The sequence below is a fragment of the Oryzias latipes genome, chromosome 19 (genome assembly GCF_002234675.1).
Source record: "Oryzias latipes chromosome 19, ASM223467v1".
Classification (NCBI taxonomy): domain Eukaryota; kingdom Metazoa; phylum Chordata; class Actinopteri; order Beloniformes; family Adrianichthyidae; genus Oryzias; species Oryzias latipes.
The window spans coordinates 4,855,878-5,102,694 of record NC_019877.2 but is presented as its reverse complement, the minus strand read 5'-3'; the positions used below and the strand labels follow the sequence as shown (position 1 = coordinate 5,102,694).

The 246,817-nt window shown below is 39.6% G+C and overlaps 12 protein-coding genes and 1 long non-coding RNA gene across 29 annotated transcripts in view; 6 read left to right on the top strand and 7 right to left on the bottom strand.

The window, feature by feature from the left end:
• Positions 1 to 11,868: 11,868 nt before the first annotated feature.
• On the bottom strand, positions 11,869 to 35,983 carry LOC101160444 (alpha-tectorin). The gene is given in 42 exon segments (XM_023949680.1): positions 11,869 to 12,246; positions 12,340 to 12,433; positions 12,513 to 12,672; positions 12,752 to 12,997; positions 13,372 to 13,532; positions 13,614 to 13,798; positions 13,973 to 14,092; positions 14,173 to 14,444; positions 14,530 to 14,623; positions 14,626 to 14,725; positions 14,763 to 14,813; positions 14,893 to 15,288; positions 15,728 to 15,924; positions 16,007 to 16,407; positions 17,125 to 17,279; positions 17,601 to 18,193; positions 18,269 to 18,818; positions 19,416 to 19,996; positions 20,088 to 20,664; positions 20,749 to 21,149; positions 21,440 to 21,605; positions 21,694 to 21,789; positions 22,727 to 23,005; positions 30,351 to 30,466; positions 30,617 to 30,640; positions 30,983 to 31,006; positions 31,138 to 31,152; positions 31,290 to 31,313; positions 31,719 to 31,871; positions 32,008 to 32,173; positions 32,262 to 32,357; positions 32,506 to 32,784; positions 33,029 to 33,144; positions 33,298 to 33,321; positions 33,848 to 33,871; positions 34,003 to 34,017; positions 34,155 to 34,178; positions 34,584 to 34,736; positions 34,873 to 35,038; positions 35,127 to 35,222; positions 35,371 to 35,649; positions 35,894 to 35,983. Coding segments are annotated over 41 exon segments (7,716 nt in total). The 5' UTR covers positions 35,602 to 35,649; positions 35,894 to 35,983; the 3' UTR covers positions 11,869 to 12,151.
• A 48,314-nt stretch (positions 35,984 to 84,297) lies between these two features.
• Positions 84,298 to 85,277, top strand: LOC110017214 (alpha-tectorin-like). The gene is made up of 2 exons (XM_023949630.1): positions 84,298 to 84,735; positions 84,817 to 85,277. Exons 1-2 carry the CDS (start codon positions 84,307 to 84,309, stop codon positions 85,144 to 85,146), a joined length of 759 nt encoding a protein of 252 aa, XP_023805398.1. The 5' UTR covers positions 84,298 to 84,306; the 3' UTR covers positions 85,147 to 85,277.
• Positions 85,278 to 90,603: 5,326 nt separating this feature from the next.
• LOC111946438 lies at positions 90,604 to 92,414 on the top strand. Its single transcript, XR_002872171.1, has 3 exons — positions 90,604 to 90,856; positions 90,988 to 91,005; positions 92,125 to 92,414. It is a non-coding gene; the product is annotated as an uncharacterized LOC111946438 (long non-coding RNA).
• A 624-nt stretch (positions 92,415 to 93,038) lies between these two features.
• Positions 93,039 to 134,868, top strand: LOC105357389 (IgGFc-binding protein). Its single transcript, XM_023949787.1, has 76 exons — positions 93,039 to 93,048; positions 93,123 to 93,238; positions 93,449 to 93,727; positions 93,931 to 94,023; positions 94,112 to 94,284; positions 94,511 to 94,677; positions 95,397 to 95,420; positions 97,235 to 97,258; positions 97,394 to 97,417; positions 98,022 to 98,039; positions 98,163 to 98,278; positions 98,499 to 98,777; positions 98,983 to 99,075; positions 99,164 to 99,329; positions 99,657 to 99,809; positions 100,208 to 100,231; positions 100,369 to 100,392; positions 100,516 to 100,539; positions 101,065 to 101,088; positions 101,228 to 101,343; positions 101,594 to 101,872; positions 102,021 to 102,116; positions 102,205 to 102,370; positions 102,507 to 102,659; positions 103,058 to 103,081; positions 103,219 to 103,242; positions 103,366 to 103,389; positions 107,306 to 107,329; positions 107,469 to 107,584; positions 107,835 to 108,113; positions 108,262 to 108,357; positions 108,446 to 108,611; positions 108,930 to 109,082; positions 109,481 to 109,504; positions 109,739 to 109,762; positions 110,286 to 110,309; positions 110,525 to 110,539; positions 110,665 to 110,688; positions 110,808 to 110,831; positions 111,325 to 111,342; positions 111,499 to 111,614; positions 111,823 to 112,101; positions 112,211 to 112,306; positions 112,394 to 112,559; positions 112,669 to 113,069; positions 113,155 to 113,731; positions 113,823 to 114,403; positions 115,451 to 116,000; positions 116,076 to 116,668; positions 117,228 to 117,382; positions 118,273 to 118,673; positions 118,756 to 118,952; positions 119,831 to 119,987; positions 120,101 to 120,124; positions 120,705 to 120,820; positions 122,083 to 122,361; positions 122,474 to 122,569; positions 122,657 to 122,822; positions 122,932 to 123,332; positions 123,418 to 123,994; positions 124,086 to 124,669; positions 125,298 to 125,847; positions 125,923 to 126,515; positions 126,837 to 126,991; positions 127,890 to 128,290; positions 128,373 to 128,569; positions 131,247 to 131,642; positions 131,724 to 132,007; positions 132,093 to 132,364; positions 132,459 to 132,578; positions 132,756 to 132,940; positions 133,021 to 133,181; positions 133,558 to 133,803; positions 133,885 to 134,044; positions 134,124 to 134,217; positions 134,311 to 134,868. The coding sequence occupies exons 1-76, from the start codon at positions 93,039 to 93,041 to the stop codon at positions 134,403 to 134,405; spliced, it is 14,121 nt and encodes a 4,706-aa protein (XP_023805555.1). The 3' UTR covers positions 134,406 to 134,868.
• Positions 134,869 to 141,474: 6,606 nt separating this feature from the next.
• Positions 141,475 to 148,808, top strand: LOC101168767. 5 transcript variants are annotated; one of them, XM_004085139.4, is made up of 12 exons: positions 141,475 to 141,559; positions 141,874 to 142,066; positions 142,343 to 142,525; positions 142,906 to 142,956; positions 143,061 to 143,130; positions 144,027 to 144,091; positions 144,234 to 144,270; positions 144,366 to 144,411; positions 145,010 to 145,141; positions 145,306 to 145,441; positions 145,538 to 145,662; positions 146,738 to 148,808. In XM_004085139.4, the coding sequence occupies exons 2-12, from the start codon at positions 141,917 to 141,919 to the stop codon at positions 148,116 to 148,118; spliced, it is 2,376 nt and encodes a 791-aa protein (XP_004085187.1). In that variant the 5' UTR covers positions 141,475 to 141,559; positions 141,874 to 141,916; the 3' UTR covers positions 148,119 to 148,808. The 5 variants fall into 5 exon arrangements, with proteins under 5 accessions (XP_004085187.1, XP_011491828.1, XP_011491829.1 ...); XM_011493526.3 differs by having other exon boundaries at positions 141,485 to 141,575; XM_020700518.2 differs by having other exon boundaries at positions 141,492 to 141,575; positions 141,900 to 142,066.
• A 1,569-nt stretch (positions 148,809 to 150,377) lies between these two features.
• LOC101159950 (disintegrin and metalloproteinase domain-containing protein 11) lies at positions 150,378 to 184,036 on the top strand. Of its 7 annotated transcripts, XM_023949608.1 has the most exons (26): positions 150,378 to 150,649; positions 150,740 to 150,897; positions 152,090 to 152,166; positions 153,660 to 153,723; positions 163,194 to 163,276; positions 163,408 to 163,465; positions 165,565 to 165,625; positions 166,112 to 166,248; positions 167,813 to 167,887; positions 167,972 to 168,043; positions 170,251 to 170,417; positions 170,514 to 170,598; positions 170,662 to 170,752; positions 170,900 to 170,951; positions 171,056 to 171,155; positions 171,236 to 171,307; positions 171,527 to 171,619; positions 173,074 to 173,154; positions 174,034 to 174,148; positions 174,280 to 174,385; positions 175,625 to 175,744; positions 175,863 to 176,031; positions 176,123 to 176,237; positions 179,710 to 179,800; positions 181,771 to 181,788; positions 182,642 to 184,036. In XM_023949608.1, the coding sequence occupies exons 1-26, from the start codon at positions 150,589 to 150,591 to the stop codon at positions 182,655 to 182,657; spliced, it is 2,337 nt and encodes a 778-aa protein (XP_023805376.1). In that variant the 5' UTR covers positions 150,378 to 150,588; the 3' UTR covers positions 182,658 to 184,036. The 7 variants fall into 7 exon arrangements, with proteins under 7 accessions (XP_023805376.1, XP_023805378.1, XP_023805377.1 ...); XM_023949610.1 differs by having other exon boundaries at positions 165,568 to 165,625; positions 166,115 to 166,248; positions 181,771 to 184,036; XM_023949609.1 differs by having other exon boundaries at positions 166,115 to 166,248; positions 181,771 to 184,036.
• A 284-nt stretch (positions 184,037 to 184,320) lies between these two features.
• On the bottom strand, positions 184,321 to 190,775 carry LOC101167319 (endoplasmic reticulum protein SC65-like). Its single transcript, XM_004078276.4, has 7 exons — positions 189,121 to 190,775; positions 188,894 to 189,043; positions 186,966 to 187,137; positions 186,768 to 186,896; positions 186,544 to 186,689; positions 185,094 to 185,177; positions 184,321 to 184,903 (listed from the first exon to the last, which is right to left on the bottom strand). Exons 1-7 carry the CDS (start codon positions 189,565 to 189,567, stop codon positions 184,757 to 184,759), a joined length of 1,275 nt encoding a protein of 424 aa, XP_004078324.1. The 5' UTR covers positions 189,568 to 190,775; the 3' UTR covers positions 184,321 to 184,756.
• Positions 190,776 to 190,842: 67 nt separating this feature from the next.
• LOC101159701 (peptidyl-prolyl cis-trans isomerase FKBP10) lies at positions 190,843 to 197,536 on the top strand. Its single transcript, XM_004078244.3, has 10 exons — positions 190,843 to 191,193; positions 191,370 to 191,515; positions 193,594 to 193,783; positions 193,864 to 194,009; positions 194,108 to 194,297; positions 194,371 to 194,516; positions 194,963 to 195,152; positions 195,230 to 195,372; positions 195,479 to 195,642; positions 196,929 to 197,536. Exons 1-10 carry the CDS (start codon positions 190,997 to 190,999, stop codon positions 197,121 to 197,123), a joined length of 1,707 nt encoding a protein of 568 aa, XP_004078292.1. The 5' UTR covers positions 190,843 to 190,996; the 3' UTR covers positions 197,124 to 197,536.
• Positions 197,197 to 203,338, bottom strand: LOC101159944 (7-methylguanosine phosphate-specific 5'-nucleotidase). The gene is made up of 10 exons (XM_004078245.4): positions 203,139 to 203,338; positions 202,402 to 202,476; positions 202,196 to 202,294; positions 201,941 to 202,010; positions 201,751 to 201,797; positions 201,144 to 201,229; positions 200,984 to 201,073; positions 200,348 to 200,510; positions 198,551 to 198,751; positions 197,197 to 198,484 (listed from the first exon to the last, which is right to left on the bottom strand). Exons 1-10 carry the CDS (start codon positions 203,139 to 203,141, stop codon positions 198,356 to 198,358), a joined length of 963 nt encoding a protein of 320 aa, XP_004078293.1. The 5' UTR covers positions 203,142 to 203,338; the 3' UTR covers positions 197,197 to 198,355.
• Positions 203,339 to 204,467: 1,129 nt separating this feature from the next.
• LOC101160193 (kelch-like protein 11) lies at positions 204,468 to 208,317 on the bottom strand. The gene is made up of 2 exons (XM_020710284.2): positions 207,474 to 208,317; positions 204,468 to 206,314 (listed from the first exon to the last, which is right to left on the bottom strand). Exons 1-2 carry the CDS (start codon positions 208,049 to 208,051, stop codon positions 204,736 to 204,738), a joined length of 2,157 nt encoding a protein of 718 aa, XP_020565943.2. The 5' UTR covers positions 208,052 to 208,317; the 3' UTR covers positions 204,468 to 204,735.
• A 4,662-nt stretch (positions 208,318 to 212,979) lies between these two features.
• LOC101160440 (ATP-citrate synthase) lies at positions 212,980 to 231,313 on the bottom strand. 6 transcript variants are annotated; one of them, XM_023949193.1, is made up of 30 exons: positions 231,154 to 231,313; positions 228,564 to 228,742; positions 227,520 to 227,642; positions 226,603 to 226,665; positions 226,148 to 226,338; positions 225,620 to 225,699; positions 225,402 to 225,532; positions 225,156 to 225,274; positions 224,774 to 224,910; positions 224,632 to 224,693; positions 224,191 to 224,308; positions 223,818 to 223,972; positions 222,224 to 222,317; positions 221,949 to 222,005; positions 221,609 to 221,647; positions 219,527 to 219,668; positions 219,262 to 219,430; positions 218,178 to 218,282; positions 217,890 to 218,086; positions 217,716 to 217,797; positions 217,520 to 217,630; positions 217,325 to 217,452; positions 217,142 to 217,235; positions 216,904 to 217,058; positions 216,677 to 216,827; positions 215,447 to 215,590; positions 215,209 to 215,322; positions 214,677 to 214,759; positions 214,202 to 214,278; positions 212,980 to 214,125 (listed from the first exon to the last, which is right to left on the bottom strand). In XM_023949193.1, the coding sequence occupies exons 2-30, from the start codon at positions 228,720 to 228,722 to the stop codon at positions 214,031 to 214,033; spliced, it is 3,375 nt and encodes a 1,124-aa protein (XP_023804961.1). In that variant the 5' UTR covers positions 228,723 to 228,742; positions 231,154 to 231,313; the 3' UTR covers positions 212,980 to 214,030. The 6 variants fall into 6 exon arrangements, with proteins under 6 accessions (XP_023804961.1, XP_023804962.1, XP_023804963.1 ...); XM_023949194.1 differs by having other exon boundaries at positions 221,618 to 221,647; XM_023949195.1 differs by lacking the exon at positions 221,609 to 221,647.
• Positions 231,314 to 232,594: 1,281 nt separating this feature from the next.
• LOC101160690 (dnaJ homolog subfamily C member 7) lies at positions 232,595 to 241,486 on the bottom strand. The gene is made up of 14 exons (XM_011485595.3): positions 241,353 to 241,486; positions 238,996 to 239,084; positions 238,026 to 238,150; positions 237,826 to 237,939; positions 237,644 to 237,718; positions 237,357 to 237,475; positions 237,134 to 237,287; positions 235,836 to 236,000; positions 235,656 to 235,747; positions 235,505 to 235,578; positions 235,260 to 235,406; positions 235,027 to 235,182; positions 233,892 to 233,966; positions 232,595 to 233,786 (listed from the first exon to the last, which is right to left on the bottom strand). Exons 1-14 carry the CDS (start codon positions 241,469 to 241,471, stop codon positions 233,749 to 233,751), a joined length of 1,542 nt encoding a protein of 513 aa, XP_011483897.1. The 5' UTR covers positions 241,472 to 241,486; the 3' UTR covers positions 232,595 to 233,748.
• A 2,072-nt stretch (positions 241,487 to 243,558) lies between these two features.
• LOC101167570 (zinc finger protein 385D) overlaps positions 243,559 to 246,817 on the bottom strand; it is a 52,249-nt gene continuing 48,990 nt past the window's right edge. For both annotated transcript variants that reach the window (XM_004078277.4, XM_020710288.2), the window contains one exon: positions 243,559 to 245,300. In XM_004078277.4, the coding sequence (XP_004078325.2) occupies positions 245,073 to 245,300 (228 nt within the window). In that variant the 3' untranslated portion in view covers positions 243,559 to 245,072. The remainder of the gene's footprint in view (positions 245,301 to 246,817) is intronic.

Here is a 246,817-nt window from a genome sequence, read left to right as displayed (position 1 = left end):
CTTCCTTGTGACTGTATGGTGTAGGATCTTGGTTCTGGACAGATGCCCCTGACATGACCATGAGGGATCTGCATCCGAACAGCTTGTCCTTCTGTCAGAGGTGGAATTGGGCAACTTGACTTGTCGTGATGACGCTGAAGAACCAGTCTTTTGTGAAGAAGCTGGGAATGGACCTGCTGAGCCTGCAGTGGTCGAGGTGTTAGGAGTGAAGTGCTTACTGGCAAGGCTATACGGGTCTGTCTCGACATTAATCGTTGAGCCGGAGAGCCAAGTGTGGAGTCACGAGGAGTGTTTCTCATATTTAGAAGATTGAGGAACACATCGGTCCTGTCTCCATGAGACTTCTCCATGAGCTGTTTTGCACTGCCCACTGCTTTCTCAGCAAGACCATTGGATTGTGGATATTCAGGACTGCTGGTGACATGAGTAAAATCCCAATGCTTTGCAAAATCCTTAAACATCTGGCTGGTGTATTGAGTCCCATTGTCTGTGAGAAGAACATGAGGAATGCCATGAACAGCAAAATGTCTCTTCAACTTCCTGATGGCACTGGATGATTTCAAGTCACTCAAAAGGTCAACTTCAAAGAAACCAGAGTATGAATCGACAAGCACCTGGTAGTGTTTTCCATGCCATTCAAAAATGTCAGCTGCTACTGTGGACCAAGGAAGTCCTGGAACTGGGTGTAGGAGAAGTGGCTCCTTTTGCTGGTGTTTCTTTGTGCTGTTGCACACTGCACATGAGACCAACTCCTCTATTATGTCTTTGGACATTGTGGGCCAGTAAAAGATGTTCCTGGCTCTGCGTTTTGTCGCTTCTATTCCTGGATGTCCTGCGTGCACTATTTTTACATATTCTCTGCGCAGGGACGTTTGGAACAACTGTTTTGAGGCCTTTTACAACAATATCATTGTCTACTGTGAGTTCATCCCGGTATGGAAAGAAAGAGCGAAAGGCGGGGTCCAAATGTTTTTCCTTGTCTGGCCAGCCCTGTTTGATCACAGCCGTGAGCCGTGAGCTCTGCATCTTCCTTTGTGTGCTTCCTCAGTTCTTCCATGCGATTGGTGGAGATGTAGCTGACGGACATGACGTTGAAAGCGTTGTCCTCTGTTGAATTTTGGGGTTTGTGAAGATGGGGAGCCCTTGAAAGTATATCAGCTAGGTACATATGTTTGCCTTTTTTGTAGACCAGTGTGATGTCAAAATGCTGTAGTCTCAGTAGCATTCTCTGCAGGCGGGCAGGAGCTGAGTGTATGGGTTTCCTGAAAATCGTCACCAGGGGTTGATGATCTGTCTCCACAATGGTGGCTTTTCCATAGATATAGTCCTTGAACTTCAGACACGCAAACACAACAGCCAGAAGCTCCTTCACGATCGGCGCGTAGCGTTTTTCCGTGTCTGTAAGGGTGCGAGAAGCAAAAGCAACAGGTCTGTTATTTTGCATGCAGGCCGCTCCCAGCCCATTACAAGAAGCATCGCAGGTCAGTGTGACAGGCTCTTTAACATCATAAAAGGCCAGCACTGGGGGGTTTGTTAAACATGCTTTGAGGTGATCAAAAGCATCCTGATGCTGTTGAAACCAGCTCCATGCCGTGTCCTTATGAGTGAGCTTTCTGAGTGGGGCTGCGATGTCACTAAAATTTGGTATGTATTGAGATAGTTCACCATGCCCAGAAAGCGTTGTACTGAGGCAACGTCTGTGGGAGTGGGCATGATGGAGATAGCAGCAGTCTTAGCAGGGTCAGCCTTGAGGCGTTTGCTTGTAAAGATGTGACCGACATAGCAGACTACATTTTGGCGAAATCTGCATTTACTTGGATTGAGTTTGAGGTTTATTTCTCTCGCTCGCCTGAGCACCTTTTCCAAGGTTGCATCATGTTCTGCAGTGTTGCGGCCACCAACATTTGGTCATCAACAATCACTGAGCATGGAAAACCTGCAAAGAGCTGCTCCATAGTTCTTTGGAACACTTCACTGGCTGGAGTTAATTCCAAACGACATTCGTAGGAACCTGTAACATCCAAATGGTGTGCTGAATGTCGTCAGCATAGAGGACTTATTGTCCAATCTGATCTGCCAGAAAGAGTTCTTTGCATCCAGTACAGAAAATACTGTTGCGCCAGCCATTTTGGCAACAATTTCCTCAACGCTGCGCATAGGGTAGTGGGGTCTTTTTAAAGCTGTATTGAGATCTTTTGGATTTATGCACAGTCTTATTTCTTGCTTATCCTTTTTGTGTGCCGCAACCATAGATGAGACCCAGTCTGTTGGTTCTGTGACTGGAGTTATGACGCCCATGTTTTGCATGTGCTCCTGTTCTGCTTTAACTCTGTCTTGCATTGCAGCAGGAATGCGATGCGCAGGTCTCACTACTGGTGGAACATTTGGGTCCACTGTCATTGAATAAGTAATGGGAAGCTTTCCTAGTTCATCACTGAACAGGCCTTTATATTGTATAAAAATGTGCTTGTTAAAATCGGTCTCGTCCTCTGTTGTGACCTGATGGACTTCGGTGCACATTTTGATTTACTCTCTGAATTAAATCTTTGGTGGAGATTCTGTATCTAGCAGGTAGTCTCACTTGTCTGCTAGATCTGGTTCTATAAAAGATAGATTGGTTAGGAGTGTCATGAGCATCGACAGTCTGTTCGTTGTCATTGGTTCGCTCGGTTTGCTGACTCGTTTTTGTTTAGGTTATGTTTGCTGAGTGTAACTATAGGATCTTTAGAACTATTAAACATTTCTGATCAAATAGGATTCATATTAATTAAAATTTCTAAAAATAAAAAAAAGCTCTTCAAAATTAATATTGTAAAGTGAGTATGATGACAAGTATTCAATAATGGCTCATGTCAATGTAACCATATATTCGTCTGGGCTATTTATGAGATATTAAAGATTTTTTAAAATAATTTTTTCCTGGAGCTTGAACTTTGTAGACGGTTCCTTGGCAGCAGTCTCTCAGCTAAAATAATTATGTATATATATATATATATATATATATATATATATATATATATATATATATATATATATATACACACACACACACACAGTGGTGGACAAAATTGTTGGTACCCCTCAGTTAAAGAAAGAAAATCCACAATGCTTACCGAAATGACTTGAAATGTTCAAAAGTAACCACGACAATGCAGAGCTAAAATTGGTTTGAGCAGATGTGAGACTTCAGGTGATCAAGGGTTAACCCTTGTGCTATCTTAGATGACCCCACCCTTATAATATACGTGTTCTCCCTGCCATGATAAAGGTGGATGAAGGTGGAAAGATTTCATGTAATCCATGGACACCAGTGAAGATCACAAATCATTGAAGAAAAAAGGTTCAGCGCACTGTCTAGTGGGTCTAGATGACCCAACTCCCAATGTTAAAGTGCCTAGGATAGCACAAGGAGTATTACAACAGAGCAGCAGTAAAGTGTGAGTGTGCTGGTTTTGATCGATTATGTTTATTCTAAGTTTAACATGTACAGAACATTGTGGTGTTAGATGCAACAAAAACAAATTGGCTCAACAATGTAAGAAAAACTCACTTTTATTACAATGAAAAAACACAAAATATGTCATGTTTTTTCAAATAGCGTTTTTAGATAGCATGCAGTTTATTGTATGAGTTTGATTGTAAAGTTATATCTATATTTCAATAACCCACAAATTGTAAAATAGCTCATTTTATTATTGGTCAATAAAAAACACAATATTGCCTGCAAAAGATTAAGCCACAAATATAACTGCAAAGCATTTTTTTCTTTGAATCTATCGCCCTCTAGTGTTAAAAGACATGTCATTGTTCTAAAGATGTGTACAAACTTGAGTTTTACCATTATTTATACCATTAACACCATTTAAACGTTATCACAAGTCTTCTTCTTCTTTCTCTTTCGGCTTTTCCCATCAGGGGTCGCCACAGCGAATCATCCTTTTCCACCTCACTCTGTCATGGACATCTTCTACCCTAACATTAGCCAACTTCATGTCCTCTGTTAAGACATCCATGTATCTCCTCTTTGGCCGTCCTCTTGCCCTCCTGCCAGGCAGCTCCATCTCCAACATCCTTCTACCAATATATCCACTATCCCTCCTCTGAACATGTCCAAACCATCTCAGTCTGGCTTCTCTGACTTTGTCGCTGACACAGGCAACATGAGCCGTCCCTCTGATGTACTCGTTCCTTATCCTGTCTAACCTGGTCACTCCTAAGGAGAACCTCAACATCTTCATCTCTGCTACCTCCATCTCAGCCTCTTGTCTCTGTCTCACTGCTACAGTCTCTAACCCATAGAGCAGAGCTGGTCTCACCACTGTCTTGGACACCTTTCCTTTGAGTCTTGCTGGCACTCTTCTGTCACACAACACTCCTGACACTTTCCTCCAACCGCTCCAACCTGCCTGCACTCGCCTCTTCACCTCTTTTCCACACTCCCCATCACACTGAACTGTTGACCCCAAGTACTTAAACTCCTGCACCTTCTTCACCTCAGCCCCCTGTAACCTAACGCTTCTACCTTGATCCCTCTCGTTCAGACACATGTATTCTGTCTTACTACGACTGACCTTCATGCCTCTTCTTTCCAGAGCAAACCTCCACCTCTCTAGCTGTTCCTCCACCTGCTCTCTACTCTCACTGCAAATTACAATGTCATCCGCAAACATCATTGTCCAGGGAGATTCCTGTCTTACCTCGTCTGTCAGCCTGTCCATCAGCATAGCAAACAAAAAAGGACTCAAAGCTGATCCTTGGTGTAGTCCCACCTCCACCTTGAACTCCTCTGTCTGACCTACAGCACATCTCACCACCGTCATACTTCTCTCATACATGTCCTGAACTACTCTGACATACTTCTCTGCCACTCCAGACGACCTCATACAGTACCACAGCTCCTCCCTCGGCACCCTGTCATACGCCTTCTCTAAATCTACGAACACACAATGCAGCTCCTTCTGACCATCTCTGTACTTTTCCATCAACATTCTCAAAGCAAAAATGGCATCAGTGGTGCTCTTACGGGGCATGAAACCATACTGCTGCTCACAGATCTCCACCTTCTTCCTAAGCCTGGCTTCCACTACTCTTTCCCACAGCTTCATTGTGTGGCTCATCAATTTTATTCCTCTATAGTTGCTGCAGTTCTGCATGTCACCCTTGTTCTTAAAGATCGGGACCAGAACGCTTCTCCTCCATTCCTCAGGCATCTTCTCACTCTCTAAAATCCTATTGAACAACCTTGTTAGAAATTCCACTGCTGTCTCTCCTAGGCACTTCCATACCTCCACAGGTACGTCATCAGGACCAACGGCCTTTCCGCTCTTCATCCTTTTCAGAGCCTTCCTAACCTCATCCTTTCCAATCTCTGCTACTTCCTGCTCCACAACAACCACATCTTCCTCCCTTATTTCCCTGTCATTTTCCTCGTTCATCAGCTCCTCAAAATACTCCTTCCATCTTTTCTGTACACTCTCTTGGGTTGTTAGCAACTTTCCATCTCTGTCCTTAATCACCCTTATCTGTTGCACGTCCTTCCCATCTCTGTCTCTCTGTCTGGCTAGCCTGTACAAGTCCTTCTCTCCTTCCTTTGTGTCTAACCTGTCATATAGCTCATCGTAAGCTTTCTGTTTGGCCTTTGCCACCTCTCTCTTCACTCTATGCTGTGCTTCCTTGTACTCCTGTCTACCTTCCTCAGTCCTTTCTACATCCCACTTCCTTTTAGCCAACCTCTTCCTCTGGACGCATTCCTGTACTTCCTCATTCCACCACCAAGTCTCTTTACCGTCTTTCCTCTTTCCAGATGACACACCTAGCACCTTCCTACCTGTTTCCCTGATAATCTCTGCTGTAGTTTCCCAGTCCTCTGGAAGCTCATCCTGACCACCCAGGACCTGCCTCAACTTCTGCCTAAATTCCTCACAAGTTTCTTCATTCTGTAGCTTCCACCACTTGGTCTTCTTTTCTGTTTTCCCTCTCTTTTTCTTCCTGACCTCCAGAGTCATCTTACACACCACCATGCGGTGCTGTCTGGCTACACTCTCTCCTACCACCACTTTGCAGTCATTAACCTCTCTCAAATGACCTCGTCTACATAGGATGTAGTCCACCTGAGTACTCCTACCTCCACTTCTGTATGTCACTCTATGTTCCTCTCTCTTCTGGAAGTAAGTGTTGACTACAGCCATTTCCATCCTCTTCGCAAAGTCCACCACCATCTGTCCCTCCAGATTCCTTTCCTTCACACCAAACCTGCCCATCACCTCCTCATCACCTCTGTTGCCCTCACCAACATGCCCATTAAAGTCTGCTCCAATAACAACTCTCTCTCCTCTGGGAAAACTCTCTATGACCTCATCCAACTCACTCCAGAATCTCTCCTTCACTTCTAACTCACAGCCAACCTGTGGCGCATACCCACTGACTACATTCACCATCACCCCTTCAATTTCTAACTTTAGGCTCATCATCCTGTCTGAGACTCTTTTCACCTCTAGAACACTGTTTACAAACTCCCCCTTCAGAATCACACCTACCCCGTTTCTCTTCCTATCAACACCATGATAGAACAGTTTGTATCCTCCTCCAATACTACGTGCCTTGCTGCCCTTCCACCTTGTCTCCTGCACACACAGTACATCTACCTTCCTTCTCTCCATCATGTCTGCCAGCTCTCTGCCTTTCCCTGTCATTGTGCCAACGTTAAGAGTCCCTATTCTCAAACCTATGTTCCTGCCTTTTCCCTTCTCTCTCTGGCCACGGACCCTTCTGCCTCCCCTCTTTCTTCGACCAACAGTAGTCAAATTTCCACCGACACCCTGTAGGTTAACAGCATCGGTGGCGGTCGTTGTTAACCCGGGCCTCGACCGATCCGGTATGTCTAAAGTGTTGTGGATGATTCGCATGGTTATTTTGGCAATTTTTTACGCCGGATGCCCTTCCTGACGCAACCCTCTCTATTTATCCGGGCTTGGGACCGGCACAGAAGTTACTGGCTTGCAACCCCTGTGGCTAGATTAAACGTTATCACAAGTAAAGTCACTAATTCATAAAAACAATCTGTCCATAAACTAAATTAGAGTTTTTGCAAAAAATAAACACCCAATCAAAATCATCAGAGGTGCAGAGAGGCCTGGGACGCTGTTCATCATTCTTCTTTCATCTGTAAGGCATCAACAACAGTATATGATCAATTTAAAGGGACTTATGGAGGAAGACATCAATATAATAGTGTTTTTGTTTTGATTTTTTTTTAGCTGTTATAGCAAAAAAGACAAAATAAGACCACGCCTAAGGCCATGTGAAGTGGTCCTATGGTGATAGCTGCAGTGTAATGGTGGTTAACATCCCTTGCTTCCCTTGTGTGGTAACCTGGGTAACAATGCTGCAGGAGACAGAAACTTTAGAGCAGCTGAAGCATTTACACAGCTAGTTTTCACAAAGGTAACTGGTATGTACAGCAGTGCAGTTGTTTTGTCTTAAGTGAATTTGACAGTGAAGCTGGATGGAGGAATAGTTGGTGAAGGTGAACATCTTGAAGGAGAAACGAGCCACAGTGGAGATGCCGTTCTGAACCAGCTCCACTGTACCGTCACCTGGATTGGGACACCTGGTGGTAGAAAGGACTCTGTTACTGTTTCAAAGTCATTTGAAAAACCGAAGCATGAGAGGTATTTATTTCTGAAGTATGGAAACAATGTTAAACAGCAATGACTCATTTACTCGTTGCTGATCAAATCCCAGCGGACTGGGTAGCTGACATCACTGAAGGGTGTCGCCCAGACACTCCAGAATGGTGGAGATCTGCTGTTCATCAACTTCCTCAGTTAGCACCTCAATATACAACCTCTGGTTTATTTCCATTTTTAAATTTCTGTTTCGGTTTAGAAGGGATTGGTAGTTAGGGTCTTCATATGGTATCATCCTCAAATGATAGTGGCCTTCACCAGATGGAAGCCTCTTGTTAACAATGCTGATAACCAAAATTGAAAAAATAGTGGCGTCATTATTGCAAATTACGCACTTAAAATGTGTGTAAAGAAATGTAATAAAACTACAGTTACACATGGAATGTAACTGCTATGTTATCCATTTGACAGTAATCTGTTTATATTAAGTTAAGGAACTTGGCTAATCATTGAAAGAATGTAACAATAAAAAAACAAAAACTAAAGGAAATATTTTGGAAATGTATTAATTAGGAAATATGAAGCCTAATGGGACAATCAATGGACAATCATGACTTCATGATGTTTTTCAGGTACCTTGATGCTTTTTTTCTTTTATTTGTTGTGTCTGTGTGAGTAATATTAAATCTTCATGTAAAAATGTATCTTTAAAATATTGATAGGAGATGGAAATCAATAAGATTTTTCCTCTACCCATTCCCTTTTTGATTCATTTGTCTCACATGTTTATCCTGATATTAAACCATTTTTAAATTTGTGTTTGAAATCAAATCATATCAAATATGTGAATATTTTACACATCTCCAGATGTTAAAAGAAGCAAAAAAAAGTTGCAAACCACACATAACAAAAGACGATGTCCACATCCATAGACAAGGTCTGAGCTAGAGGATATACGCAACTGAAGAGCAGGTGAAGGCTCTTTTCACGACTGATGATACTGTCATGAGGGTCCACATCTCCCTGGACACTGTTCTCGTAGATAAAATGTGTGCCGTTGCTCTTTGAGAGTCATGTAAAAAAATGTATATCATCTTTATTTTCCTGCACATAACTCAATTTTCATTTTTAACGTAGTTTCGACTGTACTATGAGAACTGTCCCACACATTATTGGAGTAGAACACCAGCCGCCTGTCCTGTAGAGTCCCATTGCAGGAATCGTCTCGTAGATGGAGATCACTGAGGTGAAAACCAGCTTCAAACAGCTGACAGCGAGAGAGGGACAAGGTGCCCAAGCTGCTCACACATGTGATGGACGAGTCTGTTGGGTGATAAAACAAAACATGTATCAGTAAAACTGAAGTACAAGTCAGAATTAGGCAAGTCCACTGGAAATAAGATTTTGAAAGTGTGATGTTTACAGTATTTTCAGAGTAAAAGTTGCAGGTTGTTGTTGTTGTTATACTTGGGCGAAACATATGAGTAATTTTTTTTTTCAAACATAAAAAGCCTCATATATCCTTCATTTTCCCACCTGAAACTGCTTGTTCTTTGGCGTTTTTTCCCCACAAACAACCGCTAGAGGGCACTGTAGGTCTGTGTAATAGTATTTGCCACTGACAGCAACGCAGAGAAAGAAGCATTGAATTTCAAGACAAGGACCAGAATCTGATTGTCCCCCTTCTGAACTTTGTGACATTTTTCTTGTTTGCATTGAGACATTATTAGTCTTGTTTTTTTATTTTTTATTTTATCCTTCCTTAGACTACTGCTGGACAGCAAGTCATTAAACTGGATTATTGAGACATGGAAGTACAGCTGAATGCGCTGTCATTCAGAGGCAGCTCATGCAGTAGATGGTAAACATAACCTAAATTAAAAAGCAGTCCCAAATTTGACTAGTGAATTGTGTTCAGTATGAACACAGCATTACAGTGGGCTTGGTGGATTTAGTCTGAAGGGTTACAAACTAGTTTTCTCATTTCTACTCAAGCAGCGCCTAAGACCAACATTTTCTACTATCATTCATGCAGGGGGTCTGTGTAATTGTGACAACTTACTTCTGCCACACCATGCCGATTCTTTGAGATTTGTATCCAATATCCCCACACTTTAACAACAACTTCAGCAGCAAGATAAAGTGCCAAACCATTCCACTGCTCATTCTTTGCTTCCACAGAAAAGTCATTGATCCCACTGGTTACATTGCAAACAGTCGGCAAAACGGTTTCACGGTTCTTTCTTTTTTAACCCCCCTTCCACCCCCCGGCATCCCTCTCTCTTCTTCCCTTCTTTTCTTTTCTGTCCGCTCCAACACAAGACTGTTACAGATATGAGTGAGATGAATAAAGTTTAGACTAATTTATAAAAGGGGTTTATTTAAATATACACCTTGTGGGTCAAATGGTGTGGGTCAATTTATTTTATCCTAAGGGAAAATGTTTTGCATCAAGATAACTGGTAGAAACTACTTAAAAATTACAGGAGCAACATATATGCTTTCAATTTCTCTTTTCTGACACTCTATACGTTGTGTCTTCAGCAAAAGACATGAAAAGAGAACGCAGGTGTAGCTCATAGATACCTTGAAGCTCATGCGGCACAAATGATTGTTTTGCGTGTGTAAGTGTATTGTGAACTATTTATATGGCTAATGTAAGTTGCGCACACTCATAATATACACTCAAAAAATAATTATGGCTGTTTTTAATTTTACTCAAGTGCATTTTGTTATCTTAAGTTTAACAGTTTTGTCTTTTCACTCATTTCAAAAATGCTTGCGTAAATATTACTTAATACATTTCATATTTTGCCTTACTCAATTATTTTTGGCAAGGGATTATGCAACACTTTTTGAGTAGAAAACTAGAATATTTATCCTTGTGGGATAAATATTGCCCCCTTACTTATCCTGCACAAACGCACATGCACAGGGTGTACAGGTGATGCATCAGTGCTCGTAGGACTCCTGTAGGATGCCCGCACAAACAATGCTCTGATTGTCTAATTTCTTAATTTCTAACAGCCTGGCTGTACTGCAAGGAGTCCGCCCAAATCATGTGAACAGCACTTACAAGCACTTTGCGCAGTTCACTGGATTTGGGCGGGTTTAGAAGCATGAAAAATCCGTATAACACGCCTGGTTTCAACTATTTCACTTACTCTTGAGTGTTGTTTAAATGTTGGCCATGACCTGTCGCCGACATGCCTGTAGTAAAAATATTTGCATAAACATTTGCATTCAACAGGCTCATCGAGTGTTTTAAGACCACTACATTTCGTGTGGGCCACCTGCGTCCCCTGTACAGGTTTGCCCATTACTTGCCTGCACTGAGCACAGAACGGCAATTGTGGCTAAGGCTTTCAGTGTTTCACTGAGATCATTTATAGTAAAACCTTTGAACTTTCTAAACACCTTTACATTAGTAAATCCTGTTTTTATTTATTTTTTAAGTAAGGAGGCGAATCTGAACCTATGAAGATTGTGTCTTTACTTTTACCTTGTTCGATCTCAGTTATGTTTTCTTGTTTTTTTCATGTTATGTTGTCAGGCCTTCCTCCCTTTCAGTCAAAACATGTTAGGTTGTGAATTATTCACAATTCTTTTCATATCAGGTAGTTATTATTATCTCAGTGCCTGGTTTTCAGATACTGGTTCTTCCTCCCTTGTGGCATGCTTTTACTTCACTTTGAGTTGATTTATTAAGATGATTGCCTGCATTTTGGGTCCTTTACTGGTAAACAAGGACCCAGCAGGAGGGTCTTGGTGGTAGTTTTCTTCATTCTGGTTGGTGCATTTCAGTCACTACTAAGTATAGTTTGTACCAGTCTATAAGGTAACACTAATAGTGTGGTCAGATCTCCGTTCTCAAGACTTACAGAATCCATAAGCTTTCAGGCAAAAAAAAAAACCTAGTAACCCCAGAACCTGCGACTTAGGGCAACCTCAACTTTGGTCAATGGCCATCTATTTCAGAGAAGACACGATGAACAAGTTATCAGCAAATGTAATATTGTAAAACTTGCTATGCTGTCTTTGTCTCTTAACATTTGCGCACAAAAAAGAAGAGAAATGACCTTGCCTGGAAAAGAAAGAATTAGAATGAAAATACCTTGCACACTTTGTGACTTTAGTTACTTTTACTAGTTACTTTGTCACTTTGTGACTTTAGTTACTTTTTGAGGAACAAGTCCATTAAAAGAGATATCAATAAGAACTTAACAGAGCGCGCGAGAGAGAGAGTTGACAAGAAAAAGTAACTTTATTGATTGGACATGTACTATAGCCTATGTCTGCATTAAACATACCTAAACCCTAAAAATCACACAGAATTAAGTGTTTTTAATCAATAGAAATACATTCAGGAGTGAATGAAGAGATAAAATGTCAGTTCATCTTAAAAGCCTCTACTTTAGACAACATTACAAAAAGAACAAACCCAGTAATTAAACCCCTCAGATACAACTAAGTTTAAAAAAACCAAAAAGGTTTAAAACATGTAAAGTTTTGTCCCTGGAATCTCACAGGATTAGAGTTTTGGCTGCCAGCAAAGTAACAACCACAGTGAAGACTGATGTCAGCTGTCCCGGAGCGCGGCTTGTCTTGAGTTTTCTGTCTGTAGATACAAAATAATGGTAGGAGAGATTGGTCAAACTTTATTTTACAAACAAATCAAATATTTTGAAAAAAATAAGAGTATAAGTTGTACCATATTTCTTCATGCCGACAGGTCCAAAGGAAATGGGTTGTGAGTCATAATGAGACAAATCCCTTTGGAATCTCCTGTGATTTGGGTAACATTGCTGCAGCAAAACAACATTCAGATGTTTTAGTATCTTCAGTGCGTTAAACATATTGTCTTATTTCGCTGGTTTTACTTACAGGAGTGCAATCGCTACCATTCAGGAGACACAAGTGGACATTACAGTGAATGAAAATTGAAGTAAAGTTGGTAAAAGTGAACATCCTGAAGGAAAAACGAGCCACTGTGGAGATGCCACTCTGAATCAGCTCAACTGTACCATCATCTGGATTAGGACATCTGTTAGAGGAAAGTTATGTAAGATTTTGGGCTACAAAGATTAGATATTAGGAACTTCTGAACATAGATGAGATCTTACTCATTAGTAATGAGATCCCAGCGGACAGAGTAGTCTTCAGTGTTGACTGGTGTCGCCCAACATGAGTCAAGAATGGTGGCAAGTTGGTGTTGATCCACCCCTTCAGTCTGCACCTCCACATAAAGCTTCTCATCTACTTCTATGTCTGTTTCACTTGTAAAGGGAAAGTGAAAGTCTGCATCCATATAGGAGGTCATCCTTATGTGATAAGAACCTCTGCCAGCTGGAAGCTTCTTCTTCAATATACTGTAAAAGAGACAGTTAAGATCCTTAGATTGGTTAGGGAAACTCAGTGGTCAAAAATGTATTTCTTTTTTTAGGCAAGACATGCATTTTTTTTACACATTTATAGAAATAAGGAAAACCTCATTAAAATTAAAGTTCAAATTATTACAAAGCAGATTTTTTAAAATTGAAAATTACTTTTCTAGTGTGAGGTTTGGCGACTAATTGAAGTACAAAGTTACCATCTAGTCCAATATTTTAAACTCCTGACCTACTGTTTGACTTACAGGCTGATCAATCCATGAAGATACCCCAAAGCAGGACGGTTTTTAAAACATTAATAAAGTAGCTATCCAATAATCAAAGAAAGCATGTAAAACAGAAGGTAATGTCACCTTTCCACAGGGTTGATGCCCACATCCATAGACTGAGCCTGGGAAAGTGGATAAGCACAGCTAAAACACAGCTTGAGTTTCTTCTGACGACTGATTAAAGTTCCAGGAGGAGCTGTTTCACTCTGAATGTCGTTCTCGTATATGAAATGGGTTCCATTGCTCTAAATATAGAAATGAGAAATTAGTATAATTAAAGCAAAAAAAAAGAAATTTTTAGCAAAAGTTTTGTGTGTGATTTGTACCCTGAGAACGGTGCCACAAAGATGATTATTGTTGTCAAAGTGGAAAACCAGTCTTCCATCTTGAAGAATCCCATTGCAAGAGCTATCGCGAAGATGGAGAGCACTGGAGTGAAAGCCGGCTTCAAACAGTTGACAGCGAGACACAGACATTGTGCCTGAACTGCTTTCACAAGTAATAGATGAGTCTATTTGACAGGGAAAGCAAATAAAGAAAGCATTTCAAGGTTAGCAACATATTAATTAAAAAAAAAGTCCAATTTAGCTGTTTTAACCCTGCTCTTTTTCATACAAAAGAAACATGTTCCTTTACTCAATACAGGCATCTAAAACACACAGGAGCTTTGAGACCTTCTCCTTACCGTAGCTGTCATTGTTTGGTCTATGATGGTGCTCATCACAGAAGCAGCCGTACGCACCATGTTTCTCTCCACACCACTCATTCTCTGTGCAGTTCAGCTGTTCACAGGGATCTGACTCAGCTGAAAAGAATAGACCAGAAGGTTTATAATAGATCTGTTTCAACAGGTTACAAAATGACATCAAAGTAATGTAACCGTACCACAGTGCAAAGCAGGGCGCCATTCGGGGATGTTCAAGCCTAAAACAGTGCAAGTTTTCTCATAGGCTGAAACTGCAGAACACAGCATGCCATTGGCTGGAGTGTAGAGACAGAGATCATAGACACAAGAAGAGAAAAACGGCTGTGGGTCAGAGTGCAGGTGACAGGCACTGAATGGACCACTGGTGTTGGTGATGATGCTGCAGAGTTCAGAGTATTCTTGTGAAAAACGACAGTGTCCATCTCCTTTTATTTCATCAGTGGATCCACATCTGGAGAAAAATTACAGATGTATAGTCTGATACAGCACCAATAAAACACTGTGTGATGGAATGATGCTTGTGTTCAGTAGCTCACCCTGGCTGACTGGTTGGTGACTTCCAGCTGTGTCCAAACTCAGTGTCATTTTGGGCGAGTGTGCCACTCGGTTTTACTTTATCATCTGAAGGATCTCCGTTGAAGTTCCCACACATCCCACTGACTTTGTTCTGATAGTACTGACTCATTCTGACCAATAGAGTACTCTGACCATCAAATTGGACAATAAGGTCAGCTGCATCAAAGACTACAAAGCCTTCTTGTGTTGACACTTGGGCTATGGCTCCTACAGTCGTGGGAAGAGACACATCAGATCCATCTACCTGGAAAAGAAGAATTCAACAGAGTTAAAGAAGACGTGACAACAGAAGAACAAAGCAGTTTGTTCTGAGTTGAGTTTACCTTCACTCTTCTGTTTGGTCCAATCCTTACATGCACACTCTCTGCATCTTTAGAGAAATGTATGTCCACTAATGACACAAAGGACACATGGTTGTTGCCACGGTGATTGTTGGTGGCTACAACCTCAAACTGGGTGTGATTGTTGCCATGACTCCCAGTCTCAGTAATGATATAAGAGCACGTTCCCTGGAAATGAGCCAGGGCGCCATCAAAGGTGATGTAATGGGGGTCTCCCCAGACAGTGCAGGTGGACATCCCATCATAACAGCCCAGCTGGCCACCCTTGATGGTGCACTGTTGTGCAGCAGTGCATGATGCAGCGGCACAGTGCACAACATCAGAGGCAAAACATTCACAAAGCTCAGAGCAACCATCTTTCCAGAAAGACTGTCCCACCTATGAAAATGGTTAAAACAAATAAATTAATTTCATTTCACGAATACATTTAGAAATCCCAATTAAAGATTGTCAAAAGTCTTTGCTGGAATGTACGCTTTATTTTAAAGACAATGTTTGACATATTTTTCCTGTTTTATGTAACTTTAGCCTCTTTTTTGTTACATTATTCAACTGATTTCTTTGATTGTTTCTTTGGTTGAAAAGTGTTTTTCAAGTGTCTCCATAAAGCTATTTAAACTTCCTCTGTAAATTATCAGGAAATATGCAATTACAATCTTTCTGGAGAAAGGAAATTACTTTAGAAATAGACTTCAAAAAATAATGAAACAAAGGAATAGGGTGAATATCTAACTAGTCTGGAGGCTACATGAATAAGGAGATAGCTCAAAGCTAAAATGTCCTACACTGACGATAACGACATTCAAAAATCACTTACGCTGTAATAAAAGCCATCATATTGACATCCACAGCTCCCCTCAGGAACACATGTTGTACCACTTCTGACGAAGCCCTCATCACAGAAACATCCCTCTGAGCAAGCATGCTCACAGGTGGCATCAGTGCTGCTGGCACAGGTGCGGCCACAGTCTGTTCCACACAGCTCATAGTGGCTGTTTGCTGGACAGTTGATGCCTTAGAAGGAAAATGAACAACATTTTAAGAAACATTTTGAAGCATATGTACCATCATATAGATCTTTGAGTGTGAGACTCACTGCAGGTGGTGTTTTGTCTCCAAGGATAGATCCGGACATTAGCAGACTGACATGCGCTCACATATGTCTCAATGGCCCTGCACAGAAGGTCGTTTCCAGCATTCCCACCCACGCAAACGTCAAACACGCAGTCGCTGACAAACGGTGCTGGATCCACGTGCTCGTGACAGAAGCTGAAGGGGCCGTCAGCTGCCTGAATCACCTCACACTGAACTCTGGCGGCTTGATCGTTAGTGCAGCGTGGACAGGAGGAGCCACAGCCATCACTGCAGGTGTAGTTGCCTGGTACTTTCCAGGCTGCCCCAAAAGCATCAGGTGTGGTGACTGCTGCTCCATCAGGGGTGTGGAAGTCATCATTTGGATTGTCGTTGAAATTTCCACAAAGTCCACACATGTTCCCTCTAAAGAAATGTTTGAGATAAAGTAAAACAATTAGAATTGCAACCCTGATGACAGCAAACTTTCTTTACTTCCACTCCCATCAACATCATGTTTTTGTGACATTTTTCTGCTAATGGAGGACATGTATGAAGAAAATAAAGCTAAAAATAGCATTTCTAAGCATTCCTTTATTTTAACTGCTGTAAATTAGGAGCAGACAAAAGAAATGCTGTTTAAAAATTGATCTTATTTGTGACGTAGGAACTACCCTCAGCAGGCCTCACACTTTCTGCTCTGCTCCATTCTGATGTATAAACTTGTAGATGACTAGATCCAGGCACGTCTTTGTTTTTACTTGGAGGTGTGAGGGGCTGTAAGCTAGCAGGACAGTGCGTAAACAGAGAGCTCTCAGCAACAGGGAAGGGAAGGGGGTGGTAAGGTTGCTGCGCACCAATGGTCCAGCCATCAATTCAGAGAGGAAATTCTAATGAACTATGCCGCTCTGCAGGAACTATGTCCAAGAAAATGATAGGTTCTTTTGATTTTTCTAAAAACGGCATAATCATAGTTACTGGGAACACTTTTACAACAGCTCAAAAGACGATCAGAGTGGGTCTTTAACATACAGGTGGTTATTATTAGAGGTTTAACAAAAAAATATCAATGCTACTAAGAGTCCTAGCTGAAGTTACCTAACAACTTAGTGGAACTAGCTCATGACATACAAAAGTACATACCTGTAATCTGGAGGTACAGAGATAGACACCGTGCTCCATCCATCATACATGACGCTTAGACCAAAACTTGTACGAACAAATGTTTGATATCCACTTGCAAATACAGATATGGTCCCATTCAAAACGAATGGTAGGTTTCTTGTTATTCCATCAACCTACATCAAAGTAAATGGAAAATGTTTTTTTAAAACCTAAAAGGTTCAAGGGAATTTATGAAAGGGCCTATATGACGCAATAATCAACATTTTCAGCTTCGAAGTTTATTGTAATGTTAACTCCTCACAAAATAAACTCCAAAGCGTAACTTTGCTCAAGAAATGCATTATATAGGCCCTTTAAACATTGTCCAAAACTGCTTTTTTTTAACTGAAAAAAAGTATTTTGAAGTTGAAACATGTGCAGGGTCATACTTTTCCTAAAAGTTATATACTTTATATTAAAAGTATAAGCAGTAATTTCTTTAAAAAGATACTTACCTCTACTCTGTTATTGCTAAACATCCACACTTTGTAGCCCCACACACTAACAGCAACTTCAGCTGTGATGGACACGGGCAGCCCATTCAACGGCTCATTCTTTGCCTCCACAGAAAACTGATGGAGCCCACTGGACGAATTGCAGACCTCTGCTAGAACATAGCGACACGTTCCTTGGAAATCGTAGGTCTTTCCATCAAATGTCAAGTAGTGGGGGTCTCCAGAGGCAGAGCAGGTACCATGAGGGTTGGGATGGCAACCAAACTCGCCATCTACCACTCGACATGCCTCATCGGGACCACAAGAGTGTGGCACACAACTGACCACACCAGTCACACCGTTACAGCTGCACAAACTCTGACACTCTTCTCCATCCCAAAACTGTTGACCACTTTGCCAATAGCGCCCTTCATGGTAGCATCCACAGGATGTTGGTGGCACACACTGGTTTCCATTGAGGACAAAGCCATCATTACACTGACATCCATCCTGACATGGAGAGTCACAGCTGAAGGGGAAAGAGAGACTGGGGCAGGTGGAGGGACAGGATGTCCCACAGAGTTCATAATGGCTGTTTGAAGGGCAAGTTGCCGCTGCAGAAAAAGAAAACTGATTTAAAAATAATCCAATTAGAGGTTACCTCCAAAAAGGATCGGGATTGTTCTTACCACAGCCAGTTGTATTCCTCCACTCTCCCAGAGAAACCCCCTGTTGTTGACACATCAGAGCATAATCTCGTAGAACCTCACACAGTGTTGATTCAGGATCTTCAGATCTACGGAGGATGTCCACACACACGTCCACTTGCTGTGAAGGGTCCACCACAGGCCAGCATGGTGTAAATGGACCATGTGGTGAACTCAGGATGCCACAGAATTCAGTTGAACTGTAATTAAGAGGGTTAAAAACTGTGTTCTCCACACAGTGAGATGCCAGGGAGCCTTCTCTCCAGCTGTCTCCAAACACCTGAGAACTGTGGACCAGGGTTCCATTTGGTGTTTGAAAGTCATCGTTGGGCTCATCATTGTAGTTTCCACAGAGTCCACCAAGTGAGCTGCTGTACACTACAGGTGCAGTGACACGAACAAAGTGAGGCCAGACGGTTTGCACGGTCAAACCAAAAGATGTGCGAAGGATGATGCTGTGAGTGTTGCTATGGAAGATGCGGATTTGGTTGGATCCAGAAGTGAAAGGTAATTTGTAAAGCTGACCATCAACCTGGAACACATGGAAACAACTCTGTGAAAACTTTTCCAAAGTCATGATGGGAAAAATCTGCATATACACAAAAAAAGATTTCAAAACAAACAGAAAGTTCTTAGAGATGGAGAATTGAAAAATAGCAATCCAACAAACAGCATCTACTGTCAGACACATACAATATAAGTTTGCTAATAAGTTTGTTTCTGAGTTTAATATCTGCTGGAAACCCTGGTGTCCACAAAAAAAAAGAATTACAGAAATTCAGTAAAATGAATTTCCAGAAAAGGCTTGAAACAAAATATTAAACAAATATTAACATTTAGGTGACAGGATCTTTATCCTTAAAGTTTTTGTTTTCAGATTATCACAGACTTGCTGTTTTGTATTTGACATTTTAGACACCAGAACTGTATTTCAGTCTTAATTAGCACACTTTGGGCTTAATAGTATAAACTTGGGTTAAATTTGTCAATCCATACACATAGTTGTTTTGCAAATAGGCAACGTAAAAAAAGGGTCATTTTGTTTGGATCATTTGCCATTGTAGGTCGTAGCTAAACTAAACGGTCGTGTTTCACATTTGTTTTTTCACAGCTCATTTCAGTCATTTACCCAGACTTTGTTGTTGTCCATGTTGATGGTGACTTCTGTTTCCTGGACCCGAACCTTTAAAACATTTGAAAAACCTTGCAGGATGTTTGGTACTTTTTCTGTTATCACGTTGAAGTGTGGGTGACCAGACAATCCCATTTCTTTAGCAATGATTAGTCTGCATGCTCCAGGATACTGATATGTCAGTCCATCAAATGTTTGATAGGACCCTGGTCCCCTGATCCAGCATGTGGCGTAACCATTAGGCCTGCATCCTCTTTCTCCATCATCCACACTGCAGGATTCATGTGGGCCACAGCCATGGGGGCTGCATGTCATTGAGCCAGCGGTGCAGCTACAGCGCCTCCCACAGTCTTCATCCAGTATAACAGTCTGTCCTGATCGATAATAGAAACCCTCAAAGCGGCAGCCACACTCAGCATAAGGAACACACTCTCCAGCACTGAGGACATAGCCGGTATCACAGACACAGCTCTCCTGAACAGGAAGGGGGCAGTTTTGGGTGGAGTTAGGATTAACACAGGTGGGTGGACATCCAGTTGCTTGAGACTCATAGTGGCTATTGGCTGGGCAGGGGATTTCTAGGTGAAAAAAGACATAATTATTCTTTCATTTTAGACAATTTATTAAAAATGTATTCTATAAAATGTGTTTAATGAGTAGAAAACATACCACAGAAGCCAGGTCTTCTCCAGTTTTGAGGTTGGATACCATTTTGTTGACACTGACTTGCATATACACCTAAAGATTGGCACAGAATGGGTTGGTATCCTCCACCAACGCACACATCATAAACACAACTGTCCACAAAGTTCTGTGGGGGAAGTGTTTGGTGGCATGCTGCAAAAGGTCCAGAGCTGTTCTGAAGGATGCCACAGTGGTCATTGTTGCTGTATAATGCAGTCTGAGCTGCAGTGCAGCCAGCACATTCCAGACCTTCACACTGTGCATCACAACCAGGATCCTCATCACCAGAAGCTCGCCAGCTGTTAGCAAAAACGACATCAGAGCTGACGACCTCGCCATCGCGAGTTCGGAGGTCATCTCCAGGTTCATTGTTGAAGTTTCCACATAGACCACATGTTGCATTCTGGTACGTGTAGGGCAGACTGATACGGAGATAATAACTTATGTCGTAGGCTACCATCAAGCCAAAGTTGGTGCTGACAATCATTGACATGCCTGACTGATAGACCTGGATACGGTCCTGGAGGAGGGAAAACGGAGTCGCTACAAAGTTGCCATTAACCTGTGAGGACACATGGAACAGGTTAAAAAAATACCACAAAAAATAAGAAGAATAAGAAATAGTTAAAGATGAATCCTTACTAACCTTTGCTTTGCCAGTGGTTCTTTTGACGAGCTCAATAGTTTCATTATAGACGAAAACTTTGACAAGTCCTGTCCAGGATACACGAGTGTTTCCAAAGTGTTCGTTTTTGCCCTCTACTCTGAAATAGGGCAGCTCATTCTGACATTGTTCTGACAGAACATAGGTGCAGGTGCCTTGAAAGCTAAACACTTTATTATCAAAGGTGTAGTAATGTGGATCGCCACTGATAGTGCAGGTGCGTCTCGGCACCGTCTGGCAGGAGAACTGAAAGGAAGCTGGCATGCAGACTTGGGAGAAGGAGCAGGGCTGGTTAGAGCACTGCAGGCCGGCTCTGGTGCACGTGCACTTCTGTGCACAGCTGGAATCATTCCAAAAAGAATCACCCAGCTGCACAGGTTCACCTGAAGGATTTAAAAGCAAACAGTCCAGTTCACTCTTACATAGAACCTACATTATATTACATTGCAACTTAGACAGATATATGATAAATAAATATCTTTATTAAAAATAGATAAATTTAAAAGTTGCCCTCGTAAGAAATTTGTCAAACAATATAGGTAACAATCTAGCTTAGTTGCTGTTTTTTATCTAAATATTTATATATATTTGTAATGTTGCTGAAAAACTCGTAATTTTTCTGATTCAGTAACCGTCGTTGAAACTCTCAAAAATATTTAAGACATAAATTTACCATTGAACTGGCAGCCTCTTACTCCACTGTCCAATTGGAAGGCCCAGCGACCCGTTACATTGACGTTGCTGCTCAGACTGAAAGTGGAGTTGTCGCCTGTTGCAGAACTTGAGAAAGATCCAGGAATGGTGAAATGGTGAAAAGAGTTTATGGTGTCATATCCAGCCTGCAGGTTCAAAAATACACATTAACAATTGTGTTTCCACTCAGAAATGGCAAATGAATGTTCATTTATTGAGGGTGATGAGTCAAACCTGAACATTCCAGACTGTTGGGGCAAGTGAACCGTAGTTAAAGAGAACAAAGGATTTCTGGCCTCCAGAGATCAACACGGCTTGGAAAGTTGTTTTCTGAAAAAGTTGCAAGGATTTTTTATTATTTTAAGAAAATTTCTTCCTGCAATCACTAAATATTTTAGTGGATTTGTAAAACTTTTTGTATTCATAATGTTTTTTAGAAGGTTGCATTTTGCAACAATTAAACAAACATTTAAACAAAATTAGCACCCCTCACTTCCTAGACTCTTCCCTCCACCCACCCAGTTCCCCCCACTATAACCATGACTGAACAAAAAAAGCTGAACAAAGACTTAAGAGCTGCAGCTCTAAAGAAACAGAAAGGAAACAGGATTGTGGAGATCCATTTATTGTAAGGCCCAGCCCACCCAGGTGGGTATTGAGCCTCTTCCTAAAAACCTTAACAGTCTCTGCGGCCCTGAGATGCTACGGCAGGCTGTTCCACAAACGAGGACCGTAATGGTGGAACGAGATCTGACCATGTGTTTTGGTCCTCACCTTAGGGACAACTAAGACGCCCTCCCATACTCTGAGGACCTCAGGGTATGGGAGGGTTCATACCGTAACCCTTGTGCTATCCTAGGCACTTTATCGTTGGGAGTTGGGTCATCTAGACCCACTAGACAGTGGTCTGAACCTTTTTTCTTCAATGATTTGTGATCTTCACTGGTGTCCATGGATTACATGAAATCTTTCCACCTTTTTCCACCTTTGTCATGGTAGGGAGAACACGTCAATGTAAGGGTGGGGTCATCTAAGATAGCACAGGGGTTAAGAGTCTAATCACTTAAATATGAAGGCCCAAAGACCATAAAAAGATTCATAAACCATTAAGAGAACTTTAAAATCAACCCTGAGACGCACAGGGAGCTAATGCAGCGATTTTAAAACCGGTGTAATATGCTCCCGCCCCCAGCTCCTCATCAGAACTCACGCCTCAGAGTCAACTTTTATGAGAAGTGTATTTATATGAATACATTTACAGACTTACTGTTCCGGCAGTTCCAAAATAGCCCACTTCATACCATGTTGCCACAAAGACCCAGTCAGCACTGAAGTTTAGGTTTGGGAAGTAGCTATTAATGTCCCGTGTAGCTTGTTGGAGGACACTGCTGTTGGTGTATTGGTTGTAGAGGACCAAACCAGTTTGTCTGTTGTCCAGATCTGTCCAGAATGGAGCAATTAAGTCTCTGATTCCGTAGAGTGGAAATCTTTGAGGTGTAAATGAGGAATATGAGGCATCAAATGTCAAGTGTCCATTATGGTTGACCTAAAAACAGAAGTGTATTTGTAAACAATCTTTACAATTTCACTCGAAGAGGTCAGTTTGCTCAGATTTAAAATTAAAAATTAAAAAATCACTACAATTTTAAAACACTTTTTGTTATCAGCTATGTCAAACATAAACTGTCAAGTATTTATTTTTAGATAAAGGAAAAAAATCATTTTGGTTTAGAATGTTTTATGCTTTTACTTTACGTACAAAAATGTAGTTGTATGTTTTTCCAAAGTAGGCAAATGGTTTTTGCAGGAGAATCTGTGGAGAACTTCCATCATCAGATCTGGAGCTTGCAGTTCCATAAATTGGATAAAGTGAACCTTTAAAACAAAAGCAAATGCTGATTAAACCCTGTCAAATGTATTTTTTTTCTAACTTTCTGGATAAAATGTATTTTATAATCTAAAGTTAACGATTTTTAACATTAAAATGTAGATCTTAGTATATATACAGAAAGAACTTACCAGGTAGCGTTGAATTGACTGTGAAAAAAGTAAAGACAGTAGAAAGTAAATTCACAAAAAAAAAAAATAACTTAAATAAAATAGATTCAATTTTTCACTTTATTTTTTGTGGTTTGATGTGCTGTGACAAAAACTCTTTGATTTTAATGTCATGTTTGTGTGTGTAAATTATGGACAAATTGACTATACCACATTGTTGGTTAAATTTTTAAAAAAATTTAGTTTGAAGATTTCAAAATACATTTATTTTATTTTCTATTCTTCTTTTTTTTTAACAAATGTGATAAAACATATTTAACATCTGTTTTGTTTTCTCGAAATTTTGGTTACATTCGTATTAATTTGACAAAATTCAGTTGGTTCTCAACCTTTTTGCATTAGTGTTGGGGCAATAGGTGACACGAACTCTTTGAACATTCTTTCGATGATGCAGGAATTCTGCATTATCAGCTTTCATGTGCAAATTGTCAAAGAATTAAGTTTGGAGCTCCTACTCAATTATTTATTTATTTATTTATAACCAAACGTACAGTCAAAATATTTTTAAGTTTGTTTACTTTTTCCAATTAAAACCACATTTAAGCTTAAGCTGACAAAACAATGAATTCAGATTTTTAAGTTAGACGGTGTAAATTGGATCTCTGAATGTTCATTTGAGATGGGACAAAACAATGTTTAATGATATTTAATCTTTTTATATGTATTTAGACAGAATCAATGAGAATGATTAAAAATCCAAAATCTGTCAAAAGGATGAACTTACTTATTACTGTAGGAGGCAATGTGGCTGTAAATCAAAAAAGCAGAAACATTAGAATCAGAAAAAAGAATACATTTCTTTCACCATAACTCTTTAAACACATGAATGTTTTGTATAGTCTTATTGCTAAAATTAGAATAAAAAACAAACATCCGCTTACTTGTAACTGGTGGGCCTGTAAAAGGAAAAGGAGATAGTTCAGGATATTGCAAAAATAAATAGCAAGTCATTTGACCTGACAGAAAATGTTGATCTCCATAATAAACAAACCATGCTATCAACTGAGTCAATGTGTTAAACATGAGAGCTTACTTGTAACTGGGGCGGGAACTGAGACTGTCAATCAAACAGAAGACACAGGTTAGGATTCAAACAGAAACAATAGGAAACTCTTCATGTTTGTCTAGATAGAACAGGTGGAAACCTTGTGATATACGTAGCAGTTGTTTAATACATTTGGGCTCTAAAACATGTTCCATAGAGACTCCTACATGTCAATGCATTTGACCATCACAAACCAGAAACTTCCATTCCATTCCTTCCTTCCTTCCCATTCCATACCGTTGAAGCAGAGGAACTGAAAGTTTGTCGCTACGCAGATTTCAGGGAAAGAGCAGAGCTCGCTGATACAATGAATGCCCGATGTGGTGCAGGTGCATTTCTGTGTGCAGTTGCTGTCGCTCCAGAAGAAATCACCCAACTGAACACGTGTGCCTGAAACACAACAGGAAAGCAGTTTTATTGTCATTTGATTCTCATCTTTCAGCTCCACTTGTGTGCTGTTGCTGAAATCCGAACTGATGATCCTTCAAAAATCCTGAATTCAACAGGATTGAAAGCAGCAATTTACCATCAAACACGCATCCATCTGGACCGCTGTCGATTTGGAAGGCCCAGCGACCCGTTACATTGACGTTGCTGCCGAGACTGAAAGTGGAGTTGTTTCCTGTTGCAGAACTTGAGAAAGATCCAGGAATGGTGAAATGGTAAAAAGAGTTTATGGTGTCATATCCAGCCTGCAGGTTCAAAAATACACATTTACAATTGTGTTTCCACTCAGAAATGGCAAATGAATGTTCATTTATTGAGGGTGATGAGTCAAACCTGAACATTCCAAACTGTTGGGGCAAGTGAACCGTAGTTAAAGAGAACAAAGGATTTCTGGCCTCCAGAGATCAACACGGCTTGGAAAGTTGTTTTCTGAAAAATGTCATAAAAGTTTGAAATCATTCTGGAAATACATACCCTCCATCGTCTTATCTTTACTGTATTCTTTAAACATTTTGTCTGTATGTACAATACAATAAATAGCATAGTAATGAATAATACAAATAATCTTCTGACTTACTGTTGCTGTCATTGGATAATAGGGCACTTCATACCATGTTGCCACAAAGACCCAGTCAGCACTAAAGTTTAGGTTTGGGAAGTAGCTATTAATGTCCCGTGTAGCTTGTTGGAGGACACTGCTGTTGGTGTATTGGTTGTAGAGGACCAAACCAGTTTGTCTGATGTCTACATCTGTCCAGAATGGAGCAATTAAGTCTATAGGTCCATAGAGTGGAAATCTTTGAGGTATATATGAGAAATATGGTGAATTAAAGGTCAAGTGTCCGTTGTGGTTGACCTAAAAAAACAAAAAAATACAGATAAGTTGAAAACATTCACTCTACACAACAACTTCTTTGTGTATATTTAGTTTACTTAGAGCTAAAAAGAAAAAATAATTGAAATGGAACAGTTGCCAATAATGTCTTTAATGACCAAAAGTGGTCTAAGTTTTTTCAAAAACAAACACAACTATTTACTTTGTGAAAATGTTTTATCCATTGCTTTGTTGTAAAGGGTTTTGTCATTCATAAAGTTACGTACATAAATGTTGTTGTATGTTTGTCCAAAGTACACAAAAGGCCTTTGCAGAAGAATCTCTGGAGAACTTCCATCAAGTGAGCGGGTGGTTGTGGCTCCAGAAATGGGATAAAAATGACCTGAAAATGTTCAATCAGTGCAGATTAAACCCAAACTAATTGACAAAGTTGCAAGGACTTCTGAGTAAACATATATATTTTAATTTAAAAAAAAAGAACATTTAAAAAAAGTAAGATATTAGATTGTTGCAAATACAAAGAGTTAACTTACTTAGATGTGTCACATTATTTGGGACTGGAATTAAATCAAAGTAAACACATGAGTGAATATGTTAAACCTAAAAACAATTTCTTATAAAGATAACTTTTAGGTTCTTATATTTTGACAAAATGAGTTGGTCATCAACTTTTTTTCCAAAGGTCTTTGGTAATCTGTGACAAACATTCTTTGAATTCAAGGTCATGTTTTTGTGTGTAAAAACATGGACACTGTGGCATTTTTACATTATCACAGGGGGTATTCCAGAAATCAGGTTATGCTAGCGCCCACGGTAAGTTGGAGGCTAAGGAAGTTGATAACCTCAGCTTTTGGTTGCAGAAATGGAGGTATGTTTCAGGGTATGTCAAGTTGCCATGGCAACTCATGCTCTGAACATAACCTGGTCTGGAGCAGGTTTAGTTGAAGGTTAGTTTGTTTTCAGAGAGGTGAAGCAGCATGGCGTGTCCATTTGAAGATGATTTAGTGGATGAAGAAGCTCAGATACTACTTTTTCCCCCGTGAGAGGGTGATAAGACCACGTATGGATGTTGGAAAAATAAACTGTTTTACATTGTTGATCTAACTTAATTATTTGCTTCAGTTAAAATAATTAAAAATCTTTTTTTTTGTTAAGTCAGTTTAAAAATAACACGTAGTTTTCAGACAGTTATTGTACTTTCATTCTAATTAATTCAATGAAGTAGGTGTAACTTTGGTGCTGCTGTTAGATTGGCACCGCAAGGGATTGTGGGATACCATTCCCTTTGACTGTCAGGACGGATTTGGGTTTAAGTGTGGCTTTTTGACCAAATGTGTTTAGCTGTTTAGCTGTTCTACTGTGTTTTGCCGTATATAGCACCCCTACATTGGTGAAGCATGATGACAATGTCGGAAAGTTCCTAAATAAATGTATGTTCTAAGTGCATATAGTTTTGTTCTTTTTATCGTTATAAAATGAGTATATCTACCGGCTCAAACTTAGACATATGAGAATTCAAGAATTATAATTCATTAAGATGGAAAAAATATTAATTGAATTGGAGTAATATGAAATTTAGTTAAATAAATATGTACATTTAAGTTGTATAAACAATTATTGAGTTCTATATACGTAAGAAATTAGGTTGAATAAATTTAACTCAATTACTTGTTACCAAGAGAGGTAATTCATTTAAGGTGGCTAAATTGGATAAGTTATAAATATATATATGGGTCACAAGGAAAATGGAAATAAGTTCAGAAACTCGTGCGTTTACTTTGTCTGTTCTACTACAAGGAGAAACTCTTTCTTTTGATGATGCAGCCGTGTTACTTTTTTGATGGACGTATAATCTTCATACGCCGTCATGAATCTCAGACTCCGTCTCACTAAAGTAAAGCGCTCTCTTTTTTTCACCACGCGTTTCCATTGTGACTCCAGAAATCAGCGATCCATTGAGAATGTCTTTATGTACCTGCTGTGCACGAGCATTAACCCAGGGTTACAAAGTCGAGCGTATTTACGCCAACTCATGTCCGGTCTTTTGGAACCGACATACCCCGAGTTAGCAAGTTCAGGCGGATTTCAGCCAGAGTTCAGGCTTAAAGTCAGGCTAGTTTAAACATGCTTCCTGGAATACCCCCCAGATCTCAAGTGCAAGTTTTCAAACTTTTGGGTTTGAAACTTCTGGTAGAATGTTGTTGTTTTTTTAACCAAACTTGGAGCTAAAACATGTTTAAGTTTGGTTTTTCCATTTAAACATAGAGTTAAGCTTAAGTTGACCACACATTATGTTCAGATTTCTAAGTTAGAGGGTTTAAATCGGAGCTCTGAATGTTCATTTGAAACGGGACAAATAAAATGTCCCTCTTCTTTTATAACATTTGATCTTTTTATATATTTGGACAGAATCAATGAGAATGATTAAAAATCCAAAATCTGTCAAACTGATGAACTTACTTATTACTGTAGGAGGCAATGTGGCTGTAAATCAAAAAAGCAGAAACATTAGAATCAGAAAAAAGAACATTTCTTTCACCATAACTCTTTAAACACATGAATGTTTTGTAAAGTCTTATTGCTAAAATTAGAATAAAAAACAAACATCCGCTTACTTGTAATTGGTGGGCCTGTAAAAAGCAAAGGAGATAGTTCAGGATATTGCAAAAATAAATAGCAAGTCATTTGACCTGACACAAAATGTTGATCTCCATAATAAACAAATCATGCTATCAACTGAGTCAATGTGTTAAACATGAGAGCTTACTTGTAACTGGGGCGGAAACTGAGACTGTCAATCAAACAGAAGACACTGGTTAGGATTCAAACAGAAACAATAGGAAACTCTTCATGTTTGTCTAGATAGAACAGGTGGAAACCTTGTTATATACGTAGCAGTTGTTTAATACATTTGGGCTCTAATACATGTTCCATAGACACTCCTACATGTCTATGAATTTGACCAGATCCATCACAAACCAGAAACTTCCACAAACTCATCTGAATATGTTGGCTCAGCATTTTTGGACATCCTATTGTGTACAACTTTAGTTCTTTTACTTTGAATTTTGATAGACTATATTTTAGGTATAAACATTTTTAGTTTCACATGAGCCTTTTTTAAATGGCAATATTTCTTCACTATTTCCAACCTTCAGTTTGGTCGAGTTACTCATTCAATTATTATGTGAATTACCGTTGAAGCAGAGGAACTGAAAGTTTGTCGCTACGCAGATTTCAGGGAAAGAGCAGAGCTCGCTGATACAATGAATGCCCGATGTGGTGCAGGTGCATTTCTGTGTGCAGTTGCTGTCGCTCCAGAAGAAATCACCCAACTGAACACGTGTGCCTGAAACACAACAGGAAAGCAGTTTTATTGTCATTTGATTCTCATCTTTCAGCTGAACTTGTGTGCTGTTGCTGAAATCCGAACTGATGATCTTTCAAAATTCCTGAATTCAACAGGATTGAAAGCAGCAATTTACCATCAAACACGCATCCATCTGGACCGCTGTCGATTTGGAAGGCCCAGCGACCCGTTACATTGACGTTGCTGCCAAGACTGAAAGTGGAGTTGTTTCCTGTTGCAGAACTTGAGAAAGATCCAGGAATGGTGAAATGGTGAAAAGAGTTTATGGTGTCATATCCAGCCTGCAGGTTCAGAAATACACATTAACAATTGTGTTTCCACTCAGAAATGGCAAATGAATGTTCATTTATTGAGGGTGACGAGTCAGACCTGAACATTCCAAACTGTTGGGGCAAGTGAACCGTAGTTAAAGAGAACAAAGGATTTCTGGCCTCCAGAGATCAACACGGCTTGGAAAGTTGTTTTCTGAAAAATGTCATAAAGGTTTGAAATCATTCTGGAAATACGTTCCCTCCATCATCTTATCTTTACTGTATTCTTTAAACTTTTTGTCTGTATGTACAATACAATAAATAGCATAGTAATGAATAATATAAATAATCTTTTGACTTACTGTTGCTGTCATTGGATAATAGGGCACTTCATACCATGTTGCCACAAAGACCCAGTCAGCACTGAAGTTTAGGTTTGGGAAGTAGCTATTAATGTCCCGTGTAGCTTGTTGGAGGACACTGCTGTTGGTGTATTGGTTGTAGAGGACCAAACCAGTTTGTCTGATGTCTACATCTGTCCAGAATGGAGCAATTAAGTCTATAGGTCCATAGAGTGGAAATCTTTGAGGTATATATGAGAAATATGGTGAATTAAAGGTCAAGTGTCCGTTGTGGTTGACCTAAAAAAACAGAAAATACAGATAAGTTGAAAACACTCACTCTACACAACAACTTCTTTGTGTATATTTAGTTCACTTAGAGCTAAAAAGAAAAAATAATTGAAATGGATCAGTTGCCAATAATGTCTTTAATGACCAAAAGTGGTCTAAGTTTTTTCAAAACCAAACACAACTATTTACTTTGTGAAAATGTTTTATCCATTGCTTTGTTGTAAAGGGTTTTGTCCTTCATAATGTTACGTACATAAATGTTGTTGTATGTTTGTCCAAAGTACACAAAAGGCCTTTGCAGAAGAATCTCTGGAGAACTTCCATCAAGTGAGCGGGTGGTTGTGGCTCCAGAAATGGGATAAAAATGACCTGAAAATGTTCAGTCAGTGCAGATTAAACCCAAACTAATTGACAAAGTTGCAAGGACTTCTGAGTAAACATATATATTTTAATTTCAAAAAAAGAACATTTTAAAACAGTAAGATGTTAGATTGTTGCAAATACAAAGAGTTAACTTACTTAGATGTGTCACATTATTTGGGACTGGAATTAAATCAAAGTAAACACATGAGTGAATATGTTAAACCTAAAAACAATTTCTTATAAAGATAACTTTTAGGTTCTTATATTTTGACAAAATAAGCTTGTTTTTTTAACCAAACTTGGAAGTTTGGTTTTTCCATTTAAACATAAAGTTGAGCTTAAGTTGACCACACATTATGTTCAGATTTTTAAGTTAGAGGTTGTAACTCGGAGCTCTGAATGTTCATTTGAAACGGGACAAAAAAATGTCTCTCTTCTTTAAACATTTGATCTGTTTATATATTTGGACAGAATCAATGAGAATGATTAAAAATCCAAAATCTGTCAAAATGATGAACTTACTTATTACTGTAGGAGGCAATGTGGCTGTAAATCAAAAAAGCAGAAACATTAGAATCAGAAAAAAGAACATTTCTTTCACCATAACTTTTTTAACACATGAATGTTTTGTATCGTCTTATTGCTAAAATTAGAATAAAAAACAAACATCCGCTTACTTGTAACTGGTGGGCCTGTAAAAAGCAAAGGAGATAGTTCAGGATATTGCAAAAATAAATAGCAAGTCATTTGACCTGACAGAAAATGTTGATCTCAATAATAAACAAATCATGCTATCAACTCTGTCAATGTGTTAAACATGAGAGCTTACTTGTAACTGGGGCGGGAACTGAGACTGTCAATCAAACAGAAGACACAGGTTAGGATTCAAACAGAAACAATAGGAAACTCTTCATGTTTGTCTAGATAGAACAGGTGGAAACCTTGTTATATACGTAGCAGTTGTTTAATACATTTGGGCTCTAAAACATGTTCCATAGACACTCCTACATGTCTATGCATTGGACCAGATCCATCACAAACCAGAAACTTCCACAAACTCATCTGAATATGTTGGCTCAGCATTTTTGGACATCCTATTGTGTACAACTTTAGTTCTTTTACTTTGAATTTTGATAGACTATATTTTAGGTATAAACATTTTTAGTTTCACATGAGCCTTTTTTAAATGTTAATATTTCTTCACTATTTCAAACCTTCAGTTTGGTCGAGTTATTCATTCAATTATTATGTGAATTACCGTTGAAGCAGAGGAACTGAAAGTTTGTCGCTACGCAGATTTCAGGGAAAGAGCAGAGCTCACTGATACAATGAATGCCCGATGTGGTGCAGGTGCATTTCTGTGTGCAGTTGCTGTCGCTCCAGAAGAAATCACCCAACTGAACACGTGTGCCTGAAACACAACAGGAAAGCAGTTTTATTGTCATTTGATTCTCATCTTTCAGCTGAACTTGTGTGCTGTTGCTGAAATCCGAACTGATGATCTTTCAAAATTCCTGAATTCAACAGGATTGAAAGCAGCAATTTACCATCAAACACGCATCCATCTGGACCGCTGTCGATTTGGAAGGCCCAGCGACCCGTTACATTGACGTTGCTGCCAAGACTGAAAGTGGAGTTGTTTCCTGTTGCAGAACTTGAGAAAGATCCAGGAATGGTGAAATGGTGAAAAGAGTTTATGGTGTCATATCCAGCCTGCAGGTTCAGAAATACACATTTACAATTGTGTTTCCACTCAGAAATGGCAAATGAATGTTCATTTATTGAGGGTGATGAGTCAAACCTGAACATTCCAAACTGTTGGGGCAAGTGAACCGTAGTTAAAGAGAACAAAGGATTTCTGGCCTCCAGAGATCAACACGGCTTGGAAAGTTGTTTTCTGAAAAATGTCATAAAGGTTTGAAATCATTCTGGAAATACGTTCCCTCCATCATCTTATCTTTACTGTATTCTTTCAACTTTTTGTCTGTATGTACAATACAATAAATAGCATAGTAATGAATAATACAAATAATCTTCTGACTTACTGTTGCTGTCATTGGATAATAGGGCACTTCATACCATGTTGCCACAAAGACCCAGTCAGCACTGAAGTTTAGGTTTGGGAAGTAGCTATTAATGTCCCGTGTAGCTTGTTGGAGGACACTGCTGTTGGTGTATTGGTTGTAGAGGACCAAACCAGTTTGTCTGATGTCTACATCTGTCCAGAATGGAGCAATTAAGTCTATAGGTCCATAGAGTGGAAATCTTTGAGGTATATATGAGAAATATGGGGAATTAAAGGTCAAGTGTCCGTTGTGGTTGACCTAAAAAAACAAAAAAATACAGATAGGTTGAAAACACTCACTCTTCACAACAACTTCTTTGTACATATTGAGTTTACTTAGAGCTAAAAAGAAAAAATAATTGAAATGGATCAGTTGCCAATAATGTCTTTAATGACCAAAAGTGGTCTAAGTTTTTTCAAAAACAAACACAACTATTTACTTTGTGAAAATGTTTTATCCATTGCTTTGTTGTAAAGGGTTTTGTCCTTCATAAGTTACGTACATAAATGTTGTTGTATGTTTGTCCAAAGTACACAAAAGGCCTTTGCAGAAGAATCTCTGGAGAACTTCCATCAAGTGAGCGGGTGGTTGTGGCTCCAGAAATGGGATAAAAATGACCTGAAAATGTTCAATCAGTGCAGATTAAACCCAAACTAATTGACAAAGTTGCAAGGACTTCTGAGTAAACATATATATTTTAATTTAAAAAAAAAAAGAACATTTTAAAACAGTAAGATGTTAGATTGTTGCAAATACAAAGAGTTAACTTACTTAGATGTGTCACATTATTTGGGACTGGAATTAAATCAAAGTAAACACATGAGTGAATATGTTAAACCTAAAAACAATTTCTTATACAGATAACTTTTATGTTCTTATATTTTGACAAAATGAGTTGGTCATCAACTTTTTTTCCAAAGGTCTTTGGTAATCTGTGACAAACATTCTTTGAATTCAAGGTCATGTTTTGGTGTGTAAAAACATGGACACTGTGGCATTTCTACATTATCAGCTCTCAAGTGCAAGTTTTCAAACTTTTGGGTTTGAAACTTCTAGTAGAATGTTTTGTTTTTTTAACCAAACTTGGAGCTAAAACATGTTAAAGTTTTGTATTTCCATTTAAACATAAAGTTGAGCTTAAGTTGACCACACATTATGTTCAGATTTTTAAGTTAGAGGTTGTAACTCTGAGCTCTGAATGTTCATTTGAAACGGGACAAAAAAATGTCTCTCTTCTTTAAACATTTGATCTGTTTATATATTTGGACAGAATCAATGAGAATGATTAAAAATCCAAAATCTGTCAAAATGATGAACTTACTTATTACTGTAGGAGGCAATGTGGCTGTAAATCAATAATGCAGAAACATTAGAATCAGAAAAAAGAACATTTCTTTCACCATAACTCTTTAAACACATGAATGTTTTGTATCGTCTTATTGCTAAAATTAGAATAAAAAACAAACATCCGCTTACTTGTAATTGGTGGGCCTGTAAAAAGCAAAGGAGATAGTTCAGGATATTGCAAAAATAAATAGCAAGTCATTTGACCTGACAGAAAATGTTGATCTCCATAATAAACAAATCATGCTATCAACTGAGTCAATGTGTTAAACATGAGAGCTTACTTGTAACTGGGGCGGGAACTGAGACTGTCAATCAAACAGAAGACACAGGTTAGGATTCAAACAGAAACAATAGGAAACTCTTCATGTTTGTCTAGATAGAACAGGTGGAAACCTTGTTATATACGTAGCAGTTGTTTAATACATTTGGGCTCTAAAACATGTTCCATAGACACTCCTACATGTCTATGCATTGGACCAGATCCATCACAAACCAGAAACTTCCACAAACTCATCTGAATATGTTGGCTCAGCATTTTTGGACATCCTATTGTGTTTAACTTTAGTTCTTTTACTTTGAATTTTGATAGACTATATTTTAGGTATAAACATTTTTAGTTTCACATGAGCCTTTTTTAAATGTCAATATTTCTTCACTATTTCAAACCTTCAGTTTGGTCGAGTTACTCATTCAATTATTATGTGAATTACCGTTGAAGCAGAGGAACTGAAAGTTTGTCGCTACGCAGATTTCAGGGAAAGAGCAGAGCTCGCTGATACAATGAATGCCCGATGTGGTGCAGGTGCATTTCTGTGTGCAGTTGCTGTCGCTCCAGAAGACATCACCCAACTGAACACGTGTGCCTGAAACACAACAGGAAAGCAGTTTTATTGTCATTTGATTCTCATCTTTCAGCTGAACTTGTGTGCTGTTGCTGAAATCCGAACTGATGATCCTTCAAATTTCCTGAATTTAACAGGATTGAAAGCAGCAATTTACCATCAAACACGCATCCATCTGGACCGCTGTCGATTTGGAAGGCCCAGCGACCCGTTACATTGACGTTGCTGCCGAGACTGAAAGTGGAGTTGTTTCCTGTTGCAGAACTTGAGAAAGATCCAGGAATGGTGAAATGGTGAAAAGAGTTTATGGTGTCATATCCAGCCTGCAGGTTCAAAAATACACATTAACAATTGTGTTTCCACTCAGAAATGGCAAATGAATGTTCATTTAGTGAGCGTGATGAGTCAAACCTGAACATTCCAAACTGTTGGGGCAAGTGAACCGTAGTTAAAGAGAACAAAGGATTTCTGGCCTCCAGAGATCAACACGGCTTGGAAAGTTGTTTTCTGAAAAATGTCATAAAGGTTTGAAATCATTCTGGAAATACGTTCCCTCCATCATCTTATCTTTACTGTATTCTTTCAACTTTTTGTCTGTATGTACAATACAATAAATAGTATAGTAATGAATAATATAAATAATCTTTTGACTTACTGTTGCTGTCATTGGATAATAGGGCACTTCATACCATGTTGCCACAAAGACCCAGTCAGCACTGAAGTTTAGGTTTGGGAAGTAGCTATTAATGTCCCGTGTAGCTTGTTGGAGGACACTGCTGTTGGTGTATTGGTTGTAGAGGACCAAACCAGTTTGTCTGATGTCTACATCTGTCCAGAATGGAGCAATTAAGTCTATAGGTCCATAGAGTGGAAATCTTTGAGGCATATATGAGGAATATGGCGAATTAAAGGTCAAGTGTCCGTTGTGGTTGACCTAAAAAAACAAAAAAATACAGATAAGTTGAAAACACTCACTCTACACAACAACTTCTTTTTACATATTGAGTTTACTTAGAGCTAAAAAGAAAAATAATTGAAATGGATCAGTTGCCAATAATGTCTTTAATGACCAAAAGTGGTCTAAGTTTTTTCAAAACCAAACACAACTATTTACTTTGTGAAAATGTTTTATCCATTGCTTTGTTGTAAAGGGTTTTGTCCTTCATAATGTTACGTACATAAATGTTGTTGTATGTTTGTCCAAAGTACACAAAAGGCCTTTGCAGAAGAATCTCTGGAGAACTTCCATCAAGTGAGCGGGTGGTTGTGGCTCCAGAAATGGGATAAAAATGACCTGAAAAAATTATATGTTTATATACGTTCCTAATAACATCATACTGGCGCACATTGCTTTAGAGATAAACTGAGATTGACAGAGCAACAGAAAAATGTTCCAATGTCAGCTATTTAAATTGGGAAGTAGTTCACACTGTGCTATTCAAAAATTAGAACACCGCAATGTAGGTCAGAAAACGCTTGCAGCTGTGACGTTGGTGTTACAGCCACAGGCTCCCTGCTCTGCTCCTTTCCAATGCATCAACTTCCAGACAAATAGATCCATTGTTGTCTTTGTTTTCCTCATTAGAGCTGGCTGAAAACTGAACAGTTGTATTGCTCCAATATTGCCCACTTTTTTTGTTGCACAGATCAATTTATGTTGGGGTTGTGAGGGGCTTTAAGCTAGCGGGAGAATCTTTAAACAGATGACTAATGCCAATAGTTCCACCTTTGAATTGAAAATATGAGAGGGTTTTTAAGGGTCTTAATCACAGCTGAAGTTAAGGAGTTTCCAGAACTGCAAAGATTAAAAAGCAACATGTCAATAATATTTGCCTTTAGCATTCCAAAGCAACTGTATTTAAACAAAGAGAAAAGATGAGATCATCCATTTTTCCTTGTGAAAGAGGCGTGGTCGGGTAGATAAAGCAAGTGAAGCAAGCTGTCAAGTTTGTCTGCATACCTACTGCTTAAAACAAACATTTGAAAAACGTCACCTACCCAGAGCTGGGAAGGTACCTGGATCTGCATATGAAACAAAGAGGAAATAAGAATTACTTTCCTGACAAAACCACACGTCGTCATGTATTTACACAAATAACTGTTTTCTTAAATGGCCAGAATCTGTTTGAAACATGTTGCTTACCCTCAGTGTGGGAAGCCGGCGTTGCTGTGAAAAGGGAAAAAAAAACACTATTAGGACACTTTATGCTAACCGCTCCCCCAGGGGATGGGTCAAATGCACAGAACAAATTTCGCACACCTAGGTGTTTGACAGATAGTGGGGACTTTATCTTTCTCTTTAAGTATATTTTTTCTCTTTATTAAGTCTATTTTAGTATAAATACAAAGAAAATGTTAAACTTTCTGAAGAGCCTTTTAAAGCTGATTGCTGGAACTTTTTCATAGCTAATCTTCAGACAAATGGAAATTGGAATGTTTCTGTTTCTGAATGATTTATGCTGTACATGTAAGTTGTAAAAAAGGTAAGACAAGTGGTGTTCATATTTATGTAGCACCATTCATAATTTAGAGTGGTTGCACCAAATACTAGAGGAGCATATCTGACGTACTCAGAAAGCAAAGTAGTCTTAAATGTGGGATAAACAAAAAGTGTTTACAATTTTAAGATCAGATACTAAGACTCAACTTGAGGACTTCATAGAGATAAAAGAAATCCTTTGACAAAAAATTGTTGAATCAAATGTTAAAAATGTTTAAAAAAGTGTTTCTTTGGAGGCTATGCCCGATGTGACATTTAGATGGAGCAAAACCTGTTATCTATTTTTAGAGAACCTTCCAGTAAAGTTATTAAAACTGGTCTGCCTGTAATTATTCATGTTTTCCATAAAAATATGTGATGTTGTTACTTTATTCTTTTCTTTTCCTAACCTTAAAGATTTGTATTTTCCAATTTCAACAATATTTCCTTTTCTATCAATATTTGTTATCTGCAACGATCTCTAATTTATTTAAACATTATCAGTTTTGTAAAATTCTTAATTTCCCTCCGTCAAAGACAGACCCTGTCCTTCTCAGTTAGGTTGTGTAATCCTTTTTTTTTTTTTTACAGCGTTCTTATTAGTGCTAAACATTCCTACAAACACACACACGTTCTTGAACACAAAAAAGACTAATCCATTTCTATTTTGATGGGAATTGTTCTCTGACTGTCACATTCAATGTCAAGATTTTACGTAACAAAGTGTTTACATCTTTTTAAATCCATGTCTAAACTTATCATAGGTTGCCATATTGGAAAGAAATGAAAAGGAGAACTTTTTTAACCTAATAGGAATAGCATAAACAAGTAATGGAAAATGCATTTACTCACTTTGTGAAGTCACAACACCTGTAGCAAAAAAACACATGGATACTTAATATGTGATTTTTAATTAAAATGGCAGTTATCATTCACCTGGTTGTAGTCATTTCACAGTCACATATGCATTATTTATTGGAATATGAAATGTTTTGATGAAATACTTACACAGCCTTGACAGAAGCAGGAGTGGCAGCAGAGATCTACCTGCCATTTTTGCAGCTCAAACAGCTGAGCTCAAACTGAAAGGATGAAGCTTGAATAAAAGTACCTACAGTGACATTAAAATAAACATACACCAAGATTCTATAAAGAAATTATTGAATTCAACTCTTAAAAAAGAGGTGTGAACAGCTTTAATTTCATGTCATCCAAGCCTGTTCATCAGGTGAGGCTGCAGGGATGCAGCAAGAATTTATACGTTGGAGGCTGGCGCAGTTTCAAACAATTTAGCCAAACATTAGCCAGTAAGATGTTAGACAGGAAGACATTTCATTTACTTCCTGGTAGATTATTTTACTAAAATGTTTGGTTTCCCAACAAAGAGTCAAGAAATACAACATGTAACTTTATAGGAAGATTGATATTCTCTTATTTGTGCAGGAGGTTGTTTTGTTTGTTTTGCTTTTTAATAAGGGGGGCCTTAAATGTATTTTAAGCAAGGTGACATTATTCATTTAGAAAAAAAAAACTTTTGAGACTCATGAATGTCTTGATGTAAATTTAACTGCTAATTATTGCTGCCAATTATCACCAAAGACTGCGATCACCCACCTGATCCGGACTTCTGACATGCTGTACCAATTCAAAGTGCTACCTTGATAACTCTGGGTGTATCATACTGTGTTGAAAGGTACTGACTGTGTAGGCTTTTCTATGCATGTTCAAGTCTATTGTGTTCAAACTAGCGCAGAATGTTTTCTTAAGACTACAACAGGTTTAGCAGTTCTGCTTGTCAGCATGAGAGAACATTGGATTACCTCCGTAGAAAATGCAGAAACCACAACTTTATTGCAAGGTCATCAAAGACTAGTGTGGCCCAACTCCTTCCATGAGTTATAATTTTTAAACCACGTTAGCACCTGAAAAGTTAAGATCAGAGTTCTATGAAATTAAAAAAACAGATTTTAATTCAATTCAATTCATCTAGTTTGAAAATAGGACAGTGTGTTAGAATGTTCAGGAAACACTGGAAACCAGTTGTGAGGGTATCAGGCCTTTTTTGTGTTGCCCTTAAGTGACAACAAATATGTAATTTAATGCAATTTTCATGGTAGCAAAACACAACATAAACATGAAATCAGTTTAAATGTACTACTATTTTCCTGTAAAGCAGTTAACACTGAATGTTGGTATTGTATCACCTTAACATTGAATATCAGTCAGTTGGAATTAAATACCGTTTTTACTCCCTGTTTTCTTTTTTGAGTTAGTATTGGCAAAGTCCTTTCTCAATTATTTGCTTTCGGTTTTATTTCATTACAATTATTTATTTTGCTTTGAGTCCCTGATCTTGAAAAAACAAGCATACATAATAAGCAACAAATCCAAAAAGAAAGAGTGTCAAAGATTACCAATAATCCAAAGAATGACAAATTTAGGAGGACATGTACCGATTTTTTTGAAGGTTGTAGCTTAGGGGTGTCAAACATACAGCCCGCGGGCAGCCAGGTGGTTTAGTCCAGCCCACACATGAAGAGCAAAAATCACAACGATGTTTAAAAAAGAAAGCACGTTTTTTAGTCCATTCCTGTGGTGAGTTATGATTTTTTTAAAGAAATAACCAAAATGCGCAATGCGCAAAATGTTGTCAAAAAGAAGTGGAGTGCTGAGCTTTCCAGGAAAAATGGACAGAGTTTAATTTTTTCCCGGAGCTGAGTGCAAAACCTTGCTTGGTTGGTATGTCATCAACAGGTCGCAGTGCTCAGAGAATATAACACTCAGCACCACTATGAGACTCACCATAAAGAAAAGTTTCACCATTTGCAGTTAAGAAAAGAGAAGATTTACCAACTATTAGCTGGACTGAAAAACAACCGTCTGCATTCACTGCAGCCGTGCAGCAGTGCTGGAGCAGTAACACCTAGCTACCTTATTGCAAACAAGTTGGAGCAAACATCCAAACCATTTTCAGATGGTGAACTTATTGAAAAAAATGTTGCAGAAGTCTTTTGCCCCCAAAAGCAGTCGACCTTTGCCAACATGAGTCTGTCAAGGATTACAATTGCAGATCTGACATCTCTGAGAAAATTTGGGCAGCAAACTAAAGGTATCCAGTCATTTATTGCATTTTCGGTCACTATTGATGAAAGCACCGACACAGATAAATACAGCTGTGCATATTTATTAGAGGTGTTGAACAGACCGTCACAATGGAGTTTCTTGAGTTGATGGACAAACAACAGCTGATGACACAGTCGGCTCTCTTGTTACTGTAGCAGACCATATTGGCAAGGCAAGGCAAGGCAAGGCAAGTTTATTTGTATAACACAATTCGTACACAAAGTAATTCAAGGTGCTTCACAAAACAGAAAAATGCATTAAAATCACAATACATCATAGAAATAATCAACGTAAAATTTACTTTAAAAGAAAAGAAAAAAAAATTTGAAAATTGATTTAAAAATAAAGGAAGGAAAGGAAAGAAAAGTGCAGATAGGACCTTTCAGTCATATACACAGCTAAACAGAAATGTTTTAAGTCTAGATTTGAACATGAACACAGAAGAGGCCTGTCTTACGACTTCAGGGAGGCTGTTCCAGATTTTAGCTGCAGAATATTGAAACGCTGATTCCCCTTGTTTAGTTCTGACTCTGGGAATCAACAGGAGGCCGGCCCCTGAGGTCCTCAGAGTACGAGATGGTTCATATGGCACTAACATGTCAGAGATGTACTTTGGTGCTCGGCCATGGAGAGACTTGTACACAAGCAGAGCTGCTTTGAAGTCTATTCTTTGAGGTACAGGGAGCCAGTGCAGAGACCTGAGCACAGGACTAATGTGATCATACTTCCTGGTTCTGGTCAAGACTCGAGCAGCAGCATTCTGGATGTACTGAAGCTGTTTTACAGCTCGTTTGGAGAGGCCGGTGAGCAGGCCGTTACAGTAGTCTAACCTACTGGAGACAAATGCATGAATAAGTATCTCCAGGTCTGGCTTTGACACTATGTTTTTGATTTTGGCAATGTTTTTCAGATGAGTCAACTGGTCACATGATGTCAGTCTGGTCCCCGATGGCGCCCCATCAAAGGTCAGGAAGAAGGCAGGTGTTGCCACAAAATTCAGGCAGAAACCAGGAAAAGACTCTTGGACATTTCATTGTATTTTGCTCACTTGAACGACAGTAAATGTGTTGCTGCACAGGATTTGAATCCTGATATTGATGGTCGGGTGAAGTTTCAGGAGCGAAAGGGAGGTTAACTCCAAACTCTTATGTTCACAAATGTTTGCAAGTTTCATTTAGTTTATTTTTAAATGGTTTGGACATGTACATTATAGGTGGGGTGTTTCATTTTTATCCGTAGCCCCCCTTTCGTTTATTATTGGGATTGCTTCAGTGTCAGATGTAAAATAGTTAGTATTAAAATGAATAGACATTTTTCTTTTCAGAGAAATTAATTTTATTTGAGATCCATTCGCCTCTGTGAATTAATGTGTGATAATAAGTGATTAGGCTACCATGTTGGTTGAGGCATTTTTTCCAATTGAGTAAAAAAAAGAAAACAAAGCTGTTATTTTGTTTTTATATTACTGGTCCAGCCCACTTGAGATCAGATGGGTTGAATGTGGCCCCCGAACCTAAATGAGTTTGACACCCCTGTTGTAGCTTTAAGCCTTAGTCATATGCACCTGTTGGAGTTATCCAGGCCTGTGAAGGGTGGTAGACAGAACTGGCTACATCTTAAGGGGAACACAAGTGTTTCTTGCACTTTCATTAAGACTTATACGGCCAACTCATGGGACGTTGTTGATTAATATGATTATTGTGTGTATAGGACCTTAACTAACTCCCCACAAATGACGCATGCATGGTGTGCGGGTGATACATCATTGCCTGTAGGATGCCCACAAAAACCATGATTGAGCCGCCGACCCTTCGATCATTGGCGGACAAGCTAAACCACCTGAGTCACTGCCGCCCCTTTAGCTACAGGCTTGTCTGCTCATGTGCAACCCAGCACATGTCATTTCAAAGAAATGTACTTTTACTTCCTTTTTACAAAGTCTCTCAAAACAGAAACTTTATTGTGGTCCAAAGTACATCCTAGCATCATTGTAACAATCCATGTGTTCCCCGAGCCACCCACTGTCACAAGAACAGGCAGATGGCTGGATCCAAATGCAGCACGTTTATTAGTTCAGCTCAAAGTCCACAAAGCTAAATCAGGCTCAGGCAGGCAGGAGTCGAAAACAGGCATAGGTTCATCAGAGGAGAAACAGGATGGTCAAAATACAGGCGAGGGTCGGGGCAGTCGGGAGGCAAACAGAGTCAGTGTCACAAGACAGAAGATCAGCTCCAGATATATAGCTCGGTAATGTATGTCTGAATTCTGACAGAGCCCCCCTCCTGCAAGCGTCTCCGGAAGCGAGGGTCCCTCCAACACTGAGGTCAACCCCGAGTTCGGAAGTCGCTGACCGGGGAGGGGTCAAGGATGTTGTCAGCAGCGACCCAGGACCATTCCTCTGGGCTGTACCCCTCCCAATCCACCTGATATTGAATCCGACCCCCCGCCAGGAATCTAGGATCTCCCTGATGAGATAGGCTGCTTCGTCATCCACCGTCAAGGGGGGAATGCCGACGTCCGCGGGTTCGGACCGTGACGCCCCATCTGGATGTCCACCGGCAGGCTTCAGCAGGGAGACTTGGAAGGTGGGCGAGGTGCGCTTTTCAGGTGGCAACTGCAGACGGTAGGACACAAGGGTGATTATTATGAGTATTTTGAATGGCCCCACATACCTGGGACTGAGTTTCTAGCAGGGGAGCTGTAGCTGGAGGTCTCGGGTGGACAGCAAGACTCACTGACCAGGAACCAGCTTGGGACCTTCCCGTCTGTGACGGTCAGCCTTCTCTTGGGTCTGGCGGACATGAGCCGCCTCCCACATCTCCTCATAGCGGCAGAGCCACTTGTCCACTGCTGGTAGCTCTGTGGGTTCTACTCCCCAGGGAAAGAACAGAGACTGAAACCCCAACACACATTGAAAGGGCGAAAGTCCAGAGGATGCCCTCTTCGGGGAGTTATAGGCATATTCGGCCCAAACCAGGAATCGACTCCAGTCCTCTTGGTGTCAGCCACAGTAAGTTCAAAGGAACCAAGCAATCTCCTGGTTCGGAAGCTCCACTTGGCCGTTTGACTGAGGCTGGTATCTGGAGGTGAGCCTCATGTTAATGCCCAGACCCTTGAACATCTCGCGCCACACACGTGAAGTGAGCGATGTCCTCTGGGAGACCCATAGTGTCAGAACACGTAGTTAATGAGTTGTTCTGCTGTTTCCAGTGCTGTGAGCAGCTTAGGCAAAAGGATCAGCCACCAAGATTTACAAAAACGATCATTATCAGATAGGATGGTGTTACCTCTTGATCGGGGTAGATTCATAAGGAAGTCCACTGTGATGTGTGACCAGGGACGTTGTGGTAGAGACAAAGATTCTCCCGGAAAAGTCTTGCTCTCTCTCCTTGTGATCGGAGTCAGCGGCCCCTGGGACAAACGGTGAGACGGGCATGACGTTCGCTGAGGCGGGATCGCGTGGTTATTTAGTTTGATGGTGAGGGCTATGAGTTGAATCAAGGATAATCCCTGGTCGCGGCACGCCAGTTCCCACTGCAGCTCTGTGGTGAGTCCTTCATGAAAAGCTGTCATCAGCGAGCAGCATGTCCAGTCTGTGCACGCCGCCAGAATCCAGCAAATGGGCGGCTGCAGTCTGTCGCCCCTGCTTGATCCTGTATTTCTGTTCACCGAGATCTTTGCTGTCAGCAGAGTGGTTAAACACTTCCTGAAGCTGCATGTCTTCATTCACTTCACTCTCGTGCTTCTCCGGTCAGGAGGGAGCACACCAGCGACACTTTGACATCTTCTGTGGGATAGAGGCTTGATTGTTGGTGCAGAAACAGATCACACTGCATGAGGAAGCCCAGGCATTGGTCAGGGGTCCCATTGAATGTGTCTGGAATTGCCATTCTGGGTTCAAAAGTGAGAACTGATCTGCGCAGCAAAAGTGGAAGGTCCACCAGCACATGGAGAATCTGCCGAGTCCCTTCCAGTCAAAGTCCAGTCCAGCAGATAACCAAGTTTACTGCAAGGATGATAAAGATGAAGCCTTAAAATTCAAATTTATTTATACTTTTGTCATGCACCAGATGACAGGAAGTTAGACTGAGCATTAAGGAGTAACAAAACAAATCTAGTTTTGCCTCTAGCAATATCAAACAAAAGCCTTTCCAAAAACTAACTAGATACACTTACATTCTGTTTCAAACTATACGCTAAGTGTATTGTGAAGGTTAATCGTGTTACGATAGGTGACTTTAATGGGCCTGCTTTGAAATAAGTTATTCATATTTGGCAGAGTTCTGCTTTTTTGTTATTACCATTTTAAATAATTTCAGTTACGGATAATAGATTATAACAACATGCAAGAACATGCAAACTCCACACAGAAAGGTCCCCAATTGTTGTTGTTTTTCAGGTCCCCCAGCTGGGACTTGAACCAGGGGCCTTCTTGCTGTGAGGCAAGAGCGCTAAGCACTACGCCACCGTGCAGCCCTAATAGAAAAGTATTGTAGCTAAATTCTCTTTTTTGGATCAAATAAAATCATTCGCATTGCAATGATTTTATTTTTAACTTATAATTAACCTTTTTAGTCAAGACAAGCTTTTTGGAACTCTGAGATCTGAGGATGATTCCAGTTATTTCTCCAGTTCTTTCAATAGAAAAGCCTATCGGCTTACCTTGTTCTGCAAGTGTTCATTATAAAAGCCTGTTTCAGTCAAACCAGAGTAACTTTAACCTCATTTTCTGCAAATTGAAGTTGACATCGACTATGTCCACATCAGTGACATTTAGTGAGGGTTGTGGTGAGGCACTGACCCTTTCTGAGCCAAATGAGCAAACATACAAGAGGCCTGTATGGGTCATTTAAGGTTCGGAGGACAGTTTATGCCCCACCCATCACATTTCAAATAGTCCACATACAAAACACTAAAACATGTAGTTTCTGACTTTATTTACTTGTCTTGAGCCCAAATCTACAGAAACGAAAAGAATGCTCGAAAATAGTTTTGAAAATACCTAATCAGTCTGTAGTTCCCCAAATTGTGTTTATGGCACAGATTTTATGTCTCAGAACTCAGAGTGCAAAGTATTCTTTAGGAACATTAAAACATATATTGTGACATTAATCCTAAAAACATGTAGGTAAAAAGGGGTTTTCCTTGGATAGATTATTTAATAAACTGTAACCAGCAATGTGAAGAAAAAAATGTGCAATTGCATCAATTATGAGGAAATGCATTCGGCTGTACAGATTTTGTCTTTACTGGTTTTGCAGGTTGAAAAAACTCATCAACCTGAGTTACAAAATAGAAAAACACATGCCTTGCTGCAATCTGTCACGTGACATTAGAAAAATAGAGCTAATTTTTATCCAATTTTTTTTCCCATTGATTTTCGTTGATACTGATGTCAACTAAGTGTCAATTTTCTTTGTTTGCTTTCCAAAAGCAATAAAAATTGAAATCTGAATAGTACATGCCAAAGTTACACGAAGTACATCAATGCTGCATGAATTAGAATGTGCATCATTAGTAAACAGAACTTGTTTCATGTGTTCATCAGTTTCTATTTTTGATTTAAAGACTGATTCTTTATGATATGGGCAGAAGTAGTTAGATATCTACACTGGTTGTAAAAAATGTAAGTAATGGTAAGGCCTGTTCACACCGGGACGAATTTCGCCGGCGATTTTCGCCGACGTTTAACGCCTCGTGACTAAACAAAGGGCACCAATGTGAGTGTGCACACCGACGCGAAAAAACGCCACGCGTTAAAGCGTCAAAAAAAAAAAACGCCTCGGGTTCGTTTTTTCTTTTCGACGCGTCGCGTCGAAATCTATTCGACCACTGAGAATGGCGCTTTTGCACACGTGTCTGGAGCTTCTGAAGTTACAGTAAAACACAACTTGGGGGCGCTCAAACACAAAACTGCCTTGCTGAGCACACATACCAGAGAAGAAGATAGACGTCAAGTAGCGTCTACACTGCCGCGAAGAAATAATGACGGACATTCTTAAATATCCCCGAACCAAGCACCAGTTGGAGCTACTGATGCTTGAAATATTCATGTTTTCTTTGTTTGATTCTGACAAGCGCGTAAATACTTGCTCTCTTCTTCTGAGTGAAAAGCGACTTTAAGAATCGTAAAGTTGCGCAGCGCCACCTTGTGAACAGGAGTATTTCTGTTTACATTAAGCGCCATCTAATGTCAGGGAATGAAATTGAATGTTTTCTCGGCTCATAGTCAGCGAAAATCGCCTGGGTGTGAACACAAAAGACGTGGCGAAAAACGCTGGCGAATAACGCCTGGCGAATATTCGTCCCGGTGTGTACGGGCCTGTACACATGTGAAGTGCTGTTCTGAAGTATCTAACATCAACGGCACATGTAAAACTTGTGATTTTTCTCGACTGAAATGTCTTGGAAAACTGTTAAGTATGTACAGAAATTTGATCTTATGTGAAAATTCTAAGAAGGCTGCACTTATGTTTCAGCAGGACTTCGTGCTAAAAAAAAAAGGTTTGGGGTATATTTCCTTGTCTGCATGAATATAAATACACCACTTTTTTTAATGTTTTACATGCAAAATTCCGTTGTATGTTTTAAAAAAATATCAAGGAGGGGAAACTGTTTTTAACTTTAGTTAAAACATTTTAAATAACAAATTGGAATAAAATGCAACATAGCAATAAAAAAAAGAAAAATAATTCTCTGGAGGACATTTTTGACAATTTGTCAAGCATGTGACATTAAGTAGTCCTGTTGAACTGGATATAAATTTGACAAGAATGTATGACTGCATTTTGTTAGAAAAGAAAGTACCAGTGACATGTGGTCAGGTGAGGCAAGTGAGGCTCGGCATCACCGGTCATCGTGTCAGAATAGAAAAAAGGACATTAAGTAAATATCATTTTCCCCTGATCCATGTTAAAGATACATTTTCAGTTGACTTGACACTTTTTCTACAGTTTCTGAGATTAAAATCGCCAAATTTGAGTGTAGCGCGATCACACACAAAGCAGAAACTCCGGGTGAGGCTCCATAGTGCTTGGCCTCATGTCTGACCGCAGGACTCAATTTTAATAGTGACGTGTGTTCAGAGCGCTGACTGTAAATGCGAAGGGGGCAGACGTGAACTGACAGCTGCTTTGTAGCTATACTGGTGCAGTAGAAACAGCCAACACACCATGGACGGCATCATCATTGGCATAATCTTCAATGAGAGGGAGAGACTCAGTAAACTATAAGAAAATAATGAAGACTTTTACAACAGGGTCATAGAGCTTTTTACTGAGATGGATCGGCGCATGGACTCCAAAGTATTGCCAAATGTGGTTTTCAAGTTTTGTTTTTTAAAAATAACATGGGAGTAAATGAAAAGAATGTAAGTATTTGAAAACTAAATTTTAGGACTAAAAGAATTGTTTTTTGAAATAATATAATTTAAATAAGAAGGCCCAAGACCATTACATATTTATAAACCATTAAAATAATTTTGAAATCACGCATAATGCATTTACAAATTGCAACATAAACATTTTTAAGAAACGTAATGAAGACAAAAAAAAAAAACTTTGCCTTTTCATAAGTTCTTGCAGTGTTTATGCTGATCTCAGGTGACACTGCAGACTGTGGACAAATAATTGGACCAGTCCCAAAAAGCCTTTGAGCTAAAAGCTACTCATTGTGATCACTGACTGCTTTAAGTTTTGTTTTTTGTATACTTTGAAATAAGGAAGAAATTAACAAAAAATTGCCCACTATCTCATTACACTTATTATTATAGGTATTCAAATTCTCAGAGAGATTCAATTAAAACCATCAACATTGTCGCTTAACACATATATTTTTTCTTTTTCTTAAAGCTTTTAAAGCTCTTAAAGCTGTAATAATTTAACAACTGTAGCTCACTATTAGGTGTTTTTATGTTGCAAGAGCCAACATTTGTGCTGTGGAAAAGCCTTTAAAGATACATTTACTTTCATAAAGAAAAGCGGTTTTGATAAATTTATGAACAAACCAAAAGCCATTCTATCATCAATAAAAAGTCAATGGTCTAGAAAAGGTGAAGAGGAAAGGCTTATTTAATGCTAGAAATTGTTACCTACAAATTACATGTATGACCTAAATATTTGTTTGGAAAAGCACGGCTAAAGGAGCTAACAACTGAGGCTGGAACAATAAAGGCAGCAGATTGCTTGTGTTTTCATAGTACAGACATGTATCATTGTCAGACCAGTCAACAACATTTTTCACATTCAAGTTTTTGTCCGAGTTAAAATAATTTTGTTTGACAAAGCAAAGAGATTCACATCAAACACATGTTGTAGGTATTTGTGTCGTGACAACGTGCCGTTAGTTGAGCTGTGCACTCCTGAGAAGCAATAGAAATAAATGTGGCACCACAGGAAAATTCTTTACAGGTGATCTGGGCAGAGTCAGTTTTTAATCCTTGTTGTCAGTTTCTGGAACTGGCTGGCACGGCTAAATAGGATCGGGCCGGCAGTGAAAAGAAGGGGTGGAAACTACGATTTACTGCTAACAGATTTGTTTGAGCATTTACAAAGTGACTTTTGAGACAATGCAGGTATATGGAGAATAAAGGGATCTGGAACAAAAACTAAATGTCAATTTCTTCTACTTAGCCAGAAATTTTCAAGAAAAAACTGTCTAAACTATGAGTCATACATATGATAAACACTGTGAACATGTGAATGGCAGGATTTTGAACTGTAGGCAGAAATGGAGCAAACAGCTCTTTGGCTTTCACAGAAAAAGTACAAACCATTCTAATCTATGCTGCACAATAGCATCTATTTGTTGTTAAAATGATAGAAGACGCCATGTTTGACTTAGTTTTCTTGCATTTTCTTGCAAGTAAGTCTGCTGCAGCAAGAGAATCTGATTTGACACGGGGTGTACTTTATTTTGACAGGTATGAGTTGCTGACAAAAGTGAATAAGTTAAGGTTGTTATTTCTAGATAAATATAATACTTTTATAATTCAATTATTGTAAATATTTAAAACCTAAATTTTAAAAATAAATGGCTTTATGGCCAAATAAATATATATAAAGTGTATTTTTTGTAAATGTTAAGTGGGACTTTGTGGCTGTCGCTGGGTTGCGGCAGTCTCATTTGTCTGACTTGGCCTTGGATTTGAACTCAGAACATTCTAAACTCAGGGCAGACACTCTACAGCAAGAGCCAGTGTACAACAAGATGGTCCCTTTTTCTTTAATGCATTTTGGCAATGATAGTTGTGCTAATTGCAGCCTCAAGTTGCACATCGGGCATGTGTTGCACATTCAAGAGTGCACTAGACATGGTTTCATGAACAAGCATTCAGCCAGTGGTGGTCACACCTGACACGCAGGGAGCAGCAGTATGGGGATTCTTCTTTTGTTTTTTTTTATAACGTTTCCTTGCCCTTGTCCGCCACCTACAATTGGTAGAGGCTCTGAGCAAAAACTCAAAGCGGTGCAAACTTTCCACAACTGTACGTAAAAAGTTACATAGCAATGCATGAACACTAGAATCCTGGACGTGGAAGCCCGGAACGCAGGTTTACGTGCATTTACATGGACCTACATGGACCTTTTATTGAAAGTGGCCATTTGAACGCAAGTCAATGCAGCCGGTGTGAATGTAGCTTCAGACCCTGCTCAGCCTGGTGACGTTTAGCCCTAACGTAAAATGGGCTGTTTTGTTTATGCCGTTTGAGTGACTTATTTAGTCGTGCTCTTGACCTCCATGCACAGGTGATGCTGTTTTGTTTGCAATTTTGTGTGCTGTTTTAGGTGCCGATGTTTTTGCCGGTAGTGTTTGACGCTACAGCTTACACCACTGCTTAGGCATTGCTGTCTGCCATTGTTTTTTAGTGGCTGCACCGCCCTCTTGCAAACACTCTGGAGTAGCTGGCCGTCGTCTGCCCTCACACTCCACTGACTGACGTGGCGCGTTTGGTTGTCACAGGCTTACAGTGGCTTATAGCAGAATATAGGCAATTACAATCAAGAAATCTTACACAGTTTTTAGAAAGCGATGGGTGTTGCATCCTGCGAGTCGGTAGAAATTTCAGGAATATCAGGCCGTGAACTTTGGACACAGTTGAAGTTCTAGAACTAGAGCCTCAAACCAGCGACAAAACTTTGATGTGTGAGCTTTCAATCAGATGCCTGGTAAAGCCCCGGGATGTCATCCTTCACTGTGTGCTTTTTAGGCATTTCCACAATGACAAAACCTGTTTGGTTAGCTCCGCTGGGGGTTTTCCAACAAATGTCAAGCTAAAGATCTGATTAGTTGTTCAGGTTTTTCAGATTTGTAAACAATGATGTATGACATCAGCTAAGTACCAATGGATGAATGTGTTTAAGCTGCTTTTAGTGGGAACAGTGAACACCAGTGATCCAGTTCAACCTGTTTTAGTTAGATGACGGGAAGATGATTCACAAAGGAATACCCTTCACAGAATGCTTTTATGGTTTTTTTAAAAGCAGGCCCTTTAATGAAATCAATAGCTTCTATCAACAGTAAATGCGTTCAAACACAACTTCAGTCGCAGGAGAAAAACGTTTTGCTGTTAAATTTAACCAAGATCCACCTCTTTTCATTATTTTTGAAATCTTTTACATTTTTAGTAATAATTTTGGTTTTCTTTAACTCTCCGTCCTTTTCTGTTGTTGTAGCAGTAGCTGTTATTTCTATTTTTTCTTTCAACAAATATACTAGTAATGTTATTGTTGTTTCCAGTTTTCTCGCTGCTGTACGGACAAATGAATATTCTTCTGCACTAAACCAAACATATCTCTTTTGTCGTACAACAGATGTATCTTACTCCTGTAATGACCAACTTATTTATTTTCTCCAATAACAGGTATCTCATGGATTTTGTGTGCATTCCTCTGCTTTTTCTTTCATTGCTGCATTTACTGCTCTGCCTGTGTGTCTTCCTACAGATCACCCTGATGGAGTCTGATTCCTCTAGAGCTGTCTTCCTGAATCTGTATTTTGCAAGTTTTCCTTTCCATTGTCTCCTTTTGCATGATCAGCACTGAAAATTATTTAATGTAATCAATTGGTCACCAATATGGGTGGCTTGTAAAATAATTTTCCTTTACAATAACTCACTGTGTAATTGATAATCTTTGCACATTTTTGCCTGGACTATATGAAAATAGTTTTTACATTAAATGATATCACCTTTTTTTTTTTACAGTTTTTTTAATATAAATATTTTTTTTATTTATGATTGCAATAATACTATAACACGCACATTTCCCATGTGTGGGATTATTAAAGTACTTATTCTGATTCTGATTAAGTTGTTCTCATTGGATTGTTTTATTTTTAAAATAAAATGATCACAATAAATAAAGTTCTGTCTGATATTTTGGTTTATTTTTTTGCACTTTAACACATTGGTTGTAAAATTGGGCTCTAAGAAAATCTGAAGTAAACCTGATACTACTACTAAAAAGTACTTTTTATTTTCTACTGTATGAAAGTTTCAACCTCCATTAATTCCTGGCTCTTAAAAACTCTTGGCTCATGCTTCCAAAATAAGTTGGCTCCAGTCCAAATCAGACAAAGATTCCGCTTTCACAAAAACTGTTTCTTTAAAGACAGCCAGGAAAGGAATTTGCTGGCTGTCTTTGAAGAAACCACAAGAAAGCATTTGCATGTGTGCACATGATTTTAGCTGTCAAACAAGACACACCTTAACACCTAAGAATTTAACAAATAAAATAAATAACTGATCTTAATCTTTTTTTGTCTTCTCTTTTTTAATCACCCACACAGTTTATTGATGTTTCCTAATCTTCTGAGCTGGATTGATTTCTCAGAATTCTTAAATGATTTCCAGATTAGCATTTTTTTAAAGACATGAAACAACATTTGAGTCTAAACAAAAAGAATTTTACGAACTGGCCACATTTATTTGGACTTTTAATTGATCGACAACAGAAGCAATTGATAAAAATCTTCCTTTTAATCCTGATAAACCAAGCTCAAGACTTACATCTGCCTGTCAATCAAGTCATATTTTCAATGAGCACAGAACTATAATGTGAAAAGATTGTAGCTGCTACTTTTAATCCTATCCAAGCATAATAAGAAAAATAATTCCTCTTGTCTCTTACATGATCAATTGCTTGAAATTTAGGGATGATTCTACTTTTTTCACATATTCTCTTGCCGTTTAAGGCACACAACCAAGCATATTTTTGTACTTTCATGTTATTTGTTCCTCCACCTAATCCAAATTTGCAGGATCAGCGATGTAAGGAAAAACTGCATCCCAGACTTTTTTCTTTTTTTTTCTAATGAGCGTCTCAGTTAGAAAATCTTTGCTCCAACTTTTTGATCATGCTTTCCTCGTAATTTGATTGGTTTTGTTTTCTCTGACTTTTAGAGTAATGTCGATGTTATATTACTTTAATATCCGTTGTAAAATGCAACCTTTTTCGTACACCACCATAAGAAAATTTTGCATCAAGTGTCTCTGAAATGCTGAAAACAAGAAATGTTCCAAACTAAATGTTATTCTTGGCACGGCATCAGCAAGTCTTTAAGTTCCAAGTGGCTTTTGTTTTGCATTTAGTGTAAGTCATTCTGAGTTCATCGCACAACACTAATTCAGTTGTGCAACAAAAATCTACTTTATTTTCAACTGTAAGAAAATACCACATTAGGGAAAAAGGGAGTGATAACACACACAAGTGGTACCACAAATTTAAGGAGTAGGTGAGGGTATTCTCCATGAAGGAATGGTAGAAGTTTACCAGCAGCTTCTGGTCCATGCAGGTGACACGTCTTCAGGATGCTGAGCCTTCTTCACCATGGCCCCGAAGAAGACCATTAAGATACTTCTTTGTCTGCATTACTTTGACATTTGGTCTGAACAAAGCCCGTTACATGAAACAGAAGCAGATTGGAGACAAGTGGGAATTTTTCTGATGACTTCTCAAAACAAAGTAAAGAACAAGTTGTTCTTGATGAAGAATGTTTGGTGTTATCTTTTCATTGTCTATAAAGTTTCTGTTTTAAAGAGTTGTGGTGACAGCATTGAACAGCAGTGTTTTTATTATAAGTCATGCATAAGCATTCTTTCCTGTCAGTGTTTGTACAGAACACCGCTCTAACTGGATTCTACTCATCAAGGAAATGCAACACTTTGAACTCACAATCCCGCACTAATTTTTTAATCAATAACACTGTTTGATGAACATAAGATGCTTAATATCAGTGATTTTCACCATCTGCTAATTTTTTTTTCATTGTTTACAAACATGAATAGTAAATTTTTGTTAATTTTACTGAAAATGATGAAGTGTTTTCTGATGATGATCCATGAACTATTGATTTTTTTTACTAGATCAGTAATGTTAAGCAATGATTGCTGGATTAGCATGACAATGCATGAATTGTGATTATTGATTGAGATTATGGCAACTATGTAAAAATAATAATAATAATAATAATACATTTTATTTAAAAGCGCCTTTCAAAACATCCAAGGTCACCGTACAAAGTTAGAGGTAAAACACAATAAAATCACAACGTGTTAAAAACAATAAAGAAATTGGATTCATTAGTAAAATCAGCTGACAGAGAATGAGAAATTGTGTTCCGGAAATGCAAGCTTAAACAGATAGGTTTTTAGTCTTGATTTAAAGATCAGAAAGGAGTCAGTGTTACGGAGGTCTGGGGGGAGAGAGTTCCAGAGTTGGGGAGCAGAGCGACTGAAGGCACGGCTCCCCTTGGTGACCATACGGGCCGGAGGGACAGAGAGCTGAAGGGAGGAAGAAGACCGAAGAGAGCGAGAGGGAGTGTTCATATGGAGGAGATTAGAGAGATAGGAGGGAGCCAGGCTTTGGAGGGCTTTGAAAGTGTAGAAAAGGAGCTTGAACTTAATCCTAAAGGCTACTGGAAGCCAATGCAGCTGCTGGAGAACGGGAGTGATGTGATGGAAGGACGGGGTTCTGGTGATGATGCGGGCAGCTGAATTCTGGACCAAATGAAGCTTATTTAGAGTTTGTTGGGAAGACCAAAGAGAAGAGCATTACAATAGTCGAGACGAGAAGTGACCAGACTATGAACTAAAATGGAGGCGGAGTGGATGGTGAGGGAGGGGCGGAGTCGATTAGTATTGCGTAGATGAAAGTAGGCTGACCGAGTAATGCTATTGATGTGGGATTGAAATGATAATGTACTGTCAAGGATGACACCCAGACTCTTTACTTGAGGGGAGGGGAAAACTGGAGAGGAATCGATGGAAAGGTTAAAATTAGAAACTTTGGGAAGGGTGGATTTGGAACCTACGAGGAGTGATTCGGTTTTATCGCTGTTAAGTTTGAGGGTAAACCAGGTTTTTATTTCAGACAGGCAGGAGGAAAGGGAGGCAGGTGGAATAGAAGAGTTGGGTTTATTTATTTATTTATTTATTTTGCGTATACTCTATTTATCCATCAATGGGGAAATTCTTCTCCGCATTTGACCCATCCCCTGGGGGAGCGGTGAGCTGCAGCTGAACTGCGCTTGGGAGGCGGTAGCGTTAAGGGTCTTGCCTAAGGCACCCTCACTGTGTGATGTTATTTTTATTTTTTATTTTTATTTTTTTAACTTGTCCTGTCCAACAGCCAGGCAGGCAGATGAGAGCTGAGGGCCTCTTGTGTTGGACATATTTTACTTTAACAAGAGGGGTTATTAATCTTCAGATAAACCAAAGGCATGACTGAATAAACCCCTTTTGTAATTGAGGCCAAACTTTATTAATTTCAACCATGTTTGAAAACCTTTGGTGTTGGACCGGACGGAAAAGGAAAGAAGGGAAGAAGAGAGAGGGATGTTAGAGAGGGGGGGTTGATAGTGAGAGGGTGGGGGGGGGGTAAGACCATGAAGCAGCATAGAGCAGACAGGTTTACTGGTTGTTTATCATTACGGTACGGTTCAAATGTAGTACAAAAAGGGCGGGGCCTGTCCACACACACTCAAATGTTATCAACACACCTGCTAGCTGCAAAAAATGTCCAAATGTCAACATGTACACAAAACAGATAGTGTTCACTAACGCATACCTATACCTTTAAACCAACTAGTGTGAAATCTTTCATTCATTCAATCATGCAAACTGTTAGTGCAAAGGTGAGCTAACACCTGTGCTCAGGTGAGTGATTATGTTCTTCTAAAATGGATGGTGGAATGTGAAAAGAAGGAGGAGGAGCGCCCAGCCACCCCCACACCCAGACCCCCGCCGCAGCAGCAGCGGCAGCCGGAATCCCCACAACGCCACACGGGAACAGGCAGGGAACAACCGCCCCCCGGGCAACCAAGACCGCCACCCAGGCCAGGGCCAGCAGGACCACCGCGAGGCCCCCAGAGCCAGAGAGCAGGGAGGCGCGGAGGGAAAGAGAGCGCCGCCCCAGCCCAACCAGGAAAGCAGCCCCCCCGCCGCGCCGGAAGAGCCCAACGCAGGGCCCCACCGGAGAAGGACGCCCACAGCCCCAGACGAGCACCCCACCACCACCCAGGAGTTCCGGGCATCCCCCCGCCCCAACCCCAGGTACGAACCAGGACCCCCCAAGGGAGACCCGCTCCGCACTCCAGGCAGCCACCCACCCAGCCCACGGTTGGTCCAGGGAGGAGCAAGGCAGGGGCTCGCCGCCCCCGCCCAGGAGGGAGGAACCCCGGGGAAAAAAGGGTGGCCCACAAGGGGTGTTATAAATATGGCCCGACCAGGCTCGGCCACTGTTGGAAGTTTGGCGGTGCCCAGCGCTCAGGGGCAAGGACCAGGACCCACCCCCCAGGGACACGAACACCCCCGGCCCAGGTGTAATGTGAACCCCCCCACCGTGCGGTGAGAGCACCGCCGGGCCCAGGGAGCCGGCACCCAGGGGACACGGCCGCCGTCGCCAAGGGGCCCGCACCCCCCACCAGGGAAGGGGTAGGGGACAGATGGACCCAGGTCCCACCTTCCTTGCAAAATGTGTATGCGTGTATGTGTGTTTGAGAGGGTGTGTGTGTGCGTGTTTATGTTGGAATGTATATATTGAAGGGGGAGGGGTGTGTGTACTAAGGGGGGTGCAGTTAAAATTGGCGAGTAAGGCACTAAGGGGACATCTCCTGATTACTCACAGTGATGTCCCTTCACCCTCCCCACAAAGGGGCCCTAAATGTCTAAGGTGCGGTTAAAATTGGCGGGTAGGGTGCCAGGAGGACATCTGCTGCTTGCTTGCAGTGATGTCCAAGCACCCCCCCTACCAAGGACCCTACATGTCTAAGGTGCAAATAAACTCACTGAGTGATGTTAACTGCTCGCCATTGGTATGGTAATTGCCCCCAGTACCATTGTTTCTTCCCCTCCGGGAATCAAACCCTGGATTCCTGTATGGTAGCTCTCACCTTACCAACCGAGCTACTCAGGTTGGTAAGGTGAGCCACTGGACAGATAGAGCTGTGTGTCATCCGCGAAACAATGAAAATCAATATTGAATTTACGGAATATATTGCCAAGGGGTAGCAGGTAGGTAATGAAGAGGAGGGGGCCGAGAACAGAACCTTGAGGAACACCAGATGAAATGAGTGAGGGTTGGGATTTAAAAGAATTCAGATGAATAAACTGAGTGCGGCTTGAAAAATAAGAATGAAACCAGCGGAGGGGGGTGGACTCGATACCGAGGGCTGAAAGTCTGTGGAGGAGGATGGAGTGAGATATGGTGTCAAATGCTGTGCTCAAGTCAACGAGGATGAGGATGGTGATGAGTCCAGAATCAGCTGCTAGGAGAAGGTCATTGGTGATTTTTAGTAGGGCAGTTTCTGTGCTAGAAACTGTGCTATGAAGGGTACGGAAACCAGATTGAAAGGGTTCAAAAAGATCATTTTGGGTGAGATGATGGGAAAGTTGGAAGGCGACTATTTTTTCAAGAATTTTTCAAATGAAGGGGAGGTTAGAAATAGGATGAAGATTATGAAAGGAATTGGGGTCTGAGCCGGGTTTTTTTAGGATGGGTCTGATGGCAGCGATCTTGAGGAGTGAGGGGACAATACCTGATGTCAATGAGGAGTGGATAATGGCACAAATGAAGGGAAGAGGAGAAGGAAGACAAGATTTAACCAGGGATGTTGGTAGGGGATCGAGCAAACATGTGGATGGTTTGGACTTATGGATGAGGCGGGATATCTCACTGGGATCAGGGAGGAGAAAGGAAGTGAATATATGAGATACAGAAAACGAGTCTGACGGGATGGGAGGAGAGGTGGAGGAATGGAGATGCTGATGGATATCTAGAATTTTCTGGTTAAAGAATAACTGAAGAGAATTACAGAATATATATATAATAAAAATATATATTTTAAAATAGCACAAGGGGTGGGATTTTATAAATTCGCTTCTTCCTACTCCCTTTCAAGCAACAAATCAAATTGTACTAGACTTTATTTGAAAATCATTCTATTTTATCAAACTAATGTGACATCTGTATTCTGAATGCATTTACTGAAAAAAAGGTTATCATTTTGTCATTTTTTTTCTTTATTTTCTAATCAAAGTATTAACTTGATATCTAAAACCAATCAAATCCAACAAAACTGTCAGAAGTAAGAGCTCTGCCTCCCCCTCTGGTCACCAGCGGGAACTGTCTCCAAAGTTCTAAACACACCTGACTCTCTTTCATTTATTAACCACAGCTAAGCTCAGTGTGAAGTACTGTTTGTGCTACTCTGCCTTCATTACCGACTGTTATATTTGGACCTGTTCTGGTTTCTCCTGATCCTGTTTCTGACTCTTTTTGCCTGCCGCCTGACTACCCAGTCTCTCCTCTGATGATCTTATTCCTGTTGTTGACCCCTGCCTGCCTGACCCTGATTTCACTTTGTGGACTTTAGCTGAGCTAATAAACCTTCTGCATTTGGGCCTATGCGTCTCCCTGTTCTTGTGACAGTAATATTTTATGACTTAAAACTTTAAAAATCCTGCAACAAAACTCTTGCTGTTGACAAAAACACCTGAAACCAAAGGAAGTTTTTACAAACGCACAAAAAACCTTACAAATGTAAGAAAAAAAACTCTGAATAATTAACTTTAAAGGGCTTTTCAGAGATTGATAACAATATGCAACAGTGTGCATCATTCCATCTCTTGCCTCTGTAAGGTTTTTGATGGCTTCTGTAGGAAAGAACTGGAAGTGCACATCACAATGTAAACTGCATTGCAAATACGCGACAAGCTGGAATAAATATTAAAGGATGAGTCCAGTTCACTGGTAAACTATTGTATAGCAAAGATCCAGAACCAATGTAACTTAGAAAAGTTCAAAATATTTCTTTTCTATGAATCCAATGCTTGATTGGATTGTAATAATAAAATTCCTCCCTGCTTAAAAGCTCAAAATGACCTTTCTGAGTATTTCCCCCCTAAAAATAATTTTAAAAAAAATTTAAAAATACTAAAACTTGAATATTATCGTCTTTTTTGTAAAGAAAACTTCTGTGTATGTAATAATAATAACAGGGCAGAATCCCATATGTCTAGTCTGCACTTCTTTATCTAACCACAAAAAGGCAGCAACACTCCAGGAAGATGAAGCATCAGCCCAGCTTGAAATTTCATGGAATGTCGAAAATCTCCCAGGGGCCAATTGTTCAAAGGTAAATTGATCGGATTTTGGTGATCGGATTGGATCAAATCTTGAAAATGGGTTGTTCAAAAGGGAAAGAAGGAATCTAAAATCAGATTAGATCACAGAATCCAATCCTAGTTCTTATCTGGATCAAACCTTCAGTTTTTTTTTGTTCAAAACTTGTCAGTAGGATTTGGATAACTTTGATCCAAAAAAACTGGATTATCCTGATCCCAACAGGGGGTAGGATTTAAAGGTGGATTCCAGGAGGGAAATGTAGAAAAACTTTTAAATTGGTTAAATAATACATTTGTTTCATTTAGTGTTTATACTTTTATTTATATTTTGCACTTGACTTGTGTAACCCCTGTGACAGTGATGAAGTAGATATAATAGACATAGGCTACCAATGAAGCTATTCAGTAAAGTAAAAACAATGAAATATGAAATAATCCCCGAAACACATTTCAATAACAAACAAAAATAACATATTCAATTCAACACCATATATTAATTTCAAAGAAACAATCATCAAAGATGAGCCTGTCAAAAATAATGTCTACCAATTGCATCCCTTACTATGCGTCCACTCAGTCCCTCATTCTGACAGAATGCCAGAGGTTGGTCTGGTTCTTCAAATAGCTCAGGTGCATCATAAACATCATCACAGAGAGGGACATTGCGCCTGGTAGCGATGTTGTGCAGCACGTTACATGCTAGTATTATGTTGCATACAAAGCGCCTTTTTAGAACTCCATTTAAACGCTCAATTGCACATCTTGTTTTGCAATGAGCAGTGTTGAAGCATGCCTGCACTGGTGTGGATGCTGCAAGAAAAGGAGTTATCAGCCATGGTAGGAGTTGTTAGGCACTGTCTCCTAATATTATGCCATCCGGTCGGTTGGTTTGGACCTCTCTGTATAAAGCACTCTCTCTCAGGATACGTGCATCATGAACAGACCCAGGCCACTTCACGACACAGTTTGTGATGATGAGGTCAGCATCGCCCACAAGTTGGATGTTGATGCTGTGCCTGCCCTTTCGGTGGATGTACTCCCAATCCCTCTCATGAGGTGCTTGGATATGCACATGAGTGCAGTCAATAACCCCAATAGTATTGGGCATGTTCCCCAGAGTAAAAAACTTGTGCTTGGTCTGGGCAATCTGGACATCATTTGGAAATGATGCAAACGGATTGACCAGGCTGGCCAAAGCAATTGACACAGCTTTCACTACATCACTCACAGTTGATTTTTCCACTCCTATATTGTCACCAACTACTTGGTAGAAAGTCCCAGATGCATAAAAGCGCAGACCAATGAGGACCTGTTGTTCCACAGAATGACTGTGACTCCTTCTGGTTCTCCGTTGAAGTTTTGGCCTTACAAGGTCTGCAATGTACTTAATATCAGCATTCCCAAAGCGAAAGCGAGCATAAAGTTCTTCAGTGGTGTACTGCTCCAGTGGTTGTGCACGCTCAACATACACACTTTGACGGTATCCTCTTCCACCAAAACGGTGGTAGCGATGGACAATACCTGCCATGTCAGCGCCTCTCTCTAAGTCCTCTGAGAAAGGCTGAATATAAGATGGCTGTCAATTTCCCACAGACCAATTGGGCGACGTGCTGTGGCTTGTGTTCAATTAAATCCATCATGCCCCAGGCCTATAAATACTATGTTCGCTGCAACAGATGAGGTGGAACCATGGACTCAAAAGGACCTAATTTCACTGTTGCAGAAACCCATGCACTGCTGGAGGGTGTTAAGTGCCATTATGCCTCAATAGTAGGAAGCTCTGTTGCGGTTGGAATGGTGACTAACAAAAGGAAGAAAGACATCTGGGTTGAAATCACCCAGAATGTGAATGCAATGGGGTCTGGCCAGAAGTGGACCTTGGAGCAAGTGAAATTTAGATGGAAGAATCTGAGGGCCAGAACAACAAAAGACCTTGGTGAAGCCAAAAAGCCCCAAACAGGCAACAAACCCTTTAAGAAAGGTGAATACACAGATGTGGTTCTGGACATTATTGGAGGTGAGAACTCTAAGGCTCTGCACGGGATTCAAGGTGTTGTAGGGGATGGTGAGCCGACGATTGTAGAGGAAAGTGAGCCTGTTCCTCCTAATGCAGAGGAAACATTCATTCTGGATCTCAGCCCTATTATTGAAATTCAACCTGGACCCTCACTGGTAGAGGCAGCAGTCACAGGAGCTCAGAAAAAGATGCTTGAAGCATCCTTTGCCGAAAAATAACGATGATGCCTATGAATTACTTCTAAAACGAGAGACTGAAAGAGCAGAAGCACAGACACTCCTGGCAGAGGAACAAATCAAGTTGACCAAACTGCAGCAAACCAAAGCAAAACTGCAGATCCGCCTCCTAAAAGCAGAGTTTGGAAATGCTGGTCTCTCCTCCTCAGATAAAAAAACTCCCTGAACATTCTTTATTTTGTTAACTATTGAACATTTAGCCATTTTATTTAAGACGTTTTCAAAATATCCACAATGTATTTGTTAATGTATATTTGTTTTTTTATTTTTTGTGACTCAGATGAGGGGTCATAAAAGAAATTATGAATGGAAGTGGATGTTTGTTATTTTTGAGTTTTGTCTGAGAATAACAAACTCTTACAGTGACCCCATGTTGGCTCTTCTACCTGTTCTTTACATAGCTGGTAGCCCGTGTTGTGATATGTTGTCCCATTTAGAGCACAGGTAATCTGGATTTGGTAATCTTGAAAACTGTGTATCTGGATCAGGGTGATCCAGGCCAATGTTGCTTTGAAAAACCGGCATAAAAGTAAGACGGATTACCTGATCCTGCATAGGAAAAAATGTGATTTCCAAATACGGATCATTTTGATCCAGATTAAACTTTTTGAACAACTGGCCCCAGGATGTCAAACTGGGGGGACTTTTTTTCCAACATCAAGACGGTCAAACAGAATTTGCTGATCAAGGCAACTGTTCTCTTGGCGTATATTTCCTTTAAAACTCCATCCATTCTTTCTTTACTTTGAATTATGATTTGTTATATTTTAAGTATAAACATTTTGAGTCTTAGCATTTTTTTTAAATGTCAGTATTTCTTAACTCTTTCAGACCTTCAGTTTGGTCGAGTTCTTCATGAACATTAATGTGAATTACCGTTGAAGCAGAGGAACTGAAAGTTTGTCGCTACGCAGATTTCGGGGAAAGAGTAGAGCTCACTGATACAATTAATGCCCGATGTGGTGCAGGTGCAATTCTGTGTGCAGTTGCTGTCGCTCCAAAAGACATCACCCAACTGAACACGTGTGCCTTGAACAGAAAGGAAATGGATTTTTTTTGTCTTTTTCACAATGAAGCTGTGTTTGTCGACACTAAAAATAAAATAAAAAATCGATCCGCCAAATAGCTTTCTTTTTCTTCTTCAACAGTGCTCATTCTGGTGGTATTTGACATTTCATCATTAAAAGGTTCTCTGGTACATGTGTAGCACAATTCAATTAGAAAATCTAATTTGAAAATTAAAACGGATTAACAGAAATGCTTTTTCATTTTCAAATTATATTTTCTAATTGTAGCAAAATTCAATTAGAAAATCTAATTTGAAAATTAAAACGGATTAACAGAAATGCTTTTTCATTTTCATAATATAACTAAATGAAGTGGCTCAAAAATAAAATTAAGGATCAATCCTCCAAAATGTTTTTTATTTTCTACTTCACCGCTCGTTCTGTAACATAATTAAAGTGATAACGCAAAGACGGGATTGCATTTTAGTTTTCACATCCACCATGCAAAAAGCTTTGCATAATTCTTTTTTTTCAGCAGCAATAATCAATGCCATCTTTCCAAACTTATTCAACCACATCAAGTAATAAACGTAGGAGAAATATATCAAAAATAGAACTTGCTCATAAGAAAATAAAGTATCTTAAAATATATAAAAGGGAATACAAAAAATAATAATATTTACAATACAAAGTTTTCTTAGAGGAGTTGATTATATATCAAACAAAAAAGGAAAAATTGTTCCAGTGTTGCTTGCTTCACGGGAAAAATTCACGGGAAAATTTAAAAAAGTAGAAATGTGAAGAGCTGATTCAGGGAAATCTGTACAAAAACTACAATTATTTTCTATATTAAGGAATTTGGACATAAACATATAAGTGGGGTAAATGTTGTGTAGAATTTGTTTATGTATTTCTTTAATTTTGTTATTTATACAAAATGTATCTGGCAGTAGCCATGCTTTTTCCAATTTATATCATTAAAAGATTGTTCCAAAAGATTTCTCCTTTCGGCATAATGTTTCTTTTTTCACTTAAAGTATTACGAATATATTTGTTGTTGCACTTTTTATTGAGAATATCAATACCATTAATTATTAAAGGAGAGTCAATTTTAGAGGCTTCTTGATATTTACGGTGAGAGGTCATCAGCTGAATTGATCTTGAGGGGAAAGCTTTCATTACATGTTAAATTCTTTGATTGTTACTGGAAAACACATTTTATTTAGAAACCTGCCATAATCCAAAAGCTAACCATTCTCATCAAAAAGATCCGAAACATAAAGTATTTTTTTGTCAATCCAGTTTTATTTAAACAAAGATTTATTCTGTATTGTTATGTCTTCATTGTGATATAACATTACGATATAACATAACTTCCAAGCAAGAAGAGCCTGCTGATGAAAAATTCGAGAGATTGATGGGAATCTTTTTAATATTATAAATACATTTGTATAGAAATTGAAGGCCACCAATTTTATTAAAAATATTGAAAGGGATGAAGTACCAAATTGAATTTGAGTGTTGAAGGCCTTTTTTAATCCAGTTAATCTTAAATGTATAAATCAAATCAGAAAAATGTATGAGTTCTGTTAGGAGTGATTAGAAACAGAACAGTTAGAAACTCCCTTTTACGTTTTATTATACTAACTTTTACCTTTTATCACATTAATGGCTTAAACTCGATTCACTATGTATTATCATCTCAAAATTATATTACACTCCAGACAGAGCACAACCAAGACTATTGTCTCGCAAACCTCTTTTAACATCCTCCCTTTTCATCTTTGTGTGTTCTGGTGTATCGTTCTGGCAAATGTCTGTGATAACCTCAGAGAGATCTGACACTTTAGGTGCTCTGACCTTCGAACATCTAGCCTGCAACAGTCTGTGGGTGGGTTTTTCACACCATGATCCATCGAATGAGGTTCTGAATATGCAAATGCAAGGTATATATGCCAAGCCAAGACGAGGGTACGAACTAATATAATACAGTCCTTTCACAAGTTCATACCCTACTTTTCATGAGGGGCATAAAGTTGTTCTTTCTGGTGTTTGCGACATCTATTTTTCCATGCAAAATTAACTAAGAGGTTGTATATTTCTTTGGAAGTTGAATCATGAACAAATAAAGATAAGGCAGGATACACTACTCTTGAGATCCCTTCCGCTTTAGTCAAGAGGATCCTGCCAAAAACCAGATAGATCTCATTGAAGCCACATATTCATAACATCTGGAATTTTTTAATTCTCAAGGAGAAGTTTTGTTTTTGTCTAGATTTAATGTCTTTAGTTATACTAATACCTAAATATGTTGCTACATCTTTAATTGGGATACTATGAATTTTTTTAATATTTCACATTTTTAATACTTAATATTTCATATTTTCATAAGTTAAGATGTAAACCGGAAGCATTTGAAAAGGAATTAATTGTGATTATAGCGAGGTCAGTTTGGTTTCTGTCTTTTAAGAATAAAGCAGTATCATCTACAAATTGTGTTATTTTGATTTCTTTCTAAAATATGGATAAACCTAATAAGTTTGGAAAATTTTTAATTCTTAATTAAATAGTTCTGCAACAATTTCCCAAGTTTGGAAAGCTTTCTGTTCTGCTCTGGGGGCTTCCTCCAGTCTCTCCTCAGGTTACCACCCGCAACCCAACGGCCAGCCCGAAAGGGTTAACCAGGAGTTGGAAGCCGCCCTCAGATGCCTTGCCGCTCAGAACAACAGCGACTGGTCCCCCACAGGATTGTCTCCCTTCGAAGCCTCCCTAGGGTACTCACCACCTCTGTTTCCGTCACAGGAATTTGATCTGGCAGTGCCCTCAGTCCAACTCCATCTCCAACGGTGCCAACAGATCTGGCACCAAGCCAGGGCCGCTCTCCTCCGCACCACGGAGAGCAACTGCCAGATTGCCATTCGTCACAGGGTGGTAGGACCCACTTACCAACCAGGTCAACGGGTATGGCTTTCGTCGAGGAACATTCCCATCCAGTCCACCTCCCGTAAATTGGCTTCCCGTTACATTGGACCTTACGTCATTGACAAAATCATCAACCCGACCTGTGTCCGCCTTCGGCTGCCTGTGGCTCTCAAGATTCACCCATCCTTCCACGTTTCCCACATCAAGCCTGTCCATGAGAGCCCTCCATGCCCGCCGTCCGGTTCCCCTCCACCCGCCCGTATCATGGACGGCGCCCCGGCCTTCACCGTCAGCCGGGTGTTGGACGTCCGGCACCGTGGGCGCGGCCTCGAGTTCCTGGTGGACTGGGAGGGTTATGGTCCAGAGGAACATTCATGGAGCTCCCTTTTCCTCATCCTGGATCATACTTTCATTGACTTAAATATGTGACTACATCTTTAATCGGGATAATATGAATTTTTTCATATTTTACATTTTTAATACTTACTATTTCACATTTTCCTAGGTTAAGATGCAAACCGGAAGCATTTGAAAAGGAATTAATTGTGCTTATAGCAAGGTCAATTTGGTTTCTGTCTTTTAGGAAAAAAGCAAGTTCGCATCTGCTAATTGTGTCACTTTGATTTCTTTCTGAAATATAGATAAACCAAATCAGTTTGGAAACATTTTAATTCTTAATGAAAGTAGTTCTGCAACAATTAAAAAAGAAAAATGGAGAAATTGGGCATCCTTGGCTCACTTATCTATTTATGGAGAATCTCTGGGATGTGTTTATCATGGTGCCTCTGGCAGCGCTCCTCCCCCTCCCCTCCCTGCTCTGTTCCTGATCATCACCAGCTGTGGACACTCAGCCCATCACCTCCAGTCCTACTTAAGGAGATCCAGATCCAGCATTCATCGGTAGTTCGTTGCTCCTCTACGGTGCCCAGTCTGGTCATCCATGTATCATGTTCACATACCTTATGCCTCCTGCTAATCTTGTTGTTACGCCTTGCCTCCAGGAAACCACATCCACGAGTGTCCACCTGGTTCCTGCTCCAGAGCTCTCCCTTCTCCACGTCTGCCATTGAAGTCACCAATGACCTCCCATCCATAGTCTTCATACTTTAATGCACTCAGCAACATCTTGACACTGGTGTAGTCTTCTTTGAGATGCACAGAGTGGGCCATCGGGAGAGACGGTTAGTTGTTTCCATTGTGAAGCAACACGGCTTTGAGGCTCCGGGATGAACTGTCTATGAATAGGCGCCATTCAATAGGATTACATGCGATAAATACAGCCTGGAATAGACCGGCAACATCGTTGCAGAAGCATCATCATCTGCGGAATCGTAGTCCATATCTCCAGTATCTGCCTCGCTATCTGACTTGCTGCTGTCTCCTGAAGATGGCCGATGCCGCCTGGGAGGAGTCGGAACAGGCAGATAGGGGCTGTGTGGCACTTGGGCGATGGAAGAAGGTATGTCTGGACAAACGATCTGAGGGGCATTTTTGCGGTGCAACGATTTTTTGGGTTTACGTTCACTCGCCCAGCCATTCAGCTCCTTCCATTTTTGAGAGGAGGTTTTATTTAGGTTTGGTGTATGATTTTTGCATTACAAAACAAAAGTAAGTAAAAATTCAGAAAAAGTCTTTTATTATCATGCTAAAAACCATTTAGCTGGCTGTACTAACCCTCTTGAGAAAAATGAAAATCCCTTGTTTCAAGAAAATTTGTCTTATTTTCCTTCTTCTTTCTCTTTCGGCTTTTCCCATCAGGGGTCGCCACAGCGAATCATCCTTTTCCACCTCACTCTATCATGAACATCTTCTACCCTAACATTAGCCAACTTCATGTCCTCTGTTAAGACATCCATGTATCTCCTCTTTGGCCGTCCTCTTGCCCTCCTGCCAGGCAGCTCCATCTCCAACATCCTTCTACCAATATATCCACTATCCCTCCTCTGAACATGTCCAAACCATCTCAGTCTGGCTTCTCTGACTTTGTCGCTAACACAGGCAACATGGGCCGTCCCTCTGATGTACTCGTTCCTTATCCTGTCTAACCTGGTCACTCCTAAGGAGAACCTCAACATCTTCATCTCTGCTACCTCCATCTCAGCCTCTTGTCTCTGTCTCACTGCTACCGTCTCTAACCCATAGAGCAGAGCTGGTCTCACCACTGTCTTGTACACCTTTCCTTTGAGTCTTGCTGGCACTCTTCTGTCACACAACACTCCTGACACTTTCCTCCAACCGCTCCAACCTGCCTGCACTCGCCTCTTCACCTCTTTTCCACAATCCCCATCACACTGAACTGTTGACCCCAAGTACTTAAACTCCTGCACCTTCTTCACCTCAGTCCCCTGTAACCTAACGCTTCTACCTTGATCCCTCTCGTTCAGACACATGTATTCTGTCTTACTACGACTGACCTTCATGCCTCTTCTTTCCAGAGCAAACCTCCACCTCTCTAGCTGTTCCTCCACCTGCTCTCTACTCTCACTGCAAATTACAATGTCATCCGCAAACATCATTGTCCAGGGAGATTCCTGTCTTACCTCGTCTGTCAGCCTGTCCATCAGCATAGCAAACAAAAAAGGACTCAAAGCTGATCCTTGGTGTAGTCCCACCTCCACCTTGAACTCCTCTGTCTGACCTACAGCACATCTCACCACCGTCATACTTCTCTCATACATGTCCTGAACTACTCTGACATACTTCTCTGCCACTCCAGACGACCTCATACAGTACCACATCTCCTCCCATGGCACCCTGTCATACGCCTTCTCTAAATCTACGAACACACAATGCAGCTCCTTCTGACCTTCTCTGTACTTTTCCATCAACATTCTCAAAGCAAAAATGGCATCAGTGGTGCTCTTACGGGGCATGAAACCATACTGCTGCTCACAAATCTCCACCTTCTTCCTAAGCCTGGCTTCCACTACTCTTTCCCACAGCTTTATTGTGTGGCTCATCAACTTTATTCCTCTATAGTTGCTGCAGTTCTGCGTGTCACCCTTGTTCTTAAAGATCGGGACCAGAACGCTTCTCCTCCATTCCTCAGGCATCTTCTCACTCTCTAAAATCCTATTGAACAACCTTGTTAGAAATTCCACTGCTGTCTCTCCTAGGCACTTCCATACCTCCACAGGTACGTCATCAGGACCAACGGCCTTTCCGCTCTTCATCCTTTTCAGAGCCTTCCTAACCTCATCCTTTCCAATCTGTGCTACTTCCTGCTCCACAACAACCACATCTTCCTCCCTTCTTTCCCTGTCATTTTCCTCGTTCATCAGCTCCTCAAAATACTCCTTCCATCTTTTCTGTACACTCTCTTGGGTTGTTAGCACCTTTCCATCTCTGTCCTTAATCACCCTTATCTGTTGCACGTCCTTCCCATCTCTGTCTCTGTCTGGCTAGCCTGTACAAGTCCTTCTCTCCTTCCTTTGTGTCTAACCTGTCATATAGCTCATCGTAAGCTTTCTGTTTGGCCTTTGCCACCTCTCTCTTCACTCTACGCTGCGCTTCCTTGTACTCCTGTCTACCTTCCTCAGTCCTTTCTACATCCCACTTCCGTTTAGCCAACCTCTTCCTCTGGACGCATTCCTGTACTTCCTCATTCCACCACCAAGTCTCTTTACCGTCTTTCCTCTTTCCAGATGACACACCTAGCACCTTCCTACCTGTTTCCCTGATAATCTCTGCTGTAGTTTCCCAGTCCTCTGGAAGCTCATCCTGACCACCCAGGACCTGCCTCAACTTCTGCCTAAATTCCTCACAAGTTTCTTCATTCTGTAGCTTCCACCACTTGGTCTTCTTTTCTGTTTTCCCTCTCTTCTTCTTCCTGACCTCCAGAGTCATCTTACACACCACCATGCGGTGCTGTCTGGCTACACTCTCTCCTACCACCACTTTGCAGTCATTAACCTCTCTCAAATGACCTCGTCTACATAGGATGTAGTCCACCTGAGTACTCCTACCTCCACTTCTGTATGTCACTCTATGTTCCTCTCTCTTCTGGAAGTAAGTGTTGACTACCGCCATTTCCATCCTCTTCGCAAAGTCCACCACCATCTGTCCCTCCAGATTCCTTTCCTTCACACCAAACCTGCCCATCACCTCCTCATCACCTCTATTGCCCTCACCAACATGCCCATTAAAGTCTGCTCCAATAACAACTCTCTCTCCTCTGGGGATACTCTCTATGACCGCATCCAACTCACTCCAGAATCTCTCCTTCACTTCTAACTCACAGCCAACCTGTGGCGCATACCCACTGACTACATTCACCATCACCCCTTCAATTTCTAACTTTAGGCTCATCATCCTGTCTGAGACTCTTTTCACCTCTAGAACCCCGTTTACAAACTCCCCCTTCAGAATCACTCCTACCCCGTTTCTCTTCCTATCAGCACCATGATAGAACAGTTTGTATCCTCCTCCAATACTACGTGCCTTGCTGCCCTTCCACCTTGTCTCCTGCACACACAGTACATCTACCTTCCTTCTCTCCATCATGTCTGCCAGCTCTCTGCCTTTCCCTGTCATTGTGCCAACGTTAAGAGTCCCTATTCTCAAACCTATGTTCCTGCCTTTTCCCTTCTCTCTCTGGCCACGGACCCTTCTGCCTCCCCTCTTTCTTCCACCAACAGTAGTCAAATTTCCACCGACACCCTGTAGGTTAACAGCATCGGTGGCGGTCGTTGTTAACCCGGGCCTCGACCGATCCGGTATGTCTAAATCTTTCTCGTGGATGATTCGCATGGTTATTTTGGCAATTTTTACGCCGGATGCCCTTCCTGCCGCAACCCTCTCTATTTATCCGGGCTTGGGACCGGCACAGAAGTTACTGGCTTGCAACCCCTGTGGCTAGATTTTGTCTTATTTTCCTCCTTGCAAAAAAAAAATCTTATCAAAAAAAGTTATTTTTACTAAAATAAAAGTTCTTGTTCTTACACCAATGGCAGATTTATTTAGCTTTTTTTAAATGCAAAAATGGACCCATATTGTTTGGATTTTCTACTTATTTTTAGGTGATCTGTTTTGATGCCACCATTACAAAAAGGATGAGGAGGCCGACATCGCCCGCATACAACTAAATCACTATTTAGACAGAATATGTTTGTTTTTTGTCAGGTTACATAAAAATGAATGTTAATAAACTGGAGAGAAAAACAACTTCCAGGATAAAATTTCAAATAATTTAGTTAAAAATTATCATGGAAAACTAACTTAACTTTTATTACAACTTTTAGAAAAAATAGCTGCAACTTCCAGCTTTTTCTGCCACAATTAACACCAATCTGCATGTGAGATTGTGCAGCGACTGTACATCAATACAGACTATGACCTCTTTTTAATTTTTTTTGGATGCTGGTGTGCCGTGGGATTTTTGTTAAGGTTAAAGTGTGCCTTGGCCCAAAACAGGTTGAAAAACACTGTCTCATAGTCTATTTGTCCTTGTTTGAAAATGATCTGTGCCACCTAGAGGACAGTAAAGGTGATGTCCAGGGTGGAAGCCGTTTTCTGTCAGACCTCTGTCTGAACTTGTACGTTCTTGAGAATCTAGATAAAGACAGTTGTAAATTACATTTTAACACATTTTAAAACTTATTTTATTCATACAGACACTGTTCACTCACCGCGCTTGCGCAGTTGTAAGGTTCGCTCACTCAGATTTGACCAATCTGATGGAGCTGTTATGTTAGATGTCGGCCTCCTATGTACATTGAAAAAAACGGGGAAAAGTGGGGTTGTTGAATTTGCAAATACTAAGCATGCTTATTTAATATGAACAAATTATGTTTACCTTGGAAACATATTACAATCTTGAAGATCACACTTGATTTTTAGCAGTGTTAGATTTAAATATTTAAACCACGTTGACAAAAGTTGAAACAGTTATGTTTTGGCCTTTGCCCCTTAATTTTGGACTGGTAAACCCTGTTTTTCAAGAAGCATTCCAGGAGGAGAAACTTTTATGTCAGCCATTTTGGAGAAGCTGCTAGCACCTGCTGGCTGGAGGAACTTGTGAAAGGTAAGTTGAATTTACTTTAACAACTTCATTTAGGGAAGTGGGAGATGTTATATTTATTATTAATGTTGTTACTTTTCACGGGGAAGAGCTCTGTAATCCACTTGTATCGAAGTTATCAAAGTTAAGGCGCGCGCCACTTTTGCCCCTTTCGGCCGCAGCCCTCTAGTACAACAGGTAGAGGGAGGTGTGCGCGGTGTATTGTACTTTGACGCCGCAGGCACTCAGCGGTAACCGCGGTGAGTTCTAATGAATTGCCGCGAAGAGCGGTGAGTAGTTCTGCCGTGGGAAGTTTGCTCTTGATAAACGGGGCAGTTGGCGCTCGCGGACACGGCGTATTTTTCCCCACAGCCACAGGCGGAAACTTTGTGGAGGGGAAATCATTTTCACTTACTAAGTGGATTTTCTTTTTGCTAAATATCCCGCGGTGTGGATACCGAAATTGATGGAAAATGTGAAAAGTTACTGTTACTGGCATTATTTAGCTTTTCCATACCGTTTCTTATGGAAGCGATTATGTAGCATAAATAAAAAGCAAAGTCAAAACCAGAAATGCTTTTTCATTTTCAAAATGAAAAAACATTTTTTGACTCAAAAATATAATGAAAAAGCAAACCACCAAAATGTTTTTTCATTTCCTTCCTCAACACAGCTTATTCTGTCACTTAATTAAAATGAAAATGGTATTTGACATTTCATTTTCAAGACGTTCTCTGGTAAATGTGTAGCATAATTCATTTAGAAATGTCTAATTTGACATTCAAAATGGATTATTTGAAATGCTTTTTAATTTTCAAAATGAAGCTGAGTTTTTTGACTCAAAATTAAAAAGAAAAAGCAATACTTCAAAATGCTTTTTTATTTCCTTCCTCAACCCAGCTTTTTCTGTCACTTATTTAAAATGATAAATAAAATGGTATTTGACATTTCATTTTCAAAAAGGTCCATGGTAAATGTGTAGCATAATTCATTTAGAAATGTCTAATTTGACAATTAAAATGGATTAACAGAAATGCTTTTTAATTTTCAAAATGTAGCTGCATTTTTTGACTCAAAATTAAAAAGAAAAAGCAATATGTCAAAATGCTTTTTCATTTTATACCTAAAACCGCTTATTCTGTGTCATAATTAAAACGAAAATGCAAAGAGGGGATGCATTTGCATTTTAACATCCACCCCGCGCACCTTGTCACAATATTCATTTCGAAAAAGCATTAGCAGAGAGGAGGCGGGGCGATGACGTCACTGCTTTCTCTGTGTGTCCGGCTGCTGACTGACGCACACACACGCACCAGGAGCAGACTGTGTTAGCGGCAGAGACGAGGGTTTTGTGATGGTTGTGGACTTCTGGTGAGTTTCCACAGTTTCTCAAGACTAAGTAGCTGCATGTCTGCCTTCTGCGGTCCTCCTCCGGACGCACCGCGGACAAGCTTTTGTTCTTCGGACCACCAGCTGCCTTCGCATAGCGGAGTGCGAAGCTCCCGACGATCGCTGAAGGCGGAAATGCTGCTGCGATCTGAGAAACCATCATATGAATTTGTGTCTCCAGTGGTGTCCAGAACAAAATAAAGACTGATTCCCACATATTTGTGGGAATTTTATTATATATTGCGTGTGCAATTTCAACACTATTGAAATGATCAGTTTTTAAACTACTACTTCTTCTATCTAACTAATAGATTTATCCCCAAACGTAGCAATTAATATTAAAGAAATAAAAAGACTGACTAAAATTTAAGCAACTTTAGACACCCAGTTGCACCTTTGTGGCTTAGACAAACACACAAGCATCAAAAAGACATAAATATACAGGATTGTTAATACTTCTTATGAATCTGTATGAAGGTGAGTGAGCAGTGTCTGTGTGAATAAAAGATTTATGTGTTTAAAAATGTAATTTATAACAGTCTTTGTCTAGATTCTCAAAGACGCATACAAAATTCAAACAAGTACAGACAGAGGTCTGACAGAAGATGGCTTCCACCCTGACATCACCTCTACTGCCCTCTTGGTGGCGACGCATCATTTTCAGACAAGAACAAATAGATTAAGACAGCTTTCTTCCCCAGAGTGGTCTCAGCCCATGAGACCGCTTATTTTGGGAGAGGAAGAGGATTCTTCAAACTATGACGAATTGAGGTAAAACAACGTTGCTGTCGCTCACCTGCTGTCTGCGGCTCCCCCGGACAACGTGGGCGCAGGTTATCACATCTCCATCATCCGAGAAGACAATTCCTGTACCTTGCACTGCACTTCACCGGGAGAAAGTGTAAACAGAAAGCTCTCGCTTTCATAATAATCATAACTAACCGAAGGGAACACTTTGAAAATAGATATAAGGAAAACTCACGATAGCCATATTAGAGATAAACATTGCGATGACAATATAACTTGCGATTCATGAAGAAAAAGCAAAACGACCAAAAATAACCCAGAGGATTCACCAAGACTGTTTAGACTTGATCCATAGAACTACTACAGTAGATTCCGTTGTTTTTTTTCCTGTTGGGCTCCTGCGTTGTTAAGGCCTGCTGGAGGTTTTACATATTTTCCAGCTGAGAGAAACTGTGGCTGACGAGACAAACCTACCAAAAACTAGAGGATGACATCCGAACAAATGGCGAAGGAGATCCCGGCAGAAATGCAGCTCCTGTTTACCCCAATTACGTCCCTGTCCTGCATAGCCATACGACAGAAAAAAGAATGTTATTAGGCAACAAAAGAAGGGTCAAGAATAAGATCAGAGTCTCTGTGGGATTTGCACACATCCGTGTGTGATCAATCCCTGCAATCAGTGTGCATTAGAACGTGGCCATCAATCCATGAACATGGGTCGTTCACTGTGCCCAAAATTCATTTTCATTAGGTACAATGTGCGTGCAATTTGCAGAACACCCAAGGACATTGTACAGATGGAAAGAAAACACAATGAAATCACATGTTAAAAACAATAAGTAAGTTAAAACCATTAATAAAATCAGATTGCAGAACAGGAAAAATTGTGATCAGAGAAAGCAGTTTTAAAAATATTTAAAATGAATAGATTTAAAATGAATTGATTTAAAATGAATTGATTCAAAATGAATGGCTCCACCATACGGGCCGGGGGGACCAGAAGAAGAACGCCAGAGCAGAAGGTCGGGATGGAGGTGTGGCTGCTGGGGCAGAATGCTGCAGAGACGGACAAAGTTCAGATCAGAGGAGTTTGTACCAAAGTATGAAGAGACCAAGACTGTTGAGACCTGCTGGAGGTTCTACATATTTTCCAGCTGAGAGAAGGCTCTGGCTGATGAGACAAACCTACCAGGAACTGAAGAACATCTTCAGCGCAGACCGCCAAGGAGATCCCGGCTTTTAAGTTCTCCTTGTTCACTCCAATCACCTCCCCTTCCTTCATAGTCAAATGACAGAATGTCAGAATCCAGCTTCTGCTCAGATGAACATCACTTACCATGTTGACAAGGGGCCCCCCCGAGAATCCTCCCAAAAAGGAAACCGGGACAAGCTGTGTTCAGTAAGTTCTGAATGATCCTCACGGACACGCTGACCCAACCACAGTGGTGTGCCGAATTATGTTGGTTCTGCTCCACCTTGTCGTACTGACAATCCACATTGTTACAGTCCCTTTGAACTTGGGAGGGTTGGCAATGGGCAGGTTCATCTGTAGCAGGTCGATGAAGACAATGCAGATTTGAGCAGATTCTTGACACCACCTACTACATCAGAGAAGATCTCTGCTTGACATCTACAGCTGCCACTCCCTCAGTAAAGCCCAGAACATCACCAGTGACAAACATGTCAGGACGAATTGACATTTTAGTAAAACAACGTTGCTGTCGCTCAGCTGCACTCTGCAGCTCCCCCGGACAACGTGGGTGCAGGTAATCACATCTCTATCATCTGAGATGACAAGGCATGAACCTGTGCAGCACTTCACCTCCCTCCTGGTGACTTTACTATGTGAAAAGAAAATGTAATTTATAACTGTCGCTATCTAGATTCTCAAGAACTCATACAAAATTCAAAGTACAAAATACCTAGTGTAATTTAAAAGTCAGAACATTTTATTTAAAAAAAATGAAAAATCAAAATGATATAAATAAATGAATGAACGCAACATCAATTAACGTTATTGGCCGAGGCTCCCAAACTCTGCCATGACGCTGACGTTCACCACTGAGCAGGTCAGTTTGGAGGTGCGGCGGCTGGGCGAGAATGCTGCAGAGAGAGACAGGTCTGACAGAAGACTGCTTCCACCCTGGACATCACCTCTACTGCCCTCTAGGTGGCGACACAGATCATTTTCAAACAAGAACAAATAGACTAAGAGACAGCTTTCTTCCCCAGAGCGGTCTAAGCCCACGAGACCGCTCATTGAGGGAGAGGAAAAGAAAAAAACTGGAGAATGAGGAAGGAGAGGAGTGGAAGTGGGAGGATAAGAAGAAAAGGAAGAGGACAAAGAGGAAGCACATTCTCACCAATGGAATTATATGCATGAGGGCGATGTCTGCCTGCTCATCCACACGTTTGATGGTGGCATCCAAGTAACCCACAGTCTTGGCCGTGCTGGAGATCAAGAAGTCAAAGATGAGACATCAATCCCCTTGTTGTTCAGCCCAGCCTGTGTGTGAGAAAAGGAACCAGGACAATTCTCTGAATGCGCAGATGAAGCTACTAGGCCCGTGGCCCGAGTGTTCCACATCTGGATCTGGCTCCTGCTGTGTACAGGAAACAAAAATATCTCTGCCAGGTTTCCTCACCATCAGCAACGCTCCATCCTCTACACCAGTGCCCCAAGATCTTCCAGCCTCATTCATAGCTCCAAGTCTAGAGTCTCCAGAGTCTTTAAGGGACCCGTGTTGCCCTAGCAACAACCTGAATGGCTTCCAGGTTGTCAAACCCATTAATGACCTCAACATAACTGTCAAGCCCACCATGCCAACCACCAGTGGTGGTGTTCATATCATGTGTCCGGAGGTAAGTGCTTAAACCTCTGTTCGCAGATCAGCTTGACCTGGAAAATGGTGAGGACACAATCAGACCTATTTCCTGTTCTTCAAACTTGGGCAAATTGACATTTCAGTAAAACAACTTTGCTGTCACTCACCTGCACTCTGCAGCTCCCCTGGACAACGTTGGCGCAGGTTATGACATCCCCATCGTCTGAGATGATGAATCCTGTGCTGACGCGGCACTTCACCTGCCTCCTGGTAAATATACTTCTAAAGAGAGACAAAGAAGGGACAACTGATTTAAAGGGCATGTACAGTACAGACCAAAAGTTTGGACATACCATACCGTGCAGAAACCACTGAGAGTCTCCCGAGTAACTTTAGTTCCACCTCGGCGCAAAGTTAATGTATTTGGTGGGAAAAATAAACAAACAACAAAACCGCACGGGACAAACGTGAACCGAACCGAAATTGTAGTACTGAAACGGTTCGGTACAGCTATGTGTACAGTTACACCCCTATTAATTATTATGTAAACAATAGACATAACTACACTGACAAAAAATATAAACGCAACACTTTTGTCATTGCTCCCATTTTTTTATGGTATGAACTCAAAGATGTGAAACATTTTCCACATACACAAAATAACCAGTTTTCTGAAATATTTTTCACAAATCTGTGATAGTGAGCACTTCTCCTTTGCCGAGACAATCCATCACACCTTACAGGTGTGCCATATCAAGATGCTGATTCGACAGCATGATTATTGCACAGGTGTGCCTTAGACTGACCACAAGAAAAGGCCACTCTGAAATCTTCAGTTTTGTTTTATTGAGGGGGTCAGGGGACTCAGACAACCAGTAAGTATCTGGTGTGACCACCATTTGCCTCATGAAGTGCGACACATCTCCTTTGCATAGAGTTGATCAGGTTGTCTATTGTGGTCTGTGGAATGTTGGTCCACTCTTCTTCAATGGCTGTGCGAAGTTTCTGTATATTGGCCGGAACTGGAACACGCTATCGTATACGCCGATCCAGAGCATTCCAAACATGCTCAATGGGTGACATGTCCGGTGAGTATGCTGGCCATGCAAGAACTGGGATGTTTTCAGCTTCCAAGAATTGTGTACAGATCCTTGCAGCATGGGGCCTTGCATTATCATGCTGCAACATGAGGTGATGTCAGAAAAGGCCTTTAATAACCCCTGAGGAAATTTAAAATATGATGTTGGATGTACGGCAAAACAATGGGCCCCAGGATCTCGTCACGGTATCTCTGTGCATTCAAAATGCCATCAATAAAATGCACTTGTGTTCTTAGCCCATAACATACGCCTGCCCATACCATACCCCCCCCCCACCCCCCCACACTACCATGGGCTACTTGATCCACAACATGGACATCAGAAAACCGCTCACCCACACGACGCCACAGGAAACAGACGCTGTCTGTCATCTGCCATCTGCCATGAACAGTGTAAACCGGGATTCAGCCGTGAAGAGAACACCTCTCCAAGTCGGTTACGATGACAAACTGGACTGAGGTCGAGACCTCGATGAGGATGACGTGCATGCAGATGAGATTCCCTGAGACGGTTTCTGACAGTTTGTGCAGAAATTCTGTGGTTATGCAAACCGATTGTTTCAGCAGCTGTCTGAGTGGCTGGTCTCAGACGATCTTGGAGGTGGACATGCTGGATGTGGAGGTCTTGGGCTGGTGTGGTTACACGTGGTCTGCGGTTGTGCAGCCTGTTGGATGTGCTGCCAAATTCTCGGAAACGCCTTTGGAGACGGCTTATGGTGGAGAAATGGACATTCAATTCCCTAGCAACAGCTCTGGTGGACATTCCTGCTATCAGCATGCCAATTTCACGCTCCCTCAAAACTTGCGACATCTGTGGCATTGTGCTGTGTGATACAACTGAAGATTTCAGAGTGGCCTTTCCTTGTGGCCAGTCTAAGGCACACCTGTGCAATAATCATGCTGTCTAATCAGCATCTTGATATGGCACACCTGCGAGGTGGGATGGATCATCTTGGCAAAGGAGAAGTGCTCACTGTCACAGATTTAGACAGATTTGTGAACAATATTTCAGAGAACTGGTTATTTTGTGTATGTGGAAAATGTTTCACATCTTTGAGTTCATACCATAATAAATGGGAGCAATAACAAAAGTGTTGCGTTTATATTTTTGGTCAGTGTATTTAAGAAATCAATATGGCAAATGCAGATCAGTTATCCAAAACATATGCATATTATATTAATTAGAAAAATCATGTATGTGATTAAAAAATAATGCTATATCAGTAAAATAGACATAACACTGTTTCAGAAAATCTTCATATCAAAAATTGATCAAATATCAAAAGTTAAAAATATGTGCAAATTATGTTTCATTAGAAAATCATGAATCAATTTTTGGAGCAAGTGAATTAATATAATTTGAAATCATTCATTTTAACCATATTCATCAATTGATTGAGAATTCTTTTTATCTTTTTTTAATTTGTATTTATTTATTTTAAATTATGAAGTAATGCTGTAAAATAAAATAAAATAAGAAAAAGGGTCCATGTCCTGTCAATTGTCCAAGGTTGGTATTCCATCTTCTGCTGATTAACAGCCGTCCTGGTTTAACAGAGTTTTCAAGTTCTTTTTGCTGTTATGTCTTCAGACATCAGATTAAGGTCCTTTTTCTTCTGCGGCTGTTTTCAGCGGCGCTGAAAGTTGAGGTCAAGTTGTCTGCAGGTCAGAACTCTCTGCTGAAAATCAAGGTCACTTAAGACTTCGAGAAAGCAATGAATCCAGGCGTTATATTTCTTGAAATTATGTTTGACTTTTTGTTTTATTCGGAACTCTTCCACTAGGATGTCGTTCACTCGCTCCATGAAAGGATGCAATGTAGCTTGGATTTTGTCAAACATTCTTTTAATGTCATCATAATCACCTGTTGCTTGGTTTTGCTTAGGGGCCATGGTCAGCTCTTTTTTGTTGTTGTAGAAAATCAACTTTTAAGTCACTTGAAGATAGTTGTATAGCCGCCGTGAGCCACACACGTCCGTGTTGTAACCCAGAACCGGAAAAAAAAAACAACCAAAAAACAGGTTTTAGAAGAATACTCAGAAATGCTTGAGTAGATCAAAATACCGCTTTGGGGCAGATTTTTTGAGAGGTGTTAACATAATGTTACACTCAAAAAGTTGATTTTAGTGGATAAAGGCTCCTTAAGGAGCTCATCTGTGTCTATGAAAGCACTAGTATACTTCTGTTAACATTACATCAGAGAGTTAACATAAAGATCAATAATTTAAAATGAATGTTTACATGACGCATTTTTATTCTGATCAGGCCTTCATTGCGATCAGTTTTGTACTTTTGTCCCCCCCCCCCCCCCCCCCTGTCTGCACCTGGCACAGCTTTTCACTCGAGTTCATTCTGATCAGACTTTTCCCAAACTTTACCTTTAGATTCACGCAGAAACATTAAAGACCAGGGGTGTGTATTGGCAAGAGTCTGGTGATACCATGCGTATACCGATATTGTACCGGAACTCTTTTCTTTTTTCAAATATGACTTGGAAAAAGCTCTTACGTCTTCAATTGTAATAAAATCGTCAAATTCTGTTTATTGAATGATCACAATGTTAAGTACTGCGACTGAATCTCATTTATAAGTTGCTTTTACCCAAGCAATTCATAGTGCTTTTATATTGGTAACTTAAAACACAGAAAGGTAACAGTTAACATAGTCTACTTTCCACAATAAAATAAATTTCAGTGTAAGAAAAAAATTGAATGTTCCTCAACCAATAAGGTTCTAAAAGTATGATTGGGGAAATAAAGTGCTGTTTATTTTTCAACATTGCTTAATGTAGCTTCACCTGTTCTTTTTAACGGAGTCTGAATTGTGCTTCAAAAACAAAAGGGGGGGGGGACTGTTCTTTCCAGAAACAAAGTGTGTTGATGAGGTAGCATAAGAGGATGCAGTAGAGTTTCTTTAAAGTGGCAAAGATGCTTTGTTTACATGACAGTCTGCACTGCACCACTGTAGCGACGCTTTTGTCACACGCAGAAGTAAACTACTGACATTCATCGCCACAACGTCTGCGTTTTTTCAATCCGTTGTACACATCAGTCTAATCCATTAGGTCGCTTAACCAGAATCTATTGCTGTGAAGTTCTGCAAAACTTTGGCCTGCTTTGCAGATAGCATTTTGGCCGATGCTATGTACATTAGCCACTGTGCAGCTGCACTGCTTCACTAGTTTTTATCTGCGAAGCACTGCAATCCGCGTTTTTATATATAACTGGCAGCAACATGGCGCAGAGTTTGGGTTCGGTACCATCCTAAGTAAAAACTAAGTAATTCATGTCTCATTACAACAGAACAAGCTTGTTCTCGCTGAGAAATTGTAGTGGTCTTGTGTGGTGTAGAGCTGCTCAAAGAGGCTCAGTGGGCGGTGCTGGCAACTAGCGCTCGGATGTTGAAGTGGAAAACGAGTCAGATATTGAAGGACAACGCTCATACATAATTACATAAATATCGTCCTGACAGTTTTGTGAATCAATGCTAATATCGCCAAATGAACTATTGCGATGTTTCACCCAAACAAACCCTACAGCTTTTTTTTTGTTTTTTTAGGCCATGGGGTTAGGTTAGGGTTAGGCAAGGGTTAGGTTAACCCTAACCCGCCCAAAAATTATTTCTAACACCCCTAGTTATGGATGCTAAGCTGATAACCCCCGCCCTTGATCCCCCTTTCTACACACTGGAACTTGCATGAGTTTGACACAAGGGCGGGGGGGCATAAATGACACAGACTGACAGTCTCTATTCTCAAAGGTTTATCTTTAGTGATCAGTGATGAAAGTCTTCTGGGAATTCCCGGAAATCCGTGTTTTTGAGTAAACCGATCATATCTTCCGGGAAATAAAGACCTGGGGCCTCATTTATAAACGTCGCGACGCACAGTACGCAATAGTTGAGATTTATAAAAAGCAAACTTGACGGGAAAATGTGCGGTCCTTCACGCAAGCTCTGACCCAGGCGTACGCACAAAAACAGGTGAAATGAGAAACGGCGACACCGTCGGCAGATGGAAGAAACACTTGAAAGTGAAAATGACAATACTGCCTCTCAGAAATAACATGAAGACTTCACAAAGCAAGTCTTACAATTAACAGCTACACGAACACCCGTTTGATCGATCAGCAGTGAAACAAACAAAAAAAATCAAACGAAAATTACAACAGAAATTCAAATGAACACATATATGCAGAAAGAAAAGTGAAATATGTTCTGCAATATTGGCATGTTGTGCAATTCATCTTCATAAACAATATAGTTAACAGAACGAAATAATTTACAAAACTGATTAGCCGCGTTTATAATGTGTCCGTCTGGTGGAGCAGATATAGGTGCAATTAGACAAACAGATGGATAGATAGAGAGAGATGCATTAATTGTCCACTGGGGAAAGTTGTTTTCATAGTAAAACATTTCTTCATAAGCTACGGAATTATGGTATTCATGCATATGCCTTTAGTTTGTTTTATTTTTGATAAAACAATGTATGGCGTATGTCTCAACCATTCAGAAAGCAACAAGAAATTACATTTGCGCTGATCAATTTCCCATTTCCACGTCGATTATTACCGACATCTGTAGCTTGTCAGATGTAATTAAATGGAGGGAAATAAAATGCCCCATCGCAATGCGTAATGACGCACAATGGCTGATCTTGCGCTCTTAGAAGATGTGGCAAATGGAAGAATTCGGAGTGAACGCATCTTTAGACAGCAAGAAGACTTGCTGGCAAATGAGGACGAGTGGCTTATGAGCCGGTTCAGACTTCCTCGAGCCGTCCTGTTGGAGCTTTTGGGGGGGTGTCACCCGGTGCATCTGGCGCATCGTGTCCCCCTGCGCGTCAGTCACCACTCCACTTAAGGGATTCCCCAATTATTGCCGCCAGTCTGTCACCCCCCCCCCCCCCCCCCCCACACACACACACACACACACACCCCCACCCGTGGCAGACACACTCTGGCGATGCAACGGCAGACGTTTTTTTGCCTCGACTTTGATGTCCGACCTTTTCTTTTTTATTTCGACCACGGTCCGAGGTTGTGAGGCTACAGCATTTACGGCGTCTGCCACCGTTTGCCACTCACGTGCCTTTTTGGCATTAGTAATGCCCACACTGTGCCCTCCAAACAACACTTTTCTCCTCTTTTCCACCTCGCCAATGATAAATTCTACTTCACATTGAGTGAAGTTACGTTTTTTTTTTCATTTCCTTTCTGTGTTTGCCATGGTTTCGCAATCAATGAATATTAATTTGTGGGCGTTTCACGGACTATTTATGGGCAACTATGGGCGTGTCATGAAGCCGCAAAAGCTGCGCTGCATTTAGAATCGGTTGTGATTTATTAAGGGAAAGACGCGTAGGATGTGCGTGCGCACGGTTTTATAAATCCGAATATTTCTGTGCGTACGCACGTCCTATGTTTCATCCATACACCACTTCTGATGCAAATCCTACGCAAAGTTTTATAAATGAGGCCCCTGATCCCTACGGACAAATCGCTTTCCGGATGAAAAAAATGTCTGAAATTGGCGAATTTTCGCTTTATTTTCTATATTTCTCCGTGGATCGCTTTCTCTATGGGCGCGGCTATCTTGTCTTCGTCTTCCCGGCCTAATTGACCAATGACGGGACGTTTGAGTTGCGTTCGGATGAGAAATGAACTTTCTCTCTGTACTGAAGCTTTATTCAACCCATCGGGACAGCATATATATATCGCCGAATCTTGACTGCAGCTGTGGTGCTGTGCACCGCGCTGCATCACGTAACATATAGTCCGCTTTTTGTGAGAAAAGCGATCCAAATCGGAAAAGAAACAGGAATTAAGGACTAAAACCTGGTTAATATGTATTGCTTTTGTAACTGACCATGGTATAAAACATGCTTATGCATTGTTTGAAATTGCCATTTATGTCAAGTCTGTGAATGGTTTGTATGTACCATTTGTAGTAGTTTGTTAAATCTGGTCTGGGATCTTCTTTATTTCTTTGATCAGTGCCCCATTGACTAGGAGAACCCCCCTTGTAGATTTTCTTGATCTGACTGCAGTATAACCGACCACATTGATCAAAACTGAAACATTTGAATAAATTTTTCTATATAATTTCTTTGTATTTCCTAATTACCATGATTTAGTTCGGTTTTGCTCAAAAACGTTATTGACAGAAGTATTTGGTGGTTTGGACCCTCGCTCACTTAAAAAAGAATGTTTACAATGTTTTTTAACTTTGTTTGTATGTTAGTTTTGAAATTTCCCAGATTAAAGTATTGGTGTTAAAGAATTGATGTATTATGTTATAGAAAGATAGTTTAAAGCAGATTTCATATATTGATTGTAATTATAGTTTGAGAAAACAGTATTTCTAAAGCAGAAATTGTTTAAATAAATGAGTTACTTTCATAGAATATCATAGTTACTGGTGTTCTTTTTGCTATTTGGGGCTTTGATGTTACTATATTTTAGCAATTGTATCTTTTGCAGCTTTTAGGAAAAGCTTAGATTTTAGGATTTTGTTACTTTTAGCAATTATCCAAATTCTTTTTTAGGACCAGCAAGTCCTTAGTGGCAATTCAAACTAGGGGTTTGAATGACAAATCATGATTCTCCAATTAGTCTTAGTTTCTTGATTAAGAAGTGAATAACTAGCTGCCAGAATGTACCAGAATTCATCTAAGACCATGTATTTTTCAAAAATTTTGCACCGTGCCCGCCATATCGCTCAAAGAAATATTGTGTGATTTTTTCCTTGCCTGACTTTCATCACTGCACTTGTTAAATCAATTGAATCAATATCTGTATTTACTATCAAATGATTTTTTTTTCATAAAGTAATGAGAAAAACTATTTTTTGGACTCTTTTCCTGAAAAAAGCCTTTATAATTGTTTCTTTTTCTTTTTCTTTTCAAATTTTAATGATTGATTTAAAAAAAAATTCTGCTGGAAAAAATAAAAATCCCATTTGGTAACAAACAAATGTAAAAATGTTGCTGTTGTCAAAAACTTTAACAACTCGGTGAAATGAAACTATAACCAGTATCTGGTTCCAAATCTCCGACACAAACTAAACTTGTTATGTAAGGCTTGAGAAATAAAGGTGTTTATTTTTGTCTTTCTCATCCTTTGTAAATGGATGCCACACCTTTTCTTAAACCTGTTCTGCAGGTTGGAGAGTTTTTCTGGAAAGATGGTTGCACTGAGCGATGTGAATGTTTTGCCTCTGATGTTGTGCACTGTGCCGCTGCATCCTGCACTGCTGCACAACAGTGCACCATCAAGGATGACCAGCTGGACTGTTATGATGGGATGTCCACCTGCACTGTCTGGGGAGACCCCCATTACATCACCTTTGATGGCACCCTAGCTCATTTCCAGGGAACATGCTCTCATATTACTGAGACTGGGAGTCATGGCAGCAATCACACCCAGTTTGAGGTTGTAGCCACCAACAATCACCGTGGCAACAACCATGTGTCCTTTGTGTCATCAGTGGACATACATTTCTCTAAAGATGCAGAGAGTGTGCGTGTAAGGATTGGACCAAACAGAAGAGTGAAGGTAAACTCAACTCTCTGAACAAACTGCTTTGTTCTTCTGTTGTCACGTCTTCTTTAACTCTGTTGAATTTTCCTCTTCCAGGTAGATGGATCTGATGTGTCTCTTCCCACGACTGTAGGAGCCATAGCTCAAGTGTCAACACAAGAAGGCTTTGTAGTCTTTGATGCAGATGACCTTATTGTCCAATTTGATGTCCAGAGTACTCTATTGGTCAGAATGAGTCAGTACTATCAGAACAAAGTCAGTGGGATGTGTGGGAACTTCAACGGAGATCCTTCAGATGATAAAGTGAAACTGAGTTTGGACACAGCTGGACGTCACAGACCAGTCAGCCAGGGTGAGCTTCTGAACACAAGCATCATACCTTCGTACAGTGTTTTATTGGTCCTGTATCAAACTATCCATCTGTAATTTCTCTCTCTGGTAAAACAATTTCTTTCTGTGTCTTTTGGTGTCAAAAAGACTGGTCCATCTCCTGTGAAAGCAGCTCAGGGACTATGTCTGTCCCTCTGCCAGCTGTTTGAGGCAGGCTTTCACTCCAGTGCTCTCCATCTTAAAGATAGCTCCTGCAATGGAACTGTTCAGAATGGAAGACTTGTTTTCCACTTTGACAATGAGGGTCATCTTTGTGGAACAGTTCTCATGGTAAAACCTAAAGGCTAACCTGTTATTAAAACTGACTAAATGTGAATGCCTTCATCAATTCCTTTCATTTTAATCTCCAGAGCAATGGAACCCATTTCATGTATGAGAACATCATTCAGGGGGATGTGGATACTCATGGAAGTATAATAAGCTGTCAGAAGAACGTACAGAACCCTATGTCACAGACTCTGTCTATGGATGTGTGCATAAACCGTCTGGAGAGGTGATTGTACTGTCTTCTGTGCATGTCCATTTGATTGTTCACCAATCATCAGAACATGCTGAAGGGTCACAGGTTTGCTGGAGCCATATGATAAAAACTTTAAGATTCTCTAAAAAATTTGATGTCAAATCAGCTTCTTTTTTTTCAGATTTGAAGCTCTCTTTCGCCGTCTCTTTTACAGTGTAGTGAAGAAGAAGCTTCCAGCTGGTGTTGGTGTGTATCACATGAGGATGACCTATCAGGACGCAGCCTTCCTCTTTCTATTTACCTATAATGCAAACATAGAAATGGTGGTAGATGAAAGGCTTTACATTGAGGTGCGGACTGAAGGTGTGGATCAACAACAGATTTCCTCTGTTCTGGACTCATGTTGGGCGACGCCAGTCAACAAACAACAAAATTCTTTATTGTCCTTTTTCCCTTTTACAGGAAGGATCCAGAGCAGCAGTGCTCCAGGACAGATCTGACATCTGTCTTCACCCTGGTCATAATTAAGTTACTGTGAATTTTAAGCTCCTCGTGAATAAACTCAAGCAATGGGGTGTTGGGATTCGATGACTTTAGTGGGGTGTAAACTGTTTTGATGTATTGAAAATTTACAGTAACTCCTGTGTCTGTCAGTCAAAAAGCCTGTCAGTTAAAGAAGTCATCCTATGGTTATCTTAATTATCAATTTTTTTTACTTTAATAAATATAAATTTCTTGTCTTTTCAGTTTGATAAAAATGCATCATTAGTAGTGTTAACAACAGTATTATTACAATAATAGTAGTGCAGATTTTAAACTTGGAAGCTTTACTTAAAGCTTAAAATACTATTTTTCTTTCCTACGATTAGACTTTTTTGTTTTCATTGTGGGCTGGAAGAGGATGACACTTGGATTGTTGATCAACCCTTCTTGGGAAGGAATTTATGCTTTGGGAGTTTTTTTTTTAAATAAATATGCTAGACAGAAGTCCAACCTCTGCATTGAAGCCCTGATACATTTGTTCATCTAAAGTTCTAAGACATAATTTGTGAAAAAAAAGAATAACCACCTTCTCTGTGTTATTAAAAACGTAAGTGTAAAGCTTCATCTGCAAGAGACTCTTGAAAATGATGTTTTCAATCATGCAGTATTAACAGTTTCAACAATAAAACATTAAGAGACAAATTTGTGTACTGGAATTTGTTGTTAAAATTACACGCATGCCTTCACAAGAAAAAAACCTGAGCCTTATTTCCTCATTGTTCATCAATTTGTAATCTTGTCACGTTGAACTGTTTTTTTTTTTTTTTTAAGATTGCTTGTTGTCGAGTCAGCTACACATATTTAAAAATGCTTATCTTTTTCAAATCGGCCTCAGATGCTCCAGCCATTGCTGTTTTACCTTCAGCGCAAATGACCTATATTGTTCTTGATTTTGTTCCGTCGTAAAAAGCTTTTTGTTTTTCCTTGAAGCAGTATTTTGAAATCTTTCCAAAACTCTTTCCCTTTTGATGACCATATCAACTGCACATGTAGTCCTACATCCTTGTACATAACAGTTTCTGTGGTTGTTATAATCTAAATTATCTGTAACTGAAGTTATTTATAATGGTCATAACAATAAAGGAGAACTCTGCCTCATATGAAATTACTCATTTTAAAGCAGGCCCATTAAAATTACATATAACATTATTTACCTTTACAACACACTTAGCGTATATTTTGAAACAGAATAAGTTTATTTAGTTAGGTTTTGGAAAGGACTTTATTTGACATTACCAAAAGAAAAACTAGATGCTCCTTAATGCTCAATCTAACTTCCTGTCATCCCTTGCGTGACAAAGTTTTTAATTAATTTAGACTTTTAAGGCTTCATCTTAACCATCCTTACAGTAAACTTGGTCATCTGCTGCACTGGACTTTGACTGGAAGGGACTCTGCAGATGCACCACGTGCTGGTGGGCCTTCAGTTCTTCCTTTAGCTCTCCTCAGTACAACAGTGAAACAGGTCGTGGTTCTTTAGCTTTTATCTTAATTTTATTTTATTCCTTGCTTTAAGAACTTAAAACTTAGTAAAAGAAATTCATAGTGAAGAACCAGACAAAAAAGATCAGTAATAAAAGTCCTGACACAGAAACCACATCCGCTGCTTGCCATGAAACGTTTCTTGTATTCCAGGAATTGAACTGAAAACGATTTAATTAAGTTTAACATTCCTACTCCCACACATCATTGTTTCATCTGAGCTCTCTGTTTACATGCTCTCCTGCTAACTTACTGCGTCTCACACCCTTAACCTAACATTACCATTTCAACAGAAATGTCAAATTACAGAACTATCCAGCTGTACAGTTTTGAGCCAGATACAAGCTCAGATGAGGAAAACAAAGATATAAACGGATTAATTTTTCTACAATGGATGCATCTGAATGGAGTGCAGCTTGTTGTCCGTCCAGCCTTTTTCCTTTTGGTTTTTTACATCAAATAGCATTTTTCTGTCTTCTCTTGATTCACAATGATTTGAATATAGAAATACTCCGAAATGAAACTTAAAGCTTAATTGTCTTTATATATGTTCTCCATCATCAGAAAAAAAATCACAAGAGTCATGTTAAAAACAGAAAAAAATGGATTTTCATTAAAGTGAGTCTTTAAACATTGAATTAAGTATAGACACTGAAATTTTTTTTCTTTTTAACTTGTCCGGTCCAACAGCTGAGCAAACACAGAAAAGCTGAAAGCCTCTTGTGTTGGACATATTTTACTTTTACAACATGGGGTTCTGAATCTTCTAGCACACCAGGTGTATATTTGAATAAACCCATTTTGTAATTTATACTTAACTTTATTCACATTAATTATATGTATAGCAGTTTTTTGTTGGACTGGATGGAAAAGAAAAGGAGAGAAGAATAAGGGGTGGTAGTAGGGTGATTATGGAGGGGGGGGGGGGGGGGGTCAGAAAACATACCTGTTGGCTCCAATAATGTTCACATACAAACAGGTAAAGATGGACATGATACAACTACCGTTCTCACATGTTTACAAATGCCTTCAGACCGACACCTGTGAAACATTTCACTCCGTCGCACAAGCTATTTATTAAAAGGTGAGAAAACACCTGTGCTCGAGTGACTGTTTCTGTTCTGAAGTGGATGATAGAATGTAAAAAGAAGGAGGGAGAGTGTTCAGTCACCCCCACACCAAGACCCCCGCCGCAGCAGCAACGGCAGCCGGGACACCGCAACCCAACACCGTGCAGGTGTTGGAAAACCTCAACACTAACATTTACAACCTCAGTATTGCTGTACACATTTTGACTGCATTTGTGTACTAAGAACAGTGGAGATTGATTAGATCTCATTTGAATTAATTCATATTGGGCCCCTTAGAAAAAAGAACAATTGATTTGCAAAGAATTCTTTTTCCGATCAAATGAATCAAGTCACTAAGACATGTTTTATCAAACTAATATTCCAAGACAGAAAGGCCACACCTCTCTCAGTGATAGAAGTTTGGTCGGTCTGACTAGTTTATGTTGATACTTAGTCCTCTTCATTAGTTGTACATCAATCAATTTGTTGCGGAAAACCTGTCAGCAGGTACATGATGAAGCTGACATTCTTGCATCACTTAATCATCTGTTGACTTGTGCCTTTTTCTTGATGAACATTTACGGGGGTTTTCTTTGTTGAACTTGATTTACAGGATTTTCCATTCCACATTTTGAACTACCACTTAAGTCTTCTGAGAGCTAATTTCCAACTGGACTGGGATTTGGTGGGAGAAATAGAAACATCTTTGTGGTTGGAATGGGGGATACATGGATTGTTGCAATTGGTGCTAGGAAGTACATTGGACCACAAGGGGCGGCCGTGGTGTCGAAGTGTTCTTGGGCCAGACACTGAGGGCCACCTTGCCTCTAGTGGAGGGTTGGCACCAGTGTTCGGCACCAGCGTGTGAATGTGTGTGAATGGGTTTGTGACTGTAAAGGGCTTTGGGCCTTTAAGGAAGGTGAAAAAGTGCTGTACAAATATACTTCATTTACCATTTACAACAAAGTTTAGAACTCAGTGTCAAGGTCAAACACAAGACAGTATTAACAGATAACACAGACACCAAGAGCAGAGTAGAATTTCTTGCGAGGAGAGCTGGAAACAGACAACCCTTCTGCTCCAAACCACTCTGAGGGTGTCCATCCCTTCCTCGCACTTTTATTTAGAATCCGGTTAGTTCGGTAGTTGTGAATACACTCTTTCATTTTCTGCTGTAGTCACAGGAAGTTTTGTCTTTCATGATTAAATCAGGTCACACTCCAGACACTCCTTTCCTTTCTGGCACAAGGAAAAATCCCAGCACAACCACTTTAATTGTGTAAGTCAAACAGAACATAAAAACTGTCTTAAAAACAGCAGGTAGAAGGATAAAGAAAATATATACATTCAACATGCATAAAACAGGTTCATCTTAAGATGTAGCCGGTTCTCTCTACCACAATTCACAGTTCCAACAGGTGCATCAGTACATTTTTTTCGAGTATTAGTAATCTTTGATAATCTTTCCTTTTGGATTTGTTGCTTTCTATAGATGTTTGTTTTCCAAGATCAGGGACTTAAAGCAAAAATAAATAATTTTACTGAAATATAAAGAAAGCAAATAACTGAGAAAAAGGACTTTGCTAACACTAACTCAGAAAGCTCAGGTGCCTACGACATGGAAGGAGATGGGCCACACTGATCTTTGATTACTATCAAAGAAACTGGTTTCTGCATTTCCCAAGAAGGTGATTAAATCATGTATCATTCTGACAAACAGAACTAAACCTGTTGTAGTCTTAAAAAAACATTCTGCACCAGTTTTAACACAATAGACTTGAACATGCTGAAAAGCCCAAACAGTCGGTACCTTTCAACACAGTATAATAGAATGACATTTCTTCCTGTTCAGCATCTTACTGGCTAATCCTAAATTGTTTGAAATTGCGCCAGCCTCCAACGTATAAATTCTTGCTGCATCCCTGCAGCCTCACCTGATGAACAGGCTTGGACGACGGTGCACTATTGTGATGTTTCGTCGGAGCGATCGCAGTTATTGAAATTAAAACTGTTCACACCTCATTTAAGAGCTAAATTTATTCTTTTCTATATAGAATCTTGGTGTACGTTTATTTAATGTCACTGTAGGTACTTTTATTCAAGCTTCATCTTTTCAATTGGAGCTCAGATATTTGAGCTTCAAAAATGGCAGGTAGATCCCTGCTGCCACTCCTGCTTCTGTCAAGGCTGTGTAAGTATTTCATCAAAACATTTCATATTCCAATAGAAAATGCAAGTGAAATGACTACAACCAGGTGAATGATAACTGCCATTTTAATAAAAAATCATATATTAAGTATCCACGTGTTTTTTTTGCAACAGGTGTTGTGACTTCACAAAGTGAGTAAATGCATTTTCCATTACTTGTTTATGCTATTCCTATTACGTTAAAAAAAGTTCTCCTTTTCATTGCTTTCCAATATGGCAACCTATGATAAGTTTAGACATGGATTTAAAAATATGTAAACACTTTGTTATTTAACATCTTGACATTGAATGTGACAGTCAGAGAACAATTCCCATCAGAATAGAAATGGATTAGTCTTTTTTGTGTTCCAGAACGTGTGTGGGTGTGTGTTTGTAGGAATGTTTAGCATTAATGAGAACGCTGTAAAAAAAGAGAATACACAACCTAACTGAGAAGGACAGGGTCTGTCTTTGACGGAGAGAGATTAAAAAATTAAAAAACTGATAATGTTTAAATAACTTAGAGAGCGTTGCAGATAACAAGTATTTAAGAAAAGATTGTTGAAATTGGAAAATACAAATCTTTAAGGTAAGGAAAATAACAGAATAAAGTAACAACATCACACATTTTCATTTTTGTACATTTTAGTTTTAATAACTTGACTGGAAGATTCTCTAAAAATAGATAAAACGTTTTGCTCCATCTAAATGTCACATCGGACATAGCCTCCAAAGAAACCCCCTTTTTTTTAAGAAAGTCCTCAATTAACATTTGATTTAACAATTTTTTGTCAAAGGATTTCTTTTATCTCTATGAAGTCCTCCAGTTGAGTCTTAGCATCTGATCTTAAAATTGTAAACACTTTTTGTTTATCCCACATTTAAGAATACTTTGCTTTCTGAATATGTCAAAAATGCTCCTCTAATATTTGGTGAAACCACTCTAAATTATGAATGGTGCTACATGAATATGAACACCACTTGTTTTACCTTCTTTACAACCTACATGTACAGCATAAATCATTCAGAAACAGAAAAATTCCAATTTCCATTTGCCTGAAGATTGGCCATGAAAAAGTTCCAGCAATCAGCTTCAAAAGGCTCATCAGATAGTTTCAAATTAAGTTTCTCTTTTTCTTCTCCAACTCAGGGTAAGCTACATGTTTAAAACAGATTCTGGCTATTTAGGAAAATAGCTATTTGTGTAAATAAATGAAGATGTGGGGTTTTGTGAGGAAAATAATTCTTATTTCATATTTGTGTCATATGCAGATGCAGGTACCTTCCCAGCTCCGGGTAAGTGACGTATTTGTAATGTTTGTTTTAAGCAGTAGGTATGCGGACAAACTTGACAGCTTGCTTGACTTGCTCTATCTAACTGACCACACCTCTTTAACAAGGATAAATGGATAATCTAATCTTTTCTCTTTTTTTCAAAACTTAAATAGCTTTGGAATGCCAAAGGAAAATATTATTAACATGTTGCTTTTTAAACTTTGGAGTTCTGGAAACTCAACTGAAACTAAACTTCAGTTGTGATTGAGACCTTTAAAGACCCACCTATATTTTGATCTATTTTCATAATGTTCTCAGTGTTTTTTTATTATTATGATTATGCCATTTTTGGCCAAATTAAAAAAAAAAACCTGTGTTGCTTTCAAGGACATAGTTTCTGCAGAGCAGCAGGAGTTTATTAGAAATGTACCTCTGAGTCACAGGTGAAACTATTGGTATCAGTCATCTGTTCAAACATTCTCCTGCTAGCTTAAAGCCCCTCACAACCCCAACAAAAAATTAGCTGTGCAACAAAAATAGGGGGCAATATTGGAGCAATCCAACTGTTCAGTTTTCAGCCAGCTGAGGAGGAAAACAAAGACAACAATGGATCTATTTGTCTGGAAGTTGATGCATTGGAAAGGAGCAGAGCAGGGAGCCTGTGGCTGTAACACCAACGTCACAGCTGCAAGCGTTTTCTGACCTATATTCCATTTTTCTAATTTTTGAATAGCACAGTGTGAATTACTTCCCAATTGAAATACCTGACATTGGAACATTTTTCTGTTGCTCTGTCATTCTCAGTTTATCTCTCTAGTAATGTGCGCCAGCTTTCTGTTTTCTTTTCAGATCAGGTCTTCTGTGCACAAAAAATCTTGTTTTCTTTAGTTCACATTCACTAATTCCCCAAAATGGTGAACTGCATGTTTTGTTTTTTTTGTCAAATTAATATATTTAGTTTTGCTTTATAATTATTGTAGATTCATTTTCTTCAGATTCCTTTTATCCCATATCTGGAACCGCAAGCCCTCCATCTGATGATGGAAGCTCCCCAAAGATTCTCCTGGAAAGACCGTTTGTCTATTTCGGACAAACTTATGACAACATTTATGTACGTAAGATCATGATTTACACAATCACTAGTTAAAAAATGAAAACTCTGTTGAGTTAAGAAATGCTGTTGAAGAGCAGCTGTCGACTCTTTTAAGAGTGAGGAAATGACTGTTTATTTCTTTAGAAGTTGATGGCTTAAATCATGTTGGATTTAAGAATTCAGACCTCAAACAATGCATAGTGTCTTTATTTGCTTCTATATTTTCAGGTCAATAACAACGGACATCTGACGTTTAATGCTTCATATTCCTCATATTCACCTCAAAGATTCCCTCTATATGGATCCATAGACTTAATTGCTCCATTCTGGACAGATCTGGACAACAGACAAACTGGTTTGGTCCTCTACAACCAATACACCAACGGCAGTGTCCTCCAACGAGCTACACGGGACATTAATAGCTACTTCCCAAACCTAAACTTCAGTGCTGACTGGGTCTTTGTGGCAACATGGTATGAAGTGGCCTATTTTGGAACGGCAGGAACAGTAAGTCATGTTTGATCAAAATTTTTAATTTTTAAACAAAATCACCATAAAGCATCTTAAATTAAAGCCTTTCTTAAAACTTAATTCACAGTAAACTGGGACTTTTTTTGTTCAAGAAATAAAAGAAAAAGTTCAGAAAATGCACATATTGAAAATATTAATAAAGTTCAAGAGCACATTTTAATGTAAACATTCTCTGTCAGACAACTTTCCAAGCCGTGTTGATCTCTGGAGGACAGAAATCCTTTGTTCTCTTTAACTACGGTTCGATTGCCTCAGCAACTCAGAATGTTCAGGTTCGTCTCATCACCCTCAATAAATGAACATTCATTTGCCATTTCTGAGTGGAAACACAATTGTTAATGTGTATTTTTGAACCTGCAGGCTGGATATGACACCATAAACTCTTTTCACCATTTCACCATTCCTGGATCTTTCTCAAGTTCTGCAACAGGAAACAACTCCACTTTCAGTCTGAGCAGCAACGTCAATGTAACGGGTCGCTGGGCCTTCCAAATAGACAAGGGTCCAGAAGGCTGCACATTTGATGGTAAACTGTTGCTTTAAATTCTGTTGAATACATGATTACATGACAATAAAACTTAAAGAAAGGAGAAAAACTTTTCCCCCATGTCCTATTTACATTTATTTTTATTATTATTATTTTGTTTTTGTTACATCTGTTCATGGAGAGAAATGAGGAAAATTAGAAGTGGAAGTGATTTACTCCTACATTTTGTAGATTTTAACAGACTGTCATGGAATATTTGAGCTTAAATGAACTTGTTCTTTTTCAGGCAAACGTGTCCAGTTGGGTGAATTCTTCTGGAGCGACAGCAACTGCACACAGAAATGCACCTGCACCACATCGGGCATTCATTGTATCAGCGAGCTCTGCTCTTTCTCCGAAATCTGCATACTGACAAACTTTCAGTTCCTCTGCTTCAACGGTAATTCACATTAATGTTCATGAAGAACTCGACCAAACTGAAGGTCTGAAAGAGTTTAGAGATATGGACATTTAAAAATGCTAATGTGACACCAAAAATGTTAATACTACTCATTAATTCAAAATTCAAAGTAAAAAAAAGAACAAAAATTGTTCACAATGACATTCATAAAACTTCAGAGCCAACATTTTCAGAGGAGTTAATTGAAGTTCGTGGTTTGTGATGGATCTGGTAAAATCCATAGACATGCAGGAGAATCTCTGGAACATGTTTAAGGGGCCACATTTATTAAACTACTGTGATGTCTATTTGGTAATTTACTTTACTACTTAGTAATAATTTTATAAAAATGAAGGTCTAAAAAAAGTTGGACAATAATGACATTCACAATTACCTATGCAACTATCAGCAATTAATGTGTAAATCAAACAGTAAAAGTAAAAAAGCAGAGTTAAAGTTGTACACACTAAAAATGACAAAAACTTTTATTCTACAGAACCAACAAATTCAGATTAGTTTTCTGAAGTTTGTGGTTTATGATTTATCTGGTAAACTGTTTAAATTTTGGATATATGTCTCCCAAACATGTTTAACTGCCTGAAATCAATGAAAAACTGCTGCATCTCAAAATGTGTCTGCCTGTTCCATTTCTAAAAACATCAACGATTTCATTTTGTTTCACTTATGTTTCAACTCGTCTTTTCTGTTTTTATTCACAGTCCCGGTGTTCCCACCAGTCATAGGTAAGCTATCATGTTGGACACATGCACCCATTAATCACAACTGCCCTTACGGGTTCATGTGGGCTGTGTGAGGGCAAAAAAATGGCAAACTTTTATAGTGCAAGAAGGTGGTTTGCACAAAATGTCAAGGTCGTAGGCCAGTCAGTGAGTTCCTGGAGTGAAAATGTGAATGCATGTTTCTGCGGGCATGTTGTGAACAAGAGGTCGCAACAAACACACAACCAGCAAAGGTAAAGTAAGGGATAAATAGACGTGACACAGGTGTGTTGCACAGATTATTCTTTTTTTTTAACACCTCTAAATCATGCATACTTGCAAGGAGCCTGTTAGTCCTGTTCATGTGATAATTGCACCCTCCTTGTGGGCTCCAAGCAGTGGAGCCTGACTGTTGGAAATTAAGAAATTAGACAGACAGGGCATAGTTTGTGTGGCCATCCTACTGATGTTCAATGGGCACTTGCGGATCACCTACTTCTCTCTTAACTACCGTTACAAGTTGCTTAAGTGTTCACTACAATCTGTCGCCCACCCACAACATACCCGTAGAAAAAAATATTCATGCTTCTGCTGCTTCTGTTTATCCGTTTATCGGAACCTAGCTTGAAGATCAGTATGTGGAGCCTTTTGTGAAGCTTCATTTCCGGATTATTATAGGTTTAAAACAAAGAGATTCTGAACCTTTTGGCGACTCAAAATCAGATTATTTTCCGTGTAGCAGTCTTTCCGGGGTTCAGTGTCAGTAAAGCTCATTTCTCATTTCTTATCTCATTTCTTAATAATATAAATCTACCCCGGTTAAATGAAGATCAAATTACAGATTTAGACTCACCGCTCTTGTTGTCTGAATTTCATTGAGCTCTGTTTCTTATGCCTAATGGTAAAGCCTGTGCTGGGGGGGGGGGGGGGGGGGGGGGTAGGATGGGCTACCATCTGCATCTAGGGCTGGGATTGCTCCCTCCCTGGCTCTGGGTCGGGGCGGTGCGACTCCCTTGTGGCCCGTGGTCGCTCCGGGCACCCACATGGCCACGGGGTCTGGTGGGAGTGGTCTTTTAGGCCAGTTGGCACTGTTGGGGGGGTTCCTAGGGGAGGGGAGGGTCCACTATCAGTACGGGACCTTGGAGGTTTGGCGGGTTGGGGTCTCCGCTGAGGCAATGGGTGGCTGCCCCGGCTGGTCGGCTGCCACAGTCCACCAGCTGTCCCCCATTTACCCTCTTCCTCATATAATCACTTGGCATCCCTCTCTCTTATTCCCTCCTTTTCTTTTCCGTCCGGTCCAACAAAAGACTGTTATAGATACGAGTAAGATGAATAAAGTTTAGCTTAAATTACAAAAGGGGTTTATTTGAATATACACCTAATGTGTCAAACGATTCATAACCCCTATTGTTACAGTCAAATATGTCCAACATAAGAGGATTTCAGCTCTCATCTGTCTGCTCAGCTGTTGGACAAGTTAAGAAAAAAAACAAAACAACATTTTCACCTTATGGGCCACTGAGTGGTTTATAATATTAAAATTTTCAATGAGCCACTGGCGTGCACGGTACTGATTTGCCCATTTTCATCCACTGACAGCTATTATCCACCCCTTTGGGCAGTTGTGACTATGGCTTAAGATGCAGTCCCTACTGTTTATGACCCTCTACGGGCCCGGTTTACCCTAAAACTCTACTGGTCTACCCCCCGAACCGGTGCATGTGACTAAGGCTTGAGACACTGCAATAACTTCATAACATTGAAATAAAAATTCTGTCATATAAAATGATTTGTTATTGCTATAATATCCTTAACTATCCACTTTGTTTGATTTACAGGCACATTGGCTCCACCAGTTATAAGTAAGCTCTCATGTGTAACACATTTACTTATTAGATTGTTTCTTAATAATTATTATTAAGATAAAATAATGCTGTCATACGAAACTGCTATTATTTTTGTAATATCATGTGGTGTCAACTTTGTTTGATTTACAGGTACCTCGACTCCACCAGTTATAAGTAAGCAGATTTTTTTTCACATATCTTGGTTATTATTTATTATTTTTCAGTCCAAAAAAAAAAAAAAAAATATATATATATATATATATATATATATATATATATATATATATATATATATATATATATATATATATATATATAATTTACTTTTCCAGCTCTGGAGCTGAAATAGGAAATACTTATCCAGGTCTTTTTTAAAGCATTTGATTAAAGAATAAATGTTTAATCATGGCTGAAACAACAAATAAAAAAAACTTTGAAATATATGCATCCCTATTTTTAAAAAGAAAAGGGAAATATGTTTTAGCTCTAAGTTTGGTAAAAAAATATATATTTCTGAAGCTTCAAACCTAAAAAGTCTTTTAAAATTTGCACTTGAGAATCTATACTGAAAAAAAAGTCACAGCGTTAATATTTTTGTGCACACATACATGACATTAAAATCAAATCATTTTTTTAACTGCAAATTAAAGCATAGAAGAAAAAAAAGGAGAAAGTTGTATGTGTCTTGTTTAAAAAAATATTTTAAAAAGTTATGTGTTTGAGAGTTTTATTTCTGGAATTTTACCATCTAATGTCTTTACTTGGATTTTTTTCACAGTCAATTCAACACTTCCGGGTAGGTTTTGTCTTCATGTGTGCATTGATATCACTTTTTACTGTTTCAAAATATTATTTTTTAACTTTAATGTTGAAAAAATATGACAGTCGGTATAGTTTAATCAGCAATGACTTTTTTCAGGTTCACTTTATCCAATGGATGGAACTGCAAGCTCCAGATCTGATGATGGAAGTTCTCCACAGATTCACCTGCAAAAACCTTTTGCCTACTTTGGAAAAACATACAACTCCATTTATGTATGTAACATTATTAATGACAAAACCCAAAGTAATGGTATAAAAAATATTTTTTTTAATAGAAAATAATTTAGACAGGATCTGTTAAGATGAAAGAAATGTTTAACCTTTTTTTTATGTAGAAATTGGTAAATTGTTTATTTCGTGTGAATTGGCCATGTTACCAGTTAGTAAAATTGTTGTGAAGTTTGAATGTTCATCAATGTACTTCTGTTTTTAGGTCAACCATAATGGACACCTGACATTTGATGCTCCCTTTTCCTCATATTCACCTCAAAGATTTCCCCTCTATGGATCCATAGACATTATTGCTCCATTCTGGACAGATCTGGACAACAGACAAACTGGTTTGGTCCTCTACAACCAATACACCAACAGCAGTGTCCTCCAACAAGCTACACGGGACATTAATAGCTACTTCCCAAACCTAAACTTCAGTGCTGACTGGGTCTTTGTGGCAACATGGTATGACGTGCCCTATTTTGAACCTGCAGGAACAGTAAGTCATGTTTGATCAAATTTTTATTTTATTTTCTAACAAAATCACAAAAAACTTTTGCTTTTTTCTAAATTAAAATTTTCCTTTGCATTTAATTTACAATAAAGTGGGACTTTTTCACTAAAGAAATAAAAGATAAAAGTTCAGAAAATGCACATATTGAAAATATTAATAAAGTTCAATTAATGAAAACATTTTCTGTCAGACAACTTTCCAAGCAGTGTTGATCTCTGGAGGCCAGAAGTCCTTTGTTCTCTTTAACTACGGTTCGATTGCCTCAGCAACTCAGAATGTTCAGGTTTGACTCATCACCCTCAATAAATGAACATTCATTTGCCATTTCTGAGTGGAAACACAATTGTTAATGTGTATTTTTGAACCTGCAGGCTGGATATGACACCATAAACTCTTTACACCATTTCACCATTCCTGGATCTTTCTCAAGTTCTGCAACAGGAAACAACTCCACTTTCAGTCTTGGAAGCAACGTCAATGTAACGGGTCGCTGGGCCTTCCAAGTGGACAGTGGAGAAAGAGGCTGCCAATTTATTGGTATTGAGATTTTAGCAGCAACACCCACAAATTCAGCAAACCATTATCTGGTTAGGTATCTGCAGCAGTTTTAGGGAAGTCAGCCTCTCAAACAGATAGATGGCCTTAAATATTTTATCAAAGATTAAATTGAAAGTGGTTACATGACCACATAACAACCCAAACTGCATTGCTTCTTTTTTTTAAAAATCAAACAAAAATGTTATAGTAAAACGTGGATCAAAACCATTTAGTCCTAAAAAAAAAGCATTGTGTTGATTCACATGGACCGTCATGGACTATCTAACTCCAAAAGCTTAAATTAAACTTTTTCCTGTTCTTTTTCAGACAAACGTGTTCAGCTGGGTGATTTCTTCTGGAGCGACAGCAACTGCACACAGAAATGCACCTGCACCACATCGGGCATTCATTGTATCAGCGAGCTCTGCTCTTTCTCCCAAATCTGCGTAGCGACAAACTTTCAGTTCCTCTGCTTCAACGGTAATTCACATTAATGTTCATGAAGAACTCCACCAAACAGAAGGTCTGAAAGAGTTTAGATATATGGACATTTAAAAATGTAGCTGCAATGGTCAAAATATGATAAATAAGGAAAAAGTGAATGAAGGAACTAAGAGCAGAACTAAAGTTGTACAGAGTAACATTTACAAAAAATAGTGTTTTCTACAGAGCCAACATGTTCCTATGAGTTTGTTAAACTTTATGGTTTGTGATAAATGTTTAATTGTGTGGTTATGGAGAAATGTTTCTCTGACGTGTGAGCGTCTAAAATTGTGGAAAACTGCTGTGTTTATTAAAATGTTCTATTTAGAGAAACTTGAAGAGTTTCATATTGTTTCTGTTTGAATCATAACCTGTGTGTTCTGTTTGATTCACAGTCTCAGTGCCCCCCCCAGTTACAAGTAAGCTCTCATATTTAACACATTGATACAATAGATACAATCACTTGTTTTTTATTATTGGTAAAAAATAATTCTGTCATGTTTAAATGAATTATTTAGTTTGAAATCCTAATGTATCTACTTTGTTTGATTTACAGGCACAGTAGCTCCACCAATGATGAGTAAGTGAGCCTCTTTCTCCCATCTTATGGTCGTTGAGACAGTCCATGTGTTTAAAGAGTTATGCTCAGATACATTTTATTTTCTGTTGTAAATCCCAATATTTCTGTTTGTTTGATTTCCAGCCTCATTGCCTCCTACAGTTTTAAGTAAGTTCATCCTTTTGGCAGATTTATGTTCATCATCATTCTCATGTAGTCTGTCCAAATATATACAAAAAGATCAAATGTCTTAAAAGGAGAGAGAAATCAGTTTCTGTCCCGTTTCAAATGAACATTCAGAGCTCAGAGTTAAACCCTCTGACTTCAAAAGTCTGAACAGAATGTGTGGTCAACTTGAGCTTTAATTGATTTTTAAATGGAAAAACCAAACTTAAACATGTTTTAGCTCCAAGTTTGGTAAAAAAAAAAAAAATTTACTAGAAGCTACAGACCCAAATTTTTGAAAACTTGAACTTGAGAAGTGAGAATGTAGAAAAGCGTCTGTATTTTTACACAAAAGACAAAAACATGACCTTAAAATCAAGGAAAGTTTGTGAAGACCACAGCCCTCAAGCAAAAGGTTGATGACCAACTCATTTTTGTCTAAACATAAGAAAGCAAAAAGTTATCTGTATGAGAAAATGTTTGAATTTTTATGAATTTACTGATTTGTTGACTTTGATTTATTTACAGTCCCAAATAATGTGACACATCTAAGTAAGTGAACTCTTTTCATGTGCAACAATCCAACATTTTACTGTGTTAAAATGTTCTTTTTAAGTTGATTACTCAGAAGAATTTACAACTTTGCCATTTGGTTGAAGTTTAATCTGCACTGACTTCTGAACTTTTTCAGGTCATTTTTATCCCATTTCTGGAGCCACAACCACCCGCTCACTTGATGGAAGTTCTCCAGAGATTCTTCTGCAAAGGCCTTTTGTGTACTTTGGACAAACATACAACAACATTTATGTACGTAACGCTATGAAGGACAAAACCCTTTAAAACCAAACAATGGATACTACATTTTCACAAACAAAATAGTTTAATGTTCTGTTTCAAAACACTTTACACCACTTTTGTTGACTAAGACATAATTAATAACTGTTACAATTAAATTATTACTGTCTTTTTTGATCTTAGTAAACTAAATACTGGTGTGTAAAATGACGTTGTTGTAAAGAGTTTGAGTGTTTTTATCTTCTCCCTTTTTTTTCTTTAGGTCAACCACAACGGACACTTGACCTTTAATTCGCCATATTCCTCATATATGCCTCAAAGATTTCCACTCTATGGACCTATAGACTTAATTGCTCCATTCTGGACAGATGTAGACATCAGACAAACTGGTTTGGTCCTCTACAACCAATACACCAACAGCAGTGTCCTCCAACAAGCTACACGGGACATTAATAGCTACTTCCCAAACCTAAACTTCAGTGCTGACTGGGTCTTTGTGGCAACATGGTATGAAGTGCCCTATTATCCAATGACAGCAACAGTAAGTCAGAAGATTATTATTATTATTCATTACTATACTATTTATTGTATTGTACATACAGACAAAAAGTTGAAAGAATACAGTAAAGATAAGATGATGGTGGGAATGTATTTCCAGAATGATTTCCAACCTTTATGACATTTTTCAGAAAACAACTTTCCAAGCCGTGTTGATCTCTGGAGGCCAGAAATCCTTTGTTCTCTTTAACTACGGTTCACTTGCCCCAACAGTTTGGAATGTTCAGGTTTGACTCGTCACCCTCAATAAATGAACATTCATTTGCCATTTCTGAGTGGAAACACAATTGTTAATGTGTATTTCTGAACCTGCAGGCTGGCTATGACACCATAAACTCTTTACACCATTTCACCATTCCTGGATCTTTCTCAAGTTCTGCAACAGGAAACAACTCCACTTTCAGTCTCGGCAGCAACGTCAATGTAACGGGTCGCTGGGCCTTCCAAATAGACAGCGGTCCAGATGGATGCGTGTTTGATGGTAAATTGCTGCTTTCAATCCTGTTGAATTCAGGATTTTTGAAGGATCATCAGTTCGGATTTCAGCAACAGCACACAAGTGGAGCTGAAAGATGAACATCAAATGACAATAAAACTGCTTTCCTGTTGTGTTTCAGGCACACGTGTTCAGTTGGGTGATTTCTTCTGGAGCGACAGCAACTGCACACAGAAATGCACCTGCACCACATCGGGCATTCATTGTATCAGCGAGCTCTGCTCTTTCTCCCAAATCTGTGTACCAACAAACTTTCAGTTCCTCTGCTTCAACGGTAATTCACATTAATGTTCATGAAGAACTCCACCAAACTGAAGGTCTGAAAGAGTTTAGAGATATGAACATTTAAAAATGTAACTGCAATGGTCAAAATATGACTAATATGGAAAAAGTGAATGAAGGAACTAAGAGCAGAACTAAAGTTGTACACAGTAACATTTACAAAAAATAGTGTTTTCTACAGAGCCAACATGTTCCTATGAGTTTGTTAAACTTTATGGTTTGTGATAAATGTTTAATTGTGTGGTTATGGAGAAATGTTTCTCTGACGTGTGAGCGTCTAAAATTGTGGAAAACTGCTGTGTTTATTAAAATGTTCTATTTAGAGAAACTTGAAGAGTTTCATATTGTTTCTGTTTGAATCATAACCTGTGTGTTCTGTTTGATTCACAGTCTCAGTGCCCCCCCCAGTTACAAGTAAGCTCTCATATTTAACACATTGATACAATAGATACAATCACTTGTTTTTTATTATTGGTAAAAGATAATTCTGTCATGTTTAAATGAATTATTTAGTTTGAAATCCTAATGTATCTACTTTGTTTGATTTACAGGCACAGTAGCTCCACCAATGATGAGTAAGTGAGCCTCTTTCTCCCATCTTATGGTCGTTGAGACAGTCCATGTGTTTAAAGAGTTATGCTCAGATACATTTTATTTTCTGTTGTAAATCCCAATATTTCTGTTTGTTTGATTTCCAGCCTCATTGCCTCCTACAGTTTTAAGTAAGTTCATCCTTTTGGCAGATTTATGTTCATCATCATTCTCATGTAGTCTGTCCAAATATATACAAAAAGATCAAATGTGTCATGGTTTGAGTTTCTTTTGTATTGGTTTTTGCTTTCTGTCTTGTTCTGTCATGGTTAAGTTCTGTTTCCTGTTTTATTTTGAAAGGTTTCCTGTCTTGTCTTGTGTCGTGAGTTTTACTTCCTTTGGTCCCCATCTGCCCTGATTGTGTTCACCTGTGTCTTGTCTGCCCTGTCTGTATATAAGTTCTGTCTCTACCTTCCTCCTGTGCTGGTCCATTAACTTCTGGTCGTGTGTTTAACGTCTTCATGTGTCTTCGTCCTGTTCATGCCATGTTTCATGCCACGCCACAGTGAGTTTTGCTTTGTCATCCTGCTCTGCAGCGCTTTTTGTTCTAATTAAACCCCTTGCCCTTGACCCCGTTTGCCTCCCGTCTCTGCGCCTGGGTCCTACCGGCTCTCGAGCCACCCCTGCACATGACAGAATGGACCAGCCATATTTCTTGGACCCAGCAGAGCGGGACATGCAGCTTTTGGAGGCCTACTGCCTCGAAGCAGAGAGGACCAGGTCCTATTGGGACTTTGACATGCTCCGGTTTTTCACTCCTGCTATGGAAGGGAGCCGTCTTGACTGGAGAGGGAGCCGTCTTGCCCTGAGGGGGGGTCGTCGCCGTCGTCCCCGCCGTCCCCCACAGCCATGTTCAGTGGTGGTCCCGGACGCACCACAGCCACGTTCAGTGGTGGTCCCGGACGCACCACAGCCACGCTCAGTGGTGGTCCCGGACGCACCACAGCCACGTTCAGTGGTGGTCCTGGACGCACCCCGACCCGTCCCTGCTCCCAGGGGGGTGCCGCCTGCACCCCGACCCGTCCCTGCTCCCAGGGGGGTGCCGCCTGCGTCCCGACCCGTTCCAGCTTCCAGGGGGGTGCCGCCTGCGCCCCGACCCGTTCCAGCTTCCAGGGGGGTTCCGCCTGCGCCCCGACCCGTTCCAGCTCCCAGGGGGGTGCCGCCTGAACCCCAACCGGTCCCTGCTTCCACTGGCACGCCTGACCCGCCTGAGCTCGGCTCCACGCCTGTCCCGCCTGAGCTCGGCTCCACGCCTGTCCCGCCTGAGCTCGGCTCCACGCCTGTCCCGCCTGAGCTCGGCTCCACGCCTGTCCCGCCTGAGCTCGGCTCCACGCCTGTCCCGCCTGAGCTCGGCTCCACGCCTGTCCCGCCTGAGCTCGGCTCCACGCCTGTCCCGCCTGAGCTCGGCTCCACGCCTGTCCCGCCTGAGCTCTGCTCCACGCCTGTCCCGCCTGAGCTCTGCTCCACGCCTGTCCCGCCTGAGCTCGGCTCCACGCCTGTCTCGCCTGAGCTCGGCTCCACGCCTGTCCCGCCAGAGCCTGACTGCTGGCCCGACCCGCCAGAGCCTGACTGCTGGCCCGACCCGCCAGGGCCTGACTGCTGGCCCGACCCGCCAGGGCCTGACTGCTGGCCCGACCCGCCAGGGCCTGACTGCTGGCCCGACCCGCCAGGGCCTGACTGCTGGCCCGACCCGCCAGGGCCTGACTGCTGGCCCGACCCGCCAGGGCCTGACTGCTGGCCCGACCCGCCAGGGCCTGACTGCTGGCCCGACCCGCCAGGGCCTGACTGCTGGCCCGACCCGCCAGGGCCTGACTGCTGGCCCGACCCGCCAGGGCCTGACTGCTGGCCCGACCCGCCAGGGCCTGACTGCTGGCCCGACCCGCCAGGGCCTGACTGCTGGCCCGACCCGCCAGAGCCTGACTGCTGGCCCGACCCGCCAGAGCCTGACTGCTGGCCCGACCCGCCAGAGCCTGACTGCTGGCCCGACCCGCCAGAGCCTGACTGCTGGCCCGACCCGCCAGAGCCTGACTGCTGGCCCGACCCGCCAGAGCCTGACTGCTGGCCCTACCCAGCCGACTCCATGCCGGACTCCATGCCGGACTCCATGCCGGACTCCATGCCGGACTCCATGCCGGACTCCATGCCGGACTCCATGCCGGACTCCATGCCGGACTCCATGCCGGACTCCATGCCGGACTCCATGCCGGACTCCATGCCGGACTCCATGCCGGACTCCAAGCCTGACTCCAAGCCTGACTCCAAGCCTGACTCCAAGCCTGACTCCAAGCCTGACTCCAAGCCTGACTCCAAGCCTGACTCCAAGCCTGACTCCAAGCCTGACTCCAAGCCTGACTCCAAGCCTGACTCCAAGCCTGACTCCAAGCCTGACTCCAAGCCTGACTCCAAGCCTGACTCCAAGCCTGACTCCAAGCCTGACTCCAAGCCTGACTCCAAGCCTGACTCCAAGCCTGACTCCAAGCCTGACTCCAAGCCTGACTCCAAGCCTGACTCCAAGCCTGACTCCAAGCCTGACTCCAAGCCTGACTCCAAGCCTGACTCCAAGCCTGACTCCAAGCCTGACTCCAAGCCTGACTCCAAGCCTGACTCCAAGCCTGACTCCAAGCCTGACTCCAAGCCTGACTCCAAGCCTGACTCCAAGCCTGACTCCAAGCCTGACTCCAAGCCTGACTCCAAGCCTGACTCCAAGCCTGACTCCAAGCCTGACTCCAAGCCTGACTCCAAGCCTGACTCCAAGCCTGACTCCAAGCCTGACTCCAAGCCTGACTCCAAGCCTGACTCCAAGCCTGACTCCAAGCCTGACTCCAGCCTGACTCCAAGCCTGACTCCAAGCCTGACTCCAAGCCTGACTCCAGCCTGACTCCAGCCTGACTCCGCTGACTCCACCTGCCCTCGCTCCGGACCGGCGCCGGAACCCCGGCCGTCCTCCGGACCTGCCTCGCCGGACGGCGCGGAACCCCGGCCGTCCTCCGGACCTGCCTCGCCGGACGGCGCGGAACCCCGGCCGTCCTCCGGACCTGCCTCGCCGGACGGCGCGGAACCCCGGCCGTCCTCCTGACTCCTTGGACTCTTATGCCCGTCGAGGTTTGACCTCCGGGGCCCCCCCCTCAGTTGACTTTGGGAACCTCGGAGCGGTTCCTTGAGGGGGGGTACTGTCATGGTTTGAGTTTCTTTTGTATTGGTTTTTGCTTTCTGTCTTGTTCTGTCATGGTTAAGTTCTGTTTCCTGTTTTATTTTGAAAGGTTTCCTGTCTTGTCTTGTGTCGTGAGTTTTACTTCCTTTGGTCCCCATCTGCCCTGATTGTGTTCACCTGTGTCTTGTCTGCCCTGTCTGTATATAAGTTCTGTCTCTACCTTCCTCCTGTGCTGGTCCATTAACTTCTGGTCGTGTGTTTAACGTCTTCATGTGTCTTCGTCCTGTTCATGCCATGTTTCATGCCACGCCACAGTGAGTTTTGCTTTGTCATCCTGCTCTGCAGCGCTTTTTGTTCTAATTAAACCCCTTGCCCTTGACCCCGTTTGCCTCCCGTCTCTGCGCCTGGGTCCTACCGGCTCTCGAGCCACCCCTGCACATGACAAAATGTCTTAAAAGGAGAGAGAGTTCAGTTTCTGTCCCTTTTGAAATGAACATTCAGAGCTCAGAGTTAAACCCTCTGACTTCAAAAGTCTGAACATAATGTGTGGTTAACTTGAGCTTTAATTGATTTTTAAATGGAAAAACCAAACTTAAACATGTTTTAGCTCCAAGTTTGGTAAAAAAAAAAAAAAAATTTACTAGAAGCTACAGACCCAAATTTTTGAAAACTTGAACTTGAGAAGTGAGAATGTAGAAAAGCGTCTGTATTTTTACACAAAAGACAAAAACATGACCTTAAAATCAAGGAAAGTTTGTGAAGACCACAGCCCTCAAGCAAAAGGTTGATGACCAACTCATTTTTGTCTAAACATAAGAAAGCAAAAAGTTATCTGTATGAGAAAATGTTTGAATTTTTAACAATTTACTGATTTGTTGACTTTGATTTATTTACAGTCCCAAATAATGTGACACATCTAAGTAAGTGAACTCTTTTCATGTGCAACAATCCAACATTTTACTGTGTTAAAATGTTCTTTTTAAGTTGATTACTCAGAAGAATTTACAACTTTGCCATTTGGTTGAAGTTTAATCTGCACTGACTTCTGAACTTTTTCAGGTCATTTTTATCCCATTTCTGGAGCCACAACCACCCGCTCACTTGATGGAAGTTCTCCAGAGATTCTTCTGCAAAGGCCTTTTGTGTACTTTGGACAAACATACAACAACATTTATGTACGTAACGCTATGAAGGACAAAACCCTTTAAAACCAAACAATGGATAAAACATTTTCACAAACAAAATAGTTTAATGTTCTGTTTCAAAACACTTTACACCACTTTTGTTGACTAAGACATAATTAATAACTGTTACAATTAAATTATTACTGTCTTTTTTGATCTTAGTAAACTAAATACTGGTGTGTAAAATGACGTTGTTGTAAAGAGTTTGAGTGTTTTTATCTTCTCCCTTTTTTTTCTTTAGGTCAACCACAACGGACACTTGACCTTTAATTCGCCATATTCCTCATATATGCCTCAAAGATTTCCACTCTATGGATCCATAGACTTAATTGCTCCATTCTGGACAGATGTAGACATCAGACAAACTGGTTTGGTCCTCTACAACCAATACACCAACAGCAGTGTCCTCCAACAAGCTACACGGGACATTAATAGCTACTTCCCAAACCTAAACTTCAGTGCTGACTGGGTCTTTGTGGCAACATGGTATGAAGTGCCCTATTATCCAATGACAGCAACAGTAAGTCAGAAGATTATTATTATTATTCATTACTATACTATTTATTGTATTGTACATACAGACAAAAAGTTGAAAGAATACAGTAAAGATAAGATGATGGAGGGAACGTATTTCCAGAATGATTTAAAACCTTTATGACATTTTTCAGAAAACAACTTTCCAAGCCGTGTTGATCTCTGGAGGCCAGAAATCCTTTGTTCTCTTTAACTACGGTTCACTTGCCCCAACAGTTTGGAATGTTCAGGTTTGACTCATTACCCTCAATAAATGAACATTCATTTGCCATTTCTGAGTGGAAACACAATTGTTAATGTGTATTTCTGAACCTGCAGGCTGGATATGACACCATAAACTCTTTTCACCATTTCACCATTCCTGGATCTTTCTCAAGTTCTGCAACAGGAAACAACTCCACTTTCAGTCTCGGCAGCAACGTCAATGTAACGGGTCGCTGGGCCTTCCAAATCGACAGCGGTCCAGATGGATGCGTGTTTGATGGTAAATTGCTGCTTTCAATCCTGTTGAATTCAGGATTTTTGAAACATATCAACAGAAGTTATCAGTTAGGATTTCAGCTACAACAGCAGACAAGTTCAGCTGAAAGTATAGGGTTTCAAAGATGAGAATAAAATGACAATAAAACTGAAACAAAGAAGAATAACATTTGTCAACGTATTCTGTTAAAAAATGTTGTTTTTTATTTATTGTTTAGCTTATTTTTTTCTTATCCTCTTAACCATTTAGTCCTAAATATTGTGGATTCACATGGACTGGTTCCCAAAAGCTTAAGGTGAACTTTTTCCTGTTTTTTTTCAGGCACACGTGTTCAGTTGGGTGATGTCTTCTGGAGCGACAGCAACTGCACACAGAAATGCACCTGCACCACATCGGGCATTCATTGTATCAGCGAGCTCTGCTCTTTCTCCCAAATCTGTGTACCAACAAACTTTCATTTCTTCTGCTTCAATGGTAATTCACATTAATGTTCATGAAGAACTCCACCAAACTGAAGGTCTGAAAGAGTTTAGAGATATGGACATTTAAAAATGTAACTGCAATGGTCAAAATATGACTAATATGGAAAAAGTGAATGAAGGAACTAAGAGCAGAACTAAAGTTGTACACAGTAACATTTACAAAAAATAGTGTTTTCTACAGAGCCAACATGTTCCTATGAGTTTGTTAAACTTTATGGTTTGTGATAAATGTTTAATTGTGTGGTTATGGAGAAATGTTTCTCTGACGTGTGAGCGTCTAAAATTGTGGAAAACTGCTGTGTTTATTAAAATGTTCTATTTAGAGAAACTTGAAGAGTTTCATATTGTTTCTGTTTGAATCATAACCTGTGTGTTCTGTTTGATTCACAGTCTCAGTGCCCCCCCCAGTTACAAGTAAGCTCTCATATTTAACACATTGATACAATAGATACAACCACTTGTTTTTTATTATTGGGAAAAAATAATTCTGTCATTTTAAATGAATCATTTAGTTTGAAATCCTAATGTATCTACTTTGTTTCTCCCATCTTTTGGTCATTAAGACAGTCCATGTGTTTAAAGAGTTATAGTCAGATGCATTTAATTTTCTGTTTCAAATCCCAATTTTTCTGTTTGTTTGATTTCCAGCCTCATTGCCTCCTACAGTTTTAAGTAAGTTCATCCTTTTGGCAGATTTATGTTCATCATCATTCTCATGTAGTCTGTCCAAATATATACAAAAAGATCAAATGTCTGAAAAGGAGAGAGAAATCAGTTTCTGTCCCGTTTCAAATGAACATTCAGAGCTCCGAGTTAAACCCTCTGACTTCAAAAGTCTGAACATAGTGTGGGGACAACTTGAGCTTTAATTGATATTTAAATGGAAAAAACAGACTTAAACATGTTTTAGCTCCAAGTTTGGTAAAAAAAAACTATTTACTAGAAGCTACAGACCCAAATTTTTGAAAACTTGCACTTGAGAAGTGAGAATGTAGAAAAGCGTCTGTATTTTTACACAAAAGACAAAAACATGACCTTAAAATCAAGGAAAGTTTGTGAAGACCACAGCCCTCAAGCAAAAGGTTGATGACCAACTCATTTTTGTCTAAATCTAAGAAAGCAAAAAGTTCTCTGTATGAGAAAATGTTTGAATTTTTATGAATTTACTGATTTGTTGACTTTGATTTATTTACAGTCCCAAATAATGTGACACATCTAAGTAAGTTAAACTCTTTTCATGTGCAACAATCCAACATTTTACTGTGTTAAAATGTTCTTTTTAAGTTGACTACTCAGAAGAATTTACAACTTACAAATAAGCTCTCATATTTAACATATTTATTCAATAGATACAAAAATGTGTCTATTAAAGACAAAGAAATCTGTCAAGTAAAATGAGTTGCTATTTTTAATTGTCTACTTTGCTCTTTACAGGCACACCAGTTACAAGTAAGCTCTCATGTTTACACACATTAATTCAGTTCATACCAAAATTTGTTTATCATAGAAATAAACATTTTCTGTCAACTTAAATTAGTGTTTTTTTAAACTATCTATTTTGTTTTTTTTTATAGGCACATTTGCTCCACCAGTTATAAGTAAGCAAGCATCTTTTTTCTCTCGCTAACATTAAAGTATATTTTAGGAGTTTAAGCATTTATGGTCAAAAACATTATTTGTTTTGTTTTCAAATCCTAATTTTTCTTTATTTTTACAGCCACATTGCCTCCAACAGTTATAAGTAAGTTCATCCTTTTCACTGATTTAGGTTTATTAATAATTCTTATGTATTCTGTCCAAATGTATAGAAAATAGATCAAATACTATTGAAAATAGTTTTTGTCCCATCCCAAATAAACATTCAAGTCACACTCTCTAACTTAAAAATTGGAATTAACTCTGTGGTCAGCTAAAGCTTAAATGTATATTTAAATTGAAAAAGCAAAAAAACTTAAACATATTTTAGCTCCAAGTTTGGTTAAAAATAAATAAAGGGATAATTGAGGAGGAGCTTCAAACCCAATTCTTTGAAAATTTGCACTTGAAAGCTGCATCTTTGAAAGAATGTTCAATGTTCAAACATGACAATTAAATCAAAGAGTTTGTCACAGCACATCAAAGCACAACATATAAAGTGGAAAGTCAAATCTGATGTCTAAATACAATTTTTTTTTGGTTTAAGCTATTTTTTGTTTTTGTGAATTTACTTTCTACTGTCTTAACTTTTTTCACAGTCAATTCAACGCTACCTGGTAAGTTCTGTCTGTATATATACTAAGATTCTACATTTTAATGTTAGAAATTCTTGGTTTTCTTTAACTTTAGATTATAAAATACATTTTATCCAGAAAGTTAGAAAAAAAAGGACATTTGACAGGGTTTAATCGGAATTTTCTTTTGTTTTAAAGGTTCACTTTATCCAATTTATGGAACTGCAAGCTCCAGATCTGATGATGGAAGTTCTCCACAGATTCTCCTGCAAAAACCTTTTGCCTACTTTGGAAAAACATACAACTACATTTTTGTACGTAAAGCAAAGGCATAAAACACTCTAAACCAAAAAGATTTCTTCCTTTATCTAAAAAAAATACTTGACTGTTTATATTTGATATAGATGATGATGGAAATGTAAAAAGTTTTTTAAAATTGTAGTGATTTTTTCTTAATCTGAGCAAACTGACCGCATAGAGTGAAATTGTAATGAGTGTTTACAAATACACTTCTGTTTTTAGGTCAACCATAATGGACACTTGACATTTGATGCCTCATATTCCTCATATTCACCTCAAAGATTCCCTCTATATGGATCCATAGACATTATTGCTCCATTCTGGACAGATCTGGACAACAGACAAACTGGTTTGGTCCTCTACAACCAATACACCAACAGCAGTGTCCTCCAACAAGCTACACGGGACATTAATAGCTACTTCCCAAACCTAAACTTCAGTGCTGACTGGGTCTTTGTGGCAACATGGTATGAAGTGGCCTATTTTGGAACTGCAGGAACAGTAAGTCAAAGTTTTTTATTTTTTAATTTTTTACAGAACAACCATAAACATTTGCTTTAAAAACATACTTAGACAAAGAATTACAGTGGTGATACATTTCTTTTCCCAGAAAACGACTTTCCAAGCCGTGTTGATCTCTGGAGGACAGAAATCTTTTGTTCTCATGAACTACGGCTCGATTGACTCAACAACTCTCAGTGTTCAGGTTTGACTCATTCCTCTCAATATGTGAGCATTCATTTGCTGTTTCTGAGTGTAAACTTATTTGTTAATGTATTTTTTGAACCTGCAGGCTGGATATGACACCATAAACTCTTTTCACCATTTCACCATTCCTGGATCTTTCTCAAGTTCTGCAACAGGAAACAACTCCACTTTCAGTCTGAGCAGCAACGTCAATGTAACGGGTCGCTGGGCCTTCCAAATCGACAGTGGAGTAAGAGGCTGCCAGTTCAATGGTAAATTTATGTCTTAAATTCTTTCAAGAGTTTTAACCATGGTTATTGAATCATGTAATGTAAGTTCTATGTAGGATTGAACTGGACTGTTTGCTTTTAAATCCATCAGGGGAACCTGTGCAGCTGGGTGATTCTTTTTGGAGTGATTCCAGCTGTGCACAGAAGTGCACGTGCACCAGAGCCGGCCTGCAGTGCTCTAACCAGCCCTGCTCCTTCTCCCAAGTCTGCATGCCAGCTTCCTTTCAGTTCTCCTGCCAGACGGTGCCGAGACGCACCTGCACTATCAGTGGCGATCCACATTACTACACCTTTGATGATAAAGTGTTTAGCTTTCAAGGCACCTGCACCTATGTTCTGTCAGAACAATGTCAGAATGAGCTGCCCTATTTCAGAGTAGAGGGCAAAAACGAACACTTTGGAAACACTCGTGTATCCTGGACAGGACTTGTCAAAGTTTTTGTCTATAATGAAACTATTGAGCTCGTCAAAAGAACCACTGGCAAAGCAAAGGTTAGTAAGGATTCATCTTTAACTATTTCTTATTCTTCTTAGTTTTTTGTGGTATTTTTTTAACCTGTTCCATGTGTCCTCACAGGTTAATGGCAACTTTGTAGCGACTCCGTTTTCCCTCCTCCAGGACCGTATCCAGGTCTATCAGTCAGGCATGTCAATGATTGTCAGCACCAACTTTGGCTTGATGGTAGCCTACGACATAAGTTATTATCTCCGTATCAGTCTGCCCTACACGTACCAGAATGCAACATGTGGTCTATGTGGAAACTTCAACAATGAACCTGGAGATGACCTCCGAACTCGCGATGGCGAGGTCGTCAGCTCTGATGTCGTTTTTGCTAACAGCTGGCGAGCTTCTGGTGATGAGGATCCTGGTTGTGATGCACAGTGTGAAGGTCTGGAATGTGCTGGCTGCACTGCAGCTCAGACTGCATTATACAGCAACAATGACCACTGTGGCATCCTTCAGAACAGCTCTGGACCTTTTGCAGCATGCCACCAAACACTTCCCCCACAGAACTTTGTGGACAGTTGTGTTTATGATGTGTGCGTTGGTGGAGGATACCAACCCATTCTGTGCCAATCTTTAGGTGTATATGCAAGTCAGTGTCAACAAAATGGTATCCAACCTCAAAACTGGAGAAGACCTGGCTTCTGTGGTATGTTTTCTACTCATTAAACACATTTTATAGAATACATTTTTAATAAATTGGCTAAAATGAAAGAATAATTATGTCTTTTTTCACCTAGAAATCCCCTGCCCAGCCAATAGCCACTATGAGTCTCAAGCAACTGGATGTCCACCCACCTGTGTTAATCCTAACTCCACCCAAAACTGCCCCCTTCCTGTTCAGGAGAGCTGTGTCTGTGATACCGGCTATGTCCTCAGTGCTGGAGAGTGTGTTCCTTATGCTGAGTGTGGCTGCAGCTTTGAGGGTTTCTATTATCGATCAGGACAGACTGTTATACTGGATGAAGACTGTGGGAGGCGCTGTAGCTGCACCGCTGGCTCAATGACATGCAGCCCCCATGGCTGTGGCCCACATGCATCCTGCAGTGTGGATGATGGAGAAAGAGGATGCAGGCCTAATGGTTATGCCACATGCTGGATAAGGGGGCCAGGGTCCTATCAAACATTTGATGGACTGACATATCAGTATCCTGGAGCATGCAGACTAGTCATTGCTAAAGAAATGGGATTGTCTGGTCACCCACACTTCAACGTGATAACAGAAAAAGTACCAAACATCCTGCAAGATTTTTCAAATGTTTTAAAGGTTCGGGTCCAGGAAACAGAAGTCACCATCAACATGGACAACAACAAAGTCTGGGTAAATGACTGAAATGAGCTGTGCAAAAACAAATGTGAAACACGACCGTTTAGTTTAGCTACGACCTACAATGGCAAATGATCCAAACAAAATGACCCTTTTTTTACGTTGCTAATTTGCAAAACAACTATGTGTATGGATTGACAAATTTAACCCAAGTTTCTACTATTAAGCCCAAAGTGTGCTAATTAAGACTGAAATACAGTTCTAGTGTCTAATGTGTCAAATACAAAATAGCAAGACTGTGATAATCTGAAATCAAAAACTTTAAGGATAAAGATCGTTTCCCTTAAATGTTAATTTTGTTATTTTTGCTGAATTTCTGTACCCGTATTTTCCGGACTATAAGTCACACCGGAGTATAAGTCGCACCAGCCCAAAAATAGCATTATAAAGTAGAAAAAAACACAGATAAGTCGTTATTTATTCTTTTCATGAAGCATCATTGGCCAACTAATACTCTGTTTTCATCCTTTATTTGTAGAAACAGTTGTAAGTTTTATTGCATTTCTGAATCTATGAAATCATTGGAAAATAGAATATTATGTTGTTAGCCTTCAAGATCTTACTGTAAAAAAAAGTTTGCTGAGTCTCTGAGTCACTTAACATACTCTTAACACTTAACATACCTCATACATCAAATTGACCCAGGAACATCATCTCTGTTCCTCACAAATGAACATAACAGGAGGGTTAACAATGTATTTATTTCAATTTATTTCTAATATAAGTCGCTGCGGAGTATAAGTCCCACCCCTTGCAAAACTATGAAAAAAAGGGCGACGTATAGTCCGGAAAATACGGTAATTCTTTTTTTTTTGTGGACACCAGGGTTTCCAGCAGATATTAAACTCAGAAACAAACTTATTAGCAAACTTATATTATTGTATGTGTATGACAATAGACGCTGTTTGTTAGATTGCTATTTTTCAATTCTCCAACTCTAAGAACTTTCTGTTTGTTTTGAAATCTTTTTTTGTGTATATGCAGATTTTTCCCATCATGACTTTGGAAAAGTTTTCACAGAGTTGTTTCCATGTGTTCCAGGTTGATGGTCAGCTTTACAAATTACCTTTCACTTCTGGATCCAACCAAATCCGCATTTTCCATAGCAACACTCACAGCATCATCCTTCGCACATCTTTTGGTTTGACCGTGCAAACCGTCTGGCCTCACTTTGTTCGTGTCACTGCACCTGTAGTGTACAGCAGCTCACTTGGTGGACTCTGTGGAAACTACAATGATGAGCCCAACGATGACTTTCAAACACCAAATGGAACCCTGGTCCACAGTTCTCAGGTGTTTGGAGACAGCTGGAGAGAAGGCTCCCTGGCATCTCACTGTGTGGAAAACACAGTTTTGAACCCTCTTAATTACAGTTCAACTGAATTCTGTGGCATCCTGAGTTCACCACATGGTCCATTTACACCATGCTGGCCTGTGGTGGACCCTTCACAGCAAGTGGACGTGTGTGTGGACATCCTCCATAGATCTGAAGATCCTGAATCAACACTGTGTGAGGTTCTACGAGATTATGCTCTGATGTGTCAACAACAGGGGGTTTCTCTGGGAGAGTGGAGGAATACAACTGGCTGTGGTAAGAAAAATCCCAATCCTTTTTGGAGGTAACCTCTAATTGGATTATTTTTAAATCAGTTTTCTTTTTCTGCAGCGGCAACTTGCCCTTCAAACAGCCATTATGAACTCTGTGGGACATCCTGTCCCTCCACCTGCCCCAGTCTCTCTTTCCCCTTCAGCTGTGACTCTCCATGTCAGGATGGATGTCAGTGTAATGATGGCTTTGTCCTCAATGGAAACCAGTGTGTGCCACCAACATCCTGTGGATGCTACCATGAAGGGCGCTATTGGCAAAGTGGTCAACAGTTTTGGGATGGAGAAGAGTGTCAGAGTTTTTGCAGCTGTAACGGTGTGACTGGTGTGGTCAGTTGTGTGCCACACTCTTGTGGTCCCGATGAGGCATGTCGAGTGGTAGATGGCGAGTTTGGTTGCCATCCCAACCCACATGGTACCTGCTCTGCCTCTGGAGACCCCCACTACTTGACATTTGATGGAAAGACCTACGATTTCCAAGGAACGTGTCGCTATGTTCTAGCAGAGGTCTGCAATTCGTCCAGTGGGCTCCATCAGTTTTCTGTGGAAGCAAAGAATGAGCCGTTGAATGGGCTGCCCGTGTCCATCACAGCTGAAGTTGCTGTTACTGTGTGGGGCTACAAAGTGTGGATGTTCAGCAATAACAGAGTAGAGGTAAGTATCTTTTTAAACAAAACGCTGCTTTTAATGTTGATATAAGTTGATAAATGTTTTTTTTCCCAGTAAAAAATTCAAAAACAAGTCTGGGACAAAGTTTAAAGGGCCTATATAAGGCTTTTCTTAAGCCTTTCAGAGTAAACTATCCATATATATGACAAGATGTTACCTTTGGCACCCTAAAGAACAATTTTAAAAATGAAGTTATCTTCCTGAGCTCTTTTCCTACCTGGAAATAAGACAACTCGATCTTTGACCGCCTTTCTCTACTTATGGGTGCCGACCATTTCATGATGTCTTTCTGGAGGGGTTGTTCTTCACTCATCTACATCACAATGGGAGAACCCACTTGTTTTTGTTGCTTGGGAGGAGCTGCTACTCAGATAGCAGGTTTTTAGAGTTTTTATGTGTTAGTGGAAGAAAGTTACGCTTTGGAAATTCTTTTTGCGAGGAATTAACACAATACACTTCAAAGCTCAAGGTGTTGATTTTTTAAAATAAATTCCCTTGAACCTTTTAGGTTTTAAAAAAACATTTTCCATTTACTTTGATGTAGGTTGATGGAATAACAAGAAACCTACCATTCGTTTTGAATGGGACCATATCTGTATTTGCAAGTGGATATCAAACATTTGTTCGTACAAGTTTTGGTCTAAGCGTCATGTATGATGGATGGAGCACGGTGTCTATCTCTGTACCTCCAGATTACAGGTATGTAATTTTGTATGTCATTAGCTAGTTCCACTAAGTTGTTAGGTAACTCCAGCTAGGACTCCAGTTAATATTGATTTTTTATTTTCATTTGTTGACTTATCAGCTATCTTGAAAGCAAATGGTTCTGCTTTCTTCTATGTTACTTTGAGTGACAAAACAAGAAATCTCTCTGCTTTATATTTTTGTTTTGTTTCACGAAATTGATTACATCTAATAACCCCCCCCCCCCCCATTTAGAATATCAATGTTTTATTTTATTCAGTATATTCTGAAAAAGTTTGTCGCGCAAATGTGAATGTGTCTCTACCTATGAGAAGGAATTATCTTTACTGGTTTTTGGCTTCCACCAACAATTTCCCAGGATATAAGCCATAAAAGTAGCAGAAAAAACGTTGATTCTATAATCTTTCCTAAACAATGGAAAAGCAGACTGAATTGGTGCACAGCAACCTTACCACCCACATCCCTTCCCTGTTGCTGAGAGTTCTCTGTTTACGCACTGTCCTGCTAGCTTACACCCCCTCACACCTCCAACATAACGCTAAAAAGCTCGGAAGTAAAACAAAATCATAAATGGATCTAGTCGTCTACAAGTTTATACATCAGAATGAAGCAGAGCAGCAAGTTTGTAGCGCTCTGGGTATTCTCTTTCTCACCAATAAGATCAATTTATTAATAGCATTTTTTCGTCTGCTCCTAATTTACAGCAGTTAAAATAAAGGAATGCTTAGAAATGCAATTTTTAGCTTTATTTTCTTCATACATGTCCTCCATTAGCAGAAAAATGTCACAAAAACATGATTTTGATGGGAGTGGAAGTAAAGAAAGTTTGCTGTCATCAGGGTTGGAATACTAACTGTTTTTCTTTACCTCAAACTTATTTTTAGAGGGAACATGTGTGGACTTTGTGGAAATTTCAACGACAATCCTAATGATGATTTCCACACCCCTGATGGAGCAGCAGTCACCACACCTGATGCTTTTGGGGCAGCCTGGAAAGTACCAGGCAACTACACCTGCAGTGATGGCTGTGGCTCCTCCTGTCCACGCTGCACTAACGATCAAGCCGCCAGAGTTCAGTGTGAGGTGATTCAGGCAGCTGACGGCCCCTTCAGCTTCTGTCACGAGCACGTGGATCCAGCACCATTTGTCAGCGACTGCGTGTTTGACGTTTGCGTGGGTGGGAATGCTGGAAACGACCTTCTGTGCAGGGCCATTGAGACATATGTGAGCGCATGTCAGTCTGCTAATGTCCGGATCTATCCTTGGAGACAAAACACCACCTGCAGTGAGTCTCACACTCAAAGATCTATATGATGGGACATATGCTTAAAAATGTTTCTTAAAATGTTGTTCATTTTCCTTTTAAGGCATCAACTGTCCAGCAAACAGCCACTATGAGCTGTGTGGAACAGACTGTGGCCGCACCTGTGCCAGCAGCACTGATGCCACCTGTGAGCATGCTTGCTCAGAGGGATGTTTCTGTGATGAGGGCTTCGTCAGAAGTGGTACAACCTGTGTTCCTGAGGGGAGCTGTGGATGTCAATATGAAGGCTTTTATTACAGCGTGAGTGATTTTTGAATGTCGTTATCGTCAGTGTATGACATTTTACCTTTGAGCTATCTCCTTTCTAGCATGGATATCTTTCTCCAGACTACTAGAAACTGTTTAAGGAGGCCTTATGCCATTTCCTTCTTCTTCTTAACTCTGAGCTGTTCTTCTGTCTGCTCTCTTACTTATTCATAACTGGATGTCCTATTTTTAAAGTTACCAGCTTCTACCTCTCATGTTCTATACCAAATGTTCCACCATTTTTGTATCTGTCTTTTTCCTGTCCTCTCTGACTCATACTGGTCTTACCAGATTGTCTCTGTAACTGAGTTTGGTTCTATTTCCAGTAGTTTTGTGCATAGAGACTTTTCTGCTGCTTATTTGCTCAGTACATAATATTACACTAAAATCTGTAATGCATTCCACTGATAACTTATATTAGCTTTCATCATTTTGGTAAATGGTGTATACTTGTATAGCGCTTTTCTACCTACAAGGACAAAGTGCTTTTTCAGTCACCGACCCATCCCCCCCGCTCACACGCACATTCACACACTGGTGGCCGCTCCGCTGCCAAACACAGGCGCCCGCCTACCACCAGAGGCAAGGTGGGGTTCAGTGTCTTGCCAAAGGACACTTCGACTCATGGGCGTGCAAGGCAGGAATCGAACCTGCAACCTTATGATCATGGGTGGACCGCCCTACCGCTGCACAACGACTGCCCTTTTGAAATGAATTAGACTATAAAAACTTCAACCTAATTTGTTTTGGTCTGGTTTTATATGTGTTGCTTAATTTGTGCAGAAACTCTTGACAATATTTGGTCTTGAATTGGAATTTCTAAATACATTTATTGAATGAAATGAATTCATTTGTTTTAACCATTTTCATAGGTTGGAGAGTCTTTCTGGAAAGATGGTTGCTCTGAGCGATGTGAATGTTTTGCCTCTGATGTTGTGCACTGTGCCGCTGCATCCTGCACTGCTGAACAACAGTGCACCATCAAGGGTGGCCAGCTGGGCTGTTATGATGGGATGTCCACTGTTATGAGTAAGTGTGACTTTCTCTCCCCTCTTTATCAGACAGGACATCTATGTGTTAATAGAGTTATGCATTTCTTTCTGTTTTAATTCCTAACTTTTCTGCTTTGTTTTGTTTCACAGGCACAGTGGCTCCTACAGTTTTAGGTAAGATGATCCTTTCGTTGTTTCTTCTGTCCAAATGTATAAAAAGAAAAATAAATATTGTAAAATAAATTGTTTTTGTTTTGTTTCAATTTTATATTCAGATCTCCAAGTTACACCCTCTCACTAATAAACATAATGTGGGGTTACCTGAGACTTAAATATATAGTGCCTTACAAATGTCGGAGTTTGACGACATAATTTGTCATCAAACTTGGAGTGATGCTGTTGTCTAAAGTCTAAATTTAAGCATGTTTTTGCAGTAAATTTTGTACAAAAATGTTAAGCGGTTTTAAACCCAAATCTTTGACATTTTGCTGGTGAGTGCTGATAATGTAGAAATGTGTTTGTACACACAATATTACCCTGAATCAGAAAATATATGTCTGAGTACATATTTTCGATACATTTTTCGAAACATCTTGTGACGTCTTTCATCAATTTATTCACAGTCACAGAGAATTTTTCATTTTACTGTTTCAAATTGTTCTTTTAAACTTTAGATTACGAAATAAAGTGCATCCATAAAAGCAAAAATGATTACAGTCAATTTGTTTTAATCAGCATTGACTTTTTTTTCCAGGTTCACTTTATCCAATTTCTGGAACTGCAAGCTCCAGATCTGATGATGGAAGTTCTCCACAGATTCAACTGCAAAAACCCTTTGCCTACTTTGGAAAATTATACAACCACACTTATGTACGTGACATTATTAACAACAAAACCCTTTAATCAGAAGCAGAAGTGTACAAATATTAATACAAAAAACTTCATACACCAGCTAGAAAACACTTTAGACCAGGGACCCTCAACATTTTTGAGGATGACGGCTATTTTATGGGGTCTGAGTAGTATGAAGGACTACACAGGACCTGTTTACTGCCAATTTCTCAAAAAACAAAACCACAGACTAGAATAGTAATACTAATGACAATAGTCAGTAGTTATTTATGCACTATGGACTGCTCACATATCAATAGTAATTATATTCCACAATTCTAATCAATGATTTACACAACAGTAAACACAATAAAACATATATTAACATGAAACATTGATTTGTTTATGTTTATCTGCTCAAACATGTGAAAGTCAGGAAGGAAACTAGGAAATCAGAAATCTTCTTGTCAGAACATGTTTTTGAATTTTTCTAACTCTTAATAAATGACATTTTAACATTTTGTGTATCATGTTCAGCTCAAAACTGTTAGTTTTATCAAAGGTTAGTGTGGATTGTCTGCTCAGTTACTATGTAGGTGGGAGGACTGCTTAAAGGCCTCACTGGCTTTCTTGTTCTTAATCAGTGCAGCTTTTTCTGGGATTCTTTTTGGGCCTTGTGAAAAAAGTCAGCAGTACAAGGAGACATTGCATTTTGAAAAAACTAAACAACATTTATATTTTTTTTAAAAAGTAAGAAAATCAGGGGATGATAGAATGTATTACTTTACATTCTTTTCACAGTTTCCCCTGCTGCTAGGTGTGTGTTGAACCGTGGCTAGTGATCCGCAGTGATCTGTTGCACTTCTAATTTGTTCCAAACAAGAAGGAAACTTTTTAAATTCAGAATTAATTCCATTGTGATTTGTGATATTTTTAGAGCATGCCTTAGGGGCGCTTTAAGTTGTCCTCATCTGTGACCATGCGCCCGCTGGCACTAGGCAAATGAACCCTGCTTTAGACAGTTGGGTTGTAGACAGTTATAGGATAATTACAGAATTGCAGATGGTTTTTTTCTGTAGGAACTGATACATTTTATTTTTTTATCCCTGAATAAACTGAACAGATGAGCTGAAGTTATTGTGAAAAGTTGGTAGTTTTCAAATTCCCTTGTGTTTTCAGGTTAATCACAACAGACACTTTGCAGTTCATCTAATTAGCTAATATTCACCTTAAAGATTTTTATTCTGCTATTATAGGAGTGAATTATGACATTTTCTTTCTTTCTGGTCATCTTCTTGCAGGTTAACCACAATGGACACTTGACATTTGATGCCTCATATTCCGCATATGTGCCTCAAAGATTTCCACTCTATGGATCCATAGACATAATTGCTCCATTCTGGACAGATCTGGACAACAGACAAACTGGTTTGGTCCTCTACAACCAATACACCAACGGCAGTGTCCTCCAACAAGCTACACGGGACATTAATAGCTACTTCCCAAACCTAAACTTCAGTGCTGACTGGGTCTTTGTGGCAACATGGTATGAAGTGGCCTATTATCCAATGACAGGAACAGTAAGTCAAAGTTTTTTTGTTTTTTTTTTTTTTTTACTGAACAACCATAAACATTTGCTTTAAAAACATACTTAGACAAAGAGTTACAGTGGTGATACATTTTTTTCCCCAGAAAACGACTTTCCAAGCCGTGTTGATCTCTGGAGGACAGAAATCTTTTGTTCTCATGAACTACGGCTCGATTGCCTTAACAACTCTCAGTGTTCAGGTTTGACTCATTCCTCTCAATATGTGAGCATTCATTTGCTGTTTCTGAGTGTAAACTTATTTGTTAATGTATTTTTTGAACCTGCAGGCTGGATATGACACCATAAACTCTTTTCACCATTTCACCATTCCTGGATCTTTCTCAAGTTCTGCAACAGGCGACAACTCCACTTTCAGTCTCGGCAGCAACGTCAATGTAACGGGTCGCTGGGCCTTCCAAGTGGACAGTGGAGTAAGAGGCTGCCAGTTCAATGGTAAATTTATGTCTTAAATTCTTTTGAGAGTTTTAACCATGGTTATTGAATCATGTAATGTAAGTTCTATGTAGGATTGAACTGGACTGTTTGCTTTTAAATCCATCAGGTGAACCTGTGCAGCTGGGTGATTCTTTTTGGAGTGATTCCAGCTGTGCACAGAAGTGCACGTGCACCAGAGCCGGCCTGCAGTGCTCTAACCAGCCCTGCTCCTTCTCCCAAGTCTGCATGCCAGCTTCCTTTCAGTTCTCCTGCCAGACGGTGCCGAGACGCACCTGCACTATCAGTGGCGATCCACATTACTACACCTTTGATGATAAAGTGTTTAGCTTTCAAGGCACCTGCACCTATGTTCTGTCAGAACAATGTCAGAATGAGCTGCCCTATTTCAGAGTAGAGGGCAAAAACGAACACTTTGGAAACACTCGTGTATCCTGGACAGGACTTGTCAAAGTTTTTGTCTATAATGAAACTATTGAGCTCGTCAAAAGAACCACTGGCAAAGCAAAGGTTAGTAAGGATTCATCTTTAACTATTTCTTATTCTTCTTAGTTTTTTGTGGTATATTTTTAACCTGTTCCATGTGTCCTCACAGGTTAATGGCAACTTTGTAGCGGCTCCGTTTTCCCTCCTCCAGGACCGTATCCAGGTCTATCAGTCAGGCATGTCAATGATTGTCAGCACCGACTTTGGCTTGATGGTAGCCTACGACATAAGTTATTATCTCCGTATCAGTCTGCCCTACACGTACCAGAATGCAACATGTGGTCTATGTGGAAACTTCAACAACCAACCTGGAGATGACCTCCGAACTCGCGATGGCGAGGTCGTCAGCTCTGATGTAGTTTTTGCTAACAGCTGGCGAGCATCTGGTGATGAGGATCCCGGTTGTGATGCACAGTGTGAAGGTCTGGGATGTGCTGGCTGCACTGCAGCTCAGACTGCATTATACAGCAACAATGACCACTGTGGCATCCTTCAGAACAGCTCTGGACCTTTTGCAGCATGCCATCAAACACTTCCCCCACAGAACTTTGTGGACAGTTGTGTTTATGATGTGTGTGTTGGTGGAGGATACCAACCCATTCTGTGCCAATCTTTAGGTGTATATGCAAGTCAGTGTCAACAAAATGGTATCCAACCTCAAAACTGGAGAAGACCTGGCTTCTGTGGTGTGTTTTCTACTCATTAAACACATTTTATTGGATATGTTTTTAATAAATTGGCTAAAAAGAAAGAATAATTATGTCTTTTTTCACCTAGAAATCCCCTGCCCAGCCAATAGCCACTTTGAGTCTCAAGCAACTGGATGTCCACCCACCTGTGTTAATCCTAACTCCACCCAAAACTGCCCCCTTCCTGTTCAGGAGAGCTGTGTCTGTGATACCGGCTATGTCCTCAGTGCTGGAGAGTGTGTTCCTTATGCTGAGTGTGGCTGCAGCTTTGAGGGTTTCTATTATCGATCAGGACAGACTGTTATACTGGATGAAGACTGTGGAAGGCGCTGTAGCTGCACCGCTGGCTCAATGACATGCAGCCCCCATGGCTGTGGCCCACATGCATCCTGCAGTGTGGATGATGGAGAAAGAGGATGCAGGCCTAATGGTTATGCCACATGCTGGATAAGGGGGCCAGGGTCCTATCAAACATTTGATGGACTGACATATCAGTATCCTGGAGCATGCAGACTAATCATTGCTAAAGAAATGGGATTGTCTGGTCACCCACACTTCAATGTGATAACAGAAAAAGTACCAAACATCCTGCAAGGTTTTTCAAATGTTTTAAAGGTTCTGGTCCAGGAAACAGAAGTCACCATCAACATGGACAACAACGACAAAGTCTGGGTAAATGACTGAAATGAGCTGTGAAAAAACAAATGTGAAACACGACCGTTTAGTTTAGCTAAGACCTACAATGGCATATGATCCAAACAAAATGAACCTTTTTATGCGTTGCTAATTTGCAAAACAACTATGTGTATGGATTGACAAATTTAACCCAAGTTTATACTATTAAGCCCAAAGTGTGCTAATTAAGACTGAAATACAGTTCTGGTGTCTAATATGTCAAATACAAAATAGCAAGACTGTGATAATCAGAAAACAAAAACTTTAAGGATAAAGATCCTGTCACTTAAATGTTAATATTTGGTTAATATTTTGTTTCAAGCGTTTTCTGAAAATTAGGTACAACTTGAGATTTTGAATTTGAAATATATTTTGCTGAATTTGTGTAATTCTGTTTCTTTTTTGTGGACACCAGGGTTTCCAGCAGATATTAAACTCAGAAACAAACTTATTAGCAAACTTATATTGTTTGTGTATGACAATAGACGCTGTTTCTTGGATTGCTATTTTTCAATTCTCCAACTCTAAGAACTTTTTTTGTTTTGAAATCTTTTTTGTGTATATGCAGATTTTTCCCATCATGACTTTGGAAAAGTTTTCACAGAGTTGTTTCCATGTGTTCCAGGTTGATGGTCAGCTTTACAAATTACCTTTCACTTCTGGATCCAACCAAATCCGCATCTTCCATAGCAACACTCACAGCATCATCCTTCGCACATCTTTTGGTTTGACCGTGCAAACCGTCTGGCCTCACTTTGTTCGTGTCACTGCACCTGTAGTGTACAGCAGCTCACTTGGTGGACTCTGTGGAAACTACAATGATGAGCCCAACGATGACTTTCAAACACCAAATGGAACCCTGGTCCACAGTTCTCAGGTGTTTGGAGACAGCTGGAGAGAAGGCTCCCTGGCATCTCACTGTGTGGAAAACACAGTTTTGAACCCTCTTAATTACAGTTCAACTGAATTCTGTGGCATCCTGAGTTCACCACATGGTCCATTTACACCATGCTGGCCTGTGGTGGACCCTTCACAGCAAGTGGACGTGTGTGTGGACATCCTCCGTAGATCTGAAGATCCTGAATCAACACTGTGTGAGGTTCTACGAGATTATGCTCTGATGTGTCAACAACAAGAGGTTTCTCTGGGAGAGTGGAGGAATACAACTGGCTGTGGTAAGAACAATCCCGATCCTTTTTGGAGGTAACCTTTAATTGGATTATTTTTAAATCAATTTTCTTTTTCTGCAGCCGCAACTTGCCCTTCAAACAGCCATTATGAACTCTGTGGGACATCCTGTCCCTCCACCTGCCCCAGTCTCTCCTTCCCCTTCAGCTGTGACTCTCCATGTCAGGATGGATGTCAGTGTAATGATGGCTTTGTCCTCAATGGAAACCAGTGTGTGCCACCAACATCCTGTGGATGCTACCATGAGGGGCGCTATTGGCAAAGTGGTCAACAGTTTTGGGATGGAGAAGAGTGTCAGAGTTTGTGCAGCTGTAATGGTGTGACTGGTGTGGTCAGTTGTGTGCCACACTCTTGTGGTCCTGATGAGGCATGTCGAGTGGTAGATGGCGAGTTTGGTTGCCATCCCAACCCTCATGGTACCTGCTCTGCCTCTGGAGACCCCCACTACTTGACATTTGATGGAAAGACCTACGATTTCCAAGGAACGTGTCGCTATGTTCTAGCAGAGGTCTGCAATTCGTCCAGTGGGCTCCATCAGTTTTCTGTGGAGGCAAAGAATGAGCCGTGGAATGGGCTGCCCGTGTCCATCACAGCTGAAGTTGCTGTTAGTGTGTGGGGCTACAAAGTGTGGATGTTTAGCAATAACAGAGTAGAGGTAAGTATCTTTTTAAAGAAATTACTGCTTATACTTTTAATATAAAGTATATAACTTGTAGGACTAGTATGACCCTGCACATGTTTCAACTTCAAAATACTTTTTTTCAGTTAAAAAAAAGCAGTTTTGGACAATGTTTAAAGGGCCTATATAATGCATTTCTTGAGCAAAGTTACGCTTTGGAGTTTATTTTGTGAGGAGTTAACATTACAGTACACTTTAAAGCTGAAAATGTTGATTTTTGCGTGATATAGGCCCTTTAATAAATTCCCTTGAACCTTTTAGGTTTTAAAAACACATTTTCCATTTACTTTAATGTAGGTTGATGGAATAACAAGAAACCTACCATTCGTTTTGAATGGGACCATATCTGTATTTGCAAGTGGATATCAAACATTTGTTCGTACAAGTTTTGGTCTAAGCGTCATGTATGATGGATGGAGCACGGTGTCTATCTCTGTACCTCCAGATTACAGGTATGTAATTTTGTATGTCATTAGCTAGTTCCACTAAGTTGTTAGGTAACTCCAGCTAGGACTCCAGTTAATATTGATTTTTTATTTTCATTTGTTGACTTATCAGCTATCTTGAAAGCAAATGGTTCTGCTTTCTTCTATGTTACTTTGAGTGACAAAACAAGAAATCTCTCTGCTTTATATTTTTGTTTTGTTTCACGAAATTGATTACATCTAATAACCCCCCCCCCCCCCCCCCCCCCATTTAGAATATCAATGTTTTATTTTATTCAGTATATTCTGAAAAAGTTTGTCGCGCAAATGTGAATGTGTCTCTACCTATGAGAAGGAATTATCTTTACTGGTTTTTGGCTTCCACCAACAATTTCCCAGGATATAAGCCATAAAAGTAGCAGAAAAAACGTTGATTCTATAATCTTTCCTAAACAATGGAAAAGCAGACTGAATTGGTGCACAGCAACCTTACCACCCACATCCCTTCCCTGTTGCTGAGAGTTCTCTGTTTACGCACTGTCCTGCTAGCTTACACCCCCTCACGCCTCCAACATAACGCTAAAAAGCTCGGAAGTAAAACAAAATCATAAATGGATCTAGTCGTCTACAAGTTTATACATCAGAATGAAGCAGAGCAGCAAGTTTGTAGCGCTCTGGGTATTCTCTTTCTCACCAATAAGATCAATTTATTAATAGCATTTTTTCGTCTGATCCTAATTTACAGCAGTTAAAATAAAGGAATGCTTAGAAATGCAATTTTTAGCTTTATTTTCTTCATACATGTCCTCCATTAGCAGAAAAATGTCACAAAAACATGATTTTGATGGGAGTGGAAGTAAAGAAAGTTTGCTGTCATCAGGGTTGGAATACTAACTGTTTTTCTTTACCTCAAACTTATTTTTAGAGGGAACATGTGTGGACTTTGTGGAAATTTCAACGACAATCCTAATGATGATTTCCACACCCCTGATGGAGCAGCAGTCACCACACCTGATGCTTTTGGGGCAGCCTGGAAAGTACCAGGCAACTACACCTGCAGTGATGGCTGTGGCTCCTCCTGTCCACGCTGCACCAACGATCAAGCCGCCAGAGTTCAGTGTGAGGTGATTCAGGCAGCTGACGGCCCCTTCAGCTTCTGTCACGAGCACGTGGATCCAGCACCGTTTGTCAGCGACTGCGTGTTTGACGTTTGCGTGGGTGGGAATGCTGGAAACGACCTTCTGTGCAGGGCCATTGAGACATATGTGAGCGCATGTCAGTCTGCTAATGTCCGGATCTATCCTTGGAGACAAAACACCACCTGCAGTGAGTCACACACTCAAAGATCTATATGATGGGACATATGCTTCAAAATGTTTCTTAAAATGTTGCTCATTTTCCTTTTAAGGCATCAACTGTCCAGCAAACAGCCACTATGAGCTGTGTGGAACAGACTGTGGCCGCACCTGTGCCAGCAGCACTGATGCCACCTGTGAGCATGCTTGCTCAGAGGGATGTTTCTGTGATGAGGGCTTCGTCAGAAGTGGTACAACCTGTGTTCCTGAGGGGAGCTGTGGATGTCAGTATGACGGCTTTTATTACAGCGTAAGTGATTTTTGAATGTCGTTATCGGCAGTGTAGGACATTTTACCTTTGAGCTATCTCCTTATTCATGTAGCCTCCAGACTAGTTAGATATTCACCCTAATCCTTCATGAAAGCCATTTCATTATTTTTTAAGTCTATTTCTAAAGTAATTTCCTTTCTCCAGAAAGATTGTAATTGCATCATTCCTAATAATTTACAGAGGAAGTTTAAATAACTTTATGGAGACACTTGAAAAACAGTTTTCAACCAAAGAAACAATCAAAGAAATCAGTTGAATGATGTAACAGAAAAAGAGGCTAAAGTTACATAAAACAGGAAAAACGTGTCAAACATTGTCTTTAAAATAAAGCGCACATTCCAGCAAAGACTGGTTGTGTGACAACTTTTGGAACTAGTTCCAAATGATGCTTTTGTTTGACACAAAACGAGTCACACATCACAAACCTAAGCACAGTGTTGCTACATTCCTTCCCTTCCTTCAGACATACTTCCTGAGACAACTGAACACCTTTTTTAAAGGAAATGATCTTCTTTCATTTCTGCAAGATTTAAAAATGAGAAGTGTCATATCTGAGTGATGCAAATCAGTTCATGCATTTGTTAATTCAACCTTTTATTATTGCAATTCTTAACTAACAGGCTCTGTAAAAAGTTTTCTGAAAAATCCTCCAGCTCATTGAAATGCGGCACCCAGAATCATGATATAATTGGTTTCAGTTGGAAGTTTGTTATATTTTAACAATCTTGTATTGACATAAAAAGCTTGAACTAAACAAGCTCCATCTTATCTCAAATATCTCTAAATTTGGGTTCTTCAAGATGAGTACTTTGATTCAAGTCTACAGGACTTTTGGCCAGTCCTTGAGTTTCCAAAAATAAAGAGCCTTCAACTTTGGGGCTCTTCTCTTGTTGCTCTTCTTCCTACTTATTGCTACAATCACAAATACATCTGCCACGGCGTGTTGGGGAGGCATCTGCAGAATCTTCTAGATTAGCTGCTACCGCATGGGGGCAGGGGGGCTGGGGGATGTCAGTAATAAATCAAATGATAATCAGACGATTTGTGGGAACTTGGAGACCCTTCCACTGTCTGGAACTGGTGGTGGAGGCAGGAGACAAGGCTTGGTGACAGAAAATAAAACATTTAATAAACAAAGTGAAAAAGACGAAACTCATGGAGCAACAGAAATGTGATACAACAGAGCAAATGAGCTGGATGAACTGAAAACCAGAAACTTAAATAGGCTGAGGGCAACGACAACAACTGTGGATCATGATGGACCAGGAAACAGTGTGAATGAGGGAAACTCAGAACATGACCAAAACTCACAAAAACCAAACAAAGCCACAGAACCCTTACACCCATCAGTCAATTATCATGGTGCTGCCTTCCTGCCACTTGTTGGAGTTCCAATGGGTAACCTCAAGTGGCCACTGCCCAATGTAAAAAAAATCATCTGTTCACAGTTTAATTGTAACATTTTCTAAAACTTCTGTAGCCACTGAGCAGCAAGTAAAAATCCCAATTATAAATGGCAACGCACAGCCACCTGCCTTTCATTTAGGTGACCACGCGGTGGCATTTTGACATATGTGACAGTAGTCTTTGTTGTGAAGGCAAATCTTTATGACCAGGATTAAAACGTTCGATTCTGATAAAGTGTGTTGTTAAAGTTGGCATGGATATCTTTTTCCAGACTACTAGAAAGTTAAGGAGACCATCATGCCATTTGCCTCTTCTTCTTCAAGCTGAACTGTTCCTCTTTCTGATCTCTTCATTAATATATGTCTTATTTTTAAAGTTAACAGGTTTTCCCTCACGTGTTCATAAAAAATGTTCCACTGTTTTTCTATTTGTCTTGTTCTTGTCCTCCCTGACTCACACTGGTCTTAGAAATCATCTCTGTAACTGATTTTAGTTCTTCTTCCTGTTCTGTTGTCCATAGAGACTTTTCTGCTTCTTATTTACTCAGTACAGAAAATTACACTAAAATATGTAATGTATTCCACTGATCACTTAAATTGGCTTTTATCATATATAGAGTTACAAACAAAACCTTTTTCTAATGAGTTTGTCTGACTTTGTGTCAGATAAATGCATCTAGACATTAAAGAAAAACACAATTATAAACAACAAACCACAACAAGAATCAAGTTTCTCATGCACGAGGGAGAGGAGCAAATGTGTTGGAAAAGGTCCACCACGTTTCTCTTCTCAAAGGGCTGCCCCTCCCTGTGCTGCTTTTATTAAGAACACAAGTGGGAGGTAACAATTCAAGACAAAGACAAAAAGTTCATTAGGGGGTGTCGTCAAATGACCCTTTTGGTTGGATTCTAACTTCAAACAGTATCACTTATCAGCTGAGGACAGTGTGTCGTAAAACCCCCCTGTTCCTGGCTGGGCATGAGAAGCAGATGACCAAACACACAGAACTGTTTTCAGAAGAGGTAAAAAGGTCAATCTGAGTTAACATTTGAAGAAATACATTTAAACAATGATAATAATAAAACAAATTCCTTCACACTTTGACTATAAAAACCTTAACCTAATTTATTTTGGTCTGGTTTATATTCCTTCCTTTATTTGTGCAGAAACTTTTGACAATTTTGAATTGGGATTTCTAAATGTATTCATGAAATTAAATTAATTTTTTTTGTTTTAACCTGTTCCATAGGTTGGAGAGTCTTTCTGGAAAGATGGTTGCACTGAGCGATGTGAATGTTTTACCTCTGATGTTGTGCACTGTGCCGCTGCATCATGCACTGCTGCACAACAGTGCACCATCAAGGATGGCCAGCTGGGCTGTTATGATGGGATGTCCACCTGCACTGTCTGGGGAGACCCCCATTACATCACCTTTGATGGCGCCCTGGCTCATTTCCAAGGAACATGCTCTTATATCATTACTGAGACTGGGAGTCATGGCAACAATCACACCCAGTTTGAGGTTGTAGCCACCAACAATCACCGTGGCAACAACCATGTGTCCTTTGTGTCATCAGTGGACATACATTTCTCTAAAGATGCAGAGAGTGTGCATGTAAGGATTGGACCAAACAGAGGAGTGAAGGTAAACTCAACTCTCAGAGCAAACTGCTTTGTTCTTCTGTTGTCACGTCTTCTTTAACTCTGTTGAATTCTTCTTTTCCAGGTAGATGGATCTGATGTGTCTCTTCCCACGACTGTAGGAGCCATAGCCCAAGTGTCAACACAAGAAGGCTTTGTAGTCTTTGATGCAGATGACCTTATTGTCAAATTTGATGGTCAGAGTACTCTATTGGTCAGAATGAGTCAGTACTATCAGAACAAAGTCAGTGGGATGTGTGGGAACTTCAACGGAGATCCTTCAGATGATAAAGTGAAACCGAGTGGCATACTCGCCCAAAATGACACTGAGTTTGGACACAGCTGGAAGTCACCAACCAGTCAGGCAGGGTGAGCTACTGAACACAAGCATCATTCCATCATACAGTGTTTCATTGGTGCTCTATCAGACTATACATCTGTAATTTTTCTCCAGATGTGGATCCACTGATGAAATAAAAGGAGATGGACACTGTCGTTTTTCACAAGAATACTCTGAAGTCTGCAGCATCATCACCAACACCAGTGGTCCATTCAGTGCCTGTCACCTGCACTCTGACCCACAGCTGTTTTTCTCTTCCTGTGTCTATGATCTCTGTCTCTACACTCCAGCCAATGGCATGCTGTGTTCTGCAGTTTCAGCCTATGAGAAAACTTGCACTGTTTTAGGCTTGAACATCCCCGAATGGCGCCCTGCTTTGCACTGTGGTACGGTTACATTACTTTGATGTCATTTTGTAACCTGTTGAAACAGATGAGGTTAAATATCTCTATTATAAACCTTCTGGTCTATTCTTTTCAGCTCAGTCAGATCCCTGTGAACAGCTGAACTGCACAGAGAATGAGTGGTGTGGAGAGAAACATGGTGTGTACGGCTGCTTCTGTGATGAGCACCATCATAGACCAAACAATGACAGCTACGGTAAGGAGAAGGTCTCAAAGCTCCTGTGTGTTTTAGATGCCTGTATTGAGTAAAGGAACATGTTTCTTTTGTTTGAAAAAGAGCAGGGTTAAAACAGCTAAATTGGACTTTTTTTTTTAAAATGAATGTGTTGCTAACCTTGAAATGCTTTCTCTATTTGCTTTCCCTGTCAAATAGACTCATCTATTACTTGTGAAAGCAGTTCAGGCACAATGTCTGTGTCTCGCTGTCAACTGTTTGAAGCCGGCTTTCACTCCAGTGCTCTCCATCTTCGCGATAGCTCTTGCAATGGGATTCTTCAAGATGGAAGACTGGTTTTCCACTTTGACAACAATAATCATCTTTGTGGCACCGTTCTCAGGGTACAAATCACACACAAGACTTTTGCCAAAGATATCTTTTTTTTGCTTTAATTATACTAATTTCTCATTTCTATATTTAGAGCAATGGAACCCATTTCATATACGAGAACGACATTCAGAGTGAAACAGCTCCTCCTGGAACTTTAATCAGTCGTCAGAAGAAACTCAAGCTGTGTTTTAGCTGTGCTTATCCACTTTCCCAGGCTCAGTCTATGGATGTGGGCATCAACCCTGTGGAAAGGTGACATTACCTTCTGTTTTACATGCTTTCTTTGATTATTGGATAGCTACTTTATTAATGTTTTAAAAACTGTCCTGCTTTGGGGTATCTTCATGGATTGATCAGCCTGTAAGTCAAACAGTAGGTCAGGAGTTTAAAATCTTGGACTAGATGGTAACTTTGTACTTCAATTAGTCGCCAAACCTCACACTAGAAAAGTAATTTTCAATTTTCAAAAAAATCTGCTTTGTAATAATTTGAACTTTAATTTTAATGAGGTTTTCCTTATTTCTATAAATGTGTAAAAAAAATGCATGTCTTGCCTAAAAAAAGAAATACATGTTTGACCACTGAGTTTCCCTAACCAATCTAAGGATCTTAACTGTCTCTTTTACAGTATATTGAAGAAGAAGCTACCAGCTGGCAGAGGTTCTTATCACATAAGGATGACCTCCTATATGGATCCAGACTTTCACTTTCCCTTTACAAGTGAAACAGACATAGAAGTAGATGAGAAGCTTTATGTGGAGGTGCAGACTGAAGGGGTGGATCAACACCAACTTGCCACCATTCTTGACTCATGTTGGGCGACACCAGTCAACACCGAAGACTACCCTGTCCGCTGGGATCTCATTACTAATGAGTAAGATCTCATCTATGTTCAGAAGTTCCTAATATCTAATCTTCATAGCCCAAAATCTTACATAACTTTTTCCTCTAACAGATGTCCTAATCCAGAAGATGGTACAGTTGAGCTGATTCAGAGTGGCATCTCCACAGTGGCTCGTTTCTCCTTCAGGATGTTCACTTTCACCAACTTCACTTCAATTTTCCTTCACTGTAATGTCCACTTGTGTCTTCTGAATGGTAGCGATTGCACACCTGTAAGTAAAACCAGCTAAATAAGACAATATGTTTAACACACTGAAGATACTAAAACATCTGAATGTTGTTTTGCTGCAGCAATGTTACCCAAATCACAGGAGATTCCAAAGGGATTTGTCTCATTATGACTCACAACCCATCTCATTCGGACCTGTCGGCATGAAGAAATATGGTACAACTTATACTCTTATTTTTTTTTAAGTATTTGAATTGTTTTTAAAATAGAGTTTGACCAATCTCTCCTACCATTATTTTGTATCTACAGACAGAAAACTCAAGGCAAGCCGCGCTCCGGGACAGCTGACATCAGTCTTCACTGTGGTTGTTACTTTGCTGGCAGCCAAAACTCTAATCCTGTGAGATTCCAGGGACAAAACTTTACATTTTTAAACCTTTTTGGTTTTTTTAAACTTAGTTGTATCTGAGGGGTTTAATTACTTGGGTGTTTTTTTTGTAATGTTGTCTAAAGTGGAGGCCTTTAAGATTAATTGAAATTTTAATTCTTTTTTCACTCTTGAATGTATTTCTATTGATTAAAAACACTTAATTCTGTGTGATTTTTAGGGTTTTGGTATGTTTAATGCAGACATATGCTATATGTTTTGATTTTTTTGATTTGAAATGGTTTATTTCAAGCAATCAAATAAGAATACACAAAACAATACAATCATCAGTTATACATTCGTACAATAACTAATCAAACTTTGGATAATTAGACATATTAATAAATATTGCTTGAAAGGGAGTGGAAGGAAGCGAATTTATATAATCCCACCCCTTGTCATGTACATGTCCAATCAATAAAGTTACTTTTTCTTGTCAACTCTCGTGCACTGTTAAATTCTTATTGATAACTCGGTAACACTTTCTTTTACAGCACAGTACTTACAGTGTACTTAAGTGGTATTTACATGGTACTTATTGTGTAACTACTGGGTATTTACAGGGTATTTACATGATGCTTTTTATGGAATTTAATGAGTACTTTCAAGGTGTTTACACAGTACTTTTTAACAGGACTTACTGGGTACTTACATGGTACTTACATGGTACTTACATGGTACTTTTGGGGTCTACTTGGTACTTACATGGTACTTGCTGTGTATTTATGCGGTTCGTATTTGGTTCATACTTATGTGGTACATACTAAGTATTTATAATATACTTAGTGGGTATTTACATGTTGTACAAAGGTGTCTTTTGTGGTACTTATCACATGTAAGAACAAGTTAAGTACAAATAAAGTACCTTGACCTTTAGATCTGTACTTGTTGTATGTTTCATGGTATTTACCATGAACTTACCACAGAAACTACCCCTTAAGTACAATGAAACGGGACTGTAAAAGAAAGTCATCCCTATTTCCACTCGACTACATGTTACTTTCAGTAGTAAATGTTGGGTATGTTCACGTATTACCTTCCTGCACAGTGTACATACACACTTGGTCTTCTGATCTTACCAAATGAGACAATGCAAACAAAGCAGTTAAAGGGAGCATTCCAAAGAAAACATTATTTTTCATATTATTTATCTCTTCTTCCAGAGATTTGTGTTGTTCCAGGAATGATTCACACTCTTTTGAATAGCTCCTGAGTTTGTCACCTACCATGAAAACAGGAAATGGCCCCTGAGCCTCACCTTTTCCAGCCAAAATAGTTCCTGCAATAATTGCAGTCAAATCTGTTGTATTTTTGTCTATATTACACTGGAAATACTGGAAATACTTTTTGTATTTTCAGACTGCTGACTTTCTCTAAACAATTTCTTTTCCTATGGGGGGCCTTGAAAAAAATAATTGAGAAGCACTGGGTTAAAGTGACAGCATCTCAGCGTACAATGAGTCTTCCCTGTTAAACGTCTTGAAACCACAACGAACACACATTAAACAGTTTTAAAATGTTCTTGATTAAATCAGAGGCCAGCAGTTTAGTTCTCCTTCAAGGTTTGTGTTTATTAACAGCCAAACATTCCAAAGTTTGGTCCAAATCATCTTTCTAACTGAAACCCTTTTCTAATAAGGTCTGGATTATTTTATATGTTAAACTTAATAATAATAATAATAATAACAACATTTAAGAAACAGGATTAAGGTGAAGTGGCCAACAGACACAATTAAACTAAATTCAAACAATTTAATTATCTAAAAAGAAATGTAAAAATTTTGCTTAAGTTTTCAAAGACTTCATCTTTGATAAAGACAAGAGAAAATCTAATAAAACTTCAGTATGTTCACTTTTTGTGTAGCTACAGAAAACATTAATATGTTATTTTTGTGTGCATTTTATCAAACATATTGTGATCATTTAATTGTTCAAAAAAAAACATTTACCTTTGCTCTAAAATTGATATAAATATAAAAAGGTTTATCACTATTTAGAAAGAATATATTTGTTGTGAGGTTACATAAAATTGCATGTTAATAAACTAAAGGGGAAAAAAACTACCAGGGTAAATTTTCAAATAATTTAGTCTAAAATTATTACTGAAAACTAACTTAACTTTTATCACAACTTTTAGAAAAAAACAGCTGCAACTTCCATAATTATCACAAACTCACAAAAATGCATGTGAGATTGTGGAGGGACTGTACATCAGTACAGACTATAGAGTTTCTCCTTCTTTAATTTTCGTATGCGTGTGTGCCGCGGGTTTTTTTCAAGGATAAAGTGTGCCTTGGCTCAAAAAAGGTTAAAAAACACTGATCTAGACATTTGAACTAAACTTCACAATGTGAACTAGGGCTGCACAATAGGAGGAAAACTAGCGATGTGCAACATTAGTGATCAATATTGGGATGATAATATAACCTGCGATACATAAACAAATAGCAAAACAATCAAAAACATTCCCATTTCACTGCAACAGTTTAATTTAAACTAGAGTCAAAATACCTTAAATTATACTTCAAATGACCGTAATCTATATTAATACACTGACTGAGTGAAAGCAAAATTAATGACCAACATTGTAGTGTCTGTGTGTGACCCTAGGGTGTGTGAGAAAGCTGTATGCATCCTTCTGACTGTCTCCTCCCGTGAGGGCAGTGTGCGTGTGATTGTATGAAATGTAATTAGTATGAATAATGTTCCCTTGCGTGTGTTACACGCCTAACAGATCCCATTTTGTGGTTAGCTATCCAGGAGGGGGGTAAAGGTAGGGATATAGAAAAAGATATTTGAAAAAAAAGGAAAAAGCAAACAAAAGATACAGATATAACAGAAACAGAAAGAGAATACTCAATTAACCCTTGTGCCTTTTTTTTCAATGATTTGTAATCTTCACTGGTGTCCATGGATTACATGTAATCTGTCCACCTTTATCCACCTTTTTCATGGTAGGAATAACACGTCAATGCAAGGGTGGGGTCATCTAAGATAGCACAAGGGTTAAACAGCAACAGCTCTTTGAGATGTGTAAACTCTGGGAAACTGGGAGCGGTCCTCTGGTGCAGGCAGGACTACCTGGAGTTGAACCCACTTAAGAGATGACAGTGAACTTCAGGAGGACCCACACACACAATTCTTAACAGCACTGTCTCCTTAATAGACTCACACAGGTTCCAAGTGTCCAACATCTCGCGGGACCTTAAGTGGACCAATCACATTGTCTCACTCCGGAAAAAGCTTCAGCAGAGGCTGTGCTTCCTGCAACAACTCAAGAAGTTCAACCTATTTCAGGAGCTGCTGATCATCTTCTACACTGTAATAATCCAGTCTGTCCTGACCACATCTATTACGGTCTGGTTTGGATCAGCAACCAGACACGACAGGAACAGACTGCAGAGAATCATCAGCTCTGCTGAGAGGATTATTGGTTCCAACCTTCCCTCCATTCAGGGCAGCTGGCAGAATCGCAAAAGACCCCTCTCATCGCAGACATACCTTTTCAGCCTTCTCCCATCAGGGCGGCGTTTTAGGACTGTGCAAGCCAAAACCACTCAAAGTCAGCTTCTCCCCCGGAGCCATCATTCTGATGAACTCCTGACACTCAGAGAGCACAGAACACAAACATGAACTGTCACATCGGAGCTACTGTTGCATTTTATTTAGTTATGTTTATTTCTTATATCTATCTTCATATTACTTTATTTTATTATTTATCCTTTTTTGCCTGGATGAACCAAGCAGGGGCGAGTGGGGTTATGTCGTGGACAAACTCCGGAACTGGAGCAGGTTGGGGTGCTTCTGGTTCCACCCGGTAGAAGGGGCAAGTTGGGGTGCGTCGAGGACCACCCCCAGGGCTAAGAAACTGGAACCAGTCCGCAGCCCAATGTGTCTCGATCTCCTCTCCCTCCTGGTAAAAGTCCTCCCAAAGCCACATGTCCTGTTCCAGTGGGTCCAGGAAGGATTGTTGCTGATGGGCGTCCGGCTCCACCATGGGAACAGGAGAGGACTGACGATGAGGGCGGCGGTGACAGCCTCCTCTCAAAGCCAGACGACTCCCGTCTGGCTTTGAGAGGAGGGGAACTGGGGCCAGACAGGGGTCCACAGAGACCTGATGCTCTCTGCCTCCTGGCAGAACGCTCCCGAGGACCGCATGTTCCTTTCTGCTGGATACCAGTTCAGTTGTCCCATACTGTCACAGAAGGGGAAACCTTTCAAAGTAAAGACAGACAGACAAAGTCCCTGAACTGCTTTCACAGGTGATGGACGAGTCTATTTGACACCAAAAGACACAGAAAGTAATTGTTTTACCACTTCAATCTGCAAAGCCATATAGGGAACAGGGTTCACTCTATCCGCTACCTAGGTGTGCTGATCACAGAGGACCTCTCCTGGACTGCAAACACCACTGCGGCAGTAGGGAAGGCCCAGCAGCGTCTCCACTTTCTGAGAATACTCAGGAGGAACAACCTGGAGAAGAAGCTGCTGGTGACCTTCTACAGAGCCACCATCGAGAGCATCCTCATGTACTGCATAACAGCCTGGTATGCAGGATGCTCGGCCGCAGACAGGAAGGCGCTGCAGAGGGTGATCAACACGGCCCAGAAAATCACCGGCTCCCCCCTGCCCAGCCTAGAGGACATTGCTAGCTCTCGCTACACGAGCAGAGCCAGGCAAATCATCAAAGACTCCCACCATCCCAACCACCACCTGTTCCAACTGCTACCGTCAGGCCGACGGTACAGATCCCACAAGGCTCGCACAAATAGACTCAAGAACAGTTTTTTTCCCAGAGCAGTCAACCTCCTAAATAAATGTGAATCCCACAAAAAACTGTAACTCGTGCAATATCTGAAACCAATGTGCAATATTAACAATTCCCAGTGCAATATAATGCAAATTAGAATAGTTACGTAGCTTTGTACATATGTATATTTTCAGTTAAACACAATTTTATTGTTCTTTAGAAGATTATCTATTTTTATTGTTTAAGCAGCTGGAGAGCACCGGAAATTTCGTTGTCACAAGTTTCTTGTGTAACAATGACAATAACTCGATCACTTAGGGCAAAAAAGAGGTTTAATACAGGTTTACACATCACTGTTCCTGTGGCATTCCTGGGCAAATACAATAAAACAAAAGCGCATTCCACTGTCCTGCCTCATCGGCTGACATGCTTTAGTTTTTTTATTGTTCCAAAGAAAACAGAGGCCGTTCAATTCTTAGAAGACAAAAAACAAACAATAAATACAAAAATCCATTTATATGGATTCAGAGTTCATTGATACTGTATCTTTCTGTTTTTCATACTTTGAGATGTCTAGATATTTGAGATCTGAATATAACCCACTAATCCCCTGTCACTACCTTGTTGACAACGCTCTGGCTGCACTTTTAAATTTCTATGTGCAATTATTTATTGAAAAAGAGCTGCTGAAAACAATTTTGTTGTGCTCTGCATAGTGATAATAAAAGATTCTGATTCTGCACAGTTTGCAGGACTGCATTCTGTAGATACTAATGCTATAAAGTCCCATGACTCCTCTGAGATATGTCATCTCTAGTTTTCTTTTCATTATTTGGTGCATGGTGCAATCATTAGATCAGGGTCGCCACCTGCTGGCCTGTTAACAGTAAGAGCTGAATATTCTCCCATCAGGTTTTCTGTTGATAATACTGAATGACAAATATTTAGGCAAAGCAAGTTTGTGCTGTCAGATGACATTGATAGAACAATAGTGCGGGGCATTAAAGTACAGTAAAAATTCTCCCCTGATCAAGCCATCAACCTCACCGTAGCTTTCATTCATAATAATGGAGCCATAGTGTACAGCAGGGCGCCATTCTGGGATGTTCAAGCCTAAAGCTGTACAAATTTTCTCGTAGGCTGAAACTGCAGAACACAGCATGCCATGGGCTGAAGAGTTGAGACAGAGATCATAGACACAAGAAGAGAAAAATGGCTGAAAATGGCGGAATGCGGGTGACAGGCACTGAATGGACCACTGGTGTTGGTGATGATGCTGCAGAGTTCAGAGTATTCTTGTGAAAAACGACAGTGTGTATCTTCATTTATTACATCAGTGGATCCATATCTATATTTATTAGTATTACAATATTTAAAAAAAAGCTTTTTTAGAATAATTAACAGGTTTTTAAAGAAAAATGAAATATATTTAATAATAAAATGGCTAATTTAATATATGTGTGCAGGTTTTTCAAAATGTCATGATCTTTTTATATATTGATGAGAGATTTATTGGTTGATTGTGTATTTGCACTGGGTCATATTTATTTAATTACGAAAAGTTTGGGGCTCTATAGATCAGTAACCATTCTGTAGCAGATTTACAAATTTGCCAGAATCTTTGGATCACTAAACATGAAAAAAACAGGTGTTGGTTTGGGGCTGTATGACAGAAACCCCACAGATCAACCTCAAAACCAAATCTACTCCTCAACGTCTCTGCCGATGGGTAATAATTGTTTATAATTTTGAACTGCATTTCTTTAATTTTGGGGACCGCTGGGCATTTTAATAATTTTCCATAGTTGAGCACCTGAAGTGACAGTACTCCAGCCACATTTACTTCACCGCCTCCTAATGTGTGTATCGTGATAACAAACAACTCGAATACGTCACATTGCCCCCTGCTGGACAGGAAGAATGGCCTTGACATCTGTCTTTTCAATGATTGAGAACTTTCTTTTTAAATTATAGTTTTTAAGGTTTTTAATATTATTGTTTTATTCAAATACGTAAAAAACATAAGGAATTATTGTTTGATGGATTTGGTACTTAACAGATTTATTCTGATAGACCATTGTTGTACAGGTAAACTCCAACTACCAGGGATCAAAGCGGTAGTTAATGAAAAATAAGACCTCTGAGTTTTATTAAAATCAGAGGTTACATTTTTTAAATACAAAATAAAGAAATGAATATATTTTAAAATTGCAAAATTAATTCTCTAAAATAATTTAAATTATATTTATCAAATTATTTCAAGCTCGCGCGGCACCGGATATGACGCGACCGCACGTTCGCGTCTACGCAAGTGTTTTTAAAAAAGCGGCGGATGCATTCATACATCTTGATTTCAAGATCTTCGTGCTGTTTTTAGAAGCGTATGGACTCTTTTATGTAAACATACATTTTTCTCTTTTGCATTAGAAATTTAAAATGAGGATTTCTTTGTCTTGGTGTTCACAAACCGTTGTTTTAGCGGTTTCCATCAAGAAAAGAAAACGATCTGCTTAAGCTAACATAGCTAGCTACAGTAACTGGTGTTCTTAACAATCAGGGGTTACTTTTTAAAATCTAAATGTATTAATTGAACGTTGAAAGTCATATAACGTCTTGATTTTATTTTGTATATTAATTTATTCTTTTTTTATTTTAATGGAAAAAATAACCATTATTAGGTTGTTTATTTTCGTAGATCGATGATATTTTAAATAATCCTAGCTCACGGAACCAAACCAATGCAGCCACAACAGTTTTCGAAGGAGCGAGGACTTTTTGGTAAACTCTCACCGGGGAAGAAGAAACTAGAGGGCAAGACTTTCTATCTCGACAATGTAAAGAAACACTCAGCTGCCCTGCTTTTGGAGGCTGTATATCTGCTAGGAGGGGTAAGTATGTGTTAACCTAAGAGCATTTAAATGAATCAAATACACTTCTGTAACTTAGATTTGATCTAAAGAAATAAACTGCACTATTTCAGATTTCAAATAGAACATGACTAAATTGCCTGTTTGATAATAGTTTCTGCTGATTTGACTTTGTTTTTGTAAGTAAAAAATGACCTAAACTAAATTTATTTCAACTTCTTTTTCAAACTGAACTTAATTAATTAGATTTTATGTTCCTGCTATGACCTAAAAGCCTTTTTTTATTCCTCTGTGTAGAAGATTGAGAGTTTCTTGCACAAGGATGTCAGTTTTGTTGTAACTGGAAGCCAGGAGCGATTGAAGGCGAAAAATGGTGTGGAGATTGGAGAAGGAGCTAAAGGACTCGGCGAAGGAACCCAGCGTCTGATGACAGAGCAGAAAAGCAGCGCTAAGCTTCCAACCAAAAAACCCAGATCTATGGTATGTAAATAACATTTTAAAGCTTTTTGTTTAAGCGTCCTGCTTTTTACAAATTGATTATAAACTTTAAAATGGAATATGTTGCTGTATTTAATAATGTTTTTCTCTTATTTGGTTTATTTGATTTTTAAAAAATGTAAACTTTTTTTTAAAAGAAAAATGGTTTGTTTTGTGGTGACAGTATGTTTTTAGTACAGTAAACCCATTGAATCATGGGAGCCTTTTTAAAGTTGTTTGGTGTGTTTCATTAGATCTGTTTCTTCTTCTTTGCTTTTGGTTAAAATTGGAAAACATGTTTTTTTTTTATGTTTAGCACTTTGAGTTACGTCGGTCAGAAAAGTGCTCTACAAATAAAGTTTTGATTTGATCCGTCCTTGCAGGCTTGTGTGAGCCGTGGGAAAGCTCTGCTTGAAAAAGCGATCCGCAACAATGTAAGTCATGGCAGCCCCAACAGTTACACTTGTAGAGCTTTGCAGTTTTTGTTCAACTTGATCATGAGATCTTAACTTTCTACCTTTTTTTTTTTATCTTCCAGGAGCGGCTGCGTGGGAGCAGCGTTCTGTCTGATGCCCAGTCGTGGGGCGTTAAGATACTTTATGTGGATGGTATCCTTTTTAGCTTATTGTGTTGATGATGATAACAACAAACTCGATTCAAGTGTAGTGAACAAGTGTTCACAACAGATGGCAGCATGTGAATGTGTCAGATAAATGCATCTAGACATTAAAGAAAAACACAATTATAAACAACAAACCACAACAAGAATCAAGTTTCTCATGCACGAGGGAGAGGAGCAAATGTGTTGGAAAAGGTCCACCACGTTTCTCTTCTCAAAGGTCTGCCTCTCCTCGTGATGCTTTTATTAAGAACACAAGAAGGAGGTAACATTTTCAAGACAAAGACAAAAAGTTCATTAGGGGGTGTCGTCAAATGACCCTTTTGGTTGGATTCTAAGTTCAAACAGTATCCCTTATCAGCTCAGGACAGTGTGTCGTAAACCCCTCATCCTGGGTGGGGGATGAGAAGCAGATGAACAAACACACAACTGTTTTCAGAAGAGGTAAAAAGGTCAATCTGAGTTAACATTTAAACATACATTTAACCAAATACATTTAAGCAATGATAATAATAAAACAAATTCCTTCACATACTGTCTTTTTTTCTAGGTAACAATCACTAAAACATTCAGAATTTCAACACAAAGAAGTGTTTAAAAAACTTATTTGCTGTGCTGTAGATGTATTTATCTAAACATCCTAAGGAAAGCAATGAAGTTAAAAGCTAAATAAAAAAATTTGACTACAATTCTGATTTAAGGAAGGTAATTTAATTTTATTCAAGGTAAAACAAGTAAAATCATTTGTGATTATATTTTTAAAAATAATCCCTTAAAAAAGAAAAGGGAAAAATGTTTAAATCTGCTTTGGAAATGGGTCTTTTCCACATGAAAATTTTGTGTTTGCAGTTTGTAAACCATGTTTTTCCCTTTACAAACCATCAGACGTCCTCATATGTCTGAAACAGCTGAGTCGAGAGAGCTTCAGTCCTAAACACAAAAGGATAGAGGTAAGAATGATGCTAAACCTCTTTATTTTCTCTTTTACTCTAAAGAAAACGTCTGTTCAGCTTTCAAACAAGTAACAAACAAAGGGAAATGGGTTAGTGTGTTGTATTTTTTTAATCCTTTCCTGTGTACTATTTTCCACAGAAGATTTCCACCAAGCAAAGGCAACCAGCTGTCAGAGGTTAGGTTTTTTTTATGCCCTTCTCAACTAAAAGGAATTGAGTTGTTTGCCTAGTTTTAAAGTTTTTGTCATTTGTCTTCATGTCTCCCAAACAGCTGCACCTTTGAGGTCCCCTTATCTTAAAATTGAAGACGTAAGCAGGTGAGTTCTGCACACATCTCAGCTTTAATGCTTCATTTAGGGCAAAACATGAACAGTGTTCATGCCCGCAGAGTTTCGGGTTATGGTGTCAGATTAGCTCCCTTTTTCCAAGTCAAGTGCAGCAGGGAGACCAAGGCGGGTGGCAGCGATCTGCCCTGCCGTGTCTGTCGTTCATGGGGGGTATGCATTTCAGCCCAGATGACTTTCTTAATTGAAGCGGCTGAGAGGTGGTATGTAATGCGACGAGCGGCTCCATCCCCAGTAGACCTGTTCCCCAGGAGTGCAGCAGATTCAATTTCTTCTAGATTTTTCTGCCAGGGGGGGCCTCAGTGTTCACAAGTCCTTTCATTTGCCCTCACATTTAGGTTAATTAAAAAGCTCTGGTTAACGCTTGGAAAGAACCAGTGAGCCCCATGAGGCTTGCAGTGTAGTGGAAGTCGATTTCATCGGTGTAAACTTCTCCTACCATCATTTTTTTTTAAATTCAAATTGTTTACTCTGTGAACATATTTAAGTTCTTTTCAACTTAAACTATGGGGTTTGACAGACGTCTTAGGTGTTTTTCTCTGTTTTATTCCTTTCTTTTGCCATTCAACAGGAGATACCGACCTCTGCATGTGCAGTCCATGACTCTTCCTGCCCTGTTCTACTCGGGTCGACACAGTCCTTTTGAGGCGCCTCCCCCCCCTCAGTTTGACAAACAGCCCGACCGTGAAAACAGTAAATCAAGGTGATTCAGTTAAGATCCTTGGATTGCTTAAAAATTCTCTTTAGATTTATTTTTTTCTGGCGCTAAATTAGTATAAAATAAGACCAAAAACCTTAAATTTATACCATGTTTTTGATATTTTTGGAGGGGTTGTGTCATTAAGAGTTGTTTTCTTCACCAATCAGAGTAAAGAAAATTGGAAACAAAGCTCAGGACAAATCTCCAGTTGGGGTTTTTTGTAGCCCCTCACCTTGGCGGCCTCGTAAGAAGGACAATTCGTACTGCGAGTGCTGCTGTGAAACCTTCACCAATTTGGAGGAGGTGGGATTGATTGATTGATTTAGTGAAAAAACTGCCTGTTTGTTGATTTGCTGATGACTGTTTTCTCCCATCTTTCCTATCTCATTGTCCTTACAGCATCTACTGTCGGATCAGCATCGTTCGTTTGTGCTGAATCCCTTCAACTACAGAACAGTAGATCAGCTTGTGGCTGAAATGTCTCCAGGATTTGATCCCAGGCTTGCAGAAGAAACCTCCAAAAGGTGAGATTTATTTAGCGATTCACCAGTCTTTTTTTTTTTTTTTTTTGCTCCGATCCAAATTCAGAGTCTTTTGATTTTTAAGAATCTGCTGACACAGAGAACCAATAACATACTTTTGTAACGCATTTAAAAAAAAAAGGAAAACAAATGAATAAATGGCTCCAGACCCCATTTTTATTTAATTTACCTTATTTTATCATTTAACACTAAAACTGCGCACTTCTGTGAAGTAGAGTAGATGAAACAATCAAAAACAAATAATCCAGCTATCAACTAGAAACAGAAGTTAACTATTAACTAATAACAATAGGTGAGAATTAGTCATGTAAGAAAGTTTGCTGACTGTAGCTTTAGGATCTTAAGAACTATTGAACATTTCTGATCACATATGATTCAAATTTATTAAAAATTTTAAAAAAATGTACATTTATTTTCCTTCACGAGTATTCATTAGTGGCTCATATCAATGAAACTATTTATTCAATTTGGTTATTTATGAGATATTCAAGGTTTTTTTAAATTATTTTTTCCTGGAGCTTGAACTTTGTAGACGGTCCCTTGGCAGCAGTCTCACAGCCATCTTTCCATTCATCTCTTAATAAAAAGACTAAGATAATATGTATACTGTATGTATGTATTAAGAATTTATATATAGATATTTTACATGCCTTTTAAGATAATAGTTTGCATTTAGACAAACCAATAAAGACACTTGCTGTCAGTCCTGAACGTTTATTAAAGCGGTTTTTGAACTCAGAAGTATGAATCTGTAAATATGTTGCTAACTGTACCAAACTGTATTGCTGGGCCTCCTGCTCAAACTAGTGCCGGATCCTGCTGTGTTTTACGACAATAAAATGTTGTGATCCATTCAGGATGTGTTAAGCTTACAGTAGAGTATTTAGCTGCTCTAATGAACTTGAAAAACACAGCGCTGATCATAGTTATGAGAGGAAAATAAAAATCCGATCCCTGATCAGGATGCAACATCCGATTACCATCCGGTCTGACACTACATCCTCTGATAAAGGCATCCCTATTTGTATTCATTCATTTATCTATTTTTGCCTTTTAGACCAACAACTCCTCTTCCTCTCGACGCCGTTTGTGAACTGGAGCCTCTAACTGATGCTGAGATGGAGCGTGCTGTTCGGGCCCTGCAGAGACAAGGTTCTTCCCTAACTGCTGGTGATACCAGCCCGACTGGAAGGCCTCTTTTCTGTGGTCCTCCATCACCAGGGCCCGTTTTTACTTTTGAAAATGAAGCTGCTCCGCCTACTTTCCATCCTGAGGTGGACCGGCAGTGCCCAGATCTCCTGCAGCCTCGTGCATCGAGCCCGGTCATGCCTGTTCTGACTCCAGAGCCACGAGTCGGAACCGCTTATCAACAAACGGAAAAACCGTCCTCCGACTGCTCTGCTACAGGCTTTTCTTGGGATCCCTACGCTCTGCCTCCAGTTCTCAGCCCACAAATCCCTTATTCACTTGACACTATGGAACAACAAAGAAGCCCGGACTCAGAACCTCCTGTTCTCAGTCCTCAAAGGTTCTCCACAGTAGAGACTGTGGGAGAACTGACTTATGAAATGAACGTTCCACATCAAACCCTTCCTCAGTCCAGCCCCGTTCTCTCTGTGGATGCCAGTAATCCAGGGAAACGAGTTCTTTTTAGGTCTGATGGACTCTTTGGTTTCAACAGCAGCTTGAGGCCTGCTGCTCAAACGCGCCGTTGGTCAAACTCTGTCCCTAGACAGTCGCCCATCACGCCAAACCCCAAAAAGCGCTGCAGATCCGCCAGCCCTGTTCACATGCACCGTAAAAGGCGGAGGACGGCGTCGTTTGGGGACAGCGGTCAGTGGTCTGAGCTCAGCATTAAGGACGCCAAACCTCAAAGAGACAGTGTGGCAGTTCTGCGTGGCTGGGTTTCATTTGACAGTGTCTCTCATGGAAATCTGAATAATCCGTTCTCCATGTTTACTGCTTCATCTTGTGTTCCTTTAAAGAATTCTTCTCAGGGTCCAAATCACATTGACTCTGGGAGGGATCAGCTTTCATGGCTTCTGTCCTCCAAAGCAGCCATCTGTGATGGTTCTGACGGACCTAACGCCGCGGCGTCCTCTCTGCCGCCCCTCTATCTGTCTACCTCCATCTCCATCGAACCAGGCCTCATCCCCGACCCGGCCGAGCTCTCTCCTTCATCCTCTGACTCAGACTGGGACTGCAACCTGCTGGCACGCCTCAACCAAACCCCGGCTCCAGCGCCCTCTGAGCACAGCTGTGCTGTGGACGCAGAGCTGCTCCACAGGCCGTGTCCGTGGATGCACGACACCAGCTACGAGTCGCATCTGCACACCGTGCTCCCGCCCTTAAACCCGGCTGCGTCTGCGTGCGGGGAGGACGTGGAGCCTTCAGCTTTCAGCAGGACGCTAGTCCAGGTTGTTGAAGTCCAACACTAGGAGAACTTCTACTTTAAATTTAACAGCACTTAAGGCCAGAGAAACAAGAAATGAGAAGCATTTCTTTAATGATTTTTCTTCCTCTTTAAGAATCTCTTTTTATTTTCTATAAATGAGACATTTATTCATTTTTTTCTCTAACATCCTCCATCTTGACCGGACTCCTCCAAACAACATTCAGTGGTTTTTGCTGACTGCGGCTGTTCATCAGCTCTGTCTGGGAACACGCGTGTGTGTGTGTGTGTGTGTGGGTGGGGGTGGGGGGGGGGGTGCTGAGAATTTAATGAGGTTTTTCTGAAAGGGGGCATTATTCAATTACTGTAAGTGCTGCGCCTGGATCCCATCCCATCCATTGATGGCCAAACACATTGAGAACCGCCGGCCGTAGAGATAAACCGTCAATGTCAAATGGCTCTTCCTGCTTTTTGAAGACGGGCCAGATCCGAGGAGAAGGAGGTCTGTAAAAATTCTGGAAGGACGTGAAGGTTGTTTGGCGTCGGATTGTCATCAGGAGATGACAATAACAGGTCAAAGTTTCAAAGCTTCAATTCAATCCACTAATAAAACCCGTTAGATGCGTTCTTAAACCTGTAAATAAATGGAGATTTTAGTTTGAAAGATGACTTTCAGGAATTATTCTGTACAAACTTTGTATATTTTATATAATAAATTTTTTTAGCTCTAAAATTTTTCACGTCTGGACAATTTAATTTAATCAATTCTGACTTTTGAAAAGTTGAAAAGAAAGATTCAATGTGTTATCTTGACTCATCAGACCAGCGTTTTCCTGTTCAAACAATATTTAATGTGTAATCTCCATCTTTGGGTTTTCTATTTGTGTTTAAGAAGTTCCTGGTTAGTCTTGTCAAAAGCCTTTTTTAACTACACAACAGGAATGCTTGTTATATTCTTTACTAAATTCAAAAGTCCATAAAGTCAGAAGAACGAAGAAATTTGAAAGGAACCAAAATCTCTTAAAAAATATATATTTTAAGATTTCAAGCAGAGCTATTGGAATTAGATTAAAGAAAACCTTCCAAAAGTAACTAGTCTTGAGTAACAGTTTAATTAACAGCATACACATTAATATGCCAAAAGAAATGTAAATGTGAGTAACCTCAACCCTGAATGTAGAAAAATTTAAGCCAAAGTCTTCACACAGTTGAAAATCTTAAACATCTTTAGTTGTTTTGTTTTATTAAAAAAAAAACTTTGCAGATTTGGGTTTAAAAAAAACCTAAAGATATGCTTTCTCATGGGAATCAAATTTGTAATACGTGTTTTTATTTTCTAATACATCATTCAGTAAGTTTTCATGAAGTAAAAGTCAAAACTGACCATGTCAGGGCAGGTACAGAGGGAAATTCTGCTTTCCTCAACTCTTCAGTGGCCAAAACTATAGAGAAAAATGCAAAGGTCTGTACCATCACGCAGTAAAATGCTAGAAAAAGTCAGGTTTGCCGATACTGAAATCATACCTAAAGACCCTCTCTGGTGAAAATGGTGTTTTTGGTGTTTTTAGAATTTTCTTGTGGCAGTGTCTTATGATGGCAGACAGATATAAAGAAAATTAAGATTAAAAATACATTTCTGAATATTTCTTTATTCATGTTGTAAATCACAAGCAGAAGCAAATTTGTTGTTTGAAAAACCTTGTAAGTGTGACACAAGTAACTACAGTAAGCTGCAGACAAATAAATCTGTTACGCTTTTGTTTTCTCATCTGATCTAACATCTGGCTCAAACAGTAGCAGTTAGCTCCAAAATTGTTCCCATTTTTGTTTAAAAAAGTTTTTAATATTAGACTGAAGTTGTGAGAGGCTGTAAGCTAGAAGGAAAGTGTGTAAACAGATAGATGATGGGAATGGGAGGGGCTTAATTTGTGCCCACAACTCAGACTTTAATTTATAATGAAGTACTGCCACCTTGCAAAAACAATCTCCTTGAAAATGACAGGTTCTTGGACTTTGGATAAAAATTGCATAATTATAATAAAAAAAAGACCGTTGAGAATACTTTTAAAATAGATCAAACAATGATGGGAGTGGATCTTTAATGAAATCAAATTAATCTTTTAAAATAATTCTTATGAATGCAATAGTATTTATTTAAATTTCATAATTAAATCTAATCATTGTATTAAGTTATTCAACTTCGAAACTGATTTAAAATTATTATTTTATAATCCGCTCAATGAGGTGCCCCCTAGCCCTGCGCTATGGCCCCCTGAGTCAAGGTGTTCTGGACGCGCCTCTGCAGATGAGGGGTTGGGCACGCGGCGCCAGCGCAGCCTCACTCGTGAGGACTCGGAGCGAGTTCCCACCAGCGGTGAGCTGAAAGGTGTGTCGGGGAGATGTCTGCCCCGAACCGCAACCGAACCCGCCGCCGTGTTCGTCCGCAGCCCAGCTACCGCCGCCACGTCGCGTGACGGGGCAACAGGGAGGCAAGAATCACGGGGGATGAGAGCACCATGCCCGCCGCGACAACATGCCTGCTGTTCGCCTCGCTGTGCGCGAGCTGTGCGGGGACAGGTGAGTCGCCCACGCGCTCCTTTCAGTATTTGCAGGAAAAAACACTCGATAACTTCTTTATTTGTTTTTCGATGTCCGCGTGCCGCGCAGGTCTGTGGGAGCGCGTGACGCTGGAGAACGGGCAGCCGCACGCGGGGGAGCTGGTCCAGCCCAAGCGGCTCCTCCAACAGGTCCACTCCGATGAAGAGATGCTGCACAGCCGCCTGGATACCCGGGTCAAACACCCCCCTGAACAAGAAACGCAGCAGGTGAGCTCCTCCTCAACAGTAACCCAAGTAAACACATTTACTGCATTTATCAATTTCATTGTACAATGAACAATGACAATAGAAGCAAATGTGATGGTGGGCGGGAATAAAAAGTTAATTTCTTTATTATATCTGATGATGGCAGCCACACCTCAGCCTTCACCAACTAAGGGGACAAAAAAAGAAAACACCCTATACCTTTCACCCACTTTCCCCCCCACCTCATTAAGTTATATTTCACGGCTCCACCTGTGTTCTTATGTTACCTGTGCTATGGACAGTGTGAGACAGCTGCCGGTCAGTGGATATGACACAGCGCTGACCCTGGCGCCGACCTTCATCAGCGCCTCGTCTCCTGACTTCTGCAGAAACAGGAGCCCGCACATGTAAATGTAGATGAAAAGCAAACAGTAGTGCACTTTTCTGCTTCTATGCAGTTTTTGAATGGGTCTGAAGAGGCAGGTAGCTCTCGTTTAATCCATGTGTGGAAGAGTTGGTCTTCAAAAATAAAAACGTGAAAACTTTCAAATGGAAAATACCCAGGAAGTCCTAAGTAAATCCCTACAGGATTTCAGAGCAGGGGTAGTCTGATTCTGGAATTCATAATGAGTCGATCTTCCTTAAAGACCCACTCACTCCACTGGAAATTGTGGTTTGTTGTTCTTAACTCTTCTTGTAGCATTTTTCTCATGATGGAGGACATATAGATATAAAATGAAGATCAAAAGTGCGTTTTTCAATATCTTTTTATTTAAATCAGGATGAATAAAGAGCAGACCGAAAATAAAACGCTGTTTGAAAAAGCTCTTTTGTGAGCAGCTGGACCAAAGTCTTCCTGCTCTACTCTATTCTGATCCACTTGCAGACAAATGAATCCATTAACGTCTCTGTTTTTCTCGTCCGAGCTGACATCTGGCTCAGAACTATACGGCTGCTAATGCATTCCAAATACTTCAAAACAAATTCTCCATTTTATTATAAATTTGCATTTTTTTGTTGCTGTTTTTCCATGAACATCCTTGTTTTTTTTTATTTATTCTTGATGTCATATTTCTGCTAACAATTTGCCACGTCAGGAAATTATGCAATATATCAAAACAGTGACAGAACGCCTGATATTCAGCGGATCTCAATGATTTTTAATCGGCTAGTTTAATGTTTTCTTCTTACTTCTCCTTCCTCTCCTCTTTAGCCCGTCCATCTGTCCCAGAGCAGCTTCCTGGTAGAGGCCTTCGGCGCTTCGTTCATCCTTGACCTTGAACTCAACCAGTAAGTAAACACAGCTCACATCCAGACTGGAGAAAAAGATGGAGAGTGTGTGTCTGTGGGTTTGATCCCTGACACCTCCTGCAAGGATTCTGAACGACAAACATTTAGCCTGACGTGGATCATCAGCGTTTAAAAAACAAACAAACAAAAAACAAAAACAAGTTTTTAGAACCAGTCTACCTTATACCTGTTGAAGGGTTGATTGGTTCTACATTTGTTTGACCTACATTTATGGTGAACTAACTTTGCTCCGGAGACTTTTATTTTGAAACCAGCCTCATTGCCTGGTGGAGTCTTTTAGGTCGAGCCATATAAAAGTTAATTCATTCATGTTTTTGTTCTGTCTACCCCCAAAAGACTAGCATATGACCAAAAAACAACTATTTTTTTCATCTGAAATGCAGATGGTAAATAATAATCATAGTGATCTGCCTTCAACTTACATTTAATTAGATGTTCCAGAAACAGATGATTGATCAACTTTATCAGTGATGCTCTGAGATCCTCAAGGACCTTGCATCTGCCTTATCAGGAGGCATGGTGGAACAGGCGGCCATTTTCATCAATACACCACAACAAGAAGAAGGGACATCCGACTGAACCTCCAAAAAATCACCAAACTCCAGGACAAACGTTTTTTTGGAGGAAAAAAATGATTGGCTAAAAAATGTCAGTCCGCAAACTCACTTAGGTGGAAAAGAGACTTTATCTTTACGCCACTCCCATTCCAGTTGTGGAAGCAGCTGAACTTTCCATAAAGAAACACAACCAGAGGCGAAACAGCTGAGGGTAAGAGTGTCAGCCTCCAGGGCCAAACCAGCAGCCAAACATCTGGATCAACCTTTAGAGACCAGAACGTAATCCTCCATCATAGGGCTGCACGATGTGAGGAAAACTCGCGATATGCGATATTGGTAATTAATATTGCGATAACGATATAAATTGCGGTATATAAACAAATAGCAAAAAAAACCAAAACATAATTTCCATTTCACTGCAACAGGTTAAAAATTATACTCCAAATGACCCTTGTCGACGTAGGAGGCAAACATCAGACATAAAAGGGTTCATCTGATTGATCAACAACGTAAACGGGTCCTTCTGATTGGTTAAACGCATAAAGGGATTTATTTCATTTGTTCAATATTTCAAGCTGCTATGAGTTTGTTTTAGCACATTTAAGGTAATCATTTATTGCGATTTTTGCCGTCTTTTGCGGTATGCATATTGCACAGCTTGATTTCGCGATAACGATAAATTTGCGGTATATTGTGCAGGCCTACTCCATCAACTAAGATGACGGAAATTTGGAAAAACCTGTCTGCACACAGAGTCCAGATTTAAGAGACAAAATGATTGATTTGGCTTTCTATCACAACATTACAATTCTAATACCAACAGCAATGACTGCAATGGTTTGCTGTGAGTCAGTCAGGGAAGATACTAAAAACAGAGGTTATGTTTAAATGTTCTTAATTTTTTTTTCCTTCTAGCAATCTTCTGTCTACAGACTATGTGGAGCGGCACTTTGGAAATGGACAGCAGTCCCAGAGTTTGGTAGGTTTGCCAAGAATTTTCTTCTCACTGTGTAAACATGTCAGCCACTCTTTTATTTTAGCTCTTTGTGTTAGTTTAGCAAAAAACCTGGCAGCTCAGCTTTGACCAAGGGCTGCAACAATTTTGTAAAAGTTTCTTTACCCAAAAAGGGAGATTAATTCATTTTAAATCCCATAGGGTATATGGCGTATTTGAAATTTCTGTATTAATTTCTGTATTAGTCATTTAGATATTTAGCTCACCAAACCAGCTTCAGTCTTTCCTTTTCATTTATTTTCTAATTACTGTCAGCATACACTGACAGTAATTGCATTGTATGTATAAACATGTGTATTTTGTCTTTAAAAGTTAAAAAAGACATTTAAGGTGTATTTAGTAGAAAAAAAACAATCAACAAAGGAGAATTGCTCTTCATATGATATACTTAAAAAGCCTCTCCGATCACCTTTTAAAGTACTGTTAAAGCATTTCCAGTGGTTTTTCAATCATGATGCTGCTTTAAGCCAAAATCAAAAACTCTTTGTTGTTTTCTAGGACATAGTTTCTGCATTCCCCACTTCTACCCCCTGTTGCTGAGAGCTCTCTATTTGCGCTCTCTACTAGTTTCCAGCCCCCCACACTCCCAACCAAATGTTACTGGTTCAGCAAAACTGGTGAGCAATATCCAGCCGTACAGTTTTGAGCAGGAAACCAGCTCAGATAAGGAAAACAAAGACGGACAAGTGTCTATTTTGCTGAAAGTGGATGCATCAGAATGGAGCGGAGCAGGGAGCTTCTGGCCTGCCCAGCGTATTTTCTTTGTCCTAGGCGCTTTGTTTTCGGTAAACAAACTGCATTTTTTTTGTCCCCTCCGGATTCACAACGATTTGAATAAAGAAATGAGCTTAATTTGCTTTATATACATTCTTTTAAATGCACACATTTATCGAGGAAGAGATTTCAACTGTGTCTCCCCTCAATTATCATGGAAAATATGGAAGGAAGGCTTTCCGTGTTTATCAACAAAATGTGCTGTCACTCCGACAACATATCTGTTAAAAAAAAAGGGTGTGGCCCCGGACGTTGAACTTTCAGCCATCAGACTGCGTCCATATTACTTGCTCAGGGAATTCTCACACATCATTTTAGTAACTGTTTTCTGCTAACCGTACAATTGCGTGTGACATCGTCCACGGAGAGGCGGAGAAACAGATGTCCTACCCAGGTGATTTTAATAATGTAAACATGGACAAACCCCTGTCTGCCTTTCACACAATGCTGTATTTTCTGGATTATAAGTCGCAGTAGCAAAAACAACTAACAAAAAATACACACAACAAAGAAGAAAAACCCATATATAAGTCGCACTGGAGTATTAGTCGCACTTTAAAGAGTAAAGTCCAACATTTATGAATCAATTCACCAAGCCCAGTGTAATGCTGCGCTCAATGCGTCAAATTAATTTCCGCTGCCTCTTTTGACATGCATTTGTCAACCCTTGCCAAAAAATGTGTTCGTGAACTAGGCGCTCCCATTGCGTGTAGAGAAGCTATCATCTGAGGTAGCTTTGACTTTATATCTCATTTGTAATGCACAGAAGATACAGATAATGTTTTTGGTTTGAACTGTATTTATTTTGAAGGGTGCTACATCGCCAGTCATGTCTCCATGTCTGGGTTCATGAGATCATTCAGGGTTTTTTTTCTTTTCCTTACGGCAATTGTTACTTTCCATTCTCCAGGATGGTTTGTTTTGCTGTTCTTCAGTCTGTCTGGGACCCAGTTCACTGTCCCGCATTAGTCCAAGGAGGTCTTACCCCGTTTGGAAGATCCGATCATAATATAGATAGATAGATAGATGGATAGATAGATAGATAGATAGATAGATAGATAGATAGATAGATAGATAGATAGATAGATAGATAGATAGATAGATAGATAGATAGATAGATAGATAGATAGATAGATAGATAGATAGATAGATAGATAGATAGATAGATAGATAGATAGATAGATAGATAGATAGATAGATAGATAGATAGATAGATAGATAGATAGATAGATAGATAGATAGATAGATAGATAGATAGATAGATAGATAGATAGATGACTTTATTAATCCCACAATGGGGAAATTTCATTTCTGTGGGAGCAACACGACATTCAGGAATAATCTATATAATATAACATCAATAAAGGACATCACAAATGACATTTATATTAGATAATTAAAAATATTACTAAAATTATTATGAAAAATTATTATAAAAAATAAGATTCTTATTAAATAAAGAAATAAATATTAAATATTAAATAAATACAGCTGCAAAAGTGTAAAAAACATGCGGTCTGCAAAACATGTAAACTGTAAAAAAACATTACAAATTTTTTCAAAATACAGAAATAACTAATGAAGTTCACACCAAAAACAAAAACAAACAACTGTTCAGGAACAAAAAACAATTTAAAATTGAAAAACAACAACTACAACAAAAGCAAATGAATCAATGACTAAACAGAAAAACACCCCTGGGACCGTGGAGTGTCACTTTGACACGGTGTTGTACAAGTTTATTGTAGAGTTTATGAGCGGAGCTCTGCTGATAATGGAATTGCCCTCTGGGATAAATAAAGTATTCTGATTCTAATAGATTTATATACACTCAATGGCCACTCGATTAGGCACACCTGTCCAATTGCTCGTTAGCGCAAGTTTTTAAGCCGCCAATCAAATGTCATCAACTTGCTGCATTTAGGCATCTAGCATGGTCCAGATGATCTGCTGCAGTCCAAACTGAGCATCAGAACAGGGAAGAAAAGTGATTGATTGGTTGTTTGTGCCGGATGACCTGGTCTGAGTATTTTAGAAACTGCTGATCTACTGGGATTTTCACCCACAACCATCTCTAGGGTTTACAGAAAATGGTCCCAAAAAGAAAATCCTGTGAGCAAGAGTTCTGTGGGCGGAAATGCCTCATTGATGCCAGAGGTCTGAGGAGAATGGTCAGACTGATAGAAAGACAACAGGAACTCAAATAACTGCAGGTTACCACCGAGGTCTGCAGAAGAGCAGCTCTGAACGGACAACACATCAAGCCTTCAGGCTGATGGACGACAGCAGCAGAAGACCACAACGGGTGTCACTCCTGTCTGCAAAGAACAGGAAACTGGGGCTCCAGTTCACACAGGCTCACCAAAACTGGACAATAGAAGATTGGAAAACATTGCCAGGTCTGATGAGTCTCCATTTCTGCTGCAATATTCAGATGGTAGGGTCAGAATTTGGCATCAACTCTATGAAACATGAATCAATCCTGCCTTGGATCAACTGTTCAGGCTGGTGGTGGTGGCGTAATGGTGAGGAGGATACTTTCTTGGCCCCCTTTGGGCTCCTTTGTACCAATTGAGCATCATTATAGCTTAATTTTGTATTATATATATCCTCCATCATCTGAAAAATGTTGCAAGAACACGTTAAAGACTCCACTTCAATCGGAATGCGTCTTTAAAAGAAACTGTACACGATAGAAAAAGGTTTGAAAACAGACCAACAGCTGCCGAGGGAACTCAGAGGCCCATGAAAAAGCAAAGCAGTTTACCTTGTTTTGCTAAATGTTCTCATCTCCTTGAATCTAAAGAAACTCCCAGTGCTGCTTTGGCTCCACATTTGCATAAGTCTTTATAGTGTCATCCAGTCATGTTGTCTTAAATGTAGGAAGACACTGCGTGGCGGTTCAACATATTTTGTCCATCTTTTTATTTTTATCTTTGTCCGCATCACGTTCCTTTTTCCCTGTCAAATACCCACCTTGGCAATCAGTAGACAGTTGCCATGGTAACTATAATAGAAAATCGTACAAGTGTGAATGGGTGGTTAGAGGAGCCTGTGAAAGTGGAGAGAAAGAAGGCAGGAGACGCACACTTTGAGTGCTAGACTGTCGGAACGGCTTAACCGGAAACAAAATTCTCTTATGGGATGCACTGCAGAGACAGAGTGATGTGTAACATGCCTCAGGAGAATAGGTTCATTCATTGTAGCTTCTATGTGTTTTTGTGTGTGTTATTTTTTTAATTCTTTTATTCTTTTTACAATTGTAGTTTTTGAAACGGCTGCTACTAAACCTTTTGGGAAGGCTTCAAATGAGGATTTGGACAAATCATTTTTCTATTAGTTGGCTGGCATCTCTCACTGACTTTCTCGGCTCTTGTTTTCACTCTGCATTCAACTTTTAAGTCAACAGTTTCAGGCACAACATGTTTCATTTCCGTGGGTGGAAGTGTATTCATTCTTGAAAAGCCACACCCTCTGTTCAGTGTCTGCTGTGTCAAGCAATTTGATTTCCTCAATGTAGCCCTGTAATCCTACCTTTTATTTATTTATTTTCCTGCGCGGGGCTAAGTGCTTGGTGCCGTCTGCGTGTTCAGTAAGAAGGGGAAAAGTCATTTTGTTCCTCGACTAAGTGAATCAGAGCAGAAGCGACTTCATAAAAATGGGGAGGCCCCATAAAACCTGGAGTTGTCACCTGAAATTGTTTGTTTGTAGTAAACTACATTTAACAAAGAAAAAAGAAAGGTACATTCCTTTGGCTTATTTCATCAGAGTTCATTAAAGGCCCAATCTGATGAAAATTGTGTTTTTAACATGTTCTCGTGGTGTTTTTCTGATGACTGAGGACATGCATCAAGAAAATTGCGCTGAATATTTCTTTATTATTGGATCATGAATCTGGAGCAGACGAAAAATGCAGTTAAAAGAAATTGTAGGTGGGATGTAAAAGCACCAGTTGGTAGGCCGCAAGCTCCCTGCTCTGCTCCATTCTGATGCATCCACTTGTAGACGACTAGAGCCATGTACGTCTTTCTTTCTCCTCGTCTAAACTGGAATCTGGATCAAATCTGTACTCCTGGAGAGCCTCAATGTTGGTCATCGTTTTTGTTGCACTGGCAACATAAGGTTGGGAGTGAGAGGGTCTTTAAGCTAGAGTGCAAATCGAGTGCTTTCAGCAGCAAGGAGGGGTTGAGGGCGGGGTTGCTCTGCGCATCGGTTCTGCCCACAACTCGGGTGAATTACAAATGAACTACGGCAACTCTGCAGAAACTATGTCCTAGAAAATGACTTTTTTTTAATACAAGTTTTTGGGTAAAACTAGCATACTCATAATTAAAAACCAATGTTGACCCCAGTCATAGGATCAATTAAAGTTGATTATTTTTGGGATTGGCTCCTAATTGACTGTTATCAATTATTTGTTTGACCATTGTATTAAGCTTTGACTTACTTTGTCTTAAGAGTTTATTCGATCGTGTCGCTGCTTTGATGTAAATGTATTTTTGCACATAATGTTTTATTTTTTACATCTCCTTTTTTCAGTTTATGGATGTTAAAAGGTTTGCTGTTAATGCTTAGGGTTCTAAAAACACCTATGTGTCTAATCAAAGGTCATATCTTCAAAAAAAGTGGTACATAAATTGACTGAAGCAGCCAAGTGAAGAAAAACACCTTCCTAACACCAAAACTGATGTCTGGCACATCCTGCCAGGCAGATGGATTCTTGTTCCTATTTTCTAGGTTCCACCAGCCTACAGAAAGAAAATAAACACCTTTTTTTATCCTGGCTGACATGATGAGAACAGGTTTTGTCATCAAAGCTCCCCTGACTGCAAGGCTGTACCTATGAGGACTTATTTCTACTTAGATCCGTTTATACAGGGATAATTGGCAGAGACTGAGAGAAAATAAATGAACATGGCCTACTTCCTGCAAAACCTTGTGCATCCTTCTGATGTTTGCATTTTGCTTCTGTAAGTGATTTTTTTCTGAATTTTAAAGTCAAGTTTAACCAAGTTATGAAAGTAAAGCATCTACTTTTATTTTGGTTTGGACAGAAACCGTCTCGGGTGGCAGACTCATTACAAACAGCTTAACCTGTTCATCACACATTCACATGTTCAAGTTTTATCATATCAAAGATGCATGAGCGCCTTGACTGAGACAGCTGAATCCCTTCTCCGATTGTTGTAATCTGACCAATCCTGTACTGTAAACTGAGAGATAGAGTTGAAACACTATATTCAAAACACGATCAGCCACTTGTTAGCTCTGCAGGGGTTTATGAATAAGCAGGTGAAGGTTTCTCGACTGCTCTCGCCAAACCGAAAGTGTCAGCTGAGACTGCCACTCACACTGTCACCACTTACCTGAACCTGTAATAGACACTTGCATATTCATAAGCCTTTAAGTTTTCTGTGCTTGTTTCATTAGTATAATAGAACAGAAAGTTCTTTTGACTTTGTTGCAATTAATTAACTACAGTGACCAGCTGTAGAAATGAGAATGTTAATGTGGGACAACATGACATTGGAGGTTTAATCAGGTTTTCATTTGAGACAAAAACTCTTGAATAATTGTGAAGGTGATATTCAAGTCACTCATGAGAAAATACTCTTGAAGATTGTGAATATCTGCTTTAAATTTAGGACACTCCATGTACTGATGAGATAAGGTTTCACACTCCACTGAGTCACCTTGCAGAACATTACCCAGATCATTGATTTATTGAGGTAATGGACGACCCGGAAGGACGATAGGTTTAACTGAAATATTCAGCTATGCAGAAAGGTTAACACACTGTGGTAGAATTAGGGACATTGAAGTGGATAAAATCCATTTATTTCTCACTTGGCTGAGTTTTTCAACACCTATAACCTATAACTAGTCCGTCTGTCTGTCCGTGCATATTTGAATCCATCCATTGCCCCATCCATTCCTATTAACATGTATGCATTAATTTGTTCATCCAAGCATTTACCTCTACAGTCATCCATCCTTTCATCCAGGCATTCACCTCTACATTCATCCTTTCATCCATGCATTCACCTCTACAGTCATCCATCCTTTCATCCAATCATTCACCTCTACAGTCATCCATCCTTTCATCCAGGCATTCACCTCTACATTCATCCTTTCATCCATGCATTCACCTCTACAGTCATCCATCCTTTCATCCAATCATTCACCTCTACAGTCATCCATCCTTTCATCCAAGCATTCACCTCTGCAGTCATCCATCCTTTCATCCAAGCATTCACCTCTACAGTCATCCATCCTTAAATCTAGGCATTCACCTCTGCAGTCATCCATCCTTTCATCCAATCATTCACCTCTACAGTCATCCATCCTTTCATCCAAGCATTCACCTCTACAGTCATCCATCCTTAAATCTAGGCATTCACCTCTGCAGTCATCCATCCTTTCATCCAAGCATTCACCTCTACAGTCATCCATTCTTTCATCCAAGCATTCACCTCTACAGTCATCCATCCTTTCATCCAAGCATTTACCTCTACAGTCATCCATCCTTTCATCCAAACATTCACCTCTACATTCATCCATTCTTTCATACAAGCATTCACCTCTACAGTCATCCATCCTTTCATCCAAGCATTCACCTCTACAGTCATCCATTCTTTCATCCAAGCATTCACCTCTACAGTCATCCATCCTTTCATCCAAGCATTTACCTCTACAGTCATCCATCCTTTCATCCAAACACCCCCCTTTACATTCATCCATTCTTTCATACAAGCATTCACCTCTACAGTCATCCATCCTTTCATCCAAGCATTTACCTCTACAGTCATCCATCCTTTCATCCAGGCATTCACCTCTGCAGTCATCCATCCTTTCATCCAAGCATTTCCCCATACAGTCATCCATCCTTTCATCCAAACATTCACCTCTACATTCATCCATTCTTTCATCCAAGCATTCACCTCTACAGTCATCCATCCTTTCATCCAAGCATTTACCTCTACAGTCATCCATCCTTTCATCCAAACATTCATCTCTACATTCATCCATTCTTTCATCCAAGCATTCACCTCTACAGTCATCCATCCTTTCATCCAAGCATTCACCTCTACAGTCATCCATCCTTTCATTCCAAGCATTCACCTCTACAGTCATCCATCCTTTCATTCCAAGCATTCACCTCTACAGTCATCCATCCTTTCATCCAAGCATTCACCTCTACAGTCATCCATCCTTTCATCCAAGCATTCACCTCTACAGTCATCCATCCTTTCATTCCAAGCATTCACCTCTACAGTCATCCATCCTTTCATCCAAGCATTCACCTCTACAGTCATCCATCCTTTCATCCAAGCATTCACCTCTGCATTCATCCTTTCATCCATGCATTCCCCTCTACAGTCATCCATCCTTTCATCCAGGCATTCACCTCTACAGTCATCCATCCTTTCATCCAAGCATTCATCTCTGCAGTCATCCATCTTTTCATCCAAGCATTCACCTCTACAGTCATCCATCCTTTCATTCCAAGCATTCACCTCTACAGTCATCCATCCTTTCATCCAAGCATTCACCTCTACAGTCATCCATCCTTTCATCCAAGCATTCACCTCTGCATTCATCCTTTCATCCATGCATTCACCTCTACAGTCATCCATCCTTTCATCCAGGCATTCACCTCTACAGTCGTCCATCCTTTCATCCAAGCATTCATCTCTGCAGTCATCCATCTTTTCATCCAAGCATTCACCTCTACAGTCATCCATCCTTTCATCCAAGCATTCACCTCTACAGTCATCCATCCTTTCATCTGAGTATGTGTATTTGCAGTCATGCTTTCATCTAAGCATGAAAACTTGCAATTATACATTCACCCATCCTTTAATCCAACGTTTGCCTCAATTTTTTCATCTAAGCATGCATCCATCAATTCTTCCTGGTATACATCTGTCAGTCTGTACATCCCTGCATGTTCATTTCCAGTTATCAAGTCATCTAAGCAGCCCAACAATGTCTCTGTAATGTTACAAATGCACTTTTAAATAAAGTTTCATACAAAGGGCTTTTTATTATATTGATAATACAGTTTTTGTCAATGTTCTATGAATTAATTTTGTTGCATTTATCCATCACATCTTAATGTCCGCTCCGTGAAAATATAGTCTGGCTTTAAACTGAATTTGTATTTTTGCATTGCTGTAAACCACAGACAGTTAAAGATAGCTTTTGGCTTTTATGGGTTTGTGATGGATCTTTAAAAAAAAAAAAACATAAATAAGTTAAAAGACAGCTATTGGTTGGTAGGATCTAGTTTATCTGGAGTTTTAGCTGAAAATTTGTTAAACTTGTATTTAGCTGGTTTATCGTGGTTTTTTTCCCATAAAAATTCCATCATGTGATCATCTTGCTGAAATTCCCCTCTGCAGCAGCAGCAGCTCAGTCAGATTTTTCTCAGACTGTTCTGTTGTAGTTGAGGTTGGTCACTGATCTCCTCCAGCCAACCTTCCTGAGTTTATTTTCCTCAGGCTGATGGAAAATACACTCTGTAGGAAGGGTTTAGGTGATCAGTGGCACCCAGAGGTCCCTCCTGAAGGTTCTGGTTTCATTTTCTGAAATTTGACATGAACATGACACTGGAGGATGGAGGCTTCAGTGTCTTACTGACGTCTGTTTGGTTCCAGGGAGGGGAGCACTGCTATTACCACGGACGGGTGCGGGGGCTGCCGGGTTCCTGGGTGGCTTTATCTACCTGTCTTGGCTTGGAGTAAGTTTGACACCTTGACAAAATTCTTTTAAGACATTTTTAAAATGTTCAAGTTTGTCGCAAATGTAGAAGTAAAGTCAATTAATGTTTTATGAGTAATATAGCAGCTTTTTTTTTTTTTTTTTTTGCAGGGGAATGTTTTCCGATGGGAATTTCTCTTATGGGATTGAACCTGTTGGGAATTCTCAGGTGAGAACTGACTAAGAGTCAGACTGTTCCTCTGTTGCCATCAAACAAAAACCCTTAAAAAGACTAAATTTAGTGTTTTCTTTTACAATGTCTTTCTTTTTTAAGAAGACGGATGCAAAAATGACATAAAAAGATCAACTCAGAAGTGTAAAAACTAAACAACACTGATAAAACTTAAGAGTATTGAGCAGCTGAAGGGAGATGTTGAGATTTTTTTGCACTGAGGACCACAGTTATCAGAGCACAGCTCGATTACATGGAGTGGAGGGTTGGATCGATGGCCTCTCAGCTCATCATAAACTCCGGGCTCTCTGCTTAGCTCTCCATCTCAGATGGGTCATTTTCATAAAGTATTTATCTTCAGCTGAAGTGCAGCACCATGTCCAGTGGCGTTTACGTCCTCATGACAGTCACACATCTGATTAATAATGCATTCGAGCACTTTTCTCGCATTGATCTGTTTGTACGTCAGAGGAAAATATTCTTTTCATACTGCAAGAGGTTTTACTTTGGTTCATTCATTTATGTTTTTAAGGTTTTTTTCACTTCTCCAGAGTGCAAATAAAAGTTAAACTTAATCTAAATTTATGACTGTTTTAACAGAAATAAAATTTAGATTTTAATCACTAATTTTGTTTCTGACTTTTGGTTTCTTAATTTTGTTCTAAGTCAAGTTTGACTTAATTTAAAGACCTACTCAGATAAAAATCGTGTTTTTTAATATGTTCTTGTGGCATTTTTCACACGATGGAGGACATATATATATGTACATATATATATGTATATATATATATATAAAAAGCTTGAAATGGCATCTTTTTTCTTATTCAAATTGTTGTGAAACGGGGAAAACAAAGCAGTTTGAAAAAGACTGTGTTTGTGAGGTAGAAAATACGCTCTCAAGAAGGGGGAGAGCGTATTTTATTTTATGCACTGCACCACAACTGGGAGGCAAACTTCTAATGAACTACTGCCGTTCTGCAGAATCTGTCCTAGAAATCAACCCAGGTTTGTTGATTTTTGCTAATAAACGTCATAATCATAATTGAAAAACTACTATGAACCATTGGAAAATAGATCAAAAGATGATCGGAGTTTTATGGCCACCAAAAAATATTTTATTAGATATTCAAAGTAGTAAATTTACGACTTTAAATCTCGTAAATGTACGCGATTAAAGTCGAAGTGAGCATCCAGTGCAGCAAGTGAATGCCACGCAGCAGCAGAGCAGACTGACTAAATTCAATTGAACAGTTGATCTGAATGTTTATCGATAACGTTACAAATATTTGGAAGCTCTTTTGTTTTATTTACAGTTATTAATATTTTATTCATGGATGGGTGGCTTGCAGGATCCCTGCATCCTTGTGCGCATGACAGTTCTATGACGTAAGGTGACAAATGGATTTCTGGGTATGTGAATGATGATGGCAGAATAAAGTAGCCGTCCTCAACACCTAAATGTGTCTCTGAGCTCTTTATTTTACATATGAAACTCTGCCTTACCAACACCGAACCCCACAAAGCCGGCTTGTTTTTTGAAACCTATTCGTTATTAATGCTTCACAAAATTTTAATCTTCAAACAAACACCTTTAGTCTTTTTTTCTTGTAAATTTACGACTTTAAAACACGTAAGTTTCTGACTATTTCTCGTAAATGTATGACTTCTCTTCTTTGAAATTATCAAGTTTTTTTCTTGTATATTGATGATTTTTTTCTTGTAAATTTATGACTTTTTTTCCTTGCAAATTTACAACTATAGACACGTAAATTTACAACAGTCTTGAATTATGTCATATATTTAGGACTTTATTCTTATAGTTATTAATTTTTCCTCGTTACTTTAAGACTTTAAAGTCGTAATAAAATAATGGATAAAAAAGTTTGAAAACTGGCCCTAAAACTCCATATTTTGCCTCACAGTTTCAAAATACTTAGATTTGTGGAAAGTCAACCACCATCGATGCAGTAGGATGCACATGCTATATGGAAAGAGCATTACTGATAACAAAAGATTTCATTTAATATAAAAGCATAGACTGAACTTTCGAAATTGTGTTTTGAAATTATTTTTTTTCGCTCTTTTTTCTTCTGGAGCAGGAAAATCATATCGTCTATCGGATACCTGACATTGACCTCTTCCAGCTTCCTTTTCCAGGTAGGACTGAAATCAAGAAGTCTTTCTTTTATTTTTTGACTTATTTAGCATCCTCTGGATTTTTTTTAAACGAGCTTTTAACTTGAGTTTACAAATCTGCTGCAACTTTTCTAGAGATTTGCAGCCAGACTTGACAAGAATGCAGCTTCTTGTGTCCTTATCAAGTTGCATTGAAGTGTGCACGTTTATTTTTCTTCAATGACGGTGCAGTCACAGCCTGTCTGTCTGTCTTCCTCGACCTTGCTGGATGTCTCATGTTCCTCCCTCTCTGTTCATCCCAAACACTTCTTTAATTCTCCTAAAATCATTCTCGCCTTTGCCACCTTCGTGTCTCCTTCTGCTGCTACTTCCTCTGTTGGCTGCGTGATATTGATCTTTTCTGCAGACTGGCAGGAGACTAAAATATGCTGTTAAATCCATTTCGGACTGATGACTCGTCATTTTTATGAGTGAATGTGTGTGTGTCTGCTATGTGTTTGCGTGCAGCAGGGTGCTCCGGGAACAGCACGGCGCCTGAAGGACAGTCAGATGGTTACAGCAAAGTAGACAAGCTGAAGGATGGAAGTGGAGCGACCAGCAGCGAGACAAAGGTTTTTCCAGGCCTGAGACGCTCAAAGAGACAAGTCAGTCTTTGTGCACGACTCAATCCTCACCGTTAGCTGCTATGTGTCGTGCAAATCTTCCTCAAGGCACTACGTACATTTTGCACGGATGAAAATTGGTCGTCTGTGAATATACATGGAAAAAGTAAGAAAAGCTGTGGTCTTTATGTGAAATTTTCACAGATGTATCACGAAAGAACTACAGCAGAAGTATGAAAAAACTACGCAAAGAACTTATAAATCAACGCAGGACATGAACCGTGCGTAAATATCGCGCTGTTTAGATGCAATTCATTAGTGATTTGTTCATCAGTGCGTATATGAATGCGATATGTGGGCCGTAGACACGACATAAAAGTTATACATCGGTGGTTCATTCATGAAAAAGTCCGTTAGACATGTGTGGAACGGTCATGGAAAGCCACAAATCTGCGAATGCATCTCGAAATGTAATGACTGCGTACAAACTGCATTAGATACGAGTAAACTACGTAATTCTCAACCGACCAAAAATTTCAAACAGCTTAAAACCTAAATTCACGTAAAGATCTGTGTGCTAAAAATAATCCACGAATGACAAACACACAAACTCTTATGAATTACGGTATCTATCTAGTTTCATATATGGCAAATGCGCACAATGTACGTAGTGACCGTGTGACACGGCCTTCAGTATAGATTACAGACGAGATTTTATTTCCTTTTCTATGTTTTTTCATCTCTTTTTGTCTGGTTTAACTCTGAATCAGGGTAAAACAGTGTGAAACCTTTATTTTTTTATTATATTTTAAAGAACAATTTTGGAAACGTTAAAAAGCTGGTAAACAAACAGTCTGACTTTTTTTTTTAAATCAATTATTTGTATCTAAATCAACTTTGTTGGTTCTTACTACGCTCCTATTGAAAAGTACAGCTTGAAACATTCACAGATAAACGGGATTCAATTAGAGGATCTTCACTGCCAAATTTCTGAAATACACAACATTATGACTTAAATGAATTTGATAAAAATGCTTTAAAGCTGCAAATTGGGACTAAATGGTGAGTAACTGAGTCACGATTGGCAGCAGCTGCAGGCAGCTCTCATTTTTCTAACCCAAATATTACCTTATGAAATAAATTCCTTAATATTTGGTTCTTTTTTGGATAGCATCACCCTTAAATGAATCAGTTGTATGGACATTTAAACTCAAACTAACACATTTTAGTTTAAATATTTTTGAGAATGTGACTTAATTCTTCTATTTAGGTCCAATTGTGTTCCATAGTTTAGAAAAAAATCACTTCTATTTGTAGTTTATTATTAAAGTTTTTTATTAAAACAATTGCAAAGTGGGAGATTTTTTACGGTTAATGTGTCTTTTTTACCTCAAATCCAAAGATGAGCTTTGTTGTTGAGCATAAATAAATGAATGTAGTTCTTTGTGTTGCCCTTTAGAGAACGACTGTAGTTTCTCTGCCTCAGCAGGCATTTCTGCTGCATGAGGGATGGTATTGTCTGCTGCTCATACGTTGTGCGTCTCTGTCTTGTGAAGGTTTTTGTGACAATAGGCGTTTGTGCGTCGTCTTTCCTCTCGCCCTGCAGGTGAGGCGTGGACAACGCACCGTCCTGACGGAGACCAAATACATCGAGCTGATGGTTGTAAACGATTATGAAATGGTAGGTGGGAAACACTTTCACCGAAGATGTACTTTCAATACTTAATTCCCTAAAATGCAAAATATTCTGCTCTGTCTTTTCCAGTTTGTTCGGCTAGATCGGTCCACGGAGAAGACGAAGAATTTTGCCAAATCGGTGGTGAACATGGCTGATTTGGTGAGAAACTGTTACAGTCGATCAAGTTCTAAATGCCACATAATCCAAGGGAATACCTAGCTGAGTTTCCTCTTCCAGTCGTCTTTACAGCAAAGACTTTATGAGAGAACATCCACCATCACCTTTAGTCTGCACAGGAAACTTTGCTGGATAGACAATTTTATTTAAACAACTTTACATTTCAGAAGTTCTCCACAAGTCTTTCTTTCAGTTTTCTGTGAAGCAGAACACCAGACTTTTAGCTTTTATGAATTGTTTTTATTTTTTCCAGTTTGATGTTTTTGCAATCACCTTTCCATTAGGTATACAGATGCAGTTAGATCCTTTAAATCAATCGTCAGTAAAGCTCATTCTTTTAATTCAATTTTAAAAAGCTGCAAGAAATTATATAGTTTTTAATCTTTTTTAATCATATCTTTAAAGAATTTAACCTATAGTTTGGTATGATCACACTACATATGAAAAAAGTGAACTGTGTAAAAGCTTTTAGCAATCTATAGGTACAATAAGTGCATTAGTTTCCATGGAAACAGTCCAAATACTTGCCTCTGCAGCTGTCTGTCAGTGTGACCAAAAACACTTTTTTTGCTTTATCTGATCATCTAAAGGGGTTTGTTTCACAAAGCTCTGTGGCTGCTGCTTCCTTTACTTTTAAGGTGACGGCGCCATCTTCTGTTCACAGAAAGCTGTTGCAGACGTTTGTCTTCACCACATTCATTTATGGTTAAAAATCAGAAGTTTTCTTTAACATTTTTCCATGGTTCTGTTCTGGACTGCAAAGTCCAGATTGGTTTAGCATTTCTTCTTTCTTACAGCGCTTTTGAGGGAACATTTCATCCCCACCACAAACTCAAAAACTCACCAAAGATGAAAATGAATGCTGGGCATAGAGATCAACCAACCCCCCCCATTTAAGAAGGATGACATCACAGCGAAAGAAACCATAAAAAAAAATCTCTTATAGAGCTCAAACAATATTTCAGTATTTCAACAAATCAAAATGTCAGGAAAGTTCAAAGGAAGTTTTGAAACTATTATGGGATGGCCAAAGGTAAAGTGTGAAGGTTGGCGATGTTCACATTTTAAAAACTAGAAGGAGCTGCATATCCAGAAGAAAATGCAGGGTTGAATGCTGTATTGCTGAATGAAAATGAAGCTTAAAGGGTAATGATTGGCAAAAAATAAATAAAGAAAGAAATAATTAAAGTTGACCATAAATTAAGTGAAATCAGCAAAATAACAAAAAAGATATTTTTGTGAAAAATGCCAGCGCCAGGTCTCAAACCAGTGATGTTCTGCGCCTATGTATTTTAATGGAGGCAAAAATCTTGGAATCTCTTAAAAAGTTTAAGGATTTGAAGGACCAAAAGTCATATCTGGAAAAAGCTGGAAGAGCTGAACATTTTAATAGTTGAATGGTTAAAATTGCAGAAACATTGTAGAAGTTAGGCGGCAAAAAACATGGGAAGATGCTGTAATAAAGGAATAAATAGAAACAGGAAAACAATGGGTTGAATGCTTTATAGTATTCAACCAATACAACTTATTTTTTCAAGCAATCGTCGCAAAATTTCACACATTCACCACCAAGTTATTTCTACAACCACCCAAGAAGTTTTGTTGACTTTTGTCTTTGGGAAGAGGCACCCGCCTTGAATTTTCGAACACAATCCCCTTTAGTTCCAGCTACAGATTTTAACACCTCCTAGGAATTTTGATCCATCCCCTCATAACTCCTCAAGCATCACTGCAAAGCTACTTTTTTTGGGGGGGGGGGAGTTGGAATGTTCTGGAGTTGTAGATTAATAATCTCAGCATAGTGAGCGATTTTGCAAAAGTGACAAAGTTGTTGGCTCAAGCTGAACCAAACAATTTGAAATATGATATGAACATTTTAGGAATGTGGGCGAGGTTATCCAAAAGTTTACTTTTGACAGTTCTCCTAAAAATTGTGTAGACCTGTTCATCTCCCCCAGACGACCAAAACATGAGGGAGAGTTAAGGGCTTGAGGCAGGGACTTAACCAGTGAGGGTAGGTAACAAGGGGGTAATGGGGGTGACAAGGGCAGGTAGCGAAGGCAGGCCATAAAACGCCACTCTCAGCTTTAATTATATGTTGAATTTGAAATTCATAAATTAGTTATTTTCTGATTTAGGTTAGAATATAGCGTTTCTTTATTGGTTATTCCCTTTTATGATCCACTCAGATCTACAAAGAGCAGCTTAACACCCGCATCGTCCTGGTCGCCATGGAAACCTGGTCGTCTGAGAACAAAGTTGCTGTTGTTGACGACGCCATGCTCACGTTGCGAGACTTCATGAAGTATAGGAAGAAGAGCATCGGAGACCGCTGCGATGCCGTGCATCTCTTCTCGTGGGTTTCATCTTTTCTCTGGAAACGTCATTTGTCGTCTTCCTCTGGCACTTTCTTTTTTTCTCGTGCGAGTTTTTTAATCGTCTTACTTCACAGCGGGAAAACGTTTAAGAGCAACCGTGGCGAGGCGGCGTACATCGGAGGCATCTGCTCCCTGACACGGGGTGGAGGCGTCAATGAGGTGACTATAAAGAAAACGTTTTTTTTGAGAAGAATGGGTTTTTGAAAAACTTCATCTGTTTAGTATGGCAGCAGGGGCCCCATGGCAATCACTCTGTGTCAGAGTCTGGGGCAGAACATCGGCATGCTAAGGAACAAGGAGCAAACATCTGCAGGTAGAGCTCAAGTCACTGCTTTCCTGAGAAACTTTTCCATTAAATGTTTCTATTTTTATTACTTTGATGGTGATTTATCCTCTTAGTTTCACTATTTCCTATTTAATTTCACATTTTTTTGTTACTTAAAGTACATTGTTTGTCCAGGAAGCTGCAGGTGTCCAGACCCATGGCTTGGCTGCATCATGGAAGATACGGGGTATAAACTTGTAGCTTTATATATTTTAGGATTTCTAACCATCTTACATGAATTTGAATGCATTGGTTTGCCGTTTTTAGTCCATTTTTGTGTGATTGAAACAGCTACTACCTGCCGAGGAAGTTTTCCCGCTGCAGTATTGAGCAGTACCTGCGTTTCCTCCAGCAGGGAGGAGGCAGCTGCCTCTTCAACAAGCCTACAATGGTGAGAAGGGATTCGTTTGGTTAGATTTGAATGCAAAGAAATCAAGACACAGATGCATAATGTTTAGGGTTTTCCTGCAGCTTTTGGACCCTCCAAAGTGTGGAAATGGATTTGTGGAGCTTGGAGAGGAATGTGACTGCGGGTCACATGAGGTGAGAGCAGCTGAAGACCTTTTGGTCGCTTTGATGCACATCAGCATTCAAGTACCTTTTGTCATTTTCCTGAAGAAATTACATGTTTTTACTGTGATGGATAAAGACAAAAAATAAAATCTGTGTCAGATCTGTCTGTTGAAGTTGAAGTAGATGCTAAAGTTGTAGAATAATTTCTCTGATCAAACCATTTTGTTTTTTTTTTCCTTTTGGATTCAGGAATGTGCTCTGAAAGGAGCCAACTGCTGTAAAAAGTGCACTCTTACCCACAATGCCTTGTGTAGTAATGGGCTCTGCTGCAGAGACTGCAAGGTGAGTTCCTTCAGGGTCCTTCTTGAGGGACCTTCCTGGGTCAGGACTTATGAGAGTGCGATTTAGGGATGGGTAAAGTTAAGGTTTTAACGGTACTACTACTCTTATTGATACTGCCTATCGATCCGGAATTTTAACGATACTCTTATTGATACTTTTTGAGGACGAAAAATAAATAAATAACAAATTACGATCATAAAGTGTTTTATTTCCTCATTATGCAACAATGTTTTTTTCAACAAAACATTTTACTTTATACGTTTTTCTAACTTCAAAAATAAAATACATGTAAAAAGAAGTTATTTAAAGAAAATAAACAGTGATGTTTTGACATTGCTGTCATGATGTAAATATAAAACATTAAATTAAATAAATGTTTGAGTTCATAAAATCATCCCAGAGAAAAGTCTCTGCTCCAACTCCCGCAGTGAAAGCTGCGTCTTAATCTGACGGCCGTGTTTCCATCTCAATGACAGAGTTGGAAGCCAAAGCCCCTCCCCCGCCTCTCTACCTGCTTTTCCTCTCTACCTGCTCACCTGCTCACATCCTCTGCAGCAGCGAGTCGTTTTTCCTCGCGCCCCTCCAGAGAGTTCTACACAGAGAGCGCAAAATACGGTCATCATAGCAGCAGGTTGACAGGATAGTCGGGGCGCTCTGGCACAGATTTAAGTAATTGTATGCGCGCCGCGTACTGTCTGAACAACAGCCCCGCCCCCCTTGTACACAAATAGCCAGACAGACCTCTCCTCTTCTGCGAGAATAGCGAAATTAATATCATCATTAATTAATGGGAAATTGGCTGACTCTGTGAGTTAAATATGGCAGATAACGTTTATATCTTGTGGGACACAAAAAATGTGACTTCTCCAGTACCGATAGCAGAACGGATGAGGCCACATCTTAACGATACTGCGGTCTTGAAGAATGTGGCCCCCGGGCTCGTTCAATACCGGGGCTCGGTACCAAACCCTAGTGCGAGTTGCTTATTAAATTAATTAAATTAACACTATTTCATTTTTATGAGTTTTATAAAGGAAAATGACTTAAGTATAAAACAAATTGGTCATAAATAGTATGGTGTGGTGGACCTTTGAATGTCCTCTTTTTTTTTTTTTTGCAGTTTTAGATCTTTGATCGCCAGCCGATTTTTGTTTTCATTTTATAACACTGGATTTAGTTTCTTTAAAGGTTTGAACTTTAAGATTTAAACAAGAGAGAAATGTTTTTAAATTGTTCATGTCTGTATTGAGGGGTTTTACAGCCTTAAACATTTGTAATTCTCTTTTATCTCCTTTATCGCAGGTTACAAATCCCTGCGATAATTGAGGGACCACTGTACCTCACTTTAAACAGGGTTGAAGCTTTTTATAAGGGTTGAATGTCACTGTTTTAGTCATTTCGTGGGCCTCAGACGTTTCTTTATTGTCTCTAATCTTCCCCTCTGGTTGATCCAGTATGAGCTGAGAGGCGTGACGTGCCGTGAAGCCGTCAACGACTGTGACATTGCAGAGACCTGCACAGGAGACACCAGCCAGGTGAAAAAAAAGAGATAAAGCTTTGTTGATTGCTTTTTTTTAAAAAACGTTTTATTTGAACTCTAGTAATTTCCTTATAGGGACCTTTATTCACGGTTCCTCCACTGATTAGTGATTAACTGATCAGTGGTTTTTAGAGGGTTTTTTAAATATATAAATATGCCATTTTCAGAAACAAAAACAACAACCTGTGTCGTTTTCTAGGCCATAGTTTCTGCAGAGTGGCAGTAGTTCATTCGAAATTTGGAGTTGTGGGCGGGACTATTAATGCAGAACAACCCCAGCCCCCCCCCACCCCCATTTTAATTTTTTTTCATTTGCTAATGATTTGAATAAACAAATGCTTGGAAATAAAATTTTGAGCTTAATGTCAATCAGTGGCCGGGATAGGCTCCGGCAGCCCCGTGACCCCGAAAGGGAATAAACGGAGGAAGATGAAGGAATGTCAATCATCATAAAAATGCAGGAAGAACAATGCTAAGGGCAGTGGGTCTTTAAACCTCAGTGGTCAGGCGGTGGGATCTCACAGGCCTCTTGCTGTGATTGGTTGGTCTATTGGTAGTGACCTCTATTCATGAGTGGGGTGGGCGCCGGTGTGGACAGATCCCCAAAATATTGTTCAAAATATTTCAAATTAAACCAAATTTGCATCTCATTTATGCTTTATTTTGTTGTGTGCATAAAGATGGGGGGGGGGTACTTTATCATTTCCATGTGTGAATCTGTTTGTTTTTACTTTTGTTTCGTCAAGTTAAAAAAATGTTTTTGTGATGTAAAGCATTTTGTGTTAAAAATGTCTGAAAAAGTGCTTTATAAATAAAGTTTGATTTGATTTTTTGATTTTGAAGTCTGCTGTCATGTGACCCCCTCCTTTTGAAGTGCCCTCACAATGTCCACAAACTGGACGGATACGCCTGTGCTGCAGGTCGGGGTCGCTGCTATGAAGGGCGCTGTAAGACCAGAGACGACCAGTGCAGAACTCTGTGGGGCTTCGGTACCATTTTTATTCAACACCTCTGTCCATTGATTATGTTTTTTTTTTTAATCAAACCGTGTGTTTTTTTTCTTACATACTTTCTTTTTTAAAATGTTTGAATTTGTTTTAAGACGGTTCTTTCCTTTCAGACTCGGCCGACAGATTTTGCTACGAAAAGCTGAACTCTGAAGGCACAGAGAAAGGAAACTGCGGTCCAGACCCCCGTGGTCAGGGATGGGTGCAGTGCAACAAGCAGTGAGGGATTTGTTTTTTATCATCAAAAGCTGTTTTACATTTGAATGATTGTTATCTGATGCAGCATTTTTTAACCAATCAAGTATCGTGTTTAGCAGAGTAGCTTTCCGCAGGATCCGGTGTCGGACCGTGTAAAAAGACAATAACGTGTAAAAAGACATTAAATTAACAAAGTTAGGAGGCGGAAGTCTGTTTGGCATCAGCACCATCCTTATTTTTCCACTACATCTCCCATGATTCATTGGGTTAATGTGACAGCATCTCTTACTGTGTCTTTCTAACAAAAACAACAGTTTTTTAAAATAATATCTTTATTGAAGGATGAATTCAGTTTCAGACTTCAATCACTTTGGAAAAGATTCAAGTTGAGCTTAAATAAAAGTAATGGCAATTAAAAAAAGGAACAGAATTAAGGTTAAAATAAATAAAACGTTTTTGATAAAGTTCAATTTTTGATTAAGACAAAAGAAAATCTTTTTTTCTCTTCGTTTGCGCAAGTAATTAATTGTGACCTGCAATTAATCAGTGTAATCAATCTATTTTGATCCTAATAACTGCTGTAAAAGCCTTATTTTAAGGTACTTCCATTTAAATTTGTGACGTTTTGGCACGCCACACGCCGCATACACGAAAACCAAGACATGCACTGAGGGTGATGTAAGAGGCCTTCAAATAAAACATTCTAGCAAGTAAACAGTACCACTAGAGTGACAACACTGTCAGCATTTAAAGGTCACCAAAAAAAATAACGTGCTAATGTGTCTTTAATTAATATTTTCCTGATGAACACAATAATTTGACTCCTCGATATGCAATTGTTTAAAAATTTACAGTTGCTATTGCAAAGGCAAAATATATATATATATTTCTAAAATAAATCACTATTTGAAAAAGGAATCTTGCAGTTTTTATTTATTTAATTATTTTGTGAGATTACATTAAATTGCTTTTGAATAAACTGGAGGGAAAAACAACAGCTTTAAAAATCACCCTACAGCTCTTTGCTCAAAGTGATTATAGAAAACTGTCGCAACTTTTGAGATAAAACAGCTGCAACTTTAAACTTTTTGTGCCACAACTATTACAAAAAATGCACACATGGAGAGACAGGAAGATAATTAATACAGATGACATTTTTGGTTGCTTGTGTGTCTTCTGATTATTTTTGTCATGGTAAACTGTAGCACAAAAAAGGACATAAGAAGCCTTTTGATGTGTTGCATTTTTGGTTGTTTTCAGGGATGTTCTGTGTGGCTTGTTGCTTTGCACGAATCTGACGGCCCAGCCGAGGTTTGGAGAACTGCAGGGGAGGCTGACCAGTCTGACTGTCCACCATCAGAACAGATACATGGACTGCAGGTCCAAGAGCAAAATCCTGACAGTCTGCAGAGTTTTGTTGCATATTTTGTAGCAAATAAATGAGTAAAATTGGGTTTAGTAACACTGCATTTTGTTTTTCTGACTATTTGACTTGCAGGGGGGGTCACGCAGTCCTGGACGACGGTTCTGATCTGGGTTACGTGGAGGACGGGACCCCATGTGGACCCAGTATGATGTGTTTGGAGCGGCGCTGCCTCCCCATCACCACCTTCAACCTCAGCACGTGCCCAGGTTCTTCCTCCTCCCACGTCTGCTCCCACCACGGCGTGAGTCCACCTTCACCTGTGTGGCCCCCACACTCCCTCATTCTGTGTCATCCTTACACACACACACACACTTCTCCACTCTGTCTGGCAGACTTGCAGCAATGAGGTGAAGTGTATTTGTGATCCAGATTACACTGGGACGGACTGTAGTGTGTTCCACCCAATCCCCACCCCGACGCCGGATGACCAGACCGAGAAGCACAAAGGTAATGTGTTGAACCCGTCTAGGAAAAAAAAGATATTTTAACATCAGCATTAACTCAGTAGCCTGAATCATTTTAGTTTTTAGATGACTTTGTTCTAAAATGCAGCACTAACTTACAATTACTTTTTTTTTTACTATTGATTTTAGAAAAATTTGTAAATATGAAAAAAAAAAGGAAAAAATTTGAACTCAATAACTGCAGCAGAGTCGAATATTTATTTCAAGTTTTTATGTTAAAAAAATCCATTAAGCTGAAACAAAAAATTTTGCAAAAAGAAAACCTGAAAAAAAAAATGAAAAGGTAAATAATTAAGCAAAATGTACAAATTTAACAGCTTTCCTAATTATTAGATGTTTCAATTAATTATTTTTTATTCTCTACCCTAATATACATTGTATGTTTCCTGATTCCCAAGATTTTTTTTTTTTTTAATTGTTTTCAAAATTTGAACAATTTGAACACAAAAACATTTGAACAGTTTAAGCATCAAGTATCAAAAATATGTCAGCCCCCCAATTAAAACAAAAATAATTATAAAAAGGATAAAAACTAAGTAAAGACAAAAAATAAATAAAAAGGTATACAGGCAGTTATAATACATACAAGGATGTGAACTTTTTTTTTCCACAGGTGTTACAGTCCACTGACCAGTTTGTTTATGAACAAGGCATTAAAGAAGATTGCTTAGTGTTTTGTCCCTGTAAAAGTAGACCCTTTAAGTCGGCAGGCAGATGGTTTAAAAATGGAGACCATGTTGTAAGAAACATCTCCTCCCTTCCTTCCATAACTGCATGTAACCTCTCATGAGGAAGTGTACTGAACACCTCTCTGTACCAGAGAGTGACAGTGGGAGGGGACTCCTTTATCCAATGTATCAAGATACATTTCCGAGCGATTAAAAGCAGTTTCTCCAGAAGCTTATAATGTGCAGTAGGAATCTGTAATTTCCTCGAGGGAAGGCCCAGCAGGAAGACACCTGGATCCTTCTTGATTTTTAATTTAAAGATCTCACTGATCACAGATGAAATATGATTCCAGAATCTAGAAATTTTCCTACATTCCCAAAAACAGTGAAAATATGTTCCTCTCTCCAAATTACATTTCAAGCACAAAGGAGACAGAGAACGATTAATTTTGTGTAAAATAACAGGAGTTATGTGGAGTCTGTGGATTATTCTATACTGAGTCTCTCTTAGTCTGTTGCACGTGAACGTAGATTTAATCAAGCGGAGTGCTGTTTGCCAATCATCTTCTATATATTGAGAGTCTAAGTCTATTTCCCATTTACGGGAAATATCTGGAATGAGGCATATGCCTAAAGAGTTAAGGAGAGAATAAAATGATCCAATCAGGTGCCTCCTGTCTTTGCGATCCCCCAAGAACTTTTCTACATCATTAACAGCGGATGTGGAAACAACATGAGAAGAAATAAAATGTCTCAGTTGGAGATATGCAAAAAAATGTTTTTGAGGAACATGAAATGTGGTTTGTAATTGTTGAAAAGACATAACAGTGTCGTCTTTAATTAAATCGCCAATTACATTAATTCCTAAATTACGCCAGGAGGAGAATACAGATGAGCCAACACCAGCAGGAAAATCAGGATTTTGAGTTATTGGGGAAAGCAAAGACTTAACATTTGTCTTTCCCAGGTGCTTTAACACATCACGCCAAACTCTAATACCATTATAAATAATAGGATTTTTTCTAACAGATAGTGGGATTTTGGCCACGTCACAGGTGATCAATCCCCAGGGAGAATGAGGAGAGCATGCCCACGAGTCAATGCAGTTCTCCCTCTTCAGATATGTATGTAGCCACAGCCAGTAATGATGGGCATGGCAGGCCCAGTTATAGAAAATTATATTTGGTACTGAGAGACCACCCATATCAGGATGCAGCTGCAAAATCTTAAGTTTCTGTCTTGGCTTCTTCCCGAGCCATATAAAGTTGGTAAATACCTTTTCCAGATCTCTGTTAGTTTTCTTTGATATGTATAGGGGGAGCATCTGCAGAGGATACAAGAGACGTGGCAGAACATTCATTTTGATTAAACTAATTCGACCCAACATCGACAGCGGAAGTTTATGCCATCGCTGTAGATCCTTCTTTATCTGTGTGCAGATGGGGGAGAAGTTCAGTTTTAACATATCGTTCAGATCTGGGGACATTTTCACGCCAAGATACAGCAAACCACCAACAGTCCATTTGAATGGGAAATCATTGGGAACGTCAGCCTTAGTCAGGCCTCCCAACGGCATAGCTTCTGATTTTGCTAAATTAATTTTGTAACCAGATATAGAACTAAATTTGTTAAAGGCTTTAAGAGTAGTGGGAATTGATTGTTTAGGTAATGTTAAGAATAGAATGATGTCATCAGCATACAAAGAAATCTTATGCTCCATGTTCCCCAGCGATATTCCCTTAACCTCAGCTTGCATGCGTATAGTTTCAGCTAGTGGCTCCAATGCTAAGGCAAAAAGAAGTGGGCTAAGAGGACAACCTTGGCGCACGCCTCTCCCTAATGCAAATGGTTCAGAGCAGCGACCTTTAGTCAACACAGAGGCTGTAGGTGAATGGTATATGGCTTGTATCCATCTAAGAAAGCTACCCCCAAGTCCGAATCTATGGAGAACGTCAAAAAGATACTCCCACTCTATCCGATCGAAAGCTTTTTCAGCATCGAGAGAGACAGCCAGGGCTTCCTGCTTCCTTATAGAGGAGAACTGTATAATATTCAGCAGCCTTCTCACATTGCTGTGGGATAACCGTCCCGGCACAAACCCTGACTGGTCTGGGTGAACAAGGGTTGGGAGGAAGTTCTGCAGCCTACGAGCAAGAAGTTTAGAGAGCACCTCACTGTCAACAGAAATAAGGCTGATGGGTCGATAAGACCCACATAAGTCAGCTGGTTTGTCTTTTTTTAAGATCACAGACACATGTGCATGACTTAATGTGGGGGGAAGGAAGCCTTTCTGGAATGAATCTACAAACATATCTGTTAGTGGACCAACCAGCATCTTACAAAATGTTTTATAAAATTCAGGTCCAAAACCATCTGGTCCTGGAGCTTTGCCTCCTTTCAGAGCAAATATGACCTCAGAGACTTCCTCTTTGCTTATTGAATTATTTAGAATTTTTTTCTGTTCATCAGACAGAGTAGGAAATTTTATTTTGTCAAGAAAATCTGCTCTGTTGTCAGCAGAGGATTCACATTGAGAGCTATAAAGGTCTTGGTAATACAAGATTTTTAAAAGCCTTTAAAAAGAAAAAATATATTTAAAATAATGAAAACTGAAATAAACTGAGTTTTAATGCACAAAAGTGTTGGCTGTGCTTTGAATATCTATAATTGGAAGTTTGAATGTTTATTTTCAACCTGCAAAGTAGAAACAAAGCAAATTATTACTATTAAAGCCTTTTTTACTCTAAAGTTTTATTTTAATCTTTGCGGCTGACTCCATTCCCACAGGTCCAAGCGGCACCAATATTATTATAGGCTCGGTTGCTGGTGCAATTCTACTGGCAGCAATCATCCTTGGAGGAACAGGCTGGGGATTTAAGTAAGAGCTTTGGGATGTGTTTTTGTTTGTGTGCATGCACTGTAAGCACAAATGCTCCCCTGCTTTGCTCTGTGGATCTTCCCTGAGGCTGATCAAAAGACACACTAACCCCTCCCTAGCTAAGGATTGTCATCGGGGATGTGCCCGGAACACTAAAGCGCTAGCTCCTTATCTATTGGTTAGACATTCTTCATATAAACTGCTTAAATATAACACAACTCAAGTCACAATCAAGTACACTTTTGGGTTTGCCTTTCCACACACAAAGTCAAAAGGTTACCAGCTCACTTTTTATTGTTATCAGACTTTCACTCCTGCTGAGTATTTTCTGTTTGGGAAATTTTAGCTTTTTTCTTAGCATTTTTTTCTGACTGAAGCATGACTTGTGACTTTTTTTCCTTGTTGGTTTTCGTGCCATACATTTTGTGTAATCTGCAGAGAAACAGGCCTTTCTGATGCATAGAAAGCGTCATTTTGATCTGTTTTTACCCCCATTTTTCACATCCAAATAACCGTATCTTGTTTTTTTTACATAAAATTAAGCATTCATTTAATGGACAATTATAATTCTGAGTGTTTTTTTTTTAACTCATTTTCTGCTGTAGATCTTTGAATTCATATTTTATTTTTAGAATTTTCATGAGGTTTATTTTGTGGTGTAAGCTGCAAACAATCAGACAGGATCTTTAATTTTTAATTTTTTTGTCCGTTCACCTTATCAAGCTATAGAGTTATAGTATTCATATTTTAGAGGCCTTTAAAAAATGTTTCATTAAAGGGGAATCCCCTAGAGGATCCTTGGGTGCTTCTAATATCTGTAGCAGATTCTTTCTGGAAGTTTTATCATGGTACAAAACAACACACAAAACCACTTCTGTATAAATTAAAATTTTCACTTTTTAGAAAATAGGATTATAGTACTTTGGCAATTTTTTGAGGTGCAACGCAAGGCACGTAGACAGCTGCCTGTTAAAGGCAGATTTCCCTTTTTTTGCGGGTGCAGGTTCCTCTTCTGTCCCTTCATTGGACTGTTTCCCCTTGTCAAAGCAACTTTATAAAGAAGTTTGTTTTTTGCTCATTTTGGTTGTTTGGGTTTAATTTTAGCGGGGTGTATCACGTGATGTTTGGTGTCTCGACTTTGACGTGCGTTAAGTGTGACGGATGTAACAGAGAGAATCCGGTCAATTTTCAAAATAAAACGTTTTTGCGAAAAAAAACAATAAAATGGAAATTATTTTTTCTTTCTGTGCGTCCCGGTGCCAAAATTTCCCGCGGCCCGGTACTGGTCCGCGGCCCGGTGGTTGGGGACCACTGCATTAGAGCACATAACTATATTATAACAAAATGAACATTTAAATTAAAATAAATAAGAAGTGTTGAACAGTGTTTTTCATATGAAAATCTTGGATGCTCCAGAGATCAAAATTGAGACCCATTCTTATTTTCTAAACATCTGTGCCCCCATTTGTTACTTATTTATTTATTTTTTACTACATTATTTGATATTTAATCCTCCACTTTTGACCATTTTTATAAATTTTTGTTTTTTTTGTCAGTCAAATCCAAAACTTTAGCACAAAAATCAGTCAATTTGCATAGTGTAAACATTTATTTGTCTCTTTTTTGGAGCCTAATAAGCTATAAGGCAAACTTGCACGACAACAATTTGTAAAGTTGTTGATGCAGCTTATGAGCATTTCTGAAAATAGCTGCATCTTTTTTCCTTTGCATGCCAGCTTCAGCCTGATTTAACTTTAGTTCCACTCCTCTGATAGCTGCTTTGCTAAAAAAACAACATAAACGGCATGTTTTTCATGATCTTCCTTCTGCTTTTTTGAATGCAGGAGTTGTCTGTCCGTTGACTGCTGTGTCTCAAAGTTTTGTATGTTTTGGTGATTGATAAGGATTGATCATTTTTGCTTTCCTCTATTTTCCTCTTTTCTTTTCTTTTTAAATTGCTGCCAATCCAGAAACATCCGGAAAGGAAAGTATGAGTCCACCTTTTAGTCCTAATTCCAGCAGCTTCATCAGCCTCACGTCACTGTGTATCATTTAAACATAAGGCCATCTGTTTTGTAATCCAGCGTCTAATATCTGCTTTATTTTATTTCATGTGTGTTTACACAGGAAGTAAAATCTAAAGAAAAATGTATGATAATAATTTATGATTTTCTGTTATATTATCCATTAAAAAGTTCAGAATCTTAACAAGCATTATAAAAAAAAAAGAAATGTATTAGTTAATTATAGATTTGTACTGTTTGCTCTATCAGTAAGTTTGTGGTTAATTGTGTTGATTTTGTAAAGTTATGGAGCTTATTTTTGCAGTATTTTGAGCATTCATGTGCTTTCTGTTAATTTTTGGTTGGTAAACATAAAATACATTTTACTTGTTTTATCATTGATGTTTAGTTTCTGATGTTTTTCCGTTTCTTATTGTTTTGCTTTATTTGTTTTATCTGTTCATTTAGAAAACATTCATACACAGACAAAAATAATAACTTCTGATATTTTCGTTCAAAGCTAAACTCTGTTCTAGCCTTTGTTGGATTTCTCTTTGTTTTCTCTTAACTCAATTGCACTTGTTTAATGCCGTGTCGCACAGCCGCTACGTATATTTTGCACGTTTTCCACATTTATTTGTACTTCCTCCGTGGTTTTAACGTGGTTCTTTCATGATACATCTGTGAAAATTTCACGTAAAGGCCACAACTTTTCTCACTTTTTCTCACGCATGACCAACTTTCCGTGCAATATGTGCAACACGTACATAGTGGCTGTGTGACATGGCCTTTAGTTCACCATATTCTTTTTTCTCATCTGTTCCTCTTCTGTTTCTAGATCTTCTGGAGTTTGACTTGTTCCTCTCTGCTGTCCTGCCCTTTTCACACTCCCTGCAGTCCACTTTAAGGAGACACAACAACAATCGTCTTCCACATTTGAGCCATCAGACTTTTTCTCTGGTTTCCTCTTCTGACTTTCTTACCTGTTTAGTTCTGGGGGGAAAATCCGGAGCCTTTTGGAAGCCCTGAAGACCCGTTGCCTCATTTTGATCTGCAGCATTTTGACCTGGCAGGTTCTTATTCTATAGTTTATCTATTTTGTTTTTTTTCAGTTTGCAATCTTCTACCGTTTAGACTGTTAAGCTTCAGCCCTTTAAGTGTTTCAGTGGAACACAAACGTATTCTGTTTTTTTTAATGTCTCCTATATCCAAAACCTCCTTACTACCAGATTCAAACAATTGTCCAGTCAAAAATTTTTTTAAATCCACCAAAAACAACAATTTCCAGAGTCCCACCCTCCTCACATTTTGTTTCATTAAAAAGACCCAATTGTCCTCTGTAGACACCAAAATGAGTTAGTTAAGTATCATGCAGTGGTGGGGAGATATTCAGGTTTAGAAATGTCCTCTACAGAAGAAACATTTGACATTGCTGGTAGTTTGACAGGTGCAGATTAACTGGATTTGCAGTGTGTAAATATCACTGAAGTGTCGGCCGTTGCTCTGTAAACCCTTACATTCCACTGTAACAGCCATACATTAGCTTCTGGTGCTGCTGGGAAACAAAAGCACAAATCTGGAGATTCTTTCTCCACCAAAATGTATTTATCAACACAGAATCTCTCTTAAAAATCTGCAAATATGCTGTTTGCCAAGTTAGATCAAGAAAAAGAATAAGAACTGTGAAATAAATAAAATAAGGCCTCGGATTATTTAATCTCCTTTGAGACAATGTATGTAAGTGTAAACACAGAGCATTTAACTTCAAGGTAAGAAATACAAAAATGTTCATTTCCATCCAGAACTTCCATTTTAGGGTCACTGGGTTGCTGGAGCCTATCCTAGCTAATGTTGGGTGAAGGCGGGGTTCACCCTGGACATGCCACGGTCATTTCCCTTTACAAAAATACACAATGATCCATGTGTGCATCTTTAACTTATCATTCCATGGATTATATTCCAGTGAAAGTATAAAACAACCTCTGACTAATAATAATAATAATTAATATGGACCTAACACCTGAAGATAATTGCACAGCAAATTACTGCAGCATTAATGTATGAAACTTTTCTACACATCTGTTTAAATAACACAAACGGGAAACAAAAACACTGAAGGACAGAGCTGAAGGTCTCGTTGTGTTTGCTGCCTCTGTTTATGATGAAACAGCGACGTTTGCTATTGGCTTTCAGCAAAAAATACTCTGAATATTAAAACATATCTGAACACCAACAGCTTTGTGTGTCTCTGTGAAGTAACAAAACAAAGATTTTCATCCTGAAGATTTATTTCTGTTTTTCTTACAGTGGGGCAAAAACGCATTTAGTCAGCCACCAATTGTGCAAGTTCTCCCCCTTTGAAAAGATGAGAGAGGCCGGTAATTTTCATCATAGGTAAACCTCAACTATGAGAGACATGAGAAAATCTAGAAAATAACATTGTCAGATTTTTAAAGAATGTATTTGTTAATCATGGTAAAAAAAAAGGAAAAAAAAAGTATTTGGTTACCTACAAACAATAGGATCCTCTGTCCTCCACTCGTTACCTGTACTAATGGCACCTGTACTCCAAACTCCACTATGGCCAAGACCAAAGAGCTGTCTAAGGACACCAGAAATCTAATTGTTGACCTGCATCAGGCTGAGAAGACTGAATCTGCAATAGGTAAGCAGCTTGATGTGAAGAAATTAACTGAGGGAGGATTTACAGCGTCCCCCCCCATCTGACAGAAATAATCTTGTAATTGTATTATCCTCACACCTATCAGAGCTTTTCATATTGATTTATTGTCTTGAGTTTGTCGAGTTCTGCTCTTTATTTTTTCTCAGCTCAAATGCAGAGTCACAAACCTTAATCCAACTTACTACCAGCATCACTAACAGCTGAAGTATTTTAAAGCCAGATACAGCCCTGGATATGTTGAGCTCCCAGAGTCTCTACAGCCCATAAATCTCAGATGTCTGACTCTCCCACATCTCCTTTTCCCTTTGGCTGCCTCCAGCTCGAGACGATGGACTCCTCATAGTCTCCCAACCCTTCAAACTCCACATCTGGAGATTCAGAAGCCAAAGGAGCAGCTTCTTCTGACCCAAACAAATCCTGGGGGGGAAATACTTCTTTCAGTCCATGTTGCATGTTTGATAACCAGTGTGCACAAACCTTTAACTGAATAGATCATAGGATATTTAAAATTATTCAACCTTTGTGGTTTTTATTTAAATTAATTTGAAATGATGTTAAACCTCATTAAATTTTCAAAAAAAATACTGTAGAGGTCAATTTGTTGTACCTCATAGTCCAACTCCATGTACTTCTCTGCAAACCTCAGCATCTGCGTTTGAGCGGCCGTCTGGTTGTAGAGTTTGAAAGCCTCCTAGTGGAAACAGAGACATGTGAGTGCAGCGATTCTGCAGCGGCAGGGAAAGAAGCGGAAACTAATCTTTTAGCTTCAGTAAAACTGCAACGGATCTTCTTCATAAAAATCAGGTTGATGGTGGCGGAGTTGTTACCACATCAAACGGTTTTAAACTAAGACCCAGTCAAATGAAAATCATGTTTTTGGTGTTTTTAACATGTTCTTGTAGTATTTTTCTGATCATGAAGGACATATATTAAGAAAATTAAGATTAAAATTGCATTTCTGAATATTTCTTTATTCAAATTGTTGTGGATCAGGAGCAGATAAAACCTTATTTGTGAAGTAGAAAAAACTTTGAGCGCTCCACAGGTTCCCTGCTCTGCTCCATTCTGATGCATCCACTTGCAGACGATCCACGTACGTCTTTGTTTTCTGTACAGCTGGATAGGTCCAACATTGCTCGCCATTTCTGTTGTAGCGGTAAAGGTAGGTTGGGGGTGTGAGGGGCTGTAAACTAGTCGGTGGGCATGTAAACAGAGGGCTCTCTGCAATGAGGAGGAAAAGGGGGGCGGGGTTGCTACGCGGCAGAGGTCCAGTCCACAACTCAGATGCAAATTTCTTATGAACTACTGCCACTCTGCAGAAACTATGTCCTAGAAAACTGCACAAGTTTTTTGATTTTGCCCTAAAACATCACCATCCTAATTTTTTTTTACTTGTCATGTCTAACAGCTGAGCAAACAGATCAGAGCTGAAGGCCTTTTGTGTTGGATATAGTTTGCTGTTACAACAGGGAGTTATTAAACTTCTGACACACAAGGTGTATATTTGAATAAACCCCTTTTGTCATTTAGACTAAACTTTATTATTATAAATGACTCCTTGTTTTTTCTTACTACACGATGAAATATTCTTTTCAAAATTGGTTCCTCCATAGTTTATCCGGTGTTTATGATCCAGATTCTTAAAAATCTATTTCTATCATCTTAACATATATTGTAAAAGCGTTCCCAGTTACTAGCTTACAGTCCCAAAACGAAGACATGCATGGATCTAGTCGTCAACACGTGGATGCATCAGAATGGAGCGGAGCAGAGTATTTTCGACAGAAAAGATAAGATCTTTTTCAAATAATATTTTCTGGTCTGCTCCTGATTAACAATGATTTGACAAAAAAAAAAATCAGAAATACACTTTTAAGCTTAATTCTCTTTTTGTCCATCAGAAAAATGCAACAGGAACATGTTAAAAACACAATTTTCATCAGAGGGGGTCACATATTTTCTTAGTTCCTTCATTATTCTCCTAGTTTTAAGTTTTCACAGTATAGCTTCAGTTAATGGGTAAATGTGGATGTTTTGCAGAAATGTGTTGCTGTCACCGTCCTTGGAGTGAAGTGCTGCGGCTGCAGGCCCCACTGCTGGCTGTAGGCCTTATAGTAAAGCAGGTTGTGCTTCATGACGTCGTCCTCTGGCTTAAACAGGAAATAGCTGTACGCACAGGGCACAGCTCTGCGTCCGTCATTCACTGACCAGAGATCACAGCAAAACACGTGTTCAGCAGCGGGAAAGGTTTGCCGGTTCAGATCCTCGGCTGTGCTCTTACATTTGTAGTAGGCGTATTGGAGGTAATGGTAAAGAGTGGCCACAAAGTTCTCGACGAAGTAGCCGCCCACGTTGGGCATCAGGTTTTCCTCACACCTCAGCTTGCATTTTAGTGTCTCCAAATACACTTCTGCCACAAAAAGAGAAGGTTTGACCACCATAAAAGGATGTGGGAGTCTTTGTGAAACTGATTACTAACCTGCTGTGAGGGTGTAGAAGTCAGCCGCTGTTGAAGGCTGACAGGTGCCCTCACAGTCGGACTGACAGAGGTTGAACTCCTCCAGGTAGAGCTTCAGAGCTTCCTCCAGGTGATCAACGCCGCTGCTGAATTCCCCTGAGGCGACCAGCTTCACCCCTTGAACAAAGGAGACCTGAAGAGGAGATGCTGGAAATCAGTTTTCTGCAAGAAGTCAGTTGTGAGGAAAATCGGCCACTTTATTGATGTTGAGGTTTCGTGAAATATCATGTGGTGGAAAGAAGTGGCTCCTTCTGGCTCCAGATGGACATCTTTGTCGACTAAATGCAATATATTAGTCTCATTGTCATGGGTTACTCTGCAGATTTTCTTCTGAGACGTTCTTGTGCTGTTTTGCAAATACTTTGTGTAACATACAATCAAATGTTTCTCATTTTAAATGTCTGTTTCTACAAGGCAGGTCTAATGAAAATGAGTCGGCCCCCTTTCCGTCAGAGGGGTTAAACAACCTGAGCTTTAGAAGTGTCCCCCCGCCCAAATAACAGTGTACAGCATAACATGAAACCCGATCGTCGCTGCCTTCTGCTTTCTGAAAAAAAGTCTTATCTGTTCTAATTATGTATTACTACAAAAATATTAATTCACATGACAAAGCTATCTTGTTACAAAGATCTGTGTACTCTTAAGTGCATAAACATACTCAAAATACTGTATAAACTGTCAACTTTTGAATAAATAAACATTGTATTTCAGACTCGAATTACTTTATAAGTAGTCAACTTTTAAGTCTGTCTGTCTGTCCGTCCGTCCGTCCGTCCGTCCGTCTGTCTGTCGTTCTTGAGCTTGTGGTCTCCAAAAAAGCTTGAATGAAAGTGTGGACACCCTTGGTCTACGGCCAATCAGAACACAGTGCGCTGTAAAAATAAAAGGCATGCAAAATTACCTTTGAAAAAATTAGCAAAAGGTGAACACTAGTCCAAAATGCAACATTTTTGAAGCCAACGTATAAGTATTTCCATTCTAAAGTTGGATCGTTTTAAATTGAAGTGAATGGAGTTGCTATTTTTGGACACCTAGTGGCTCCTTAGTGAACTGACTAGTTAGTTTTCTTTTCATATGAGCCTCAATCCGGAAGTTCAGATGTTGCCCTTGAAGGTGTTTTGGCGGCTATTTCCTGTTTCTTTTTTGCACCCTCCCCATTAAGATCTTATCCCTAACAAAAGCTAAATAAACCAAGGCAGTGTTAGCACGCTCGTTTTACTAGAATAAGATCAGATTAACCAAATTACAGACTAAACAGCAGTGAAGTGGATTTTGTTTGATACATTCAAACATATAAACACATTGTTTGCACTAAAGAGGTTTTGGTGAGGAGCAGGAGTACTTATACATATGTTATAGTACTTTTATGATCATTTAAATAGGCTGAGCTAACATTCAAACTAAAATTGCTTCTCAAGTTTTGTATTCTAAACAGCATATTTTTTGGTGATCTAGTCATGCAGACTAAAAAGCATCATGGCTGCACTTAAATAAATACAATCATGTTTCTTTTAACTTGAAATATGATCATAGCTTGTTTCTTTTTCTCCTCATTTGCTATTTTTGCAGTAATCTTTTTGCAGTAATCTATTACAGCTGTAAATAATATCAGAATGATATTAAAGGCCCACTCGATCAAGTTTTTGAGCCAAACACCAGCTCAGACGAGGAAAACAAAGACATACAAGGATCGAGTCGTCTAAAAGTGGATGCTTCAGAATGGAGCGGAGCGGGGAGCTTGTGAGCCACTATGTAGCTTCTACCACACAACTTAAATCAGTTTCAAATGCCATTAAGCTTAGTTTCTCAGTCCTCAATCATGAGAAAGATTACACAAGAACATGGTAAAAACACAAAAAGACATTTTTCATCGTAAAGGGCTTTCTTACCTCAAAGGATTGCTCTTCGTAGTCGATAAGAAAGCCGTTCAGGTCGTACTCGTTCTTGTATTCTTCCATCCGCTGGAGCATCTCTTGGTCTTCAGGGTTCCTCTGGAGGAAGGTGTAGGCACAGGGGACAGCCCTCTGGAGGTTTTTCATCTGCGCACACAAGTTTAGTGTCACACTGAACAACAATTTTATGCCCTACTAGATGTTTCGAAGCAGGTCTGGCTCACTTCTACGTGGGCGAGGTGCAGATATCTGTAGGGAGATCTTCTCCTGAAGTCCTCCAGGATCTCTCTGCTGGGAGAAGGGAGCTGCAGTGCAGGAAAGTGCGCCCTGCACCTCCTCTGACAGGAAGCTTTAACCACGACGGCCCAGTGGGCTCTGAGATCAGAGCCTGCACTGAAGGACGGCTGGTCCTCTGTGCTTCTGCTGCAGAGCTGCGTGCAGCGTCTGGCGCTGTCTTTTAAAAGTCTGTGCAAACGCAAACTTAACTCCAAGTAGTGGATGGATTCTGTCCAGTTCCTTGCAGCGCTGGCGTCCAGTGCCCTCCCATAAGCAGTGGAGAGGGGCATGAGCTCCTCTCCAGGGAAACGTCTGAAGCTGTAGTTTTCATATTGTGCCAATGAAGAAATAAAGGTGACACAGAGCAGTAACATGAAGTATGCGTTGGGTTTCATGCTAAAGTCCGGCTCAGCTCCAGTACTGTCGCTCTTTGTGTTTGGGTTGGTCTGCTGAAGCAATCAGGAATCTGTGGGAGTTCTTTGAAAGGCTGACGGCTCAGGTTTCCCAACGTAAAGGAAACCTATCAAAAAAAGAGGACTTGTGCGTACCTCACAGTTCAACTATGAGTTTATTTATTTGTTTACAGATCAGGTTTTCAGTTATTGACTTTCTACATTTAATAAATAATGTCACTGAGAAAAGAACAAAGTAACTGGAGCCAAGTCAATTCACCAAAGAACCAATGAGGACTTTTTTTCTTTTCTTTTGCACTGAGGGCAGACATCAAGAAAATGACTGCCAGACTGCTTGTGGGGAAAAAACTTTTCCTCAGTCACTTTACAGAATGCCCTCTAACATCAGTACACAGACGCTGTACCTTTGTTGGAAATTCAACGTTTTACTTGTTACTGCTCTTTTACTCTTTATTTTTATACATTTACCTCTTGTCCTTCTGTTTATAAATTGCACATTTTCATACATAGACATCTACAGAGATGCACACTGTGACCATCTCGCGTTTTTGCACAGATTTCCATCTGAACTTTAAATCACATTACACAACAATTGAGCACGTGCAAAATATAAAGGCTACAAGAACATTTGATCTTATAATAAAGCGCTTCGAGCTGCGCAATGTTTGTGACGCGCTTTTTTATAAATAAAGTTGAATTGGATTTAAAACGAACTGCTGGTTTTTTTTAAGTCATAAACTCTATATTCAAGATAACCCAAACCTCTGAACTGCAAAGCTGACTGCTGATATGCAGGCCGCATAGTATATAATGTTTTCTTTTCTCTTACCCATCGTATTGTATTTAGTTTTTTAAATAAAGTTTCGGGAGGAAAAAGTCCGGTCCAGAGAGGCGCGTGCCTGTGCGCGAAGCCGCGCTGGAGGCAACATAATCTGATGTCCTTTCAAAGTAAAAGTTGTCCACAAACTAAACTGAGAAATCTCTATAATCTTGAAAACTTAATAAATTACAGATAAATTATCAACAACCAAAAAGATTTGAAGTTTATATAGGAAAATTTTAACTTTAAGTTAAGAAGAATTAAGGACAAATTAACAAAAAATATGAATCTTTGTCTCCAATCTGTCATTTAAACATATATAAGGAAGAGTTGTGCTTTTAGTTCAAATTTGGGCAATTATTACCCATATTTACAAAAGTAAAACAGGAACGCTTCCCCTCCTCCTCCTCCTCCTCCCCCTCTTCCTCCAACATTCCTCCCACTCTACAGAAAAAATCTGCACAGACCTGGAGATTGTCCACGTTTACAGCTTTCCCACCCGGCCCACCCGCGCAACGCAACGCAGTCTGCAACAGTTCAGTCTGCAACGTCAATGCCCTCCTTTGATTTATTTCAGCAAAGCGTGTAAAGATGTGTTTCCTGTGCCTTTTGCTCTCCTTTCTCTGTGCGTGCTCCGTCGTGGACTGCAATCCCAGCCCCGTGTTGGGAGATGTAGCCGTGGACAGATACTTTATTCCTAAAGAATGCGCCAGAGATGCAAAAGACGGAGATTATGTGCGCTACCATTATAACGCCACTTTCCTGGACGGAAAGGCCTTCGATTCCAGGTGAGCTCGTCCACTTTCAGTTCATAAAGTTTTCTGATCAAACTTCAGAGGCCCCCCCCCAAATCTGGTTTACGTGTCCAAACAAGTCCGAGTCCACGGATGCGCCTTGGATCAGACATCCTTTTTTTCCTGCGTGACCTACTTTCCCACTTCCTTTCCTGCGTCTTGGTTCGCAGCTACCAGCGTGGAGCCGCCAAAGTGGGCCTGATCGGCGAGGGTCGCCTCCTGGTCGGCGTGGACAAAGGGCTGCAGGGGATGTGCGTAAACGAGCGCAGGAAGATCACCGTCCCTCCACACCTGGCCTACGGAAGCACCGGTGCAGGTGAACGGTTTCTGCTGGCTTCATGCGACAACAGTCAACGTTTAGTCAAACAAAGAAACAATTCACTAAAAAATCTGTTCCTATTAAACAAATAAAAGCCTGAATAAAAGCACAACACGAAAAGAGAGAAACATTTTAAAAAGTGACTAAATTTACGCACTAAAAACGGTTTAAAAGAGCAGATTTTCTCTCAAATAAAGGCCTAAACATCAGCTTTTGGGGCCATTTTGTTTTATACTTTACAATTTGCTAAATTAGTTTATTTTTATAACTATTTTTATGGCAATTCTTTTATTTTTTTCATTATATTACATAGTAATTCCACAATAAACCACAATAATTGTCCAAAAACTCAATTCCGACTGGTAATTCTTGTCGATTTTTCACTACAAAAAACCTCAGAAAATTTTGATTTAAACTTTTTCATGTTGTATAACAAAAGGTCAAACATTTAGAGACAAAATTACAAAGTAGAAACAAAGCAAAGATAAGGTCAAAACAATGTGAAAAATGACTTAAGAAACCAGGCGACAATGTTCAAACAATTTATTCCAGGGACCATTAAAATTATTGGACTTAACTCTTCCCGTGTTTGTTTTAAACCAAAAAACTTCAAAGCTAAAAACGTTTTTAAATCTTAAATTTTGAGTGAAAAGGTTGCTATTGTGTGGTGGCGGTTTCATTCCTGCATCAGGACCATGCAAAACCAGAGACCAAGGGGTTAAACCAGGATTCATTTCTTCACACATTCCACTTTCCTCATGAAGTATGACAGCTCACCTTAGCTTAGGTGAGGAATAAACTAACTACTTCAGAACCTGCATCTTCCGTTAATAATGAGCGCCGGTGCGGTTTGCTTGAGCTTCTTAAGTGATGAAAGTGACCTTTTGTAACGTAGAAAAGAAAAATGGCCCTAAAGATAAAAAACAAAATTCCAGTTCTAGAATTGGATTCTGGGAATGTTAAGCAGACCAGTTGTCAGTATTTAGATATTTTATGTTTATTATACTGTCAATTCTTATTAATATACTTTAACCCGTGGTCTGGGTGAATACTTGATTCTGATTGGCTGCAGCGTGTCCATGAAAAAGTGATAATGAACACCATAGAAAGAAGCTCCGCTCACATAGGTAAGAGGTGAACTTTCCCTCTGAAATGATGCTTTATGTCACTTAGCAGGACGTTTAGCTTATATACCACTTTCCTCCGCTGCTGCAGAGCGAGGTTGGTGCCCGCTCTGTAGCTGTAACCATGACAACCCATTGCATAAGCCAGATGATGCCTTTCGAGGTGTCCATTATCAGGAAGTAATTGTCTCTGCTTCCCGTCGTCACTAATTTCTGATGATGGACGCCTCGTAGCGCAATATCCCTTACATATTTGCTATGAGAAAACTTTAAAATAAATTCTCCTGGAGAGCCTTAATAAGAAAAAAAGGCTAAAATAGGGGTGGGCTAACTTTTTGACTTGTGGGCCACAAACTGTTCTAAAATGTGACTACAGAGCCAAACCAGGAGCAGATGAGTGTAATCCACCTCATTAGAGAATCTGGATAAAAAAATATGAAACTTTTCATATATATATACTTTTAAACAGAACATTTTGGAATTTTTATTTAAAACTGTGGACTTTTGTTCTTGTGGTAGTGTTGCATCATGGGATTGATGTCCCTCAGAGAAAAAGGCAAACTTAGAGAAACGCTGTGTTTATGTGGCATTGCTGGTTGAATGATGGGAAAAATGTCTGACTTGGAAAACACAAACGAACGTAAAAAAAAAAAAAAAAAACAACCAACAACATCTTCCAACACCTTTCTCCACCTAAACAAAACTCAAATTAATTGTAGTGCACCATCTACGGGCAAACACCAGAATTACAGGGGCCAGGTTAAAAGGTTATGGCCCCCAGCTCGTGGTTTGCCCACCCCTGGGCTGAAACCTGTTAAAATTCAAACTACAATAAAATGTGATGACTAAATATTGTAGTAAAAGTCAATATTGAACAGATATTTAAATGTCTCTTAAAGGAGTTTTTGGGTATTTCTAAGATTACTTCTTCAAGTCCATCTTTCCTTTCAGGTGACGTGGTTCCTCCTGACGCCACGCTGGTCTTTGACATCCACCTGGTGGATTTGTGGAACAAAGCCGACCTGGTTGTCACGACAACGGTGAGCACTCCCCAAGACTGCAAGCGCTCTGTGATGCGGACAGATTTCGTGCGGTACCACTTCAACGGCACGCTGCTGGACGGCACCGTCTTTGATTCCAGGTGAAGTCTGGCTTTTTCTCGGTGCGTGTCTGTGCTGCCGTTCGCGTGTGTAAAGCAATGTATTGACTTTGTGCTTGCAGCTACATCAAGAAGCAGACGCAGAACTCCCTGGTGGGCGAGGGCTGGCTCATTAAGGGCATGGACGAGGGCCTGCTGGGCATGTGCGTGGGGGAGATCCGACACATCGTCGTCCCGCCGTTCAAAGCGTACGGAGAGAAAGGATCAGGTGAGAAATGGCGCGAATATCGACTGTCAGTTTCCATAGAGGACCAGAAAACTTAAAACTGACAAATCTAAACACCACATCTGAAACTTTTGTGACAGGTGAGGAGATTCCTGCCCAGGCGACTCTGGTGTTTGACGTCCTGTTAGTGGACATTCACAACCCGAAGGATAACATCACTGTCGAGAACCAGGTGGTGCCAGAGTCGTGCTCTCGGCGGTCTGTGGTCGGTGACTACATCCGGTATCACTACAACGGGACCTTCCTGAACGGAGTCACCTTTGACACCAGGTGTGCTGCTGTTTTGCTGGACCTAAAGGGTGAACAGTCTTAAAGATTGTCTTTTTGTTTCCCCTGCACACAGCTACCAGAGGAACAGCACCTACAACACTTACATCGGGATGGGATACGTGATCCCGGGAATGGACCAGGCCCTGCAGGGAGTCTGCGTCGGGGAGAGGAGGAGAGTCATCATCCCTCCACACTTGGCTTACGGAGAGCAAGGAGCTGGTTAGTTACAGCTCCAAGAAGTGGCGCATGTTTGCCTCCTACAGTTGGAAGAGGCTCGGTGCAAAATGTTGAAGCGGTGCAAGTCTTGGTCCAGGCTTTATTCCGATATATAAAAGACTGGGTGTCGTAGAATTCCGTCCGGACACAAACCGCAATTATTAGTTTCTCCTCCATGGACATTTTTCAAACAGTTGGAACTTCCATGAATTAAAGAGGACGTCATGACCAAATCCGAGTCTGATTGGTCAAAGTTTGACCTGATTTAACCAGTAACGTGTAGTTAATGGCATTTTGTTCATAGAGTCTGAAAACGGTTGTAGAAACGTGCGAGAGTTTTAAACGCGGAGGAACACGGATTTACGCGCCTTTAGATAGACTTTGCTGAGGGGGGTGTGAACGAAGCTTCAGAGGCTTTCTGGGATTTATTTGTGAATTTTTCTGTTAAGGTGATGTGATCCCCCCGTCTGCTGTTCTCGTCTTCGACATCGACGTCATCGACTTCCACAACCCCAGTGATAAAGTGGAGTTTCAGACCCTCCACAAACCTGAGGTCTGCAATGACACCTCTGCAGAGAACGACCTGGTCCACTACCACTACAACTGCTCCCTGATGGACGGCACGCTGCTCTTCTCCTCGTGAGTCAGATTCGCACCAGCAGCTTTCCTTGTTTAACAGTAAACTGAGAGTTCATCTGAACGACTCCAATCCTCAGACACGACAACGAGAACCTTCAGGATGCAGTTCTTGGAGCGGACAAGGTGATCGACGGCCTGGACGAGGGTTTGCGGGGCATGTGCGTCGGCGAGAGGAGGCTGATCACAGTGCCGCCTCACCTCGGACACGGGGAGAGAGGAGGTGAGGGTTCTGCTGTCTGATCTGCAGGAGAAAAAGACGATCCCCTTTTAGAAAGGATTCCTGCCTCCTCTCCATGTGCTTTTAAAGCTGTCTCTTTGTCCGCTAGCCTCTGGCGTGCCGAGCAGTGCAGTGCTGGTGTTTGACGTGGAGCTGGTGAGCCTGGAGAAAGGGGTGCCACCGGGTTACCTGTTCGTGTGGCTGGACAGTCCTCCTGAAGACATCTTTAACGTCCTGGACATGAACAAGAACGGGGAGGTGCCACAAGAGGAGGTGTATTTTGTTTGTATTTTTTAAATTGCAATTGAAATGTTTGTTTAGCACAATGAAAACAAACGCAAAAACAAAAACATTCTTTTTTTTTAAAAAATCCCAAAGGGAAAAAATATTTCTAATGCTGCCTAAAAACCAGCAGTTATCCCAAAAAGTTAAAATGCAATTTTTTCATTTAGTATTTTTTGATGGAAGTCTAGGATAATACTTTTAATCAGGAAACACAACAAATATTAAACAAAAAAATAAATTGGCATACTGATTTGAGGACTTTTTAATCTATCAGTTATGATCTCTTCAGCAAACCAAACATTTTCTGCTCTGCACGAAAGTTTGAATTCACTGTGACTTTGGCTCCACCTGGTGGTGAAGTCCGGTATATATTTGTTAAATGGACATTTTAAACGTGTTTTCAGTCTAAGTGCATCTGTCTGAATAAAAACGAATAAACAAATAAAATAATAACATCAGGTAAACATTTGCAGTTAAATGGACATTTCATGCATATTTTCAGTCTGACAGCGTCTGTCTAAAAAAAACAATAAATAAATAAGTTAAATAAAAAGAAGATAAAACAAACAAAATAAACTAAGAAAAAAATGTTTTAAAAAGTGTATTTCGGATTATTGTTTGTAAAAATTTGCAGTTTTAATTTTTTTGTGTGTGTTTTGTTTTCATCTGTCTAAATAAAATAAATAAATAAATAAAATATTATAAAACTTAAAAGTACAAATGAAATAGGAAATACATTTTTAACAAGTTTATTTCGGATTATTGTATTCAGTAACTTCCGCTCCATCTGGTGGTGACATATGGTAATGATTAACAGTAAAATAGGCATTTCAAACTTTAGAGCATTTGTATGGTTACATAAAAATTAATAAATAAATTTAATATTAAAATACGCAAAAGAACAAATAAATAAAGTTTTTAAAAGTTTCTATCCAAAAATAAATGGTAAATGAGTAAATAAGTAAAAGAGTGACTAGATAAATTAATCAATCAGTAAGAAAAAATAAATGAAGTAAGAATTTCCCCACTGTGGGTTAAATAAAGTAAAATTAATGAATAAACTTACAAAAAAATGTTTTTCTGATGATTGTATTCACTTACTTTGGCTCCACCTAGTGGTGATATCGGGTAAATATTTGAAGTGGACATTCGTTGATCTTGTTTTCAGTCTGTGAGCAATATCCATCCATCCATCCATCCATTCACATTTAAAATGAAATATTTAAAAAAGATCTTTAAAATTACAAAATTTAATTCACTTGATTTTGTTTCAGTTTGGGGAGTTTATCAAGCTGCAGGTGGATGAGGGCAGAGGTCGCATCAAGCCTGGACTGACCATGGAGCAGGTCGTGTCTGACATGTTCCAAAACCAGGACCGCAACAAGGACGGCGTGATCACGGCCAGCGAGCTCAAACTCAAGGTGGACGAAGACAAGGAGCGCGATGAGGCGAAGCACGAGGAGCTGTGATGAGCGCATTTTAGATGCTTTAGCTCTCTCTCAGGGATCAAACCCAACACCTTCAACAGACAAACAGACACTCTTCCCATCAGCACCACACTTTATTGTCCTTCGTTTCACATCGGACAATCTTGCGAAATGATAAAAGAAAAACAAAGGAGTTTTAATAAGATGTACAATTGTAAAAGCACCTTTATTTGATCCTGAACGTCACAGTCATTAAAATGTTCTTAAGAAGAACCAGTTTCCGCTTTTAAATTATAATATTATGCAGCTGCACCCACACTTATGGGAGAAAAACCATGCAAAGTGATCGTTATGGTTTCAGTAAACATAAACCTGTAAACTGTGTGTAAAATGCTTACACAAGACAATAATGATGTTTTCTGTTGAAGTTGAGATAAAATTATATGTCGTCTGAATAATTCTTATAGAATATTTTGTGCAGGACGGGGAGGACACTTTTACGGATCTACATTTTTACATTTATTAGACCGTTCAGTATCATTTCTCTTTCAAAATAAAAGTCTCTGCAGCAAAATGCTATTAGCAGCATTTTGTAGACTTTAAATCTCCTAAAATGATTCAAAATAAGACATAATCCTCAGCATCTAAACAACTATAAGTAAAAATTTGACAGAAGAGAAGAAAAAAAAACAGTAAAAGTTTAATTATCTGACTTTAACTCTTGTGCTATCCTAGGCACTTCAACATTGGGGTCATCTTGACCCACTAGACCTTTTTTCTTCAATGATTTGTGATCTTCACTGGTGTCCATGGATTACATGAAATCTTTCCACCTTTATCCACCTTTGTCATGGTAGGGAGAACACGTCAATGTAAGGGTGGGGTCATAGGATAGCACAAGGGTTAAACACTGTCCACTAAAATAAAGGTTGCTCGCTGAACAGCAACCTTGAGTTTTCTGTAACATTTCTCGGCTTGTTGCCCTTAAAAAACAAAATTAAAAGCTTAAATACTGACGCAACATCTCTGCAAAGTGAGCCAAAGTTTCAGGTTTTCTCTAAAAATAAAGCAAAAACAAAAATCTGAGGTTTTAGCAAAGATGCAGAGCTGCATGTAAAACTGTAGGGCTTTGGTTTTGTGGTTTTAAAACGGCAAAAGTCTCCTAACGTTAGAGTGAAGGGTCGGTTAAATAAAGACTTCTGTGTGAAGTTTGCATTGAGGTCTAGTGTGAGATTCTCCTGCAAGCTGGCGACTAAAGTGCACATCTGTAAACCTCATGCCTTGACTTCCAGTCTTCCGGATGAGGTGATGTTTCTGAGGATGGCGTTTGGAACGTCCATGGTTTCGTCCCTCACCAGCACGATGTCGAAGGCGTTCATGTACAACTCTTTCCTCTCCTCCACCTGAAACACCAAGCAGACGGAAGTGAGCGGCGAGCCTCAAACGCAGCCAGAAGCCAAACATCTGACCTGGTCATTGAGGAAGCCGACAGTCAGGACATGGTGGGGGTCCGACACCCCGTCGGCCATGGTCAGGTCCCCCAAAGAGTCTCCCAGCAGCAGCACGTTGGGCCGACCGTGCAGCTGTGCGAGGCCGGCGGCCTGCGTCACGGCGCCCTCTCTTTTGTTGAAGGTGTGGATCAGCTGGCCTTTGAAGGCTCGCAGGACTCCCTGAAGAACAAATAGGGATAAAAAGTCCCACTCTGAACATCTTCTGACTTCTGATGGGCGATGCAATTTTCAGATTCCATTATTTTTTGAATTGCATATTCGATCTCGATTACCGGTAAAAAGATTTTAAGCATATTTTAAACTTCAAAAATGTATTAGAACTTTGCAGCTTCTTCCCTTAGAACCAGATCCAGCTGCTGTATGTCCCGTGTAGATGTAAAAATACTTTAAGGCTGCAGAATTACTTTGAAATGGACTTGATTCTCTAACAAAATGGGATTTAATTCCTTTCATTCTGATTACCATAATTCTACTTTCAGGCTCCAAGGATGAAAACAGTAGAAACATTTTATTTTATTTGATGGACAATAAAAAGTTCAGGTTTAGTCTTTTTACTATAAAATTATATTTTTTACATAAGTCTTGTTTTTAGCAGGTTTGTGCTTCAGGCGTCTTTTGTTATTTTTTGTATTTTTATTTTGCTTTACAATTATGGAATGTTAAAACAAGATATTAGAGCCAACATCTAATTTCATAGATATGAGAATAAAGTCGAAAATTTACTAGAATAATGATGAAGAATTTGCTGAATAGAAAATTCAGACATACACATACATACATTCAGAGAATAAATTTATAAAGTCCTTAAAAAAGTCAACAGCTTAGTATAAAATTATAAGAAAAAAGTCCAAAATTTACAAGATTAAAGTCGAGAAATTATAAAAAAAGAAAGCCAACAATTTACATGATTAATGTAATAAAATTACAGGAAAAAAGGCAGAAATTAATGGTAATAGCGGTAAAATTTTGAGGAAAAAAGTAAAAAAATTACGAGAATAAAGTTATGAAATTTAGAGAAAAAAGTCAACAATTTAACATGGATAAAGTCATAAAACAACAAGAAAAAAGTCAGAAATTTACGTGATTAGTCATAAAATTATGAGAATTTTTTTTTTACGGTAATAGATGTAAATTTTTGAGGAAAGAATTAAAGATGTACATGAATATTCATTTAACTATGATAAAGAATTTATGAGATTAAAACCATAAAAGTATGAAAAGTAAACAATTTACAAGATTATAGTAGTAAAATTATGAGAAAAAGTCAAGAATTTACAAGATGTAATTTCAGAAATTATAAATTAAAAATCTATGAAATAAATTACTGCGGTTACTAAGGAAAAGAGCACCAAGAACAAAAAAGAACCAATATCCCAAGCAGTGAGCCGTTTCTTCAGCATTGGTTTCACACAGAAGGATATAAATAATATTTTTACAATGTTTTATTGTAATTATAAGGAGATTATTTTATGGTGACCCTAAAACTATCTCATAGAAAATAGAAGATCAGATTTTGATGTTGTTTTGTTTCCAATAGTCTGTTAAGAAAGTCGGACCTTTGAAAGCTGATCACTTCTAGAGTCTCGTAAACAAAGAGTCTTTTCCTTCATTTCCCCTCAACGGTTTGGATTATTTTGTCACTGGATTGTCCTCATCCAGAAACCAAAATAATCCAGATGCTGGACCTCGGCTGCAATGTCAAAGTTCATCAGGGCGGCGGGAAGGCGCGGCAGAGGGCGAGGCCGTAAAACTCACGGCGTGGTCGAAGTCCATGTAGTTGGAGATGACGTGGACGTTGGAATGGAAGACGCCGTTCTGCCGGATCACCTCCTCCAGCACGTCGCCCACTCCGGCGGAGAAGATCAGCAGAGGAACCTGGCTTTCATGGAGTCCGTCAAAGAACACTTTGTAGCCGTCCCTTAAGACAGACAGAAGAAAATTAGAGGGATTCTATTTGTTTAATTAGCTTTAACTGTTATTTTGCCCAAACAAAATCTGTTTTATACATTTCTAACCTGTCTTCCAATCGATATTTGGAGCCTTTTTTCTTTTTTAAGGGTTTCCACATTATATATCACAGAATAAATACAGTATTTATGTCACAATTTGCCCCTAAAGTAAAGCATATTTTGTTTTATTCTATAGTGTTTCTACATGGAAAAAGACTTTCTGCTTGTAACATCACACCTCCTCAGTTTGCATCTATGAGGGGAATGTGGCCGGTACTGTAGAACCAGTCGGGCTAGACCCGACACCTTCACCCTCTGATCTTCCAGCAGATTAGCTGAACTCATGGAAGCAGAACAGGCTCCAGCAAAGCTCTTTGACATTTCCTTCCCAGAACATTGAAACGATCCCCAAAAAAGAGATTTATTGCAAAAGAGACGGCACCTGAGCATGGTTCTGGACTCCTTCACCGCCTGGGCCAGCATGTCCTTCCTGATCCGCTGCTCGATCAGGAGCTCATGGACTTTAGTCCACCTGGAGAAACATCGTCTGTGTTCATAAGGTTGACACTTTGGTGTTTAAACCCAAAAATCTTGTTTCCCACCATTCCACCATGAAAGGCAGCTTCTCCTTTGCACTTCGGCTCGCATCAATTTCTATTGGATAATATGTGTTTAACAGCTCTTTCATCTGCAACAGACCAGCAAAAATATGCATTTTATTTATGTCCATATGTGAACATACATTTATATATGTGTGTATTTCTTTTTTCAATTCAATTCAATTTTATTTGTATAGCCCAAATTCAAAACAACGGTCGTCTCGATAGGCTTCGTATCGGTAATTGAAGTAAGTAAAGTAAGTCAAACATAAAATCAAAAGGATCATGAATACATAGAATTTAATAGGAAAATACTAAATAGAACTAACAAACTGACTAAACTAAACTGGCATCCCTGCCCTTTGACCCCCCTTCGCGGTAAGGAAAAAGTCCTAACTCCTTTTTCTTCTTTTACATATATATATATATATACAATTACAATTTTGTAATTAATTCATTACTAAATATCTTAAGTTAGCATATTTTTATGCATAGATATTTGTCTTCTTCAGTTTTCTGTTAAATTAATCAGCTTTACATAAAACAACCATCATGTTTTTATTTCTAACAAATATCATCCCCCTTCCAGTTTGTTTCTGCACACGTTTACCTTTTTAGTACACTCTTCATTTATCAACAGCCGGTTGTCGAGGATGTCTACAAGAGAAAAAGTGTCAAGAACAATTGGTTTCAAGATGCAGAGAAGCTCAAAAACTTAAACATGTCGACACAGACGAGAAACAAAAACCCAAACATGCAGGCAGGAACCAAAAACTGAGGTCGGGATGAACTCTGCTCACTGTGAGTGGTGGGAACTCGTCTTCCATTGTGAGCAAATCGACTCAGTGTCATGTCAAAGTCTGAGATAACCTGGAAAAGTATTGAAAAGTGAGTAAAAAACAGTTTACAGCACTTAGAACTATTTATGTGAATACATTTGTGCTTCTACTACATATGAATCTCCCTTAACCTATTAGTTACAGTAAAATGCGACCTTTTGGTCTTTGTAAGACATTGGAGGGACTTGAACTTCTTCACTCCGATCATCGTCTCACCTGGAGTCGACAGGCACCGGCTCGCCTCATGGCACGGATGGTTTCCTCCACTCTGCGGCGTTCCCTCATCACCACGGAGCCTTTAGACAGCTCAGGGATCTAAACGAAAGAAGAAACAAAATCTTTGTATCGACTGGTAGGAGTTTATTTGAACTACACATCAAATAAACAGGATTAACTTGGTGAACGTATTTGAGTTTTCTCGCCTCAGTTTTGGTCAGTTGGTGCCAGACTGCAAGGACAGATCTCACCGGCATATAGATCCAGGGAATATGGTATATCTGCAACAAAATGATTGGAGTCCTGCAGTTCAATGTTTTTCATGATAATACCCAGGTTTGTTCTAATCTCTGAAATATATTGCTCAAACGGTTTAAAAAACATATTAGTCTACCTTATTTTATTTACTAAACAGTTTGTTTAAGAAATAAAAATTTAGTCGCAGGTTTACAGTTAAAACTGAGGAATACAGAAATATAATTTTAGCATAATATTGTAAATGATTCAATTATATATTAATATAGTAAAATAAATGTCATTTGAAGTCCTGTTTCAGTGCTTTCCACTGAATTGAAAAGATGGGTTAAGGTGTTTAAGACTAATAGAAATACCAAATAGAAAGTAAACAATAATTAACATTGTCATAGCATGGACAGGTGTCTTAAAGAATTGCAGCTTTTCTGCCAAGTGAAAAAGAAAAAACTTGATTAATGGTGAATGACAAAATAAAAGCTGATGTTTACTGAATTAACTAAGCCGTCTATTGAACTAAGAAAGACGGGTCCAGTCAAGCAAATTTTAATTTATATTTTTGCACTAAGAACACATACTTAAACCTAAAAAAATATAGAACATTTTATCTAATATATTTTACTAGTTGTTTTGTCAAATTTTGGTTTGTAAAATTTTAAAATTAAAGCGACGGACCAATTATTAAACTTACCATTTTTAAACGAAGATAAACCGACTCAGCGACGCTTAGAGCGCCTTAAAATCCTCAATAACCACGAAGGAATTACTTTACTGTAACTGTCATACTTTAAAGTGGCGAGACAAGCGCGAATATAAAAAGAAAAATAAGAATGAACCGTTTTGTTTTGTTGTTTACAACGAAGCGTGTAGCATTTTAAAGGTCCGCCTTGTTTCTCCTTTGCACATGGTTCCGAGGTAGATTCGTTCCTAGATGATCGTTAGAATCATTGCATGAGAACAGTGTCTCTTATTCAAAGGTTAAAATCCAGTTTTAAAGATAATAAAAAAATCTAATGTTATTGAAAATTTTATAATAATCTTATGCCTTGTGTGTGTTATCGAGCGTATGGTACATGGAGACTATGAGCTTATTTTTATCTGGGCTTTGATGTTCCAATGGAAGTCAATTTTTCCAATTTTGAAACACACTATTTTTCTTAAATTATAAAAAATCTTTCTTAGGACTCACAGACCAAAAACCCCCCAATATTACAATGGAACCATCACCATGCATCACTCTAAAAAGTTACTTATACCCCAAATGGACGGAAAGAAACACACTGCAAATAGTTTTTTTTAAAAAGACATTTAAGATTAAGGGAAGAAAATTATTTTCATTAGAAAAACAAAATCAATAAAAATTGTAGACTGACAACAGACAAGTTAAATACAATCATGCACACTGCATACGAAGCAAAAAAATCATCTCACATTCAATGAAACGTGTAGAAATAATGTTAACCTTTCTGCCAAAATGACTACAAAATTAAAAAGATCCAATAAGCAGAATAAAAATGAAAGGCTTGTAAATCACTGTGCAAGTTTAAGCTCAACATTCAATCTGCTATTAGTGCAAGAAATCCATCTGTGCTGATGAGTGTTAGATGAGAAGTTTATGGCACTGCCGGTGGCATAATAACATTCATAGTTCTCCTTTTTTTCACAGTGCAATACAGAAGAAACAACACACAATTTTCACTGCCTTCAAAATGTATGTCCCCCCACAATAAAAAACAAAAAATAACCATTTCATGTCATCAAAATGAGGTTCATTTATATTTAAATGTAGAGAGCCACTTTTTCCTTAAGTATTAACCTAATAAGGAGTTAAAATTCCTATTAACTTTACTAACGTAATGATACTCGAAGCTTTTGTCAGAACTGTCTTAAAAATTAAGATTTGATTTTCTATTAGATGAAAAACCCAACTATACACAAAAATCAAAGTAATCCATTTTAGTAAGAAAACAACCACATTTAAGCAACAGTTTCCAAATGATTTATGTTTGTTTTTTTAACCTTTTGGCACATATCAAAATACATGAAATGGAATGTTATTAGCACAAACATCACTGAGAGGTCGCATCACATTAAATGCTGATGTGACTGTACGTCTTCACAAAGGCCACCATTCCTTTATAACCGGAATCACAGTCTCATTTACTGATTAGAAAACAGTAAAGCTTAATCAGTTTACTTAAAATGAGTTTGCCTTCAATATGGAAGAAAAAAAAGCAAAAAATCTTGGGACAATATTCGGATGTTCATCAGCGGACGATCCCTGACTATTAGCATTCAATCTGAGACTGGAGCTGTCGTCTTAGACTGAGCGTGCGGCGGTGGAGCTGCTGCATCTGCTGCATTCTCACTCGCTGGCGAGCCAGGTTCTGGGGAACGGGGTACCGCTGCTGGCCGCAAAGGAACCGGTACGGGATGCGGAGGTGGCAGGCGGCCGCTCGGCAGCGAGGCTGAGGCAGAGGAGGCAGCAGCAGCCAGCGCTTCTTCTCGGCGGAGTAACGGTACGCGTCCTTGCAGTACTGCTTCTCGAAGGCGTGGCTGTTCCTCCAGCCGCCGACGATGAAGATGTCTTCGTTGAAGTGGCAGACGGCTGCACCTTCCACGCACAGGGCCTCTGAAGGGAGGCTGTCCAGGATTTCGTATGCGACGGTGCCGCCTATGCTCAGCTGAGCGGCCTCAGCTGTGGTTTTGTAGCTTTTGGGGCAACAGGAGGCGGTGTGGTAGAAGTTTGTGGAGGCAACGGCCATTTGAAAGTGGCAATAGTTGTCAATCAGAGGTAAGGATTGCACTTCCTTCCACCTGAGAGTTTCCGTGTCATAACAGGTGATGACAGTGCTCAGGCCGTCGTCCTGCTCCGTGTCTACGGGGGTCCTGGCCGTCACATACACAAAGCGATCCTCTACGCTCACCGTTTTCACGTCACGTAGGATTTTCGGAGCCGGCTCCAGGCTGATCCACTCATCCTGCTCGGGTTTATAGACCGCCACGTCCTTGAAGCCTGGACTGAAGTTTCCGTGACCCCCGATGCTGTAGAGCACGTCTTTGACGCAGCTGAGGCCGAACGAGTGCTTCCGGGTGGTCAGGGAGCTCACCTGCTCCCACCTGTTCAGGCTGGGGCTGTAGCGTTCCACAATCTTGGCGAAGCTCGGCTCCATGGAGCCAGAAACGTAGAGGTGACCCTCGCAGCTGGCGATGGCGTGTCCATCGAGGTGGTTGTGAATATGAGGCAGGTTGACCCAACGGTCTTCATCAACAAAGTAGCCCACGCACTCACTGAGGTACTCTTCACCTTCTGAAACCCCGCCCGTCACCATGATGACATCCATGTACTGGCCCCGGCGTGGCTCGGTTGCTGCGGCGTAAAGAGCAGCGAGCTCTGCTGGCTTGTGGCTCTCGTAGCAAATGGCGTGAAACTCCAGGGCGCCGGATACCAGCTGCTGACACGCCGCGCTGCTCGCCACAAGGGGCTCCTTTCTCACCACACGCATCAGGTAGGTCGGAGCGATCTGAGCCAACCTTAAAAGCTTAAACAGCTCCTCGAAATGTCCCTCCCGCTCCTGCGCGTCCTGGTTGACCCACTTCACGACGGCCTCGAACAGCTGCTGCTCGGAGTCCACGGCGATTTCCGAATCCGACAGCCAGTCCCGCACCAGGTGGAAGGGGAGCGCGTCAAACTCGTCGCAGCGGACCACCCTGTGGAAGTTTCTCCTGATCATTTGGGCGGCGGACTGAGCCAGCGGGTCCAGAGAGTACATGTGTGCCAGGCTGTGCACGGCCACACAGTTGGACAGGGTCACCCTCTTTGAAAGGAAATCCGCACAGAAGCTCTTCAGCTGCGCCAGAAGAAACCTGCCAGAGAGAAAACTTCATCTGATCATCTGCTTCCAGGTGGAACCCTTAAAAAATGCTGGATTGATTGAAGTCAGTCAACCAAATACCAGGCACGGTAACACACCAAATAACTTTGTTTGTGAAGAATTGCACTGCTAAAGTCATTGATTAATAATGAGCTAAAGCATGTGAGAGGAAATCTGCACCGCTTTGGGTGGTGTTACAGCCACATTACCTCCACCAAAGGAGCAAAATAATCTTTCAGAGAAACAAGAGGTGGTGGTAAATAAAAGTATCAGTAAGTTGACACCTAAAATTGACATTTATTTTGAAAATCCACCTCATTATTGCATAAGCAGTTGTAAGATTGAAGACAAAAGACAAACTTTTCATTCAGAAAAATGCAGGACTTTGGTAAATGAAGGAATTGCTGCTTAATATCCACTAAAATTCAAGTTAACATTTAGCTAAAAACAACAACAACATTTTATATAACACATGCATTAAACAATCAAAGATACAGAATTCTGAGATTAAAGTCACAACTTTCTATACTACTTTTTTTTTCTTTCTCCATGGCCCTAATCCTCTTCTGTACAGGGATTCCTTCAATTTCACTGAAAAAGGTTTTTAAAAAATATGCAAACAATATTTCCACAAAAACTAGTCTGTATTAATCTACGTTACACTGTAATTACACTATTGAAGGTTATTTCTGTGAGCTTTGGTGTTACCTGGCTTCCAAAATTTGTATATTTTTTTAAATATTAAAATAAAACTATAAAATAAAATTATTTCCTCCAATTTTTAATTTATAGCCACAAATGAGCATTTCGTGTGCACAAATGAATATTTTTTAAGCTATTACAATTTTGTGTGCAAATTAGTATTTTGGGTGCACAAATGAGTATTTTAGCATCTTTGATTTCTACTACAAAATGATAATTTCTTTCCTTTTTTGTTAATGTCATATCCAGGGCTAGTCTGTGAAGTTTAGTTTAGAGTGAAGTTGTGAAAAACAAACAAATGGGGTCATCTGACTAAACCTGCCTGACCAGACAGGAGTTTTGGGTAAATAGTGATGAAAGTTTTACTGTTTCAGGGACAACAGTAGTGAAGATCATCATCATCATCATCATCATCATCAAAATGGGGTTTAATTTTGAAAATCCCAAACCTGTCCGCGAGCTCCAGGACTTGGTGAACATTGGCCCTGGTTATCCGAACTTCCCCCGTGTACATGAACTGCACCACGTTCTCCACCGTCTGGGGGTCCGGGCCCTCCTCCGAGCTCCATCCTCTCAGCTCCACCCTGCCGGTCAGGGACTCCACAAACTGCCCCCCCAGAAGGAGCGCGAAGTACGGCGACGCCGCCCACAGGACGGAGCGGTGGGCAGAGACGGTTTGCGTCCTCTCTGCGTCCAGCTCTCCGGACGTCAGGACCAGGGTCACGTCGCAGAAGCGCCCGGCCGTCCTCTGCTCGTTTTGCTTTCGAGAGAGCTCCGAGCAGTAGGCCGAGCAGGTGAACTCCTCGGCCTCCTCCTCCTCCTCCTCTTCCTCCTCCTCAAAATCACCTGTTAGCGCTTCCTCATCATTGTCGCTGCTCCGGCGGCAGCTGTCCTCCGCTGGTTCCACCGCCGCTGCCATTTCCACGCCGGGAGGGAAACTGTGAGGCGAATGCAATCTCCGAACTACTTCTGGGAGCAACTCATGGGTGTAGATGACGCACGTCAACAAACATTCGAAGACGGACATGCGTGCGCAGCGTCTGGATACCGGGACTGCAAAGACTACCTGTTAACTCCAACTACCCCTGGCTGCAGCCTGCAGAATGGGGCATCGTTGTGGAATGCTTTGATTGCAGAGGAATGTGAACACGCTGTGGAATGTTAGCCCCGCCCATGCTGAGGCCGTCTTCTTCTTTGGTGGTTTTACAAGTTTCCATGTGCAATATTGCCACCTACGGGTTTTTAAGTAGTTTTTCCTTACTGTGAAGGGGGGGTCTAAGGGCAGGAATATCAGTTTAGCTTAGTCTTTTTTGTTAAAGTTTAGTATTATCCTAATGCATTCTTTGTATTCATGATCCCTTTTTCATTGTATGTGCTAAAATAAAATAAACATATTTAATTGAATTAGGGAATTTCTACCATGATTCCTGCCTTCTTATGCCTTTTACAAGTTTCCATGTGCATGTATTAGGGAGTTAATGAATTTTGTCTGGCCTCACGGACCAGGAGAAAGTATGTGTGGCCGACTTTTATCCTTCGACGCACTTAAAATATGTGCAGACAATGGAGCAATGTGGAATTTCCACAAGTTTGTGTATTTGAACGGACGTAAATAAATGCAATTAACCGCCTTTAGGATATGTACAATCATGTTTTAATAATTTTCTCTAGAAAAATGCCCCCTTTTATAAATGGCTACAGGAGAAAAGGGCAGCAAAGCTGCTGACTGTAACATTAGTTATTAGTTATTCTACAGTCTGTGATTTACTGATCAATGGTTTATTGTTATATGTAAAATTATATCACGTTATAAAATATTTATCACACATAGGTTCCACAGATATTGTGTAATAACTGTTGTGTATTTATGCTCAGTCTCACACATCTCAAGGAGTGTATAGTCTCAGGTGGGTTAAACATTTAAAGTAAAAAACCCTGACCCCATGCTAGACATGCATGTGTGGGTTTCCTCCGTGCCTTCCTCCCACTGTCCAAAAACATACTTAATAGGTAAATTGGTCACTCTAAAAAGTCCATAGGTGATTGTGGTCCTGCGACAGGCTGGCGAGCCCAGGGTGTCCCCTGCCTTCAATAGCAAGTGCCAGGGATAGGCTCCAGCAGCCCTGTGACCCCAAAAGGAATGAAATTGAATAGAAGATGAATGAATGTAATGCTACAGTCATATAGCATTATACATATACCAATATGAAATATAAAAAAAATAAAACAGAACACAAATACAGCAGACACTGGGATTTATTGTTCCTCAAAACAAACATAGACCTTTAATTTTTTATTGTCCATAATTTCAGAACAAAAGGCCTCAAAGTCGCTGAAAAACTGGAAAGAAAAAGTGAAAAGCTCCCTCAGTTCCATCAATCTCTCATCTTCGCTCATGAGGGAGCAGGTTTGCAGCTCTTTAAGAATATCCTTCTGTTGTTCTTGATCCACCTTCAGAACATCTGGCAGGGAACATCTTCCTTGAAAGGACTGCAACTGGCACCATTTGGCTGCCTCAATGGTGCCGTGCAGTAAAGCATCTTCTTCCTGCACAGAAAAAAAGGTCATTCTTAGAGCAGATACTGGAGAAGGCGACAAATGTTGAGTTCAAGAGGATCCATACATTCCTTCCTGTCCCACTGCTGGTCATGTCACCTTCCCCTACAAAGAGAATAGAATGAAAATGAAAAGATAGAAATGACACTAACAAAAGACCCTGGACATCCCATCTCCTAAACTTTTATAATAAACACAATATTATATTATATTTGAAGGGGCATCTCAGGTCACCTCAATAATCTATCAGAGACTGAAAGCAGAGAAAACTATGTATGTGTACAACAGCTCTAACTTCAATAGTTCCTGATGAGATGGATTCAGAATGCATCTTTTTTATTGAAGCACCTTCCTCCTGAAAGTGGCAGAGGGATTAACAACAACAGCCTCAAAGAAGAGCTTCAATGTGTGCCTCATGAATTCAGTGACCTCCTCTCACCTGGAGTTCCCGCTCCTCCTTTTTCTGGCCTGCATTCCTTCTTCTTCAGACCTTGGTGAATCAATGAAAATGAATGTTCACCATCAAAATTTTAATAAAAAGGTCAATTCAGAGTTTTCAGTAAAATATGTAGTAAAATATTAAGGATTTTATAAGTGTGATCATATGAAGAGCACTTACGGCATTGGAAAGTTTGTTATTAGGTGCAGACACCACCGTCTCCTAATTTGCTTCATGTTTTCCTTTGAATAAATAAATACAGAGTACGTCAGTTTGTGCTTCAACCCAAGTGTCTTGAATTCACTCGACACAAACTGACCAGAATTTACACACACCTCACTGAAATCGCACTTAGTTCCCGTGACGATGTACAGAGCGTACTGAAAGTCAAAAATTACATGTTAATATTTTGAATCCATGTGACATTTCTAAATGTTATCTTTATATACCACGGTCACTTACAAAAAAGATATAAATATTAACCAGTTTTTAGTCCTTAATTCTTGTTATCACTTTTTAATGCACACACTGCAGCCAATCAGTTTTCACCCAGCGCATGTTATAATTCATTATAAAAACCTTATTGACATTGTAATAAAGTTAGGTATATGTTGTATTGATCTTTATTGAGGAGAACATTTAATGTCCATGATCATTTCTAATCATTTGTTTTTGAAAAGCCCTGGTCTTACCATTATGACAAACACGCCACAGTTGTTCGAGCACCCTTGCTTCGCCAGACCCTGGGAGTGTGTGAACAAATGTTTTGATTAAAGGATAGTAATCAAATAGAAAATTTTAGCTGATGCAATGACAAATCAAACCGGAATATCATTTCTGCCAAGTGTCCTCCAGGGTCCAGGGAGAGGAGGTGTGCAATGTGTCTGGAAAAAAGCACATTGTAAGTTAACAGAAGAAAATAAAAGCACAGTATTTTTATATATTTACACAAGAACTCCAATTGAAGCGAACTCAGGAAAAGGTGGGAACTTGAGTCATTTATTGAGGTCAGAGGGCTGTGGTGGTGCCAGAAGGTGCTGAGGAGGAGCCACTGTTCTGGCCTCTGGTTTCCATCTCAGTGTTTCTTCTTGATGAGGTGCTCCCAAATGTTTTAAAAACTGTGACCTATTGAGCACTGTTGCTGGACAATAGCAACAGTGAAAGTGGGATGTACGTCGGCATCCTAAGCCACACTTGATGACTGTGAATTCTAAATGAGGAATGATAGGAAAATATTATTTACTTCTGTCTTACACTCTTCACATTCATAAGACTAACGACGAAGCTGAAGTTGAATCAGAAACTGTATTAAATGTAATATTTATTATCTAAAATATAATTTAATCCAGGTTTGAGCAGTCCAGGTCTTGTGTTTTTTTTTTAAACAAATATCCGGAGCCAACTTCAACGCCGTGCAAAATGCTCATAGAAATTAGATTTTGATTACAAAATAATACAGGGTAATACACATACATAGTCCCGTACTTAAATTTTTAGGGATTAGGGTGGGAATTCGGACACAGCCTGGATGTACCTTTGTGTTTCACAGAAGAATGAGTTTCCATGTGGAGGACCATTGCATGCTCTGCATCCATCTTGCAACAGCAAAATGGACATGAGAAGACGTTGTTTTGTTTTATCGGCGTTGGCTTGTCGCCGTCGATTAAAACTGTAACGTGTCTCTATATAAATACAGAAATAATACAGGTTAAATAAACAAAAACAAAAAAAAAAGTTTTACCGACATTGAAAAACACAAATAGCTTTACACAAAACTTCCAGGCAGGAGAGCCGAAAGCTAAACTAACTAAGCTTCATCATGCAAACGTGAACCACGTAGAACGGCAGGGTGAAAAAAGAACAAATACATTTGAAAATACGAAATAATAGCCTTATTTGCCTTGTAAAAAAACAATTGTGGTGGAAAGCAAGCAATAATCACAACAAGAGTTTTCTTTTAATTAACTTACCGTTTTTTTTGGATGTGTTCCTCCATTTTCAAAGTGTCTCTCTGCGCGTGGAAACAGAAGAAAAACAGCACTGACTTCGTCGACTTCTTCTTGTATTTAAAATGGCGGCCGGCAACAACGACGAAATGCATTACCGCCACCTATTGTGTTGGAGTATGACATTGCACCATTCAAATTTTCCTCCCCTCTGTTCTCTTCCTTCCTCATACAATTACCAATGACACAAAATGTGCTCCACTGATTCTTCCCCTTTCCTGCAATCACAACTGCACTGACGCAGGTGAATCAAAGGCACGGGCTCAACGTGGGCGGGGTAAACATTCCACAGCAGACGGGCTCAGCATGGGCGGGGCTAACATTCCACAGCGTGTTCACATTCCTCTGCAATCAAAGCATTCCACTACGATGACCCATTCTGCAGGCTGCAGCCAGGGCTTACTCGTTAGTTCTGCATACACTTCCGTTCAAACGTAACCTTCTTTGTTTGGTCAAAGAGGATAGATATTAACAATTCATTTTTAACTAACCACCGCCATGCGCCTTAAAACATTGAATGTATTTTTAAAGTAGAATTTAACGTTTTCTTTTGGCCGGCAGTTCTGCGCATGCGTATAACCGGTTTCGATTAAACTTTCAAAATAAAATGACAGGATACATAAGGTATAGATTTTTTAAAAGTTTTTTTTCGTATCTTCATCGGAATGTGTACAAAAACAAAAAAGGGAAAAGAAAAATCAACTATTAGACCATAGTGCAACAAAGTTCTTATTTTCTTTAGTCCAATCACTTCTAAGTAATCAGCATCCCTTCTACAATGTTATCCTTTCCCCCTATATTTCATACAAAATGTTTGTTTCTAAAATGCAAATATACTGTGCAAAAACAAAGGCATATTTTTTCAATCACATTCCACTCACCCATTCATCACCACTTTCTGCACATTTCAACACAAATGAACATTTCCCGAAGAGACAAAAAAATAAGACAAAATGAAAAGTAAAATAATCTTTATTTTTGTGCCGTTTACAAAAACAAAGCATTTTTTCACAATTAAATAAAAACAGCGAAACAAAGATCAAACAGCAGGCGTTACATGAGCAGGTGCAAACTGTTATGGTGGTGATGATTTATGTTAAAGCTGGTAAAATTCGTCATGCAACTGTCCTGGTCTGTTTATTGTGCAATACCACCCCCACCCCCACACACACACAACCACGAGGACAGCAAAACTGCTTGCATGGTCCCTCAACAGAAGATTCACAGAACTCATTCATTAAGCATTTCCTTCTGTTTCCTCACAAAATAAAACCAGAAAGAGTACACAAATGATTTTGCATGACTTTGAGCAAAAGGACTCCTCCAATGGAATTAACTGTTTTGTGTAACCAGAATCATGACACAAAGACATAGTTTATTATTATACATTTTTTTATAAAGTAAAATTTCTGAAAATCCACTTGGAAAATGTTTAAATCCCTCTGAAGACCATTTCTTTAAGTCAGAAATTTCCAAATAAAATCTAAAAGACTTAAAAAAAACAAAAAAAACTTCAAACATAGATCTAAACATGCTTAAAGATTAGCACAAAAAGCCAGAAACGTCAAGAAGTTTCATGTGACAACAAACAAATGTTGCTCATAGTAAGTCATTGTTAATATTCAGCAGCAGGTAATACAAAAGTCTACTGCTGTGGAGCCTAGATTTCACAATAAGAGCTTCTTCTTTTATTTTTACCGACAGTTACAGGATGGATATGCTTTTGAATCCCGCTGTCATTCAAACACATAAAGGTATCTGGGCAAACTTACGTCACGATGCTGCAGTTCCCGCATTGGTTTGGCTCTTTACTCAACACTAAATAAGTTATATTTCTATGTTTTTCAACAGTTCGCGTTTAAACTACACCTAAAAAAAATCGACTTCCCCTTTTTTCCTCTGTAACTTTAGACAGAAAACTATCCTTCGGTTCGCCTCCAACCGTGTGCCTCAGTTAACCATGTCCAGTTCAGGCGATGCTGCCACCGTTCTGCCATGCTAGACTTTACATGGACATGTGTTCAGGAAGCACATAAGAGATGTCGTCCCATGGGTGGCGGTAGAGACCCTGCTTCAGCCTTTTCTGGTCCAGGTAATGTCCTGAAAGCAAAAAAAGAAAAACTTTAAACATTGCATCTTCTGATGTAGTAGTTTGAGTTTTGACTGGTGGACTCACCAATGAAGCCCATGCTACGACCAAGGACAAAGATCCCATTCAGAGCGCCAATTTCCACAAACTCGTCAGCCTCGTCTCTGGAACCGGTTCAACAGTCATGTGAGAAACACTGGTGAACAATGTGCTCCAAGCAATACACACGGAAACATCTGAATTTACAGAATTGTAATTATACTATTTAGTGTCTTTCATTAGTGTAGTTTAAAGTAAACAGTAAAAAGATTGTTATAAAACCAAAAAACCCAGTTAGAATTGTTGCAAATACACAGGATATCTGCACTTTTATAACAGTAGACATTTTTACAGAATAAAAATCAGACTGAATGAAGTTGTAGTGTTTGTTTCTGAAGAATTCCTCATTACTTTTAGGAGTTCTTGACATCAATGACAAAAAGAACCCCTTAAAAGCAAACGGAAAAGTGAAGCGAATGTTTTCTTTTTTCCCCCTCTCCAGAAGCGCGTTTGCTTCTCTTACCGTGTGAAGCCTCCGCATGTTCGAAGCAGGTCCACAAAGGAAACGCCAATAAAACCGTCTACATTTAGGATCAGGTTTGGTTTCTGCAAAACGGGAAAGGAGAACGTATTCACCCCTTTGTGTGAAAAATAAATAAGCTAAAACATTGAAAAAGAGAGCTTTTCAATGTCCCATGGTGTCTAAGTCCCTTTGCTTTTACTGATAGAGCACATATTTAAAGAAAATTAAGCTTAGAATGGCATTTTTGAGTATTTCTTTATTCAAATCGCTGCAAATCAGCAGCAGATGAAAAAATTCAATTGGAAAGAGTATGTGATATGACGTAGAAAACATGCTGGGCGGGGCACAAGTTCCCTGCACCGCCCTCCCCTCCTAAAGCTGCGTTCACACAGAGCGCAAATCGCACGACAAATTTGTGTCAGCCAAATTTAATGTGTTCATAAGCCTGACGCCCCAGCCGGAGTGGGAGGAGCTACCACCACACATGTCCCTGCACTTTGTCCATGTTTGGCTGCACTCTTTGCTGACGTACCTTGGAGGTGGTGATCTTCTCCACATCAAGGGCGTAGTCCAACAGCTGTGTGGAGGGGAAATGCTGCTTCACAAAGTCCTTCAGGATCTGCACCCGCATGTCTGGATTGTTGATCTGAAATTTAAAAAAAAGGAACAATTTACTCCACATCTTTGTTTTCATTAGTTCCCCTACTGGAAAAACAGTCATCCTTTAATTTTAAAGCAATTCCTGCAGTGTAAAGTTGAGGGATGCTTACTGATTTGACTCGGTGTCCAATGCCCATGATCAGCTTCCCATCCTTCTTCATCTTGTTGACGAAGTCCATGGGCAGCATGCCGCTGTCAAACGCTTTGCTGAACTGCTTTGCAGCAGCATCCAGAGCACCTCCAAAGCGGTCTCCCTGTATTTCAGATCAGACATATATAGCTAAGTTTCTTTTAATTTTAAGGCGACTGCCTGCACAAAGCAGAGACTGCTAACAGGAAATTGTGACATCTAGTAACAAAAGTAGCCGAGTCCTGTCGTTTAGACACTAGGAATATGTTTATATATTCTCCATTGACTGTATATGAGAACTGGACCCAGTGAGTGTGACATCACCCGCAGAAATTGACTTACTTCATTCTGGCCCAAACCAAATGAAGTCATTTCAGTTACCGTACTCATTTCACGACTCAAATCTATCTCTGTTTCTTCAAGACTTCTGTTTGGTTTCACCAATTATGTTCAGAGGCTATTTGCACGATTCTGATAAATCTCCTGATTTTATTATCAAAATATTATATTCATAAAAATAAATATAGCAATACATTTCTTTGAATTAATTGCTCAAATTATTTAGACACAATTTTTCCCCATTAGCAACAAAAAAGCCAATAAAACCATCATCTATCCTAGCTCTACAGAATAACATGTTACTTTTATACATTTTTTTACATTTGAAAAACTGATTTACAGTATATTGTTCTTTACTGTATGTCATGCAAACTTTCTGAATAAAAAAAAAACCAAAACATTATCTTTGCAATACAAACATGGCGGCATGTTGGAGCCAGACATCGCCAGTTAGCATTGATTGGTCCAAGTGGGTCTGAGTCAACATTTCTATGGAAACCACTCTCGCTAATCAGGAGTGAGCTTGTTGGAAGTCCACACCCCTGCAATTTAAAAGCAGGCTACACAAAATCAGTCAAACATTTCATACGTTTAACATGAGACCACATACTTCTATTCAGGCATCTGATTGGCAAGTTTATATTTTAATATCACGAAAAAATTAGAATTAACATGTTAAAAAAAGGTTGCAGAGCAAGAAAGGTTATTCTGACAATTAGACTGAATAAAAGTAGTTAATTTCTCAATAGAAGTCTACGGGTTTTTGGCTTCTTGGAACCAGCGGCTACTTCCTTTTGGAACGCCAGTGGGAGGGGCCACTCAGTCCAGTTCTCTTATACCATTATATGTAGATTTAATAAGCAGTACTGACAATGGTGAGCAGCCCGGAGGTGAGGCTGGAGATCAGGTCTTTGCCAGCGCGAGCACAGACGATGGTGTTGTGAGCGCCAGAGACGGCAGGCCCGTGGTCAGCCGTCACCATCAGACACATCTCGATGAATTGGCAGGCATAGCGTGGTAACCTGCACAAAGGCAGCAAAAACAAATGTTACTTTGATCCTCAGAGCTTGACATCCTGCTACCAGTAGTCTTACTGACCTTCGCTGGAACCACAGCAAGCCCAGAACTCCTCCTATACCCATCTCCTCTTTGAAGACCTCAGTGATGGCCATGCCAGCGTATATGAGCTCCTGTCCTCGCTCATCACAGATGCTCGTCATGAATGAAGCGGGTTTACGAATCAGACCCAACTCCTTCAAAGATTCACAGGGAAGATACCCAAACATTTCAGATTTTATCCATAAACACTCAGTAGTAAGAATTGATCCGTTCTTACCCTAGCCCAGGAATAATCCATGGGTACTGTAGGTGGAGGAACCTCCTGGGCTGGAACGATGGTACCGTTGGCCACCAGTTCATCATAAACGGTTCTGTCAGATATTAAGAGAACGACCAGATAAAAATTCTGAGGATATTTCAAGATAGACTTCGTGTTTTGATCATATGAGGAATTGCCCACCTGATGAGATCTCCCAGCTCATCGAAGCTCTTGGGCACGTAAGCACCGGCGTCCCTCAGAGCCTGGTTCTTGGCCATTGCAGTTTCGGACGCCTGGTTGGCACAAGCTCCTGCATGACCGAACTGAACCTGAAGGGAGGAACAGAGTTAGAAACACTCAAAAAGGAGCAGCAGGAGGGCCTCCAACACAACGAACCTCTGAAGCAAACATGGTGGCGCAGGTTCCAATACACCAGCACACCACAGGCTTGGTAATCCGGCCCTCTTTGATGCCTTGGCAGATTTTGTATTCATCAGTCCCTCCAATCTGTTTTATAGAGAAAAGGGGATTAAGACGGTGAAATCATATGATGATTACATTTAATAAAAGATATTTGTGGATTTATTTTCACCTCTCCCAGCACCACAATCATCTTAATCCCTGGGGTGTCCTGGTATCGCAGCACATGGTCCATAAAGGTGGAGCCTGGATATCTTAACCAAGAAAGGCACAGTTTATAGATTTCAAGAGGCAAAAATAATATAAAAGGTAAGGTTTTCAGCAGGATTACTGCTTGTCCGTATACCTGTCACCTCCAATGGCCACACCTTCGTAGACGCCGTCTGTAGTGCGTGAGATGATGTTGTTCAGCTCGTTGGACATGCCTCCAGATCGCGACACGTAAGCCACGCTTCCGGGTCGGTACAGTTTAGACGCCAAAATGTTGTCCAGCATCCCACCCGTGTTTCCGATCTTAAAACAGCCCGGCTTGATGCCACCAACCTGCAAGGCCACGCCGGACAGGTTTCAAGGCGGGACGTCACCCTTACAAACCCAGCTCAGTAAGAGGATTCAGTGTGATGCAGCTCCTTACCGTGGCAGGACCGATGATAGTTACTCCTTTCTCGTCGGCCATCTTGATCATCTTCCTGGTATGAGCCTCGGGAATGCCCTCAGCTATGATAGCAATGGTGTGGATCTAAATAAAGAAACAAATCATTCAGAATAGATTTGTGCTGATTTGCTATAAATGCACGAAACTGACATATTTCAAGGTAAAAGCAAGACTGCTGAGTTACTCCTGCTTGCAATCAACTGCAGAAAAGGAGTATTCATTGATTTATTTTTATTTTTTGCTTTCTAAGTTTCTTCGCTGTGTGTTTACACAATGACACAGACAACATTTGCCTCTAAATAAAATGAGATGACAGCACAACCGAGCTGGCTTCCCTGGATTTAGCCTGAGCGAAAATGAAGATCTGGGCTCTGAACTAGCAAGGCTCTGGAGTCAAATGGAGGAGACGGCATCAGCAACAAGTTTGCTTTGCTTCCTCTGATGATGACATCAGGTTTTGAAAAAGTTAAGTTGCGAGTGTTCTGCAATACAGAAACGATTAGCAATTAGCATTAGCACAGTGTGCTAACTTCTAACGGTGGCAAAATTAAACAGAACAGTCTTGGAAGTGTGCGAATTGCTGTGTGTAAGCATGTGTCGTCGTCCCCCCCAATCGTATAGATCGATTAAGTTCGATTCTGCCTCAGATAGATCAATCAGGTTGGATAGTTGATTAATCATAAGACCCCTAATTTGTAGTGTGTCTGTGATTTTTCAAAGACTGTATTTTTTTTAATGAGACATTGGTACATGCTAAGTCGGAGTCTAGACGCGTTTGTTTACATTACTGTGGCTGACCTGAACACTGCAATAACATGTCCGTAACACAGGTTTTGTAACTTATGCCCACCTGATGTCCTTCTAAAGCCAGATTTCCTTTATTGTGACTTTAGGTAGCTCCAGAAAACATCTGGTAAACTTTAAAGACTCAGCAATTTTCATGTTAACAACACCATTCCACTATTGACTCTCCAACGAGGAAATGTCTGAGCGGCCTTACATCAAACATGGTAGTAGCGTGCACACAGCCCACTGAAATCCTTTTTGTTGCACATATCGGTACCTGTGGATACTGCATAGCCTCCACTGTGCTGTCGAAGGCCGAGCGCAGCGAAGCAAAGCTGATCATGACGTCCACCTGTGGGTGCTTCTTCATGGCATCCGCCATGTTTTTGTAGACTGGCAGGAGGATCTCTTTGTGACCCCAATAGAACTTCTGCTTGTGATCTCCACTAGCAGCAGGAAAATGAGAGAAAGTTCTTACATATTTGTTCTGAAAGGTGTTCACAAAGTTGGGCATCAGTCCCTGTAGTTGAATGATAACCTACGTGAAAGGGTACACCATAGCAGCCACAGAGGGTTCCTCCCGAGAGCAGACGTAGTCAAAATCCAGCATGCCCTGCACGGCGCGGGTCTGCATGCCCCAGACGATGGCCTTGGTGTGCTTGCTGAACAGTGTGGTTGCCTTGGCTGGTGGAACAAAAAGTCCAAAAGACAAAATGTGAGCGAGGACAGAAAGACACAATAAAGCTCGGCACAGATGCACATGAATGTTGGGAAAGAGGGAACGGGAATACTAAGAGGAAGAGCGTACAGAGAAACACAGAAGGAAGACGGCTCATCCAAACGTTGCAATTTAACAAATTTACTTAAAACATGATACATACTATTTCTATCACAAGCTTTGTCAAAGCACAATTTATTAAACATTCTTATGGGCTGACAAATGCAGATTGGGATATATTTTTAAATACTTTGATGAAAATCTTGTTTTTGCTGTTTATTAACATGTTCTTGCAGCATATTTTGCTGTTGGTGGACAGATGTTAAGAAGATTTAGCTTAAAATTGCAGTATTTATTTAAAGTGTTGTAAATCAGAAGTAATAAAAAAATTGCCGTTTGAACTGGGCTGCCACAAGCCTCACTGCTCCGCTCCATTCTGATGCGTCCACTTGTAGACAAATAGTTCTGTGCAAGTCTTTGTTTTCCTCATCCGAGCTGGAATCTGGATCTAAACTGTATGCTGGATAGCTCCTATACTGCTTGCCATTTCCATTGTATGTCTAATGTTAGGCTGGGGGTGTGAGGGGCTGTAAACTAGCGGGAGAGCGTGTATATGGAGCGGTCTCAGTTATGGGTGATGGGAAAAGTGGGCGGGGTTGCTCCATTCCAACGGTCCCACCCACAACCCAGGTGAATTCCGCTCTTCAGGAACTATATCCCAGAAAAAAACAGTTTTTTTTGTTGTTGCTTTGTTTTTAATTTTGGCTAAAAAACAAACATTATCATAATTAAAAGACCATTGGGGACGCTTTGAAGATAGATCCAAAGATGAACGGAGTGAGTCTTTTAAGTCTGTAATTCACACGTGTCGCCTCTCTTTGGGACAGAAAACTAGCCTTTGAAAGACTTTCTGATCCAAAACTATCTTAAAGTAGTGAAGCACACCTGAGTGACGACACATCTGAGACCTTAGAGACAAACACTTCAGGTCTCATTCAGCAGCACCTGTGCCAAATTAGAAAAAATAGCCGTTCCCTGTTTTATGTTCAAATAGGTTATGGATCAGATCTTTTTCAACTGATAATTAGTATTGATTACATTTAAAAATGTCCATTTATCAAATGCAAAACCCCCTTTTCCTTAGAGAAGGTGTTTCTACAGTTTTCTTGATTGTAGAAGTTGTCATTTATGAAAAAAATGTCACAATAAATGGTGTGTTACTATTTATGCAAGTGAATGTGGGCAAAGCTCACGAAGGAAGGGTTTAAGGAGGTTTGGGTTGGGATGCTGGGGGGGTGGGGGCTGCCATCGTCGTAGAGCCACACGGCGACAAAAGGGTCAAACTCTGAGGGGTCGATGGATGAAGTTCTCTGGCAGACAGAGAGAGGAGTTGTCTATTCCAAGTGTTTTTATCTATTTCACTTTTTTTCTCTTATGAATTCATCCAAAATGTTGGACATGTTCTCACTTTTCATGTTATCTGAATCCAGACACAAAAGAAGGTTGGACATTGGATTAAGTTGAGTTAGTCACACCTAACAGACCATTCTTTTGGTTTCACGACCAAAACAAGTTGTAAAAGCAGCTCAACCACTTTTCTAGTTAAAAGGTATTTTACTTTTTTCATCCAAAAAATGATTCCTTTAACTGAGAGCTTTAGGATTAAGCTGACTTGACTGAAAATCCACATGAAGTGCTTGTTATTGGTTTCTCAGGAAGTCCTTTACATAAGTTGAGACTCTTTTGAAAACAAGCGGGAAAATGCCTGATCAGCAGGTCAGTGTCAGGGAAAGGAAAGCCGATCCCCTGAAAGCGAGTAAGGAGGACAGAGTATGAATGTTTTAAAACCAGAGGTTAGCTGAAAAAGGGAACAGAGGGTGGAGAGGTCAGGCCAGGTTTTTCACACCTTCCATACCTCCGCTGCAGCTAGAAGAGGCTTGGGCTTCTGTGACAACATAGGATGGAACAGAAATTAAGGCAGAAGGAGCAAACAAAGAAAAAAAAAGACAAATGAGTCTGGCTTTTGGACACATTTCCTGCATTCACTGAACACTCAAACACAAACAACCACTGCAGAGAAAAGAGCATGGAAAATCAAATAGCTTCCCAGCATGCCTTTAGTTTGTAAGTCTGAAAACACAAGTGTCACTCGTACAGTTTTTTTCCCCAATTTGAAGGCCAGGAGTTCAAAAAGAGGCAAGCCAGTGAAGGAGACGGAAGCAGAGGGTGGCACACCTATCACTTACCTTTCCAATCTCCTGTGACCACATTCTTCAGAGGCCACAGGATAGAATGAAGATGGTCTTAGAAAAACAAGCGTGAAAGAGTCGCAAGTGAGTCAACAGTTTGAGTAAAATTAGTACAGAAAATGGAGAAAAAAACAAATAAATGTATAAGGGGGGGAGCCCAGGTGTCAGAGCAGAAGAGAAGACAAAAGCAAGAAAAGGAAAAAAAATGAAAATGCAGAAATGTGTAAGTAAAACCTGTAAAGTAGCTTGAAAGGAGGGTTGAATTTCATTACCTGCTGGAAGACCTGCTTTGGACTTTTTTGCAGGGCTCACATCGTTGGGCGTCTTGGGCTCGGAGAAGGAAGCAGTTCTTGTGTTAGCCGGAGTCTGATGAACAAATTATTTTCAGAGTTGGAGTTGTGCAAATAATAATAATAATAATAATGGATAGGATTTATCTGCGCTTTTCAAGACACCCAAAGCGCTTACATTATGTCCATTATTCATTCACTCCTCATTCATACTTGGTGATGGTAAGCTACGGTTGTAGCCACAGCTGCTCTGGGGCAGACTGACAGAGGCGTGGCTGCCAGTTCGCGCCTACGGCCCCTCTGACCATCACCAGGATCATTTATGCGCATTCACACACCAGTGGAGCCACACTGGAGGCAAGGAGGGTGAAGTGTCTTGCCCAAGGACACAACGACATTTTGGCTGGTGGGAGCGGGGATCGAACCGCCAACCCTTCGATCATTGGACGACCCGCTCATCCACCTGACTGTCGCCCAAAGAACGAATGCATGAAAACAAATACTGATAGTAAATGATGACCAAAGACCACATTTGGTCAAATGAGGCCATGAAACTCAGCACAACAGGCCACATCCAGCCCATTAAACCATGTTCACACAAATGAGCCAGAAAACAAACGATCTGGACTTCTCAGTTTAATCTAAAACAAATATTGAAACTGCCCGCAGTGTGTATGAGAGATCAAACTTTTGTCATCTTAGCAAATAATAAGTTCAATAAACTTAAAAAAGAAAAAGAAAAAGAGGTCACCATAAGCCGAAATGTAAACATTTTTAATAATCTCATTTGAGAAACTGTCAAAAAAAGGAATGGAGCCAAAATATCTTTTGGGGGTTAAAAATAGTTCAAAACCAAGAAACAAAAATAAAAGGAAATCATTGGTGATTCTTACATTTTCATACAATACGACTACAGACAAGTTTTGTTCGAGCAATCTTCCCGAAATGTAAACACGCCACCAGGTTAATTCTATAACCACAACCAAAGTTGTGTGGACTTTTATGAGGCTGCCGTATTGGGAGAATTTGGAACTAGAAGTTGTAGATTTTGAACAGCATTAGTGTCAAGAGCGCACAAAAGTGGCCGCCCTCTGTTCCTCGCACATTTTTCACCGGAATGTGAAAAGTTGAATAGATAAGATAAAATAAAGATACATGAATCCTTGGCTTAAGCTTAACGAAACGATATGACATACAGTATGATACTAACAAATTACTTTTGCAGATTCTTCTTAAAATCACCAAGACCTGTTCGTCATCTCCACGCGCCCGAAAAAATAAAATGGTTGCTATGGAGATAAAACTAACAGAACCCTTTTTTTCCCCAGTTCTGACTAGCATGTCTTGGGAGAGTAAGGGGAGAGTAATGCGGGTGTAGCCACAGCCACTAAGTGAGATTGTGGCTTTAATTGTTATTATTACTATTTTGTTATTGTTGATTAGCTGTGTTATTAAGAATTTTCTTTTTCTTCCACTTCTGGCATTTGCATGTTGGAAATAATGTAATTAAAACATTTTGTATATTGAGTCCTCTGAAATGAGGGAAACACTTTTGATAAAATGAAAAGAGGAATACCACAGTGTTGTTGCTAGCATTGAGCAGGAAGTTGGCGGTGTGAGCAGCCATAGGAGGCAAGTTCGGGATGGGCCTATGTCCCATAGCCATCCCAACGATGGCGGTCATGTGGGTCTCTGTTCCAAACACATGGATTGGAATGCCCGTCGTCTTCCCTTCATTGAAGAAAATGAGAGAAAAGGGTTAAATTATTTAAAAAATGTATATAATATAATATAATATAATATAATATAATATAATATAATATAATATAATATAATATAATATAATATAATATAATATAATATAATATAATATAATATAATATAATATAATATATATTCATGGGTTTTAATCAGCAAATTGGAAATTCCTAAATTCAGGAGCAACTCACCCACTTCCCCCATCACTCTTAGGCCCTCCTGGTAGTTGGGTCCACCACGTCGAACAAATATTTTCACCTCATGCTCTTTCAGAGGCTCCTGATTATCTTTAATGGCCCTGACAATGCCCTGAAAAGGAAACAGATGTGCAAAAATATAAACTGTTAAATAAAAATCTCCATCATGTGAACTGAAGAGTATCAAAGCACATTTTGTAGTTTTTTTTAAAACTACCAAAATCTCGTTATATCGTTTACACAGCAAAAATATGGAACAAATGTGAATGTTCTTAAATAAGATCCTTTAAAAGATGATTTGAGCAAAAATATTGATTCACAAAGAAATAAGAAAAAAGGTTGAACCAACTCAGGATTTTACCTGTTTTTCCATTTATCTGAAAACCTAAAAAAGTGACATTTATAACATTTATTTCAGAACATAAAAAAAGTCACCTTAAATGTGGCTGCAACGTTTGTGAAGTTTGCAATACTCCCTCCAATGATCAACACTTTCCCTTCAGAAGGAAATAAATAGTTAAAGACTAAAACAACAACAACAATAAAAAGGCATTTAGACATTTCCTTTTTAAGTCACCTTGAGGGTGTTTCTCCCGAGTCATGAGAGAGAGGATGGTTTTTGCGTAGTCATAGGTCTGCTGTTCACTGGGTGCTCCGGAGTACTCTCCATAATTGGCCAGCTCATCCACCCCACCCAGATCGCAGATGGTGTCACTGATGAGGAGAGGGGATCAAAAGTCAAATAGCGTCTGACTCAGGCCGCTTTTTTCTTCTTTCTATTTTGTAACCGGAAAAACATTTAGGGTGTTTCCTGCATTTTCTTTTTTGAAGAAGGGACAGTCACTAAACCCTGGTGGGCTGTAAAATGATCAAGTCATAAGGAAGCACACAATCTGTCACACGTCAGTATTATAACGGGGTGTAATAAATTTCATTTGAGTCACGTAAGAAGAAATCACCTGTAAACCACTGATGCTCCTCCTCCGGCCACCATGGTCCAGATCCGGCCTTGTGGATTCAGCAGGGTGAGCTTCAGACTGGCACCGCTCTTTGCATCCAGATCTGCTATGTAGGCTTCCTAACGACCAGGAAACGTGGCAATAAGTATACCCCACACAGGTGAAAAATGGCAGATTTGAACAATAAAAGCCAAAAGCTTGATAGCACTAAAGTTACTATGACGTTTGTAATAAAAAGGGCCCCACCTCCGGGTATGCCTCTCTGCCAAACGGAGGGGGAAACTCCACATCACCCCACTTGGACTTGCAAATGAAATCTGCGGTGGCATCTATTTTTGCTGCCATGTCGAGGACGTACACTCCATCCGTAGTGACGACTGGTTACAATGGAGATGAAAAAAAGGCAGATCATTTATATTCTGTGACCAACACGAGCTGAGCTTTATAGGGAATAAAAGAATTACCGAGCGGGTTGATCTCCAGGTAGGTGAAGTAAAGGTCTTCATACAAATTGAAGAGTCCAACAATAAAACTGGCCAACACTCTTCAAAGAGGAAAAGAGAAAACAAATCCAAATTAACTCAATGGATGTAGACTTATTGTATTTTTTCAGGCTTAAAGCTTTTTTCTTACGAGCTCAAAAAAGTTGATTTTGAACAAGATAGGCCCTTTAATTTTTTTTTTTTTAAATCAAAGAATTTATGAAGCTCCTGAAGATATTTATCTAGCATAAGAACAGGACAGGCTGAAGTCCTTTTTGGATAAAAATGTGTATAAACATACACAAAATTGTTAAGAAAATGAATTTTGAAAAGAGACAACAATGTGGATTTAACCCCTTCATGCCTGACTATTTCCAATTATATAAATAAAATTCTTCTGTGTTTTTTCCTACTGTGTCAGGGGCGGAGTTACAGCGGATCAAGAGGGGCTAGCTATTATTGACAAAGACTACAGTTTAATCAACACAAGCTTTTTCCACAACTTCCTACCCCTTCTTGTCTTCAGGAACATAGGAGAGGAGCTGCTCTTTGACCTGCTCCTCACTGATCTTCTCATTCACTGCAACCGTTAGCTTCTGCGCCTTGGCGTCCACGTCACCCACTTCCACTCCTCCCTCATGGTGGAAAAGCACGATGTCGCCCTCGCGCACGGCGTAAATGCACACGTAAAACTCCTCCTCCTGAAGATGCAAATGAGGAAAACAGGCATTTTTGCAGATGGTGTGACATTAAGGGTAAAGGAGGACAAAAGATTTCTTCAAAAGACAAAAATTTAAACTTGAACATATCCTTACATTTATATGCAAGATGCTTTTTATTATTACTAAATTAGTAGGATAAAAACTAAAAACAAAGATTTACTGGATCTATCACTGTTCTACTATGATTGGAGCTTCTAAAAATACTCAAAGTGTTTTGTTGTCTTTGTCAAATGGATCCATTACCTGTTTATGTGGCACAAAAGGCTCAATGAGAAAGTTCTTCAGGACACCTTTAGCCCTTCCCACCTGGTGAAGACAAAATTTAGTTAGTAACACCTTTTATTTAGGCAGAAAACTACTTTTTACATTTGTAAACTTTTAATTTCACTTTTACCATGCAACACATTTTCACAGTAATGGAAAAACAGGTGGAACTTGCTGATTTCTTCTAAAAATTCCAGTGTTTTTACACATATTTGCACTAATATAATTCCTGCAAAACATGTCAGCAATTTAAACAACCTAAACCAGAATATTATATAGTTTTTATTTCAAATACATATAGCAGGTGATCATATACAGGTATACAAGCCATCACTTACATTGTGATGTAAATTTCATATTCAGTAAACTACGTCTGTACGAAGTTCTGCTCCTCATGTTGACCATTTACTGAGGCCCAGAATAACTCGCCCTCTGACCTGGCAGATCAAAACATGAGCCGGCAGCATGTTGCCACACTAACCCATACGGTGGAGCTGGAGGGGCTCCCTCTCCATTCATTTTAACAAAACACTACAATTATTTCAAATAGAGTGGTGCATGATTGAGTAAACCGCTAGAAAAATGCTTCATTATTTCTGGATTTTCCAAAAAAAGAGGCTGTCCACTGAACCCTTTATGTGTTTTTTGATTAGAAATGTTTTCTCACTTTTCTTTTGCTTTAATCTGAGACCGAGGACAGCACTGTATTAAAGGGAGTGTCTTTTTTTTTTGTCTTTGTACAGCTGTGTGATGGATCCAACAACCTTCTGTTGGTATAACCCACTTCTCACGTATCAACAGCTGGACTAGACTTTGCCTTTTTATCCTCCCAGTTCATTTCGAGCATGACTCCTAGATAATACTAATAAAATATGTCTTTCTTTCTTTCGACTCACAGTGGTGTCTTTCATAAGGTGAGATTTGACCCAGTCTTTGACCCCCTGCAGGTCCAGGTTGATGCCAACAAGGCCGAGCTTCCCACGCCGCTTGATCAGCTGATCTGGCTTCACCACCAGCCGCTGAATACAAAACACACACACAAAAACAGATCTTTAAACTCAAAGACAGAGTATTACGGACACCATAAGGGAAAAGTAAATAAGTGTATAAGAATAAAATTGTGAGAATAAAGTCATAAAATAATGGGGAACCAATCAAAATTTCCAGGGAATAAAAGAAATAAGGAAAAAGTCAAAATTTTCCGTAAATATAGTTTTAAATTATGAAAAAAAGGTCAAAATTTTATGAGACAAGTCATAAAGTTATGAAAAAATAAATACCGGTATATACATCTCAGCATTTTCAGAAAATTAACATTTTACAAGAGTAAAAAAATCCATTCAATAAATTCAATATCATATTATATCATTAGATATTATTAGATATCACATTGTAAAATATCACAATAGAATCAATTATTTAAAAAATGTAACTCATAGGTTGTAACTCATTCTTTTTCAAAAATAAAAGTAAAATTTCATAAAGTCAGAGAAGGACCAGCGTGATGTCCTGCAACATGAATTTAACAAGTTATGTTCAAATATCTTTGTTGAAACACTAAACAGTTTATTTGCACAAAAAACAAAACTTTTCTTTGTAAAATTACAACTTTTTCAAACATAAATGTCCAACTTCATTTTCATAGAATTCTCATAATTTTACAACTTTATTGTTGTAAAATTTTGACTCTCATAATTTTTCTACTTTATTCTCAACTTTTGTCTTTTCCGGTGGTCATAGTACTCCGTTGTACAATTCAGGTTTCAGAAACAAAATCTAATGCAATGCACGTTTGCAAAAAGCATATATGCACAGCTGAGTTGATGACCTCAACACTGTGCACGCAGAGTTATTAAGCCTTGTGATTTATCAGATGTGGAGTGGGGGTGGGGTGTGGGGGTGGTGGTCAAGGTTATTCTAAACTTGCGAGACAGTCTTACTTGGGTCAGCAGCCATTGGTGCTCCTGAGTGAGGCGGTCCCAGTCTGTCTCAGCAGTTACAGTCGCATAGCGAAAGCGGTTCTGCACAGCTGCCGAGGTGTTGATGTGCTTGTATAGAAACTCTTTCCCCGTCTGTTCCGATATGGCTTTTGCAGACATCGCAGCGCTGAGGACAGTACCTGGGAGAGAAGTCACCATGGTCGTTATATTTTTATAGTAATAATATGTATATATTTTACTTTAACCTCTTAAGATCTGAGCTAATATTGGAACAAACCCTCTACACATGTTGTCACATAGCCCCAGTTAAGAAGAATTAACTACTGTGGTCAAATAATCCAAAATGTGGACGCCAGGTCTGAAGAGGGTCAGGGTTTGAAGGAAGTTGACAAAAGAGACTTTTTTTCATGATTCTTTTTTATAGCACTTTGTTTTACTGTGTGAATAAACATCTTCTACAAACTAAAATTAGTTTTATACAAAATTAATTAAATAAAAATACATCCCAGACGTGGTACCTAAAGTCAATTAAGAGTTGTAGAGAAACCGTTATCTCCTGAAATATTTGACAAGCTACAATTAGAAAAAAAACACCCAAGCGCAGCAGGTTAAACTGCTAAACTTCAAATAGAAAGAAAACAGAAAATCTGATTATCTGAATCTTCACTAAATTGGGAAGAGATGCCACAATTCTCAGTATGTTACACCATTGAACTGGATCCCTAGTGCATATGTTTGCCTATGTTTACATTGAAAGTGTCAAACACACCTGTTGTTCTGCCTTTTAAAATGATTTATTGTTTTATTACATTAGAAGATCCAGAACAGACAGACTCTGGGATCGTTTCTTCTCAAAAGGTGCCAAGCCACCTGAATTCTTGTCCATTCCTTGCACATTTGTTTGATTGTTTCTCTTGTTTTTAATCTGCCTTTTATTCTATTTATTTTTCTGTATGGTCTGCCCACTTTAAAGAGAGCAGTCCCTGTATCGGATTGTACCATGTATAAAGGCTTCTTCGTTGTTACTTGCAATTGGCAAATCTAAAAACATATTTTTCTAAAATTTTTGCCTTTCAGTTGTCGTTTTGTAACACAAATCGAGCCAAACATGACTGTGAGGTTTCAACTGAATTGTGTGGAAAAGGAATTGTTGCATCACTACTGGTCAACCTTTTTTAGGTATAAAAATCCAAGTGTCATCAGTTGAGAATACGCCAAACTGTTTGTTAGAAACAAACAACCCCAAAATGCAAGAAAGAAGACCAACTTTCATCCAATGTTAGGTATTTTACAGCACCACTACTTGAGCGTTAAGCAAAAATACTACAAATTTTTTTTTATTGCTATAGTTTGGACCTATAAAATTAATGCCACCACAATATAATAGAGGTGCCAATATTATGCAGTTTGGGAATATGATGCAAAAGGAACCCACACAATCCATCATACATATAAATATAAAAAAACATTTAAGCAAACAAGGCAACAACCCATTCTGCAAAAGTTAGTATAAAAACCAATACTAACCCTCCTAGTCCCAACTAATTCCTTTGTCCCACACACAAAAAAAGCACTTTCAACGTGGCTGTTTGTCCTGCAGTATAGGCATAGCAAAAAAATAAATTCTACATCAAAACAGGTTTTTACAGACTTCCTTGTTATTCCTGTTTCCACCGTGACCAGACCTGCTCAGTGAGCCTTGCCTCATGATCAACTACATGCATTGGGATCCTATTGGTTTTGGCTGGATGCTTATTAGGTTGCAACTCCAAAGCTCAGCAATCACCTTTATGACTCGCCAGCTCAACCACCTGCCTCTGTTTAAGAGATAACACTTTATTGAGGTTTATTTTGCCCTTATATAAACATTTTTGACCTGAATTCAGAAGTATTTGACAATACATGCAGACTATCCTGTCAGTGGTCTTCCAGAGGAGACAAGTCTCGGTACTTAGCAACGACATAATCCACAAATCTATTGTCTACTAAACTAAGCCGTTAAATTTGAGTAACTGTCCGGGAAGGAATCTAGCTTTGGGGGGCAGCAGTATCTCAGAAGTGGACCAAACCGGGCTCTTCTATGACAAACTCGTGGGGAGTTTTGACGCTTCTTCGGTGCCAACTACCTTGCTAGCTGCATCATTTGTGTTAGCCTGGCACGCGCGTATGAATGAACCTCTGTGTCTCCAACCACACCCACTCCGCAAACTTATTAGCTTAGCAAGAGAGGTTTAACACACGCTACAAGTTTTTCCTGTATGTATAAAACAAAAAGTGAATTTGACCGGGTTTAGTTCTAAAAATAAAGTTGCTGAAGATAAGTAAAATTGTCAGAAGGGACCGTCCTGCTTTTAGCCGCGATAAAACACTTCTCTATATCAGCCTAACGCTTCTTTGACATTAAACATTATGATATATGTGTACATTTTTGTTTACATTTTTTCTGCACCTCCAAAGAGTTTGCTATTAAACCTGAGAGCATCTCTCATGAATGATTGTCCAGCAGAAGTCCTGTGACAGAAGCTAACTCTGCTGTAGCAGAAAGTCGATAAAAGGCCTAGTTAAAAAATAACTTTAAATTATTGTTTACCTTGTCAGTGATAACGCCTTCTTGAAGCAAAGGGTCGTCCGTGTCCAGAAATAGGACGGTTTAGGAGTTACAAGATTTATACTGGAGTGGTTTTCTGTCAAACGCCTCGGCAGTCTCTCTCCTCCTGTCGCACCATAGTCTGGCGACCGATTACACGTCGCTGCTGCCCTCTGATTGGCTGGATCCTGAACATGTGACAACGTCAGTTCCGCCTACCCACCTGTCAATCTCGAGGTAGCTTTTTTTTTGTTTTTTGTTTTCTTCCTTGTTATTTGAAAGACAGTTTTAATTATTTTCGACTAACAATTGTATTTTTAATTATATTTTAAAAAATGCTTTATTTAATCATTAGTGTTAAAATTTATAAATGGTTTTCATGACAATAATGTGTAAAACATTAACAAAATGGGATGCCCTGTAGACAAAATATGACATCTATGTTTAGCATTAAATATTTTGTGATTCTGTAAACACATCTAATACAACCAACAGCACAGCTGAGAATTTTTAAAAATGAATTAAGCTACAAAAAGGTGTATTGGTTTGGGATAAAATCTTAGGGACCTGACTGAAGATAAGAATTTATTTTTTTTGCATTTTAACAAGAATCAAAGACTTCTGCTTTTACCACTGAGGCTGGAATACCAATTTAAATTTAGGCAGCCACTTTTTTGTAACACTGGTTTTCCATCCAGACTGGGAATAAAATGCTGCCCCCCCCCCCCCCTTTTATGACCAAATAAATAAACCATTCATGTTAAAATATGTTTGTTTCTAAAAAATGCATTTTTTCTTATTCTAATGTTTGTGTTTTGTGGATCTTATTATGCATAATAAAATACATGTACGTTTTTATTGTTGTGACCACTGATTGATGGTACCCTTCTTAAAAAGAAGTCTAAAGGGTATATAACAAAATATTTAGTATACTTATTTCCCACCATAATTTGCTAATAAATTCTTTAAAAATCAGACAATGTGATTTTCTGGATTTTTGTCTCATTGTTGAAGTTTACAAATGATGAAAATTACAGGCCTCTCATCTTTTCAAGTGGGACTCGAACGATCTGTGGCTGACTAAATACCTTTTTGCCCCACTCTACATGAACTGTAGCTTTGTTGCTTTACTTATACACAAGAATATTTAATAAAATACATGTCAAGTGTACTATTTTCTTTGCAAAGGGAATCTAAAATAAACAAAAATAGTCACATAAACCGTATTTTTCCTACTAGGATGATGTTTGAGAGGACTGCATGACTCGTTTATTTTTGCAGTATTTGCATAGAGGGTGAATTTTTTGAATTTTTTGCATCATTTGTGAATTGTTGCTTTACAAGTACAATAAATCGAATTAAATACCCAAATATTACCTGATTTATTTCTGAAATGCGAGACCATCAGGAAATATCAAATTGAGAAAACAAACCCCAAACTTTCTAAAGTAAAAGATGAGCCTTTATTTTTGTTGTTTAGAAAAAGCATGTCCTGTGAACTGTAACAATTTTGCTTTATTACACACAAATCAGTGACAGAAAACTGTAGAACAGGAACATCCTACCAACCATCAGTGCCCCTTTTTAAACAGAGTATTTAGTACAAAAAAGGTTGGCACCAAACACAGTTGGAAGGGCGACAGCACATAGTGAGGGGATGAAACCAAGTCTCACAACAAGACTTTCATTTACAAGCTCACATTTGTTTTGTTATCAGGACACAGGAAAGGTTCCTAACTTAACACAAACACATGCTACCTTTTTTCAAAACGGGGTGAAGGTGTAGGATTTTTTATCAGGTTCTGGTAAGGCACCACTTTCATTCTGATGGGCATGAGTGCCGATGCTGAGGATGGTTTGGATCGGGACGCTCAATTGATGTTTAGAAATCTTTTTAGCCTTTTCAAAAATATAAATGTGCAAGTGAGACTGACAGAAAACATGTAATACCATTGAGGGGGGAAAAAACAGATCACTGACATTCTGCTTAATACAGGCAAGAGTATACAGTACAATAAATATAATTAAAGATAGACTTAGGAAAAGGTGAGGGACACATAATGTACATTCGAGTCAAATATACAAAGTGGCATTGACTAGGAACTCCCCCTGAATTTCTGATGATTAAAATAAGGGCAAAAAAGAAAAGCCTTTCAGAATTTGTCCTGAATCGTTCAGAGATTTCTGTTATTAGTTATCTCTTATTCTATAGAGCCATGCTTTTTAATGAGAAACTTTATGTATCCCAGTTAAAATAACCAGCTAACATGCTTATTATTACTGAGCAGTTTCATAAAGGCTGTCAAGTCCTACACGGTTATATCTATAAGATGTCAGTTTGGCAGTTATGCCATCTTCAGCAGATAAAAACAAAAATAAAATGATGCGATGACTTATGATCCAGTCTAAAAATTTTTCCAGTCTCAGCATCAACGCAAAAGAGTCAATTGAGGAGTAAATGCAATTATCAAAAACCTATATAAAAATAAAAGCCAAGTCGATTTTTCAACACACGGAAGTGAGAACGTGGCGAGTGAACGGGTCCGACTTAAATGTGTCCACAGCGGGTTTTGCTTTTTCTCCTCAAGCTCGTTTGTTTTAGCCGAACTGGAAAAAGAAGTTTCCAGGTTGAGAATCTGCAGGGAAAAGTAAACATTTATTAAAATAGGTTTTCTTCTACTAAATATTTATTTCATTTTGAAGAGTACAAGAAAACATTTTTATACGGGTTATAGGCATACCTGGACTTGAATCAAAGCTAAATCCTCCACCACGGCCACCGAAGAAAGCCCTGAAAATGTTGTTTGCATCAAAATCTAGAAAAAAAGAGAAAATAAAATGAGATGAATACATTTTGTTGATAGGGAAGAAAGATTTTTTTTTTTATTCCGCCACACCTTTAAATACTGCTATCAATAAAGATAAAGGACTGGGATGACAAGTATATTCTCAACAGATATCATCTTAATAAAAACATTACAAATTAGTAATTAATTTTAAATATATATACTTTTTCCTGTGAAAATCTGGGATAGCAAAGTTACTGGACTTCAACAGACGTTTAGTGCCCTCTACAGGCAAACCCGACTCATGACAGATGTTTGTAAAAGCGCTAAATCCCTGAGGATTGGAACAGATGCTTCAAAGAACTCAAACATTTGGCTCATTATAACAAAAGCTAAGTTGTTGACACACTAAAGTCCCGTAGAACAGAAACAGAAGAAAAAAGCTGACAGTGAGCAGAAACCTTTTAAAGTTAGTCAGTCGCGAATATTTTGGCACATTTCAAATTCAACCTTGCAATGAAACAAGGTTATCAGACTTTGACGTGGTTGCTAAACTGAAGCTGACCCCACCCATTACTATTTACTTTTTCTCACGCGGTTTCTTTGCTTTTTATTTGCTTACGCAAACAGTTCAAACTCACAAAAAACCCAAACAAATCCCGCAAGGTCACTAATTCCTGACGACATAACGTTTTTCTTTAGTTGTCCTTAAACCCAGTTTTTGTACGAACACCTGAGTTTACAAACATTTCAAAAGAGCAATAATTAGGCTATTTCTGCACAATAAATTATGACACCTTTGTGTATTTTAATAACATCTTCCTGACTGCCAGTCATGCAGATTTGTGCCGAGTAGAGGAGATTTCTAAACCTGAATATCTCCCAACCGCTGCGCGATACTGAATGAAATCCTTTTGGTGTCTACAGAGCACATTTGAGGCTTCTCAATGATCCCAAATGAGAAATGGTGGGACTCTGGGATTTGTAGTTTTTGGTGAACTTTAAATAAATGTAACTGTACTTTTTCCTTCTTCTGGTAGTCAGAAAGAAAAAAATGAATTAAAGAAAAAACAGTGAGTTGTGAAATCACCTCCACCATCAAAGCAGCCGTCATCCTCCAGGTCGTGTCCACTATCGTAACGCATCTTCTTCTTGGGGTCGGAGAGGATGGTGAAGGCCTCGCCTACCTCCTTAAACTTCTTCTCCTCCTCCTTCTGCACCTCTGCGGTTGCAGAACTGTGGCGGTCTGGAAGGCGATGAAAGAGGATCAGAGAGGGTTCAAATAAAAAACCCGGTGAATCGAGACCCCCCCGCCATCTGTACCTGGATGATGCATCAGAGCTCGCTTGCGATATGCTTTTTTGATTTCATCCTCAGTGGCGTTCTTGCCGACTCCTAACACCTTATAATAATCTTTTCTTTTACTCTTCTTCAGCTCCATCTGTGCAGTTTTTAGCAGTTGCTTGTGCTCTGGGGGGGCAGATAAAAGCAAACCATGAGTATATGTAACACATGTACAGACTGGGGGATAAATGGGCAAAAATAAGGAAAATAGGGCAGCAGCACACCTGAGGTTTTTTCTGTCTGGTAGACTTTTTCATAGTCCCGAACAGCCTCTTCGTACAGCTCAGTGTCCATGTAACTACGAAGTCAAAGACAGTGACTGAGAAACCGCACACAGAGCAGGAGGGAACAAATCAAAACGCCTGCCGAACATACCACTGAGCTCTTCTTAGGTAGGCTTTGATGTAGGTGTCGTCTAGTTTGATTGCTTTGGTGCAATCGTCAATGGCTTGATCGAATTTTTTCAGCTGTTAAGAGGTAAGAAAAATTGAACAGAATGTAAATGAAAACAGGCTGTGGGTGTCCATCAAGCCCTGTAACATAACTGGCTTTTACCTTTGCCCCCGCTGTGGCTCTGTTACAGTAGAGTTTGGCGTTGGTTTTGATGTTGTTGGGGTCTATCGCCAAAGCCTCGGTGTACAGCTGGTAGGCGGCATCGTAGCTGCAGTTCTTAAATACTTGGTTTCCTTCCTCTTTCTTGGCCTTTAAAGCTTTGGCATTCTGGATTAAAAAGAGAATATTTTTTGTTTTGTTTAAATTAAAAATTGTTTAGACGCCCGTCTGCGGGGCCCTTCTGGTAAGAGTCGCTTGTGAGACTCAGCTGCCCAAGGAACCTCTCTGGGGGGATGGAGATCTCTGCACACTCCTGACCATAAAACCCAGAGACCCTCAGTTACTGTTCTACACAAATTATTGAGTTTAACCCTTGTGCTATCTTAGATGACCCCACCCTTACATTGACGTGTTCTCCCTACCATGACAAAGGTGGATAAAGGTAGAAAGATTTCATGTAATCCATGGACACCAGTGAGGTTCACAAATCATTGAAGAAAAAAGGTTCAGAGCACTGTCTAGTGGGTCTATATGACCCAACTCCCAATGTTAAACTGCCCAGGATAGCACAAGGGGTACTAAACAAAAAATGTCACCATTTATTGTGTTTTTCCCTTGAACAGAAAGCCTCTCTTCTAATAAAAGTATAATTAGGGTAATTGATGAACTATAACAGAATGATAAATGCAAAATTTGTTTCTGAAGTGAAAATGTGAAGTTGATTATTGCTAATTTGTGCTTCAATATTCTCTACATTGAAGAATAATTACATTTCTAGCACTCTTGTGAGTATCCATCCATCGGATGGATGTCGTTTGGGGTCACATGGTTGCTGGAGCCTATCCTAGCTACTGTTGTGCAATGGTGGGGTACACCCTGAACAGTTCGCCAGTCTGCTGCAGGGCCACACACTCACACCAAGGGGCAATATAGAGGCCCTGGTTAACCTATGAAGCGCGTTTTTAGACTGTGAGAGGAAACCGGAGAAAACCCACGCATGCACGAGGACAGGATGCAAACTCCACATAGAAAGGATCCCGCTGGGATTCGAACCACAGCCGCAGTGCCCCCCCCCTCAAACTATTGTAATTTTACAGTTAAATTTAATGAGCTGATTCAGTATTTTAAGAAACTAAACACATTTCTTCTTTTGTTTAATAACTATCACAAAATTAACTACAATTCTCAAAGGCAAAAAAAGGAGTTTTTAACATTTCGATAAAGCCATTTCTACAGTACCCGTCATACATTTTTGCCACAGACATTTATAGAGAACAGCATGAACACAGTGAAAGTTTTACCCTGCAGGCCAAGCGAGCCTTCTCGTGGTCCGGAGCCATTCGCAGAGCCTGAACAAAGAACTGCACGGCTTTGTCAATGCAGTCCTCGTAGTAAAGACAAAGGCCTCGGACGTACAGCGCATCAGCGTTAGTGGCGTCCATCCTCAGGATGTCGCTGTCAGAAAAACATTCAGAACGTCTCCAAAAGCTCAGATTGCATCACCTCAGTTATCAGGGTTCTCACCTCGCCACAGACTGAGCTTCTGGATAGCGGCCCAGCAAAGCGAGACACTCTGCTTTCAGTATTTTGAAGCGTTGGCAGGTAGGTGCCAACGCTATGGCCCGGTCCATACAGTACACCACCTGGATCAGAACAACCATATTTTCTTTGAATATGAATGTATTAATCATGTTTGTTGTGCATAAATCCTGCAGGAAAATGATATAAGGAAGATACTTCTCAGAGAAACACCATTTGCCTGTAAGTGATGCACAAAGTGGCTGCATATCAGGTAAATGAGCAAAAATGACCTTTCTAAAGTCCCGCTTATCGAAGCTGAAATCCGCCATCCGTTCATACTCCAGCAGTGTGGTCGCATTCTTTTTCTGGAACAAATCAAACCAATATAAGTGTCAAAACTTAAATGAACTGGTCAAAAAGTGAATATGCTGCATTTTTCAACAGAACTGATGGAAAAGTGAAATTCTTCCACCTCCTGTTGAGCCTCTTTGTTGCTGGGCTCCAGTTCCAGAACTTTCTGGAAGCAACGCGCTGCCGCCATGGCGTTTCCCAGAGACAGGTGACACTTTCCTTCTCGCAGGTGTCCCTGCAGTGCAGATCAAACAATCTGCTTTGAAAACGGGAACCCCGGAAAATATCTGCAGGCCTCTTTCTGTTTGGGGAAAAACTGACCTTCATGAAACCGTCATCCAGACGCACGGCCTGCTGGGAATCTTCAAGAGCTTCCCGAAAACGACAAAGCATCATGAGGGTGGCTGCTCTGTTGCCATAATAACTGGCAGTTTTGGGACTTGCATCTATAGATAACAAACAAACAAACATTGTATTAACATGTTAGCAGCATATGAATGATAAATATACACTTTTAAGGGAGCAACTATTTATGTTGTGGTTTAATTTACAGGCTAAAAAGAAAAGAAAAAAGAATCTTTATATTAGCCTTTAATTCCAATTTCAGAATAAAAGTTTAAAGCTTAGACCAGGGGTCTGCAAACAACCTCAACCACCATCAGTGTCTGAGCTTTTGAGTTCATTCATCTACGGTCCGAGCGTATCCCACCAGCAGAAAGGACGTCATCAGCCCAGAGCCTAACCGCCAAGGACTATGGACTTATTTCACATCTTCTGTGTCATAAATAAATCTCTTTGTTTGGATTTCTATGATCTACTTTTAATTTCTTGACTTATTTTAATGTAAGTGTTCCATTCTGTAAAAACACAAAACAAAACACTGGTCTCTCTTTTGGTATTTTCCATTTTGATTATTCCATTTTTCTTTTGCATTAGCACACTGTGTGTATGCTCGCAATAGACTCAATAGATTTTATTTAAGTAAATCATCATGAAAACTCTTTATTATAAGTGTAAGATTTGATGATACAATCTGTAAATCAAATTGTTGCAGCCCCTAAATATTTGACAGCAAGTGTTTGCATGAAAAGGATCTCAATATTAGCTATGACCACATGCAAATGATATGCATTCCTGGGCAATAAAAACAAAGTCACAGTATTAGTGGAGACGCTGCAAAAACCATCAGAGGATAGGACAGCAGGAGGAAAGCTTGGATAGTGTAGATGAGCGAACATGATCACTCAAAGCATGTGAAAACTTAATCCTGTGCGCTTAGCCGTAATCTTACCAATGGCCTTTGTGTAATAGTTGAAAGCTGCAGGGTAATCTTTCTTGCTGTAGTATGCGTTTCCTTGCTCTTTGAAAATTTCCGCCTGGCTGGAGAGAGGAAAACCAAAACAGAGTCAGCACAGAATGAGCATGAAGATAAATTCAGAGACAAACCGACAGAAAAGTTGGGTGATCATCACATCACTGAAGACTGTTTAAAGACCCACCCCGATCATCCTTTGCTCTATTTTTAAAGTGTTCCCAGTCGTCTCTTAATTATGATGCCATTTTTAACCGAATCTAAAAAAACAGTCGCTGTCCAGGACATTGTTGCCCCCCCGAGTTGAGTGAGACTGTGGTAGAAACCCTGCCCTGCTTTGTCTCTCTGTTACTGAGAGCTCTCTGTTTACACCTACAAAGCTAGTTGTCTACAAGTGGATGCATCAAAGCAGGAAGCATGTGCCCCGCCCAGTGTAATTGCTACATCACAAATAATCGTATTATTGTTTTTTTTTCTTCAAACTGCATTATTCGTCTGCTCTTGATCCACAAAAAATTGAATGACGAAATACTCAAATGGAATTTTAGTTTAATTTTCTTTAAATATGTACACCATCGTGAGAAAAATGTCACAAAAACATGTTAAAATGTCAAAAACACAATTTTCATCGGAGTGGGTCTTTAAGTATTGTCATTAAGTGTTGTAACAAATGTTACAACAAACACAAACTAAAGCATTTGTTATTTTTCAATCATCTGATAAGCTAAAAATAAGTCTCAACATAAAAAACAGGAACGAGTTGTCTGTAAATAGAACAGTGAAGTACATTCAGTGCAGCTCTAAAAAAAACAAAAAAAACAAAAGTTCACCTGCTGCAGTCCTGTTAAACTTCATTAACCTAAATAATTTATATAAAGAATGAACCTATAAAATGAGGTTGTCAGTTTTTCTAAAAGATGATTAAAACAGGACGGAGGAAACAAACAAAACCTCTGGAAAAATGGTGAGGACATCATTCTGTTGCTAAATTCATATCCATGGCGTTAAAGAACAAGAAGGCAAAATCCTGCTTTTATTTTCTTGAAGCTGGATTGGGAAATGTCACAAATATTCATTAAAAACTGAAAAGTCTTTAACCTCGTTTGAGCATCTAATGAGAGCAGCTCAAAGACGAACATGAGATAGCGACACCCCCAGGAAAAACATCTGTTTCTGATAATGAGCTGCTTTAACCTGCATATACTTAATAATGGGATTTTAAACTAACCAGTAGATCAAATCATTCATCTAAATCCTCATTTGTGTAGATCACACAAAAAAATAAAAAATAACAAGCAAGTGTCTGAGGAGCTCTGGTGGCTTCCATCTCAATGTCACCAAATCTCCTTGTAATCTTAAAAAAATAAATAAAAATCTTTTGGGACACCCCTACTTCTTTAATTTAGAGGTAAAATCTGGATTTAGAGCGTGTGAAGCGCAACAGATGTTGGAGTTTTGTTACTCTTTAAAACGTCTAAGCTGATTTCTTTGATGACCACATTTCCCCTAGAAACCAGATTATTTTAAGCACATGTGATGAATATTTAGGTTGAACTTGAATGTTTTGGTCCAGAATAAAATGGTTGAACATATTATTTACGAAATTCACCAGGCAAACAAAAGCTTGAATATACAACAAATCATACAAAATTTAAGATTTAATTTAATTGTTAGTCTGGAATGATTCAATTTGGACGGTAAACAGAAAGGGAACCAATAAATTGGATTATTTTCTGATAACTTGATTTTTCCCCCCAAAACGTATTGGGTAAAGGTAGGAACCTTTTTTTCCAATTCAAATTTAAACAACTTTATTATCCTCGAGGGGAAATGAATCGAAGGCGTGACTTAACATTATTTAAAATATAGAACAGAGAGCGCAATCGGTTCTGAATCACCCCCAAGAGTAAATTATTAAAAGGATACTAGCTAAAGATAATTGAAGAAAGCGCGTGACTGCTCATAAAGAAACACAAAAATGTTCCAAAGCGTTCGGCTCGTGTTAACAAAGCAAAAAAAAGGCTAATAAATCGTTATCTGCCGGAAACTATTTTTTCAAAAAAGCCCATTAAGACACAGATTTTGTTAGACATTTCCTCACCTTTATAAACACCGACATAATTAGAATATTCTTAATTGAAAGCGATTTAAAAAAAAACTGCGATCTTAAGCGAAAGATGCCCATCCACGCACAGGAGGCTGTGTTAGCTAGCAAGCATAGCTTCCCCTCCGGTGTGACCGCATTGATCCGTCCGTGTCAAACAAACCCGCGGCTCGGTTCGGTCTGTCTTTTCCCTAAAATGTACTGAACACCGACGACAATAAAAGAACCATACCGATCCAGGTCATCTTGACTGCGGATTTGGGATTCTGGTTCTACCGGCATGTCGATGTCAACAGCTGCCATCTTCTCTGGAAGCAGCCAACGACCCAGACGGCGACGACACGACGTCATTTCCGGAATACTTTTGGGTCAGGGGAAAGTAGGCAACTAGTACAAGTATTGTTATATAAGGGCCCTTTGTAGGTCGTTTATCTTGGCGAATCAGCATTTGAAAATGTAATTGATTTCAGAGTTCACTTTTGAAGGTTCAGTAATTCCAGAGAGTATTTGTTATTTAGTTGTTATGCATTAAATAGCAAAAACGTCACATTTGAAAGGAAATGTCCCTTCATGTATATCATGTAACTTTAAAAATATTTTTAGTTCTTATAACCTAACATTTGAAGTCACACTCTTGGTTTCAAATTGAATATCTTAAATCTATAGTTCACCAATTCTAATAAAAAAAAACGGCTATTTTGTTATTCAACTTCAGTCCAATGTGTGGAAACACTTAGAATTCTGCAGACGTGTGACCATACAGTGTGGTAAAATCTTCCAATAATGTTCCGTTTCTATTTTATTTATGTGGAAAAACAAGAGTGGACTGAAGTGTATGAAACTAAAATGTGGATGGATTATCCATAAATTCTTGTTTACTTGTTTGTTTGTTCACATATTTAATTTACACTTGATTTAGTACCCAGGTTGAAGCTTTAGCTAAAGATGTCCTCGATCGATTTTAGGTCGTTGAATCAGATGGTTCTACTAAAATCATGGTTTAAAGATAATAGTTTAACCCCTTTGGAAGAAATGGCTTCCAGAGCCCAAGTTGTGCTTCAATTTGACCCCATCTAAATTCAATTAGTACTTTTTTACCAACCTGTTAAACTAAGTTTCAACCAAGCTCAGGTTCATCCTGGACGAGGAACCCATGAAGTTCATTATAGTTAAGCCAAGTTAGATTCCAAGTAAGTCTGGCAATTCAGGGCTTGATTCCAGGGTGTGGTCTTGCAGCCCCAGTCTAAGAGTATCTGAATTCTTGTTTTAAACTCCACATGGTTCTTTTCAATCACTGTTGGGTGGTCCTCCCAGTGATGCAGTTTGATTTGATTTTTTATTTTAAATGGTTTGTTTCAAACAATCAAGGGACAATGCACAAAACAATACAATAACTATTCATACATTCATACAAAGACGTATCAAACTTTGGATAATTAGATATTTGCTATAGGACATCATATAAGAGAAATAGCCTAAGACAAAATAACTCCTTGGATCATTTAGACGCTAAATCTACGCTGCCTCCTTTGCCCAAAAGTAGCTGGGAAAGGCTCCAGCAACGCCATGACCTCATAAGACATTAAGTGGATTTAGAAGATGAATTCACTTGCATAGCGCTTTTAAACATATTTACCTCACTTTATACACAATAGGTGCTCCCAAGAAGCCAAAAACGTGGAAAAGCCTGTTTAGCACAAACAGGTAATTCAAATCTAAGCCTTTTGATTGACTGTTTGTACTTTGTTGTCATGGTGAAGGACGTCTATTGTTGCTTACAACTTTATTTATATTTTCTGCATTGCCACACATTTGTAAAGAACACTGCCTTTTTACAAGAGAATTGAAATAATGTAAATCAATGTGAAATATAGCAGTCTGATGTTATCTTGCTTGGCTGGCACACACTGGTCTCTAACACAAAACACCACCAGAGGGCACTGATTTATCATTAAGTAACTTTCACTTTTTAATCTGCAGCTTTGGTCAAACTAAATTGGCCTTTTTACTTCTAGTCATTCATGGTCATAGATTGAATAAATTGCTTCAAACCCAACTTCACCAGATTGTTGCAGAAGGTGGACGTAACTATTCAACCGGATTTCTTAAACTGTGACGTGTTAAACTAAAGCAATTTCTGCTCAATGTAACTTTTTTGACTAAAGAATGGAATTGTTTCTCACTAAAAAAGACATTAGATTGCTAGAAGGAGCCATTGTACTGGAACCTTTGCTCACTAACACATAAATTACATACCAATACTTAAATACGAACCTTTTTTCAAGCAAGAATCAGTATCAAATTCAGAGTGTAAAATGTTCATTAGTGCAATGGTTTTTGATCAGACGTATAATAATGACTTTATAACCTAATATATATAATTGTAGTGAACGGAAAGCAACACATTCATCCACTTTAAGGAAAACAGCCACGTTTTAAAAAAAAAAGTACTCTGTATGAGTTTAAATTTAATGCAGAATTCCCATTTTTTAAGCATTTTATATTTTACATTATTGGAATAAATACACAATAAATTTTATCAGACAATGCTTAAAAGATGTATTGCTTCAGGTGAGCCATGTGGAACAGGAAAAAAAACAACAGAAGTACATATTTTTTAAAGTACTTCATTAATATAACATTTGATGCGGTAAAAAGTCTGTGAACAGTAAACAAAGGTAATTTTTTCTCTGATATTGCACAAACTGAATAAAAATGTTCTCTTTATGTTCTAATTGATTCACACCCAGTTTAGTTTTATGAGCATCAAAAATAAGAGAAGTTTTGTGTTTATTAGTTTGGATTTCTCCCATGAAGACATGCTGTGTTTCTGTGTAATGACAATTTAATTTCTTTTTATGCGCTATTTTTTTACTAATGTTTCCTTAAAGGCAGAAAATCAGCAGAAAAGTGTTTTTCATGTTTATAGTGACAAAAATTGATCCTTTGTATTAATGTACTAAGCTAAGAACTGAAAACAGATTATGATTACTCAAATTAAGGGAATATAGCATAAAAACATTTGTTTTTTATTATTAAATCATCTCATTTTACACATTAGATTTACGTTTAACCAGTTACCAAATCAAAATCTACATCAGCATGGTGGTTGATTGTCACATTTCACACAGAGATCGATGAATGAAGTCACAATAGTGGCACAAGAACTTTGGATAAAAGCGTTTTAGATGACAGCACAAAACACACGACTTCTGTCAGAGATGCATGTAAATTGGCCTTTTCAGAAGGCTGATGGAAATAAAAAAGTTTGTGGGTTTTAATGCAGTTTGGTGGATTTCATGGTCCTGCATGGCGGTGTGGTGGGTAGTGTTGTCATCTCTCAAAAGGGAAAGTCTCATAGAAATACTTTCCATTAAGATTCCATGGTTCTTTTGTGCATGCTTGGGTTTTCTCTGAAATTCTCCAACCCAAAATGTGCAATCTAAAATGGTTCCTGAGGAAAGTTTATAACATGTGTTGTTGTCAGTATGTGGCCTTATGATGGACTGTCATCCATTTCCAGGCAGTTTTCTGTCTTCCAGGAAAGAAGTACAGATTATAAATGGGTAGATTGTTCTGTTATGGAAAATAAAGCTTATGTTTTTGTTTTTACACAAAAAAAGCATAAACGTTAAACAATTAAATACATTTGTTGCAAAAAAGAAAACATTACATGTTTATCTTTAATAATGGCAATAATAAAAAAAATCTTTCATGAGTATGGCTTGCTGAGAGGTCCAAACATCAGGAGTTAACATCTTTTTGGAAAATGGTCCATCCATTTTTAGGGAAAAAAGTACGGTACTCAGAGGGTGAAATCCCAATCCGCCTCAGAGGACTGAGGATACAGTTTTCGTGTTGTCCTCATTGTGACTGTACAACACCCATATAATGTCACAAGCAGCCCAAAACATGAATTCCTCTGTAAGGCTAAAATGAATTGTGCTTGTTGTTAATAAGGAGCAAAGATCACAGGTGTATGCGTGGCTCTCAAAGGTCCTGGAGCCGGTCTAAAGAGTGCCGTGCTGATGAGGGGACCCTGAATAATTGCTGGAAGACCAGGGGGCAGCCTCAGCGCTAAAGGTCCAGATGCCATGTTGCACAAAGCAGGACTGAGTGGGCTGCTCAGAAGCCCCGCAGGAAGCACTTTGGACAGATGCTTCTGCAGGGCCACTTTAGTCTGCAACCAAAGACCACAAACATATTCAGTTTAACAACTCAACAAGCACAAAACCACTAAGTTTATATTTCAAGGCATCTTCCAGATTAGCAGGTGATGATGCTAATATTTTACATTATTTATAAAGATCCCAGGGATCATTTGGGGGAGCTTTCATTCATTGGGTGGGTCTACCATAAAAATTCAGGCCTTAGTCACATGCCCCTGTACGGGGGTTGATGCTTGCAGGTGCAGGTTTTCTGGACTTGTGGAGGGTTGTAGAGGGGAGCACCCTCATTAGCAGGTGTGTCTTCCAGTTCTCCTGAGGCTCGTACGGCCACCTTCAAGGACGTCGTGAAAATGGAACGTACGACTGTCGTGCGTTTCGTAAGTATTTCGTTAAGTATTCGTAAGGCTAATGTAAGCTGCACGCACTTACAATGTACAGGTCATGCTGTCAAACGTTGCCCTTCAACAACACTCTATAGTCGTTAGTGAGGTGTGCATACTGACTCCTTAATGACCGCACGCAAATACTACACACACCAGATGTGCAGGTGATACGTAAATGCCCATAGGATAAACACACAATCATCACACTAGCTGCATTTCCATTGACTATGACATTGCACAGTTTGGATTCAGGATAATAAATTTGACTAATGGAAACACAATATTAAAAAAGAAAAATTGCAATTATCATGGAGGAGGTGGTTTTTGAGGCTTATAGAAATTGACATTTCACGGAACTGCAATGAAAACACTTTTTTCAAATTAAACGAGTCAAGTGACTAACAAGTGGATACCACTGGCTGCCTTGGGCCCTGCAAAGCGGGCGCCCAAAGGGATCCCACAGCATCCTACAGCAGAAGTTGAGCGTGTCATGCGGAATAGTTAGAACCACAGCTCCTCAGTAAAATCACCAACCATAATTTCCCAGAATCACCTCATCCATAGGCACTCCCACGTGTATGGAGCTTCGCCGCTCCATGGCCTGACTAAGACGCCGACGGCTCCTTTGATAGATGATGATGAGCGCTAGTGCCGTGGCAGAAATTTGAATGGAAGTCAAAGTATTGTTCACAATCATCACCGTGTTTTTGAATGACTTTTTGCGCTACTTGGTTTTGTGTTTATTCACATAATTACGATTTAATGGAGACAGTGTAATTGCAAAATTGTATTTTTTCAACATTTCTAGAATTTTGCGCACATATGTAATGGAAACGCAGCTTCTGATTGACTGATTTCTTCCTTTTGACAATCAGGCTGTGCGCAACGAGTGCACACTCATCACTTTAACCGCAGTGTCAGACCTTTTGCACAATACACAGAGTTTGGGGGGGGGACTACAAAAAAATCAGTAAGACGTGCCTGCGTCTCACCTACTTCACCTTTACATGTTCCGTAACTCCTGACCTGTTGACCGCATGTCCGTGGAGAAAAATGTGCATGAATGTTTTCGCTCTATGGGCTCACCGAACTGTCTACGCCATAGTAATTTTGTGGGTACCACTCCGTACAGGTTTGCCCATTTT

What these genes read in the sequence shown, in the direction of transcription:
- LOC110017214 (XM_023949630.1), top strand. Translation starts at nt 84,307, where the DNA reads ATGGATGCCACACCTTTTCTTAAACCTGTTCTGCAGGTTGGAGAGTTT. An exon ending in GACCAAACAGAAGAGTGAAG is followed by an intron (nt 84,736 to 84,816) that starts GTAAACTCAACT and finishes TTCCTCTTCCAG; the next exon opens with GTAGATGGATCTGATGTGTC.
- LOC105357389 (XM_023949787.1), top strand. An exon ending in GAGAAGACCTGGCTTCTGTG is followed by an intron (nt 113,732 to 113,822) that starts GTATGTTTTCTA and finishes TTTTTCACCTAG; the next exon opens with AAATCCCCTGCCCAGCCAAT. An exon ending in TCTGTACCTCCAGATTACAG is followed by an intron (nt 117,383 to 118,272) that starts GTATGTAATTTT and finishes ACTTATTTTTAG; the next exon opens with AGGGAACATGTGTGGACTTT.
- LOC101168767 (XM_004085139.4), top strand. Translation starts at nt 141,917, where the DNA reads ATGCAGCCACAACAGTTTTCGAAGGAGCGAGGACTTTTTGGTAAACTC. An exon ending in CTGTATATCTGCTAGGAGGG is followed by an intron (nt 142,067 to 142,342) that starts GTAAGTATGTGT and finishes TCCTCTGTGTAG; the next exon opens with AAGATTGAGAGTTTCTTGCA. An exon ending in GCAGAAGAAACCTCCAAAAG is followed by an intron (nt 145,663 to 146,737) that starts GTGAGATTTATT and finishes TTTGCCTTTTAG; the next exon opens with ACCAACAACTCCTCTTCCTC.
- LOC101159950 (XM_023949605.1), top strand. Translation starts at nt 150,589, where the DNA reads ATGCCCGCCGCGACAACATGCCTGCTGTTCGCCTCGCTGTGCGCGAGC. An exon ending in AACCTGTTGGGAATTCTCAG is followed by an intron (nt 163,466 to 165,564) that starts GTGAGAACTGAC and finishes TTTCTTCTGGAG; the next exon opens with CAGGAAAATCATATCGTCTA. An exon ending in AACAGATACATGGACTGCAG is followed by an intron (nt 175,745 to 175,862) that starts GTCCAAGAGCAA and finishes TTTGACTTGCAG; the next exon opens with GGGGGGTCACGCAGTCCTGG.
- LOC101167319 (XM_004078276.4), bottom strand. Translation starts at nt 189,567, where the DNA reads ATGAAACCCAACGCATACTTCATGTTACTGCTCTGTGTCACCTTTATT. An exon ending in ACGAAGAGCAATCCTTTGAG is followed by an intron (nt 187,138 to 188,893) that starts GTAAGAAAGCCC and finishes TCTCCTCTTCAG; the next exon opens with GTCTCCTTTGTTCAAGGGGT. An exon ending in ACATGGAGTTGGACTATGAG is followed by an intron (nt 184,904 to 185,093) that starts GTACAACAAATT and finishes TTTCCCCCCCAG; the next exon opens with GATTTGTTTGGGTCAGAAGA.
- LOC101159701 (XM_004078244.3), top strand. Translation starts at nt 190,997, where the DNA reads ATGTGTTTCCTGTGCCTTTTGCTCTCCTTTCTCTGTGCGTGCTCCGTC. An exon ending in GGAGTCACCTTTGACACCAG is followed by an intron (nt 194,298 to 194,370) that starts GTGTGCTGCTGT and finishes CCCTGCACACAG; the next exon opens with CTACCAGAGGAACAGCACCT. An exon ending in CGGACACGGGGAGAGAGGAG is followed by an intron (nt 195,373 to 195,478) that starts GTGAGGGTTCTG and finishes TTTGTCCGCTAG; the next exon opens with CCTCTGGCGTGCCGAGCAGT.
- LOC101159944 (XM_004078245.4), bottom strand. An exon ending in ATGAAGAGTGTACTAAAAAG is followed by an intron (nt 201,230 to 201,750) that starts GTAAACGTGTGC and finishes GGTCTGTTGCAG; the next exon opens with ATGAAAGAGCTGTTAAACAC. An exon ending in ACATGGACTTCGACCACGCC is followed by an intron (nt 198,752 to 200,347) that starts GTGAGTTTTACG and finishes TTTGTTCTTCAG; the next exon opens with GGAGTCCTGCGAGCCTTCAA.
- LOC101160193 (XM_020710284.2), bottom strand. Translation starts at nt 208,051, where the DNA reads ATGTCCGTCTTCGAATGTTTGTTGACGTGCGTCATCTACACCCATGAG. An exon ending in GTCCTGGAGCTCGCGGACAG is followed by an intron (nt 206,315 to 207,473) that starts GTTTGGGATTTT and finishes TCTCTCTGGCAG; the next exon opens with GTTTCTTCTGGCGCAGCTGA.
- LOC101160440 (XM_023949193.1), bottom strand. Translation starts at nt 228,722, where the DNA reads ATGTCTGCAAAAGCCATATCGGAACAGACGGGGAAAGAGTTTCTATAC. An exon ending in CTTTTGTGCCACATAAACAG is followed by an intron (nt 226,339 to 226,602) that starts GTAATGGATCCA and finishes TTGCATCTTCAG; the next exon opens with GAGGAGGAGTTTTACGTGTG. An exon ending in GCTATGGTGTACCCTTTCAC is followed by an intron (nt 219,431 to 219,526) that starts GTAGGTTATCAT and finishes TCCTGCTGCTAG; the next exon opens with TGGAGATCACAAGCAGAAGT.
- LOC101160690 (XM_011485595.3), bottom strand. Translation starts at nt 241,471, where the DNA reads ATGACGTCGTGTCGTCGCCGTCTGGGTCGTTGGCTGCTTCCAGAGAAG. An exon ending in AGGCTCGCTTGGCCTGCAGG is followed by an intron (nt 236,001 to 237,133) that starts GTAAAACTTTCA and finishes TTTTTAATCCAG; the next exon opens with AATGCCAAAGCTTTAAAGGC. An exon ending in AGCTCTGATGCATCATCCAG is followed by an intron (nt 235,183 to 235,259) that starts GTACAGATGGCG and finishes ATCGCCTTCCAG; the next exon opens with ACCGCCACAGTTCTGCAACC.